General features: G+C 36.2%; 1 protein-coding gene, 1 long non-coding RNA gene and 1 pseudogene across 8 annotated transcripts; 2 read left to right on the top strand and 1 right to left on the bottom strand.

Annotated features, from left to right (window-relative positions):
• Positions 1-51,917: 51,917 nt before the first annotated feature.
• On the bottom strand, positions 51,918-274,710 carry LOC110261728 (uncharacterized). Of its 7 annotated transcripts, XR_014811492.1 has the most exons (8): positions 274,620-274,710; positions 246,755-246,862; positions 146,664-146,721; positions 145,278-145,371; positions 104,200-104,265; positions 101,952-102,010; positions 91,791-91,863; positions 67,690-69,647 (listed from the first exon to the last, which is right to left on the bottom strand). It is a non-coding gene; the product is annotated as an uncharacterized LOC110261728 (long non-coding RNA). The 7 variants fall into 7 exon arrangements; XR_014811495.1 differs by lacking the exons at positions 101,952-102,010; positions 104,200-104,265 and adding an exon at positions 144,889-144,994 and having other exon boundaries at positions 274,620-274,689; XR_014811494.1 differs by lacking the exons at positions 67,690-69,647; positions 101,952-102,010; positions 104,200-104,265 and adding an exon at positions 51,918-57,105 and having other exon boundaries at positions 274,620-274,679.
• LOC100524506 (protein MAK16 homolog pseudogene) lies at positions 74,757-75,648 on the top strand (annotated as a pseudogene).
• LOC100152218 (60S ribosomal protein L23a-like) lies at positions 137,979-138,453 on the top strand. The gene is given in 3 exon segments (XM_003356767.4): positions 137,979-138,003; positions 138,006-138,086; positions 138,089-138,453. Coding segments are annotated over 3 exon segments (462 nt in total). The 5' UTR covers positions 137,979-137,987.
• Positions 274,711-288,358: the final 13,648 nt, after the last annotated feature.

The raw sequence follows: 288,358 nt of genomic DNA, 5'->3' as shown, positions 1-288,358 counted from the left end.
TTTTTTTGAAATTCTTAAGGACTTGTCTAGTAGGCAAGTTCTAAATAAAAGACATTCTTCCAGATGCTCTGGTATTTTAGGTTAATTGATGCTTTCATGGAGAAATTCAAGTTGTTTAAAAGGTATTAAAGGCAGTACTGTATTAGACTGGCATAACTTCAATATTGAGGGTGTCTCTCTTAGCCATCTAGTTTCTTTTTCTTTTCTAGGGCTGCACCCACAGCATTTGGAGGTTCCCAGGCTAGGGGTCTAATCAGAGCTGTAGCTGCTAGCCTATACCACAGCCACGGCAATGTAGGATCCTTAACCTACTGAGCAAGGACAGGGATCGAATCCACAATCTCATGGTTCCTAGTCGGATTCGTTAACCACTGAGCCACGATGGGGAACTCCTGCCATCTAGTTTCTAATACCTTTGTGTCAGACAGGAACACAATGAATCTTATCCCAGTTCATGAGGAATACAGAGAGATTATGTGAATATGAAGGAGGAGAAAGAACATCCTGCCTTTGTATGCCTATCTTTTTTACTACTAAATATCAAACTATACACAATGTATTATTTCACGCCTGAATTTTAGAATTCCCAAATTAATAAAACTTAAATAGTTTAAAATGATTATAACCTCAAAGTCATTTAGGTTTGCCTACCCTGCCTTGGTAGGTGCTACAGAGGATCAATCAACTAATACACATAGTACAGGAGAGCACAGAGTACTGAATGATCCCAGCAAACTGATTTTCAACTGGTGCTGATCAACTGAAATGAATGCAGGTTTTAGTTTGGAATAGTTTATTTCTTGCATATTAAGACCATTAATTTGATTCAATTATTAGTTTTCCTGTCCTGTGACTGCTACCCAGTATAAATGTACTTATCACTTCTATTTGTTAGTGAACAAACAGCCTTGGGCTGTGCATGTAACCTACATATTACAAATTATATCTTCTGGGCTATCATATGTACAGAAGCAGGGAATTTTATCTAAAAAAGTCCCCCAAGTAAATGTATAATATAAATCACGTGTTCTTATTTTTAGAAGTGAATGTTTCTTTTAAAAACGTAACCACTTTGGTTTCCCTAATTCTCACAACAGTTCCAGAAATATAATCCTTTCTATTTAGCTACACTGGCTCCAGAACTTTGTTTTTACATAACTCAGTTAAGATGTATTTTCCTTTATTTTTTCAACTTTTATATCCATCTCAGTCTTTCCATAATTACAGGGAGAAATAAACTTTCTACCCTTAACTACTAAATTAATTGGATATCTTTCCATAAGACTAATGACATTTCAATACTGTGGCTTTATTTTTTTTAGCAAAAACAACAATAATTTCTGTTATAATACAAAGTATTTCCTTAAAAAAATGAAGCTCCAAAGAAAATATTAAATGCTGCAATACTCTCCCATTCTCCCTTCCATTGCCCAAATCAGTCTTTTGGCTTCAAATCTGTTATGCACAGCATGATATCTGCTAAAAATGAGTTCAACCCAGCATCTTGTCAGATGTAGTCCATGTTTTGTGTTCTCTTATCTTCTAAAAAGAACAAATAAACCCAGAGCATAGGGAGGTACTTAGTTTCTAGGGAAGCTGTCTTTTCCACTGTAGCTTTGTTCTTTACTGCAGAGAGAGGCTGATACTAAAAGCTGCTGGAAGAAGAGAGAAAAATAAAATAACATCACTAGCATTGCTGATGATCTCAAGTAGAGGAAGATACTGGACCACAAAGCAAACATGACTATGGGTGCAGATACATAATGGGAATAGAATATTTGAATATTTTAATGAATATTCAGATCTAAGAGGATAGGAATAACTTACAGAAAAAATTCATGAGTGAGAATTTTACTTGATACTTAGCTCTCTGGTTATGACATTTCCAAATATTTGCCTAAAATATCCTCTTTGGTTTATAGAGATCGCATACACATACACTTACACAATATATGAGTAATGTAATGTGTATGTATGCATAAATTATTATCATTCATTATATGAAGGGGAAAAAATGTTTAAAGTGTTGAATAATATAGAGGAATCTTTTCTACAAAATACTTGCACACATATACACAAATATATGTATAAGTTAGCTCAGCAACATTGCTAGTGTTAGGAAAAAGAAAAGTAACTGAGAGAAAGAGAAGAATTATACAATATCTATAAATGGAAAATTTGTGCAGCCATTAAAACAATTGAATTAGATTCTGACTCAGAAAAATATCCGCTGCATATTGCTAAATTACATAACAACAATCTGATCCCAATTTGTGTAAAAGATCAACACAAAATTGTAGTTGAATCTATAAGACACATTTCTATGCACAGAAAAATTCTTAGAGAATAATAAACATAGAATAATTAAGGGCAAAGAAGGCAGAGAGGGGCTTACACTTGTTACTATATACACTTATATATTGTTTTAATTTGCCAAAGTAAGCATGTCTTTCTTGTTTAACTAAAATAAAAAGAATAAAAGAAAAGTGTACACTGTTTTCAGAATAAATGCATTTTTGCATAGTTCAGAGGGGGAGGAAAAGTGTCAGACTTTGAAATAGTCCCTTCCATTTAAATTTCCGTACATCCAGCCATTTTTAAAAGGTAATAAATATATGTAGTTGATGGCTACAAAATAACTTATTTATCCTTTTCCCTTTGCTTTGAAGTGAAGAAATATTTGTGTTCCCTTCTCCACATGCCTCCTTTCTGCACCCCCTGGTTTCCACATGGTCTCTTATTACAACATCTTGGAACGGGCATAATAAAACCCCAACTGTTGTCTCTTCACTTTCAACTCCATGATTAAAAGAGGAATAAAATTATAGTAGGGAGTTGCGGGGGCAAGGTATGTGTGTGTGGAGTCAGTTCAGAGAATTTTAGCAAAGCATGGCTCTGAATTGGACTGAAGAAGCAAATGTTAAGTGGATTCGTTGAATAGAAGGAGATAAAGGAATAACAATTATTCATTTAATCCCTGTTGGAGAAACAGAAACATGTTAGATGTCTTTGTGTATAACTGTAGAAAATTAGTTTCTGGACATCTTCAGAAACTCATAAATATCTGATCCCTTCTTTTCCCTCCAAATCACCTAAATCATGAATAGTGTTGCCATCATCAGTGCATAGGAAGCAGGACACTGACGGATGCTAGTTATGTAGATAAACAGAAAAGGGATGCTTAGGCACAGTTTGTTCTTCACCAAAAAAAGCGTGTTATGTGGAAGGGAATCCGTGGTAGGATGATCCAACTTTTAAACCCACATTGGCCTGACTTATGTGTCATAGCAGCTATTGCCTTTGTAATACATGTACATGGAGTTCCAAAAGCATTTGCAAGGCACTTTCACATGTGTTCTGTAACTTTTTCAAAGTGCTTGGCAGGTTCTGGCAAAGGATAACTTAACTACCCATGTGTCTGGCATACCTTTACGTATTGCAGTTATGTGATTACAGGAAACAAATGAGTACTTCCCTCACTATTTTCAGAATGATTGCATTCAGCCATTGGATATAGAATATTCAATCGCACACAGTGATAGCACAGATTTATCTACACTGTGGTTCAAATTATGTGTCAGGTGTACCAATACCTATTATGGCAAATATTTGTTCACTTCCTTCTATCTTCACTGCCAGTACTTCAATTTGGGAATTATTATTGTTACTACCACTTAAAACACTGAAATAACCATCTGTTTCACTTCCCCAGGTCCAGTTCCTTCTTGATTCAATACATCTCATGTCTACCACGGCCAGGTTAATCTTCCTTATGCCTAATTTTGATAGAGTTCTAAAGTCTTCCATGCCTTGCTTGTGCCTGATGAATTAAGGATAAACCCCAGAGCCTACCACTGGAAGCTTTCATCACAAGGGTTCAACTTACCCTTCCTGTCTTTGTTGTTTCTCATCATACTTCCCACTTGAAATCCAGACAGACTTTCCCCATCACTTCCTTTTGAAGTTCAACCAATTCCTAAATTGTGTTCAACTGGCAAAACACCCAATTTTTCACAGTGGAGTCAAAGACTGAATTGAGTTTAAAGTTTCCATTTTCATATTTCTGAAGTGGGCATCTACATCACAGAACAGTTAGAGAAGAGCAGTAGGAACATAATAGTTTATAAATAATTATTAACTGTCTAGTTTTCCCACCAATGACCATTAGATGACAAATTATACCCTTATATTTTAATTTTTCATTTTCTTACTATTATGTTCTTTCCAGGTTTCCCACTTGTTCCCTGACATAGTAAATGCTTTTACAGATAAGAAAAAGAAGCAGCTTCCATTTGTTTAGTGTGTCTGCTTTAGTTAAACATTGACACAGCCTAGATTTGAAAACAGATCATCCAGATTTCAACCTCATCTCCTCTCAGATACTTATGAATCCTACTTGAAATCTCTGCCTTCAATTTTCTCAACATTAAATATAGAGTATCAGACTTCACTTGCAGGGCTCTTAGATAACTCAATGGAGGTAATGTACGTAAAATGTGTGCCCAGGACAATGTAGGTTGTTGATGGATATTTGTTGAAAATAATGACTTGGCAGGCAAAGATGACAGCTGTGTTACTCATTGTATCATCACTCCGGATTTGTGTGATTTGTAATCAGTGCTGATTGTAGACAAAATGAGTAGGAGACAAAATCAGTCCAAACTAATAGAAAAATAACTAAACTTGAACTTGAAGTGCCCTCACTATTAGAGACTCTTCTGACATTGCTGCCAGTGTTTCTCCTGGCAAAACCCTGAACTCCTATTCTCTTAATTTCCTCATCTATTAATCAAGGGGGTTATATTAAGCTGTCTCTAAGATCTTATAAAATGTCAATATTCTACAGTTATGTTTTTAAAAAATGTGTACCCCTTCTAACTCCAGAAAGAAGAAGGACCCATTCCAAGCTCCTTGGTCACTCATATCTGTATCAGTCAAAATATACCAAGTTACGCTATGGAAATAAACAACCCAAAATTATAGTGGTCTGTAACAACATTTACTTCCCTCACAAACCTGCCCAATTAGCATCTGCAGCAGCAGTCACTGTGGTCACTGGGGGGATTTAAGTGGGAAAAGTGGTGGGGAGCTCTCTTCAATGTAACTATACATACTCTAGGAGTGAGAGAGTTAATTGCTAACTGATGTGAAGGATAAGAGATTGTTCCTCCCTCTCACATTTCATTGGTAAAGTAAGTTTTACAGGCAAGGTTGTTTTCCATGAGGGTCCACCTTGGTAATTATGTAATACAGTTAGCTGCATATTTTGATGGCTCTCAGTCTTCTATTTCTATTTTCAATCTTCTTTTTCAGCTCTACTGTGGCTTTTCCCATTGGCAACTAAATATTTACATTTCAATATTGTATTTGTACCTCAACTATTCATTATGTCAGAACCAGCTTGTTTCCAACTTCTGTATATTCAATAATTTCAGAATGATTTTAAACTTCATCATTGCCCATGTAATCACTCTATTGATTATGTAAGCTCTATTGATTATGCTATTGAAATTTTTTCATACTTGCACCCTTATTTTTATTTTTCCCCTTTTCTTTAGTACATGCCTCCTATCTAGTCTGCTATAATACAGTATGTAAATATAATACAATAGCTACACTTCTGTATTGATAGTATATAACACAGTCAGTTGGAGTAAGTTTTGACTGTGCCCTTCCTTTGCTCAGAGGCATTTAGTGACTCCTTATTACTTTAAAAAACTTGTGCTCCAAACTCCTTAATGTGCCAGTTAACACTTTTCATAGGATACTAGCCCCAACCTATGTTCTCTTGTTTCCATATGTTTTTACTCTGTACTATCCCAATTAAAGAATTCTTCATCCTCTGCTCTAAACACCACAATTTGTGCTTCTCATATTCTTGTCTTTCACTCTTTAGTTCATGAGTAGTTTATATAACTATATATTTCAGAGAGAGTTCTGTACATAGTAGGTTCCGTAACATATGTTTAAGAAGGAGAAGGAAAGGGATAGTCTTTTTTTTATGTGAGTATTGCCAATTGTCTAGTATTTTGCAAAATACTTTCAAATCATTACCTCATTTATTATTTACTTCAATTTTATGGGATGACTACAATTATCCTTATTTTATGCATGAAGAAAAATGTGGCTCAGAAAGATTAAGAGGAAGGACCAAAATTCGAACATATGTCTGTTGATTCAAAGCCAGCCAATACCTTTCTCTCTTAAAACTTGGAACTTTTTTTTTTTTTTTTTTTTTTTTTTTTTGGCTACATCTATGGTATATGGAAGTTCCCAGGGCAGGGATCTAATCCAAGCTGCAGCTATGATCTATGCTACAACGCAGCAATGTCAGATCCTTAATCCACTGCACACAGCGGGAATTCCTAATATTTGGAATTGTTCTAGATGCACTTTAGTTTGGTGTGTCTTTAACTTTTGGGGCCCAGGACTCTTTCTTGGATTTGGAAATTCTCTATTTAGAGCATACTGATTCTATCAAGTTAGGCTGATTGCCCTTAAAAAAAATTAATTTTAGAAACAAATACATTATTGGCTCTCAAGCTCCCTGCTTATCCAGGGTCTAGGTGAGCTGGCAAATATAGTGTTTCCTGAGTTCCCTTGTGGCACAGTGGGTTAAGAATCCTGTGTTGTCACTGCAGCAGTTCAGGTCACCACTGTGGCATGGGTTCAATACCTGGCCCAGGAACTTATGCATGTGACAGAGTGCCAGCCAAAAAGAAAATATATATATAGTGTTTCCCAAATACAATGACAATTTCTCAAAATGGTGGCATTTTGATATCTCCTTCTACTATTCTACATTTGTAACAATCCCGAGGAACTAAGGAGTATTCAAACTAAATGACATGTGTAAAAATAATCAAGTCAAAATTCCTCATATTGTTTAGTAATGGAAACAATATATAGAAATAGATTATTCTGAGATACCTTGCTATATATCAATTATAAAACAAAAGGCCTAAGGGGTCCTTTCTCTCTTTCTTTCCTTAAACAATTCATTATATTTATTCATTGCATTTCAAAATACTCAAATAATTAAAATTTTAACAGATTTTTCCTTTCCCGTCTGCATATCTAGTTCATACTATCATTATCGGCTCCCTTCCTGGGACAAGTTTTCTATGTAAGTTCTTTAGGTAATTACGGGGAAGGTCAAAGATTCTTCCTGAGGTTTTTTTTTTTTTTTTTTTTTTTTTTTTTTTTAGCTTTTCAGAGCTGCACCTGAGGCATATGGAAGTTCCCAGGCTAGGGGTCAAGACAGAGCTGTAGCTGCTGGCCTACGCCACAGCCACAGCAACGCTGGATCTGAGCCATGTCTGTGACTTACATCACAGCTCATGGCATGGTGGGATCCTTAACCCACTGCTTTGAGGCCAGGGATCAAACCCACATCTTCAGATTTGTTAAGGTGAGGCACAATGGGAACTCCTCTTCCTGAATCTTTTGGGCTTTGTTTTCAGGTCAAAATAATCCTCCTGCTCAAGAGACATTTTGGGGTGGCAAATTTTGCTCCCTTACAATTGTGGTGACTAAGCTTTAGAATCTCCTCTTAGTGTAAGCCAAGAAAATAAACTTATGAGCTTATAGAGACAGATGAATGCTTGATACATACCTGAAATTCACAAAGGGTCGATCTTCATTAATGTAATTTTCAATAATAGTTAAACAAAATAAAAGACACATGTTTTAATTAGGATTCTCTATTAATAAAATAGCCTATGCACTGCAGTCCCTAATTGGGACTGAATTCTTTATGTGTTTAATATATAAAAGGCCTATAGCAGAAAGAATAGGTGGTAACAAGAGTTATTTTAATAGCAGTAGAAAGAAACTAAGGAAAAATCAGACCCACCTAAAGAGTGAACTATTAGTATAAAATTAGGCCTTCCTTAATTTTATGACTGTAATATCTCTTCTTAAAGTTTCCCTACCCCTCAGGAATAATTAGAGCACTTCTAACTTTTAAAAGCTCCACGTACTATGGCACCACATATTTTCTTAACGCTCTATCTCTACTGCATCAGCTAATAAGCACTCCAGGAAAAGGATACTTTCATTGGTCTCAGATTTGAAGGAAATGTCTTGGTAAAGGAACAATGGGAGCTATTCTTTCTTGCATTTTGATTACTCGAAGTTTTATTTTCTAAGTTAACAAAAAATAGAGATAAAAGTTCCTTAGATTGTCTACAACAAAACAATCTGTGACACAGTTTCCTAGAGTGAATTCAAAGTATATGTAAACAGTTAATATTTCACTTATTGAGCAGTTCACTAAGTATCCTAGAGCTATTTTCTTAAGTACGTAATGAGTATAATGCTTATTACTGGAAATCAGAGACAGGAGGAAAAAAAAAAAAAGGGAATCCCACAACGCAGTGAATTGTGATTTAGATATCAAAATTCATGTGGCTCTGTTCAAGAATCAAAATTGAGTTGTAAAGATGATACTGAAAGATATCACTTTTACCTTCCTTTCATTAGCTACCTGAGAGACATTCTAGAGAAGTCAGAAGAAGTCTTGATGGGTCAACCTGTCAGTCAACATAGTAAAGCCATTTTGATGTCAGTTACCTTGGCAGGAACAATCTAGAATTGGAAAATTTACTAAAGATTGTACTTGGGAAGTAGTCTCCAGTGTGGGCTTCCTAGAACTGTCACCAACGTTAAAATAACTTACTTTCTTAATAAAGAGAGAGCTAGAAGAGAAGAAAACAGACAGAGACAAAATACAAGAGAGGAGAAACAAAAAGAAACCACAGAGAAGCAAAGAAATATGTGTAAAATATATGTGAGTGCCGCACCTGTGTAAATACGTGAGGGTTCTATGAAGTCAAAATTCTCTTCAGTCTTGACCCAAAGCAAAAAAAAAAAAAAAATTACTTTAGCAACTATCACCCAAGTGCCCTAGGAATCTTCTTATAAATAGATCCTTTGTGAATTGTATTAACCACCATGTATGAAACCTTTCAGTCTGAAAGGTAAATTTCAAGGTGTTGAAGCAAACTTCAGTATAAAGGGTGTTGCTTTTGGAGGAAGGCTGTCAGTTGTTTCATGGGTGCTGTCCAGTACAAGTTGTCAATATGAATAATAAGAGACTATAGGGACACTTATAAGGGGGAGTGTGAGGGTAAATGTTTGAAGAGGGAACTTGGAGTTAAATTGCTGGTAGCCCTTTCTATTCTTTTAATTAGAAATTCCATCTAGCAGTTTCTAGCCCACAGGGATTCTGAGGCCAAACCTAGAGAATGTGTTTACAGAGCAACTGAAATCTGTAGGGTCAGAACCACAGCAATATCAATAATTAAAAACCAGTTTGACTTAAAATTAGTGTCATTAATCGTGTTTTAGAAGTTAACATCTTCTGAAATCTCACCCTCAAAGTTTTCTTCTATTTTGCTAGTTAAAGCGTGGTTAATGCGTAACTGAAAAAGCCGTGTTTGAAACACGAATGGCTGTACTTGTTAATGCGGAATGGGGTGTTTGGCCTGGGGTGTGGAATGTGCCAGTCAGACCAGCTCATGCTACCCAGATGAAGCCAGTGGAGCCATCTCAGTTCATAACTTTCACACCGCTCTGTGTTTTTCTTTGGGTTCCCTTAATTCAAGGCCTGTGATCCTTGGAAATGGTTTTGTTTTCCCTTGGTCTTAGCTGGGCTTCCTAGAGAGCAGTGCTTGGCACCAGCCCTCTTTCCCAGCCTCACTTGAACTCTTAACAACAAACCTCTTGTAATGACTCCAGCTCAGGGGTAGGATTAGGATATTCATCCAAGAGACCTGGCCTTTCTCAGCCTCACACCCTCTGAATTTGAAAAGCGGCAAATTTGTCAGGATTTTGGAGAAGATAAGACCTTTTTATTCTCCTATTGACCCTTAGACTCAGACCGTGGAGACAGCAAAGGGACTTTTTAATATATTCATATTTTCATGGTAGTGCATGAAGATTCCAGCACAGAGAGCTAGTTTCATTTTTCAACTCGCATCAATTCAAATTGGTCAAGATAACAACTGTCTGTGAACGTTCAAGCTGCTATAACAAAATACCACAGATGGAGTAGCTTATAAACAACTGAAATTTATTTCTTACAGTTCTGGAGGGTGGACATCCAAGATCAAGGCGACAGCATGGGTGGGCATAGGCCCACATCTAGGTCATAGATGGCTAGTCCTACCTGCACTGGTAGAAGAGGAAGGGAGTTCTCTGAGGTCTCTTTTATAAAGGCACTAATCCATTCAGGAAGGTTCTATCCTCATGACTTAAGCACTTCCCAAGGTCCCCACCTCCTAATAACATCACCTTTTAGGGTTAGGATTCAACATATGAATTTTACAGGGACATATTCAGACCATGACAGCAATATTTCAAATTCAAAGCTGTGTCTCTCATATGGGAACCCCAAAAGTAATGAATCACCAACCAAACGGACAACCTGAAAACTGTAAAGCAAACTTTATATCAAACAATATTTTCTTTTCTTTTCTTTTTTTTTTTTTTTTTGTCCTTTGTCTTTTTAGGGCCATATCCATGGCATATGGAGGTTCCCAGGCTAGGGGTCCAATTGGAGCTATAGCTGCTGGCCTACACCACAGCCACAGCAACATAGGATCTGAGCCGCATCTGCAACCTACACCACAGCTCACGGCAACGCCGGATCCTTAACCCACTGAGCGAGGCCAGGGATCGAACCTGCAATCTCATGGTTCCTGGTCAGATTCGTTTCTGCTGTGCCATGATGGGAACTCCCAAACAATATTTTCTAAACAAGGTATATGTGAGGGAATAAATTATTAGCTTCTACAGTGCTAACAGATATTCCTGAGCAGATAAGGAACATACTATGGCAAGCCAAACAGAGGAGATCAAATATATAATCTATAATCTCTCCAGAGAAGTTCACAAGCATCCTGACTACCTACATGCAGGGTATACTGCCACGACTTGATGGTACTGGTCACCTCAAGAAAACCCATGGGCTTGACCTGAAGAACACTTAAATGATGGTTAATGTCAACATACAGCTTCTATGAGAGTGTAGGTAAAAACTGATTTGTTTGGCCCTTTCCCATTGGCAAAACTCTATTTTTCCTCACTTTGGTTCTCATCAGTGAAATAACAACTGTTAATGATAATGCTATGGCTCATAATTGCAATTCTGTAGTACCAGTAAGATACTAAATCCCGCTCAGAGCAACTTTAGAGAAAAATATAAGTGTTCCATTTATTCTTAAAATGTTTCCTTTAAAATATGAAAAACAATGTTTGAAATTTTAACTAGTCCCATGAGTGTGATATGAAGATATTTAAATATCTAAACAAGACACATACTAGAATTAGTTCACTCTACCCTACCTGATAGTAAACACAAACCAGCTAATGGTATACATAAATATTCTGTTTCAGTCAAAATATCTACTCTATGAATTTACTAATTATGTACAAATGAATATGTACTGGTTAATTTTTTGGGAAAATGACCCATAACATCAATTAAACTTGAAATAATATGCACATGTGTTTTATATGTATACACATATATACACATGTATATATGATATATTTATGTTAATTTTCTGCTCAGGAAATTATTTTGTATCACAATACTTGATTTTTATACCTTTATTCCCAAACTTTATCAAATAGGGAAGAATTCCATGTATTTCTCTGACAAGTTCACTCAGAAACTAATGTCACTAAATCACAGTATGACCATACCTAGCAGCTTTTTTCTTTTCTTTTTACATTTCATGAGACTTTATTTATGTGTTTCTTATATAATACACATAGGTTAAGTAATTGAAATAGTACATAAAATGAAATATGTGTGTATCCAAATTTAAAAGTATGTGTTCCACTTTCAAAGATTCACTGGTTAAATTGTTTGTACATATGGGAATGTTGTGTGTGTGTGGACAAATACATTTTTTTGGTATACAACATCAGAATAGCCTCTCAATGTATACCGTTATGACTAATAGCCATTAAAATTTATAATAGGCCTTATGAAGAGCAGTTGCTAGAGTTGCCTGATTTGGGATATTGACCTAAAAAAATGAATGTTGATTTTTTTAAGAACAAAACTTAATAATTAAAAACACACAAGCCTTTTTTTGCACACTTTTTAAACTTTATCTTTACTATCTACTGTTTATAGTTTACCTGCCTCAAATGTATTGCATTGGCATAACATATTAAACCACATAAAGACAAATATTAAATGTCTACTAATTAGGTAGTTTGGAAGTATTGCATGCCATTAAATTAGGGCTAAAGAATTATTAAAACTGAATGTTGGTATTTGTTTTAAACTTCCTGTCAGCCAAGTTCAAAATAGAAAACACATGGGGTAAAATGACAACAATAGCGTTTAAAATACATTAAAGACATATATCTATATACATGCTTTTAAAATGGCAATATCTTCGCCATAAACATTATTTGCTTCCTAGATTAAAATTAAACACACATTTTTTTGATCATCAGTCTAGTTCTGCACTAAATTCAAGAAGGAAATTGCTTTGTCTCACTTTATGTAAGTATTATTGAATAAACTGCATTAAAAACCACAAAATTGTGCAGAAGATATGGAAACCACTTTTCATCAGATTATCTTTATTACGGAATAATCTCAGGTATAAACCTTTCACGGCTAAACTTCTATGAAATATTTGTGCTTATGTAGATGTCTAGCATTCAAGTCTAACAGATACACTTCCAACACAAGAGGTACAATGACTAAGTAGAAAGAATTTTAGCTTCACAATGAAAAGATTTATGTTTCAATTCTAGTTCTGCAGTTTTCTGCCCATTTTACTTTTTTGTGTCATTTACACTCTGTAAATCTATTTGTTAGAAATAGTATAATAAGTGGACATTTTAAGAAAATATAAGAATGTATGTGAATTACATGACACTGGATGCATTCAATTTATATGAATGATACATTCTTCCTAATTAAGGGATCAATATTTTGGTAAGTAATAATAGCGCCATGAACTTGTAATTTATAATTTAAACACTTTTATGTGTATTGTTTAATTTGTAAATTTTAGAAGTATCTATAAGATATGGTTATTTCTATTTTTATCCATTATTGAGATGTAATTATATACAAGGTTTATTCATTTTAAGTGTAAAACTGAATAAAACTGTTAATTTTATGCAGTTGAATAATACTACCATTATCAAAATATAGACCAATTACATCACCCTAAAAACTACCCTCGAGTTTCTGTAGTCAATCTTCTCCCAAGACTCCTAGTCCCAGGCAACTATTGATACACGTTATCAAGTGTACTTTTGCAATTTCTAATTGTGTGTGGTGTTAGGTAAAAGCAGAGAGCTTCTTTTATTCTTTTTCTTTTTATTCTTATCGAATTTCATTTTTTCTAGCATTATTTATTGACAAGACCATGTCTTCTTATTGAATTACTTAGGCATTTAATTGAAAATCAATTGCCTTTATATGAGTAGGTCTACTCTCTATTCTGCTCCAATGAGCTATATATCTATCTGTATGCTAACACCACACTATCTTAATTACTATGGTTTCATAGCAACCTTGAGAATCAGGTAGTGAGTTTTTTCTTTTTTTTAAATCATTTTGGTTTTTCAGACCTATGTCATTAGTTATTTTAGAATCACGTTTCTTGCAAATAAAATTCTCTTATGATATTGATTCAGCTTACATCAATCTATAGATCAATTTGAAGAAAACTATGATATTAATAATACAGGCTGATTCATAAACATTGTACAGCTAATTATTCTGGTCTTCAACTTTCCTTTGTAATAGAGTAAGTTTTCAGTATCTTGTAGATTATTCATTAAAATGTTTCATATAAGGTACTTTAAACAGAGCTGTCATTTAACTTAATATTTTCATACCTTGCACTCGTGTCTTAAATTCATTCATAGTATTTTTAAATTCATGTATTAATTCTGGTAGGATTTTTTTTTAAGTTCTTTGGGATCTTATATAAACAAAATGTATTAATCATGTCTTTTAGTTTCTGAATTTGATGCTTTAATTATGAGAACCTTACTGACCTTGGAGGGACTGTCTCTGCCAATGTTAGCATATTCTAGAGATAGAGAATAACTTGCCTCCTAGAAGCATACCTTTCATATGCAAAATAACCAATCCTGAAGATATTACCTAACAGCCTCCTTTATTAGACTCTTAGAATCCATGCCACTAGCCTCTGCCCTTATCACCCCAGGGCCTGACATCAAACAAGGAAATGCCAAAACTTCTCTGAGACCTCTGAAATTATTCAAACCAGCCAATTCTAAATCTGCTTAGTTGACTTAGCCTATTGCTTCTCAGAAAAACACAATGAAGGCTTAACATTCAGTTCCCCTCTCTTTTTGCCTGTAACCAACCTGCGTTCTTTGGTAGAACCTGTGTCTCAAGGCATGCATCCATCTTCTTGATAACTGTGAATAATAATTTTTTTTTAATGGCAACTGTCTCATTTGTTGGACTCACCGTACCTGATTAAAAATAAAATCTAGGAGTTCCCATTGTGGTTCAGTGGTTAACAAACCTGACTACTACCCATAAGGATGCAAGTTCAATCCCTGGCCTCACTCAGTGGATTAAGGATCTGTCATTGCCTTGAGCTGTGGTGTAGGCTGGGAGATGTAGTTCCTAGCTGTAGCCTGGGAACAAACCTCCACATGCTGCGGGTGCAGTCCTAAAACACAAAATAAAGTAAAATAAAACAAAATCTACATTTTAAAACATATGATCATATTGTCTGCAAATATGTTGCAGCAGTACTTCACCTTTTCAATATTATTCCCTGCCTTAATTCAACATAATGTTCAATATAAATGATTACAATATATACTCGTGCTTTTTTCTTAATATAAAGTTGAAAACATTAAGTTGGATGCTAGTTGCAGTGTTTTTGGCTTTCTGCTTATTTGTGTGTATATATATATATATTTATCAAATTTATGAAGCTTCTTTTATTTATAGTTTGCTGAGCATTCTTATCATGAGTCAGTGTTGAATTTTGTTAAGTTCTTCTTCTGTATTTATTAGAAGTCTTGTTTGATTTTTTAGATGTTAAACCAAACTTGAATTCTCTGGATAAAATTCACTTTGTCAGTATGATATATTTATGATAAATAATGCTGCAAAAAGGGGGTGCATATATCTTTTTGAATTAGTGCTTTTGTTTTCTTCAGGAAATATCCAGAAGTAGAATTACTGGTACCATAGACTCTGTGGTCTGAGGGATCCCAGGGCTGATGTCAGACTACTGTTGTGGGGGGGTGGGTAAGACCCCGGTGCTAATAAGCTAGAGAGAGAACTCTAAAAGGTACTTGTAGGAACCAGTGTCCTTGTGATAAAACATAGTTGCCAATGTCTATGTCTGTAGGGACATGCAAGTTGCCTTCTGCCTTCCTGAGAGGCTCTCTGAGATCAGCAAGAGAGTCTGAGCCAGGGTCCTTTCAAATTACTGCCTCTGTGATGGGACCTGGAGTGTGTGAGATTTTTATGTGCACCCTTTAGTAGCAGTCTCTGTTTCCTACAGCCTTCTAACTCTGCCATATGCAAACCCCACTAGGCTTTAAAGCCAAATATTTCCAGCACTTTTCTTCCTGGTGCAGGTCTCCCAGGCTGGGGAGCCTTAATTTGGAGTTGGACTCTTTGTTCCTTGAGGAAAACCTCAGCAATTATCCTTTCATTTTATGGGCCACCTGCCTGGAGGTGTGGGTCTTGATGTGCCACATCTACACTCCTCCAACCCATCTCTTTGTGATTCTCCTTTATAACTTTAGTTGTGGGAGATTGTGAGCACAGGATCTTCCTACTCTGCCATTCAGGTCCACTGGTAAAACAGTTTTCTTATAAAAAGTAAAATTTCAGGTCTGGTTTTTATTTTCTACTCCATTATGACAATCTTTATATTTTAGTTGCAGTTTTTGCTCACAAACATTTAATGTAAGTATTTGGGATTAGCTCTACTCTTTCATTATCTGCTTTCTACCTCCCTCATTTTCCTTCCTCTGTTATTCTTTTTCTGACTTTTAAAAATTATTTAACTTTTTTTAGAATAACATTTTAATTTTCCTGTTAACATTTTAACTCTGCTTCTTTTAGGTTTTATTGTTTGCACTAGAGATTAAAATACATATTTTACCATTTCATGTAAACTATGCAAAATTGCAACCATATAAGTTCATAGCCTTCACTATTTATGCTGAAGTGGTGTTGCATATTTCTTATAGGGAGGAAGCTTTCAGTAATTTTACTGTCATGTGATGGGGCACAACTTTTTGTTTTTTCTGCTTTTTAGAAACATTATATGTTGAATTTCTTTCTTTAATCAAGTTTAAGAAATCCTTAACTGGTATTTCTTCATTTTTCTTTTGGTACATTCTATCTCTCTTTTCTTTCTAGGACTTTAATGACATGCACATTTGATTATTTGCTATTACCTAAAAGGTCCCTGAAGATCTGTTATTTTTTTACAATCTTTATTTTTCTTCACATTAGATACATTCTTTCATCTTCAAGTTCATTAAAATTTTTCATCTATCATTTCCATTCAGTTGTTAAATCCATTCAGTAAAATTTTAATTTAATGTGTCTTTAATCATTTTAGAATCTCCATTGATTTCTTTTAGATTGCCAATATTACTCTGCTGAGAATTCTGATATTTTCATTTCTGTGAGTACACCTGCTTTACTTCTTTGAGGACAACTATGATAACTATTTTAAAACTCTTATTTGCTATTTCCAACATCTAGGCTATTTCAGAGTCAGTTTTCTTTTCTATTGAAAAGTGTTTTATTTTCCTGACTCCTCTTATATATTGAGTGATTTTTAATTATACTCTGTGCAGAATCTGTTATTTTTTTCTGATTAGTATTGCTTCCCTTGCTTTAATAGGCCATTATCCTAGACTTGAAATGTGAACTTTGTTTCTTGGGTAGAATGTCATTTCGCACTCAGCCTTTTGTCTTTAGTTCAGCTGCTTTGCGTCTATATATATAAGTATATGTAGTTCAGGGGTCTATGACAGACTTTGTGATTGCCTTCTAGGAAAACCTGGTTCTCTTCAGTAGCCATAGCTTCCCTGGCTTCATTTATTAGACCATCTAGGTCAAAATACCACAGTTAGTATACCACCAGCAGCACACACTCTGCTTGTACCATGCTAATTACTCCTGGCTCCAAGCTAAAATCATAGGACTGGGAATTCTGTGTATACAACTCCCTTTATCCCAGTGCCAGTACTTCCCAGCAGGGTCTGCCTGAAGCTGATCAGTGTCCAGTGTACTGTGTTTAGTATTATGCCCAGATTTTCTAGTTGTTTTCTTTAGGGAGGAGGGTATATTTGCATAACAAACAACTAATTATGTAACTATCAAAACATTATTCCCATTTTGTATGTGAAGACACTGGTGCTAGGTCAATTAAGTAAACTTGGATAGTTAACAAGAAACAGCAATGCAGTGGACTATGTTCTTTATATCATGGTAATATATTCTCACATCACTGTTTGTTTTCAGAGAATATGCTTTTAAAATTAAATGTATATTTATCAATATCCTGAAAATGAGCAGTTACATGAAGAGCCTGTAATAAATTCTATAGCTACTAATTATAACATCAAACTACTTAGTTTAGAAACACAAGTGTTAGCACAGTAAGAACTTAACATTTCCAAAGCATCAATATGTTTACTGCAACAAACATATAAATATCAAGAGAAAATAGAATCCATCAGTTGTACTAAGCAACAATTATTACATACAGGGAGTTCCTGTTGTTGCTCAGCGGGTTAAGAATTTGACTAGTATCCATGAGGATGCAGGTTCAATCCCTGGCCTCGTTCAGTGGGTTAAGGATCCGGTGTTGGCTTGAGCTGTGGTGTAGATTGCAGATGCAGCTCAGATCCCATGTTCCTATGGCTGTGGTGTAGAGCAGTTACAGCTCCGATTGGACCCCTAGCCTGGGAACTTCCATATGCTTCAGGGGCTGCCCTTAAAAGCAAAAAAAATTAAATAATAAATAAAGGCAACCCCCCCATTATTACATACATATAGTAGTTATCGTAATAACAGTGAGTCATATGAATATTTGCTAATTAATAAAAATTAATTTTAAAAAATCTTTGAGATATATATATATATTAATATATATATTAATAATAGAAAATATTAATATATATAATGTGTACCTTGTAATTACCAGCCCTGACGTATATTTCTAGAAATAGTTGAATCCCCACAACACACTAATCTTTTGTTCAAAAATTTAGTTGATATAAGTATGGCCTAAATATCCAGAAATTTCCATTTAAAGATTAATCTCTAGCCTCATGGTGAGATATTCTCTTAGGACCAGTGCTAACCTATTAAATTACTGCCTATCCTAACCTATCAGTCACTTCTTTATGTAGTAATGGTGATGATAATGATGACCTTGGTTTTGGAACAATGATACTTGGCCCTATAAGGGAGAATTTATTGAAGCACCAAATATTATGACTTTATATCCAGGAACAAGAAGTGTTTAACAGGATGAGGATAGCATTCCTTTTACTTCTTCATTGTTTTTCTAGAAGAATTCAAAGCTGCTCGGTACTGTAACTTTAACTAGAGTCACTGACTGTGATGGAAAGTAATTTGAATGAGATGCATATTCAAAACTATTTATTTAACCCAGAAGGTAGCAGACAGGGTATTTAAAATAAAGCTTCTGGCATAACATGTGATAACTTTAATGATCATTGTGCTGGAAAACAGGTGCCATCCTGCTTTCCTTCCATTTCTTTCCACCCCTCCTTCTCCCTCTCCATCTGTTTTCCCTTTTCACCAGCTTCTTGTGTGTTTCTGTCTGTGAAAAGCAATTTGCTATCTTCAGTTTTGGGGAGGGAATGCCCCCAAACACTGGGAACTAAGGATGAAGAAACACCTCCTGTTCCCACTGCCACTTTTTTCTATCCTATGTGATAAGATGCTCTGCTCTTTCACAGACAGATGAAATTGATAGATGTGATTTTATAATGAATGTTAAGGTGGTATTCGCTACAGGAATTCCTCAAAGGTTAAATTTTTGGTAACAACTGTGTATTTAATTATTAAAGTTTTCCTTTTTGAAAGAGAATCCTGAAGGTATGTCATCCCACTAATGCCAGATTTGAATTCTCTGGGTTTCATTGGATACTTTTTGGTTATTCAATATTAGCTTTAGGGTTGGCCTACACATGGTCAAATATTTGGGTTAAAAACAGTAAATATTAAAAAAAAAAAAACAGAAAAGTCATTCATGAAATTTTCAGGGTCAAAGTGCCAAGCATTATAGCATCTATTTCTGTTAACTTAGTCCAGAGCATTACTGTATTATGCCTAAATAATTGGTCTGCTTGCCTCTAGCCTGACTCTAAACATACCATCTTCAGTGTTTCCATAACCATCATCCATAAACAAAAATATCATGAGGTTACTCACCCAATCACAAATCTTTGACTTTCTACTACATTTAGGACCAAAGCAATTAATTGAAGAGATATTTCTGTCTCTAAACTCTGGTCTGCAAGAATGTAAGAAACATAAATTATTCACCCAATCATTTATTCATTCATGAATGCATAAAACATTTATTGAGGGCCAACTATGTGCCAGGCATTGTTTAGATATTAGAAGAGAGGATAGTATTAAGCATACTAGATAAAAATCCTTGCCTTTATGGAGCAATGAGGGGAGAAAGTCAATGAAGAAATAAACTGGTTTTAGAGTGTCTTAGAAGATGATAATGTCATGCAGTAAAAAACCAGGCTGATAAGATGTCCCTGTGTGGAGTGAAGAATCACTTCTAAGTAGGATGATCAGAGAATTCTCACTGAGACATTGGATTTATAGGCAACCTAAAGAGGCCAGGGAAGAGGCTGTATAGATATCTTACGGAGATTCTTCCAGGAAGAGGGATCCTTGTAAGAGTATCTCAAGACAAGAAAGTGTCACATTCAAAGAGCAGTAAAGAGACCAGCCTTACTGAAGCGGGGTGAGTAAGAGGAGCGAGAGGGTAGATAAGGACAGGGAGTTAAATGGGACACAGGCTAGGCCAGTGGAAGGGCTTTGGCCTTGACACTGAGTGAAACAGGGAGTGACTGGCAGGTTTCAAGTAGAAGAGGGGTGTGGCCCGGATTAGAGTTTATTTTATTTTTTTGTCTTTTGTCTTTTCAGGGCTGCACCTGTGGCATATGGAGGTTCCCAGGATAGGGGTCTAATGAGAGCTACAGCTGCTGGCCTACGCCATTGCCACAGCAATGCCAGATCCAAGCTGTGTCTGCGACCCACACCACCATTCATGGCAGCACGGGATCCTTAACTTGATGCTGGAGGCCAGGAATCAAACCCGCAACCTCATGGTTCCTAGTCGGATTCGTTTCTGCTGTGCCATGATGGGAACTCTGGATTACAGTTTAAAATGAGAACGCTGACTTCTCTTTTGTAAATTAACCAAAGAGGGGCCCAGGGCAAATCAGGGGGCCTCTGTGGCTTCTAGGTTAATTCAGATTAGAGATGAATGGACATCTAGAACAAGGTGATAGCAATCCACACAAGTAGATATGAGTATTGCAGGGCCCTCTCAAAAAATAAGACATTACAAATGTTAAAAGCTGACAAATAACACAGGCATCATTAAAATCTTAGCATTTATAAATTATTGTTGTTGTTATTATTATTAGCTGCTTGATATACTTCTACACTGCTTTTTCCCTACATGTCGAAAAGCATTTTCCTTGATCACTTCTTCATGTAACAATTTTATGGTAGAGCGAGTAGGAAGATAATTCTCTCACTGAAAAAATCAAAACTTGTTCTTTTGCGTAAGCTTGCTTGAACAAAAGTTGTCTTTTATTTTTGACAGTGTAGAAAACAACTTTTCAATTTCACAATTTCCTCTGTAGCTCTTACCGATGGATGCAAGCCCTCTGAATCTCCAGCCCTTTAATCTCCCTTCCCTGACCCTTGGAGAATTTCACTGTCCCCAACACTGGTTTGCCTTGGCTTAATCTTTATCTCCTGTGGTTTATTAGTTCCACCTACCATGGCTACCACAGGGCCAGTCCTAGGGGCTGGATAAGCCTGGGTCATAGTGGTCATCCAGTGGATAGAAAAGCCCTGATGCTGTCAGATCCTTCCCCGTGGTGAGTGACAGAGTGCAGATACCGGTAAGGTCAATCAGGAGCAAGTGTTGCTCTGGACTTGGTGGTTACAGAGGTAGTGCTGCCAGCATACTGCCCCCTATTCCCAGCCTCAGGTCCACCTCTGGAATGAGTTCCAGTGCAGGCTGCACTCTATACCTCTAGCACATGGCTAGGCTATCTTCTCCCAAACCCCCACAGGGATAGAAAGGGCCTGTACAAAGGAGGGTACATGAAGCTTAAGTTTCATTACTTTTAAGTGACGTCTACTTTTGGAAGTGGAGATGGGAAAAGTAGTCTAATCCTTTATAAATGTTGATGATAAAATCAAGAAGACTTGATGATTGATTGAGATGTGAATGTAGAAGAAGGAAAGAAGGCAGGGAAAGCAACCTGGTAGTGATCTTTGCAGATGAAAAAGACAAAAGCGGATACTTGTGAATGAGAATAGAAATTCAGTTTTGAACATATAAAATTTCCATTGGTCACTGATGTACAAACAGAAAGGACAAGAAAGGCAGCTGGATGTACGAGTCTAGAGATCAGGGAAAATAAAAACATAATTTTACAATGTGTATAGGTGTAAAATTGTCATGTTATATACTTCAAATATACAATATTAATTAATCCATTCATATATAATAGGTATTTGTAAATTGTACCTCAACAAAGCTAGAGGAACAAAAAGAGGGGTGGGGAAGGGGAAGGAAGATGTAAATTTGGGAGTCTTTAGCATATGGATAGGATTTATTTTTTTTTATTTTATTTTTTTTTTTGTCTTTTTGTCTTTTTGTTGTTGTTGTTGTTGCTATTTCTTGGGCCGCTCCCACGGCATATGGAGGTTCCCAGGCTAGGGGTCCAATCGGAGCTGCAGCCACCGGCCTACGCCAGAGCCCCAGCAACGCGGGATTCGAGCCGCGTCTGCAACCTACACCACAGCTCACGGCAACGCCGGATCGTTAACCCACTGAGCAAGGGCAGGGACCGAACCCGCAACCTCATGGTTCCTAGTCGGATTCGTTAACCACTGCGCCACGCCGGGAACTCCCTGGATAGGATTTAAAGTCTTGAGACTGTGTGAGATTAAAAGGGAACAGGAGAGATTTCCAAGTGCCCTACAGTGCACTCCCACTTTAAAGTATCTGAAAGATAAGAAAGAGTCCTGAAGAAGGAAAAAAAAAAAGTAGTGGCCAAGTGAGGTAGGCAAAAGAAGACAGAGACTGAGAAAGATAAATGCTGCCCTTGAACCCAAAGGAGGAAAGTACAAGAGGTGATCAGCTTTGTCAACTGCTGTTGACAGATCAACTAGAAGAACTGAGAACTGATGACTGAACTTTAACAAATACATAGATTTCACTCACAGCCTTGAAAACTAGATGTGGATAAATACTCCCTTGCAGCAAGGCAAGTGAGGGATTAAGCAGCTGGTTTATGGTCTGTTTGTCTACTTTTACTTGGTTAATGTTTCTAGGAAAGAATGAACTCAGGTAATTCCATAGTTTTCTACCCTTGCAACATATTAATAAGAACCTTGTAGAAAATAAACCTATGGTACTGGAGGAGAGTCTTTATCCATCAAATTATTTCAGTAGAGTATCATTGATTTACAGGTTTATGAGGCTTGGGTTCCTGAAAAATGTTGCATAAACTATGTAATTATATGAGTATAGAAGGGAAATGTCCCACTGCCTAAATCTCTCCTGTCATGTAAGATAATGGTCTATTTCTAATGGTCTGTATCTTACATGTAAATAAGTCTCTATTTCAATTAGAGACTACTTCTACTGACCTGGGCCAGAGAGACCATCTAATGTTGCATCAAAGAACACAGGGAGACCCTCTGCTTCACTGATGCTACCAGATTGCTTATATTCTTGAAATTATTAGTGATGCTTGATGTAGTAAGAGATCTCTGTAAGTCCAGACAATCTGATCCTTAGTTTTAGCTAGGACCTCTCCTAGCTAAAAGAAAAAAAAAAAAAAAAATCGAGAAAAAAGTAAGGGTATGAACACTCTCTCTAGGATACTTTTTACCAAAAATAGTAGAGGAATGAGCCATAGCTATAGGGGAGATATGCAGTCAAGATATATTTTATCTCTATTTTTCATTCCATGTTTAGAAATTCCTCTGAATTATCTAAAAGCATTAAAGTCAGGGGAAATCCAACCTGCCTTCAGAAATGCTTACATAAGTTTTCCCAAATAATGGACTAGAATGTTTAGAGCAGCATTATTATTTTTAATAATTCTGAGCTGGAAACTACCCAAATATCCATCAACAGAGGAATGGATCTATCAATTATGATATACATATGCAGGGGGAATACCATACAGCAATGGGAATGAACAATCTACAAACACATGCGATGGTATGAATGGGGCTTACAAGCTTAATGTTTGAGCAAAAGAACTAAGGAAGTAAAGATGTGCAAAGTTTTAATGTAAAGTACAATAAATTTATATAGTGTACTGTATTTATAATGCATATCTATCTCCAAAGAGGGTCCTCATCAGAGGTACTGAGCATTAGCACTTCAACACAGGAATGGCTAGGGGCACACAATTCCACCCACACTAGTAAGTCTCTCAAAAGGAATGCACACACAGTTCACCATAAATAAGCAGCCAGTATTTTCATCCTAAGCTATCTTAACACCTATAATTTAAAAGATATGCTTATTTGTTATGTGTGTCCATGCGACGGGTATTTTTAGACATTTTATTTGAGGTACAGTAGTTGACCCTTGAACAATGTGAGGGTTTGGTGTGCTAACCTGTGTCAAAGTCGAAAAATCCGAATATATAGTCAGCCCTTGGTAAGCATGGTTTCTCTGTATCCCACAGTTCCTCATTCATAGATTCAACCAACCATGGGTCATGTAGTAATGTTGTATTTACTACTAAAAAATATCCACTCTTAAGTGTACCTCTGTGTAGCTCAAACCTATGTTGTTCAAGGTCCAAATATATGTATACATACATATATACATATTTAAATACAAAAGTCTTTATGGATCATAGTTGTTATACTTTTACAAATGAGAGAGATTAAGTTACTTTCAAAGATCACAGGATGGGAGTTCTACTGTGATCCAATGGTTAAGGATAGGACTGCAGTGGCTTGGGTTGCTATGGAGGCTAGTGTTTGCTCCCTCCACCCAGCATAGTGGGTTATAAGGATCTGGTGTTACTGCAGCTGTGGTTCAAATGCAATCCCTGGCCCAGAAACTTCCATACACTTTGGGTGTGGTTAAAAAAAAAGAAAAAAGAAAAATTACAGGAGAAAGAGGTAAGAGTCAATGTTTAAATTGAGGTCTTTCTGACACCAAACCTGGGACTCTTTCTCCCCAAAAGGCTACTTTATCCACTTTCAACTTATTTTGTCATGTCTTCTGTGATTCAGATGCTATGCCATAAAGGGCATCATCCAGAAATTTGGAAGTAGATATTAGTTTCTCTAGAATGCGATGCCTCACTTGCTTCTACTTAGCATTAGCATACTCAAGTCCCTTGAGGTATTCCTCAGCTTTCCCTAAATTTAATCCCCCCTCATAGTGACAGTTAAATGATTTAACACAATAAAGTGCTGTGTTTAGAGCAGACCAACTACTCTTACAAATCACCCGGACATCTCATTGGCATACCATAGGACAGGTTTATATCTCATTCATATTACAGTCCAACATAGGCAGAGGAATGGTGCGAATCAGCTCTACGGAGTCATTTGGGGACCCAGGTACCTTCCATCTAGTAGACCAGCCATTACTTAGGTCTTAGGGTCCATGCTCTACTCTTTGAATATACTGACAAAAAAGAAGAGAAAGAGGCCATGGAGAATTGCACTGGAGGCTTTTAAGGGCAGGATTTGGAAATGTGGATGTCATTTTCAGCAACATTCTAATTGCTACAATTTAGTCACATGGCAAGGTCAGGTGAGAAATGTAGACGTAAAAAGGAACAGGAAAATGTAAACTGCTAATCCTTTTTCTACAAGTGCTCAAAAAAACTCTTGGCATAAGTAAGAGCTCAATAATGGAATCGATTAGGTAGGAGCCATTATTCATCAAGACATAAATTTATAACATCATCATGACCCAACTAAGCAAAGAAGATGGATTCAATTATCCAAGATATGTTAAAGAGAGAGTGTACCAATTGTCTGCTAATCCAATTAATTTACATTATTGAGGCTATAAAGAAAATATGGGCCCTTACTCTTAAGAAATTTTATGTACTTTTAAAATACCAATATCAACAGTAAAAATAAGTATCCAATTTATATTCATTAAAATAGCTTTATAAAAATACTATCCATGATTAGCTGTGTGTTACCTTAGAAAGAAAGAAATGGAATTAGTTTCATTTTACTAATTCACACATTAGGCAGTTCCTTTTCTTTTCTTTTTTTTCTTTTTTTTTTTTTTATGGCGGCAACTGTAGCATATGGAAGTACCTGGACCAGGCATGGAATTGGAACTGCAGCTGTAGCCCACACTGCAGCCACAGCAACATGACACTATGTTGGGTTCTTAACCACCAGAGCCACAATGAGACACTATGTTGGGTTTTTAACCCTCTGAGCCACAATGAGAACTCCCCTTTTCTTTATAATACAATGTTATAAACAATGTCGAAAACTTCATCAACAAGAATATACGCAAGAGTAAAATCAAATCAGACAGAAGTGAATTAACTCAGGCTGGACTCAGGCAAGAAATAGGTGGGAATCTGCAACACAGATCAGTAGAAAGGGCCAAGAAATTAGGCTAAAATGTGATTGAGGCAAAGTGGGCATAATACAGTGAATTAAAAAGAGAGCAGGATAGAGATGAAATGCAGTTTCAATAAGAAATGTCAACTAAGTGTGATGTGATTGAGACTGGAGAAGGAAAAGGAAGCTAGCCTAAGAGAAGGGTATGTCCATTAGAAAATAAAGACTAGGAATATTCTAAAGACCTCATCAAACGTAGACAGAAGGAATGATACCGGCAGAAGGTACTTAGCAGGGTAATGCGTTCAGAAAACAAGGACAAGGCTAGTTCCAAGGATGTTGATGCACCATGCCAAGGAGTTCCCAGATAAACTAAATTCTACTGGCTGTGACATTTAGTGTTTACTTCTGGCTGAGGGGCTGAATATTGTTTCTAGAGAAGAGAAAGCTCTGAGGCTAAAATAAAGTGGGAAAGTACAGTGTAAATAATGATGAACCACCCAGGACCAGGGCTTCAAAGCCATGATATCTGCAGCAATAGAATTAAAGTATATACCAAAAACAAACAAATAAAAAAACAGAAGAAAAACATTGAAATGTCCTTATTAAGCAGAATCTCCTCCTGACTCTTTCTTGATTTGCCCTGACATTTAATTTGCATGATCAAATTTTAAGGGTTTCTTTACCTAGATTTTTTCTTTTTTTTAATTCAGGAAGGGCTTTTTAGAATATATACTGTCAGGAAGAGGTGACTAAAAGGAGAGAGATGTTTGGCAGGTTGTGGTTCTCACCAAATGGGGTGACAGAGGAAGATCCCGGCTCTAAACAGCAGCCACTACACAGCCTTGTTCCCCACATCTTCTTTGGCAAAACAGTGGGTATAGAATTAGATGCTTTCTTAAATCAGGTAGAATTGTTTTTCAAACAAGATCATTGACATCTTAACTCTGGATAATTTAGAAAATTTCTCACATATCTTACAGCTCTTTAAAGCCTAAAATTTCTTTGCATTGCAAAATGGCTATGGACAGTAGAGAGTAAATATATATTGCGTCTTTATTTCTGACAAAAAAAAAAAGACCCAGAGAAATGAAATTACTGTCTCTAAGTCACAGATCTTCTAATTGGTGATTCTGAATATGAACACTGATTTATAACCCAAAGCTCATTTCATAGTCATATTGCTGACATTAAAAGCCAAATTAATCTCCTGATTACAGTGCAGGTAGGATTGCCAGGCAGGATAAATGAGGTTTGCCAAGTCAAAAGATGTCCAGTCAGGAAAACCATGAATCCATGTGAGTGCGCACACACACACACACACACACACACACACACTTACATGTGTACACACACATACCACGTTTAGTTATAACTTAAAACAAAAGGGATCATTGCAGTCACAAGGTAGGCAGATGACTGACTTTAAAATATTTAAGACGCAGATATGACCAAAGAAGATTTTAAATCTTTATTTTAATCTCTCCAAGCCCAATAACTCACTGACCTATCTAGTTTAAAGAAAAATAATAATGTGGGTGGCACTAGTTGGTGCCAATATTGCTTAGGCATTTATTTTGAGTCTGGAATGAGAAATAGAATCAATAGACTTTAATAACTTATTTTATTCTTTTATTTAGTCATTGATTCTACAGATATTAACTGAGTCCTTCCAAATTTTCAAACATTTTACTATGTGTCAGGTCACAGTGAAAATGTAAATTCAAAAAATAAAAAAGTACTTATTTTCATTAAAAGTATAAATATTATCACAGGTCCACCTCTGATTAATAAGCATTATCACTTCTTCTGACCTAACTTTGCTTACTTTTACACTATCCTCTGCCAGATTTAATTAACAACATCTATGTATTATCAAAACAACTGAATAATATAGAGAAAAAGGTGGCATATATCACGAATCTAGCATTTTCTTTGCCTCAATTTATTTCTTCATTTTTTTTCCTATTATAAATCCTCGGGCTTTTTAATCTTCTCATCTGTCAAGTTTGACTTTATTACAAGGCATAGGCTTATAACAATGAGTGCGGTGAATCTGTGTTTGCCCCGAAAAAGGGGTTCAATCAAAGAAGGTCATTTTATTCTGATTTGAGAAAATTTAATTATCTGCTGTCTTGATAATTTGCATATTTTACCCAGAATGCACTGTAACACATTTTCCTTTAAAATTATCATGACCTATAGATGTGTCATTTTTATCCTTGTGGCTACTGTTGAGTAAAGTGATGGACAGATTGCAAAAGTTCTGCAATTACTGCTTCAGTCATATCTAACTGAATACATGTTAGGGGAGAATGGCGGGCAGATTCCAACTGTCCTATCTGATTCTTTTTTTTCTTTCTCCAAATCTGTCAGCGACTGTAATAGCATTGATACAATCTCTGAGCTGCTTGTCTACCATGACTTATACATTTTAAATTTAAACTAACTTCCCTTTTTGTACGTATCTCATATTTCCTAAAGCAGTGGACTAGTAAACAGAAAGGTATACACCATGAAATGGGCAGGTAATACTTTCCTTATAAACATCTTGAGAGAACAAAGAGATAAACAAAACCAAAACCAACCACATAAAGAGAAACAAAGACTGAAACAAACAAAAATCTGCTATAACATTGTTATAGCAAACAGTGGGAATTTATAACCATACTGTATTGCACATCACATTGTGCTGAGATTAAGAATATCACTTTAAGCAGCCTTTGATTAATGAGACCCTCAATAGGTTAATTGCACTAAATTTTGACCTGGATTTTCTTCTAAAGACTAATTATAAAGTTTAAAAACTCAATCTATAGCCTTAGAAAACATCATTTTCAGAACCCTTATTCTTTCTTTCATCCTGTTTTCTATTTTCATCCTTTATCATTGTGTTCTTGTTTTGTTTGGGTTTACTGTTTTAGGACAGGGCATTTAGCTCAGGGTCAATAGGCCAGTCTTGAGTTATGATGAGAAGAAAAAAAAATGCCCCATCGTTATATGCAGATCTCTAAGGGCACTACATTTTATTATTAGTAACTAACTACGCAATTTATTAGCATATTTGACACTTTCACAAATGAAATGGGTCTTTTTTTTTTTAGGGCCGCACCTGTGGCATATGGAAGTTCTCAGGCTAGGGGTCAAATCAGAGCTGTAGTGGCTGGCCTACGCCACAGCCTCAGCAATGTCAAATCCGAGCCATGTTTGCAACCTACACCACAGCTCATGGCAATGCAGGATCCTTAACCCACTGAGCAAGACCAGGGATGGAAACCTGCATCCTCAGAGTACTAGTCAGGTTCATTACCACTGAGCTACAATAGGACTCCTGATCTTTTTTAAAAAAAGTGTAGTCATTTTTTTTTTTTAAAGCTCACATTACTTGTTTATTTATTTATGGTCTACCTGCTCTACTAGATGGTGAATTCATGAGCACAGGTCCATATCTGTTCAGGTTAAGACTGTATATATATATATATATATTTTTTTTTTTTTTTACAAGACGCCATCAAACTTCTGGAAGAGAACATAGGCAAAACATTCTCTGACATCAACCTTAACAAATGTTTTCTCAGGTCAATCTCCCAAAGCAACAGAAATAAGAGCAAAAATAAACAAATGGGACCTAATCAAACTGATGAGCTTTTGCACAGCAAAGGAAACCAAAAAGAAAACAAAAAGACAACTTATAGAATGGGAGAAAACAGTTTCAAATGATGCAACTGACAAGGGCTTAATCTCTAAAATATACAAACAACTCATACAAGTCAACAGCAAAAGAAATAACCACCCAATTGAAAAATGGGCAAAAAGACCTGAAAAGACATTTCTGCAAGGAAGATACACAGATGGCCAACAAGCACATGAAAAAATGAACAACATCACTGATTATCAGAGAAATGCAAATCAAAACTACCATGAGATACCACTTCACACCAGTCAGAAATAATAAGTAATAATAAATGATAATAAGAAGAATAAATAATAATAACAATAACAGCCATCATTAATAAGTCCACAAATCACAAATGCTGGATGGGGTGTGGAGAAAAGGGAACCCTCCTGTACTGGGTTGGTGGGAATGTAAGCTGGTATAACCACTATGGAGAACAGTATGAGGTACCTTAGAAAATTATACATGGGGGGGAGGGAGTGGGAGGGATCGGGAGCTTGGGCTTATCAGACACAACTTAGAATAGATTTACAAGGAGATCCTGCTGAATAGCATTGAGAACTATGTCTAGATACTCATGTTGCAACAGAACAAAGGATGGGGGAAAAAATGTAATAGGAATGTATACATGTAAGGATAACCTGACCCCCTTGCTGTACAGTGGGAAAATAAAATAAAAAAAAAAAAAAAAGAAAATTATACATAGAACTACCACATGACCCAGCAATCCCACTCCTGGGCATATATCCAGACAAAACTTTCCTTAAAAAAGACACATGCACCCACATGTTCACTACAGCTCTATTCACAATAGCCAAGACATGGAAACATCCCAAATGTCCATTGACAGAAGATTGGATTAGGAAGATGTGGTCTATATACACAATGGAATACTATTCAGCCATAAAAAAGAACAAAATAATGCCATTTACAGCAACATGGATGGAACTAGAGACTCACAGTGAGTGAGATAAATCAGAAAGAGAAAGATAAATACCATATGCTATCACTTATATCTGGAATCTAATATATGGCACAAATGAACCTTTCCACAGAAAAGGAAATCATGGACTTGGAGAAAAAAATGTACTCATGGATGCCACCTAACTCTCACATTCCCCACACAAACCTATTTCAGATACAGAAAGTAGAGGGACCCTTTCATATTTTCAATTTTATTAATTTTACTTGTGTTTTTTTTTTCCTCCCTGAGAATAAGAATCCTTGTTTCAGAGACTATGGCTCTCTTAAATAATCCCGAGGAGCTTTTTGTTTTGGTTTGTTATTTTCTCCCTTTGAAGCACATTCTCATTTTCTTCTTCTGATAGGAAAGCTTCAGATGTTACTGGTGCAAAATGAGCATTCAAATAGTTTTAAATCTCTGAGAATGTCTTTATTCTGTAATATACAAGACTTCCATGAAGGCAAGTGCTATACTTCCTTTGTTTTCCTGCCTCAGTCCTTAGCGCTCTAGTGGATTGTCATAAATATTTGTCAAATGAGTTTTTCATTACATAATATTATTGAGCTTCTGTGCTAAACACCCTCTGTGCATTATTTCAATATAGTTCACAAAAACCCTATGGGGTATATACAACAATTACTTTCATTTTTAGATGGAGACATCGGGTTTATGAAATTTACCCAGATAAGCAAACAGAGCTCTGATAGCAATCTAACTAAATGTTTCAGGCTGCAAAGCCCGATCTTTGGGCATTTCTCAGTCACCAATGGAAATGATTCTGCTGTCTGCTAAACAAGTCATGTGTTTCCCTCTAACCTTCAGTCTTTCTTGTAGTTAGCTTGAGACCCTGTCTCTCTAGCTAATGGGCTGTGATTAAAAATATTGTATGTTACTTTCAGTCTGAGATAATTTACAATGGGTGTGTATTTTCCTCATCTTCTCTTCTCCTGCTGTAGCAACTCCAGACGCCAAATGTTGGTAATATCCTAAGATGGTAAACCCTCCATCAGCTCAAGTTCCTGAGTGTCTGTGTGGAACAGAGTCACCCTCTACTCCCAAAATATGCTTTAGACTTGTAAGAATATAATGAGATTTGGGGGTTAATTTGTTACTTCAGCAAAATCCAACCTTTTCTGACTAATAGAGTTTCTTGTGAGAAAGAATATGATCAATTATTAAGTTACTAAATTAGTAACTGATTGATTTCATTGGTTCTGAATAAGAATATATTATGCTAAGAAGAACACACAATTTTCATGATTATCAGTAGATGACATTATATTTCACACTGAAAACTTATTTGAAAGTCATGAGATTTCTTAGTAGAGGAACAAAATAAAGGAACAAAAAATAAGGATACAGTAAAATACTATCCATATTAAATTTTTGAGAATATTTGCTCAAGCATTTTTTTCTTCCTTTTAATCTAAGAGGACACAAGCTATTGAATTTTAATATTCTGGACCTTTTTATTCTTCAGTTAATAATATCTACTTTATTCTATCTGATTATAAGCCACTTTTAAGTCAGGCCTGTCTGAGACTTACAGAAATGTGGGAGAAAAAGGTTCAAACGCCTGCTGGAGATGTTATGGTGGAGGGGGGAGAAGAACCAGGCTAATAGATAGCTGCCGTAGAAGGCCTTAATTCTTTTGTATAAAGATTTCAAGACACATAGGAGTCAGACTTTCAGTGTTAGTCTTTGCAAACTATGACTCATTCATGTAATGAGGTTCATTTGTTCAAATTGGAAAAAAGATGGTTAGTCATTGAATTGTCTTTTTTACCATAAGAAACTTTACTGTGGGAGCAGAGAGAGCGTATTGTCTCAACAAGGCAGAATGCAAACTATGCATTATGGCAACAATGACCCATGTGGGTAAGTTATTAGTGAAGTTAGGTTGCTTAAGGTCATGCTTTGAGCTGGGGTCCAGGAGACAGAGTCTTTTATGTGATCTCAGCCAAGTCACTAACCTGTGAGGCTGTTTTGTGTAATTTGTAGAAGTTTAAGTGATATGGGGAAATAATGTCTAGGCCTGCTATTCTACAAATCTCTACAATAAATCTATAAAATAATAAAAATAATGCCTAGGATTGGTATTCTAAACATCTCTAAATCTTATAGCACAGTGGTCAAAACATATGCTCTTTAACAGTTTTGTAACCCAGCACACATTACCTAACCTTTTCGTGATTAGGTTTCTTGATGTGTAAACTGGGAAAAATAATAGATATCTCATAAGGTTATTATGTAAATAAAATTAGGATAAATAAACATAAATAATTAGAATTCTGACATGCAATAACCACTTAATAGGTGAGTAATGTTGTAAAGAATACATATTTTCCAAATCTTTTGTTCATGATTTATCAGACAATTCAGCTAAGTCCTCTCTTAAGAATGATCTAATTTGAGGTTGGCTAGGATTGTGCTTACTTAATGCAGTCATAAACTGTATAATCAATCAGTCAAGTTCTTATACATTAATTCTTAATGTCTTTCTTCATGTTTTCTCCCTACAGAGTCTGATCTCATGTTCTCTTCAGAGTGATTTGGAATTGACTGAATGTTAGCATGCATGATATTATTTTAGCACATTTGCATAATTCCTTTAAGCTTATTTTATGATTGAAGTAGTGCTCTAGTGAAAAATTTCTTTAATAAAGTTACTTTTTTTTTTTAGGGGTGCCATTACAGCTTAAGAGATTTATTTGTTTTCTCTATTCCCAGTACAAAATCAATAAGATGTCTTCCTCAGCTGGAAACTGATCTAGAATTGGAGGTAACATACCTGCACTAAAACTCAATGAGTTTCCTTGCACTATTTGTGGCTGGGACTAGAATAATCAGTGGTCTATTCCCAGGAAGCCAGAACTATGATAAATAAAAACCTTGAAGGATGGGAAAGCACATTAAGTGACAGTAAGATGAGGCTTTTGCCAAAATTGTGGCTTTCTCTGATGATTTAAAAAGAACTCAGTAAGAACAACTGGATCGGTGTTTAAACAGAAGTAAGAAGAGGCAAGCACGGTGGTAAGGATAGAAATTAACCTTAGTGGATGCTTATGGAAAGGTAAATGTCCTAGAGACTCAGTCTTCTCATTCTCTTATCAGATAAAACCTTATCCAACTCTGCATTTTACTTTAATACAAATGATTTTTCTCTTATGAAACCAGAGGAAACACACACACATACATATATTTTAACGTCAAAAACTTTTCTTTTACGTGTTCAGGTGTACCATATATTTTTGGCCCCTAAATTACAGATTAAGTTAGAGAGATATACTTAAGTTCTACTATTATTCTTCATTCCTTTAATACCAAGGCAAAAAACATTGCAGCCGAAGACTCAGAAAGATGTGTACTGGCAAATTAACATAACAAATGCACATATTTTGAATGTACAGATGCTCCAAGGCTTATAAGTTCTACATAATTCCAAGCCAATCTAATTTCCAGGTGCTCAACTCAACAGAATCTCAACCAACAACCTTGGGATCTTCTACGTTATCTTCCAACAAGGATTAATTAGTACCTGGAAAAGCCTTGCTGGGGTGTCAGAAATTGCTAAACCACTCACTGAGAATATAGTCAATTTAAGACAGAAACAGGGTGCTCTGCTGACAGTATAAATAGGTGAGCTTTGTTTATACTGTAACTCCAACATTAACTGAAAGACAAAGGAGAAATAACTTTGTAAGGAATTTTAGAATTAAAAGAGTCAACTTACAATGTGGCTTCTTTCCTAGAACTCTGCCATCGCCAAACATAGGTTATTCAAGCTGAGGCCTGCCTGTCTCTTTCACAGTCACACTAGCATCTGACACATTCAGGGGAAAGGAAACTATAATCTGAGCCAAGATACTAATTATAAAGAACATGAAAGGATGCTAAATTTGGGTTCAGAACAAAAGCAAAGAACTGTTCTTTTTAAAATCAATTTTAACATTTGATCTTCTTAATCATTCATGGTGGTTTAATAACATTGGAAAATAACTTTGCATGAAAGATTAGTAAACACTGCTAAGAAAGAACTGGCCCAGAGATAAAACTACATTTGGTTAAGAAACCTGGCTTCCTATCAGTGTCTCCCTCTTCACATAGCCAATCTTTGTGTGCTTTTTCCAATAGAAGACATCTCTGGTGTGTCAAATTGTCACTTGATTTAATTATTCATAACAATTGTTTTACAATTTTTGTGCTTGACGTGAGGGGGAGGTTCTTTTGAGTGAAATCTTCATGATAAAGTGCAATGTACAGAAGATTGTCACCTGCGAGGGATGGGAGCCTGTTCTTATTCATGTTTTCTCATTCTCTCCAGCTCTTTGCTTCTTAACTATGTTTTAATGGCACCTTGCATTCTGCTCCCCTCTTCCCTTCATCCCTTCCAGCTTCACAAACCCAATTTCTTTTGAGCTGATTGCGCACCCTCTTCCCAGAGGAGGACAAATTGGTTTAGCTTCAGCACACCACCTCTGTATATCGAGATCCTTACCAACTACAACTCACATTCAAGCCTGGGAAAGATTCCTCAGTAGTAGAAGAGAATCGTGTACTGGTTCTGTCAGTTATCAAAGAGAGCCCAAATACTGTCAAATTGTCTCAGTGCCTATAGAATTTATAGTATAGCTACAGGAATTAGTATCAAAAGCACTTTGAGTATATTTTTTTTCCCTAAAAGCTTAGGTAAAGTTTAACTCTTAGAACTAACATGAAACCCAGATCCTCCAGGGTATAGAGGTAAAGTTGTTGCAAAGAAAATACTTGCCCAGGGAGAGACAATCGATTTTGAACCTTGCCAGATGAATCTAAACCATAACATGCTCTAAAATGCTCCAGGGGAAAAGAGTCCTCTTTGTTTCCATTCTCTGAACTTTCTTCCTGGATAAATTCAGGCAGTTTTCCAATTCATGAATATTTCCCTCCAGCAAGGTCTGATCATTGTAAATGCATTGCTGGGATGGCAGATTCCCTTCTTTGGCAGAAACCCAAGAGTAAACAGTTATGTGCCCAGGAAACCAAGCTCCCGGTCCCGGGAAGGTCAAACTGAGATGAACTGCAAGGAAGTCACTTTTCAATCATACTTATTTCTTCTAAATTAAGCAGGGCTGGAAAGCAGAGACACCAGAAACACTGCTATGAAGATAAGTTTGACTCATTTCACAGCAGTAGTAAACCCGGGAAGCTGACTCAAATGAGCAAATGCCAGTAACACAGGTAAACAAGTGTTCATACCTGTTAACAGCTGTGTGGGTTTGCTGTGCCAGGTGTGCTCTATAAACTCAGCTCAAAGCTACATGTATCATTTATTAAGAGTTATCAAAATGCATCGTGCAGACTATCCCTCTGGCAATTGTCACAAATAAAGCTGGGTGTCATTTGTCAAGAGCCTCAATTAAGAGGATTCACAAGTACAATGTAAATCAGAGATCATATCAGAAAGGCTCCAATAAAAATTCTGTACTATTACTAATAGTTAAGGATAGCTCTTCCAAAGCCATAGTCCTAGAAGATTTCCACAAACCACGCAATTCGCATGTTCTTAACAATGAAAAACTTTTTTTTTTTTTTGCTAATTTTTTTTTCTTTTTTGGCAACTACAGAGAGGGAGGCATTTACAATCATGTTTAAAAATTGCAAACTACTGATTAAACTGCTGCAAAGCCCATTAAAAACCAGACTTTCCAATGTGTAGATTATATTATATATTCTGTTGTAATAATAGGAGAGAGACTGAACTGCAGTGTTTCTAGGTGTTAAGCGATTAATTCGATTGTAAATTTCTCCCACGGCTATATGGCATACTTAATAAACTAAATATTCCTAACATGAATCTGAGCCCCTTGAAGACTGAATCACAGAATTTATGAGCTGGAAATTACCTCAGGAGTTATCAAATATACCCTCCCTCTGATATGTTAAGCTTTTCGAGAGAATCCTTTCAAAGGTGCTGAACTTCTGCTCAAATATTTCTAATGATAAAGAACTCAGTACTTCACAAGAAATATTTCTGAAGGTCACATTCCCCAATTAAGCTAAATTATCTTCACCATAATTTTATACACTAGTCCTAATTTGATCCATTTGTTCCTTCTGCTTCTCATGGGAGTGCAGGTTTCATAGAGGCAGAGGCTGTGTTTGTCATGTGCATTTTTACCTATATCATTCAGTATATGTCCTGGCAGTGGACAAAAATACTTATGCTTTTTCGATGAGTGAAGCAACAGAACTAAGCCTTCTTATCATATCTAGCTAATCATGAAGTGGAAGGTCCCAGGCTAAGGGTCGAATCAGAGCTACAGCTGCTGCCCTGTGCCACAGAAACACAGGATCTGAGCAGCGTCTGCAACCTACAGCACAGCTCACAGCAATGCCAGATCCCTGACCCACTGACCGAGGCCAGGGATCAAACCTGCATCCTTATGGATACTAGTGTGATTCGTTTCCACTGCACCACAATGGGAAGTCCTCATGAAATTTTTAAGAACCATTAAAAATTCTTTAATTCACATCTCATCTTTCAATTTTTACTCATATATTTTTACTATTCTGATGTATGTGTGAGTGTGTGTGTATTTTGAGAAAGAAAGAGAAAATGTGCCTTATCATATTAACACTAGTATTCCTTAGCCATTAACAACTTTAAGATAGTGAAATCACTTTTATTTGGTCAGAAGTGCTTTGTCCTTGTGTATCAAAATCATGATCTACAGATATAACTCACAAAGAGAACACCATCCATGCTGTTAATTTCCAAATTTCCTATTTCTATCAAAGTAATAGATTCAGTATTATAAAGAACAAGCATTTCTTCATTTCTATCAGTTTCTTGAAATTTATCTAAAAATAGTTATTAAAACAAAGATAATTGTAATTGATGCTATAGAATTCTCTAGGGTCCTACTAAATTTAAATCATAGTGAATTTTACATTTTGTCTTTTTTTTTTCTTTCTTTAAAATTGGAGACTTCAGAAAATTAGAAAATTCAACATTTTATCACTCCCTTCTGACTTTATGTTGTATAATTAATTCCCAGATTCATTAGCAGCTAGAGTTGACATTTTTGGGCCAATCATTAACAAAGATTATGAAAAGTTCCAGGGGTCAATTCTTCCTAAGAATAACAGTTCACGTAATAAGACATTTATTTAATACCTACTATGTTCCAGAAACAATTCTAAGTACCATTCCTTGTAAAGATTGTTTATTTGGAGTGGGAGGAATCAAAGAATAAATACTTAATTATGAGTGAAGAAATATGTATTAGATGATGATTGTGGAAAAATAAGGCAGGTCACATGTTCTGGCCAGTGGGTGGGAGTGACAATTCACTGGTCAACTTGCAAAAGTGACATTTGAGTAAAGAAGTAAAGGAGAAAGGGCTTGGTGCTAAGTGGGTAATTTAGGAAAGCAGACAAAACAGGCTATTTCAATGCTATTCAAACCTTACTGTGCATATAAACAAAGACTAGTATAAAGAGAGTCTTACAGATAAAGCCTGCTGGGCAATATAATTTGTTGGTACAGTCTGATGAAAAACAGATATAAAGAGGAGAGGAAAAGAGAATGATTTTAGTTATAAAAATCAGTCTTTCTTATAAAGTAGACAAGCACGTCCCCCAACCCTTAATCTCAGCATGATACTCAGCTTTTGCAATTTTCATTTGCGGCCATTATCTGAACCTGTTTTACCATACTTTTTCATTTTCATGTGCCACCTCTCTTTTGGATTCCATTAGGTGTTAAATGCATAAGTGCAAAGAATATCACTTGGGAGCTTGATTCACATGAGAATTCTAGAGCCAATTTTGCATTCAGAAAGGATGGGAAAGGTTTCAGGAAAGCTATTGAATTTTCATACAGGCACTCAAATGAAACCGTGAAACCATCTGAATTTATTCATTGCTACACACATATCAAATAAATTTGCATTACTATTTACTGATTTTTCTTGGCTCTATGCTAAACCAGGAGTGCAACTAGACTTTACAGAAATTCTAATTATCCAAAAATTTTTTAAAATATTAAATTATTTTAGGGTATGTTATGCATGCAGTATATGTGTGTGAGCTTCCTCTCTCTCTCATAGACACTCCTCTAACAGATTTCTGGAAAACAGTTAAACCAACTGTGTCGGAAAGAAAAAAACCTATTAGAGATAGCGTAAATCTTCAACACATTATCTTTTCTTTTCCTTCTCTTGCCTAGGTAACATAATTCAATTCTGCCTTGGCCACTCACCTTTGACAGAAAACTTTAAGGTGATGATTCTGTGGAGGAATTAACTTTGATAAAATAATCCTATCCTTTGGATATCTAGCTTCATGTATTTGTCATCATTTAGAAAAGTGGTTGAAATGTTACCTTCAGGATGGAGACTTAAAGAGACTGAATAAATGCTGAATGTCTTTAGCCGGCTTTGCCCATGGCTTGAGTATAAAATGGATCGCAGGAAATATATTTTTTTCCTTCTGCAGAGAGCAATTCAACGTTTATCCATTATCATAGAAACAATTCAATTAGCGGCTCTTTGGGACTAGAATATAGCCCTACTATCTACACTTTAATAGCATCTATATATCATTGCAATCTAATTTCCAGGTTGAACTGAATGGAAATGGCAGTTGCTCATAGGTTTTTTTTTTTAAAAAGTTTAAAATCATACTATTTTGGTTTCATATCCATAAAGCTCTCCTGGTATACATATTAAATGTTTTCCTCTAATTCACACTCTGAGTTCTGTAAATTAATATTGCTATTTTGATTTTAGTTAGACTTTTTAATTTTCAGATAAATCATTTGGATGAAAGGGAATTGTTTGCCAGTTGGAGCCTGTCTGCATTATCAGTGAATTATTCAGCAGCATTCTCCCCCATGGTGCACAGAATATCAGGCCCGCTTTTCCCCTTCACCCCCTGGCGGTTTTCTCCTTCTTAGTACTGCATTTGAGTAGAGCAGAGAAAGCAGAGGCCATGCAGAAGAAGGATTCCATTTTACTGGGGTAGAACAGTCATGAAACAAGGGCCTGTGTTTAATGCCTCTGGTAGAAAAACAAAGGCGTTGCAGTTACATTCATCTGCTCTCTCCTGACTTGATGCTCCAAGCATGGAGCAGATGAAAGGGAGGAAGAGTTCCCACTGCCAAAGTTAATGAACATGAAAATGTTTACCATCTCCTTCATAAGTACTGTAGCTTGAGCAAGCTGTTCCTCCTGGTCTCTTCTGTTTCATTCTCCAAGAATAGAAGATCTGGTAGAAATCTGTGCTGTAAAAGTAACTGCAAATAGGGTGGTGCTCCTCTGTAGAATAACTGCAGGCCCTGTCTGCAGTCCATCTTGGCCTAGCTCTCCTAGATCCAGAGGGGACAATGTGGTTTAGTGGAAGAGCTGGAAGATAAGTTACGCTGTATATATAAGGGCATTCCTGATGGTCACTGTGTGATCTCATTTTTCCTGACACCATCCTCATTGCAGCCTTTGCCACTTTAGCTTTGAAGTAATAACTTGTTCCCAGCCACTGGCGTCCTGCTTATCCCTCCAAGCCATTACACTCTGCCAGAATCTTCCTACCAGTGGGCTTTGCATATGTCCTTCCTCTGCTTTAATGCCTACAATTGACCCCTCATGCTCCCTGCCAGATAGAGCTGATAACCCCTTAATCAGAGCTTTTCATATACTCTGTTCTTCTTTTTCTCTGCTGTTTTAATTAAGGCCTCTGTTCAAATCTAGTTTTCTGGGTCTTTTTTTCTGAATAGACAGAAATATCTTTTCCTTATACAGTGTGGAAAGCCTTCTTGCCCTTTCTTTGTGTTCTGCTTTTATTAGGAATCAGCTTATGCCCTACCTGGCCTTTACAACATGCCCCCTTGGAAAAGCGTCTCTTTAAATCTTATTTCCCAACACTTTTCCTTCCAAATCTTGGCATGTTGAACACAGCCTGCTTTGCATGTATGCTCTGCTTGCCTGTGCCTTAGAGAACAATCTCCCTTTCCCATTATCACCATCACCTCCCTTTCCTCTTTGTCTCCTGTGGGTCTAGGGTATTCCTACATACACTCCAAGGCCCAACTCATTTATTTACTTATTTTGCCCCAGAGTTTTCTCAACATAGCCCTAAAAAGAATTAGATTCCCTCTCATCTGCATTGCCATTAATCTTTATCTTTTTACACTTTTTTGCATGCATATCTTTTTCTTTTTATGGCTGTACCTGCAGTATATCAAAGTTCTTGGGCTAAGGGTCCAGTTGGAGCTGCAGGTGCCAGCCTATGCCACAGCCATGGCAACAATGGATCCAAGCTGCCCCTGTGAGCCATGCCACAGCTTGTGGCAATGCAGACCCTTAACCCACTGAGAGATGCCAGGGATTGAACCTGCCTCCTCATGGACACTATATGGGTTTCTTAACCCGCTGAGCCATAATGGAAACATGCATGCACATTTTTCTGAGAGTCAGTGTTTATTTATTTATTTTTTTTTTCTTTTTGTCTCTTTAGGGCCGCACCTGTGGCATATGGAGGTTCCCAGGCTAAGCGTCAAATTGGAGCTGTAGCCGCCAGCCTATGCCAGAGCCAAAGCCGAGTCTGTGACCTACACCACAGCTCACAGTAACGCTGGATCCTTAACCCACTGAGCGAGGCCAGGGATCGAACCTGCGTCCTCATGGATACTAGTCGGGTTCGATAACCCGACATGAGGCATGACAGGACCTCCAAGAGTCAGTGTTTAAATGTTTGTTTCTTCTACTTTTAACTTCTCTCTCTCTCTCTTTTTTTTTTTTTTTTTTTTGTCTCTTTGTCTTTTTAGGGCCACACCTGCGGCATATGGAGGTTCCCAGGCCAGAGGTCCAATCAGAGCTGAAGCCGCCGGCCTATGCCACAGCCACAGCAATGCAGGATCTGATCAAAGTCTGAGAGCTACATCACAGCTCACGGCAATGCCAGATCCTTAAGCCCCTCAGCAAGGCCAAGGATCAAGCCTGAGTCCTCATGGATGCTAGTCGGGTTCACTAACCACTGAGCCATGACAGGAACTCCTACTTTTAACTTCTTAAGGATAGAGAAGATGAGATGTATTTGTTTACAAATCCTCCAACCTTAGCATAGTAATGGACACACATTTGGTGCTGGGTAAGGATTTATTATTAATAACTATTTGCCTTGGTTTTCTTTTTCATAAATTTGAAGTAAATTTTTCTGTTTACATAATCATGATCTTTTTATCTATCTCATTAAAAGTAATCATCTTTATAAGTGCTGCCCTTAAACTGGTGAGTATCTTTTTTTCTAGGCTGTCCAAGCATGGCGAAGCTGGAGGGTAAGAAGTTATCCAACCAGAAAGAGCTGGAAAAAAGTGCAGTATTTTCTTAAAGCAATTCAACAGGCAGGAGAGAAAAATCTCTTTCTGATTTTTAATAGAAACCAGGCTTAGGTTACTGCACAGTGACAGACTGTGATAGTGACCTTTCAACTATCATCCCAAGAAATAAACACTTTACCATATAAAGCCTAGCATTAAGAGAAAAAAATAGATAACAATAGCTGTAACTATGGGAACTCACTTCTCCAGTTTTGAGTTTAAAAAGAAATAATAAAATCTCAGAGGGATTTGTTCTATCATCCCTAACAAAAGGCTCTTCTCAGAAAAAAGAAATGACAGCTTGTAAGTTATGAGACATACACATCTGATGCAGGCCTATCAGTCAACCAGCCCCTCCATAGGAAGAAAGATGAGTGATGAAATTCTGGGATCAGCAGGCAAACTCAAGAAATGGAAATTCAGACAGCTATCCCCGGGCCCCTACTATTTTGTACTGGTTCTCTTAAAATCCACTTCATCCCAAACATTAGAAAAAGTTAGCAAACATTAGTGATATGGATTCCTATTCTCAGCAGTTCAATAGGCAGAAATGAAAGAGTTATAATACTGTGTACGATGTTGCTCTGAAATAATTTGCATTCCAAATGGGAGCAGAAAGTTATAGGGAAAAATTACATCCCTCTCGGCATGTTTTCAAGCTAAATTTGGGAAACCAGAAAAATCTGAATAAATTATAAAGCCTACACCAAACACCTTAGAAAGTGATTTAAATTAAATCTAAGTCTTTAGTGTTCCCAAATGACTATTTGACACCTTGACTTTTATGTGTTAACAACATTCAAAACTGTTCTTTTTCATTACTAGATCTGTCTACTTAAAATTAGATCATAAATACTTTTAAAAAAAAAAAGTACAACAAAAGATTGTGCCTACATAGGAAATCTCAAAATGGATAATTTACACATAGGAATTATAATCTTTTGAACTATTTTGACTCTAGGATCTCTCTCTTTCAATCTTTCTCTTCTTCTCTCTTCCTCTCTCTCTCCCCCTCTCTCCCTCCCTCCCTCTCTCTCTCTCTCTCACACACACACACAATTTACATACATATAAAGATAAAGCTTGTTGCTGAAAATAAGAACTTGAAAGGATTTACATTCTTATATATATATATATATATATATATATTTTGTCTTTTTAGGGCTGCACCCACGGCCTATGGGGGTTCCCAGGGTAGGGGTCCAATCAGAGCTGTAGCCACCTGCCTATGCCAGAGCCACAGCAACTTGGGATCTGAACCGAGTCTGGGAGGTCCAGCTCATGGCAACACCTGATCCTTAACACACTGAGTCCAGCTCATGGCAACACCTGATCCTTAACACACTGAGTGAGGTCAGGGTTCGAAACCATACCCTCATGGATAATACTCTGGTTCTTTAACTGCTGAGCCACGAGAACTCCCAGGATTTATATTCTTAATAGTGCAGAAATACAGACTGAAATCTTATTCTCAGTTTCTTGAAAGATTTTTATACAAACTAAGAGTCAAAAAAAGAAAAAGAAGAAACAGATGAAGAAGAATGAGGAGGCAGAGGAACAGGAAGCGAAGAGAAGCAGGGGAAGAAGAAGGTGAAATAGTAGGAGTCTGACATCATGGTAAACTCTATAGTAATGACAGTGAGCAAGGGAGATGAACCCTGGGCTGGCAGCGGGGCATAGGACTAGGCAGTATTTAAAATGTGTTCAAAATGATTCACTTGGAGTTCCCGTCATGGCTCAGTGGTTAATGAATCCGACTAGGAACCATGAGGTTGCAGGTTCGATCCCTGGCCTTGCTCAGTGGGTTAAGGATCTGGCATTGCCGTGAGCTGTGGTGTAGGTTTCAGACTTGGCTTCAATCCTGTGTTGCTGTGGCTCTGGCGTAGGCCGGCGGCTACAGCTCTGATTCGACCCCTAGCCTGGGAACCTCCGTATGTCATGGATGCAGCCCTAGAGCAGACCAAAAAGAAAAAAAAAAAAAATTTACTTGTGCAATTAAATTATTATTCAAGGGCAAAGGGTCTTGTTTACCCTGTGGTCTCAGGCACCTCCTGGCAACTTCCTTCTCCCTTCAGTGGATATGGGCACTCAGTTTGAAGAGCAATTTCATAAAGGTTTGCAGTTTGGCCCATAGATCCTTGCCACTCCTTCTCTACTTCCCTGCTCCTCTCCTTGCCTCCATGTTGCTCAACTGCTTAGTGCTTTAATTTTAAAGCAAAAGTGGTCAGTGTGAAATGTGAACAGCCATGTGGCAAAAAAGACTTGCCAGATGTATGTATCAGTCAGGGTTTTTCCAAAGAAACAAAACCATAGATCTACAGAAGAGATTTATTCTAGGAATTGGCTCTTGTAGTTATGGAGGCCAAGAAGTCCCAACGTCAGCCATCTGCAAGCTGGAAAGCCAGGAAGCCAGTTTCAGCCCAAGCTGAAAGGTGGGAGAAGCAGGGGCATAATGGTGTAAATCTTTGATGTAAGTTGGAAAGCCTGAGAACCGAGTGCCAACGTCTGAAGGCAGGAGAAAAAGAATATCTCAGTTCAAGCAGAGAGAGAGTGAATTGGCCCTTTCTCTGCCTTTTTGTTATATTTGGGTCCTCAACAGATTGAATGATATCCACCCACATTATGGACGGCCATTTGCTTTCCTCGGTTCACCCATTCAATCACTAATCTCTTCTCAAAATACCCTTACAGGCATACCCAGAAACAATGTTTTCCCAGCTAGGTGGGCATCCTTTAGAGTGGTCAAGTTGACATGTAAAATTAACATACGCACACACACACCATGTTTCCTCACTTATTCTGGCACGTGGTGAATGAGAATATGTGTATGTATATTTCAAAGTCCTCCTGGATTATAAACATCAAGAATAAGGAAAGTATTTTTCTGCTATTTAATATAAAACACTAAGCTCACTGTTGCATCGACTTCTTAAGACAATATTGTAGTCAGAACAATACATATGAGATATCTTTTCTGTAAACTAATGGAGGGATTCTATCTCTGGGGCTGTCAATTACCTTTCAGTGATGCTAAATTCATTTGAAAAACAATCTGTTTCTGAAGCATGGATTATTTATCGGAATAAACCAAAACGTTATGCTCAACAGTTAATTGTGGATACTGCCTCAGTTACAGTGTTGCTCTAATATTTTGTAGTTACAGATTTCTACTTTGGTTACCTTTGACAAAAACTTGAATGCTCTGCTTCTTTTGTGTTAAATAATTTACACTATATTTCATCACCAAATAGAGGCTAAAATCACACTAAGGTATCTAAATAAATCTATAACCAAATCAAGATTTGTCTTGACTATTTTTACATCTTCTATTGAGGCTTCCTTCTCCTTACCTGTTACCTCTCTTCTAAAAAGCTAAGTACTCCTCATTCCTAGTTTCATTCTCACTTGTTTTCTCTTTTATGTCTTTGTTTATCAAGTTTACAAGTAATTATTAACATAGTAATGTTCATAAAACTGGTCTTTCCCACTTTCTCTCCATCATGTTGTCATTATACATATGGCTCCCAGGGGCAATTTTTAAATGAAGCATAGAACATTTGGGGAACAAACCATATTCAGTACTGGACACTGTGGTTGCCTGCAACATATTACCCCACATGCCACCACTGAGTTGTCTGGATGAACAACTCCATCTCTAGTTTGATAATTAAGTCTTGACTTTATCCTTGAGTTAGAATATTGGTTCTCAAGTATTTGAATCAGAAGGAAGAAATTTAGTGGAGTAGTAAAAAGGAAAATATCTGTAAACAAGAAAGAGTTAAAGTTAGGGATATGATAGTGCCCATCTTTTAACCATAAGAAAAGCCACCTAGGGATACAGGAGACATAGAATAGGACAAAGATAAAGGAGTTGGAGAGAAATATATTTGTAGTAGTCCTAAAGACATCATAAACCTCAGGAATAAACCCTTATCTGGAGCTTGCTCATACTTTGTAATTACATGGAACAATAAATGGCTTTAATTATTTAAGCCAGTTGGAGTTGAGTTTGCTATCATTTGCACACCAAACATTTGATTGATATGCTCTCAATGTAAAATCATTTAAAATTTCTAAAATGCCTCCTATAAAGCTTGACTATGGCTTGACTGAATATATCGACTCTAGCATTACTAGCCAAGTAGCTTCAAGTATAGTCTCATCAGCTGAAGTTTTTTCTTCTGTAAAATGGGTATTATAACTCTTTTATAAGAGTAGTTGGGATTATTTGATAAAATATGTAAGTGATTAGAAATCAAATAAAATAGTTGGTAAATGATAGCAGCAATTAAAAAAAAAAAAAAAAAGGACTTCAGGCTTGGTTGTCCATGAATGTAAACAAATGGCAGACACTGATAGTGTTCCTTCAAGTACTAGTTAACAGAGAGAAGCCTTTGACAACTGACTACCAGCAATATTATCCCCTTAGGAGGGGCATCTAGAAGTTATTCATTCAAAGAATACTTACAATGGATTTACTGTTTGTCACCAACCATTCAAGATATTAGAGATACAATGGTAAACAAAACAAACAGCATTTTCTGATTTAATGAAGTTTTCCTTCTAATGATGGTAGTCAAATAATAAAATGCATATAAAATACATATAATATGCTATATGGTGATGAGTTATCTCCATGATTGATGGAGGAAAAATACAGCAGGAAAAAGGAGTGGGTAGTTTGGGGAAATAATCTATTTTAACCTCACTAGGGAAGTGCTCATGGAGAATGGGTGAGTTGTACAAGGTCTGAAGAAGATGAGAGTGAGCCTTGCAAACATGTGGGTGAAGGTACAATGTGTGGAAAGTGCCTGGGGAAGAGCAGCCTCAGTGAGCTCAAGGCATCATTTCACTCTAAAGTGTCCAGATTGAAACAATAAATTCTGTGGTCATTCCACTTGTAGGTGAATTCATTGACCTTTATATTAGAGCAGAGGTCAGCAGACTAAGGCCAACTTCTTTTTTTTTTTTTTTTTTTCCTTTGGTACAGTCCATGAGCTAAGAATCATTTTTACTTTTTAAAATGGTTATTAAACTAAAACAAAAGAATTATATTCTGTAACATGTTAAAATTATACAAAATTTAAATTTCAATATTTGTGAGTACATTTTATAGGAACACAGCCTTGTTCATTGATTTGTATTTTGCTTATGGCTATTTTCCTACTACAGGGTTGTAGGATCCCTACTGCAGTTAGGATTGGGGCTGCAAAGCCTAAAACATTTACTGACTACCTAAGCCTTTACAGAAAAATTTGTTGACTCCTGCATTAGAGTATAAAGCTTCCTATAAAAATTATCTTTCACTATACATTATTAAATCACCATATTATCCATGTGATATTGATTCATTTAATTATCCCTTGTAACATAAACTTCAGTGCTAAAATATAAAATTACTGAGATTGCAGATATGAGGGCCAGAACCTGATTCCTGGTAGATGTATCAACTTAATGAGTTCCATCCAGTTAAGCTTCTTGGAATATTGTGTGATAGACTTATTCTGCATCATCCAATGATGGTTTTTATGGTATCTTTTTTTTTAATTTGCCAATTTCCAATGACACTATTTGTAAAAATATTCCAAGGCTCATTAGCTATTTGAAAACTCACAGCTCTGAAATTACTTCAAATGATAAGTGTGTTCTAGTACCAAGCTTGTGAACAGGTGTTACATATACTGCTGCAAGCTTGCATAAGTACTACTATTCATGCATTATTTAAAATAAGAGTAGATCAATGAGGCCTGCTAAACATTTCATAAAGAAATATTTTTATTTCCAAGAGTCGGGGGCGGGAGGAGGAATAATTTTCTCTATGTGAGAGTATCAAACATTTGGGTCAGTGTGGTATCAATTTTCCATCTGTTTGATTACTGTCTCAGCTACTTTATGCTTAGCTAATTAAAATTAAGTGCAAAGTTGTGCTATTACTGTGAAGCTATGGCACCATTCACACAATTGATTTAGATAGGGAAAGCAAATTTAGTTTGGGAACCAATGCCCAGGCCCAGTGCTTAGAGAAAGACTGGGACAAGACTCACTTTAATTATCTACTCTAACACAGGTTTAGCTGTCAGTTTATCTCTATGGTTTAAATAGAGTTGCAGCAATGGAGAACCCAGGCTAGAATTTTCTAGTATATCTGCAAGTAATATGGAAGAAAAAAGAGATGGATGAGTTAGCTGCAAAATTTCAGGCTTTTCGTTACACTGAATTATCTTCCTACTTTAATTTTAAACACGATTCAAATATATATATATATATATATATATATGCATTTTATATATATATATGCATTTTATATATATATATGCATTTTATATATATATATGCATTATATATATATATGCATTTTATATATATATATGCATTTTATATATATATATATATATATATATATATCATGCTTTTGCTCAACAATTGCAGATGCTATTTATTTAGTGTCTGTTATACATTAGTTTTTGTAAACATGAGCTCTGACCCATAGCGCTTGTATTTACTCCTAATCCTACCTCTTAATGGCTGTGCAGACTAGAGGAAAATTACTTAATCCTTCTGTAATTTCATCTCTTGTACACATTAACAGGGTTTGAGAATAAAATGAGATAGTACAGAAAACAAGTTCAGAAAAATTGTGGCATCATCATTATTACTTTACTTTTCATCTACACACCAACACTTCAAGGTAAGAATATCATCTTTCTTGCAAGGAAGGAACCTCATGATTAAGCAGGCAAGGGGTAATACAGCTTATAAGAGACATATTTAAGAGTTCCCTTTGTGGCTCAGTGGTTAACTAACCCAACTAGGATTCATGAGGATGCAGATTCAATCCCTGTCCTCTCTCAGTGGGTTGGAGATCTGCTGTTGCCGTGAGCTGTAGTGTAGGTTGAAGATGCAGCTTGGATTCTGCATTGCTGTGGCTCTGGTGTAGGCCAGCGGCTACAGCTCCAATTTGACCCCTAGCCTGGGACCTTCCATATGCCGCAGTGTGGCCCCAAAAAGCAAAAAAAAAAAAAAAAGGAAAGAAAAATAAAAGACACATTGAAGACTGAAAGACAAGACCGACTGATAATAAACTTTCTTCCTATTTGGTCCCATTGACTTTTTTATGGATCCCTCTATTTACCCATGCAGCGATTCTGTCTTTAACAGTTTTGAAGTTTAAATCCTTTTTTTTTTTTTTTTTTTTTTTTTAATTTGCAAAGGAACAAGGTATGGAATTATACACAGAGGGAGTTCTTTTCGGTGAGGGTAGTTTCTTTGAACTCTTCAAATTACACACACAGCAAGCCAGATACAACAACAACAACAAAAAATCATCCACACATCTCTCCATGAAAGTGACAAGAACATTAGAATAAGTTCTTAGTAATAATCTCTACTGCAGGCTTACTTGGAATTCAAGAAGCAAGTGAAAAACATTTGGATGCATTTTAAGAGATAATTGCTACCAAATAATTTATGGGTACAAAGCAATACTGAAGAAGAAAATACCACTAGTTATAACCTAGTAAATTAAAACCAAACAGTCTACATGCCTGGTATCGTGTTTAAGATTAATTGGATCATAGCAGAAAGTGCACATTATGAAGATCAAATACTAGGAGAAAAGTCATAAAGTTTGAAAACATATCAGTGTGTCCTCATCCCTGTGGATGCCTTTTATTTATTGTCAATGTAAACAGATGTTAATGACATTCTTAAGAGCTAGAGAGAGAGAGAGAGAAAGAGGGAGGGAGAGAGAGAGGATGAGAATTTCCCTGAAGATAAAGGAGAAATATGAATCATAGAAAAGTCTATAACTTAGATTTACAAAAAGCTTATCTTCCAACCTGAAACCAAAATGTGTTTATTTTCTCTGCATTAAAACTAAAAACTCATTTCAAACTTTGAGGACAAAGGCAAGGAGGCATGGTAAAAGGGGAGAAGAGGGATAAATAGGTGGGGAGGTGGTTTGGGTTATTCCACTTATTTATTAGCTAACAATGTTACATTTAGTTGGCTAAGGAGTACAATTTTTCTTTGAATCATACTATTTCAAATAAAACAACATTGGCTTAATGAGGTTATGCTGTAAAATAATGATTCTATTTGATTCTTCCTTAGAACTTGTTTAGGAATATTTCCTCTTTTATTTTTCCAGTGAATACTGAATCCTACTGCACCATAGCTCCCATTATTTCAAAATACACTGAGTGATTTAGGGGTCTGTTTTATTCCAGACAATAAGCTCTGTCAGTAGGAACCATGCACGGATTTTAATATGTCATTAATGTTCAATATACACTTCAGGATTACAAAACGCTACAGATGTGTGAGAATGTCTGCAATTCATTTAGAGTAAGGTTATTCAACCTTGGTGCTATTGGCATTTTGGGTTGGACAATTCTTTGAGCTAGGAGGCTATACTCTGTTTCACAGTATGTTCAACAGTGTCCATTACCTCTACCTACTAGGTGCCACTATCTACTAGATGCCTCTGCATACTGATGTATCACTCTCTTCCAGCCACAGATTTTTAAATGCCTCCAGATAATTGCTAAATGTTCCCTGGGGAGGGGAAGGACAGGTAAAATCATACCCAGTAGAGAACTTATCACTTAAAGAATTAACACACACACACACACACACCCCTCACTGAAATACATTCTAGCTGAGTAGAATATGAATTCACATATGCCTGGCAAGTTAACTTAGATAACTCACTTCTTTTTCCTCATCCAGGAAGCATTTACTGATATAAAAAAAATCATAGAGACAAGCAAACCCCCTTGAAAAGAACTTATAGTTTACACGCACTTGCTATTATTATAAATCTGCCTGATAAACCTACATGGGTGAAGCTGGGTAACAGAAGCAAATCACAAATAGGCAGGGTAGAAGGAGCAATTCATAAATAAGACTAAACAATAGCACCTGACATTTTGAGGAAAATATTGAACCCACGCACGGCCTAGAGACCCTGGAGAGTTTTACATATCCTAAAGAGGAATGTGTATAAGCAGTAAAAGACCTTTAATTCTTGGAAATCCAAGATACTGCTTGGGTAGAATTCTATCCAAAGACCAAAACACAGCAGAAAATAGCCAAGACCTTGTTTGAGAGGACCTGGAAGCATCCTTTGGTGGCTGTGGGCATTGTGACTGGCCATAAGGAGCAGCAAGGAAGGAAAAGCCCCTGATGGTGCAGTTAAATGACATCAATGTAATGTTGCACAAGGTTATCAGGAGTCTGGGCCCAAGGAATAGAAGGAGAGGAAGCCATGAGTGTGCAGGCAGCAGAGCGAGTAGAAAGCCAATGTAGTCCTGACAATCCACAGGGGCTGAAATGGCCCTGAAATCTCACTAAAAATTTACATGGTCGGATCTGCATCCTGAAGGAGACTGGTGATGCCAGTGATGGTAAGGCTCCAAGTGTTGGTAAGCACATCTTCCATACCCCTTGAAGTTTTTCTAAGGGGACTGGAGGGGGAAAGAAAATTTGAAAGGGGTGATGAGTGTAGGTTGATTCTCTGCAATTACTTAGCTGAGTTTGCCAACTCAAGAGCAGAATTTCCTCCCATTCCCCTTAGAAGCTATACCTATGATGCAAAGTTTGTTAGAGGTTAGGTAGTACATCAATGGACTCAATGGTATTAACACATTAAAAGAGAAAATAAATAGTTACAGAGTCATTTCAATAGCTACCAAAAGGTGTTTTACAATTTAACACTGACTTATGACTGAAACAAACAAACTCTGATGAAACATTTATTAAAGGTAATTGCCTTGTACAAATAAAAGATAGCCAGCAAATACATATGGCAAACACACTAATTAGAGATGGAAAATTAGAAGCATTGCCTTAAGAGCAATCCACAAAACAAAAATTCATACTTTATACTTCAGGATTAATCAAAATTTTACAAATGTTCAAATATGTGATAAAGAAAGATAGAACAATAAGAACAATAAACCTAAGAACTGGAAAGAAATAAGTCCATTTAATTTTCATTTCCTCTTCTTTCTCTTATTTATTTATTTATTTATTTATTTATTTATTTATTTATTTATTATTGTGTTGATTGGATTGGTGCTGAAAGCTTTCATAGGTATGAAGAGTTTAGGTTCTTTTAATGTGGCTTATCTCAGAAAGAGTTTAGTGGACTTTTCTCTACATAAGTATGCCAAACTCTAAACTAGAGGCTGAGTGTATAAAGTAAAAAATTCCAGAGCTCTTTGGTGGTACAGCACGTTAGGGATCCAACACTGTCACTGCTATGGCTTGGGTCACAACTGCAGCACAGGTTCCGTCCCTGGCCCAGGAACCTCTGCATGCCACAGGCTCAGCCAAAAAAAAAAAAAAAGCAAACAACCACTTTTCTCAAAAAATCCATATGCTACAGAGGTTAAAGGTTTCAATAATTGAGATCTACAGTCAGAAAGATTCTCAGTTTTATCATCTTAATAACTGTGATCATGGGTCAAGTTAAATAATTTCTTCAAGTGTCAGATTCCTCAGGTTAAAGAGAGGATGAAGGTGATTCATAAATGTATGTATTGTCAACCTGATCATTTAAGCTGACAAACATTAATTCAAATTTCTACCTTTTACTGTATTTATATATTTATATAATTTTCTTTTGCAATTATTTCTATTACACATTTCAGAGTCAGACAATAATATTATTTTCATCATAAATTTTAGAGCCACTGTACAATTTTGTTTTTACTTTATTAGGGAAATTTGAATTAAAATGGTGACGAAATATCACTACATACCTATAAAAATGGCCAAGATCTAGAACAGTGACAATACCAAATCATGGTAAAGATACAAAGCAATAAGAACTTTAATTCACTGCTGGGGAGAATGCAACATTGTATAGCCAACTTAGAGGATCTAGCAATGATGCTCTTTGACATCAAAGGAGCTAAAAACTTATGTCCACACAAAAACCTTCAAATGGACATGTATAGCAAGTTTACTCCACATTCCCTAAATCTGGAAGCAAACAATATGTTCTTCAGTAGGTGAATGGATAAATAAACTATGTTACACCTAATGAAATATTATTCAGTGCTAAAAATAAATGAAATTTTAAGCTATAAAAGGACATGGATGAACTTTAAATGCATACTAAATCCATGTGTAAAAGAAGCCAATCTGAAAAGGCTACATAGTCTATGTATGATTCCAACTATATGACATTCTTGAAAAAGTGAAATTATGGAGATGGTAAAAAGATCAGTGGTACCATGGGTTGTAGTGGAGGGATGAACAGGTGGAGGGCAAGGAATTTTTAAGGCACTGAAATTATTCTGTATAATATCATAATAGTGGATGTACATAATTATACTTTTGTGCAAACCCATCGAATGTACAAGACCAAGAGTGAAAGCTAATGTAAACCATGGGCTTTGGATGATAAGGATATGTCAAAGTAGGCTCATCAATTGTAAAAAAATGTACACTCTGTTGGGGAATGTTGCTAACAGGGGAGGCTGTGGATGTGCTGGGGCAGGAAGTATATGGGAAATTCTATACCAGCTTATAAATTCTGCTATGAACCTAAAACTGCTCTGAAGGAGTAAAGTCTTGAAAAAAAATCCCCCTGGAAAAGAGCAAATCACAACCAACCGTGAGTACCTTGAAATGGACATGTCAACAGGCAGTGCGATGTCCAGGACCCAAACACAGGCCATTTTCACTAAAATACTAATTGTAATAGAATGCTCAGTGTGAATCTAGTTGCTTATTATTCTGTGGCACTAATAAATCAAATTATTCAATGACAGCTGTGAAAAATTGTATTTTTCTTTTGTAAAAAAATTCACAGAAAAATGTGAACAGTTGGAAAATTAAAAAAAAAATAGCTGCAAATCAAATTGTAGCAGATTTTGTGATTTTGACCTTTCCTTCCCCACTCCCCTGCCACCTTAAACTGGTAAAACATGGGTAACACTTACAGAAAATTCTGACAAGACCACATTAAGGAAAAGTGATTTCCCTTCCCTCCTAGTCCCCTCAAAAAAGCCACTTATTTTGATAGCACAATCAATGAAATACCACTTTTTCCAGCTAGTCAATTTCCCTTATACATGTTTCATTCCAAAACCAAATGTTTGACATTATTTTGCTTTAGAAGGTTACTTTCACCATCTTTCATTTTCTAAGCACTGTTGCTAGGAAAAGAAAACAGATTATAAATTACTGCCTCTGAGTATATGAGTTAATATAGTTCTGTGTTATAAAGGGTGTCGTCAAGTGTTTCTTTTATAATTGTTCCACTCTATAGGGAACTTGAGTAAGTGAATCATTTATGAGAAAGACAAACTCAATTTGCTCTTCAGCATTAAATTTAATTTTGGAGAATTAAGCATTTATTCATTTAAAAAACTTTTAATGAAACTTGCTGTGTTCCAGAGACAGTACCGAGAACACAGAGAAGTTAAAACAAAGATCCTAGCCTTCAGGAACACACAACAGAATAATGGGGAGAGAAATGTAACTCATCCTAGAACAGGTGGTAATATAATATGTGATGTGCTTTAATGTGATGTGTGCAAGGTCTAGTAGAAGACATCTGAATTTAAGTGAAAAAATTTAGGTGAAAAAATCCAAGGGGTAGACATTGGTTAGAATAAAATAGAGACAGGGTGAATTATAAGAAGAGTGAGCCATGAGGTAACTCAGGGGCTTAAGGTGGCTCAATCCTGCAAGCTCTTTGGCCTTGCTGGAGAGCGATTTATAAGATGATTATGCTATGGTCTGAATGCTTGTGTCCTCCAAAATTCATGCGTTGGAATCCTAACCCTGAAAGGTGATGACATTAGCAGGTGGGGTGTTTGGGAGATGCTTAAGTCATGAGGGTGGAGGACTCATGAATGGAATCAGTGCTGTATAAAACAGAGAGAGAGAGACCTCCGGAGAGACCAGAAGCCCCTTCTAGCATGTGAGAACACAGTGAGCAGGTGCAGGCTATGGACCAGGAATAGGGTGCTCACCCAACCATGCTGACACATTGATCTTGGACTTCCAGCTTCCAGAATTGTGAGAAATAACTTCCTGATTTTGCAAGTCATCCTATCGCGGCACTTTGTTACAGTAGCTTGAATGGATTTAGACAGGATAGTATCAGGAGATGATGACATCCATAAGGACTATAATTGTGTAAGCCAATTCCTGTAATAGTTCTCTTAAAAATCTCTCTATCCCATTGTTTCTGTTTCTGTGGGGAACTCTACTAATATAGCAGGTAATGTATAAGTCTCCCCAGGCCTAGGTAATGATGAGGTTTAAATAAAGATAGGAAAACTAATGGGCGACTGTACTTGAATCAGCAGGATAGAGCTGAAGTTTGGGAATTTGGCATCTGTAGTTTTAAATCCTAGCACCTTTCTTACCTTCCTGGGTAAGCACATTTAGAAAATGAAATACCTTTAGAAAATGAAATATGCTTTATATTTATGGAAAAGAGTAATTCTCTATAAGCATCAATAATATCAATAACTTATATTTATTAATCACTTACTCAGTGCTAGTACTCACTTAAGCCTCATTCCAAAGCCGTGGGAATAGACAGAGTTATTATCTCCATTTTAGAGCTTCAGGATTGGAGGCACAGAGATGTGTAGTAATTTGCCCAGTGTTACACCGCTAGTCAGTGATGCACCGGGTGGCCAAGTCCAGGCAATTCACTTCCATTTAAAAATATCACACTTCACTGACTTTCTAAGTGGAGTCAAAGAAAAAATAGACTTCTCTTACTTTATAGGCTATTTTGACAACTTGATCGTCTTCCTTCACTTACACATTTTTGCCATTCCCATGTTCTAGATCTTCATGAGCTGGTTTGATTATACTGCCAATACACCCATTTAAAATATCTACAAAGAGATACCTCATGATACAACCACATTTCATGTATTTTGGTAGAGTTTACCATTCCTTAAGAAGCATGAACAGCAGACACATTTGCAGGTCATCAGTATCCAAAGTAAGACAAAAACTTAAAAGTGTAAGTTGTGGAATACATTTGAAATGTTTTCCCCCCAAAAAAAATTATTTTCTCATAACTGATTTTTAAACTCAATTCTTCATAACTTAACCACCACCTGTATGAAAATAATAGTGTATACTAAAGAAACATTCAGAGGATATTTGAATGAGATGAAGTTATATCCTATTCTTAATTTAAGTGACCTTGGAATCACTTCTTGAAATAACTGCTCATGAAATCTACAAGTAGTCAAGTTTTCTGAATTAATATTGGGTTGCCTCAAATACAAACACTTGAAAAAAATAGCTCTAAGGGATTATCCTTTATCAAAGGACCACTACGATTTCAGAGATGTCATTAAGACTATTAAAATCTGGATAGGTTTAACATCATTACAAAATAATGTTAACTTCCTAGTTTTTTCATCATCATTATTATTATCATCAATATCACTTAATGACTGGTCTTTTGCAACTGACACTTGCATAAAATAAAGAGGAATTTCTGTTAGAAAATTTAGAAGTCTAGTATTATTAGAAAATAGATACGGTTATCTTTCAAATTCTGTAAAGATTCATGATATTTATGTATATACTTTTGAAAATTTACTCTTGTGTACATGGGCTAATAAGAAACTAAACTTTTGTTATATTATTAATACACTGATTGTTTTATTTGTGATTTATGATACATCCAATGTGAAGAATTTATAGTCTGTGATTTGGTACTTTAATACTGATCTAAGATATATTCTATTTCAGTTTGACACAAATTGTTATGTTAAATGGGTTAACATTGCTTAACATATGTTGGTTGTATTTCAAAATGATTTGGCCCCCCTTTAAAATGTCAAATTGTAGAGTCATTTTTAGAAGATTCCAGTAATTTACTCAGACAACCTGGGTTGTAGGTAAGATGGATAATAAGAAACAGCTGGATCAGCTATTCTGCCATCAAGAGATATTATCATAAAAGAGAGAGGTTTATAGATACAAGTTCAAAAAATTTTAAAATGACAAAGTATCACAAAGACTATATAACCAAACTGATACAAGGAAAATGAGGTCAAGAAGTGACTTACCCAAAGACACATGGCTAGTTAGTATAGAATCAGCCTAGAATCCAAGTCTCTGTTTACCCACCCAATCCGAATGAAATATGTCCTGCCATTTGAGTGAAATATGTTGTGGTACAAGCCAAAAAGCATGATTCTTCTAGTATTGCTTTACTTGCTCTGAGGAAAAACAACAAAATACACCATTTCTAGGAAACAGTAAGTCTCTGGGGAAAAAATATAAAAAGAATCTGACAAAGTTAAGTCCAAAACTGTAGTTAGCTCTGGTGACAAACAGTAGTCTGTAGCTTAAACCTTGCCTTTAAACTTTTTTACAGAATAGGCTGTGGATACTTAAATGTTGCAGTACATTGAATAGTAGTCATCCAAAGATATCAAGCCCTAATCCCATGAATTTGTAAATATTGACTTATTTAGAACAAAGGTTTTTGCAGGTATAATTAATTTAAGACTATTGAGATGAAAGATTACCCCAGAATATCTGGGTGGACCCTAAAGGCCATCAGGAATATCTTTATAAGAGAGAGGCAGAGGGAGACTAGACCCAGAGGAGAAAGTATTATGAAGATGGAGCCAGGGATGTAGGGGTGAAGCCACAAGCCAGTGTATTGGAGTTCTCTGGAGAAGCAGAACCAATAGGGTGTGTGTGTGTGTGTGTGTGTGTGTGTGTGTACAGGGAAATTTATTGGAGGGAATTGGCTCTTGTGATTGTGGAATTTTGGCACATCCAAAACCTTATGGGGAAGCTGGCAGACTGGAGAACCAGGAAGAACCTATATCATTAAGTCCTTAGGAAGAATTTCCTCTCACTCAAGGGAGGTTCTATTAAAGCCTTCAACTTGACTGGATGAGGCCCTTTCACCTTATGGAGAGCAAGATTGCTTTACTCAAAGTCTATTGATTTAAGTGTAAATCTCGTCCAAAAAACACACTCACTGAAACATCCAGAATAATGTTTAACCACATCTGAGCATCATAGCCCAGATAAGGTGACATAAAATTAACCATCACACTGAAGGTTGTTGGTGGCAACCAGAAGCTAAGAGAAGCAAGGGACAGATTCTCTCCTAGAGGCCCTGCTAGGAGCATGGGCCAGCTGGATATTGGATTTCTGGCCTCTGGCACTGTGAAAGAATAAATTTCCTTGGTTTTAAAACATGAAATTTTGGTTTTTTTGGCTACACTTGTGGCATACAGAAGTACCTGGGTCAGGGATTGAACCCATACCACAGGAGTGACCCAAGCCACAACAGTGACAACATTGGACCCCTAACCTGCTAAGCCACCAGGGAACTCCAGAACCACTAAATTTTTGACAATTTGTTATGATAGCCTCAAAAAATAAATGCAGACATGTTTTCTATTTTCTATTGGCTTGTTTTTTTTCTTTCTTCTACCTTTTGTAATTTTTTTCCCTAAACCAAGTATACTTAAAAAATCAAAATCCACCATTTAAGTCTCTAAGTCTGTGATCTACAGAAAGCTTTTAGCTGTGTGTCTTAAAGTTGTGACTGTCTTAATTCATAAATTTCTATAGAAGACATTTATATTATCAACATAAATATTTTAATAAAAAAAACCAGAAAAAAGTGACTCTTACATAAATTAACTCAAGTCCATCTCTTTAATAGTCACTCTTTATAATTCTCAATGGAATGTTTCCTTAAAATCAGCTTTGCTAGAGGCGTGATAAGAAAGTAAATTTTAGTTTTGACTGCTTCAGGATATGGAGGCAGTGAAACATTTTGTTCATGAATTTTAATTACACCATTTGTAAGTAGTTTATGGTGGAATGGCCCAGAGCCAGCTCCTGTGCCCTGACAATGCACTTAGGTGACAGTGAGGTTCTCCCCTCCATATGGCACATCAAGGAAAGGAGGCTACTCTATACTCATTTGATTTATTTTGCTAGAATAACCTCAAATTTATTATTAGGCTTTACCTCTTCTTCATTACCTATTCTACTGAGTGTCAAGTTAAAATCTCGGTGTGGAGTCCATTCTTATAGCAGTAACAATGAGGATCGAAAAGTGTGGCTTGGACAGTCAACAACAAATTTGTATAAAAGGACCAAATCAGAGGGGAGCTGTAAAAAATATGAGAGGAGAACATAAGCACGAGAAAAAGAGAGACACTTATTTTTGCTCTCTCATGGAAAGATTTTTCTTTTCCATTATTTCCTAAAACTGAACTCACATCCATTCATTCATTCACTGAGTCAAAAACTGTTTTGAAAACTACTCTGTCTGAGAACTGTGCTAGGTACTACTGTAAAATTCCAAAAGGGTTTCCCAAGAAGTTTCTCTGTGATGTTACCTGACACAAGAGGTTTAGAGGCTATATAATCTTAACAAAGACACTGAAGTCGACTTAAAAAGTTTGCTTACTACCAAACTTGGCACAAGAGGTTGGAAGACCATATAACCACAACAAAGGGATTGAAGAATGTGAAACTTATTTGCTTACTGAAAAAGTTCTCATGACCATTAATATATAAATATTCATTATAAATCTTCAAAAGAAGTATTTTTATTCAGGTTTTTCTAAGTTTATTTGCCTGAATAATCATTTTTGTGTCTTTTTTGTTTTCATTACAGATAGTAATTTGGAAAAAAAGTTTTAAGGAAATATAACTTGGAATTATTGATATAACATAAGGTTCCAATGGAAGATTCAGTTTACCCTCAATTTTTTGTTAGTAGAGACAAGACTTGGATAGATTTGAATAGACCTAGGATGAAATTTGGGCAGTACTTACATAAACAAGTCATTTTTAAAATACTTATGTATATTATTTGTATATGTAAGTGCAGTATTTGGATAATATTATACTGTAGAGAGTTATTTTGAAGATGGGATATAAGAATATATTAAATTAATCAAGTACAGTGCCCATCCTATAGAAGTTTAATAAATTATAGCTCCTAGGACAATGATAATGATAATTATGATAAATAAATAAAAGAAGAAAATTTCTGACAACAAAACATAGTAGCCCATATGATAGAAATAAATCCCGGGCCCTATCTGGCCTTTGTGGGGAAGCATTTTTAGCACCGGAAACATTGTTCTCTTGTTTTCCTGGTTATATTGTATATTTTTCACTTCCTTTAACTGATAACAAACTTGAGTCATGGCCAATCCCATAGAATCCTCTTTTCCTGTTTACCTCCTTTCAACCACTTCTGTGAGTAGAACTTTTTTTTTTCTTTTTCTTTTTTTTTCCTGTTATCTCCGTCTCCTATGCTGAGAAACATTTTACTAAGGAACAGATGTCCTGAAGGAATGAGAGAGAGGCTCTATCTGCTACATGTTGTGAGAAACCACTCACTGGTCTACTCTTCCCCAGGTGTGAAGCTCCTCTATATCCCTACTCCATCAAGTATTTTAAGGAAAACAAAGCTACGAATTTGATGGAGTGAAGGTGACTATCACAGAAGACTCTATTTTCCATATGGCAGAACAAGTAATGGTAGTAATCTCTCTTGAAAACCTTGTCCTCTTCCTCTTTGCAGACATGGAGAGAAATGATCTAATGGGTACAGGTTCTTTTTAAGCAGAAAAGTGGGGGTATGCAGGCAAAAGGAGAGAAGGTGCTTTCACATTCTCAATGTGAGTGGTAGTTAATACCAACATCTTTAGTTTTTGTATTCAATGGTTCTCTCATTCATTCTCCTTTCATAAAGCAATTGTTGATCAGATACTATTATATAGCAGGCCCCCAAAATAGAGAATACATTTTTGAATTAATTTTGGATACTTTACACTTACATTGTATTTTTAATCTACAGCGTTTTATGATTTCTTTAGGAGTTTAAAAGACTTTCATAATGTTGGTTGGTGAACTGAATATTTCTGTAACATTCAGGTATCATCACAATTCAAGTGAAAGCTGGGGGTAATTGAAAATTTTCACTTCATGGAGTTCCCGTCGTAGCTCAGTAGTTAACAAATCCGACTAGGAACCATGATGTTGCGGGTTCAATCCCTGGCCTCGCTCAGTGGGTTAAGGATCCAGCGTTGCCATGAGCTGTGGTGTAGGTTGCAGACCCGGCTCAGATCCCGCGTTGCTGTGGTTCTGGCATAGGCCAGCGGCTATGGCTCCGATTCGACCCCTGGTCTGGGAACCTCCATAAGCCACGGGAGCAGCTCAAGAAATGGCAAAGAGACAAAAAATAAATAAATTAATTAAAAAATAAATAAATTTAAAAAAAAGAAAATTTTCACTTCAAGAAATACATGTTTTCAATATTCTTTCATAAGAAACTGTTTTAAAGGCAATTGGTTAAAACTCTGTAGCTGTCTCAAAATCTGTAAAATAACTCTTATCTAAAATACTATGTTTCTGATAGAGATAGAAAGAGAGGGGGGAAGAGAGAGAGAGATAAAGAGAGAAAGAGGCAAAACAAATAACATGAAAAATCAAGTTGAATTTAAGGTAAGAGACTGTGATGAAGGGAGAAATGTTCTTATAATTTGGGAAGGAACTACTGAAGTCATATATGATTCCATGAATCACCTTCTGCCAAAATCTCAACAAAATCTTAAGCCATTTCCAAAAGAGTCTCTTTATGTCTCAGACATGAAAATGACTGTACTGGTCAACTCCTAACTTTCTGCTAAATCCCCTAGAAGTAGTCAAGAACCCAGAAGTTAAAAGGCTGTACATGTAAACCTATTAAAATATTAAACTGGGATCTATTTCATTACCTGATGTGTTAGTAACTGCCATTGGAAAACAAACTCCAGGAGGATAATATCTGAATAAGTGTTAGATTAAGAAAGGGGAGCTATACTAATGAAAAATTAGCTCATTAGCAATGAGTAATAACATAATTTGAAAACATTTATACAAGACCCAAGAAAAACAAATGTGGAAGCCTGGCTTTTCAAACTGGTAAGAGTCTGGCAAAACTTTATTTGGACTGGACCAAAATTTGGTTACTTTCCAGGCTTTGAAGCTGAATCAACTCAGACAGAATGAAACATCAGATTTTTTTTTGGACAATTATCTGTAATTCAATTATTACATATCCTTTTCCAAAGTCCACTGTATAATTTGGGCTTAATTTTTTTTTTTATTATTCCCTCTATTTGATTAGAATCTGGAACTAGGAAAGGTGTTAATGACACTAGAGGGACCATGGGAGTATTCAAAAGTCAGTCACATTGGTTTGAAGAAAAAAAAAAACAAATTTATGTTGGGGAATGAAGAAAAAACACTACGTGCACTGATTATATCTCCCAAAAAGTAAGTACTCATTTTAAGGGTAGTATAGTAAAGTTATTTTTTTTTTAACAAAAATTGGGGCATATGGTTGTTTGAACAAAATTTATTCTATGTGAAATATTTATAAGAGGTTTGCAATTTTAAAAAATTAAACCATTGCTAATTACACAATTAGCAAATCAATATTTTAAAAAATATTTACTGCGGAGATCCCTAGTGGCTCAGTGGGTTAAAGATCCAGTGTTGTCACTGCTGTTGTTCGGACCTTAATGTGGTGCAGGTCAGATCCCCGTTGGCCCAGGAACTCGCGCATGCTGCTAACACAGCCAAAAAAAAAAAAATTATTTTTCCCCTCCCCCCAAAATTTATTCTGCCAACAAGAATACAGGCTTACCATGTAAGGAAAATGGTGTATTCAACTTGGTAGAGCCTAGCATGTAAATTCAGGCCATTAATCTTGTGAATTGTTGAATAAAATCTTGCAGGAAATTATAAATTTCCTGGAAGACCCAAATTGTTTAATCAGCTTACATGTAGGCAGTCAACTCAAGCATAAAAAAAACCTTTGTTGGGAAAGGGTTTCTTAAGAGGAGCTTTCCTTATGAGTTGTGTTAGAATTGCAGTAGTTACCCATTTCAAGTAGCTCATGTCTCAATGTAGCAAGATAATGGACTAAAGCATGGCTAGATTGGATAATACACACATCATATTGTGTTGTTTGTTACAGATTGACATATGGTATTGCTTAGCTTACATAGTGATGGCAATACATATTACTTTAAAACAGAAGATGGAAGTGATGGAATTTAGTTCTCCCAGTCAATTGGGATTACAGGACTTCCCATCATCCCTACCTCTTTCTGCTCTTCTTCCTGTATAGATTCCTGACTCTTAAACTTGAGAATTGTGTGAACTTCTTTAATAGGAAAAACTATCCCCAATACAGTATCAGTGATGACTTTATCTGAATTTTGATATTCCTTTCTTTGACTTAAAACTATGACTCATTTTTTTGATAAAACATGGTTTACCACTCTGCATTTATTCCTCCTTTGGCTTTTAGTGCATTGAAAATAATTCACACTGAATGATAACTTTTTAGGCAAAGGATAGCCAACCATCAAATAGTGCTTGTTGGATGAGGTTTAAGGACTCTTTTTGACTTTCCTGCTATTCAACAATGGTGTCCCCAGGGGAGGAGCAATCTCTATTGTTAATATGTGCTTAGAGGTGAGCTCTAAAAGTTTTAATGTTATTGCAATGATCTACTTCAGAACAGAGTCATCCAATCCCAATTTTGCTCCATCCTCTTATCTCCTCCCCCCCATTTCTTATTCTTTCACTCTTGATTCATGATCTTGTCTAAGTACCTTGAGGCACTTAGTTTTAGGGGTGTATGTGACAAGCTTCCACTTATTTTTGAAGACTCTCTTCTCCCAATGTCTTCTGTACAGCCTTATGCATACAGGCAGTCTGTAACAACTTCCCTCAGAATGTACTCAGATATATATTATTTCATATTGTTTCAAGAAAGCATAGCTCTACAAGTAATCAACAAATGTTTCCTGTGTTAAAATATGTTTTAAACAACCAATACACAAAAAAGAGTATAAACATCCATACTTCTCATAGACTATATATATATATATATATATATATTCATATATATATGAATACGGTAAATGAAAAGCATAGAAAACAGTGAAAAACAAATGGCACTGATGCCTCTTTAGAAATAAAATCAGTACATGACATATGCATGCAAAAATATTTGGTTACAGAATTCAATGTCTGTCCTTAGGTTTTTAATTAAGGTTAATTCTCACTTTTATCTGCTTATTTGCTACCTGGTTTAGTTAGCATACATGTTTGTATGAATTTGGAAAATGTAGAGGAGTTAGCAAGCTACAGAAACAATCAACTTCTAATGAGAGAATGCATGCAGGCCTATGTCTTATTTTATGGGCATATTTTGATTGTTAAAAAAGAACTGAGATAACACATTGGTTTATAGAATTAGTGTTGACCTTTTACCAAAGGATTCTTGTCACAACAATTCCTCTCACTCATTCACAGCAGTGTTGTATCTGGAGGTCCAAAGGGGACTACAGTAGGAAAATGAACAAACTTTAAACATCAATATTTGTGAAATCCATGAAGCATAGCTAGAATAAGATTGAGCATCAAGTTCACAGAAGATTAGGATAGGCTGAATAATGCTCACCTCCCCATCCCACTGCAAGATGAACACATCCTAATCCCCAGAACCTGTGAATATGTTATTGCAAAGAAACTTTACAGAAACTAATTTATGGATCTTGAGATGAGAGATTATCTTATGGTAGATTCAAAGTAATTGTGAGGTCTCTTAAAAGAGGCAGGGGGATAAGAGTAGTAGTAGAAGATGTGACAAAAGGAAGGGAAGCAAGAGGTTGGAGTGACGTAGGGGAAAGACACAAGCTAAGAGCTGTAGGCAGCTAGAAAGGGCAAGGGATGTATTTTCTCCTAGAGGCTCCAAGGGGAACTAGAACTGCCAATGCCCTTGAAGTTGATGAACTTCTGCAAGCCAGAACTATGGGAGGATAAATGCATAATTGTTTAGTGTCACTTTATTGGCAGTAAGTTATTACAGCAGCAACGGTTAATAGTAAACTAATATGGAAATGTAAATCTTTAGGTAAGGGTAGGAAAGAGAACCCCAAAGAACCTCAGATGAATTTAATGATGTTCTCATTCTCTTTTTGAGAGAAAACTTGGGAAAAAATAGGACTATATATATATGGTAGGCTTATCTTCCTGTTTAGTTACTTTCTTTTTAGGCTGACGTTCTAAGATTTCCTTCTCTAGATAGAGAAAATTTTTCAGCTATCTTGTTCTTCCTTGTAGCTACCTTGTAGTAAATTTTTCAAATCTTCGAATATTTCTGGTATGTTTTTTAAAAGTAAAAAAAGAACAAACAAATTGAAATTGTAAAAATGTAAGACACTTTTATCCAAAATGTCAAAATAAAAAATAGTGAATTTGAAACCCACGAATTATCTCTTTTTTCCTTGAGACAATGGGAATATTTTAGCTATACTTTAGACTTTCTTAACGAGTACGTAGGACAAGACAGCTTGGCAATCAAACGATCTTCCCTCTCTCTGCAGGGAAAATTTGACGTTTGCAATCATAATGAAATGGAAGGCAGTGAGGAACTTTACATTGGTAGGGTGTGTATTTACATTTTATAATATTGCAAGCAGTTAAGAATGACCCTTTTGTGTTAGAAAGCCTCAGTCTGCACCTCAGTATGCTTTCTTCTTACTTATAACCAAAGACAACAAGTTAACTGAATCTCTCTAGGGACTAAGAAAGCCAACTATCCAGATAGGTGGTTGTGGGACTAAAGGAGGGTAATTCATACGAGGTACTTTTCATCACACTTAGTCTCATCAAATCCTCAAACGACAGCTATTGTCACTTTATTAACATTCACATATCAGCTTTTACTAATTCCCATTAATTATGTAATCAAGGGAATATAGTAGGCAAAGACAAAACAGAAACAGACATTATGGTTTAAAATCAAAGACAAAAACCTGACAATAAAGGATATGTGATAGAAATAATCATTTTATTTTAGATTTTACATGTGAGATTTACAAATAGGTTTTTAAATTCAGATATCTAAACATTTACCACTTAGGAATAAAAATTGTAAACAATGTTCATAAATTTCAGATATATTATTGACAAAGAGCTTGCATCTGCAGATTATTGAATGCCAAAACAAGAAATTGAGTTCATTTATCATACGAAGTTTAATGGCATAACTGCCTTGCTCTGATGCCTGTAACACTAAAGCTAAATCACTTGGTTCCCTTCTAGTCTCCAGCTGTGGATGAAGAGCTTCCCCTTGTCAATTCTATAAAAGTCAGCCAGAGGCAGCAGATGGACAGCTGGGATCAAGTCAATTTTTCTGACTCTATACTCTAAATCTAGAAACTGACCTCTTCAATTATTCCTTACTGAACTCTTCACATAATTTCTTCTCATAAGAAATTTCCTCTGTGGACCAAAGCTTTAATAATAAAGCACTCTTTGACTTAGTCTCCTCCTCTGATCTGTCTCGCCTTGCTAGTGCTTTTAGGTGCTGAGATAATGCTCTGGAATTCTAGCACAGATCCCGGTCAGAAACGCAGTGCATCCCCATGAACATCCTTAATGATTTCCTTTGACAAATTTTAAAAATGTGCAGACAATCCCCCCTCATGAAATTCATTTTACCTTCCAATCTGAATTCTTTCCTCTTGCCTACTGAAAATCACATTCCTGATAATATGTCCTTCTCTCAAGACCTTTCTCATTCTGAAGCCCCCTGCTCTCTGAGGTCTGTTCATTCTAAACACTAGCAAGAAGCAACTGAAACAAACACTCCACTCAATCCCAGCCTTGCAACACTTTCTGGCTGAGCGAACAGTATGTTGCTAGAGAAGAAGGAATCCCAACATATCTGAATGACCAATAGCCATGCTGGGCCCATCAGGGACGCTGCAGGTGAGATTACCTTCTTGTGTATTCCAGTGGGTGCACTAGGGGAAGACATTCAAGACCTGATACTGAAAAGGATTCAGGTTGTCTCAAAGGGCATGGCACAGATGCAGACAGCGAGAGGGTGGTATGTCTGTGTGCTGTCTTTAGTATAGGACTATCCTGGGTTTACGTAAAGCCACTGGTATTCAATTGCTATGTAATTGTAGTCAGTCAGTGATCTCACAGTGTGAGATCAAACTCCTCATCCATAAACAGGAGGATGAGGAGTGACAAACTCCTCATCCATAAACAGGAGGGTAGAAATCTACCTCACTAGAAGTGATGTTTAAAAATGAAATAATTTATTCTAAGGACCTGCCACAATCTAAGTACACACAAAAAAAATCAGTGACAATAATAATAATAACTATTACTGGTATAATCCTTGTATTGTTATCAGTCTCACCCAGTCTTTTAGCTTCCACATATCTCCCTCAGAGCATAGACTGTCAATATATGAATTTTTAATTTTGAAGGCTACCTTTTTTTTTTTTTTTGGCCACATCTGTGGCATGTGGAAGTTCCTGGGCTAGGGTTCAAACCCACACCACATCAGCAATTGAGCTGCTACAGTGACAATGCCAGATACTTAATCCACTGAGACACAAGGGAACTCCATCAAAGGAGCTGCCTTTGAGATTCACTTCAACAAAATTCCTTCTACACACAATTTTTAAGGGGAGCTATTTTCCCAAGACCCTTATCCTCTAATACAGTCTTCCCCATTCCTCAACTTCTTTTAGCAACCTCCGCACAGGGAAGGTGACCAATTTTTACAAGCTTCAAGCTTCAAATTGTTCCCTGGAGAAATGAAGGTTAGCCCTTGAAACAAAATCAGGCCATATGTGTTAAGTGCCAAAATTGAATATATGCTGGATATAAAAATTTTAAAGCAAACAGTGTTGCCAGAGTTGTAATAATGGTCCATAGAAGAAATATGTATAAACATGCATTATTTATTTGACATTTAGTCCTTTGCAAAGTGATTCGATGTTTCAGAGCCTAAAAATATTGTGTAATTTATTTAATATTTATACAGCAATTTACATTTGTTAAAATCTTCTGGGACATTTATTACCTTTTGATTCATACTTACCCAGTGTACAACCTCCTTCTTACATATTAACAGAGAACTTAAAAATTGATCACTTTTTCAGCCTCAGTATGTTATCATGTGATAAATTACCATCAGATTACATACTCAATAGTTTTGTAACTTGCTAAACTCCAACAGAAGCTAGATGCAGCCTGTAGGAAACAGGCCAGCATTCATGGTAACGGCATCCATCTTTGTGCTTTATCTGGTCAATGCCCCTTCTAGGAATAGCATTTAATTCTACAACTGACACTTCCAATCTGGATGCATAAGAGTTTAAGAAAATTTAGTAGCTTAAATATTCAATAAATTCAACTTTTTTTTCCATAAACCTACAGTGTTCAAAGCAGAATTAATATTTTTTAAATTATCAAGCATCCATCTAAGCTTTTAGAATATGTCTTGATTTGAATAGCTTCATTTAAGGCAATTCAACTATAATATTCAACACCTGATCTAGAGCAGTATACAATGAACAAATGTAGGAATCTATATATAAAGGTGACCTTTCCTATATCCCCTTTTCTATCTATAGCATAATCAAGATGGTTCATGAGCCTGGATTTTGAAGAAAGAAGGAATACCTAAACTATCCAAGAGCACCACTGATCTGACATTTGCTTGGGAGTGTCACTAGAATTAAGCCATAAATCAGTACTCTCAATACTATCTCAGCCACTGATAAGAAATTACAGAGCAAGGTGATACTGTGGGTCAGAAAATAGTCTATTTGATTGCTTACCCTAACTCAGTTTTAAGTTAAAGAACAACTTTGGAAATTGCTGATATTTAAAATTCTGTTGATTAATATAAGCATATAATTAGTTTTTCAATAGGAATTACTTGAATTTATGAGACTGTTTTTTGTATGGATGCTAACTTTATTAAAAATAAAATACTAAACACTTTCATACCTCCAACATCATTGACTAATTTATACATTTTTTTCTCTCTTCCCCAGAAGATACAGAAGAGAGCAAAGCAGTGTGGGCATCAATCAACAAAACTGGCGTCATAATATTGACTCTGCCACTTTCTAGCTGCAATACTGCTGAGCTTCAATATTGTCTTCTATAAAATGGGGCTAATAATACACACCTCACAGAGTTATTGTGAGAATTCATTTAAGTAAATGAAGCAACTGACATGCAAAGTGATTATGTAACTTGCCTAAGGTCTCCCAACTATGAAAAAGACTGCATATATTTAAATTTCTGCCTTTGACACTAAGTTAAGTGCCTTTTGAACTACATATCATTGGTGTTGGAAATAGTACACAATAAACTATAATGTGCTTGACTATTTCTGTATAGAATCTTGTGCACTGATTCTATTAAATTCAAATATTTATAAACCTCATGCATTTAAATTTTCTGTCATGATGTGTAAACATTCCACTTTGAATACTTAGAGAGAGAAGGAGCTCCTCTAGGTTGCAAGCATATTACACAGCCAGTTCTGAAGGAGAGCTAGTTCTTCCTATCATGTAGAGCTTTTGAAATAGGTCCACACATTATTTAACACACCTCTCTTCTAAAGGTGCAGCTTGATGCCCTTTACCTTGATGACTTGTTTCTAATGACGAGAGAACATGGCAGAGGTGACTGTGTGTAAGACTTCTGATATGAGATCATGAAGACATTGCCTTTTCCTGTTCTCTTTCTTAGATCACTTGCTCTGGATGATCTGGTCATGAGGACCCTCCAGCAGCCTTAAGGAGAGATCCATATGATAAAGAACTGAGCCTTCTTGCCAACAGCCAGCAAGGAACTGAGGCTTCTTGCCAACCACTGGACCATTCTGAAATCAAATCATGAAGTCTCAGTCAAGTCTTCAGACGACAGCAGCCTAGCCCAAGAAGTTTTCTGCAACATTATGAGAGAACCTGAGCCAAAATCATCCAACAAATCAACCGTGGAATTTCGGATGCATAGAAAATGTGACACAATAAGTATTTATTATTTTAAGCAACTGAGTGCTGCAGTCATTTGTTTTGTAGCAATAGTTAACTAATATACTGCCACTCTAAAATATGATCACAGAAATTTCACCTAAGTCCTCTTCCTCTTTTTAAAGTATGAAGGAATCAAACTAAAATCCTTTTGAGATCTATGTCACACAACAAATAAGTCTTCATGAATCCAGAAGACATTTTCACGTAGCATTAAAGGGTGTGATAGATCCAAGAAAGGAACTAGGGGTGTGTGCCATGTGACAATTATTTGGGTAGTGGTGGTCTGGGTGGGGGGGTAAGCAGTGTAGCACCTTTTAAAGACAACATGGGAGAACATGGGCCATAGTAAGTATTAGACATTCTTGTATCCCAAAGGGATGACGTTCCCCAGTGGACAGTAGAACTGAGGTTAAGACTCAGATCATGACTTGAACAACAAGGCAGATCATAAATCCACGAGAAGGAAATTTCCATCAGAACTCAGTCAAAGATAGTGGGAGGCTTCAGCTGACTCCAAGTGTCTGGGGAGGGAAACTCAGCTTTGTGGATTGTGCATACAGTTCCTGCAAGCAAACACAGCCAGAATCTTCCTACTTAGGAAATGTTGCTGAAGCACTTCAGAGCATCCTGCTGACATTCTTTCTAGACAAATTCAAGTCATGAATAGCAGCTGTGCTCCTTTTCCAAGCTGGAATCTAATCTTTTAGACTTAGATTTCCAGTTCCAGTTATGGAAGAAACAGAAGAGCTCCCTCTATAATTTGCTTAACCATTTTAACATCTTAACTTGGTCTATATTTTCAAGATGAAGAAACTATGGAATAAAACAGCTGTTTAATAATAGCTACTAGTATTATTTATGATACAAAGCATTTTTATTATAATGATAAAATTTTAGCACTTTTGTTCTCAGCACGTTTTACCTTTCTCAGGTCTATTCACCTGTCACGAGAAACATGCCTACTTAGCCCTTCACATATTCTGGGTATATCATAGGCACCAACAGACTTACTGAAGGAAAAAAATATATATATTTAATTCTCATAGATGAAATGCTAATTGGTGCATTGTACTTCTTTGGTGAAAGGCATCGTCCTCTTTGATCTACAGAATGATGAGCTTTATTTGGAACATCAAAGCATTCCATAAAAACTGAATAAGTAATTTGAACAGTAACATAAGCATCAAATTATTGTTCCTTCCAGGGGAAGGGTGGGCAGATAAAACAGCATCACATTTTTTTGACAAAGGAGATGATCTTTATAAATAAAAGGCCTGTATTTTAGGTATAACATATTTGGAAATGAGTAGTTTCAATTATTGATTTATGATGTTATAAAGATTTGGATTCTCCTCTTGATAATAAAGAAAGTTTGCTTTTTTTTTTTTTTTTTGCCATTAGCCTGCTCATTGCTCTAACACTGATGTTAATGAAGTAAGATAACTGCAGTGGTTTCTACTATTTGTTTTCTTCTGAAAGAGAAAAAAAGACACCTGAATGTCTCTGATAGCTCATGCTTTAATAATGTTATCAGGAGAAGTATGAGTAATTTCTTCAGTGTAGATAGGCAAACTAGAGGCAAAGGTCCAAGATTAGAGTACAGGCTTTAGAGAAAAATACTAAGACTGCTTTTCACATAGTATATAGACATATCCATAATGAAAGAAGAAGATCCTTTATATTATCAAATAACCTGGTTTAAACGAAATACCAGCATTTTTAGCAACATAGATGGACCTAGAAATTACCATGCTAAGTGAAGTCAGCCATACAATGAGACACCAACATCAAATGCTTTCACTGACATGTGGAATCTGAAAAAAAGACAGACTGAACTTTGCAGAACAGATGCTGACTCACAGACATTGAAAAACTTATGGTCTCCAGAGGAGACAGTTTGTGGGGTGGGGGGATGTGCTTGAGTTGTGGGATGGAAATCCTGTGAAATCAGATTGTTATGATCATTATACAACCACAGATGTGATAAATTCATTTGAGTAATAAAAAATTAAAAAAATAAATAAATTTTAAAAAATAACCTAGTTTAGTTCAATAAAAGATGAAGCTGCACTTTTTAGACAAAATCCACTAAGCTAATAAAGAATATCTGTATTTCCATGACCTCATCTCTTGCATTTCTTCTTTGGAACCTAGTTTGGCTTGATGGACAATAGCTATTGGGCACTAAAACTCCTAGATAATAAACTCAATGTAATTAAACAACCCATTTTAATGAATTTCCTCTGGAAATGTTTGACAATAAATTCTCATTTCTTACAGTCATAGCTCCATTCTCCGTAATACTTAATCTCCAAGTGATGGAGTGAACTTTAAATAGCAATTACAGTTGAAAAGGTTCACGTTATGTATATACATATACCTATGCATATGTTTATGCAAACACATGTGTACATGTGCTTGTACACAGACACACAGTGTTAAGTATATCTTTTCCTGAGGGAGCCTAATAAAAGTTCTAAACTCTTACCTTTCTAACTGGCTGACAACATTTCAAATTGTTGACAGAGGGTAGAAGAGGTATTGAGAGGCATTGCTCTATCACCTTGGGTAAGTCTGAATCACAATCAATAAGTCTTTAATGGATACTAAAGAGGATTTAGTCAGGTTTCAATGTCCCTTTATATCGTACCGCAGAATAAAGTTGTTCTTTACTGCTGCTTCAAGGCAGTAGATGATTTTGAAAAATACATGTTTTGCTTCTTTCTTTAACTTTTAAAATAAGTACAGAATATGGATAATCTTTGCTTTGGAGTTTTGGGCTTTTTCTTTCTTTCTCTTTTAATTAATATAATTTCTTACTGATTGGTGAAATACCTTTGAGTTCTTGAGAGTGACCAAGTGGATTCCTAATTACTTTAGCATTTTCTCTTTCATACATCAACTCTAGTTTATCACTGGGCCCAGTCGACTTTATCTGCAAGTGTAACCCCACTCCACTCACTTCTCTCTCTCTCTGCTCTCCATGTCCCAGTTCAAGTCACCCTTCTCTCTCACATGAATACTTTGATGACTCTGATCTGGGCTCCCTGGTTGTTTTTGTTTGTTTGTTTTATTTGTTTGTTTTTCATATCTGCAAATACCTATTGCCCAGACAATAGCCAGAATGAACTTTATAGAATATAAATTATGGTCATGTCACTTCCCTATTAAATCCTCTAATGACAACTACATGACTAGCAATGCCTTCCATGTTCTGGCCCTTTATGATATCTCTAATCTCTTACCTGATTTCACCACCCCTGGTCTTTCTATTCCTCAAATGAGAGAGATCTGTCTCTGGGGTGTCTTTGTTCTCACTCTTCTCTCTCCTTGGAATGTTCTTCCTGGGACCTGCTGTCTCCTCCCCGTTATCCACATCTCACTCAGAAAGTCCCTCCATAGTTTTCTCCAACTAAATTTGCTGTTCTTACCCCCTTTCAAACATACTTTGTTTCATTAGTTTATTTAATTGCCTTCATAGGTCTTTTGCTTATCTGGAAAAACTTATAGTTTATGGTCTGTCTCCAACACTGGAATGTAAACAACATAAGAGCAAGAACCTCATCTGAATTGGTGAATGTTGACCCTTGCACAGTGGTGGGTACATTATTATGTGCTCAATTAATGACAGATGTTGTTTTATTTTTCCAGAAGTTTATAATTTTGGCGTATTTCTTTGGGGAAAAAAATATACGAAGTACCCCAAAAGTGATATTTACACTAAAAATCCCAAGGGAAAAATGTGATAGAAGAAAATATTTCTTCAAAAAATATATTTACTATGCCAGAACCTAAACTAGAAAAACAAATAATTACATGTTAAATATCTAAAAATGAGGGAATATTTTTCTTTTATAATTATTTTTTCATTGTTATACATTATTGTATCTTATGTATACATACCAAAATATGTCATAATACAATAACATGTGAAAAAATAAGATGTGGCAACAAACATTACTAGGAATTATGTGAAAGTTATAGCATTATAATTTTTAGCACATAAAATCATATTTTCAGTAATATTGACTAAAGTATATTTTTCCACTGATATAAGAAAAACTATAAATAAAAATAATCTTATTGAATAATAATATTATAGATTATTTTATTTTTTATTTATAAAGTCATTTTTAATGTAGTTGGTATACTGTTTTTCAAAAAAGGTATCTGATATATAAGGAAATAACGGAAAGAGGGGTAAGTGTGATGAGCTGGTTACATTTAGAAGATCAACTTATAACAAGCCAATTTCCATACAAAATGTTCCCAGGCCCTTGCTTCCATAGTTTAAATCTTTGCCACATTAAGACTCTACAGAAATTATCAGTTTTGAAACTGGCAAATTTCTTGGTTTCCCCGTAACCTTCTCTACTAAAGAAGGAATCACATCCTATAAAGGAATATATATTTTGTAAATTCCTCATTTACAGAACTTGTTGGTCAATCTGCACTAGCAACTTCAGAGTTTGGTTTCCAAGTACTTAATTTTGTTTAGAGAATTTTAATATGTTCCTATAAGTTATCCCAGTTTGATATCAGAGTTTCTATACTTTGTGAATTTTGGAAGAATGGACAGAATTCAAATTCAATCTGTAGAGTTAACAAATTCACTCACTCTGTGTGTTCTGGAACTTTGGGTTTTTTTCTAGGTATTTGTTACTTTCAGACAAAGTTCAATATAATTACAGCATTCAAAGGTAGTTCAAAAGGGTTTAGTCCATTGCTCAGATCTCAGGGGATCTTTGAAGAAGTAAATTAGTTCCAGCTGAGTATTCATTCAGAAACATTGCTCTTATACATGTACTCAGATTTATAATTGAATACTTAAAAAATAATGTTTTATTAACCCAATACATTTTATATTTTTAATTGCTTATGTAAAGGAGAGAACATTCAGGTTTCCTAAGAGCTTCAGATGAATCTAATGAGGAAATATAACACTCTGAGAAATAATGTCTGTAAGTACTAATGTCTTCAAGTACTAGACATAATAAAGCCTTACTATATTCATAATACAAGCATATTTTTAGTATGAATGCCCCATGACATTTTATACTATATTTTACATTGTTTTCCTACCAAGGTGCTTCAATGTTCTTCTTAATGTCTGTGCTCGATTTACTTTTCAAAAAATGCAATATAAGTGATTCTCCAGAGGAAGTATGGGTGCTCCCCTGACCTAGCCAGGCTCTGTCCCCTGAACCGCTGACACCATACAGTCAGATGATGTTATCTGGAATACACTAGGAAACAACCAAGTTTGTTCCTTCAAAATAAGAACCAAGATTCAGAGTATTTGCAGAAATAAATATAGCCTGACTGGGCTATGTAATTGGTCATCCTATCCTCTGGCAAATAGTCAATATACCACTATCAAAAAAGAGAAAGGGCAGTGCTACTTGTATATAAAAGTTATAGAAGGAGCAGCTTTCCCTAGGCACTTTTGAGAGCAGGTTTGGCTTCATAAAAATTATGAAAAAGCACTGGAGCAAACAGATAAAAACCTAACTTACTGGCCCCATTTCACTCAACACAAATGTAAGCAGAGATTCACCAAGGTCACCCAATATCTAACTCGAATTCGAAAACTTACACTAAAGTGACAGAGGAAACTTGTTCCTTTGAGTAAGAAGGTGGAGTGGGAAGGGGAAAAAAAGCAGAGAGGAAAAGGCATTAAGAGCTGCTCAGCTGGACAATGTCATGGACAAGAAATGGCTGGAGAGACTGAAACAAGATCAGTATGGCGACATCTACAGCTTTCACATCCATGTCTTGGACAAGCCGCTGGAAGAGCAGGAGGCAGAGAGTGACTCTTCGGATGCTGAGGAAAAAGATGATGAATAAAATGTGGGAAGAAGAGAGCTGTGTAAGATGATGATGTGGATGAGAGGGACAAAAGTGAATGGCTGCCTATTTGCAGTGTTCTCATATGGTATTTTCTCTGTGTACATGCATCTCTGTTGTCTCTTTGTGTCCAAATTTCCTCTCCTTACAAGGACACATCCCCACTGGATCAGGACCCAATCTATTGGCCACATTTTAACTTAATTACCTCTTTCAAGGCCCTTTTCCAAATAGAGTCACATTCGGAGGTACTGAGGCTAGGGCATCAGGTATGAATTTTAAAGTGTCATAATTTAGCTCATAGCAACAGTGTATTCACTACACATGTAAGATGATTTTTATTTTATTTTATTTTGTTTATTTTTATTTTTGGCCTCACTTGTAGCATATGGAAATTCCCAGGCCAGGGATTGAAGCTGAGCCACAGCTGTTACCTTCGGCCACAGCTACAGCAATGCCAGATTCATAATTCACTGTGCCAGGCAGAGGACTGAACCTATACCTCAGCAATGATCCAAGCTTTTGCAGAAACAATGTTGGGTCCTTAACCCACTGTGTCACAGCAGTAACTCCAATATGATTTTTAAATTTTTCTTTAAGCCTATTAAACAAAATCATTTAATATTGTTTTTGGTCATTCAAATATCTGTATGCAGGTCCGATCCTGTTGCTTGTTTCTGCTTACTCTGGCTCCCTATGGCTTGTTACTTTGTATGTTTTCTGATTTCTCTTTGTGAGCTCATATTTTTCAGAACTTTATGCATATAGGCTTTTCAATATCTGTGTCTAAACCATGGCCCACAAAGTGTATATTCTGCTAAGTATCCCTTGGCATTAACATACAGGAGCACCTTCAATAAGACATTTTGCTTAGATGTCCTTGAGCCCTAAAAGTAATATGAATAAAGGTTCCAAAGTTCCATCATTATAAGTCTGTGATAGTAATTCTCAGTTGACATAATTCTCAAAGGCATTTTTTCCTAGAGTATCTACTGTAGTAAGAGGTTTTTAGAGTTTCCAGCTTTATGAAAAAAAACAAAAAAGGTTACAATCTTGAATTTCATCTTGCTCAGATCCAAGCCTTCTTCTCTCATTCCATGGTTAACTCATTAAAAACAAGATCTATTCTATCAGAGATTGGAAGATAATCTTGGACAGCCTCATCTGTGTCCTGTGCTTTGTTTCTTACAACCTTATGGGCTTTATTCCTCTTGCCTCCTCAGTAGATCAAAATGTGCATGGGAAGAGTTGTTTTGTTTTTCTTTTTAATGTCATCTATGTCTTAGGCTGTCTATATCTGTCTATATAGATAGAATAGCTATTGTATTACCAGGAAGAGAAATCAACATTTATTTATTTATTTATTTTTTTTTTTTTGTCTTTGTGTCTTTTCTAGGGCTGCACCCACAGCGTATAGAGATTCCCAGGTAGGGGTCTAAGCGGAGCTGTAGAGCAACATGGGATCAGAGCTGTGTCTGCAACCTATACCACAGCTCACAGCAACGCCGGGTCCTTAACCCACTGAGCGAGGCCAGGGATCAAACTGTAACCTCATGGTTCCTAGTCAGATTCGTTAACCACTGCGCCATGACGGGAACTCCAACACTTAATTTTTAATGTTTCTTTTTTTTCCTAATTATTCATAAACAGTTATATATGCACTATAGTTATACCTCTTGTCGTTGGCTTCCTATTGCTTCAATCCTGATGTATAATGAAATATTCAAGCTTTAAAAATGAAAACATTAAGGAATTATGAAATCATGGACTACCTGGCATATCTATCATTGTCTAATATAGTCATTCTTCATATAAGCAATTTTTTCATGTGATTTTGAACCATTAATACCTATTTATTGAACACTCATTGAAGGTGACGCATCTTACATACTGTCATTTGTATATTGTTTCACTTAATCCTTAAGGAAACTGCAGGGACCATTTTACTATCCCGATCTACAGACATGAACTTGAGGCTTATTGTGATTTAGTAACTTGCCAGAGTTCACAGAAAGTAGACATCTCACACCCTCTTCTAAAATCTATTATCCTAAAAAAATTGCCTAAATAATAATGGACACAAAATTGTGTGTTTATTTATACAATTCTGCCGAATTTGGTTCTCTACAATTTAAGGAGTAGTAGTGATGGTGACGTATGCTTAAAATTATATAAATAATAATACAACGCTCATGCTTATGAGGCATTATTTCTTGTAAAGTCTCATACTGTATTCAAGTTTATGAGTCCAATTTATTGGTAACACAATAATTATAAGTGAAAGATAATTTAAACATATTTCAATTCAGCTGGTTAAAGTCATTTACATATGAAATTCACTTGTGTCTTACCTCTACCCTTTTTATTATTAAATGAAGCAGTTCTCATTTTAATAAAACTCATTTTCATAAATCAGTTGAGCTACTACAATTATTGTTCTAGTTCAAGGCTTAAAAGCATGAAACAAAAAAAGGATGGCAAGTTATTCTTTATCTACTGTAGCCCCAGCAAGTTTGAATGAAGAATATTTAGCAAAAGAAAGCATTACAACCCACAACGACTGAAACTAGGTATCTACCATGTATATACATAATAGCACAGCAAGTTGGGAAACAGGGGGGTTACCTGGTATCTACTGGTTTCACTCTACTTACTCATTTGTGTGGCAAAATTGGCACATTTTAACTTCTTAAAGAAAAATTTTGTTAAAAAGATTTATTTTAAGTTGTGTTTATACAGGTTCAAATTGAATAAGGATTTTTTAAATGGCATATGTCATGTAAAGAGACTATTTTTCTTTTTACATTTTACAGTTTGTTTTCTGTCAAAGCAACTAGGTATATCTTTTAGTTTCAAGGACTAAATATTCTGTTATTAAAGATTAATACAACTTCTTCATTGATTGAACTTTTTGATAGTAGCAGAGAATGTGGCTTTTTCAGATGTCATTTACAGTAAAGAATAAATTAGAGGAGCATCCAGTATTCATATGAATGCTGACAGATGTTACTGTCACATTGGAGAAAATAAAAACATCCAAAATGATGAAAAGTAAACAAACAAAAACTGACAAAGTGAAATTAGTTTAATGTGAACTAAAGTTGAAGCAACTTTCATCTAAAGCCAGTAGCCAATAATTTTAGAATCTATGTTAACTATTTTGATGTGGTTTCATTCTTCAGCAGCTAAGCATTACAATTTATTGTTACCTTTAATTGATCCACAAAGTGAAAAATCACTGCACAAAATCTCCATTTCTTATTTAGCATAGTATAGATATTATTGTTATTTGCCTGAGGCCAGCTCACATACTTTAAGCAAAACTCTATCCTAAAATGACCATTTTTTAAGGAGAGCAGTAATATTTACTCTATTCTGCTCAGTGAGGTACAGTAGTCTTCTTCAACCATGACAGGCAACACATGCCATTATTTGCAAAAGAACTTATCAAATGGAATTACCCATTTATCATTTTATAATAGTTGTGTCTACATAATCAATTAAATTTGCTTTTTTTGTGTTTAGTCTCATCTATAGAAGAGTCGTATGTACTTTATCCATTATTAGGTGCCCAACAACAAATATGGTATGGTTTGCATAACAGCTTACAACGCATAATTGTTAAAAAAAGTACACCAGGGCAAGAATTTAAGTGAATCAGTACAAATGAATATAAGACACTAACAAATTAACCAGTAAAAAGCAGACCCTAACAATCAGGAAAGTGTGTTAATTTATGAAGGTACAGGTATTAAAAATAACTCATAAAACCTTTATTGAAATATATCACATAAAAGACTCACAGACAAAATGGTGAATGTAGAGTTAACAGCCAGCAAAATATGTGCAAAAGGGATTTAAAATCCACTTCTGGGGAATTCTTTTCATTCAAAGCAGAACATTTTATATCAGAAATTCACAAAAGTTTCCCTCATGGCACCAGTCAGTGTGGTTCTACAATATCAAAGATTTCCAAGGCTAGCTAGGAAAAAGAAATTAGTGTAATCAGCCGGTGAAAGCTGTCTGGTTGTGCAAAGTAAACTGCATTATACAAGGAAAGGAACAGTCCCTTGATGAGCTTCCACAAATGAAAGGCACATCAGCTCACTGAGAAATGAATTCTTCATTAAATGAAAGTGAAAATGTCTTATATCTGAATACATTTATAATTGCATACTACATTTAGAATATTTTATTTTTAAAAACTTGGAAACATCTAAAATTAAATATAAGCATATAGTTTATCAGCCACTACCAATAAAAGGCAGATATACAAGAGGCATATACTTCTGCATAGAACTCCATGGTTTCAGCCCAGAGTATCCCTAAGGTCCTCTCTAACATGTAGACACTAGGATTTCCATATTTTATATCACTTAGCAGAAGGTGGTCAGAGGATTCCATTGTCAGTCCTATGCAAAATCAGTATTTCTCTAAGACAGTTGTATATTTTAGAAATGGAATTTCTTTCTTAATTGAGCATCCAAGAATTAGGCCTAGTTTACTCCACACTACATTCATTTAGATTAAATAAAGAACAGACTATTTAGTCTTGAGTCATCTAGGAAAGATGACACATATGTGAAAGAAAGAGGAAAGTTTTTTCAGAAGATTTATTCAGTTAACTTGCTGTGGCCATAATACAGAATTTCAAAACCACCTTGATGGGCTAGTTTACTCGAAGCCTTTGTCTTTGTGAATATAATAAGCTTTTGTTATTAGACAGAAGAAAAGATGAATGGTGATAAAGAAGGCTTCAGATGCACATATAAATTTTGAAATATGTTAGTCTTCTTGCATTTTAATATATGAAGTCAAGGGATCAAAATGCATAATAACTTTTTCAAGGACTTTTCATGATAAGAGCTGTGACCCTACGACTAGAGGTGAATAAAAGAAATTTAAAGTCCAGAGTTTAACAGTACCATTTATAAAGAATCAACAGTGCTAACTTTTGCAGAATGGATGAAAGTTGCAGATAATCTTAGAAAATTACAGTAAAAGAAATCTGATGATCATTGTACATTTAAGTAAGATTGTACAAGAAATCTTTGTGTTTGTTTCTGCTTCCTGGAACTTTAAAACAGAAGGGATTTCATTTAATTTGTCTAATTCCTCATTCTTATTGATAATGATGTCTAGAAAGTATCTTGTTAATCTCTCTAATGTTAATTTCACAGACAGTGCTAACCAGATATTATCATATTTCTCCAGGTAAATTCTATTTACATGAGATTTAATATCCATTAGATATTTAATTTTGAGTAATTTTTCCAAGGTAATATTGAAGATTCCTATATTAGTAACATGATAAACATACTCTACGGCAGTGCATTTAGGACACAATAGTACTTGTAAGCTACCCAAATGTGGAAACTGTTTTCTTCAGATTCTGCACAAAAGCTAACATATAAAACACTTCTCAGTGTTTTGGAAAAATAGTAACTCCTTTTTTTTTTTTTTTTTTTTTTTAAAGGCCCATGGCATATAGAAGTTCCCAGGCGAGGAGTCAAATTGGAGCTGTAGCTGCCAGCCTACACCACAGCCACAGCAACGTGGAATGTGATCCACATCTGTGAACTATGCTGCAGCTTGTGTTAAGGTCAGATTCTTAACCTACTGAGCAAGGCCAGGGATCAAACCCACATCTTCATGGATACTAGATGGGTTCTTAACCCACTGAGCCACAACAGGAACTCTGACTCAATTCTTTTTGAATCTTAAAAATCTCAAAGCTTCTATTCGTATACCTTGTTAAATTAAGTTTTTCTTTACAAGTGATATCTTATCCTGAGGCAATACATTTTCAAGTAATCTCTCTTGTTAAAATGGACAATAAATAGTCATTCGAAAAACATGTTATCTAGATTGTTTATATAGCATCAGCAGTACTATTTATGATAAGTCACTCAAAAGCTAAAGGTAACATAAATGGTTGTCCCCATCTTTCTTTTAAGTTACCTGACTCTCAGGGTATAAGATTAGACTCATTAGGACAATGCTTCAAAAGATGCAGTTACATAAAGGAAACTAGTAAAATGAAGAAAGAACTCAAGAGAGACAAATATTGGAGTTCCTGTTGTGGTGCAGTGGTTAACGAATCTGACTAGAAACCATGAGGTTGAGGGTTTGTTCCTTGGCCTTGCTCGGTGGGTTAAGGATCTGGCGTTGCCATGAGCTGTGGTGTGGGTTGCAGACGCAGCTTGGATCCCACATTGCTGTGGCTCTGGCATAGGCCGGTGGCTACAGCTCCAATTCGACCCCTAGCCTGGGAACCTCCATATGCCGCAGGGAGTGGCTCAAGAAAAAGAAAAAGACAAAAAAGAGAGAGAGAGATACAAATATTATACATTCGTTTATTCACGTATTCTGTCACTCAGTCATTATTTTTCTAAGAGTATGTAGTTTTTTGAGGGTTTTTTTTTCGTCTTCTTGGGCCTTATATTTTAGCAAGAAGATAAAAAACAAGTACATAAATAAGGTAATGTAAGTATTGATAGATAAGTAGTATGCTTATGTGAATGGAGACTAGGAGTATTTCAGATCACGTGGATAAGGGAAGAAGTTATTTCAGCAAAGGCATGCAAGATGGAAGAGGGTGAGGCCCATTTTTTCTAGGGAAAGAGATTTGCAAGAAGAGTGGGAAACATGCTTAGCATGTTTGAGAAACAGGAAAAAAACAAACAAACAAAAAGGCCGAGTGGTTTAACTATAATAAGCAAAGTTTAAGAAAAAAAAAAAAAGAGATGATATTTGATATTTGAGTGGAGCAGGAACCAGATAAAATAGGGGAGAGTAGTTCACTGAAAGGAACCGAAGTAATTTAAGAGATTTAGAAACAGGATTTTTACTTTAAAATAGTGACACTGACTACCGCATGAAAGAATATACTATGGATAGGTACAAAAATGATAGAAGTGAGACAAACTAGGAAACTTGCATAATTAAGGCAAGAGATGGTGGTTTGATTGGGGTAGTAGTAGTGAAAGTGATAAAAATAGATTTGGGATACATTTTAATGCACTGTCATTTTCTAAAATTGAAAATACTTAGGAATATCAGGTACGAGTGCAAATATCGAATGTTAGGCTAAATCCATATTAAGATTAAGATGCCTGCTAAATTTAAGTAGTTGTGTCAAGTAGGTGAATGTGGAATATGTAAGTCCAAGGAGGAGATTAAAATATAGAAGTTTTTGATGTTTTTAAAGCTACACATCCCAGGGAAACTGAAAATAAAGGTACAAAAAATGTTCAAGGGAGTTCCCGTCGTGGTGCAGCGGAAAGGAATCCGACTAGGAACCATGAGGTTTGCAGGTTCAATCCCTGGCCTCCCTCAGTGGGTTAAGGATCCGGCGTTGCCATGAGCTGTGGTATAGGTTGCAGACGCAGCTCGGATCTGGCATTGCTGTGGCTGTGGCATATGCCAGCAGCTGTAGCTCCGATTAGACCCCTAGGCTGGGAACTTCCATGTGCCTTGGGTGCATCCCTAAAAAGGACAAAAAGACAAAAAAAAAAAAAAAAAATGTTCAAGTTCTAAGCTCTGATGTACTACAACATTTAAAGATTGTGAAAAGAAGGAGGATTCCTGCAAAGACTTATCCAGAGTGGTCAGTGAGATAGGAAGAGAGTAAAGAGTGTAGTAACCTAAAAATCAAATTAAAAAAAAAAAAAGTATTTAAAGAAAGATGGAATGATCAACTGCCAGAAAAATCTCAAATAATCATGACTGAGATTTGGTCACTGAGTCACTGAACTTGGAACATGGAGACATCACAAATATTAATAAAGGTGACTTTTGGAGTTCTCGTCATGGCTTTGTGGTTAACGAACCAGACTGGCATCTATGAGGATGTGGGTTCAATCTCTGACCTTGCTCAGTGGGTTAAGGGTTCAGCATTGCCATGAGCTATGGTGTAGGTTGCAGATGTGACTCGGATCCCGTGTTGCTGTGGCTCTGGTGTAGGCTGGCAGCTACAGCTCTGATTCAACCCCTAGACTGGGAACCTCCATATGCCATGGGTGCAGCCCTAAAAATACCAAAAAAAAAGGTGACTTTAGGGAGTTTGGTGGGAAGAAAATCTGACTATAGCAGATATCAAAAAAACTAAAGGATGAAACATTAGTAGACTATCCAAAATATAACTGAAAAACCATGGTAAATAGCATAATCTCACTGAAAATATAGGCCTTTACTACTGAAAAAAAAAAGTTTGTATTTTTTAAGTTTTCATCAAACAGAAAATTGATCATAATACTAAATAGCTTATAATGTCATTTGACCAAGAAAAGTAACCCTACAAAATTGTAATTGATTTGAGAAATGCCAAATTCAATTTATCAGTCATGAAAAGAGAAAACACAAAGCTGAAAGTATAATTTAAGAATGCTCTGGAAAACAATTATACCTTATGAATAACTGGATCATTTAGAAGATGAGCTGTAAGAACAGTAACTTTCAGTCTCAATAGCATCTTTGCTGTCTTCAAAAGTGCAGTTTAGAAGGGTCCTACAGGATGTTTCTTATGGTTAGAATAGAAAGATAACTTTTTCATTTAAAATTACTTAGAATTGTAAGTGATTTCTTTCATGGCCAAGTCCAACAGAAATTTTAAAATATTCTTAAAATTTATCTACCTCTTTTTTTAAACTAGACCTTCTTCCTGGGCTTTTCTACCATATATATATATTTTTTTTTTTTTTTGGTCCCTTTTTGTCTTTTTAGGGCCGCACTCATGGCATATGTAGGTTCCCAAGCTAGGGGTTAAATTGGAGCTGTAGCTGCAGGCCTACACCACAGCCACAAGACACGGGACCCAAGCGGCGTCTGAGACCTATAGTACAGATCATGGCAACACTGTAATTTTCACAAGTAACTTTTTTCAGTTTTATTGAGGTACAATTGACAAAATTGTAATCCATTTAACGTACACAACATGATGATTAGATATACCTACATATTGTGAAAGGATTGCCACAACTGAGTTAACAATTCACCACTTCACATTTCATTTGTTTTGCATATGTGAGAGAATACAAGTCCTACTTTCATAGCAAATTTCAATTCTACAATACAGTGCTATCAACTATAGTTACCATGTTACAAATTAGATCATCAAACCTTATTCACCATCATGTAATTCAAACTTTGTTGTCTTCAACCAGCCTCTCCTCCTATACTCTAAACCCCAGGTCCTAGCAACCACCCTTCTACTCTCAGTTTCTATGAGTTTTGCTTTTTTATATAAGTAATATCATGCTGTAATTCTAGAAATGTCTTTTTCTGCCTGGCTTATTTCACACAGCAGAATGCCCAGCAGACTTTCACTGCGGTGAAAATGCCAGATCCTTAACCTTCTTGCTATGCCACAAGAGAACTCCAACAACCCTTCAAAGGTAAGGTTGAATTTGGTCTGCTAATATTTTGTTGAGGATTTCTGCATCAATATTCTTCAGGGATACTGGCCTGTAATTTTCTTTTCTTGTAGTGTCTTTGTCTGGTTCTGGTATCAGGTAATGCTCACTGCAAAATGAGTTTAAAAGTATTGTCCCTTCTTTTAATTTTTAGAATGATTTAAGAAGTATAGGTATTAATTCTTCATTAAATGTTTGCTAGAATTTACCTGTGAAGCCATTAAGTCCTGGGCTTTTGTTTTTTGGGAGGTTTTTCATTAGTGATTCAAATTCCTCATTATCACTTAGTCTGTTCAGATTTTCTATTTCTTCATGATTTATGAAAATTTTTTAAATTATCCATGTCACCTTGATTATCTAATTTGCTTGCATATAATTGTTCCCAATAGCTCTATGATTCTGATACTCTGTTATCAGCTGTAATGTCTCCTCTTTTATTTCTAATTTTATTTACTTATCTCTTTTATTTCAGTCTAGCTAAAAGATTGTGAATATTGTTTACTTTTTCAAAAGGCTAACTCTTGGTTTCATTGATATTTTCTACTGTCTTTCTTCTATTTCATTTATTTCTTCTTTGATCTTTGATATTTCTTTCTTTCAATTAACTTTGGGCTGAGCGTGTCCTTCTCTTCCTGGTTACTTTAGGTGTAATGCTGTTAATTATCTGAGCTCTTTGTTTTTTCTTTCTGTAGGTCTTTACTGTTATACTTCCCTAGTATAGCTACTTTCACTGCATCCCATAACCTTGTTATGTTGTGTTTCCACTTTAATTTGTCTCAAGGTATTTTCGATTTCTCTTCTGAAGTCTTCCTTGACCCATCAGTTGTTAAGGAGCATATTGTTTAACCTGCACATTATTTGTAAATCTGTCAGTTTTCCTCTTGTAATTGATTACTAGTTCCCAATCACTGTGTCAGAAAAGCTTGATATGACTTCAATCTTCTTAAATTTACTTTATTTATTTATTTATTTTTTAATTTTTGTCTTTTTCTAGGGCCACACCCATGGCATATGGCGGTTCCCAGGCTAGGGGTTGAATCGGAGCTGTAGCTGCCGACCTATGCCAGAGCCACAGCAATGTGGGATCTGAGCCGCGTCTGCAACCTACACCACAGCTCACAGCAACGCCAGATCCTTAACCCACTGAGCGAGGCCAGGGATCGAACCCACAACTCCATGGTTCCCAGTTGAATTCATTAACCACTGAGCCATGACAGGAACTCCAATCTTCTTAAATGTATTAAGAATTGTTTTTTGACCTAATATGTTCTTTATTCTGAAGAATATTCCATGTGTATGAGAAAAGAGTTTGTATTATGCTGCTGTTGGATGGAAAATTTTGTATACGTCTGTTAGGTCCATCAGTTACAAATAACAAGTTTAAGTCTAATGTTTCCCTATTGATTTTCTGTCTGGATGATCTACTAATTGTTAAAAATAAGGTACTAAAGTCCCCTACTATTATTGTATCGCTGTCTCTCTCTTCAGATATGTTAATATGTGCTTTGTATATTTAGATGCTCTGATGTTGGGGCATGAGGGATTTGATTTGCCTTTGAAATTCAAACTCATATTTCTCCTTTCTAAAATTTTCCCCAACATTGCTAGTCAAAAGCTTTTTGGCTTGTCTGTTCTATTGAGTTTCTCTGTATGGGTCTTTGTATTATCTTACTATATTGCTTTAATAATTTGCTAACATGGCCTTTTACCCCTTCAGAGTGCCAATTCTTCATATTATAGATTTGAATTCTGCTCAACCTTGTTATTTGGTATTACTGATTCACCCAATAACCTTCTTGGGTCACAGTATATACCCAAAACTATTAGATAATGTAATGAATTAATTGTTCTGTGAACTCCTCAAAGCGCAGAAAAAAAGAAAAAAGTAAATGTGTCTATTTTTATTTTCTCAACGTTGATAACTCAAGTAATCTATTTTCAAAACAATAATATAAGATTATCTTTAAAGAAATTTTCAGAATGTTTTTATTAAGTGAAAAAATTGTGGAGTCCGTATTTTCTGCTCTTGCTGATTTTATCCAGTTTTTCCTTGTTGTTGTTTTTTACTTTATTTACTTTATTTATATTTTCATATGTACTTTCTTATTTTCTGTTAAACATTAAAATGCTTTAGGCATTTGCACAGTCAATAGGTATCTTAATTAAAAAATATTATTTTCAATTCAATATTTATTGGATAAATAAAGAAACATATAGGGAAATGGCCAAAATACTACTGTGGTACAGGTCTGTATAAATGCAATTCAAAAAGACGTATTGTCTGTCCTCACAAATCCTACATTTAAATTGGAAAATAAACATTTAAAATGTAACAGAATAGCAAATTTATTCACAAAACTCAGATGAGTAAAACATGGAATCTTTATCTCCAGTAATTTAATCTTCCGACTTGTGGGAGGGGATAGGAGGGAATGTTGTTTAAAATGGTCAATTAACAGTATCAGTCTTTTCTAATTTGCACAGTATCATTTGAATAAATATTTAATCACTTCGAACACAAGATCCCTAGTGGGGCTGTTTCCGTCTTTACATTTTCTTTCCCAAGACGAATTTTTACTACAAAAGAAAGCATGTGGTTGTCAAGGCTTTGGAGAGCAGAGTGCAAAGGATGGAGGTGGTGTCTGGATGTGCTATTGGTCCATCAGTGAACCAGGCAACTCTTCAGCGGGACTCTTGATGATTATGATCCTCATGTGTACTGTCGAGGGTCTCTCTCGGGTTCTTTGATGGAATCTACATATTAGCTCCTGGTAGGATTCAACTCATGGTCTGTGTTCTCTCTCAGCATAGCAAATGACCTAGGAAGCTGACCATCTCCTCTGGTTGACTGATTTACCTCAGCTGTCTTTGACACTGTACTACCCCAAGGTCTGACTGTGATTCTTGTTAAGCTTCATGACTTGATGGCTCATTCTATGGCTCAAGGGCAAATACTCACTTGGTATATACGTGAACACTCCTTCTGGCAACCCCCTCGATTGAATCAGTTATTTTATACTTTCCCGGCAGGAAATGTGGTTCCTTTGATCTCCTTTCATGCCACATGGGAATCAAGACTGCACAAGAAGAGCTATTTCAGGCTATCTTTTTTCTCAACCATGCCCTGCACTTTCAGTGCCCCCACATTGCTACAGAGTCTTCTGTAAAGCAGAATTCTATTCAGAGTTAGAAGTCAGATCAAACTCTCCCATGATTTGTGCCTGACGTATCTAATCCATACACTCCTCTTTTTTTCTAATGAGGTATAATTAACAGATAATATGATAGTCATATATTAGAGCCACAACACAATATTTTAATATTTGCATATACTGCGAAATGATCACCACAGTAAGTTCAATTAACATCCATCACCATACATAGTTACGAAATCTTTTTTTCTCCTGTGATGAGGACTTTAAAGATTACTCTCCTAGCAATTTTCAAATACACAATAAAGTTACAATATAGTCACCAGGCTGAACATTTCATTCCCATGAATTATTTATTTTATAACTGGATAGTTGTACCTTTTGATTCCTTTCACCCAGTCTTCCCACACCCAGCCCCCTACCTCTGGCAACCACCAATCAGTTCTTTGTTTCTAGGGGCTTGTTTTTTTTAAGATTCCACATGTAAGTGAGACCATCTGATATTTGTCTTTATCTGTCTGACTGATTCGCCTCAGAATAATACCATCAAGATCCATTCATGTTGTTGCAAATGACAAGATTTCCTTCTTTTTTTTAGTTGAATAATGTTCTATTGTACATGTATACACACACACACGCACATATATATATACAGATATGTATCACATTTTCTTTATCGATATAGCCACAGGTTGACACTTAGGTTGTTTTCACATTTTGGCTACTGTAAATAATGCTGCAAGAAGCGTGAAGTACATCTATCTTTTCAAGTTAGTGTTCATACTGTTTTCCACAGTGGCTGCACCAATTTACACTCCCACCAACGGTGTATAACAGTTTCCTTTTATCCGCATTTTTACCAACACATTATTTTTTGTCTTTTTGAAAACAGCCATTCTAACAGGGGTAGGATAATATCTCATTATGATTTAGATTTTCATTTTCCTGATGAATAATGTATCTGCACATACACGCTTAAGTTTGAGCCCAAAGTGAAAACTAAACAAATGCATTCATGTTGCTTCCTTAACCTGTATCACTTTTCCTTCCCATAGTCCACGGGGACTAAAGGCCAAGCTTTACATAATATCTTCGAACTGGAAAAAAAATTTCCATACATTGTAGTTATTCACCTCTTCTAGTAAGCTTTCATCCTGCTTTCCTCCCTGCAGAATTAACATTGGTAATGTTGCCAGGAGAAACACAAGCTCATCAATAAAATAAAACACACGCACAAAAAAATAGTTTTCCTATAACAAGACTATGATTAGAGAATGAAGTATATGACTATCTTCTATCTTGAGTATAGAGTTTTAAATTGAATTTCTTTATAATCCTTTACTTTTTAATTATTATTTTATCTCATTTATTTACATCTGCTACTTCTGGTGTTAGGACCCAGTTTTATATTTTATTTATTTATGTATGTATTTGTTTTGCTTTTTACATACCCATGGCATATGGAATTTCCCAAGGTAGGGGTCGAATTGGAGCTTCAGCTGCAGGCCTACACCACAGTCACAGCAACACAGGATCCGAGCCATGTCTGTACCCACACCACAGCTCATGGCAATGCTGGATCCTTAACCCATTGAGCAAAGCCAGGGGTTGAAACCCGCATCCTCATGGATACTAGTCGGGTTCATTACCACTGAGCCACAACAGGAACTCCTGGACCCAGTTTTTTAAGTCATCAATGGCTGGGATACATTTTGGAAAAAAAAAAAAATAGAATCAAACTATAAGATTTCTAAGAATTTTTTTACCTATAATGTGAATAATTTGAAGGCCTTTAGATTATTCTCATCTTCTTCCAAGGTGTTGTTCTATGGCCTTGTCCATTATGAAGTACTTAATTTGATATAAATTACAGCCATCTGTGATGACGTTATGGGTTTAAGTTTTACACTAGTACCTGATCAAGAGAATTATTGAATTTGATATACATAAGGTAAAAAAATTGGCATTTTTGCCTGTTTCATAAATTAGTCTATACAGAGAGTAGAGCAAGAAGAATTTAATATAGAATAGTGACAAATTAATTTTATATTTTGTTACTAAATACCTACTTTCTATATGATTTAAAAGTTCTGAATAGAACTGCTGAACTATGCATCATCTAGAAAAGGGAAATCTGTTTTTTTCCTCTAAATTCAACATAATTACATTCTTACTTATCATTCAGCTAAAAGGCTAAATGTCAACTTTCTCAAAGTGAAAAATAGCTAATTCATTCTGCACTTAAAATTTTGAATTACTCTGAGGTATGGGAAGAAAAGCCTTTTAATTATTAGAATTACTACTAATGGTGAGACATTTGGATCCTCCCCGGTTTTATGAGAACATAAAATCATGTGATCGATTGTGGTTTCATTAAAAATTCAAAATACCCAAAATAGTCCACATTCAAGAAGTATCTTCTGATTAGGGAGGGGGTTATTTTTCATTTCATTATTACTATCCATAATAATAAACTACCATTTTTATTACTATAATAGGTAATGTATTAAGTTTTTCATATTGAGTCCTAACAACCAACCTACGATTGTTTTATCTTATCCAAATTTTATAGGTGAAAAAGTTAGATCTCAGAGAAATTAATTAGCTCATATTAGATTCTCCAGTCACTAAATAACAATTCACAGTACATATCTGACTCTCAAGCTCATGTTCTCCTGGCTACACATTGCCACATCAATAGAATAATCCATGAGAACATTTTTCAAAAAGATATGATAATATTTCAGATTTTGTATATTGGACAGGCTAAGAAGCCCTGTAAAACTTTCTCTTAAGGATGAACTTCTCTGTTGAAAAGTTTGGGGCAAGGATATATGAGGCAGGGACATCAAACCAAGAGGAATAAAGCCAGATAAGAAGTCACGGAATACGTAGACGTAAGTGGACATTTATTTGTGCCTCTAGGAAGACTTCTCTGAGAACTGCTTTCCTCCTCTGACCCCATGAATGCTGATATTCTTTGTGTGTGCCACTCTGTGCTGACTGTTTCGGTTTTTAGCTATGACCTCACTCAACTGCAACTTGAATTGGGGAAATATGTTTCAAATAATTAGCGATTGCTACTTACTTCACCTGTTACTTTCTTTATCTCCTGTCCCTTCCCAATTTATCCCCAATTAACAGCAGGTCTCTTTCTGGTTTTTGAGTATCATCAACTGAACTCTGAACAAACCCAGCAAGCAGAGAAAGCTTCTTTGTTAAGTGAGCCCTGGAGAACAGCAGAAAGGGATAATTTAATAAAACCTACGTGGAAAAATTCTCATACTAGAAGGAATATATGTTTTCTTAACTACATTTTGGGTTGGATGAAATGTAGGGTAACTGCTGGACCTGCACTCTCCTCAATATTGCAGCAGAATAAGAGTTACCAAAGCAAGACAGAAGCCCGGGTAAAGCTGCCATTGGTGGAGTGGGACAAATAAGCACTACAATGATACCGCTTCCGCAGGGGAGCAAGGATCTGAAATAAAATTTAAATCAAATTTGACTTAAAATCAAAAAGACTGCATCATGACTACATGATTGGCCAGAGAATGTCACAGCTGCATTTACTTACATTTACATCTCTCTCCACGGCCTGAGATCCACTAGAAACCAGATACGGAGCCAATCCTGGCATAGTATGGGACCTGGAACAGAGTTACAGTCCATTAACTATTTCAGAATTAATGAATAAATATTGTTTTATTTCTGAATCGACTATAGAATCATAGTTTCAACCCTGCTTTTAGATAAGAAACTATGTGTTCAAACCAAGTCTCACTCAGAATGATAAAAGGTAGAGTAGGCTAATTATCTTGGAAATAATTAAGAACAAATTTATTTTAAATCTCATTTTATCTATAAATGTCAACTTAACTTATCCCTTCTTTTCTCCAAGGTCACACTCATCTTTCTTTTAATAGAATAGTCTTAAAACTTATTTAGCAGATAACTTTTTTTTATAATGAAATCTTAAAAGTAACTCTCAACATGGAAAAGTGACAAAAGTATTTCAGAAACCCCTTAGGGAATCTGATTCTTTGATAGAAAATACTTCATTATCTGCAGAAGGTTTGGAACAAAGTTTCAAGAGTGCAAGGGTCCAGGGAGCACAGTCTGAAAACTGCTATTTTCATATAAGAAGTTATAATGGTTATTGACAGAAAATTGATGCTTCAGGAAATTACCATTTTTCTGTTATGGCTTCAGTTCTTTCTTTAGGCCACTTTTCCAAAGGGAGGAAAGAGGAAAAGGATATTTTACCAATATCTTGGTTCAAAGAGAAGGAAAAGGTTTTGATCTGTTTAGTCTAAAACATCAATACCAAAGGTGAATCATAGTTCTATGTGCTTGCTTTTCCATAACTATATTTTCCAAGGATATTAATAAACCAGTTATTTAGTAATAATAAACATATTCATAATTTTTTAGTATAAATACTATCACATTTTCCAAAAGTGAGTAGCCCAGGATATTAATGAATATATAAATGAGCTATTGCCCATTTTTTCATCGGGGGGAGAAAATAATACGGCACCTCTAGAAATGAAATCCAATAAGAGAAAGTGCTTGCTTTCTGCAACTATTGTATAACTCTGTCTAAATTAAACACTCAACCTTCTCCCATTCAATCTCTTCAAAGCTACTTGCTATCCTGTTTCCTCAGGTTAAGTGTGATGAGAAACAGATCCAGGGGTTGTGAACTTTTCTGGGATGAAAGATGTCATGTGACTAAAATATTCGGTGATTAATGTACATTCATTTTGCTTTTGATAGCATTCGATGTTGATTCAAGTTTCTGAGGTAATTAAAACCCTGACTCGGCGAGTTACTGCTATGTGTAGTTTGAACTGCTGTGATCTTTGGAATATTTTGTGCCCACATGATTTAAGGAGCTGGCTTGAAGTAGATGACTTCAGCTCTTTTGCTGTCTCTTATTCCAAAGTCCAGCTAATAACACCCAGTTTTAACTTAAGCATTAGCCTTTTCTACTCAGCAACTCTGTAGAAGTGCCCAAGGAAGAACAAATAGAGATGAGTTCCCTTTGTGGCTCAGTGGTTAATGAACCAACTAATATCCATGAGAATGCAGGTTTAATCCCCGGCCTCGCTCAGTGGGTTAAGGATCCAGTATTGCCGTGAGCCGTGGTGTAGGTCACAGATGCGGTTCAGATCCCGTGTTGCCATGGTTGTGGCATAGGCCGGCTGCTATAGCTCCAATTCGACCCCTTGCCTGGGAACTTCCATATGCTGCAGGTGTGGCCCTAAAAAGCAAAAGAGATTGATAGCTGCCTAGGAGAGGAGGCAGCTCCAAGAGTATCACAAGGGGGCAAGAATCTACTTGAGTCCTTTCTGTGTAAATACATCAGAGCCCATCACTGTTTGTAACTAAGATCCCTCACATCTTGTCTCTAAAACCTCCCTGCCCCCATTCCCTGCTTCATTTCAGAATTCATGGGTCTTGTATCTGTACTGCCTTAGCACATTTTAAAAATCAAAAGGTACATCTATTAGTAAGTATTTCATTCTGCATTATGGTATGATCAGTTTATGCCTTTTTTTTTTTTTTTTTTTTGCCACTACTAAGTCAGTCCTACAGAGAGGTTAGGAACTATCACTTATCATTTGGTCTATCATTTCTTATATGCCTATATGACAGCCTCTATCCTATAAGACAAAGGACAGTACCTGTTTGGCCCACATTGAAAGTCATTAAATTAATCCTGAATAAACTCTGATCATAAGGAGTTCAAAAACATTGAAAGAAGATAAGGTAATGCATTTTGTTTCCCCCCATGCATTATTTATTAAGTATAAAAGGACACAGGGCAGTTATACCATTTATTCTAAAAACAGCAGTTTTTAAAAAGTATTAATACCAGAAGCATCAGTTCTGTCTGTATTCCTCTTTATTAGTTATCTTATAATTTCTTAATTAAAAAAACGTGTAGTACTCCAATGTATGTCTAGAATTATAAACCTTTGGAATTTCCTCATTCATAAATGTAGGTTAACAGAACTGTATTTTTTTACAGCTTTATTGATATATTATTGGAATACAATGAAGTGTACATATTTATAAAACAGAATTTGATAAGTTTTGACATATGCATGTGTCCTGGAAACCAACCCCCAAAATCATCAAAAGTCACCCCATATTTTTCAATACCACCTTCTCACACTCATTACACTGCCAAAACGTAGGCAATGACCTACTTTTTAACCTCTCTAAATAAATTTATATTTTGAAGAAATGTTGTTTCTAAGACCATTGTTTCATAATTTTGTCTTTTTTCTTTTGCATTAGGCAGGGAAGCAAATCTATGCCCTGTTATTCCATCTCATTTGGATGTGTAAGTATAATTTAGATTTTAAGATCAGAACTGTATTTTTGAGGAATACTTCAACAAAAAATACATATCAAAGTTTTGTTCTTTATCAATATTTTGTAATACTCGATATTCATGCTAATAAAAATACAATATAAATTTTGTAAATTCTTGCTTTTCAACTGGCACTATGTAGTGTGTCATAGAAACAATGAACAATTGTAAAATGTGATTACTACTCCCAAGCAGCTTGCAGTATCAGCATAGATATAGAAGTTATTAATTACTTATTACATAGTCTTCACAGTGGGTCATTAGTTTGCAAATCCTTATTTATGTATACTCAATAGTACAACTTTATATTATTTTCTGCTTCCAAAACTACGTATCTATGAAAAGGTTAATGATGAAATTACAGGAATAATAAATATTAAATGCCACAATGATATAATTATAAGGTCTATTACTGACTTTCAAATGGAGACTAATAGCTTATGATAAGAACAATCTGTCAAACAAATAAATAGTTTTTATAAAACTGAAGTCTGGATCTTAATTAACACTTAGTCCTTTTTTTTTTTTTTCTGAAATTAGGTATAATTATTCTAGTATCCAACAGTGGATATATGAGTTACACAGTACTCCCCTCTTTGCCTTGTAAACTTCAAGTAACTGCTCACTTATGAAACTTAAAATTCTTCGGAGTTTTTAATATCAGAAACTTGTGAAAAAATAATAAAAACCATGAATATAATTTGCTTTCCATGCCATAGACTTTAGAGTTTGTCTCCCCTCTGAGGTTCCAGATGTCTTAAGGGTCAATCTTTCCTGAACCTCTCATCTTCCTCCTTTGACCTGAACTGCCTTCTCAACCCCTCCCTTTCTCATCATGAGCAGGGAAGGGTCAGCCTTCTAAAATCATTAGTTCTCTTTCATAAGATATCAAAATACAGTAATATCAGTAAAGTCTCAGTGTTAAGGATAACAGTGATTTTTTAACAAGAGTTAAATTTTTTGTTTGCTTTTACTGAATTCAAGTCTTTCATTGCATGTTAAAGTTCAGAGTCAAAGCTTGCCAGTTAAATTTTATTCTCTATATTCTATCTATCTATCTGTCTATCTATCTATCTATCATCTATCTCTCATTACCATATTTCTTAATTTAAGCTAACACACAAAATGAGTTCTTTCCTTAAACTATTGTCTATATCATGCATCTAACACAAGTATGTTACACTCTATTTACACTACCAAAGAGGTCCTTTGCAAAGGAACTAACTGAAGCCCTAGTCTTTTTGTTTGCTTGTTTGTTTTTTTAATTTACAGACAGTGTTAAGTCTGAGTTAGAGTTTACCAGCAGAAATAAATAATTAAGATGCTGGATTGCTGAATGCCATGTGGAGAAGAATGAGCTTCACTGGCTGGAGGAAGACTCCCTAGAACATATGCCTGGTGTGAACCAGTATTATTTACAAGTGCAGAAAATCTGAAAGTACCATTATGGAAGGAATGTACACCATGGTTGCTATAAGGAAAGTAGAGCCTTGGTTTTCCTCTTCGCCTTGAAGTCAATCGGTTCTGCTATTCCCCAACTACAGAAAGGCATTACAAATGTGATTAAAAAATGATTTTGTTGGATGTGTGACAGAACAGTTCCTACTGAGAAAGCAGTCACAGTAAAAGAAAAGTTTAAGACATATATTAATGAAAAATAAATTTCTAAAGAAGACTCAAATTATTTTCAGAATCTGGACAAACTTGAAACCTGAGTTACTGTGAACTGAGAATACTCTGGAAAACTCTGTGGTGATGACAATTTAGGCTAACAGCAAAGAAGGTCACATGGCAATCATAGTCTCAAGATTTTTCTCACCATTACTCAGTTGGTAAATGCTAGTAATCTCCAAAAAGAGACTGTTCTTGGGAAATTTCCAAAAAAAATAAGTTAGAATAAGTATCAAAGATCATGTATGCTTATTTACACTAAGCTTTGGAACCCTTTGTGGTTCATCCCTTCTAAGTTATTTATTACTGAATTTTTCTCATGCTGAGAAGTGCCCTAGCACTAAGAATTTCACACTTTATTTTGAACCCCAAAGCTTTACATCAATCATTGCTGTATTTCAGATCCCTCAAGAACAGAAGCTCTGCTACCCAAACCCCAGCTAACTCCTGGGAAAGGTACAAGTTAAAAAAATGCCAGAATTTCTGTTCATACCAATCAATAACTTTCCATTTATTATTTCGTGTTCTTTTTTCCTGTATTTTTTGGATTTTATTGTGTCTTCACTATATTTTCCTCATTTGTTATGAGGGATTTAATTAGAAACTGTCTTGTGGTTTTTTTGTTTGTTTGTTCGTTTTGGTTTGTTTGTCTACTTGGCTTCTTAGATTTGTCTGTTTATTATTTTCATCAAAGTTCAGAAAACACTGTCTTATTTTTATATACATATTTTTCCTAACTCTTCACCTTTTGTGACTCCAATTACAGGTATGTTGAAATGTTTTACATTGGCTCACAAGTACCTTTCATTTTTTTTTAAAGTTTTCTTCTCTTTGTCTAATTAATATTGCTATGTCCAATCCCATCCAGTTAATTTTTAAATAATATTTCATTCATTTTTAATCTATTTTTAATCTTTTATTTCATTATTTATTCATCTTTTCCTTTAAATATGTGAACATGGTAGCAACAGCTGTTTCAAGAGCCTGTCTATTCTATCAAACAATCATTTTTGGAACTGGTTTTACTAGATGTTGGACACTGCGAATTTTGTTATTAGGTGCTGTATTTCTTTGAAGAAGATTGAGCTCTTTTTTTGGTAATAAGTTAAATTACTTTTTGTCTTAATAAGTTCAGGCTGCTAAAACAAAATACTATAAACCAGGTGGCTTATCAAGAGAAGACATTCATTTCTCATAATTCTGAAAGCTAGGAAGACCACAACCAAGGTGCTAGTTGATTTGGTGATGTGGAGATCTCTCTTCCTGGTTGCAGATGGCTATTTTCTTGCTGTGTATTCACTTGGTGGAAAGAAAGCCAGCTAACTCTCTCATCTTTTCTCTAATAAGGGCACCAGTATAAGGTGCCCTTATTCATAAGGGTTTCATTAATAAGGGTTTCATGCTCATGATCTAAGTACCTCCAAAAGGCTCTACATCCACATGCCATCACACTGGGGATTAGATTTCAACATATGAATTTTGAGGAAATACAGATATTCAGTCCATAACACTTGCAGTTCAATTTATCCTTTAGAGGTTATTTTTAAGTTTTGCTAGTCAGATCTAGTTTTCCTTATAAAGTATCTAGCATAGCATAGTTGAGCCCTGCTACTAAGGAGCAGCCCTTCTTGGACCTCTGCTAGGATGCTCTGAGTGATCAATGGACTGGTTAGAATTTAATGCCTCATTATCCTGTGTGAATGGGGGGGGGAATCATTCGACTTCCATGTCTCTGGTTTTTCTTGCTCAGTATCAAATCTATTCCTATTATTCCTTTACGGTTGGAAGAGGAAATTCCTTCAATTTGTAAAAAATAATTTGGGCTATTTCTGAGCCATATTTTCTTTAACCTTTACATTATTATTTTTTTTTAATTTACCAATGTAATCTTAATTCCCCAAAAAGTACTTTTACTTTTTTCCTCTTTCATAGCAGAGCACTACTGATTTAGTAGATACAGCATCACCTTGAAGGAATTACTATACTTGAAATTTATGACATCAAGTAAATTGCCTTAATTAAGAAATGACACACTTGTTGTGTGAGTTACATAAAATATACTTGGACTAGACCTTAACTTTAATCCCCATAGAGGCCATCAGGAACTAACCAAGTAGACTGCAAGAGAGCTCTCCTTGAGAGTTCAAAATGGCACTTGGGCTGCCTCACCTTGTTCCCTGGCTTTGGGGATGATGCCCAGAGGGTCTCCATTTACCTTAGGAAAGGAATGGGTAGGAGGAAGGGTGCACCCCTCTAGTGGCTTTCTAAGAGATCCAGCATGCTAGGAGGATGGGATAGGTCCCTCACCTGTCCCTAGCCCTCCTTGTGGGATTAGAAACTTGTGTGGGAGACAGAACCAGCCTCAGGAATGGGCTGCTCTCAGCCTCACCCCCAGAAGCCTTGGGGCTGGCAGACACTCTTGGTTTCTTCAATAGGACAGTTTTATCATGTTTCTTTTGTTTGATTGTTCAGAGACATTCCTAGATGCAGCTGGGTCAGACACAATTATAACTGACTCTTTTTCAGTTTGAGAAAAAAAAAAAAAAAATCCCAAAACAACCAAGTTTAAGGAAACATACTAAAATCAACCTAACAGGTTTCTTTCCTCTGTAGCCTTTGTATTACTGAGTCTAGTATGCAGATGTTTGTAAAACCATAACTATAAGAATTGATCACTCTCTTGATGAATATTCATGCAGCTAGTAACAATTATTATCCATTTATACTCATCATGCATAGATCACCTACTTCTAGGGGAAATCACAAGGAACTGGCTGTCATACTGCACTGCTAAAACACTGGTCTATTCTTTTGATATTCTGTCCACTTTCACTGTATAATCACCATAATAACTCCAAATATACATCATACTCTTCTTGGCCTTTATAAGATTTCATAAAAAAGTAAACATATCCTATTGAAACCATTCATCAATTTTAATGTCACCTTTATTTGTAAAGAAGCAGTCTAAAGTTAATTTGAGTGTTTAATGTTTTATAAATAAGCAATAAATGATTATTAAATGATTCATTCATTTGTTAATACTATTATTTCAAAAAGCGATTCAGCTCCCCATAATGTCATAAGAAATTGATTCTATTTAAATAAAAACTCCATAGGAAACACCTTCTTCTATTCTTTATAAGATGAAATTTAGTAAAAATAAAATAATTTAACATCTAAAAATTACTATTTATAATACCACTGATAACACTATTGGTTTAATATATTTTATTAAAATTATTGCTTTGTGACAGGATCCAAGTGTTACTTTTCAACATGTTCTATTACTGTTCACAATTTCAACATTATTGACTATACCTTAGATCAACTTGTCTTTGTTTAAACAAAATTATTTTGTCTACTCTCTGACCATTGATTAGGGTAGAGTGAAATTAATGTTTCAAATCAATTTGGTTCCAGTAAGTGTACTATTCGACCTTCTCATTATCATAAACATGTTTTTCAATACCCATTAACATTCTAACATTAAGTTGTTCTGTAGGTCTTGATAGAAACGAGTTTATATTTGCTAGCACATAATTACTTTTTGATACTTTACTTTGAGTCCAACCCAAATACATTATTATTTTAATCCAAATGTCTACAAATTCCACTATCAGGAAGTGACTGAGGCTCAGGCAAGGTACCTCAGTATGACTGCTCCTCGAAATGTTCTTAGTAAGGATACATTTACATCAGACACGCATTCAGAAACAGTTCTTCTTTCTTAATGTGTTAAAGGCAACCATTCCTAATTTTCATCCTTATTCCTATAGATTTTTCTACCCACATTGTGCTACTTAAATGGCCATCATTTTAACTTTCGCAATAGGATCTTATATTTTTCTTCTTAAAGACACACTATTGGATTCATCCAGTAGCTAAGATTTCTTCTTCATCTGTACTATGATGTTATCCTTTATTTCACTGAAGAGTGCTTTTCAGAATCCATTAGCAGAGGCTCAGAGATGTATTTCAAAGTACTCGGCATACATTTAGAGTTCAGATTTTCAGGGTGAGTATTCAACACTCAGATATATTCTATAATTACTAGGCATGGCAGATAGTTTTATGGTGGCTACAATGAGAATAGTTCCTCTGATTGCATAACTGTTTAATATTGAATCTAAGAAAGCACATTTTAAGTACCTAAATATGAAGATTATTTAAATTTATGAGTGTAGTATATGCTTAAATCTCTGAGACCTGAAACAAAGCTTTTCAGAAACCAGACACTTCAGTCATGGAACGGGGAAATGGTCAGGGTAAGGGGAGGATAAAGGTTTGGAAGCTACAGGTAACTCTGAGGATCTACCAGCAGGTAAACTCAATTGAGATGATCTGCTGGCTACATATTCAAATATACAATTTATTAGTTAACTATTTTTAAGACCACCTGGCTTAAAAAACAGAAACTTAGTTTTTCATAATTCTGGAGGCTGTAATTCTGTGACCAGTGTGCCAGCGTGGTTGGCTTCTCTTTAGAGATTTCTTCCTGACTTACAGACGGCAGGGATATACAATAGAAGGGCCCTAATCCTATCCTGAGAGCTCCATCCTCATGACCTCATGTAATTATATTATCTCTCACAGGCTCCATCTTCAAATCCCATCATTTTGAGAGTTAGGACTTCAACATATGGATTTTAGGGGAGACACAAACATTGTCCTTAACAGAACATTCATGCACTGGGGGAAATAAATCATCAGGAAAAAACTGTACAACTGCTCATCAATTTTAAAGTTTATGCTAAAACATTACTTTTATTTAGGCAAGGTTTTGGTCATAGTTTTGTCATTTCATTCCTCTCCCTTTATTGTTATCTCATTGAGCCAATTTATGGACCCAGATATTAGTTCAAGATCAGAATAGAATCTCAGAATACATTTTAGAAGAAGGTTATCTCACTATACAGACATCTCTAACCAAAAAGCATGTCCTCATTGTAGCAGCCCATAAAATAGATATATCAAACCCCAAACTGAATCATTCTCCCAACTAAGCAGTAAAAATTAATGCTTACAAATCATAAGAAGAGCAATGGTTTCCATTTTTCCCAAATCAAATAAAGTACTCTGTTCACAACTTTTACAACACTTGGGGGCCTAAAGTGTTAGGCACAGATAGAATACTCCAAAGAAAACAGGCCACAGAAGATTAAAAAGCATAATCAATAGTAAATCCCTAGGTTGTAGAGTCATGCATTCTTGAGTATTCCTGTCAAATCCCAGAAGATTACAGTTATTAAAGATAATATTTTTGGACCTGACACTTTCACTTTCCACTTAAAAGCATCTTGGGTGAATGTCATTATTACTACTAATGCTATGACCACTCTAACTGCTACTGCTGTTATAAAGGATATATCATGTGTCTGTTTTCAGGTATCAGGAACTGTTCGCTACTCACTCTTTTTAAGAGATTAATTGCCTTCAGCCATGACTGAATTACAGTGACTGACATCTGGAATCTACTTAAGAGAGGTTTGTTATCAGTAGCTCAGCTCTTGATCTTATTTTGCAGGCACTGTTACTTTGAACAAAATTGTCTTTCTCCAGGTTCTCATAAGTGAAATATCTGGGTGTAGTTATAATGTTCTTTCATTGCTAAGTGAGTGTTTTGTTTGAGTATTCTGGGGAGTTTCAGTCTGAGATATGAATCTGAATTTAGCTACTCACACCTTCTGTCTTGCTTTTAACTCTTCTGCCTTCTCAACACAGACTCTACTGGCCAGGACCTAAATAAAGAGTGTACATCACATGTTAAACAGTTTTATGTAAAAACTAAGCCCAAGAAAGCCCTGCAGTAGTTCTGTAGGGGAGCTAAGTATGTGTGCCATCAGATTTCTTTTAGTGATACCATGATTATGCCTGCATTATCAAATTACAGAAATTAGAACAAAATAATCATTTGCTCAACTTCTAATTCATATTCAGAGACACTGAGAAAATTCATTGTTTTAAAATTTTGCTTACTGTTTTTAATTATCCGAGAGAACTGGCCCTGAACTATGTACAGTGGGAGATAGCCAGGTGGTATACCTGGAAAAAGTTCCCTTAAGAGTGGGAATATTATCATTTTCTTATCAGAGGTCCAATCAGAATTGTATTACTTTGGGCCAATGATTGCTGCAGTACTTACAGAACAAGGGATTCTTATAAAACAATGTCAAAATCAATTGTAAAGAAGAAAGTAGAGCCAGGGATAGTGCTTCCATTTAAGATTATGTATTCTCAGAGTTCCTGTTGTGGCACAGTGGTAACAAACTCGACTAGTATCCATGAGGATGTGGGTTCAATCCCTGGTCTTGCTCAGTGAGTTAAGGATCTGGCGTTGCTGTGAGCTGTGGTGTAGGTTGCAGACTTGGCTTGGATCCCATGTTTCTGTGGCTGTGGCGTAGGCTGGCAGCTATAGCTCCGATGGAACCCTTAGCCTGGGAACCTCCATATGCTGTGGGTGCAGCACTAAAAGGCAAAAAAAAAAAATTTTAAAAAAAGATTATATATTCTCATTTTCCTTACAGAGCTATCGTATAATTTCATCAACATACCTAACAGCATCTATAACTTTACCTCTGATTGTTGCAATGGTCAGTGGAAACAGTTCCCAGTAAGTACCTAATTATCTATATAGAAAGTTAAATAGTGTTCCTTTACTCAGAGACTTCAGAGACTAAAAAGGGAGTATAGAATAGCATCAGGTTTGTTTTTAGCATTAGAAAGACAGGGATTTAATTCCCAATGTGGAGTCTTACTAGCTGTGCCATCTTTGCAATGTGCTCATACCTATTTTTTGCCTCCTTTGTGAATTGGAAAAATTGTATGTAACAGGTAAATTTATAAGAATTCAATAAAGGAATGTGGGCAATACGTTTAGTACAGGATTCAATATATTATACTAGTAATATGTTACCATTATTTTCACTTAATTCATGGAGTAATTATAATAATTTCAGTTATGAGTACCTTGGAAGATCTTTGAGGCCAGGGGTTCTCCAGAACAAATAGATTTCCATTATTATCTGCTTATGAATATATCGAGAGTAACTTCCTAAAGACTCAGTTGAAAGTATTGTGATCAAATAGCTTGATCAAAAGGCTACCAAAATATAAAATCCTATGAAAATACTTCAATCAAACAGACTACTTTTAATGGCATAATACCCACAGACTATCAGCCATATTATTTATTTTACATTCAAAGTTTAGTCACGGAAAAGTGTTCCATATTTGACATTCATGTAGGTTGTTCCAGCTTTTACTTATATTGAACTTTACCTGGTGTGTGTAACTTATTGAATAGGGGAAAGGAGGGCAAAGATAGTGAGGATCACACCGAATGGTCTTTTAAAAGTGACCAGAAATGTGCTAAAGATAGCTGATCCTGCTGTCTACTGACCATTTCTACGAATTTTCTAAGAACATTCCCTATCCTTTATTTTATTTTATTTTATTTTATCATTATTATTATTTTGTCTTTTTTGCTATTTCTTGGGCTGCTCCTGCGGCATATGGAGGTTCCCAGGCCAGGGGTCTAATCGGAGCTGCAGCTGCCAGCCTACGCCAGAGCCACAGCAATGCCAGATCCGAGCCGCATATGCAACCTATACCACAGCTCACCGGCAACACCGGATCATTAACCCAATGAGCAAGGGCAGGGACTGAACCCACAACCTCATGCTTCCTAGTCGGATTCGTTAACCACTGCACCATGACGGGAACTCCCCTATCCTTTATTTTAACTCTAAGATTCAAAATTATTGTTCAAAATAACTGTCCCAATTGTGTGTGTATTTTGCATGCTGATTTGCATCACTTTACCTTTCATCCATCTTCTCAGGCAGTTTTTCCTGCCAAATGTTGTATTTTGTGAAAATTTGTCTTGAGTGATGACAATGGCTAAATTTTCAGAAAGTATTTTAATCACCTGCATGTTACTTATCCCGTATCTTTAGTATCTTCTGTAAGTGCATGCTCTACATCTTTGCTTCACCTGAAAAACAGTCAGCCCCTTAAAATGACACTTGCTCATGGAGCAGACCACATTTTATTCTTACAGTCTACATACCTCATTGATAGGGACTAAGTAGGCACAGGAAGGTGTAGAAGTCCTAATAAGGGACCATAGATAAAGAAGGAAACTTAGGGGATTTGGAGAGATCACTGAAAGTTAATAATTGCTCAAGAAAGCCATCAGAACAAGGCAGGCTTGCTTGACTAGCTTGACTAGCGGAGGTGCAAGAATTGCCTCAGGTCGTTGGGTGTGGGATGCAGTTGAGGACAGCCTTTGGCTGATTTGAATACACACTTTACCATACACCAAGAAGGAGCTACTACTCCCAGAAAGGGGCGGTATTTTCGGACCCCCACTCCCCTTGGATGATAAAACTGTAGCCCACCTAATCCTCAAGGCAGAGCCTCCTTCCCTGCCTGCTTGCATCTGTCACCAGTGTCCTATCTTAATAAATCTGTTTCTTGCCTATCACTTTGTCTCTTTCGGAGTTCCTTCTGCGCAGAGGCATGAAGAACCTGAACCTCAGTGAGTCCAGACACCAGATGAGTGATTCTAATTTAAAACCATGGGTTTAAGTCCCAGTCTGTGTTTAGACTGGGTTCGAGTGCCTACACGCAGGTTCAAGTCCGAGTCTGTGTTCTGGCTAGGTTCAGGCTGTTAGTGTGTCAGTTTCGTCATGACCAGAGGGGTAGATATTTTCCCAGAAACTGATTATCTACAGAGCATGAATCCCCTCCTTTTTGACACATTCGTCTTGCTCCTTTAATGCTGTGTCTCCCTTATCATCTCTGGTCTCCCTTATCATCTCTGGTCACGCTGGGTCCCAGGTGTGAGATACTGTCTACACATGTTGTCTCTGGTTTTTCATCTCCATTGTTTTTTTGCAATAAAGTATTTCACATATATAGTAAAGTTATAAAATAAGAGAATGGCATACATGTGTATAAGATAATATACATATATATTTGACATTTGTCTGAATACATACATATAATAGGACAATGTACGAGTGTGTGCGTGCAAGCGTGTATTGTGAACTAAAGTTTGGCACTTGCCATCAGCCTCTACATGGAGTAGAACATGAGCCATTGCAACTGCCAACCTTCAGCACCCCGAATGGAGCTCAGGGTGGAGACCAGGAGTGACATACTCTGCTCTGGGAAAACCGGAAGAACGCGCCTTCAGATAGTTGGATATTTTCAGGAGAAGATTTTATAAGCCCAATTCTTGCATCTTCTCATATTTAGAAAAACACTAAAATCCATCAGTGATGACATGTTTGTGACTAGTAGTAACCTTCATGAGACCAGGAGAAAACTTCTGTAAAATGTGTGCATGGCTGCATGTACCTCCCCCTTCTCCTTTATGACTTAGATCTTGATAGTACCCCTTTCCTCTTTGAGGCAGTATTTTAGAGCTACCCAATAGCTCTGAAATAATGCCTCCTGGGCTGTAGTTAGTGGGCAAAACAAAAGACATTATGGTCACCTGTGAGAACAGCCACTCCCGGGGTGGGCCAATGAGCCCTGAGGGAACTCAGGGAAGCATATCAAAGGAGTGATTCCAGTAAGCCCAAATCCTCCCATAGAAATGGTTTTCTGTAAACCTGGCTATCTGTAAATCTTTTGTTTCCTACTAACTCCCCATTGTAGAAAAAACTCATACATCCTAGCTTCCCCCCTCACCTCCTCAGGTCTCCCAGGCTTAAATTCTAATTTCATCTCAAATAAAACTTAACTCTCAACTTTCTAGTTTTAACAGATCTTAACATTTTTATCACAATTTCTTTTTTAATTCTTTCTTTTCTTTCTCTTTCCCTTTCTCCTCTTTCCTTCAATCTTTCTTTCCTTTTTTCAAAATACTTCACACACAGTAAAATCTCTTGTTCTCCTATATTCCTCTCTCATTCTTTCCTCCTGTAGGACTATTCCTAAGATTGATATTAGTGCATTTATACCTGTTTGCACCCTGTTACTATGTACGCATCTATTTTGTAGGTTTTTTTTTTTTTTTTTTTTTTTTTTTTTTTTAATTTTATTTTCCCACTGTACAGCAAGGGGGTCAGGTTATCCTTACATGTATACATTACAATTACAGTTTTTCCCCCACCATTTCTTCTGTTGCAACATGAGTATCTAGACATAGTTCTCAATGCTATTCAGCGGGATCTCCTTGTAAATCTATTCTACATTGTGACTGATAAGCCCAAGCTCCCGATCCCTCCCACTCCCTCCCCCTCCCATCAGGCAACCACAAGTCTCTTCTCCAAGTCCATGATTGATTTTCTTTTCTGAGGAGATGTTCATTTGTGCTGGATATTAGATTCCAGTTATAAGTGATGTCATATGGTATTTGTCTTTGTCTTTCTGGCTCATTTCACTCAGTATGAGATTCTCTAGTTCCATCCATGTTGCTGCAAATGGCATGATGTCATCCTTTTTTATGGCTGAGTAGTATTCCATCGTGTATATATACCACCTCTTCCGAATCCAATCATCTGTCAATGGACATTTGGATTGTTTCCATGTCCTGGCTATTGTGAATAGTGCTGCAATGAACATGCGGGTGCATGTGTCTCTTTTAAGTAGAGCTTTGTCCGGATAGATGCCCAAGAGTGGGATTGCAGGGTCATATGGAAGTTCTATGTATAGATTTCTGAGGTATCTCCAAACTGTTCTCCATAGTGGCTGTACCAGTTGACATTCCCACCAACAGTGCAGGAGGGTTCCCTTTTCTCCACACCCCCTCCAGCACTTGTTATTTGTGGATTTATTAATGATGGCCATTCTGACTGGTGTGAGGTGGTATCTCATGGTAGTTTTGATTTGCATTTCTCTTATAATCAGCGATGTTGAGCATTTTTTCATGTGTTTGTTGGCCATCTGTATATCTTCCTTGGAGAAATGTCTATTCAGGTCTTTTGCCCATTTTTCCATTGATTGATTGGTTTTTTTGCTGTTGAGTTGTATAAGTTGCTTGTATATTCTAGAGATTAAGCCCTTGTCAGTTGCATCATTTGAAACTATTTTCTCCCATTCTGTAAGTTGTCTTTTTGTTTTCTTTTGGGTTTCCTTTGCTGTGCAAAAGCTTTTCAGTTTGATGAGGTCCCATGGGTTTATTTTTGCTCTAATTTCTATTGCTTTGGGAGACTGACCTGAGAAAATATTCATGATGTTGATGTCAGAGAGTGTTTTGCCTATGTTTTCTTCTAGGAGTTTGATGGTGTCCTGTCGTATATTTAAGTCTTTCAGCCATTTGGAGTTTATTTTTGTGCATGGTGTGAGGGTGTGTTCTAGTTTCATTGCTTTGCATGCTGCTGTCCAGGTTTCCCAGCAATGCTTGCTGAATAGACTTTCCTTTTCCCATTTGATGTTCTTGCCTCCCTTGTCAAAGATTAATTGACCATAGGTGTCAGGGTTAATTTCCAGATTCTCTATTCTGTTCCATTGGTCTGTCTGTCTGTTTTGATACCAGTACCACACTGTTTTGATGACTGTGGCTTTGTAGTATTTCTTGAAGTCTGGGAGAGTGATGCCTCCTGCTTGGTTTTTGTTTCTCGGGATTGCTTTGGCGATTCTCGGTCTTTTGTGGTTCCATATAAATGTTTGGATTGTTTGTTCTAGTTCTGTGAAAAATGTCATGGGTAATTTGATAGGGATTGCATTGAATCTGTAGATTGCTTTGGGTAGGATGGCCATTTTCACAATATTGATTTTTCCAATCCAGGAACATGGAATATCTTTCCATTTTTTTACATCTTCTTTGATTTCTTTGATTAAGGTTTTATAGTTCTCGGCATATAGGTCCTTTACCTCTTTGGTTAGGTGTATTCCGAGGTATTTGATTTTGTGAGGTACAATTTTAAAAGGTATCGTATTTTTGTATTCCTTTTCTAATGCTTCATTGCTGGTATACAGAAATGCAACTGACTTCTGAATGTTAATCTTATATCCTGCCACTTTGCTGAATTTATTAATCAGTTCAAGGAGTTTTGGGGTTGAGTCCTTAGGGTTTTCTAGGTATAGAATCATGTCATCTGCATACAGTGACAGTTTGATCTCTTCTCTTCCTATATGGATGCCTTTGATTTCTTTTGTTTGTCTAATTGCTGTGGCTAAGACTTCCAAAACGATGTTGAAGAGCAGTGGTGAGAGTGGGCATCCCTGTCTTGTTCCAGATTTGAGTGAGAAGGCTTTCAGTTTTTCCCCATTGAGGATTATATTTGCTGTGGGTTTATCATAAATGGCTTTGATTATATTCAGGAATGTTCCCTCTATACCCACTTTGGCGAGGGTCTTGATCATGAATGGATGTTGAACTTTGTCAAATGCTTTTTCTGCATCTATTGAGATGATCATATGATTTTTGACTTTTTTTTTGTTAATGTGGTGTATGAGGTTGATTGATTTGCGTATGTTGAACCATCCTTGTGAACCTGGGATGAACCCAACCTGGTCATGGTGTATAATTTTTTTGATATGTTGTTGGATTCGGTTGGCTAAGATTTTGTTGAGAATTTTTGCATCTATATTCATCAATGATATTGGGCGATAGTTTTCTTTTTTGGTGGTATCTCTGCCTGGTTTTGGAATGAGGGTGATGGTGGCCTCATAGAATGTCTTTGGGAGTATTCCTTCTTCTTCAACCTTTTGAAAGAGTTTAAGGAGGATGGGCACCAATTCCTCTTTATATGTTTGATAGAATTCACCTGTGAAGCCATCTGGTCCTGGGCTTTTATTTGTAGGGAGTGATTTTATGACCTCTTCAATTTCATTTCTAGTGATTGGTCTGTTCAGTTGGTCTGTTTCTGCTTGATTCAGTTTTGGCAGGCTGTAAGATTCTAGAAAATTGTCCATTTCTTCCAGATTGTCAAACTTATTGCCATATAGTTGTTCATAGTATTCTCTTATGGTTTTTTGTATTTCTGCTGTATCTGTTGTGATTTCTCCTTTTTCATTTATAATTTTGGTGATTTGGGTTCTTTCTCTCCTCTTTTTAGTGAGTCTGGCCAGGGGTTTATCAATTTTGTTCACCTTTTCAAAGAACCAGCTCTTGGTTTTATTAATTTTCTCTACTGTTTTTTGAGTCTCTATTTTATTGATTTCTTCTTTGATCTTTACAATTTCCTTCCTTCTGCTGACTTTAGGACTTCTTTGTTCTTCTTTTTCTAATTCATTTAGGTGGAGGGTTAAGTTGTCAATTTGGGATCTTTCTTCTTTTTTGAGAAAGGCCTGGATTGCTATAAATTTCCCTCTGAGCACTGCTTTCGCAGCATCCCATAGATTTTGAGAGGTTGTGTCTTCATTATCATTTGTTTCAAGATAGTTTTTAATTTCCTTCTTGATTTCCTCATTGACCCATTGGTTTTTTAGTAGCATGTTGTTTAGTCTCCATGGAGTAGGTTTTTTCTCTTTCCTTTTCCCATGGTTGATTTCTAATTTCATGGCATTGTGGTCAGAGAAGATACTTGAGATAATTTCTATGCTCCTAAATTTATTGAGATTCGCTTTATGTCCCAATATGTGGTCGATTCTTGAGAATGTTCCATGAGCATTTGAGAAGAATGTGTATTTTGATTTTTTTGGATGTAGTGTCCTGAAGATATCAATTAAGTCTAACTTTTCTATTGTTTCCTTTAGGATCTCTGTTGCTTTATTGGTTTTCTGTCTAGAGGATCTGTCCATTGATGTGAGGGGGGTATTTAGGTCTCCTACTATGATTGTATTCTCATCAATATCTCCCTTTATGTCTGTTAATATTTGTTGTATGTATCTGGGTGCTCCTATGTTTGGGGCATATATGTTGATGATAGTAACATCCTCTCCTTGGATGGATCCCTTAATCATTAAATAGTGTCCTTCTTTGTCTTTCTTTATGTCTTTTGTTTTAAAGTCTATTTTGTCTGATATGAGCGTTGCAACTCCTGCTTTTCTGTCATGTCTATTGGCATGAAATACTTTTCCCCAGCCTTTCACTTTCAATCTATATGTATCCTTTGTCCTAAGGTGAGTTTCTTGTAGGCAGCATATTGAAGGTTTTTGCCGTTTTATCCACTCAGCCATTCTGTGTCTTTTGATTGGGGCATTCAGTCCATTGACATTTAAGGTGATAATTGATAGATGATTATTTATTGCCATTTGAACCTCGTGTTCCAGTTGATTCTATGGTTCTCCATTCTTCCTTTCTTTTTTTTTTTTTTTTTTTTTTTTTTGGTTGGATGGTCTCCTGTTATTATCTGCTTGAGTGTATTTTTTTTTTTCATTTTTTGCAAATGCAATATTTGGTTTTGGCTTGTGGTTGCCCTGTTTTTTAAGTATGCTAACCCCTTCCCATAATTGTGTGTTTTAGCCTGATGGTCCTGTAAGTTCAAACACTTCATTATTATATTAAAATTAAGAAGAGAGACATACATACAAACAAAAAGGATTATTTACCTCCTAACATCCCTTGCCCACATTTTATGGTTTTGATGACTCTTTTATTTTTTTCTTTTTAATTTTATTTTGTTTGAAGCATGTTCATGATTAAATCTGTATGCTGGCTTATTTGAGTGACTACTCTCTGATTGTATCTTCCTCAGTCCTAGTTCTTCCTCTTCTTCTTCTTCTTTTTTTTTTTTTTTTTTTCTTTTCTTTTTTCTTCCCTTTCCTTCCTTTCTTTTTGGTTTAGAGAAGCCCTTTCAATATTTCCTTTAACCTGGGTTTTGTGTTGCTGTATTCTTTAAGTTTTTGTTTGTTGGGAAAAATTTTTATTTCCCCTTCTATTTTAAATGATATTCTTGCTGGATAAAGTATTCTAGGTTGCATATTTTTTCCTTTGAGCACTTTAAATATCTCTTGCCATTCCCTCCTGGCCTGTAGTGTTTCTGTAGAGAAATCAGCTGATATTCTTATGGGGGTTCCCTTGTAGGTAACATTCTGTTTTTCTCTTGCTGCCTTTAGGATCCTCTCTTTATCACTAACTTTTGCCATTTTTATTATGATGTGTCTTGGTGTGGGTCTGTTTGGGTTCAGTTTGTTTGGGGCCCTCTGTGCTTCTTGTATCTTGAATCCAGTATCCTTTAGATTTGGGAAGTTTCCAGCGATAATTTCTTCAAATATATTTTCCATTCCCTTATCTTTTTCTACTCCTTCTGGAATTCCTATTATGCGTAGATTGGCCCGTTTTATATTATCCCATAGGTCTCTTATATTGCTTTCCAGTTTTTTGATTCGGTTTTCTGTCTGTTGACCAGATTGAGTGATTTCCATTATTCTATCTTCCATATCACTGATTCGTTCTTCTGCATTATTCATTCTGGTTTTTACTGCCCCTAGTTCAGTTTGCATCTCTGCAAATGAATGTTCTAGTTTTTCTTGGCTCCTCCTTATATTTTCTAGCTCCTTTCTGAGGGTATCTGCATTGCTGTTCATATCTTCTCTTAATTCCTTCAGTATTTTCACTATTTCTCTTTTGAACTCCAGGTCTGTCAGACTGCAGAGATCAGTTTCATTGTTGACTGTTTTAGGTGAGTTCTCCTGTTGGTTTGACTGGGGGTGGTTTCTCAGCTTCTTCATCTTGCTTGTTGTCTTCTTTCTCCTGAGGGAGTTGTACTCTCCGTTATCGGGTAGTGTTTGCCTTGTCACTGCCCTGGAATATTTCCTGAGGGCTGTCGTTGTTGGTCAATCTTTTTTTGAGGCAGTGTGGCTTTTCTGGAGTGTTGATGGGACTAACAGTGTTTCTTTGAAGCAAAGGAGGACTTCCTGAGGGCAGACAGGACTGGGAGGTCCACCCCACGATGGTAGCAGATTTCACTTGGTTCTCAGCACCCCCTGGGGTCTTGGGCGGGTAGCAGGGCCCTTGGAGACTCAAGAGGCTCCTCCCCAGGGCAGCCCGATTCAGAAAGACCGTCTGAGATCTTTTCCCGATTCGGCCAGGCTTGTTGCAGCTTTTCTGGGCTGCAGGGGGTCCTGCCTGGAGCTGGCAGTCCTATGCAGCTGGTCCACTAGGTCTCAGCACCCCTTGGGGTCTTGGGCGGGTAGCAGGGCCTTTGGAGACTCAAGAGGCTCCTCCCCAGAACAGCCCGACTCAGAAAGACCGTCTGAGATCTTTTCCCAAGTCGGCCAGGCTTGTTGCAGCTTTTCTGGGCTGCAGGGGGTCCTGCCTGGAGCTGGCAGTCCTATGCAGCTGGTCCACTAGGTCTCAGCACCCCTTGGGGTCTTGGGCGGGTAGCAGGGCCCTTGGAGACTCAAGAGGCTCCTCCCCAGGGCAGCCCGATTCAGAAAGACCGTTTGAGATCTTTTCCCGATTCGGCCAGGCTTGTTGCAGCTTTTCTGGGCTGCAGGGGGTCCTGCCTGGAGCTGGCAGTCCTATGCAGCTGGTCCACTAGGTCTCAGCACCCCCTGGGGTCTTGGGCGGGTAGCAGGGCCCTTGGAGGCTCAAGAGGCTCCTCCCCAGGACAGCCCGACTCCGAAAGACCGTCTGAGATCTTTTCCCAAGTCGGCCAGGCTTGTTGCAGCTTTTCTGGGCTGCAGGGGGTCCTGCCTGGAGCTGGCAGTCCTATGCAGCTGGTCCACTAGGTCTCAGCACCCCCTGGGGTCTTGGGCGGGTAGCAGGGCCCTTGGAGGCTCAAGAGGCTCCTCCCCAGAACAGCCCGACTCAGAAAGACCGTCTGAGATCTTTTCCCGATTCGGTCAGGCTTGTTGCAGCTTTTCTGGGCTGCAGGGGGTCCTGCCTGGAGCTGGCAGTCCTATGCAGCTGGTCCACTAGGTCTCAGCACCCCTTGGGGTCTTGGGCGGGTAGCAGGGCCCTTGGAGACTCAAGAGGCTCCTCCCCAGGACAGCCCGACTCAGAAAGACCGTCTGAGATCTTTTCCCAATTCGGCCAGGCTTGTTGCAGCTTTTCTGGGCTGCAGGGGGTCCTGCCTGGAGCTGGCAGTCCTATGCAGCTGGTCCACTAGGTCTTAGCACCCCCTGGGGTCTTGGGCATGTAGCAAGGCCCTTGGAGACTCAAGAGGCTCCTCCCCGGGGGAGCCCGTCTCAGAAAAACCGTCGGAGAATTAGGTCGATCTATTCACGGCCTGGCTAGGCTTGTTCTAGCTTTTCTGGGCTGCAGGCCTTTTCTAGGGGGCTGGTGGTGTTTGGTGCTGCTCTGTGGAAGTGTAGCCCCTCCAAAGGGCAAGCAGGCCTGTGCAGGGAGAGCCCCTGCGGTGGTAGGCTTCAGGCAATTGTTGAGGCCAGCCCTCCTGGATGGCAGGCAGCCCCAGGTTCGGCGAGAGCGTAGGGGGTGGCGGGGGTGGGGGGAGGGAATGCACTGGGAAGCACAGCTTTCTGCTAGCTAGCGGGCCTGTAAGCTTGCTGTGGCGTGGGGGGTATTCTATGGGGACCCACCCCTTCTTCTCTCCCCTCCCCAGCACGGGCGCAGACCAGGCTCTTCTCCCAGGTTCCCTCTGAGGCGGCTTTCCACTTCCCCGCCCCTAGAGTATTGCTCCCTTCCTCTGCGACAGCTTTGTTTTCTAGTCTCCCAGGCAGTCTCTGCCCCGTCAAATGGTTTAGAGACCTCCCAAGCAGTTTCCGCTCTTCCCCGCCCCCCTAGCCCGGGGACTAATCTCTGGAGCCGAGGTCTCGGTGCCCAGCCCCCCCCCCCCAGGCGTCCCCCGGCCCTTTCTTGGGGACTAACCTTCGGAGGCGAGGTCTCAGTGCCCAGCCCCAACCCAGGCGTCCCCCGGCCCCCTCTCGGGGACCAACCTTCAGAGCTGAGGTCTCGGTGCCCAGCCCCCACCCAGGCGTCCCCCGGCCCTTTCCCGGGGACTAACCTCTGGAGCCGAGGATTCGGTGCCCAGCCCCCACCCAGGCGTCTCAATTTTTGGTGACTGTGCCCGTAGTTCAGATGGTCCGTTGGGTTCTTGATCGTTTTTCCGTACTCCGACTTACTGCTACACTCTTCTCTGCATCTGGAGATTCCTCCGGTTCGTTTGATCTTTCCCCCGGTAGGAGACTTTCCAGGGTGCGGGATCCCTTTCTCCTCCGCAGTTCCCTTTGGGGAGCGCCCATCCCGCTCGGATTCACCTTCTCTCACTCTCCTCTTTTCTCCCGTTCTGCCCAATAATGTCACGAACTTCTTGCCGTTATTGGAGTTTAGGTTCCTCTGCCAGCGATTGGTTGTTGTTCTGTGCGAGTCATTTCTTCTGTAGATGTGCTTTTTTTGTTGTGTTTGTGGGAGAGGGCGAGCGTGTCCCCCTACTCCTCCGCCATCTTGTCCTCCTCTATTTTGTATGTTTTTAAAGCTCAATATAAATAATTCTGAAACTTACCTCTTTAGCTAAATGGCATATTTTGAGAGGTATTTTTGTTAACATTTTATAAAAATGATTTTTCAATAAATATTGATATACATTTTCCCTAGGAATATGTTTGAAAGATTTCTAGGGTTTATATTCTGAAATGGAACATTTGGATTTGATATGTGTGCATAGATAGACTGAAATTGTTGTGCCAATTTATACTCCTAATATCAATGTAGGGAAATTCTAATGTCTCTATATCCTCATCAATATTTGGTTTTGTCTCACTTTCTGTACTTTCATCAAGCTAATGAATGTGCAATTACTACTGTTACCAAAAACGTTTCATTCCAACATGATTCCTACCTTCACAACACCACTGAATTTGTTCTTGTGAAGATCACAAGTCCCTAAACTATCTTATCTAACGGATACTTTTCAATCTTCATCTTTCTCAGCAGTATTTGAAATAGTTAGCCACTTCTTATTTCCTAAATATGGAGTCATTGATTTTTTTAAACGAATGACTTAATAAATTAATACAAAGTTCTCAATATTTGACAAAAGAAGCAATTCCTCAACCCACAAAGCAATAACATTCTTCCTTTCTTGTGAACTCATGAAAAGATTAATTTCATTAGATAGTAATTGGATGTCTATAAGTTCTAGTACACATGCTAGACATAAAAGATTTAAAGAGGCTATTCTTCGTCATTCAGTATGGAACAGAGCCTAAAGTAATGTACCCTTAGTAGATATGTACCTAATAAATAAAATAATAAACTTGATTTTTTTGTCTTGTACCTATTATATTACAAAAGTAAAATATGTCTAACTATATTATGATTGTCTGACTCCTCTTGTAAAAAAATTATAGCAAAGGGGATGGCTTTTTCTTCTTTATATCCTGAGGTCATAGAGGAGTGCCTGACCAGGACACATACTACAAAGTTAACAAATATTGGTTGAACATATGAATGAATCAAAACGTAAGGTACCCAAAAGAAAACAAAAAGACAACTTACAGAATGGGAAAAAACAGTTTCAAATGATGCAACTGACAAGGGCTTAATCTCTAGAATATATAAACAACTTATACAACTCAACAGCAAAAAAACCAATCAATCAATGGAAAAATGGGCAAAAGACCTGAATAGACATTTCTCCAAAGAAGATATACAGATGGCCAACAAACACATGAAAAAATGCTCAACATCGCTGGTTATAAGAGAAATGCAAATCAAAACTACCATGAGATAGTATGGCCATCTCACACCAGTCAGAATGGCCATCATTCATAAATCCACAAATAACAAGTGCTGGAGGGGCTGTCGAGAAAAGGGAACCCTCCTGCACTGTTGGTGGGAATGTAAACTGGTACAGCTACTATGGAGATACCTTAGAAATCTATACATAGAACTTCCATATGACCCTGCAATCCCACTCTTGGGCATCTATCCGGACAAAACTCTACTGAAAAGAGACACATGCACCCACATGTTCATTGCAGCACTATTCACAATAGCCAGGACATGGAAACAACCCAAATGTCCATCGACAGATGATTGGATTCGGAAGATGTGGTATATATATATATATATATATATATATATATATATATACAATGGAATACTACTCAGCCATAAAAAAGAATGACATAATGCCATTTGCAGCAACATGGATGGAACTAGAGAATCTCATCCTGAGTGAAATGAGCCAGAAAGACAAAGACAAATACCATATGATATCACTTATAACTGGAATCTAATATCCAGCACAAATGAACATCTCCTCAGAAAAGAAAATCAGGGACTTGGAGAAGAGACTTGTGGCTGCCTGATGGGAGGGGGAGGGAGTGGGAGGGATCGGGAGCTTGGGCTTATCAGACACAACTTAGAATAGATTTACAAGGAGATCCAGCTGAATAGCATTGAGAACTTTGTCTAGATACTCATGTTGCAACAGAAGAAAGGGTGGGGTAAAAAAATGTAATTGTAATGTATACATGTAAGGATAACCTGACCCCCTTGCTGTACAGTGGGAAAATTAAAAAAATTATAAAAAATTAAAAAATTAAAAAAAAAAACAAAACAAAACATAAGGTAACAATTTCTATAAAATTTCTGTTCTAATGAGAGCTCAAATAAAATTTTTAAATTTTTATTCCACTTCTTGTATTGATAGCTAGAGATACTAATGGTTTAATGTGAGAAAAAGCATATATACGTATGACTGGGTCACTATGCTATACAGCAGAAATTGCCACAAAGCAGTAAATATTGAGTCATCCATACTTTAACAAAAAATGATAAAGAAAACAATAAACTGGTAAACTATTTGATCATAAAAAAAAATCATGTGGAGGAGTGCCCTTCGTCGCTCAGCAGTTAAGGAACCTAACATCCGTGAGGATTCAGGTTCACTCCTACCCTTGCTCATTGGGTTAAGGATCCAGCATTGCTACAGCTCCAATTCAATCTCTACCCTGAGAACCTCCATAAGCCTCAGTTGTAGCCCTAAAAAGACAAAAAGGAAAAAAGAAAAAAAAAAAAATCATGTGAAGAGAAGGGGTAGTGATTAGTATTGTAAAAATACAGGCATTTTTCTGAGAATGGGTGGGCAAAAAATGAATGTGGGAAAACCATTTACCTCTTCATTTGAGTTGAGACTAGTACGGAGATATGGGTACAAGTGTTGAGTTTCCCTGGACTGACCTCAGATGAGTGGATCCCAGTGCTGTCTTAGTACATTTATAGCCTGGTTTCTGATCTCTTATGCTCCCATTTTGGCATGATTTCTGAGTCATCTGCATAAAGACTCCTATAAAACATTCTTCTATAGGGCATGTCAATGTCAAATGCAGCAATTTGAACAATGTTGCTTTGGTGTAAACCAAATTAGTTCTTTGAACCTATTTAAGTGCATGTTGCTCTTACAGAAAATATAACTTTTTAAGTCCTACCCTTTCAAATACAAGACATATTTTCCCTTACAACTCTCATATAGTAGGCATTCAATAAATGTCTATGGCATTAATTAAGTAAAATTTCCTAAGATGCTGTTCAAAGAGGAATTTTTGGTAAAAGGGAGAGGATAAAATCTTCAGACTACTAAAATCGTCACAGAAGTGTGAACTGGTTTGGTGGGGAAAAAAGAAGGTTCTATATGCCAGATTCTTTGATAATCAGACTTGCTTACTTTGGAAGGATACAGAGTGCTTTTACGAAAGTAACATATCAATTTCCTAGGTGTAAAAATGCTTTACGAGAAACAACAGTAAAACTGGAAGCCATGTCGAAAATAGATGTTATTTATCTATTTATTTTATTTATTGTTAAGGTCACGAAAATACTGCCAATCAAAGCTACTTCCTGGAATCAGGGCTTTAGTCACCTTGACACCACAAACTACTCTTTGCATTCACAGATCTCGAAGACACCCAATTTTGAGCTCTCAGAATATTCAAAAGGAATCCAGATAATCTGCTCCTAAGCAAAAATGGACTACCCAAAGTCCACAGACACAACATTTGCACATCCAACTGCCTTTGTTCCTGACATGGAGAACCATCCTCCACAGGGTCTCCAGGACAGGATTAACCTGTGCCATTTATTACTGCAGAGTGCATGCCCACGGATGAATTATTGTTACGCTGCCAAGTCTACTTCCAGTCCAGTCTCAAGTCACTGGAAAGAACAAAATGCAAAAGCCTTAAAACAAACAACACAACAGATTGAGATTTAAGGAGAAAAAAATGTTTAAATAAAAGTTTACGGGGAAAGCGTCCATAGGAAACTCGTTAGCTAAGCCTCTGAAATTGTCACACATTCTCCACACACATTTATTCGCCTCGAAATGTATAATGTAAAGCCTTACTGGGTAAGTGTCTCCCTTGAAAATGTGAAAGTCTTTCTTTAAGACAGGTATTGATCTGTAGTACCTGTATCCTGCCTGCCTCCTAGGGATATTTAGCTCTTAAGAAAGAAACCTGTAAATCGCTCTAAACACATCAAAGGGAAGGCGTTAGACAAGTGTGAGGCACGAAAACCACTCTCTTTAAATGAAATGCTGTCCCCTGAATTGCACAGTGTGAAAGACTGCAAACATCATTTTCTGAGAACTTTCATTAATATCTCACAGAGCACTCCTCAGTATACATGTAGAATGTGCCAGATTTAACTCTCGGCTAAAAACTTAACATGAAGACAGTCACAGAATAAGAAACAAAACCAAAAAAAAAAAAGAAAAAAGAAAAAATTTTGAAATACCTGAGAAATGATGGATCAGAAAGTTTCTGTGTGTTTGTTTTTGATCAAGTATTTGTCTGTTTTTTCAGCTGGCTGCAGAGGATTAGATTTACGAGAGAACATGAAAGGTGCACAGGTATGTACATTTTTTAGGTGTGAGATTGCAGAAAGAGGATGCCAGTGAATTCCACCTCCAGAAAAGGCAAAGGTGATCAAAACTGTTGATTACTCTACTATCAATCCAAACTAGCCTAAAGAAAATGTTCAGGCGTTCCCATCATGGCTCAGCGGAAACAAATCTGACTAGTATCCATGAGGACACAGGTTCAATCCCTGGCCTTGCTCAGTGGGTTAAGGATCCGAAACCACCGTGAGCTATGGTGTAGGTTGCAGACAGGGCTCAGATCTGACGTTGCTGTGGCTGTAGTTTAGGCCAGTGGCTACAGCTCCAAATTCGACACCTAGCCTGGGAAACTCCATATGCTGTGGGTGCAGCCGTAAAAAGACAAACTAACAAACAACAAAAAAGAAAATGCTCAGACTTCTGGACCAATTAAAAATAGCAGGTGCAATCCTCAGGTTTGAGGAAAAGGCACTAATTTTATAAAATAAATATCTTTTTGGAGAAATTTTAGGCATAAGAATGGAAATGATAGGATTCCATTTTGATTGATTTTGATTGAAGAGAGTTACAAAACATCTTGTCTCTGATAACAGCTTTTTTTTAAATATATAATCATTTTTATTTTTTCCATTATAGCCGGTTTACAGTGTTCTTTCAATTTTCTACTGTACAGCTTTTGACACAGCCAAAGAGAGAAGCTGGAAAAACAATGGACACAGCAGCTGAATGGAGAGCTTATGTGTATGTCGTATACTGGGGGGAGGTAACTTGGGAACGCAGGGGAGTACAGAAGGGGGTAAGGCATCCCAGTGAGGAGGAAAAATGAAAAAAGAGAAATTAGATGTAGACTTCACCTGCTTCCCCACTTTACAAGAAGTTTTTTCTACGGTGAAAACAAAAGGAAATATGAAATTAATTTAAAATGTATATGTTGACTGAAAAAAAAAAAAAGCATAACATGTGAGTGGTGAATTTAGTTTTATTTGGGGTAAAATGAGGACTATAGCCCAGGAGACAGCATTTCAGACAGTTCTGAGAAACCGCTCTGAAATGATAGAAGGGAAAGTCAGTATTATATGTATATGATTTTACTGAAAGGGGTATGTGAGGTCAAGCACACATTTTGGCAGAGGCTTGCTGCTAGTCACGAAGAGAGGTATCACCATGAAGGATTTTAGCGCTTTTCTAGATAATGAGGAAATATAAGAATTGGGCTCATAAAATCTTCTTCTGAAAATATCTAACTATCTGAAGACCTGTTCTGCAAGTCTTCCCCAGAATAGAGTGCCTCATTCCTGATCTCCACCCTGAACTCCTTTCAGATTTTAAAATTTATTTTAATCTATAAAATAGGAAAACAACAATTTAGAAAAATACTTTGAAAAGGGAGGTCCTTAGAGGAAGGGCTAGATGGAAACAACAAATGGAACTAGAATTAGAGTTGCTCTATTATGGAAATAAAGACTTTTAAAAAAACTGAATTTCAAACAAATAAATATTATTAACATAATTATGTCCTATGCAATAACTCTGACACACTTTAACAAAAAACTATTTTTTTTTTTTAAATTCAAATTTGACTTGGCAACCTATATTTATCTGGCAACCCTGCCTAGATTAAAATTTGAGTAGGAAAAAGCAAAGATGAATGTTGGTGAAGAAGAGGAAAGAGAAGACATGTGACATTATAATAGGCCATACTGACCCCAGGAAATTTTTTTTTAAAAGTGAAGTCTGCACAGTTTTAAACTAAATGCCATATGGTGCCATGATATACTCCTTCTCAATTAGTTCCCCATACCCCATTGAACATCCACTACAGAAAGCTTATGCGAGTGGTTTCACGGGGTGAAGGGTTAATATAAAGGAAATTATAGGAGAAAAAATGAAAAGCTAGTCTGGATTACAATGATTAAAAAATCATGTGCGATCCTGATCTCAGCACGGCTAAAATCAGGGTGCAAACAGTGACACCAGCACCCCATTTCCCTTTCCATTTCTTCACAACACGCTCCATTCTCTAGGTGACAAACGGCTGAGGAATCTCCTTTGTTCCATTTCTCATGTTTATTTGTCTTTTTAATTTACTTTTATTGGAGTATAATTGATTTACAATGCTGTATTAGTTTCAAGTGTACAGCAAAATGAATTAGTCATACATATAAATATATATTCATTCTTTTTTCCCATAGGTTATTACAAACTATTGAGTAGATTTCCCATGCTATACAGCAGGTTCCCATAGCAGGTCCTATTTATACAAAACAGACAATTAATGAGAACCTACTGTATAGGTAGGTTCAGTAGTATGGATGCATTAGTCCCACCCTCTCAATTCTTCCCTTCCCCCCAGTGGTTTCATCTATGGTAAATGTAAAATTGGTTTTGAAATCTGTGTTTGTTTCTATTTTTTTAAATAAGTTTTTTTTTGGTATCACTTTAATTAGATTCCACACATAAGTGATATCTTATGACATTTGTCTTTGTCTGACTTGCTTTATTCAGTATGAAAATCCCTAGGTCCATCCATGTTGCTGCAAATGCCATTATTTCAATCTTTTTATGACTGAATGATATTCCATTGTGTATATGTACCACATCTTTTTTTTTTATCCATTCCTCTGTTGATGGACATTTAAGTTGCTTCCAGTCATGGCTGTTGTAAATAGTGCCCTAATGAAAATAGGGGCACATGTATCTTTTCAAATTATGGTTTTCCAAGAGCATGGTATATCTTTCCATCTGTTTATGTCACCTTTGATTTCTTTCACAAGTGTCTTAGAGTTTTCAGAGTACAGGTCTTTTGTCTCCATTGGTAGGTTTTTTTTCCTAGTAGTTTTGTAGTGTATCCTTTTTGATATGATGATACATAGAATTATTTCCCTAATTTCTCTTTCTGATCTTTCATTGTTAGTATATAGAAATGCAATAGATTTCAGTGAATTAATTTTGTATCCTGCAAATTTACCAAATTCATTGATGAGCTCTAACAGTTTTCTGGTAGTATCTTCAGGATTTTCTATGTATGGAATCATGACATCTGTAAACAGTGGTAGTTTTACTTCTCCTCCAATTTAATTGCTTTTACTTCTCTTTCTTTTCTGATTCCATCAGTAAATCTTATCCATTCTCTCACAATAGCTGTAGAGAAGTTCCACTGAATTACCTAGGTTATAGTTGAATTACATTTTTTATTATACCTGAGCTAGACAATATATTCAGAAATAAAACATTCTGATTGGCCAGATCTGCGCTGTATACTCATAGTTGGAACCAGAGATTGAGTTATCTCACACTGAAACAACAGACAAAAGATGAAGTCTTAGATGAAAATGAGATTATTTGCTTAAGAAAATAAAGTTATCTACACTTCATGGCCAAAAAAACAAATAAAATAAAATATAGCAAGTTTCCATTATAAGCTTTAAATAGAGATAAATCTATCTTAATTCAGATTTTAAGGGTAGGTGGCAGTGACTGACAACTGTGTTATGAATATTTTATTTACTTCTCCACTTTATTTATGGTAAACATCTGAAACTTAGGAACTTATAATTCCTTTTATTCTCTATAAAATCTGTCCCTGGTAAGTGTTTAATAAAAATAGAATAAATTAGTAAACGAACAAATGAATGAAAAAAGCAAATGCCATGTTTTGATAAATAGATCCAAATACTTTCTATATAAAGTGCTAAAAATTGAACCAGCAGAACAACCTTTATGTTTTAAAAAATGACTTTCTCTTTAATTATATATGTGAGATGGTAAATAAATCAAAAGAGAAAAATGTGGACTTCAGAACTTGTTATATCTGTAGAAATATTTGAGTTGGGAGACCACAGTCACTTAATTGTTGAAATGATGTTGAACTAGTTACTCATCCATGGCATAGGAAGAAAACCTACCTTAGAGGACTGCTATGAAGAGTAAATAAGACTACATATATGCAAATGCTGAGCACAAGTTTATAAACTTTATGTACATTGGGATCAATCACCAAGGCATATCTAGGAACTAGCCCAATACTTCACACATTGGAAACACTTGAAAAATGTTTTCCTAATAGAAAACTGAGTAAGGACATTATTGAAAATTATCCTGTAGTGTATATGTGTGTGTGTGTATGAGAGAGAGAGAGAAAGAGAGAGATAGTTGGGGAGGGAGGGTTGGGGAGAATGGGTTATATAAGGGCATGAGATAAAGTAGTACAAATGCATTGTCCTTTAGCATTCAAATATTTTTCAAGCTTCATTCTGATTCTATAAATAAGCATATGTCAAATATGTCAGGAATACATCAAATTTCACTGTGTATTTAAGATTTCTACTTTTTTCACCATTAGCTCTTATTAGATCCAGCAACTGAAATATATTTTGCTGGTGCTGCAGTTTTCTATTATGGATATGTAATAAGACTGACAAAGAAATGAGAAACTAAAATTACAGCTTTCTCCTTTACCCTCATTCCTCTCTGTTACCCGTTAAGGAAGATCCATAAGAACTTTTTGTCTATTACACAATTCAACAAAAAAAAGTTATCTATCTTTATTATATTTGGTAATATAGAGGGACTTTTTTTAATGGCCAGAAAACTTTGTTAAATCTAATGTGATATGATTGTATCTCCACATGTTTTAATTAACTTTTCAAACTTTCTATGTTAACTAATACTTATATTATCTATAATAAGCCCCACATGGTTACATAAAACCATAGCATAATGCCCACTGAAATTCCAAGTACATAAAAATGATCTAAGATACAATGAATTGAGCTTATTGATGGTCACCATGTATGTTAATAAAAAACAAAAACATAAGTTTAAAACCAAAGGGAAGTTCTCACAGTTAAGATTGTAGGACAGGAGTTCCCACCGTGGCGCAGTGGTTAATGAATCCGACTAGGAACCATGAGGTTGTGGGTTCGATCCCTGGCCTTGCTCAGTGGGTTAAGGATCCAGCGTTGCCCTGAGCTGTGCTGTAGGTCGCAGACGCGGCTGGGATCCCGCGTTGCTGTGGCCCTGGTGTAGGCCAGTGGCTGCAGTTCCAATTCGACCCCTAGCCTGGGAACCTCCACATGCTGTGGAAGCAACCCTAGAAAAGGCAAAAAGACAAAAAAAAAAAAGATTGTAGGACAAAAAAAAAAAAAAAAAAAACCTCTAACATTAGGATGACTGGCATTGCAATGGTTTATCACATTAACCTATTAATTTTTATTACATGCATAGCACTGAACTTGCTGGTAGCTACCTACATAAAATAAATAATATTAAAGTCATATCATGTATCTAATTATTGTTGATTCACAAATGTTAACAGTATCTTTGAGATATTTGGTATATGCTGAGACTTTGTTAAGTACTTTAAAATAAAATGAGCATTTCATTGATTATAAAAGTAATTTAGGCTTACAAAACAGACATATAGAAACCATGTACCAACAACTGAAAATTTTCAACAAATCCGTGATGGACAAAATCTCTGATATTTTAGAATATATTCTTCTAAATCATTTTCTGTCTTCAAATATAAATATTCATCCTAAAGCCTGACTGTGTATTGTGTAGGGGGATGGGTAGTTGTTGGCTGATGGATTTAAAAACAAGGAGTTGTTAGAAAAGGCTTTCCTATTGATATTTGGGAGCCTAAGGTCCAGTGGAGACCCTGAGAGAGCTGACATGTGTGGCCAACACACACGGAAAATATAGAATATGATGTAAAGTGAGGTGGGAGAATTTGAGAAACTGAATTCTGCCAATAATAGGAATGACCTTGAAAGTGAATTGTTTCTCAGCATCTCCAGATAAGATGTCACCTTGACTCTGGTATTGAGAGACACTAGACAAAGAAGCCAGTTGAGTCTATTCAAACCATAGAACTGTGAGATAGTAAATGGGTGTTCTGTCACTACATTTCTGGTAATTACTTACGCAGAAATAGAAAACTAAAACAAATGGGAAGTTATCAGTCAAAGAAGTGTCAGAATTTGATTCACATTTTAAAAGTTTCCCTCTGAGGAAGAGAAGAGGAGAACAGAAGGAAGAGAGCAAAGGAGGAAGGAATAAATCCTGAGTATACACAGAAAAAAGAAGAAAGATCAACTGAGGAAGTTTTGCAGTAATCTAGGATCAAGGAGAAAGCAGATTAAAGGAAGAGTAAAGGATGAAAGGATGTAGCAGAGGAGATTTTAACCTGTCCCCATGAGGAATGTGCTACTTTGTTTACTCATTTAAAGAGGATATTTCAGGAAGGGATATAAAGGATAGAGCTAAAGTCTTCCATTCTTCTTCCAGATCTAACGTCACCCTTTCTCCCCTGGCCGTGTGCTCCTAGAGGTTGATCTGTATAGATTAAGAGAAGGGATTTTCCTGGCCTCTGGTCTTGACTTGGTTAAACCAAAGGAGCATGCCAGTAACAGATGGGAGGGAGGGAGGAAAGTGAAGTCAAAGTATTCATTTTCTGTTTCCTGCCTATGGATTACTGCAAACTTAACTAAAATTGACAGCTGCTACTAGGCTGCCCACTTCCTTTGCCTCCTTCTGGCTCTGGTACATGCTCCTTCCTATTTTCCCCTTCAGACCTAGAAATGAGATACTAAGTCTAGGGAGCTGCACTATCACAGCCTATGACCTCTTCATTTTAAATAGTTCCATTACAAAAACTGTACCCATGGACATTACAGAATTTTACATGAAGTAAAGAGAACAAAGATTAAAAAAAAGGACCTAATCTTAGAAAATTTCAATAATTTTGACATTAAAAATAATATGTAGCTTATATTTATTGAGACAGACACTGTATACATTTTAGCTATTAAAAAAAACTGAAGCTATAGAGGGGCAAGAGTTGTTTTGTTTGTTGTTTTTTTTCCCCCAAGGCCATGTATCTAGAGAGTAGAAGAGAAGATAATCTTACTCCAGCATCTCTTAAATGGATAAAGATAATCCTGAGATGGAGACAAATGCATTAGACAAAGGGGAAGTAGAATAGCACAGGGTTATTTTAAGACTTTCATGGATGTGAGTGACAATAGTGCCAGCCTTCTAAGCATTTTACCAGCACATGATGACATTCTTTGGATTCAGTAACATGGAATTTTGGTTTCCTCTTTTTTGCAATTATAAACAATTGTGCAAAAATAAAAAATAAAAAAATAAACAATTGTGCAGTAAATGTCTTACATATATACATCATATGCTTGTCTTTATCTAGAAGTGAAATAGCTGTATCAGCAAGTATACCCATTTTTAAATTAATAAAAATTTCCACATTGCTCTCCATAAAAAGAGTAGGAAGTAGACTTTTATACCCCTACCTATAGCATAGAAGAGTATACGTTCCATCAAACCTTTGCAACATTGCTATCAGTTTGTTTGCTGTTTGTCAGACTAAAAAAATATTATTTTAATGTTCTTTATATGCAGTTGATTATTAGAAAGGGAGAAACTCTATGCATATAACTTTTGGAAAATCATTACCTTTATGAGTATGAATCTGATAAAAGAACATTGATGAGAAACTCCGATAAGTGATACCTTCTTAATTCCTGTTGAAGTCTAAGCCCATGATGTCCATTGTCTTATTATCTCTGACTAAAATTATTCATGAAAAAAATGCTGCTACACTCCATTTATCTTGCAGTATCTTACTGCCATACAGCAACTTTGGAGCATCAGATATTTGTCATGTGTCATTGAGAAAGATGACTGCTGATAATTGATGATGACAGTGATGACAGTGAAGACAATGACAATGGCACTCATTCTTGATGACCTCTATGGTTAGGTGCTTTTCTCTCATTACTTTTCAAGAAAATTTTACTTCTTGTATATAATTACAGGGAGGAACTGAATTATCATCTATATTTCAGTTCATTTTTTCTGATGAGTGCAAAAATGAGCAGGAAAAAAGATGGAGTTGAAAAGACAAAGAGACCAAAATAAATAAATAAATAAATATAAAATAAGAAACAAAATGAAATGCGAATTTTGCTCACTTCTGATGTGTATATTTGAGTGGATATTTCTTTGCTTTTTTTTTTTTTTTTTTTTGTCTTTTTAGGACTGCATATGGAAGTTCCAAGGCTGGAGGTCAAATCAGAGCTGTAGCTGCTGGCCTACATCACAGTGCAAGGCAATGCCAGATCCTTAACCCACTGAGCAAAGCCAGCGTATGGAACCCACATCCTCATGGATACTAGTTGGGTTCTTTACTGCTGAGCCATGATGGGAACGCTTTCTTGGCTATCTTTTTGTAGTCAGGCTCATTTTCTAGAGTCCCATCTATGATATATTTTTATTTGTACTCTTAACTTCTTAGTATAGTTAAAGTAATACATCTCCTATTTAATAATCTCCCACTGTTATGCACTGCTTCCTTTCTCTCACTAAAGCATTTCTCTAGCATTTTATGGCTTACTCTAAGTAGGTCTTCTATTTGAGCCACATATTCTTTATAAAGAGAAATTCTGAAGAAGAAAAAACTTAAAATATATTTTTGGTATTGGTGGCCCATGTGTATAGGATTGGAGAGCTTGGTTCTAAAACAATGAGGCAGATAGTATTGCACATGTGCGTGAAATAGGTATTTTCCTTCAGAAGAGAGAAATGTAAAATTCAGTAAATTAACTTTTTCAGGAACAGAATTTATTTAATGGCTATGGAGTCACATGGTTGGAAGCAAGAGGAGTTTTATAAAAAGACTGACAATAATTGTTTTATTAGAAAAATGTAATAACGGGAGTTTCCGTAATGGCTCAGTGGTTAATGAACCCAACTAGAATCCATGAGGATGTGGGTTTGATCCCTGGCCTTGCTCAGTGGTTTAAGGACCCGGCGTTACTGTGAGCTGTGGTGTGGGTCTCAGGCACAGCTCAGAACTGGCATTGCTGTGGCTGTGGTATAGACTGGCAGCTACAGCTCTGATTTGATCCCTAGGCTGGAAAACTCCATATGCCATGGGTGCAGCCCTAAAAAAAAAAAGACAAAAAAAGAAAGAAAAATGCAATAATGACTTAACAAAATATGTTGGTGATGGCAAAATAGTGCAAAGAAAAACAAATAGAAAGTAAATATATCAACCTAAATTTGAACAAAATGCTCAGAAATATCCAATTTTAATGCTTTTATTTTGGAAAACAACTGTCCATTATATGAGTCTTTCTTCTCTAAAACTCATTTAAAATAATTTTAACTGAAAACTCCCATCATTCAATCATTATTCACTGAATAAAGTTCATTTTCCTCCTACAGTGCCAAATAAGCCACAACAATTTTCATGCTAAGAATGAGGCTCAAAGATACCTAAGAACCTTTGCATATCAAAGCTTAAATATCATTTAATGACATGTATATAATGATGGATGATACAGGCCAAGATGTAAGTGACCAAAAAAAAAGAACTTTCAGATGGTGCTTTTACATGTAAATGTTTCTAGGTTTATTCTTCTAAGTTTTGTCTCATTGTTCTGTTGCTTTGCATTTTAAGAGGTGGCTTTATCATAAATTGTATACATCCAAACTTATGTAGCTAGGGACTTTCATTTACAAGTGACAAAAAAAAAAAGTGGCTTAAACAAGACGAAGCCAAATGGAAACTTACTGCATCAGTCCTGGCAACAGTTCTTGTGAGGCAGGGCTTCATACAGAGGTTCTTTAAGCCCACTCTCTATATATTTTAGCTATGCTTTCCATCCAAGGTTGGCTTCACATTGATGCAAACTCTCCCAAGAAATGGATTTGAGTTGTAAACCTGTACTTCTATCTACCAATTGAATAATTCTAAGAAAACAGACTGTTTATTTTGAAACCGTTCCCAGCAAAACCCCAGAGTTGGCTTTCATTGGTTTGGTTTCATCATATCTGACATCTCAAAACACCCTGCCTGGTGTGATTGGGAGGGTCTGGTGCTCTAATTTGGCAGTTCAGGTTATATATCCAAATGGCTGACACCATCCAAATCAAATGAACTTAGGCTAGAAAAAAGCTACTAAAAAACTAGCATCCAGAAATATCTCCAGAATGAGTACATTTGAGCTATTTCTATCTGATCCATAAATAAGTATCAAATGCTGAAAGAGCTGAACATCCTTTCACAAAACCGGCAGTATTTTTTTTCTCTTGAGATACAAGTGGCTCATTAGCTTTAGAAAAGCACATTAGTATTTAGTTGTAATTTAATATGAACCTTTCCTGGTCAACTGTTATTAAGGCCAAAGTGATTAAATCATGAAGCACTAATTGTCTCCAAATGGCCTCTGTCTCAGGAGTAGATACAAGTGAGAGAGAGAGCTTCACATAATTAGCATAAGAAAGATAGTGTGTGTGTGGCAGGTAAGGTGGCACCTGCTTTGAGTTAGGATGCTTATCTGGAAAAGCAGTGAATAAGACTGAACATTATTTTAATATACAGAGCCAATGAAGACAATTTAATGAATGTGAGGTGAGGTAAAACCATAATAAGCACGGCTTGGCAAAAAGCTAATAAAAGAGTTAACCCAGAGATTCACAAAAATGACCAGAGAGCAGAGAATGTATAAATCAATGTGAATGGGTACATTTAGAATTGCATGTCCCCAACTATATTCCATAGAACTACAATTCCACAAGGTGCTGATAGTCCCTCAATGAAAAATGCAAAAAGAAAAAAAAAAAGTTTCACCAAGGAACTCATTGATGAAATAAGGTTTGAAAAATCTGAGTGGAATAAAGTTCAAAAGGATTCTTTATTCCAAAGTATCTCTAACCAGGTCTTAAGCATTTACTGTCCAAAACTTCTTGGCTGCCAGCCTAAAGGCTCAAGGAACAGATGGTGTTGACATTTGGTTGGGCTGAAGTCAGGAAGAAATAGGTATTAGGATTATCTGAGGTCAGCCCATACTAAAGGCAAGCTAGATGTTGCATATTAGGTGCACTTTACTTCAGGCCATGGACAGTCAGAACAGTGGGTTAGACACAGATATAACCCAGGCTCCAAACAAAGGAGCCAGGGAGATGTTTGGAGAGAGGCATGGAGAGATTCCAAGTAATTGAGGACATTCTTCCATGTCACTCTAGACGATCTTTCCTGGACTGCTTTTTTTCTAGATCTTGCTGATGGCCTGATTCTTTTTAATGCAGCATAGTTCTTTTTACCAAGGAAATAATACAGTTAATAACTTATATTTGAGGAGTACTTACTACAGATCAGGAGCCCTTCTATACTTTCCTCAGGGTAACTTACTCAATTGCCAAACTGCTTTAGAAAGGGGTTAGTTTTATTAGACTAAACAGAGGAAACTGAGTCACAGAGAAATTAATGAAGCTGCGTGGGAGGCAGAACTGGACATTGAAACCTGGCGGGCTAGCTCCAAAGCCCACATCCAACCATGTTCCTTTCTTGTCTCATTAACATCAAAAATTTCAATATCTGTTTCACGGTAAAATAAAACAAAACAAAAACTTCTGACTAGACTGAGGAATCCACTATCTTCACATTGCTTCATGAGCTGGTATAAGAAGCTTGTCTTTCTTAAAACCCACTAGCTGGACAGAGAGAAGAGGCTCATGTACAAGGATAGAAATCAAGACACTATTCCAGTATATGAAACTCAGTTTCCTGGGGATCACATACAACCTCTTGAGCCAGAGATTTCTATTCCTGCTCCAAACTTCACAAGTTACATATACTTTGCTCTCTGTATTTTTCCCTCCTTCCCATTCTAAAGCATTGAGAATACCTCTTTATAATCTTTCGCTTTTGGAACTTTAGCACTTTGCAAGAGGAAAATGCTTACTTTCAACTGCCCCTACCCCTCATTTCTAAATGTATGACTAGTGTCAATATTAGGTATGCAAACTGTTCAGAAAGAGGAAAGAGAGAAGGAAGGTCAGATCTGGAAGAGCTAGAAGAAGGAAAAGAGACAGATTTTCACAGATGAGGGGGTTGGCAGTCTCCTTAACTAAAAGACCCCTCTATTGTTTTGTGACAGAGACCTAGGAGGGCATAGGACTCAGAGGGCAACACCTGTGGAGCAAGACTAAAGGGAATACTCAGGGCTGCTTTGTCCCCAGCATGGTCCAAAAGTAGAGTCACTGAATTTTAAGGGGGTCATGCAAATATCTGAATGATAGCCACCCAAGACTATGGGTATCTTTCCAAATGATTTAATCTCATTAGTTTTTTAAACCTTTCTATAATTCTATAGGAAATAGAAGGGAAATCAAACAGTGATAGAGAATTGATATTTCCACCATTCTAGCACAGCAGTTCTCAACTGAAAGTGATTTTGCTCCCCCAGGGTGCATTTGGCATTGTCTGGAGACTTTTTTTTTTTTTTAATTGTGGCAACCAGGGATGAGGTGTAGCTATTAGCATCTAATGGGTAGAGACTAACAACGGTGTGAAATATCCTATAATGCAGAGGGCAGCCACCATAATAAAAGAAAATTACTGGCCCAACATTTCAATAGTGTTGAGCTTGAGAAATCCTGGTGCCCAGCAGCAAAGGGTTCTTTGGACTTAATGTCAAAAGGGTGCAGGGATCGGGGGCGGGGGGAGGGGGCGATTAAAAAAAAAAAAATCTCTTTTTCCACACTCAAGATTATGGATGTAAAAAGATATTTTTAGAGCAGCTTACAAACACTCTCAGTAGATTGTTATACATTTAATCTAAGACATATGCATTAAAGTCAATCATTTTTCTCAAATGCATATAATTGTGGTAACAGATCTCTTTATTTGTTCACATGAAACAAAAGTGTTAGGAGCAACGAAGAAAAGTATATGTTCAATTAAACATTCAACTTTATATACTTCATATGAAAGAAGCATGCCAGCCTTAACCTGGCCATCTGGCCTGTCAGCAGTGCATAACGGACTGGACATCATAATCTCAATTTAGGCAGCTGGATTCATATCCATGTATGCAGCATATACCCATCATATATGCAGCAGACCATCTCCAGACAGCTGAGTGCTTACTCATGGTCAAGCCCAGATAATGTCAGCCAACCAGTAATAATCGGAGACTTTGCTTTCCTCATATGGAACAGGGACAGTCCAAAGTCTTTCTTTCTCGCAACCTCATTCTCCACAGCCTTACCTCTTTTCCACTGAGCATGCTGCACGGCAGTAAAATTTTCCGTTCATCATTCAGTGGTGAGTCTCATTTTATTATATGACAAAAGCAAGTGCATCAGTAATTTCTGTAAATCCAAAAATGGGTGATGGAATTAACAGAGGTATCGAGGAGAGAAACTGCTGGCCAAAAAGATTTTAAGATAAAATACTGAATCAGTATTGAAGGACATTTGTGTTCTATCCTTTATTCTGTTATAAAGGTAGAACAAGAGAATTTATGAAACAGAACTAAATGAAGCAATAGGAATATGAGATAGCATATGAGCTAAAAAATTAGACTGACAGGATAATTATATGAATAAATATAAAAATGTGATATATTGCTCAGTAGAGACCCTTGGGTGAGATATTAAATAAGACGTGATAACAACGCTTAAAATTAACATCCTGAGATGATTTTTGAGGGTTTGATATTATCACTTTTTAGAATACTAAATCTATGGATATTTACACTGTTAAAATACATCTTAAAAATAGTGCTTCATATTTGACATATAAACAGAGGCACTGTACATAAGGGCTGATATTGTGGATTTTCAGAGCCAAAATTCATTTTTCTGATATGAACTTATGTCCAAAATACATAAGATCCAGGGAAAATTTAAGCTCTATCTACAACAAATGGCCACAAGGCAAGGGGAAGTGTAATTTCTGCAATTTCAAATATGCAGAGATATTTTGATACATTCAGATGAAATAAATTCACTGCATATTGAGATATTTTCAATCAACTGCTGTGCTTTTCATAACTGTAAAACATTAATTATATATTAACAACTCAGTTTGGAAATTCTGGCCCTAAGTCTTAAAAATAAAAAGATAATTCAACATTGAGCTAGAGGGGCAAGTGTCTGGGCAATTATTAATCAGTCAATTGTTCCCTGCCATCTATGAAAATGATTTAAGCCCCAAGAAATTAGGTGTGACTCCCTAGACTGTGTCATGGTGAAGCATGGCCCCTCACTTCAAAACATAAAATCAGAGGCATGTTGAGCATCCTTATCTCTCCAGGACAGTGACTGGCTATGTTTTTCTGATTTGGGCTTTCAAACTCCCTGGACAGTGTAAACTCTAACCATTTCTTGCCATTTATTTGTATAAAAACAAAAACAGACATAATGAAGCCAAACAAACATACCAAACTCTGGGTCTTCCTGTGGATGGTCACTCAGAATTCGGCACCAGAAGAAAGAAATTCTCCTTTTACATTACATTTTTGGGGGCTCCTTTCTTTCTCTCTTTCTCTCTCTCTTTCTCTCTCTCTCTGTTCCTTCCTTCTTTCCTTTTTCAATGTCACTCTTCTCTCTGGAACTTGTAATCTTTACTAGGGTATAGCTGCTGCCTTACTCAGTCCTACTGCCCTTTAGCCAATACTGTCCTCCAACAGTGTTGGCTAAATGAAAGAATGACATTTCTTATTTTTATGTAGTTTCAACCTATATGCAAAAGCCTTTTCTCAGTCCATCTAGGCAGCCACAATAATGAAAAAATGATGAAGCAGTTTGCCTCATCTCCTGCCCTTGGAAATTTCCCTGACAAAATCACCATTTCTGGGAGAAATAATACAATGATGATAGAAGAGAAGCAGGTAACCTGAACTGTACACCAAAGGGAAGGGCAAGGTCTTTAATAAATTACCTCTCATGTGAAAGATGGTTAGAGGTAGAACTGTGTTTCCTACAGCCTGGCAGCGGATGTTTAAGCCAACATAAGTTATATATTTTATATACTGAAAGGCAGGTTTGGCCCCTGGGAACCATCAACTACTGAATTAAATTTAATCACCTATGTTCATTTATTATGGATCCCCAAAAGGCTTTTCTCCATGGTTCTGGGCAGCTGTGTTGGTTTCCCTTCAAATTTTTCCTAACTTTTTAACCTTGTGGCTATTTTTCTTCTCTTCAATTTTATTCATTTCTACTTAAATGTACCATTTTTTTTTCCCTGAGAAAAAAACTCATTCTGAAAACTTAAAATATCAGTTCTGGGGAGATAGATATTCTAATTCAATGCCTTACTTTTTAAACTTAAAGTGAATACTTATTTTAAAAAAAACACCTGGAATTACCATAAAGTCTCTGGGCTCTAACGAACATCATTTGTTCATAAAAATTCAACTTGCTAAAAACTTCTTAGCAAAGCCTGCAGAATTGGGGGTGTTTAGATACAGTCTGACAGTAGCTGCACTATGGCCACTTAACTGTAGGTCATGATTTTTCATTAACCTCTTAATAACCAGCCCATTCAGCATTGCCCTGATCCTTCTCCTTACACAAGAAAGTCACTGTTTATTGCTCTCTTACAGATTTCAATGAATAAGCTAATGTGTTTCCAAATTATTCAATTAATGATCCTTCATTTTCTTTCAGTTTAGTCTAGTTCGATATTTCTCATAATTTTATCCATCCAAAACAATTCTCCTGCCTTTTGTTCTGTGTCTTAAATATGAACATTGATCATAATATTTTACACATTCATTCAACAAAAGCACTAAGTTCTATTGCAATTCCCGATACATAGTAAGTAAGGCACAGTTCTTGCCCTTCAAAAGCCTATAAACTAGGAGTGGCTAAACCTGTGGTGACTGATGTCATATAATACCACATGCCCAAAAATGAAAGCTACTGTTCTTGCTTGGGCATCTGGACAAGACAGCCATCTCTGATAAAGGTAGAGCTGGGTTCTGATGAATGGTTGAGTCCATTCCACTAAATGGGAAAACAAGTTTATGTCAATGTGTATTCTTCCTGTATGTGGGAAGGGGGTAGAAAACTAGGGGAAAGCACTGGATCAGGGTTTTTCTGTGATGAAATAGTTTGAATTTGAGGAAAATATGGTGATGTGAAAATACCTGGCATGCTTAGAAATCTTGAGAAGTCTCATAGACTGAAAGCTAAAGGTCATTTTCCTTTTTCTTTAAGAAGTATCCAAGAGGCAAGAAAGAGCCATCAGAGAAAAGTTGTGAAAACCACCCTTTTTGACAATACAATATATGTATGCTCTAATGTGAAAAGACCTTGAGGCATCTAGAGAAGGGTTATATCAGATCTGTGTTTCAGAAAACAGATCTCTTTACCATATAAAAGACGGAGAGAGAAAGCATTTAGAAACTTGGCTCGGTTAATATAGTAGCAGTGGGAGAAATATTTATTCTACCTGAATCACTGTAAAATTTATTTTTAATTTAGTTAGTAGTTCGAGGTTTTCGATATTACAGGTGAGTTAAGTCAACAGTTATGCAACAACATGCAACATTAATGTATGTATTTATGTGAGTAACATGTGTTTCCAACCTTGCTTTAGATTCAAAACAAGGCAAAGTAATTGACAAACCACTTGTAACACCAGTAAGTCAATATTCCAGTTTTTGGAACTGACAAAGTAATTTAACTTCTAAAAATTATTTATAAACTTAAAATTCAAAACCACATTTACTAAAAGAAAATAAATCATCACATTTGTATATATTATGATCTTATCTATTACATGTCTTTATATTTCAATACTCAATAAGAATGTAAAATATACAGAAAATTTGGGAAGTATCAAAATATAACCTGGTATTGTCTCTAGCAGGTAAGGTTAGGTCACTCGTTCAATTCCCGCTTTTCAATAGTCAGGCAACTATGAAATTCATAGAAGTAAAGGAAGGGAGGAAGATGGGAGGAAGGCAGGCAGAGAGAAAAGGAGGGAGGAAGAATGGAGGGAAGGAAATAGCCACCGAGCTTGTGAATTAGAAAATAAAAACCTTTTAAATGCGTATATATTCCGTAGCTTCTCTTCTATAATATTTGTATCTATTGAAATACACTGAACTGAAACAAAAAGAGCAGAAGGGAATTAAAAGACTTAATTATTTCATGATTTGTCAAGTAAAAAAGATTTGGGAAAGAAAATAAACTAAAAGGAGTTCACTGGCTTGTTGACTTGTAGAAACATACTTTTGTGAATATTTTGACCACTTTAGAAGACCTTGAACTGTTAGTATGAATTATTGGTCTGTTATTATTGTTTATATTTTTGTTACTCCTGCCAATAAACTGCTTCCATTTCTATGAAAAGGATATTTAGTGATTAAGATCCAGACCCTTGCATGTATGTAGATCACACACACTGCACTAGATAGTCTATTACTGTGATCTGCCATTTCTGACCTTTCCTGTTTGTGTCTCTATGAAATATAAAGGTCCCAGTGTATGCAAACTGCAAATATAAATGTTTATCCCAGGTAAGATATAATTCCATTTAATAGTTATGCTCCCTAATTATCAATGTTATATCCTAGTAGAAAGAACAGGGGTTCACATGATACTGCTAAATTCAATAAAGAGAAGAGAGGGTCTATTCATCCAGCCAGTCCAACTAATTTTTCCAATGTATTTTTTATTGTTTGCTATCCCCCAAGGAATGAAATTCAATATGTAAAATATATGTTTTTTTAAGAGATGAATCAGCTTCTAATGCCAAATTCAATAAAGTCAGCTGATGAATTCATATCCCATCATTATAAGAGGGGAAAAATAAATGATGCCCCAAATTTCAACTTTTTTTTTTTTCCTCAGAAGCTTCAAGCTGAAAATTAAGGGTAAGTTATTGGAGTGCTTAGAAACCAAATTGATATTTGGAAAATAGAACTCACATAATGATTTTTCCATCTAGTTTATTTATTCTGAATCCAATAGCCATTAATACACTTTAAACTCCAGGGAACTAAAGGAACCAACGTGGAGTTACTTTATTATCTCATTTATAGGGACTATATGACTTTAGAACGAACTGTGATTACAGAAAATGTGGCTTTACCCCTTCATTGCCTACTGCATAATGTATTTATTTTGAAAATCCTTTATACCTCCTCTAGCATAGAAATAGCACAGCGTTCAGGAAATTATATGAAATATTCCTTTTCAATGCCTTTGAAAGAAAGTCATTATCCAAATTGTCACTCGTAAAACCTTTGGATAAATGAGAAGCCCTCATAAGAGGAGATGAGGGAACCATATATGTGATTAACACTAATATTTATGTTGCTGTAGGCTAATTCATGATCTAAAGCAAGAGTAGGATACAATAATTTTAGCCTGAAAATTCATTATGATCATGATTTGCTAAAAACAGAACTCTGTTAGTCTACTTCAAAGAAAGCAGGCTATTGATGGATCCCTTCCATTTTACTGTTTGAACATTTGTCTTGTTATTGCCATCTCAGGGAGGTTATACAAGGGCAGCATGAAGCAAAGAAAAGAGCAAGGAATCAAAAGTCAGGAGACCTGTGTTTCAGTTGCCTCTGTCCTATACTGAGTGACCCAAAGCAAGTTCTTAGCATCTTTGGACCTCAAGTTTTCTCCTCTGTGACATGAGGAATAACCATTATGTTATAATCTTTACTGTCGTTGCAATCCCAAAAATTTATTTTCTAAGAGCAAAGGATGCAAATTTAAAGTCCAAAGACCATACAATTTGACAAAACATAAATGATTCTCAAAACGTCCAGGTGCTTGAGATGAATTATTTTACTACACTGAGTTTTTGTTTCACTTTGCTCTTAAATGTGGGCACTAATATAATCAAAAACATTAACCAAAACAGGTCCCTAGAGTGTACATTTGAATTGATTTTCATGACATAAAAAAGTGCTCCAAATAGGTAATAAGACTATACTTGCTGGATTATTTCAAACAACAGGTTGCCAAAGATGCTTACATTTTTTAGAGGAACTAATAAAAAATATACAGCTGTTTTGCTTATAAGAAATAAGTACATATGTGTTTTACAAAAAGGTTTATGTTTTAATTAAATTATATTTTACAGAACACAAAATAACTTTCTAATTGTTTCTCCCAATACATTTAAATGGAAATTTTATAATAAATATGGGAAAGTTAAGAAAATAGTATGTTTTTTTAAATTAAAAATAGACCTTTAAAATTCATATTGGGCCTTTTCACGAAGATGGCACCAAAGATGAAGAAGAAGCCCCTACCCCTCCCAAAGCTGAAACCAAAGCAAGGGCTTTGAAGGCCAACAAAGCAGTGTTGAAAGGTTTCCACAGCCGCAAAAAAAAAAGATCTGGACGTCACCCACCATCCAAAGGCCCAAACACTAAGGGCTCAGGAGGCAGTCCAAATATCCTTGAAAGAGCACCCTTAGGAGAAACAAGCTTGACCACTATGCCATCATCAATTCCCCTCACCACTGAGTCACCCATGAACTAGAAAGAAGACAACACACACTTGTGTTCACTGTGAATGTCAAGGTCAATAAGCACCAGATTCAACAGGCTGTGAAGAAACTCTATGACATGGACATGGCTAAGGTCAACATTCTGATCAGGCCTGATGGAGAGAAGAAAGCATACTTTTGACTGACTCCAGACTATGATGCTTTGGGTGTTGCTAACAAAATTAGGATCATCTAAACTGGGTCCAGCTGGCTAATTCTAAATATAAAAGTCTTTACTAAATGCAAAAATAAATAAATAAATAAATAAATAAATAAAGTTCATATTGGGCAAAATTAGCAGAGTACCTATAATAATAAGTAAAAATAATGATAATCATAATAACAAGAATATCTATCATATTGCCATGTGACAAAAATTTCTATTGCATTATTTTATTAAATCTCCCAAATAATCCTATAAAAGATATCAGACAACTTTACTTATTGGGAAACTTGGTAATAATCAATAAGTATACATCAGAATAAACCATGATGAATATATTTGTTTTTCTCAAAATGGTAACTACGAGCTGTAAACAGAAGAGTTTCTTTGGTCATATTAATCTAGCTCTGTCTATAAAGCAATTAAACACTTTCCTCTCTCTTGGGTAATTTCTTATCCTCCTTGTTACATACAATATCTATATGTGTCAACTTTTGGGTACTTTTTACTCTATTTTATTTACTTGTAAAGTATACAAATAGCTTTTGTACAGCTTGACTAATTTTTACAAAATGTACACATGCAGATAAACTCAGATAACTTCCACCTAGATTAAGGTGTAGAACATTACCAGAAACCTATCTTATGTCCCCTCAATGGTCATTACCCACCCAAAGGAAAGTAACTACTATTGGGACTTTCACCATTGTACATTAATTTTCCTGTTTTATAGCAATACATATTGGCATTATCCATATACACTCTTTTGTAAGTGGTTTTTTTTTTTTTTTTGTCTTTTTAGGCCTACATCCATGGCATATGGAATTCCAAGGCTAGGGTTCAAACCGGAGCTGTACCTGCCAGCCTACACCACAGTCAGAGCAATAATGGACCAAGCCTAGCCTGCAACCTACACTGCCGCTCACGGCAACACTGGATCCTTAATCCACAGAGCGAGGCCAGGGACGAGCCCACGTCCTCATGGATACTAGTCAGTTCATTACCGCTGAGCCACGACACGAACTCCCTGTGACTTCTTTCACTCAGAATCATATTTGTGTGATGTGCATCTCTGTTTTTGCAAGTAACAGTAGTTTGTAATTTTCATTAATGTACAGTATCCCATTGTGTGACCATGGTTTATTTATCCAATGTAGTAGTGATGAACACCAGAAGCTTTTAACCCAATTCAGGCTCTATTGTGAACAATGTATTCCTGTCCATTTCTTTTGCTGCATAGACATGTACGTCTCTTCTGAGTCACACATACACATAAGCACACACTGTAATCTAGCATCTCTATATGTACGTGTATCGACAGAATGTGAGGGTACACGTGTTATAGCAGGAACGGCAAACAAATTTTGTGAGATGTTCCTAACAATTAATATTCCTGGTAGCAGTATAATTAGCATTTGTTCAACATGCTAATCAGCACTTGGCATTGTCAGATTTTTTAATTTTTTATTTCAGCCATTATGATGAGTCTAAATGGCATATCATTGAGTTCACTGAATTATCACATTATTTCACATTATCTTTCACTGAAAGATGTATTCTTTTGCAAACTGACTATTTTGCTGTTGTTTTGGTATTTTTTTCCCCTCTAAGGTGTTTGTCCTTTTGTTGTTACTTTGCTGAGATTCTTTATGCATTTTAAATACAAATCATTTGACATATATATGGCAAACATCTTTTTCTGCTTCGCATTTTCTTTATCTTGACAGTGTCTTTTGATTAAATGGAATTCTGAATTGTAATGACATCGAATTCAACAGACATTTTTTCAATAGTGATCTGTTCAAGAAATATCTGACCATGCCATGGCATGAAGATATTCTCCAATGCTCTCTCCTGAGAGATTATTTTCACTATTAAATGTTAAGTGACTATTTGTTTATAACACACCTAAATATCTGCATAAAATACCATTTTGGATTATTTTGGTTCAGAACTCTCCTTAAGACCCTGATGAAAACCATAAAACTCCTCCCTAATCCATAGGAAAAGCAGGCTAGGATATTTTACCAGTCACTGGTAACAAATTTATTTCCTGAACTTAATCACCTGACTCTATGCTGTATGTCTACAAATGTAGGAAGACTACAATCCAGGAATGTGTCATAATAGCAAACTAAGAAGGACAGGAGTGACTGAATCACTCAATGGGGACAGGAAATAACTTTTAGAGAAGAAAAGTGGCAGCCTTAGACTAAATAAAGTAAGTTCCTTTAAGCCATCCCATAAGATCAGCAACGGTTTCTTGCAGCAGATAAAAGTTTTGAAAGAAGAGAAATAATAATCTGTTTATGACTTTGGCAAGATACTCAGGTATCTTATTAGGTTACTGTAGTACATGAAACCCTAAATACTATTCTCTATTAATATAGACACAGCATTGTCTATGGAACATAGAAATCTGGAACATGCCACTAAATAGTATCTAATGAAAACTTTTAAAAAATATTTAAGGGGTTTACAAGTTGAAATACTATACAAAAATTGCAAAAATAATAATAAATAAGAGAGAGACAATGGTGAAAATTTAAATGGCTCCTGAATCATAAATTGAGCAAGTTCTGGAGACTCCAAGGGAACATCATTAATTAAAAAAAAAAAATAATAAGAGAGAGATTTACAATGTTTCCAGGAATATTTGAATGAAATAAAATAGATACAAATTGAATACTTACCTAAATTAAAACTTTTTGCTGGCACAGTGACCATTGCTATAATTATTTCTCAATGTATCAAGAGTTTAGAAGACAAATTACTCATTTATGTCTGTGCTTTCCATGGGGGGGAAATGCAAAAGAAAATGTGTAAAAAAGTGTGTAGAATGCATGGGAGTTTAAACGCATGAAACATTTTAAATCACAGGAATAGAGAAACAAAGTGTTTGAGACACTGAATGTTTACTTCACCACTCCATATCATGCATGTACTGTCAGACAGAGAGGATTTAGGTTAAATCACCACAGCATTTCATATTAATTCTAGCAGAATTAAGTTACCAGCCATAATCCTTCAAAACCATATAATTAGGGGACTCAAAATCTGTAAAAACAACAACAAAATACTCCTGACAACCAGGAGGAAATACTTTTGACTAACTAAACCTATACAGACTCCTCCAGAAGAGGGTATTATTGTAATTATGCAAGAAAAAAAAAATGTAGGGATTTGGGGATATATGTTAGTAAGAATGAGATCTGTGATGATGTGGAAAAGATGAACTCATAATTTACTCAATTAACTCATGGGCAGAATGGTGTAGCTCAAGGATTATGAGTCCAAGGGATAAATCAGGCTGTTTGGATAATAGCTTACTCGGTGATTAGCCTCTCAGGGATAGTTTTCTCACATGTAAAAATCACTGTAAAAACGCCTACATTGTAGGGCTGTTTTGTGAACTATGAATATGTAAAATGCCTCAAGAGTAGTCAATGGATGAAAGCTATCATTAAGTCTTCTCTTTTCATAGATGTCTTTTCCAGTTATGAAATGGGGAGCCTTGAAATTCCAATCTAAATTAAGAGCTCTGGGGAGAAATATTGGCAGTAGGCTATCAAATCCTAGAAAAGAAAATTTAGCATCTTTCAGCACAAGCTTGTGCCTGCTACCTACCTGCCAATGTGGGCTAGTGCTATACAACAACCTTTTCCTCCAAATGCTGGTTTTCTGACAAGTGGCAGCAGCTTTATTTTCATTGCTTGGTTGACTAAAGGATCACCATCTGCACAAATTGCAATTTTGACATTCCAGAGCCACACTGGAATTGTTCAACTAATTTCCATAAATTTCCTTTAGTGGTCACAATTGTTCATCCTCTGGGCCAGTAAGACCTAGATCTCAATGGAACTATTGTAAAGCTACAGGTGAAGTCCTTTCTCAGCCTTCTACACCAATTCCCAGTGATCCTCAATCTCAAACTACCATATAGAATGTCCCTGTTTGAGGTACTTATAGGCACATGGGCCTCATGAATAATCACCAACAAAGAAAGACATTTATTTCAGTGTGAATTCCATCATTAACAGAGCTATAAATAATGGCAAGCAAGGGGAAACACTTCTAATTGGAAGCACATGGACAAGAATTTTAGGTTTCCTTTCCTTTCATTAGGGTGATTTTGTTTCTACAGACTTTTATTATTGTACCTGACACCTGATGGCTTTATAGGTGATTTTATTGGAGGTTTTATAGAAGACTTAAACAGGCACAGATTAACAAAGAAACAAGTGACAATGTCAAGCAGAGAAGTGATCCTCACTGCTGAGGTAAGAAAAGGAGAAGAAATGGAGGAAGTCAGGCTTCCACATAAAAGTCTTTCCACACAGAAGAAACGTGAGAGCTTAGAGGACAAGAGGAGTGCTGGGTGAAGTTCATGGGTATAGTCCATAGAAAAAGTTATTTATTTCCTCTTGAAACTTACATCTGAATAACATCATGATGCAGTGATGAACATGAGAGCACTGAGCTGTGTAAAACTAAAGGAGAAAAGCAAAAGGTACCACAGCCAAACTATTTTCATGCCTGCACTGAATGGTCACCTGTCAGCATGGAATCAGGATTGATTTTCTGGCATCCCTAATTTCAACAATTCATATTTAAATCCATCAATGCACTGACTCTTGTACCATAAGTAAAAATATGTGAAAAAGGTCCTCTCGGTATAGAGTTAACCATTAAAATTTCAAATTTTATTTTATTGAGGTAAATGAAACAAGGCAATAATCCTGTGTTTACCCAGATTAGAATAACCAAATTGTCTTTCATATGAGTGCATTCTTTTATACTTCTCTCTTTCAAGACAAATAGATTCCCTGAGATCCATCCCATTCACAAACCATATATAAAATTACTTGGCTATAGGTTATGTCCAAATCAATGAAGTTGTTTCAAAAATCAAAAATATAGAAATAATAGGAATAAAAGTTAGTTTTTACTGAGTCTAAACTTCCATGCATGTCATTCATAATATTATGTTTCATGTACACATGCATTTAGTTAGATTTAACATTCACACAAATATGCAGGAGTTGTTACTATCCACATTTTACTAAGGAGCAAATAGGCTAGATGCCATAAAAGTCAGTTACTATGACCAAAGAAATAGAAACTGGGAGAGATACTGAACCCCAAAATATCGGACTACAAACCCATGATCTTTTTAACTACTCACTTGGTAAGTGACTGTAACTGTGCTAGATACTCAGGGGATTGTTGAAGCAAAATAAAACATGTCTCACAAAAAGGATCTAAAATATTTGTGTTCCAACAGGCTACTTTATAGTCTATTCTATTAAAAAACCTCTCATTTGTCATTTGTCAGAATATCTTTCTACAATCAGGAAGACATTAACCAAAATCATAACAAAAAAGAAAACAATTTGAAAGACCTAATGATGTGTTGGAGACCACTGAGCTGCTGAACTCTGCAGAAAGCAAACTTGGTGTGTGGTGAAGCCAGAACATGTATGCCAATGCAGAGTTCTCAAGTACAGGGTCTCCTTCAAAGACAAGATAAAGGACTTATGCATTAACCTTGCTGTTCTACAAACAGCTGCACTATGTCCTAAGGGTATGCACCAGTAACTTCCTTGCTAGTAGTTCCCTTTGGTATCACTAAGAGATAGCTTTGTTTTGCCCACTAATCTCATCACCTTCCTTAATGAAAGTCATGTGGGCTAAAGCCTAGTGCCTTTGTTCTGCGGAACAGAGTGCCTCCTGGTCTCCCCACTTTCTAAATGTATGAGTGTATAAGAGTGTGTTTTGTTTTACTGTGCTGTCTCTCTTTCAGGATCTCCCCCGTTGCCCTGATGCACTGGATGTGGCAATAATGTCTTTCAGGAACATTATGTAGTTGCTTCATATTCTATTTTAAATAAAGAATTCAAATCACTATTCAGCTACTACAAGCCATGTGAAATCTTCATTTTGCTTTACAACAAAAATTTGTAAAATGCCAAGAAATTAGTGATGTTTTGGGGACTTATCTTTAGAATTTATAAAGCTATCGATTTTATTTTTTTGAAAAACAGAGGGTATGGCTTAGTAATTACACAAAAGATAAATTGTCTAGCTATGTAATTAACTTAACATTACAACGGCAATAAAGGTACAGTTAAATTCATATTGACATACGAAATTGTAGAGAATGTTAATACACTTAATTGGCACTTAATAAGATAGCTGCAGCAAGTTAATTGGGTATCAATTTACATAGTTCATGAATGACATTTCTTTTAATAATTAAGCCTGTATCCTCAAGATAATGATCATATAGTTTATTATGAATTAATAACATATATACACTTCTATGTGTAAAGGTGTTTGAATCTTCCATGTTGTTCATCAAAACTTTCTTTCTTACTCATCATAAAGTCAAAATATATAAAAAGCCATAATTTCATAGGTAGAAATATAATCCATCACCATTCATCACAGCAACTGAAATCCACTTACCCTCTTACTATTGTTTTTTCAACTCTGCAGAATACATCCAAACAAACTGCATAAATTCTTCATACTAAGTTGTTTTTGTTTGTTCGTTTGTCTTTTAGGGCTGCACCTGTGGCATATGGAAATTCCCAAACTAGGGTTTGAATCAGAGCTGTAGATGCCAGCCTACAGCACAGCCACAGCACTGCCAGATCTGAACTGCATCTGCAACCTATACCACAGCTAACAGCAATGCCAAATTTTCAGCCCGCTGAGCGAGGCCATGGATCGAACCTGCGTCCTTATGGATACTAGCCAAGTTCTTTACCTCTGAGCCACAATGGGAACTCCCATGATAAATTCTTTAAAAAGACCTTGGATTTATTTATTTTCCTTAAGCTTAGTTAACTTACCTTCACATATAAGATACATATTCTTGTTCTTTTTTCCCTTGGGGGCTTATCTCAGAATATGATAACTTCCTTTAATTCTATGATTTTGTAGATGCTGGGTAAAGATGAAAAACAAAATAGCTGAGTCACAAATAGTACCTTCTTCAATCAATAATAAAGCAGAGAAAAATTCAAAATATTTAAAAAGCCATACTTTCAGCAGCAACAATCTAATAAAAAAAGAAGAATGATATTATCTCACAACTTTGGAAAAGCTGGGACCATATCTTATAGTTCCAACCAGATTAGCTAGATGAGGAGTCATAAACGATTGCCCAACTATTTCAGAACATATAGTCAGTCTGAATTCAGTAGCCCATATAAGAAGAAGAAGAAAAATAAAAAAGCTGGCAGCTATTCAAACTTTGTCTGACACAGACATAATATCCAAGGGAGTAGTAGAAATGAACTAATTCTGCAAAGGAGTGTCCAAGATAATAGAATTTTATTAGAATTTGGTGATAATTTGAATTCAACAAAATATGTGTAAAAAAGTTATTTATGAAAAAGCACAGGGATTTAAAAAGTCAGATTAAATAAATGTATTGAGTATATAATAAGCTAATAAATACACTGAAAAAAAACAAGAAAATAGACATATTGAAAAACCAAATTAATGGCATAGAAGAGAAGCTTGAAACAACCTCTGTGAAGGGAGAGAGAACAAGAGTAAAGTAATTAGGGAAAAGATGATACATATAAAGACCATACAAGAACATCTAACCATGTAGTTTATTTGAATCCCTGAAACTGAGACCTTAATATATTCGTTACGGACTGAATGTTTGTGTCCCCTCAAAATTCCTATGTTCAAGTCCTAACCCCCAAGGTGATGGTATTTGGAATGGAGTCTTTGGGAAGTAATTAAGTTTAGATAAAGTCAGGAGAAGGGGGCATCCAGGATGATGCTGTCTCTCTATCATGTGAGACATGGTGAGAAGACAAGACATCTGTCTGCAAGCCAGGAAGATAACCCTTAGCAGAAGTGGAACTCTGTGGACCTTGATTCTGAACCTGCGAGAAAATAGACTTCTACTGTTTAAGTCTGTGATATTTTATTATGACAGACGTAACAGACTGATGCACTATTTAACATGTAAGTTATTCAGAAATAAAAGGCAAAAATTATTACAAAATCAGTAATTGCATCTATATCGTGAAAATACATGTTGTGTATATAACAAAAAACAAGTTGAACATCCTGCAGCTTTTGAATCTCACAAAAAAAAAAAATTAGAAAAGCAGTATTTAGGAATCAAGGAAGAAAAAACAGATAATGTATTTTAAAAGGAGCATGATATGCTTAGGACACTACTTCAGCATTGAGGTAAACCCTGGTCAACTTACTGAAATTCACAAAGGATGAATGTATTTTTGAGGCCTCCAGGTAGGAAAAGCAAGTCACCTGCAAGGGGAAAAAAAAAAAAAAAACTTCAGACTTCTCTTCTGTAACATCTGGGAGAACACAGTGGGTCAATGTCTATAAAGACTGGTGAGGGAAAATGAGTTACCTACAAATACACTCAGCCAACCATCCCTCATAAAAGTAAAACGATACCCAGCCATTTCAGGTCATAAAAATAAAAATGAGGATTTACACCATTTGTGTCATATGATCTTTAAATCCTGATACCTACCAGATCTTGGGCATTTAGTTTATGTGTGTGTATCATTATTTGTGTTTACTTCCCATTTCATCTGTTAACTCTGTTAAATATGTTACTTCCCACATCTCCATCTATTTTTACTGATACTCAAGTGCTAATTCTTCCTAAGAAAGCCTCCTCTCCTCTCTCTTTGGAATTTGTCCTTCCACCTCTGGCGTCCCCAAAGTATGTTTCTTTCCCAACTAACATACCTGACTCTTCTGTAAAACATAAGGCCTTTGAGGAAAGGTACCAAAGTTTATTGTCACATTATCTAAAACTCTCACCCAGTTATTTTTCACAGTAAATGTTCAGTAAACCTTTTTAAGGTATCAAATTATAAACATTTTAAAGATTGCTATTAAAGAGTTTTTTAACTTAGAATTACTCCTATTTACATAAGTACATATTTAAGGTGCAAGCAAGTACCCTATAGTTTCAAAGTTTTAAGAATCATCTATTGTAATTACACAAATTTTAGTGCATGACTTTCTATAATTCATGCTTATAGGTCAACCAGAGCTAATGAGCTAAGAATCTCAATCGAGCACTGCTTTGCTTTATTGCTTGCAACTCCTTTATACGCTCGGAAGTAAACTTTCACTTATTTAAAAATAATCTGCAATTTGGATTTTTCATTAATTCAGATTGGACTTCTCTTTTACTAGTTCTGTAACGAAAAAAATACAGTGGTAGCATCGATCATGCTATAGCACTACTGTTTAACCAATGTGAAAATGGACAGTAAGGGACTTAAAGGCCACCATTCATATTGGAAATGTCTCCTTAGTCTGTTCTCTACCTACCATGTGGCTAACACAGCTACAACCTTTTTAACTGTATAACTTGTAACTTGTGTGAAAGAGAAGAGCACATCTTGTGTGTAGGGAAAAGGCCCGTTACCACTACATCGGATTTGTTTTAAACAACTCCCCCCACCCCCCGCAAAGAAAAATACAAAGAAAGCATTCTTGGATCACTGTTTCAGAGATAATCAACTTATAGAGAATTGCTTGTGTAAGACAGGGACACTGACACATGACAAACTGATTTTAGTACTGGATTTTCACAAAATGAAATCTGCCACAATCATTTGTTAATTCCTTACCATTTACCAATAATCAAAGATAGAAGTTATTCAGTTTGGATTTAAATCTAGCTCCAAAATAATATTTTTAAACTTTTAATTGAATTTATTTCCAACACATTTATTTTCAAACAACTGTCCTTTATCTTTTCCCCAAGGAAGATCTGTTTCTCTCAGGACCCCATATTGTGATGTTTTGCACTTTCTGAGCCCTCCACCTGCTTCTCTTACTGAGAAGTTTGGAGGGGAGGGCATAAGTATAAAGTCAGCCTGTTTAATCAGCCAAGAAAGGTCTGCTATCCCCAAAGCATCTCTGACTTGTGGTTGGCTGGGAGGTAAGGTGAACTCATTCATTAGGGAAACTACCTCATGACTTCCTGTTGTTTATAATCAACTTGTTTAAGAGTAACATTTTTAGTGATTTGCAATGATTACAAATTTTGAAGTGATTACCAATCCCCAGAGAAAAACTAACTGTAATGAAGTTTTGATTTTCATTTTACTTTTTTTTTCTTCAGCATCTCTGCTATCCTAATATTTCATACCAAAATGAAATCTAAGAGGAGAATCCATTCATGCACGGCCTGTGACATTTAGGATTTGGAATACTGTAGGCAAATGACCAAACCAGCAAGAAGGTTAGAAAAGAGGTGGGAGTTAAAGGTGAAAGCCAATACTGATTAGATTCAGACAATTACTAAAATGTTCCTGAAAGAGTAAATGAAAAGAAAAAAAAAAAAAAAAAAAAGTCCAAGTAATGACAAAGAAAGGAATGCTCAAACAGAAACAACAAATGGGGCACACATTAAAAGGGAGACACATCCAATCTTTTAAAATTATATTTTAAATATACTAGTCAGATTCTTAACCTGCTGAGCCACAATGGGAACTCCTTAATGACTTACTTTTTTTTTTTTTTTTTTTTGTCTTTTTGCGTTTTGAGCCACTCCTAGGGCCTATGGAGGTTCCCAGGCTAGGGATCCAATCGGAGCTGCAGGCACTGGCCTACGCCAGAGCAACAGCAACGCGGGATCTGAGCCGCGTCTGCGACCCACACCAAAGCTCAGGGCAACGCCAGATCCTTAACCCACTGGGCAAGGCCAGGGATCGAACCCGCAACCTCATGGTTCCTAGTCGGATTGTTAAGCACTGCGCCATGATGGGAACTCCCTTAATGACTTATTCTTAATGAGTAGATTAATTTTTTTGTTCACAAAAATACTTTTTGACTTGGCTTATTTAATATCCCTTCCAGAATTTCTAAGTCTAATCACCTTCCTCATGCCTATTTTGAAAAACGGAACTCTTCAGCATTTGGTGTACATTCAATCTTTTCAAAGAATGCTTATTTATAAAACAATGGGTTAATTATTTGGGAACTAAAAAAGTAAGTATGATATAATAACTGAGTAAAATGCATTCTCAAACTTAGATCACAACTAAACAAATGTTAAGTAACACAAACTTAAAAGTAAATGAAAAGATCATTTATTGATAATTTTTTTCTCATAACACTAAAATATTCACTTATTAAGAATATGGCACAAGAGAGAAAATTTTCACACGAGTATGATTATCAACTCATGAATTTTAAATGTGACCACTTTAGACATTTTGTATAAAACCACTAAAGATGTTCTTTAGCTCTTGTTACTCAAAGTCTGGTTCTTAAACCTACAGCATTTGTATTACCTAAAAGCTTGCTAGAAATGTTCAAGCTCAGACTTGACCCCAGATCTGAAAATTAGAATTGCATTTTAATAAATTCTCAGATAATTAATATACACATTAAAGTCAATGGATAGGAAACAAAGTAAACAAGTCTAACTTGATTTTAACTAAACAATAAATAGTTTAAATCTTATATTATTTACTTATCAATGGTATGTAGAAACTTGCCCAATAGTAAATACGTGTTAGTTTGGAACCCAAATGATAGTTGGTGCTTACTGAAAATGCTTGCCAGGATGATCTATTTGCTTTATCCATTGACTTGTATTGATCCTTTGTGTATTTCATGTTTAGGTTACATCTTTACTTAGTAAAATTATTCCTCTTTATTGTGGGAAGTAATGCTTAGAGAATTAATGCAGAATATAAATGTATGTAAGTATTATTTATTTCTCATTATAACCACTTTTGGAGTCTGATTTAGGAAACTTTGACTTATTTCCAGTTTGGGGCATCTAAACAAAAATTATGTTAATGCATCACACTGTGTCATAATCCAGAGACCAATGCTAGGGCAAATTCTGTATCAAATGCCAGTAGTTAAGTGTCTACAACAAATAAATCTATCTATGAAACAAAAACAGTCCTATGGACAAGGAGAACAGACATGTGGTTGCCAAGGGGAAGTGGAGGGAGAGGAAAGAACCGGGAGGTGGGGATCGCAGATAAAAACTATTACATTTAGAATGGATCTACAATGAGGTCTCACTGTATAGCACAGGGAACTACGTCCAATCGCCTGGGATAAACCATAATGGAACAGAATGGTTTTGTTTGTTTTGTCTTTTTTTGCCTTTTCTAGGGCCGCTCCCGCAGCATATGGAGGTTCCCAGGCTTGGGGTCTAATTGGAGCTGTAGCTGCCGGTCTACACCACAGCCACAGCAACGCTGGATCCTTTAACCCACTGAGCAAGGCCAGGGATCGAGCCCGCAACCTCATGGTTCCTAGTCGGATTCGTTAACCACTGTGCCACGAAGGGAACTCCAGAATGGTTTTTAAAAGAAATGTATATATGCGTGTATGTGTGTGTATATATATATTTACACATATACTGAAAGGATGAAAATGCAACCTAACCCTCCCAGAACCCAGGAAGTTAACAAAAAGCTCTAAATGCCCCCGAATTCCAGACCCTGCTCGCTGCCAGTAAATAGGTAGAAGGTCACACTTCCTATTGTTCGAGGGCCTGCTATCCTGGCCTAAGTAAGATAACAGGGAATGAGTTGACTAATCGCTTATCTGGATTCTGTAAAACTGACTAGCACCATAGAAGAATTGATTACACATGGAAAGCCCTAGTGACCTATCTCAAATCTGTCACTCTGCCCAGGAGCCTACGCAGATGCGGACCTCCGGAGCTATTTTAAAATGATTGGTCCACGGAGCGCGGGCTTTCGATATTTTAAAATGATTGGTCCACGGAGCACGGGCTTTCGATATTTTAAAATGATTGGTCCACGGATCTCAATATTTTAAAATGACTGGTTTGCAACGCACAGGCTTTGTTGTAAACCCCATAAAAGCTGTCCCGATTCCGCACTCGGGGCCGCAGTCCTCTACCCCTGCGTGGTGTACAACTGTGGGCCCCAGCGCGCTTGGAATAAAAATCCTTTTGCTGTTTGCATCAAGACCGCTTCTCGTGAGTGATTTGGGGTGTCACCTCTTCCGAGCCCGGACGAGGGGGATTGTTCATTTACTGGCCTTTCAATACATATACATACAATGTATATATAAGTCACTTTGCTGTACAACAGGAATTAGCACATTGTAAATCAACTACACTTTAATAAAAAAAGTGTTTACAAATAACAAAGATAGTCTTTTGCAGTTTCTTCAAATGAATAATCAAATTTTTAATTTCCTTTATAATACATCATTCAATTTGCCTAGCTTTACATTTCTTAAAATGGAGCAAGCATTTGACATTTTAGCCATCATATGATTTTATATTTAGTCACGTTAAAAAAAATTAAATTCATTTTAAGTAGAATTTTAAGGGAAAATCATTCAGCTTAATGATGTTTGAGCCTCACTTTATCCAGCCTGGGGAGCACTGAATTTTGACATCCAAAAGATACATGAGCCTATCTCCTGCCAGTCCAATGTCATTACGTCTAACATATAATCCCAGTGCATTTCCACAGAGCCTCCACCTCTTTTAAAACATCCTGAATAAAAAGATTTCAGGCAAGTACAACCTTTTTCATGATTGACATCTAAAGCTAGTTATATATAATAACATACACCTCAAATTAAACATTGATTACAATATTAATATTCACACACAGCAACAGGCATTCAAGTGTATTTTCTGCCTTCCATGCTTATTTATAGCACAGCAAACTTTAATTTGTCTTAAAAGTATTATAATTTTGACGTATGGTCTTCTTTCCTAGAATTATAATACATACTGAGGCTTTTCACATTCTGTTTCTCGTATTAGTGTATTTATTTAAAACATTTCATGATTTTTCCTTCTATGTTTAGAAACTGAAAATTTTTAATTTTTCTTATGCTTTAAGTTAAATAATCCATTCTAGTTTTAATAGCTTTTTTCATAGTATAACCTTTAAAAATGCTTCAGATTTTTTTTTTGGGTGGGGGGCTACCTTACGCCCATGGCATACAGAAGTTCAAAGATCAAACCCACACCACAGTAATGACAATGCTGGCCCCTTAACTCTCTGTGCCACCAGAAAAGTCCTAAAACTCCTTTAAGATTAGACATTATTTAGAAAATAGCACATGTCAGAGTTCTCATTGTGATGCAGTGGAAACAAATACAACTAGTGTCCATGAGGATGTGGGTTCAGTCCCTGGCCTTGCTCAGTGGGTCAGGGATCTTGCATTGCCATGAGCTGTGGTGTAGGTCACAGACTTGGCTTCCATCCTGTGTTGCTGTGGCTGTGCTGTAGGCTGGCAGCTATAGCTCCGATTCGATTCCTAGCCTGGGAACTTTCATATGCTGTGAGTACAGCCTTAAAAGCAAAAAAAAAAAGAAAAAGAAAATAGCACATGTCATATCATTCACATAGAATCCTAAGAAATAATTAATAAAGGAGAATCCATCATTCAGTACAATAAAACATCTAACTTTTGAAGGCATTGTGGTTACTCACCTTGGATGTAAGATGATTAAATCTTTTCCTACCTTCAAAGGTAAAGTAATCATGTAAATACTATTCTTGGTCAATAATACAGAAAAAAAAATCACATGCTCAATGAAGAGATATAAAAATATCTGAGGAAGCCCAAACATCTAATTTTAACTAGGTAGATATCTTCCAGCTTTCAGTGGTGGATGACCTTGAACATAAGAGGTAGTAGCAGACTAGAGACTAGAGCAAATGCCAGGCTAAAGGAACAACAGGAGCAAAGCACAAGGACATACAAGAAATATATTAATTTATATGAAGAAAGTAGTGCTGAATGATTTTAATATCGGGTAGTTATTGCCCAACTGTGGAGAACACTGAAGGTCATGGAGGGAAATTTAAATTTTACTTTTTTGTCAGTGGATGATTTAATAATAGGTTGAAGATTATTCTTAGATTTTACGAAAATCAGTTTGTCACCAGTGTACAGAGAAATTCAGAACTAGAGAGAAGGAAATTAGTTGAGGTATCAAATACACAGGGGAAAAAAAAATGAGCATTGTCTTATGAGTACAGGTTACACTGGTGCTCCAAAAATGGATTATGTTGCTCTTACTAAACATTTTATGTAAGCTGAAAGATAAATTACAATTCAAACATTTAAAAAATATCATAAAATATTCAGAGATGCAGTTCTGTATATTAAACGATGATCATACTGTGTACATATTTTCACACTTAGAAATATTAAATATAAGCCACCCTCTCAAACCTTAACATAACTGTACTTTTCATCTTCTTAATTTGCCATGTCTAGTAATACAAACATAAAGACAATTAAAATCATAACATTAGGGACAGTGACCTTGGAAATGAAGACAGGGTGACAAAAATAATTTTGCTATATTTATTTTAATAATTTAATTAGATTATCTATGTTTTTAAAAATAACTAAGCATTTTATAGTCATCATTATAAGCAAGAGTCTTAAACTATGTTACATATTATTTTATCTTAAACCACTCAAATTTGCTGTGGAAACAGAAAAACAAAATGTTAAATGGTGTTAATATATGGAGATATTCAGGATTTCTAAACAAAAGATGCTCATGCATTTTACATAAAATTATTATACAATTAATTAACATGCACAATTGATAACAGAGCTATATGTTTAAATTCATATCTAAGAAGACTAAATCACCCATCACTCATCTGGTAAATGTTTCAAATACAGTCACAGTCAATGTGCCCATATGCCAGTTTAAGACAAACTGGAATTTCATATATTTCAAGAAGGCAGTACACCATAGAGGCATAAAGTCTCAGTTCTGCTGTGATACCATGTGACTTTCATTTCAGTATATGCCAATTACTAACATAGTCCCTAAAGAAAAGTTACCCCATCTTTCTGTACTTAGTTTTCTTACTCATATGGGAAAATCTTTTTTTAAAAAAACAAAAATTTGTTGTAAAGATGAAATATGTAAGATCCTTAGATTCATGCCTGGTATGTAGTTTAGTGATTTTTTTTTTTTTCCTTTTTATGGCTGCACCTGCAGTATATGGAAGCTTGCTCTGTTCTCATTGGAAGAACTTCATATAAATTAACCTCAGTGTAGTGGCTGTGGTGTAGGCCTCAAATGCAGCTCCAATTTGACCCCTAGCCTAGGAGCTTCCATATGTTGCAGGTATCTCAATGCAGTGAGAAAGCTACAACATAAGAAATTGATCAACCTCACTGTGAATCAGAATTATTGTACCTGAACAAGAATAAGTATTGTTTGATGCAAGTATTTTTGATTTTCAGAAGTTTCAGTAATATAGTTTCATGTTAATTATTAGGAAAATGATAAATTTTAAATGGGGGGAGACATTTTACAAACAAGTCTTTCATTAGAAAGTCTTAGAATAATCTTTATAATTTATTGGGGTTAGTTTTCAATTAGTTAAATTTGCATTGTTGCCTCAGTCATGTAGGTAGTCTAGAATACTGAAGATTGAAAGATACACTGAATGTATGTCACAACCGAATTAATGCAGCGAAATGTAGACTATGCTATACTTTCGTTATTTATTCAGAAGCTATAATAATGTACCTGTTGGTTCTGTCCTAGGTGAAAAGGCAATGTAAATATTTTATGACACATTCCCTTTCTTTAGGGAAATCAGTGAAGTATCTGCAGGAGAAAATAAAATATGTAGAAAACTCCAGAGAACAATACTATTGTTTTAAATACTTTGTAATAATGTTTGACGAGAAAGCAATTAAGTCTTAAAATGAGAGTTTCAAGACAGACTAGTAGCAAAGTCATAGGGAAAAGAAAAGAAACGGTAGTACTAAAATTTGAAGCTCAGAAAGGTATGGGTTCAATTCAAGGATCTACCTCCACTCTGGGTAAATTTGGGCAAACTATGTAAGTTCTCCAGGTCTCAAAGTTCCTTATTTTCAAAAGAAGACTAATTTTTTTTCTACCAAGTCAAAGATGAAATAGCTAAATGACATAAGTCATATATTATGCTAGATATGGTACCTAGTACATAGAAATGAAACAGTAACAGCTATTTAATTACTTAATGAGCTCATACTGTATTACTGGAACAAAAACACTTTATATGTTTTAGTTATTTTATTTTAATTACATGAAAGTGTTTTGCTATGAGACAGGCATCTTCAATTTACAGATAAGAAAACTGAAACAAATAAAGGAACAGTCGTGTTCACCTAATGTCACACAGCCAGAAGTGGAACAAACACCTTTAAACACACCTTTATTCTCCCTTATTCAAGAGCTTATGTTCTTAGATTGCAGAATGTTGCCTTCAGGATGGACTAGCAATGGGATCCTGCTGTGTAGCACTGGGAATTCTAGTGTCTAGTCACTTACGATGGAACACATAATGTGAGAAAAAAGAACGTACACATGTAAGTGTAACTAGGTCACCATGCTGTACAATAGAAATATACATATATATAATAAATGATAAAAAAATTTTAAAAAAAGAGCTTACATCCTTAACTACTAGTCAGCAGCAACTTATTATCATTACTAAAGGGATGGCTGAGTCAACTTAATAGATGAATATCTACTTACTGCATCCTAATACATAACCAAAAAGACGGTAGCTTTCCCCATCCAATCTTCAAAGCAAAAATAGGCAACTATAAAATGTATCACATTTTTCATCTTTCATTTTGATGGAACTCATTTCTCAGATCCTGTCTTGCCACATGCCAGCTATCACATGTTCATCCTACTCTTCCTGTTATCTGTCCATTACATATTTGTGACTTATCTTTGTAATTTCTTTAGAGCCTAAGGTCTCATTTTCACTCTGTCTGGCTCTCTAGGTTATAACAATTGTAAAGTTCTGAGGATATCTGTGGTGTTGAATAATTCAAATCATTATATTTTCTAAACCCAACTTCAGCAGAAAAGTAAAATGGAAGTTTTGCAGACTCATTTCTAATTTACAACCAAATTATGAATTATTTGCTCAGAAAAAGTTGTATCTGACTGGTCAACAAAATATATAAGAAATTCTTTTTAAAGAAGATTTACAATGGAGTTCCCATTGTGGCTCAGTGGTTAACAAAACCAACTAGGAACCATGAGGTTGTGGGTTTGACCCCTGCTTGCTCAGTGGGTTGAGGATCTGGCCTTTCCGTGAGCTGTGGTGTAGGTCTCAGACTCGGCTCGGATCCCACATTGCTGTGTCTCTGGCGTAGGCCAGCGGCTACAGCTCTGATTAGACCCCTAGCCTGGGAACCTCCATATGCTGTGGAGCCCTAAAAGGACAAAAGACAAAAAATAAAATAAAGTAAAATAAAATAAAATAAAAAAGATTTACAAGTTAAGTGTGTATTTGTCAGTTTCCATTAACATTCTCCTATGCTGGATATTAATTTATCCGTATATATTCAGAGGATAAATTGTATCTTAATTGTGTAAGCAGCTAGGATTGGGAGTCTTAAAATTTTCTATTTCCTTTTTTTTTTTTTTTAATAAATTGTGAGACAATGTGGGAAAAATATCTACAAGCACTTCTAAGGGCCAGATACAATTTTAGGTGCTTTATGAATATGTTACTTAATCTTCAAAAATGTCCTCCAAAATAGAAGGAAAAATGAAAGCTCATAGGAATTAAATAACAATTACTAATTTGTAGAGCTATGACTGACTTGGCTTCTACGAGGCTTAGTGCCTGGGTTTTTATTTTACGCCCCCCCTCTAGTTATTATTATGAGAGTACTAAATTGTTGTTCTCTCTGCTAACAGGTAGTTCTTCCATCAGAGCTAGGCAGAGAATTCACCTAGAAAGTTTTCAAAAGTGAACAAGGCAGGTTCTAAGCCCTAGTGTCAAACAGAAATAGTATTTTTCTGTTTCAAATTACACCTGGCCCCTGATGATTCTGATCTTTACTGTGAACATCATCTACCACAGCCCCACGTGGCGCTTCAGGAAAAGTACTGACTTCAAGAACAGCCCACTTAGAATCTGCAAATGTGTATGTAACAGAAGTAAAAATTAAATCATTTCTATAGGTCGATGACGTTGGCCTTCGGTTCATTCTGTTATCTTTTTAACTGTCTCACATCACCAGTTAACATACCTGACAGCAATTAAATGTGAGGAGGCTGAGAAAAAGGCACCTTCGGGAGAAGTCAACAGGACCATAATTATCTAGATAATTTGTCTGACTACCCACATGAGAAATCGCCAATGTTTGGGGGGGGGGGATGGTTACCCAGATATTTCCTCTTAATTTTATTTAGCAGGCTTTCCAAAATATTTACATAATTGAATTGTATTACAGAATCAAAACTCAATTACCCAAGGTGGTGCTTGGAAACACAGAGTGGGGGACCCACTGGTAACTGCTCCTTAAACAGGGAGTACTGGGTCTCTTCTTCACCTGTACCAGGAGGGGGGTTCTACCTGGAGGGAAGCATACAGTCACATCTTTTGAGGATAAGGATCATTTGGCCTCAAGCCAGACTAGTAATTTAAAACCAGGTATTATTAAACCAATTATATTTTTAATTGATTTTTTTTTTTTTTTTCAATTTCTGCAGCAGAGAAAATTCATCAGGGCTCATTTTGACAATGAGGTAACTGCCTTCTGAAGCATCACCAGCTTGCAGGAAATAAAGTCAATATCCGTTCACGAGCAAATTAATGTGACTGACTTCATTGTAAATAGAGCGCTTATAATTGGGTATACTGAGTGATCATGTTAAAAATGGCAGGTGAAGATATGGGGGAAAAAAAAGTTAAATCCCCTGACAAATACCAACTCCAGTCAAATATCTAAGATTTTACCAGACTCCAACAGCAGAAATAGATGAAATTTGTTTGGAAATAGTGTAGTATTCCTAAGCAATTAGTTGTCTTGACAATAAATACACATATATTTCTTAACAACAATAATTATGGTGATATACTTCAAGAGTATTCAATAAAAAAGAATTGAAGCCAGGCCTGTAGCAGAACTAGACCTTGAGTTCAGATCTAAAAAGGCGATTTATTTACAAATTATTCCTTTTAAACACCAACTTAGGTTCTGTTGTTTAATAATATGCATAGAACACTTCTTAGCTGTGTGAATTTGGAATATTATTTAATCTCTGCATAGTAAAGAAACCAATTCTGGCTAAATTAATCTAAAAAGGATTTTATTTGAAGGATACAGGAAATTCACAGAATAAAAAGGTAGGAAGAGGGAGTTCCCGTTGTAGCACAGGGGAAACAAATCCGACTAGTAACCATGAGGATGAGGGTTCGAGTCCTGGTCCTGATCAGTGGGTTAGGAAATCTGAGAGATGCTACTCAAATCCTGAATTGCTGTGGCTGTGGTGCAGACAGCTCCAATTCAACCCCTGGCCTGGGAACTTCTATATGCTGCGGGTGCGGCCCCAAAAAGCAAATAGGAAAAGAAAAAAAAAAAAGTAGGAAGAAAAATGGGTTTGGAAGAGGTAGGAAAGAGGAAGTTATATGTTCTGTAGAAAATATGTACATTTTCTACAAAAAGTAGAAATGATTCTACTGTCCAGAAGCCAAAACTAAAAATGATTATTCCAACCAACCCTTCCCTCTGGCTCACGCCACCTGCTCCTTAGCTCTATTTGGCAGCTTTGGTAAAAACTGTTTATGGGCATGCCTCATTCTTGGTGTGCCAGTCAGAATAAAATCTGTAAAGTACCCAGAGACCCCTCAGATTTTTGGTGGTAAAGTTACTACCGAAAGGATCCCCCGCAAAGTAAACCGGATTCTGTAAAAACAGGGAAGAGTGTGGGCGCCACCTTTGCTAAACCCTAGATCCTCTAATATCTAGTGTTCATTAGAAGATCTAATATATATTTCAGCCACTCTGCTAAGTCTCATTTACTTTTTCTAACACCTCTGAAAAAAGGGAAAACTACTTAAGAGGAAATAGAAACTCTGGAAGATTAAGTTGTTTCTTCCTAGTCACAGCGGTAGAAAATAGCAACGCTAGAATTGAACTCATTTAAGCTAAGTCCTGATCCTATGATTCTAAATGCTGGGGACAACTGCCTATTTCCACATCTGTAAGACTAATAAAATGCCTACCATACAGAGCACTCTGGAAATGTATGTTTATTAAACGGTACATTAACGTATATTTATTAAAAGGGCATTAATGCCCCCCAAACTTAAGAAAATCTGTGGTTCCTAAGAAGCTCATAAGCAAAGGAGTTTATAGAAAAATTCTGTTCATATTGATGAATTTTGTACATGCCTATGTCATTACACAAATGTAGACACACTAAATAAAAACAATAGTATAAAAATCAATAACAAATTAAACAATTTTGTTTAGATGTAAATTAATAAGCAAAATAGAGCATGAAAGCTAAAAAAGAATAAAATAAAATAATACAGGAGTACCAGCACTATCAGATATTTAAATATACCATAAACCTCAAACATAAGAAAAGGTAGTACTGGCCCATGAGAGAAACAAATGCTTCGCAAAAATTTTTAAAAGTATAAAAATATCTAAAGTAGACCCAAATACATATGGAAACTCACTTCATGATAAATGTTGTACATTAAACCAGCTGAAAGGAAAAACTCTTTTGCTGAATGATGTTGCAAAATTAAGTTGACATCCGGAAAAAAAAGCTAAAGCTAAGACTGTATATCAAGATGAACTCCATAATACTTCAAAAATCATAGAAATTTTAAAATGTACACATTAAAAATTAAAATATAATATTAATAAGCAATAAACACCATAGTAATATCCTTTATATGTTTTATATAAGAACACTTGTGTTATTACACCTCATTATTGAGTAAACTAAAGAAAATGCTGATACATGTAATTATGGTCAATTATACATGCTAGGAAGAACCAGCATGCTATATATTTCAGAAGGTAGTTTAAATCCGTGCAACATCTATAGAGGGCAACTTAGCAAGCTATCACCTCTGCCTGTTTACCCTTACAAATATTTCTTCACATTCAAGAAATTACCCATAAACAAAACTATACATTATTTTATATTTAGCAAATATGCATTAGTTTATAATAGAAAAGTTGAAAAATGACCAGCATGCTCACCAACAGGAGTTATTTGAATGCTTTATGTCACATATACATACTTCACATATATTCACACAACTGAATAACATTCTGATCAAAAAGTGAATGAGGAATTCCTCTACGCAGTAGTATAAATAAAGGTATATTATCAGGTGAAAACAAGATAGAAAAAGTTCACTATTTCTTCGATATAAAATAAGTACATGTGTGCTATTTGCATGTATTGTCACAAAGACTCTTTGAATCAGTACACAAAACTAATGAATGGTAACATGGGCAGAGGGAGGGTGAAAGAGAAGATGTGGGTGTGCGTGTGTGGTGTGTGTGAGTGTTGGATTGGGAGAGGCACATGGAGGATGGTTGTAGACCTATCATTTCTGTGCCTTTCTCTCATTTCTACTTTTGAACCAGGCATTTACCTGATCAATTATTTTAAAAGGTTAGAAAAATCTATTAGCATATCCAATAATTGTATTTTTGTCACTCTTCTGTTCTACCATGCCAATGAAATTAAATATGGATTTCACCTTTAATAGGAGTCTTATAACATTAAAGTCTGCTGCGCTCACAATTGTAAGTAAATACTAAAGGTCATGAATTTTATCCTAAGAAGCCAGGAAATTCAAATGATGTTCCACTAAGTGTACTTCATAATAAAGACAAACATCCGTAGTTACATACAAATTTACCTTTCATGATAGAAAGATAATTTAAATTGCACTAAATTATTATATTCTCTTGAATATTAGCAATACCAATGCTCAATCAGGAGATCAAGGCATAAAGCTCATACTACTCAATTTTGTATTCCCAGGGCCTAACATTGTGTATGGAGTAATTAAACATTTAAAACAAAATAAAACTATCATTAATTCCTCATTTGAAACTTACTACATGATTTGACTTGTGGAGGTGGTTTTCATTAGCCGCTTTCACTCTTAGAGGTTCTAAAAATATGGAAAATTGTGCATTTTTTTCATTCTTCAGTTTATTTAATAAAGTCTTAAATATTTTTGATATACCAAGACTGTCTCATTGTAGCTTCATCAGTTAACTCGATAAACCCAACATTAGGTTAGAAACCTTATGGTAGCTTAGACCCAGGTAATTGTTATTGTTTACGGGTGGATTCCCATTTTCAATCTAAACTTATTTCCCCTGCTTCCACAGTAGTCTAAAATCAAATATGAGTGGTTTTTACATTACTCTGTTAGGGATTATCTGCCCATGAACTACTATAATAACAATAATGAATAATAAGATAAAGATGAATTATAAACTATCATGTTGAAACAGAGCAGGGAATAACAAGTACAACTTCATATACAAGATAATGTTTACACCTTTATTAAAAGTACTGTTATTTTTTAAGATGTATGTATTAAAGCATTAGCATCATAATGTTATGAATTTCTAACAATTCAGAGCATGGAGAAGAATTAATATTTAGGGCCATTTCAGTGTACTTCATATCCTTTAGCATAACTTTATATAAAATGAAATTGAGGCCTGTTGGGTAAGATATTTTGCCATTAAATAGCAAGCATTGCCATTTGTTCATTGACACTGTAGAAAAAGTCCCTGGGTTAGAATCACTGTTATGGGGGTGTATGTTATTTATCCACTGGATTTCAAATCCCAGTCTGGTAGAACAGTTTGATTGGTAAATGAGAGAAATATAAAATAAGAAACATTTGGTGATAATTTTCTAAAGCAAATTTAATTAATTCATTCTATCTTTTGTTCTACACTACTCTCTACCCTTATTTTTAGCAACTTCATTGAGGAATAATTGGCATACAATAAACGACACCTATTTTAAGTGTACGATTGAATCAGTTATGATATATCTACACTCATGATCATTGTCACCAAAGGAAAGATGGTTAACATTCCGACAACCACCCCCCCAAGTTTCCTTGTGCCTTTTCATAATCATTTATTACCCATGTTTATGAACAACACTGCTATTTTACAGTGATGGATTACACAGTTTAAGACTTTTTTTTTGATCACTTGGCAAACCAGAAAGTACAGTACTTTGCTTAATAAATATTTATCTAAATCTTACTATGAAAGCACTATTCCAGACTCAAGGAACAGAGCAGGAAGAAAAACGAATACAACAGCTTCCCTCGTTTAGCTTATATTTTTATATGAGAAGAGACAACCATTAAACGGGAGTGTAACAAAAGAAAATAAAGCAAATAAAGGTATATAAACAACTACAGAAGGGAGGGCTTATTTACATATTACATAGGTGGAAGATCTTTTGTCAGAGTGACATTGAATAATGCCATGAAGGCAATTTGACACCCACTTTTCTATTGCCTTCCCCAGTTTTTTCTTTTTGTTAACTTTTTATCCCAAAAAAATGAATGACAATTTCTCTAGGTTTTGTTTCTAATCTTTAAAGTGGGCCTAGTAGTACTAACTACTCCATAAGATTGTAAGGAGTCTTAAGATAATTAGTGATTAGATTAGCGTCTTTTGTGGTGAAGATTCAGTATAAAATCTGGCTTTGTAATCATCACCCAAAATCCGAGAGTAATCAGAGATGAGATTCCAAGAAAGCTCTCACTTTCTTCTTGCTGCCTCCAAGTATTAAAACTATTAACCAAAATTAAATATTTCAGTTGAGCCAAGAGACGAATCAACAAAAATTAATTGACTTGTACATGCTTAAGCATTGAAATTGCCAGATGATGTCGTAACATGTTATGTTTTCCTATTTTTTATTGTATTAAGTTTACTCTTGATAGTTTAACTTGCTATTAACATTGTTATTATTTGCTCACTGTGAGATGATAGAGATTTAAAGATCATCAAGGAATAGCAATGATATTCACTTTCTAAAACTGCTGGCATATTACATGCCTTTTTCTACAATTAATTTTTCTATTTTACAAAGCCCAACTCCATTTATAAAGTCAGAGCAATTTACAGAAAGTCTTCTCAAATAGATGTCCTTTTTCACACCTCCCAAAGTTAATGGCTAAAAACTTCATTGGAGAAATGACTGCTAATAGAATGTTACAACATCATTTTGATCAACCACATAAGGGAAGTAAATGCAGCATTTTTAATAGTTGAAAGAAAATACTCAACCACTTCATACTGTTTCATGCTTCTCCTTTCTATTTACTCTCTCACCTTACTCTGAGTTTTCACGGAGAGACTGTTGGCTGAAACTACTTTGTGCGATTTCTTGATGTTTCAACCATGGTTTACCTTGGGTGGCTACTTCACTTCAATTTCAGCTGAGTTATCCATTAGATACAATGCTTAATTGCACTTGTCTCAGTAGTTCAAAGTTTTTTATTCTTAGAAAACAATTGTACACTCATTGCTATCATCTAAGTACTATGCATTTTGTTTTCTCAAGAACTCAATGGTAGAATTTCATTGGCGTGAGCCACTTATATACAATGCAACATGTTTCTGGAGAGACATATGTAAACAGGTCCAAGTACTACAAACTGAAAACCAATTACAAAATTTTTAAAAAGCATTCTGTTGCTTGAGGAGCAAGGTGTTCTTGTTTAATTTTCTGGGTGAGGTTTAACATAATTTAGTCATTTTTGACAGAGACAGTTGAATGACTTTATTTAGTCCTTCTTAAAACTTTTACTCTAAGGCAGAAGAGAAAAAGCACCTAATCTCAATGAATATGTGGGGGAGGGAGGCGTATAAGCATGTGAGTAGGCTTACAACATTGTTCGTAACCTTGATCAACACTTTACCTTGTCAGAAATGCATATGTGAAGGCTGTGAAAGTATAACAATTGCCTCTAATTAAGGTTGGAATACAATGAAAGAAAAAAGGAATAGGAAATAAGAACTACTCAATTATCCAAGAATACTTAGAGCAAAAAGTATCCCTACTAAAGAGCTAGATGACATTTAGCTACATGACACAAATGGAAAGATTATTGATATTTTATAAATTTGCTATACACAGACACATTAAAAAAGTCTCTACTGCTTATAGCTGGAAGACAATTTAGAGGTAGCTGGATCAAATTTTTTTATTTTACAGATGAGGACAAAAACCTGAGAATTTCAGTAACATGTCCATAAAGTCACAGCTAGAGAATGAGAGAGTCAGAAGAATATCTGAAATTGTCAAATGAAAGAAAAAAAAGACCATACTTGTGGAAGTCAGAAAACTTAGGGCTGCTTTCATAAGGTCTGCAGGAAAATAGAGGTGAATATGAAGAAATGGGGTGTCCTCTATTCTGTGTGATGTGACCCTTAGCAATGGGTCACAATGGGTTTGAAATTGTGAACAGACTTGCAACGATTGGCTTAAAGGGTGACTTATGAATGTAAAAATATGTGACTTCTAATTTGGCTTCTCAGAATCCATTTTTGGTTTTATCCAGGTTCTTGGTTCTTTTGTATATGGAGAATATCTGTCTTCTATATAAGTAAAGAGTACCAGAAAACTGTAAGACCCTTAAAACACTTACTCTTTCCTAACATAAATTTAGTATATAAATTTATATCTACAACCTGTTTATATTTTCTCACCACATTGGTTTCTTAGTAGTAAGGCCCAAATAAAGATCAAACTAGCTCATATACAATTATCTTAAAGGTCTGAGTATGTGAAATCACAGCTAATGATATTTACTATAATTAGGGAAGCAAATTAGAAGAATATTAAAGCCTTCACATTTCAGTATTCATAGACAAACTTCTAGGTAAATTACAAAATAAAATTGCTACTAATAATATTTTTCATAAAAATTAAGACAATTAGCACTATTTTTGCCATATGAAATAATTTTGAAAATTTTAGTTAAAAAAAGCTTTTATTTATGATTATTTTATCTCAGTGAAGTAAATGGAGATTTTTAGAAATTAAGAAAAATGTTTGTAACCAAAGCCACTTTCCCTTTAACAAAAATAATATTCTGAGTTATCCTAAAGTAAGATAATTTAGATCGTATTTTATATTTACTACAGAAAATAAATGATATTCATTACATCTTGTCAAACAATACATTACCAAGTGAAAATTTTGCTATGGATTTAATGTGATGCTACTCAAGTAGAGGAAGAAAAAGAGTATAAATTCCTGACCCTGCCATAAGAAAGTTTACAGTTTAATTTGAATATAAAGTACACTAAGAAAACAACAGTTTATAGTTAAGAGTTCAGTGATAGAGCTGAGAACACAAGGACAGAATAGCAAGACAGTGTTTTAAAAGGAAGCAACTGATGTTCAGAAAGTTTGGCTGGAGAATACACCACATGGTATCATATTTTAAATATTTAGAGCTCTTGAATACTACTCAGTAAGCATCATCTGTAGAATTCACAGAACCTATACAGGGAATACAGAAGGAACTACAAATGGGACTCCCATAGAATCTCTCTCAAAAGAGTGGTGCTTACTCTCAGGTGTGATATAGGGGTCTAGAAATTGATGTGGCAGAGATATCATAGTCAAGCAGAGGACAAATTGTAAAACAGATGTTAACAACACATTCACACCAAGGTTTTGGGGTATATGATACATTGGAAGTATAGGAAAAGGGCATCAAACCTGTCAGATAGAGCTGAGTTGTGGAGGATGTTCCAAACAGAGGGAACAGCATATGAAAAGTCACAGAGAAAAAACGGATTGTTGCAAATAGTACCTTTTCCCAGAACAGTGTATGGATGGGTGGGTGGGTATGATGATATATATGTTAAAGACAATATTAAAATTCCCCATCATTGCTATGACATCCAAAATTTCTCTGTTCTCTTCTTTTTCGCTATTTTTTCTCATGATATCAACTGGGAAAAACATTTGTGCAGTGAATATTGAATCTGTGTAGTAAATAAATTCTATGATTCTTAGGCTTTGAACCCAAATCCCAGTATAAGCCCCTTCTCACATACATTGACCAATTTAGAGAAGTTTTTTTTTTTTTTTTTTTTTTTTTTGACTACCTGAGAAATAGTTTGTTCTACAGAACCAGAGACAATCTATTGTCATCTTTTTCTGCCTTTTGGTGCATAGTGCTGGATCTGGGATAGCATTGAAAAGTTGCCTGAATTGGTATGGGGATGCTAGGCCTTCACTGCCATATCAATCAGTCATTGGATGAGGCCTGACTTCAGGAGGGGGATGTGACCTTGGGCAAAGTGGCTCTCTCAAACTCAGGTAATCTCCAGAAGGGGACCCTCTGCATCCAAATGCAAGCTTGCAGTCACCATCCCTCTCAGCAGCTGTGGAAATGAGTGTTTCCATCCCAAAATGAGATTCTGAACACTGCAACACAATGTTTTACACAATTCTGAAACCATAAACAAAATGGTTCCTAACTTTCCAATACGATGCAAATCAGCTCTAGATTTAGCTGGTCTGTGAGAAGAGATAAACACAATTGCCAGGAACAGTAGTCTTACCTCGTTGCTTAGAGGGCTGGTCGGAGTCATCCACCTGAAGCCTTCCCCTGAGGGGAGATGGAAGCAGTCTCCCAAATTGCCCGTCCATTTACAAAGTAACAAAGCCCTCCAGAGAGGAATACTTCAGTCCCAGAACTGCCTTTATCAGGCCTTTGTAGACTAGCAGACATATTAAAGTCAAACCAGAAGTATCTAGGAACTGAGAGTGAACTGTATTGCGTTCACTCCACTGGCTTTGAAGTAATATGTGGATACCAATCACAGGCAACTTGTCCAAGTAACTTACTTTTTTAGGACTCTTCAACATAAGCTTTATTCAGTATAGTATTATTTAATAGATCTTGATTAAGCCTTCTAAAAATACCCCCATATACACATTATTTGGGGATAAAGTAAGAAGAAAAGGCCGCAGAATTTTAATCCCAAGATATGAGCTTTGGATGGTCCATCAGTTGCCTTGGCTAGGTCCACTGCTTGCTTTGCATTTATGGGTGATTTTTCTTTACCAAGAAAATTCCTAGGCCAATACTGTTGAATGGATCTTCTTGCCAAAGGCTTTTGTCAGAGAAAAATCCAGAGGATCTATTAGAGTAAATCTTGAAATACTAAAAGAGTGCAGAGGCAACCTAAAGCTCTGCAGTGTGGGCAGTAACACAAGACATTGAAAGCTCATGGTTCTCATGCTGCACAGTAGGAAGTTCCTATTTGTGACTATTTTTCTAGAGAACTGATGTCCACCTTTTATGTGCAAATAATAAACAAATATGTTGAGCTTATATGATTCATGCACTTGCTGTTTCTGCTAAGCCCACCCATTTGGCTTTAGATTTTATGGTTATATAAATTTGACAACCCTAATATGTTAACACTAAATGCAAAAATGTAGAGATTCTCAGTGGGATTGTAGGTAGACCTCACCGATGGTCAGAACTGGAGTTAGTCTTAAATTATATACCCTTATGCTCTCATGAAAGAGGTTTTAAGAAGATTACATAGGTAGAGTGAAAAAAAAATTACAACACGGATAACACTTCTTTTCTGTTAAATCTCCTGCACTGCAGTAATAAGAACACATCTTCCAAAGAAAGTAGATTCAGTAATATATGTAAGGGTATCATTATGGAACATCTTGAAAAGGAGGGAGCTGGGGGGGTCAAGAAGGTAGGTGATGAAAGAAGAAGAAAAATGGTTTAGTATGCACAGTAGTGTAGCTTTCAGTGCTCCCCAAGAGAAAAATTTGTCAAACTTCATTTAATTAGTTGTTTATAAAAATTATTTGCATATACAAACATTAAGAGAGCAGTATCAATTTAGATCTTTTGAGGCACTTAGATTCAGTTTGGGAATAGGTATGCCAATATAATTAAAAACCATTAGCACCATGAACTTTAAAATAGGTAACTGTATGCTGCATCATGACTCTTCCATTTACTGTCTCTGTAAACTTAAGTTACTTAACTTGATTATAGTTCTTTTCTTCTTTTCTTTTCTATTTTTATGCTTTTTAGGGCCACACCTGTGGCATATGAAAGTTACCAGGCTAGGGGTTAAAATCAGAGCTGCAGCAGCCAGCTTATGCTACAGCCACAGCAACGTGGGATCTGAGCCACGTCTGCAACCTTTGCTGCAACTCACAGCAATGCTGGATCCTTAACCCACTGAGCAAGGCCAGGGATGAAACCTGCGTCCTTGTGGATACTAGGTCGGGTTCTTAACATGACAGAAATGCCAATATTTCCTAATCTATAAAATGAACTTTAATATATCATTGACTTATGTTAAATACAATATGTATTTAAAACACTGTAGTGCCTGAAAAATAGGTCTCAATATGTGATTTTACCACTGAAACATTCTTATTGCCATATTTCTTACTGTGTCAGAAAATTTAGTCTATGTTCTTCTCACTTTCTCAGTAGTAAGTATTAAGCCCTTGCAATGTGCCATATACTGTAAGGGATGCTTATGATACGATGATGAGTTCAAAAAAAACATAGTCCCTACCATCTAAGAGCTTTCAGCCTAGTAAAGGAGATAAGCAAATAATCAATGAATTCCTGTATACTAACAGAAGAAGCAAATCAATAGCGAAAATATTCTTGGGGCATTCCTATTGGAATTCAACATCACTGATCTCTGCTTGACTTTATAAGATTTAAATTTAATATTTATAAAAAGATTTCCTGATCAGAGAAAGGAAGGACGCCTAATACAGTTTACCTTATTACGGAGAACTATGGAAATGTCTATGAGTACAACAATGTAAGACTGTTTGAATGTGTGTGTGTGTTAAGCATCCATTAAAAATTACGTAGTGGAGTTCCCGTTGTGGCGCAGTGGTTAACGAATCCGACTAAGAACCATGAGGTTGCGGGTTCGGTCCCTGCCCTTGCTCAGTGGGTTAAAGGATCTGGCGTTGCTGTGAGCTGTGGTGTAGGTTGCAGACTCGGCTCGGATCCCACGTTGCTGTGGCTCTGGCGCAGGCTGGTGGCTACAGCTCCTATTGGACCCCTAGCCTGGGAACCTCCATATGCTGCAGGAGCGGCCCAAGAAATGGCAAAAAGAAAAAAAAAAAAAAAATTATGTAGTCAACTGATATTCATTAACTTGAGCATTCTCATGTAAATAAAAAAAAATAAAATACAAAACAACATGCACAATATATATCAGTTTAGTTTTTGGTTTTCTTTTAGGCTGTATCCGCAGCATGCAAAATTTCCCAGGCCAGGAATCTAACCCACGCCACAACTGTAACAGCTGTAACCAGAGCCACAGCAATGACAATGCCAGATCCTTAACTCACTGAGCCACCAGAGAACTCCAAGTTTAGTTTTTTTTTTTACATATACGCCATCACACATTGCAGCTCATTCACATGGAGGTACAACAGCAAAAAAGGCTGAGAACAAACCAGAAAATATTATAAACATTTCTCTCTAGGTGATGAGACTATGAACTTTTTTTCCCACTGGATCTTTTCACTGTTTCCGAAGATCATTTATTGTTTTAGAAATTAAGAAAGTGCACATAAGAAATAATTCATTTTGATAATAATGGCAAAAATATATTTCAAGTCATAAGCATTGCTCTCATTTCCAAGGGCATAAATTTATCTTGGATCTGTGAACACTTTAGCAATTACATTTGAAGGCTTTTAAAGGGTTTTCCCACATGCCCTTAAATTCGGAAAATTTTTATCATACAGCTAACATGGTGACAGAGCTTCAACATCTCAGGCAGATCACAGCACACTGTTGCCTTATCCTAAAGAAATAGGTGATGTACAGCCTTCCCTGTGGTTCTTATACTTTGTATTAAGAAGAGCTCTGGGAATGACTGAAACTGCTAAAGTATCTAATTTTTAACCCGAGTCACAAAAAAGGGAAAGGAATTCAAGAAGAAACCCTACCAATGGGTGACCTGAAAGGGTAGCCCTGAGGCAATGCCAACGTGTCCAGCCACTAGTGTTTTCCAAGGGGCAAGTAGAGATTTTTTTCTTTTCTTTTTTAGGAGAATTACATTAAGATTCCCATTTCTTTTAGATCTATACTGATTATCCATGGGTATGTTGCACTTGAAGGGTGTTTGTGTTGTACAGAACTTGTTTCTCCCTTAAAATCCCATTATATTCCAACTTCAAGCAGAGAAGAAACAAGCAAGTTAATTTTAATTTTACTTTTGTGAAGACTGTCGAGCGCTAAGTATGCTGAGGTTACTAGGATTGAAGCTGGCAGTAAGTGCAATATTCAATTCGTTTCCACCCAGGCACAAATTACACAATTACCACTTACAGAAAATAACCAGAATTATGCCAAATTCCCTTGCGTTCCTTCATATTCAATTCCCAAACTCCAGTAGTGATTTTTCACTAAGAATCTATAGTCTCTAAACCAATACAGTCCATAGATTTGTAAATAGAAACATATACTACATATCTAACTCAAAAGACTAAAATTGTCTGTTTATTATTGTTTTATTCATTGAATGCGGAGAAATGTTTTATCATAAGAGTTCCTTATAAATATTTGGCAACTCTAAGTTACTGTTACTCTATTGATTTGAATTAATAAAAATTTTCTTTAAATGTTCTGAGAATTGCTGCTGATACCTTTAATAAATTGGTCCAGTGTTAATAAAACTGAAAAATAAAATCTTTAAAAAATTATAATTTATCTATTCCAAACCATACAACTTGAAATGGAAGGACAAGATGAGATTATCTCAGAATGACAATCACTTATCCAAAATATTCAACAATTAGAATTTTTTTTCAGAAGAGGAAGAACCATTAGGTGTGATGAAATTTGCCTTGATGGATAAACACATATTTATCCAACCTGTAAATACCTTTAGTTTCCTTATTTTATGCGTCAAGATTACTTATTTCTAACTAGTGTACACACACACACACTAGACACTCCTAACGATTTAAGAAAAAAAGTCCTAATTCAAATAAGTGAAAATTGAAGGGTCTTTGTCCAGGGCTGAAACAAAGCCATTAGGACTTAGGTTCTCCCTTGAGTCTGTCTTCTCTATTTTGGCTTCATTCTCAGACTTCCTTTGGTGGTTCCCCAGTGCCACAGACTATCGTTTCCTGGTAACAACAGGTCTGTTAGCCCACAAAATTCCTAATCATTCTGATAGAATTGGGATATGTTGCTACCATGCCTGAGCCAATCACTCTGGCCAGGAAAATGCAATGCACTTCCTGACTTGACCTAGGCCATGTTAGGATGAAGATCCAATTAGACAGTACGGGTTAAGAGCTGAAGGTGGTAGGATTTTCAAGTGAAAACTGAGATTCTTGCTACAAGAAGGGGCAATGAATGTTGGGAATGCTAACCACAAACATTTACTATACTTCTCTAATAGCTCTTCTCCCTATACATGGATGCATATGTAAAACAAAAAGAGTATAGATTACCTTGAACCTTCATTTTACCCATCAAAGACTCTTATTCACCCTATCAAGCCACTAGGAGATTATTACAGATAACTCATTTCTCAACTAAATGACCCTCACTACTTTCTCTATGAAAATACCAACCTTGCCCTTATGACTTTATAAGCACAAAAAAAAGTGAACAAGCAATGTATGAATGAGATGCTAACTTTTTACCAATGAGATACTAACTTTTCTGAGTACAGAAAGAATCAAAAGACTACATTGTAATTCTTTGGGAGTTCCCATCATGGCTCAGAGGAAACAAATCTGACTAGCATTCATGAGGAGGCAGGATCAATCTCTGACCTTGCTTAGTGGGTTAAGGATTCAGCGTTGCCATGAGCTATGGTATAGGTTGCAGAAGCGGTTCAGATCTGGCTGCTGTGGCGTAGGCCAGCGGCTACTGATTCAACCCCTAGCCTGGGAACCTTAATATGCAGTGGGTGCAATCCTAAAAAAGCAAAGTAGTAATAATAATAATAATAATAATAATAATAATTCTTGGACTTTGAATTTTAGAGAAAGAGGGGTTCTCTAGATCAGGAAGTTCTTAGGGGTTTGAGTTTGATGGTTCTCTAGAGATTCAGTCTGAGAATTTAGCAGTAAAACAGGTCCTGAAAATCAGAGGTGCCAAGATGAACCAGAGAGGAGTCCTATCACATGGCTCATGAGTGTGGTAGAAAACAGGAGTAGCTGTCAGGAATCTTATGTTTGAGCTAAACTGCATGTGTAATTCCTCCCCTCCTTCCATTTAAACTGGTTGCTTGTTTTGATCTTGAAAATGTATAGACGTCTTACTTACCTGCATTATAATCACCATTGCTATTCCTTTCAAAAAAAATGAAGGGCTTGCTTATTCATGCAAAAAAAAGGAGGGGGGGCAGACCTGAATTAATCCTAGAGATAATATTAGAGTACAAAGACATAGCATCTTTGTATTTCTGTCGGGGAAAAAAAAAAAACCACCTTTAATTAAAGATCTAGTACATGCAGTAAAAACATTTGGGATATGCAACTAAAGTGCTAGATTCCAAACCCAGCCCTACCACGGACTGGCCGGATGAGAATGGGCAATTTATTGGTCACTCTGAGATATAATTCATTTGTATTAACATGGAATGGTATTAGATTCATTATAGGACTATGAAGACTGAAAAAAATCAGGTTTTTAACAGATATTTATGGAAAATTAATTTCCCTCAGCTTCAGGAGTCTGTGAATAGGAATGAAGTTTTTATGTAAGATACCACACACTTTCAAATATCCATGGAGATAAAGCCTCACCAGGTATTTCTGAGAAGATTAGGCTTATTTCACATGTGCTTATGGCCCACTGCACTGGCCCATGTCCTTTCTCTTGCTGGCACAGTACATCAATGCTGTTGCTCTCCGAGGGAATGCTATTTGTCTTCCTATCTAGAAAACAGATTTCCAGGGCCTCCAAAGCTGCAAATACCATGGCTCTTAAGTGCTTCAGGGTTATTTTCCATTTTCATTGTGATGCTGAATCTCATGCATAAGTGAGCAGATTCACTCTCTCCAAAAACAGTATGTTGTGTCATTGATGTCTGTCCCAAAGTAATATTGCTTTTTTCTCTAGTCTTAAATGGATTCTAGAGAATGAAGACCCCTTACATTTATTCCATGAGGAATCAGTTCTGTTTCTTATACTTGAGCTAGAGAACAATATCCATATTGTATTCCACTTCAGTGTGTCTGTGTGTCTCTTCTGCCTTTTCTCCTCAGGCAACCACATAAAATTTCTACTCCCAGACCAAAAGTAAATCCCTCATGTCGATAAGTACTTTGAGTTTCAAAACCCCAGCAAAATCCACTTAAGCTCTTTCTACATTCCTTCCTCTACTAATAACCTGTATGTTTTCATTTGATTGAGACAGCATATTATTTAGACCCAGCTGACCCTGGGTTAACTTTTTTTTATCACTCTTAAAAAAATGATAATTCTTGGTTATGGAACATTATTTACAAATTGATATCATTTGCAACTTTATTTAGCGAATGTGTTTCAATATTTTGAACACTGATAAAAAAAAGTCTATTATTATTAACCAAAAGCCATTATTATGGAGTATGATTTTCTTAGAAAGAAATTAGTTTGTTTCGGGAGTTCCCGTCATGGCACAGTGGAAGTGAATATAACTAGGAACCACGAGGTTGCGGGTTCAATCCCTAGCCTCGCTCACTGCTCACTGGGTTAAGGATCCGGCATTGCTGTGAGCTGTGGTGTAGGTCACAAACACGGGTTGGATCTGGCTTTCTGTGGCTGTGGTATAGGTTGGCAGTTGTAGCTCCGATTAGATCCCTAGCCTGGGAACCTCCATATGCCTCGAGTGTGGACCTATAAAGCAAAAAAAAAAAAAAAAAAGAAAAGAAAAGAAATTAGTTTGTTTCTAACTCTCAGGCACTGAGAGCTCAGAGATAAATTCCTAATGATTTAAGAACTATTATAAATAGGTGGCTATCTAAAAGAAAGGATAAAAGAGAAAGAGGTAGAAAATTGCCTGCATACACTTGAGAAGCAAGCATGGGCTTAGTGAACCACGTAGCTTGTCATGAGTCTCTGACTGTATCTCAGCAGGCAGGTTTGCATTGATCATATTTGGCAGCCAAGTTTAATTTTACTATTTGACCAAGATAGGTGAAATATGTATCTCTCCAACTATAGTTGTCAGTTACTTCCTGAGGAAGAGACAGAAAATTATTAGATTTGGGAGCTGGATTTCAAAATGAGAAGACTCCTTCCACAACAGGGTGTAATTAGTGAGTAGTTCAAATGTCCTTGAATTAGAATTATTGTAATAAAAAAAAGTTAAATTAAGCAAGCCCTGATTGTAAAATACTGTGTACCTCAGTGAAGGTGATTTGTTTAGACATAATAATGAGATACCAAGGAATCAAAATAAGACTTCTAATCATGAAAAAAGAAATAGAAAGTCCCACAGAAAAACAGCTTATTAGCTGAGGCAAGATTTTGAGGAGCCTGAAAAGAAGCTCCTTCATCTCCCAAATTAGGCATGGGCTAAAGGAATGAGGATTTTTAAAATAATATATCCACTATGTTTGTCCTAAAGATAGCTGAGGAGCTAGCAGAAAGATTTCCTAAGAATTTATCATCAGGAAAATTCCTCTTTCTGGAAAACACCCACAAATAGGCTACTTATAGGAGGTCTATTTAATCAAATTATTCATTTTCCAATATGAATATAATACAAGTTCCTCATGACATTTTTGGAAGATATATTCTCAAGCACTACAAAGAAGGTAACAGTAGCCTTGCAAAACTCACGACCCAGTGAAACTTTATGATTAACTGAAACATGTTTCCATCTAGGTTTTTCTTTATACATGTACTTGATATCAATGTATTTGTAATTCAATATTCTGCTTTATTACTCACAAGTATAACTGATGTATTTTCATATCATTAAAAATGTGAGTGCACATCATTTTAAAGGATAAAATTATGTCATGTTTTACCAACATTAGCCATTCAGATGTGGCTGAACATTTACTGTGTGTTTGGCATTTGCTGCTAGAAATAATGCTGATATATGCATGCTTCATCTTGAAAGTTTTTTTTTCTAAAATATTTTTAAAATGCTCAGTAGAAAAGTAAAGTGGTGAAGAAAAGCAACCCAATCTTGTTGAGCCTGTAATATACGCCAACAACTGTTTTAGTTCTTTATGTATGTCATGGGGTTCACAATTTACACTCAATTTGTATCCATCATTGAGATTCAGAAATATGTGCCTAACAGTCTTGCAGCAGCCAAGACTCACCTGTTAGCCAATTTGTAAGAAGGACTAAGGAAATCACAAGAGGAGAACTCTTTCTTAGGGAATAATGGGGAACAGGAATGATTCTGAATATAACTTAACATTTATTGCTCAAATGTGTATTCTGGCCCACCTCCACAACCTACTGAATAGGGAAGAGAATAAATAAAGGCAAAGTACTATATCTCAGATTCCCATCGTAGCTCAGCAATTAGAGAGCCTGACTAGCATCCATGAGGATGAGGGTTCAATCCCTGGCTTCACTCAGTGGGTTAAGGATCCGGTGTTGCCACGAGCTGTCGTGTAGGTCGCAGATGCAGCTTGGATCCCACATTGCTGTGGCTCTGGTGTAGGCCAGCGGCTTCAGCTCCAATTGGACCCCTAGCCTGGGAACCTCCATATGCTGCAGGTGCAGCCCTAAAAAGACAAAAAGACAAAAAAAAAAAAAAAAAAAAAAAAAAAAAGTACTATTTCTCTAAAATCATGCAAATATCTGAAAACAGTTTTAATAGTATTAACATAATGAGTAGAAAGTAAGTTACCCCAGCTTCTGAGGAAAAAGTCCCAGCACTGGCACTTAAGAGCTTCTGTGCAAAACTGACAAGCAAGAGGTAGCAAACTCCATCAGGAGTAAAATACCCAATGGAAGCCAAAAATGTTGCCTGCTTGAATGGGGCAACACTGCCGCCCAACAGTCTGCCTTAATTTCTACCCAAAACCTATTTTATTTTATTTATTTATTTATTTATTCATTCGTCTTTTAACCTTTTCTAGGGCCACTCTCGTGGTATATGGAGGTTCCCAGGCTAGGGGTCCAATTGGAGCTGAAGCTGCTGGCCTACACCAGAGCCACAGCAAAGCGGGATCCGAGCCACATCTGCGACCTACACCACAGCTCATGGCAATGCCGGATCCTTAACCCAGTGAGCAAGGCCAGAGATCGAACCCACAACCTCATGGTTCCTAGTAGGATTTGTTAACCACTGTGCCACAACGGCCTATTTTAAAGGCATTAAATGAATTCTGAGGGTTCCTCTCTTTACGGATGCAATTAACCAGAACAGATAGGCGATGCTGATTAATAAGCGTCATTAAATTGCACTGCTCAATCCATATAGGTCGACAACACCCTGGACATTCGTTAGCCAGATCAAAGCTCAGAAAAACAAAAAACAAAAAACTTCTTATTTTTAACAAAAGCCCATATCATTTGGATTTATTTTTACATTTTATCAACTCTCCCCAAATTCTATCTCAATCAGTCCCCCAAGGTAGCATAAGCTGGACCAGTTAGTCTTCAGACACTTTTTGTAAAACTATGGATACCTTAGTACATCTTCAGGCTGGCATTTTAACAATTTTCATAAGATTAATATTAATAATACATGTATTTTTCCATTAATTGTTTGTATATATGTTAAATATATCTTCATCAAAATTTGAAGGTGTTGATTTAGTTAATTCAGTTTATGGAGAATGCTGCCACATAATTCCAATATTAAGTTAGACGTCATTGTTAAGCCATTAGAACAGACTTTTGTGGGAAATACCTCTATGAGTTTTTATTTTTTCAATTCAAATAAATTCTATAGGACAGTTATCTCACTTCTAAATTATGAATTTAGGAATTCCCATTGTGGCTCAGCAGGTTAAAGGCTGGACATAGCGTCCGTGATGATGCAGGTTTGATCCCTGGCCTTGCTCAGCGGGTTAAGGATCTGGCAATGCCAAGGCTGTGGTGTAGGCCAGCAGCTGCAGCTCTGATTCTACCCAGGCCCAGGAACTTCCATATGCCACAGGTGTGGCTGTAAAAAGGAAAAAAATAAAGAGTAACTACAGCTTGGTTTGAAGTTTGTCCAGTTTCTATCATTAATAAAGTTATGCCTTCTTTAAAAAATAAAATATGAATTTAATGAAAAGATAGATATTTAGAAAAAAAAATTAAAAGAATTAGTTATAATCTCACTATGAGTGTTTCTTGTATAAAGCCAGTTACTATTTTTTCAGAATCTTTCCTTGCTTTGCTTTACTTCCAGAAACTCTCACTCAGGAGTTCTGCGTTCTTCAATAGCACTTTTGTTTGTTTTACTGACACTTGGTATTTTACACACCAGGTCAATGAACTGTGAAAGCAAGATTCAGAATGTGTGGGAGGTTGACTGTCTTTACTACAAGAGGTGTGAAAAATGAAGCAGCAGAGTGCCAATGCCATGAGCTGAAAGATACATTTCAGGGAAAGGTATATGTGGGAGCTGAAATTCTTCAAAATTATATTCCAAAAACTATCTGCCTAGAAAGTCTTCCTGTACTTTCAAAAGCATATACATCCAACTTGGAAGACCATCATGATAGACACACTAAAATGTACTTAGAATTTGTGGATCCCTATAGTTTTATTTATAATAGATCATTGCATTTGGATAATACTCAAAAAAGATTCTCATAACCCATGCATCTGAGCCCCAAACTCCATTATTGACATGCCTTACCCTTACAGCTGCATAAAAATCTACTTGTTTTCCTGGTTTAACTGAGTTAATTTATTTTATAAAATGTTACAGATATCTTTGATAAAAAGCACTACCCAAAATGGGACAAAGAGATTATAAGGTAACTTTCGATTTTATGTGCACTCATGTCAAAATCACTCTTTTTTTTGCAAAAATTATACACCCTGTCTTCATATAAGAATCTTCTGGGAAACATTTAAAAAATACTTATAGCTGGCTTCAAAATTTATTTCATCAGTGTAGTATAAAGACTAGGCATAGGCATTTTTAAAAATATAATAATAATAATAAAGTGATTTGATGTACACCTAGTGTTTAGAAGTATTGCATTAGGGAGGGATTAAGATGGCGGAATAGAAGGACGGGAGCTCAACTTCTCCCCAAAATACAATAAAATTCACAACTAAAGGCTGAGCAATCTCCAGCCAAATGGACCGGAAACCTTAAAAAAGATATCCTACTCCAGAAGAAAAAGAGGAGGACACATCAAAAGGTAGGAGGGGCGATTTTGTGATATAAACAATCCCATAACTCCCGGGTGGGAAGCCCCACAGATTAGAAACTAACTACTTCACAGACACTCACCTACAGGAGTGAGAGTTCTAAGCTCCATGTCAAACTCTCACGTGTGGGGATCTGGCACTGAGAGAAAGAGCCCCCAGAGCATCTGGCATTGAAGGCCAGTGGGACTTGAGCACAGGAGCTCCATGGGACTAGGGGAAACAGAGACCCCATTCTTAAAAGGCGCACATGGACTTTCACGTGCACTGGGTCCCAAGGCAAAGCAAAGTCGCCACAGGAATCTAGGTAAAACCTGACTGTAGTTCTTGGAGGACATCCTGGGAAAACAGGGGTGAATGTGGCTTGTCATGGGGGAAGGACATTGAAGGCAAAGCTCTCGGGAATATTCAGCAGTTGCCTTTCTCTGGAGGTAGCCATTATGGGAAAATCTGGCCCCACCCGTCAGTCAGTGCTGAGAAGCCCCAGGGCAAACAACAATCCAGGTGGGATCACAGCCTCACCCCTCAGTAAACAGGCTGCCTAAAGACCCCTCAGGCACACAGCTGCCTCAAATCCCATTCAGACACCAAGCCCCACCCACCAGAGGGATTAGAATCACCTCCACCTACCAGTGGGCAGGCATCAGTCCCTCCCATCAGGAAGCCTACAGCAAGCCCCCCATACCGACTTCAGCCACAAGGGGGGCAGACATCAGAAGTAAGAGAGGCTATAATTCTATTACCTGTAAGAAGGTCACCACACCAAAAACCTATAAAAATGAAAAGACAGAGAACTATAACTCAGATGAGGGAGAAAGGAAAAACCCCAGAAAATCAGCTAAGTGATGAGGAGATTCTCAGCCTCCAGGAAAAAGACTTAGACTGTCGATGCTGAAGATGATGCAAGACATTGGAAATAAACTGTCGGCAAAGATGGATAACTTACAGGAAACACTGAGCAAAGAGATACAAGATATAAAACTTAAACAAGAAGAGATGCAAAATACAATAACTGAAATAAAAAATTCACTAGAAGCAGCTAACAGCAGAATACAAGAGGCAGAAGAACGAACAAGAGAGGTGGAGGACAGATTAGAAGAAATTACAAATGCAGAACAGAAAAGAGAAAAAAGATTGAAAAAGAAATGAAGGGAGTCTCAGAGAACTCTGGGACAACGTTAAACGCACCAACATCCATAGTATAGGGGTGCCAGAAGTAGAAGAGAGAAGGAGACAGAAAAAATATTCCAAGAGATAATAGCTGAAAACTTACCTAACATGGGAAAGGAACCACTCACTCAAATCCAGGAAGTACAATGAGTACCATATAAAATAAACTCAAGGAGGAACACCCCAAGACACATATTAATCAAACTGACCAAAATTAAAAACAAAGAGAAAATCTTGAAAGCAGCTAGGGAAAAGAAACAAATAACATACAAGGGAACCCCAATAAGGTTAATGGCAGATTTTTCAGCAGAAACTCTGCAGTCCAGAAGGGAGTGGCATGAAATACTTAACGTGATGAAAGGAAAAAACCTCCAACCAAGATTTCCTTACCCATCAAGGCTCTCACTGAGTTTTGAAGGAGAAATCAAAACCTTCACAAATAAGCAAAAGCTGAGAGAATTCAGCAACATTAAACCAGGCATACAACAAATACTAAAGGAACTTCTCTAGGCAGAATAGAAAAGACAGCAACAGGAAACAAAAATTCTGCAAATGACAAGGCTCACCAGCAAAGGTATATGTACAGTAAAGATATGAAATCACCCATGCACAATTATACCAACAAAATCAGAAATCATGAGAAGAGGTTCGTACAAATGCAGGACACTGGAGATGAACTTGCAATTAAGAGAACAACAACTTAAAACAATCTCATACACATATAGACTCTTATATCAAAACTTCAGAATAACTGCAAACCAAAACTCTACAATTGATACACAAACAAAGAAAAATCAACTCAAATACAACACTAAAGATCAAACCAGAAGAGGAGAGAACAAGAGAAGAAGGAAAGAACAAAGAGCAATAAAAACAAATCCAAAGCAATTAATAAAATGGCAATAAGAACATACATATCAATAATTGCCTTAAATGTTAATGGACTAAACGCCCCAACCATGAGACACAGACTGGCTGAATGGATACAAAAACAAGACCCATATATATGCTGTCTTCAAGAGACCCACTTCACTTCTAGGGACACATACAAATTGAAAGTAAGAGGATGGAAGAAAATATTTCATGCAAACAGGAATCAAAAGTAAGCTGGAGTAGCAATACTCATAACAGACAAAATACACTTTAAAATGAAGAATATTTTAGGGGACAAAGAAGGTCATTACATAATGATCAAAGGATCAATCCAAATAAAAGATAAAACAATTTTAAATATCTATGCATCCAACATAGGTTCACCACAATATATAAGGCAACTGCTAACAACCTTAAAAGGACAAATCGACAGTAACACAATAATAGTGGGGGACTTTAACACCTCTTACAGCAATGGGCAGATCAACCAGACAAAAAATTAATAAGGAAACACAGGCCCTGAACGATGCATTAAACCAAACAGACTTAATATGTATTTATAGGACATTCCATCCAAAAGCAACAGAATACACATTCTTCTCAAGTGCACATGGAACATTCTCTAAGATTGATCACATCCTAGGCTATAAATTCAACCTTGGTAACTTTAAGAAAATTGAAATCATATCAAGCATCTTTTTCGACCACAATGCTATATGACTTGAAATCAACAACAAGAAAAAATCTGCAAAAAACACAAACAAGTGGAGACTAAACAACATGCTACTAAACAACCAATGAATCACTGAAGAAAGCAAAGAGGAAATTAAAAAAATACCTAGAAGCAAATGACAACAAAGATATGACACTCCAAAACCTATGGCATGCAGCAAAAGCCGTCCTAAGAGAAAAGTTTATAGCAATACAAGCCCACCTCAGGAAACAAGAAAAACCTCAAATAAACAAGCTAACTTTACATCTAAAGCAGCTTGAGAGAGAAGAACAGACAAGACCCAGAGTTGGTAGAAGGACAGAAATCATAAAGATCAGAGCAGAAATCAATGAAATAGAAATGAAGAAAACCTTAGAAAAGATCAATGAAACAAAAAGCAGGTTCTTTCAAAAGATCAACAAAATTGATAAACCCTTAGCCAAACTTATCAACAAAAAAAGAGAGAAGACTCAAATTAATAAAATTAGAAATGAAAAAGGAGAAGTAACAACGGACATCACAGAAATAATACGCCAATAAAACGGAAAACCTAGAAGAAATGGACAAATTTTTAGAAAAGTATAATCTTCTGAGACTAAACCAAGATGAAACAGAAAAGACCAATCACAAGAACTGAAATTGAAACTGTGATTAGAAAACTTCCAACAAACAAAAGTCCAGGACCAGATGGCTTCACAGGAGAATTCTATCAAATATTTAGAGAAGAGCTAACACCTCTCCTTCTGAAATTATTTCAAAAAACTTCAGAGGAAGGGATATTCCCAAACTCATACTATGAGGCCACCATCACCCTGATACCAAAACCAGACAAAGATACCACAAAAAAAGAAAACTACAGGCCAATTTCACTGATGAACATCAATGCACAAATCCTCAACAAAATACTAGCAAACCACATCCAACAATACATTAAAAGGACTGTACATCACGATCAAGTGGGATTTATCCCAGGGATGCAAGCGTTCTTCAGTATCTGCAAATCCATCAGTATGATACACCACATGAACAAACTGAAGAATAAAAACCATATGATCCTCTCAATAGACACGGAAAAAGCCTTTGACAAAATCCAACACTCATTTCTGATAAAAACCCTTCAGAAAGTGGGCATAACGGGAACCTACCTCAACATAATAAAGGCCAAAATGACAAAGCCACAGTGAACATCATTCTCAATGGTGAAAAGCTGAAAGAATTCCTGCTGAGATCAGGATCAAGACAAGGATGTCCACTCTCGCCACTACTCTTCAATATAGTTCTGGAAGTCTTAGCCGCAGCAATCAGAGAAGTAAAAGAAATAAAAGGAATCCAATTGGAAAGGAAGAAGTAAAACTATCACTATTTGTAGACGACATGATACTATACCTAGAGAATCCTAAAGACTCTACCAGAAAACTGTTAGAGCTCATCCACGAATTTGGCAAAGTCGCAGGATACAAAATCAATACACAGAAATCAACGGCATTTCTATACACTAACAATGAAAGAGCAGAAAAGGAAGTTAGGGAAGCAATCCCATTTACCACTGCATCCAAAAGAATAAAATACCTAGGAGTAAACCTACCTAAAGAGACAAAAGACCTGTACTCTGAAAACTATAAGACACTGATGAAAGAATTCAAAGATGACACAAATAGATGGAAAGATATACCATGCTCATGGATTGGAAGAGTTAATATTGTCAAAATGACTATACTACCTAAGGCAATCTACAGATTCAATGCAATCCCTATCAAATTACCAAGGACATTTTTCAAAGAACTTGAACAAATTGTTTTAAAGTTTGTTTGGAAGCAGACAAAAGACCCAGAATAGCCAAAGATATCCTGAAAAAGAAAAATGGAGCTGGAGGAATCACGCTCCTGGACTTCAGACTATACTACAAAGCTACAATCATCAAAACCGCATGATACTGGCACAAAGACAGGAATATAGATCAGTGGAACAGGATAGAAAGCCCAGAATTCAACCCACGCACCTACAGCCAACTAATCTATGACAAAGGAGGCAAGAATATACAATGGAGAAAGGACAGCCCCTTCAATAAGTGGTGCTGGGAAAACTGGACAGCCACATGTAAAAGAATGAAATTAGAACACTCCCTAACACCATACACAAAAATAAACTCCAAATGGATTAAAGACCTAGATATAAGACCAGATACTATAAAACTCCTAGAGGAAAACATAGGCCAAACACTCGCTGACATAAACGACAGCAACATCTTCTCAGATCCACCTCTTAGAATACTGACAATAAAAACAAAAATAAACAAATGGGATCTAATCAAACTGAAAAGTTTCTGCACAGCAAAGGAAACCCTAAACAAAATGAAAAGACAGCCCACAGAATGGGAGAAAGTCTTTGCAAGTGAATCAATTGACAAGGGATTCATCTCCAAAATTTATAAACACCTTCTGCAGCTCAATACCAAAAAAACAAATAACCCCATCCAAAAATGGGCAGAAGATCTAAACAGACAGTTCTCCAAAGAAGACATACAGGTGGCCAAAAAACACATGAAAAGATGTTCAACATCACTCATTATTAGAGAGGTGCAAATCAAAACCACTATGAGGTACCACTTTACACCAGCCAGAATGGCCATCATCAAAAAGTCTACAAACAATAAGTGCTAGAGAGGGTGTGGAGAAAAAGGAACCCTAGTACACTGTTGGTGGCATTGTAAATTGGCACAACCACTGTGGAAAACAGTATGGAGATTTCTCAGAAAACTAGAAATAGAACTACCATTTGATCCAGCAATCCCACTCCTGGGCATCTATCCAGAGAAAACCACAACTTGCAAAGACACATATACTCCAATGTTCATTGCAGCACTATAATGCAACAGCCAAGACATGGAAACAACCTAAATGTCCATTGACAGAGGAGTGGATCAAGAAGATATGGTACATATACACAATGGAATATTACTCAGCCATTAAAAGGAATGAAATACCAGCATTTTTAGCAAGATGGATGGACTTAGAAATTATCATGCTAAGTGAAATCAGGCATACAATGAGATACCAACATCAAATGCATTCACTGACATGTGGACTCTGAAAAAAGGACAGACTGAACTTCTTTGCAGAACAGATGCGGACTCACAGACATTGAAAAATTTGTGGTCTCCTGAGGAGATAGTTTGGGGGTGGGGGGATGTGCTTGGGTTATGGGATGGAAATCCTGTGAAATTGGATTGTTATGATCATTATACAACTACAAATGTGATAAATTCATTTGAGTAATTAAAAAAAAAAGAAGTATTGCTTTAGTGATAAGAAATCCCAGAAAAGATTTTTTTTTAAAAAAAAAAAGCCCTAACAAGCTGTATTGTTAATAAGAGGTTTCTGAGTTACCACATGCTTCAAACATGTATTTTTGTTTGCCAAAGCAGTTCAAAAATACAGATTAACTAATCATTTCAAGAAACACTTGGAAATGGAATTAGCTCTATATATGCATTATTGAGATAACTAAAGATTACTACTTCAAGCTTCCAAGCTTATTTAAAAATCTATTCTAAACCAGATTTACTAAGGTTCCAAGGGAAGACCTAAGAAATAAAGTAATTTTACAGAATTTTCAAGAAACTCTGATGTACTTACTTGTCATCTAGTGTTGAGTTTACTGGAAGCAAAATTTTCAAATAAGTAAAAGTGGATAAGAAAATGCAGAGTCTACATCTAAGTACCCACATTTCTTATAAGTATTGCTGGCAACCTCATAGCTGTCCCTTTTTAAAAATCTTGCCAATAAAGATCTTAAAGCAAAAGTCATGGTGCAGCCTACACTTTCTAGTAAATTTATTTTTCCCCAAGTGGCTTCTTCTACATGCAAATTAGTATGAATGAACTCCTAGTGTATATTCTTCAGTGGAAACACTAATTATTATCACTGGGCTTAGTTTAAAAAGGCCAAAATGGAGGCACTTCAAAAAAATCAATGTGCATCCCCCCCCCCCATTCAGGAAGGAAATCAATTTGAACGTAAAGGACTTAAGGGATAACAAAGGTTAATTGCCAATTACGCAGAAAAATTATGCAAAAGCAGGAATAAAAGACACTTTAATGTACTATGGCCCTTTCTTTTATTTGTGTTATAGTGCTATTGTTTTGTTTTGTTTTTGTTTTTGTTTTTAACATTGCTCCAAATTAGTTTGGTCCATGTCACTGATATTTAGATTCAGAATGTCCCTCAAAATTTAAAACAATAATAGTGACCCTGACCTGAGAATCAGATCAAAAGAAATGTCTTGAGGAGAAGAGAAACAAACTGAAAAGGGAGTTACCATTTTCCTGAACTCTCCTAAAGCTGATCAGAACAACTGGGAAGTTAACATGTACCATTCTCCTTATGCCATTCTCACTACTTTGAAATAAAAAATTTAAAGCAGCTCTTTTGAATTTAGGAAAGATTAAAATTTATAGGTTTGATTACAGCCACATGCCCTATACACCTGGTAAAAGACATAGTAGAAGTTCATATCATATATATGGTCCAACTAGTCCTTCCCTACTTTGAATTATCAATAAAGTTACATTCAATTATGTTCCATTTAAATGTTTCTTAGGAAAAGTTTAAATAAATAATAATTATGCATTTATTTCTGCAAGCCCATCTATCAAAATCTATAGATGTCCATGTAGTTTTCATACTATAATGAGAAACCAGTTAGACACCAGCCACCTTTTAGAGCATTCTGTAACTCTACTTTCAGTCAAAGGAGTTGTGAGTCCAGACTGCTATGGGTTTTCACACAATGATAATAGTTTGAGGATGTGTTTGGAAAAAAAATCAAAAAACCGGATTCTAGAATATTTATATGTAAAGAAGCACTAAAAATTCTGACTAGTTTTGATTTATGGGGAAAAGTAGGACCATTAACAAGCTGCTTAAAATTATCAAAAAGCCAGGACTATATTCAAAATGACCACTTTTACCAGTACTTCAAAGTCCAAAATTTCAGCAAAATTGGTGGTTTCAATGTATGTTGGCAACACATCACTTATCTTTAGCAGAGGCAAACTACCATAAGAATAATATTCACTCATTCATTTATTAAATTGTTCTTTGTTGTTGTTCAACAAATATTCAGTGTATACTGTGCCAGATTTTGGAAATACAGAGAAAAATGGCATGTGACTTCCCACTTCATTACTTGACAGGGTATTGATTGTGATAAGTAGTATTTTAAGACCACCAACATTATATACACACTGTATAATCCTCTCTCTTTGAATGCAGATTGGATCATTTTAATATAATGGAATATCACTCCTATGATTATATTATGTTAACTGGCAAAAATCTGCAGATGTAATTAAGGCCCTTAATCAGTTGCCTTCGGGTTAATAAAAAAGGAGATACTGCTGGGTGGGCCTGATCTAATTAGTTAAAGGAGACAAGCAGCAGCAGCAGTAGACACTATTCTACTGGCCTTAAAGCAGTAAGATGCTCTCTACTCTGTTCCATTCATCCATGTTTCTGTTTTTATGCTAATACTATAATGTTTTAATTACTATAGCTTTGTAATATAGATTGAAATCAGGGAGGTGATGTCTCTTTATTCATGTGTTCAGTTTTGCTCATTAATGTGTTTTAACTTTTTATATATAGGTCTTTCACCTCCTTGGTTAAATTTATTCTTAAGCATTTTATTCTTTTTGATGCAATTATAAATTATATCATTTTCTTAATTTCTCTTTATGATAATCATTAGTATATGGGAAATGAAAGATTTTGGGGTATTGCTTGTGTATCCTATGGCACTACTAAATTTGTTTACTATTTCCAGGATTTTTTTGATCAAGTCTTTAGGGTTATCTGTAAGAATGATATGCTTACTTCTTCCTCTCCAATTTGGATGTCTTATTTCTTTTTCTTGCCTAACTGCTCTGGCTAGGACTTCTAATACTATGTTGAATAAAAGCAGTTAGAATGGGCATCCTTGTCCTCTTCCTCTCTCTTAGAGAAAAAACTTTCAGCTTTTCACCATTGAGCTTGATGTTAGCTATAGTCTCTTCAAACATGGTTTTTATTATGTTGAGGTACAATCCTTCTATATCTTCTTTGAAGAGAATTTTTTGATAAATGTATATTAAATTTTGTCAACAGCTTTTATGGAATGACCATATGATCTGTATCCTTTCCTTTTGTGAATGTAATATATGTATATCATACTAACTTATTTACAAAAGTTGAACCATCCTTGCATCCAGTAATAAATCTCACTTGATCATGGTGTATGATCCTTTTAATGCATTGCTGAATTTGGTTTGCTAATATTGTCATGAGGATTTCTGTATCTACGTCCACCAGGGATGATGGACTGTAATTTTCATTTTTGGGGTATCTTTGTCTGATTTTTCTGTCAGGGTAATGCTGGTCTTCGAAATAAATTTGGAAGAGTTCCTTCTTCTGTTTTATGGAATAATCTGAGAAGAACTGGTATTAATTCTTCTTGGAATGTTTGGTGGGATAGTGAACCTGTCTGGTCCTGCACTTCTGTTGTTGGGAGATTTCTGATTACTGATTCAATCCCCTTACTAGTAATCAGTATGTGCAAATTTTCTGTTTTGTCATTATTCAGTCTTTGTAGACTGTATGTTTCCAGGAATTTATTTTTTCTAGGTTCTCCAATTTGTTAGTATAGCAGATTGCTTTGTGACCTAATATATATCTTGGAAAATGTTCCATGTGCATTTAATAAAAATGTATATTCTGTTTTATTTAAATAAAATGTTCTGTAAATATCTCTTCTTAAATCCATCTGGAGTAATGAGTTATTTAAGGACAAAGTTCCCTTATTGATTTCTCTCTGGAGGATCTATCCATTGATGTAAACTGGGGTATTAAAGTCTCCTACTATTATGGCATTGCTGTTTACTTCTTCCTTTAAATCTGTTAATATTTTCTTTATATATTTAGGTGCTCCTAGGTGCATGTGTAAATATTTTAAGATGTTATATTTTGTTGGATTGACTTCTTTATCATTATGTAACACCTTTTTCATCATCTCTTATGACAATCTCTGTATTAAAGTCCCTCTTGTCTACATATAGCTACTCCAGCTTTCTCTTGTTTTCCATTTGAAGGAAATATCTTTTTTCCAGCCCTTCACTCTGAGCTTTTGTGTCCTTACCTCTGAAGTGAATCACTCATAGTCAAAATATAGATGGGTCTTTTTTTCTAATTCATTTAGCTACCTATGTCTTTTCATTGCAACATTTAGTCCATTTTTATTTAAGGCAAGTACTGATAGGTATGTGTTTATTGCCATTTTGTTCATTGTCTTATGCCTGTTTTTGCAGTTCATCTCAGTTTCTTCTCTTATTCTCTTGCCTTGTGGTTTAATGACTTTCTTTAGTGCTGTATTTATATTCCTTTCTCTTCATCTTTTGTGTATTTGTTAAGGTCATTGCTTTATGCTTACTAAGAGGCTTACATATAACAATTTATATCCATAGCATTTATTACAAGTTGACAAGAACTTAAGTTTAATTCCACTATAAAGTTCAAAATTATTACTCTCCCTTGTGATGTTTTATGTTTTTTGATGTCTCATTTTACATCTTTTTATCCAGTGTATCCCTTGACTAATTATTGTAGTCAAAGTTATTTTTACTACTTTTGTCTGTTAACCCACATACTAGCTTTATAAAAGTTATCAATCCACTACTTTTATTATATATTTACCAGTCCAGTGAGATTTATTCCTTCATATGTGTTCTTGTTACTAATTAGTGCCCTGTCTTTTCAGCTTAAAGCAGTCCCTTTAACATCTCTTGTTAAGGCCAATTTAATAATCATGAAGTCTAACTTTTGCTTGTCTGGAAAACCTTTTTAAAAATTTTCCTTCACTTCTAAATTACAATATTGCTTTGAAAGGTTTTTCTTCCAGTATTGAACCCTTTTAAACAGATTTTTTATTAAAAATATAACTTTAAAAAATTATATATATATATATGATGTCATTTCATTCATTTCAGTGTTGTTGCCTTATAGACATAGAATATTTTTATCTATTTTTTTCCTTCTTTCTTTTTCTTCATCTCTGTCAATACCTCTTCTGATAGACACTCTTTGCCTATTAAAATATCACAAAAACTTTTCAACGTCCAGTGGCTTTAACAAAGTCAAAATTAAGAAATGTCACTTGAGTTTAGTTAATGCACGATATATAGGTGTTTTAAAAGAAAATACAGTCACGTTGCTAATCATAAAAAATAAATTAATCTAAAAAACAGAACATTTTCAGGTTTTGGTCAAGATGGAGTAACAGGGAATATACTTACCCTCTCATCTAAAGCATTCTTCTCCCACAAAAAAAAAAAAAAAAAAAAAAAAAAAAAAAAGGAAAAAACATTCAAGACACTAGAAATCAGGCAATAAAGAACTGTGGTCACCAAGAAATAGGAAATAAATAGCATAAACTCAAACATTGTTCTAGTTTACAGTCCTGAGAGAGATTCCAGGCTGAGGAATATAGTGTGACAGCCTGTGCAAAGACATGAGGTACCCATGAGTTTAGGAGTCAGAGTTAAGGATCCAGGGAGATTACAGTGGGTTGAGTATTGTCACCCCACAATTTATGTCTACCCAAAACTTCTGAATGTGACCTTATTTGAAGATATGGTCTTTGCACAGAAAAGTAAGGCAAGGATTGAGATGAGATATTAAGTGGTCTCAAAAGAGGCAGAAAGGACAAACAAAGACATGGGGGAGAGGATAATACATAGAATAAACTGTATCCAGACACACACAGGGCAAGGTGCATGCTCCACCAGCCAGAAGGGAAAATCTCATGAATGACACAGCCTTGGGTAGAGTACTTAGAAGAGTGTTGCCTAGCAGTAGAAAATAATTGATTCTAGGTTAAGCACAGCTCTGGTCCCATTTGTTAATGTAAAATTGAAAGGATCAAACTGTTTATAAATAATTTAACTATGACTCAGAAAAAAACATCGTAGCAATGATAAAATACCCAGCACCCGACAAGGTAAGTTTGCAAGGTCTGGTATCTAACTGAAGATCACAAGGAATTAAAAGAAGGAAAACTTGATCCCTAATGAAAAAAAATAAATCAGCTGAAACCCAGAACTGAGAGATATGTTAGAATTAACAGATAAGGAATTTATATAATTGTTTTGATACAGTTATCATAGCATGTAAGATGTCACAACTAAACAAAAAAAATTATAGAGATGAAAACTACAATGTCTAATATAAAATACAATAGGTGGCATTAATGAACAGTTAGGTATTGCAAAAGTGAATATTAGTGAGCATGAAGATATAATAGAAAGTACAAAATAAAAATTCAATAACATTAAAAGAGCATCAGTGAGGGACAGAACTTAAATTGCCTAATATATATGTGATTTCAGTCACTAAATTAGGGGAGATGAAAGAGGATGACATGGGAAAATTTTTTTAAATAATCAAAAATTGGCAAGGCAGGGAAAGAGAAAAAATAAATATGCAAGGGGATTCTACAAAGAAGGAAAGCAAATGCTAGCCAACTGCAATTTATGGACTTTAATTAGATCCTGACGCAATAAAAATTTTGATTATTTGCTTATATTAAGACATTTTTGTCAAAATGATTTTGTATTTTTGTTTAAAAAAATCTTTAAATGTAGAGTTAAAAATACACGAAGAAATATTTTCAGATGAAATTAAAAGATGTCTAGTATTTGCTACAAAATTGACCAGAGAGAAATGGTCAGTCTTAGATTAAATCAGATTGTTCATAAACTGATAATATTTGAAGTTGGTGATGGGTATATGGGAGTTTGTCATATCATTATTTTCAAGAAGGTAGTGGAGGGAGATCCTGTCATGGCACAGCAGAAACAAATCCGACTAGGAACCATGAGGCTGCAGGTTTGATCCCTGGCCTTGTTTGGTGGGTTAAGGATCCAGTGTTGCCATGAGCTGTGGTGCAGTTTGCAGGTGCAGCTTGGATCTGCTGTTGCTGTGACTGTGGCGTAGGCTGGCGGCTACAGCTCTGATTAGACCCCTAGCCTGGGAACCTCCATATGCCGCGGGAGCGGCCCAAGAAATAGCAACAACAACAACAACAACAACAAAAAAATAAATAAATAAATAAATAAATAAATTCACTAAAGTTAATTGGGATGGACATTAAGATATTATAAACCTAAATTAATAAAACACTGTAAATCATCCTTCAATAAATATTTTTAAAATATGAAATTATATTTTATACATTTTCTTGATATTTTCAATCAATAACCGGTTGGATTATCTATTAATGATACTTTTTCATTCTATTACTTTCATTGTTTTTTGTTTTGTTTTGTCTTTTCTAGAGCCGCACCCACAGCATATGGGAAGTTCCCAGGCTAGGGGTCTAATAGAAGCTGTAGCCGCCAGCCTACACCACAGCCACAGCAACGAGGGATCCAAGCCACGTCTGCAACCTAACACCACAGCTAACAGCAACACCGGATCATTAACCCAATGAGCAAGGCCAGAAATCAAACCTGCAAACTGCTGGTTCCTAGACGGATTTGTTAACCACTGAGCCACGATGGGAACTCCCTATTATTTTCATTGTTATTTTGATACTTTTAAAAATATATTATTTCCTTAACATTAAGGAAATAATAACATTAAGCTAAACTCTAAACTTTCATTCTTTCCTTATGGGATATATAAAACATGCTTTTTTTTAACTATCACTGATTTTGGTTTGATGTAATTATGTATGGATTTGCTTTGTTTGCATTTATGGTCATGAGAAAAGCTTGCCAATGTTTTTATTTCTTTATCTTTTTCTTTTGGCTTCACCTGTGCATGTGGAAATTCCCAGGCCAGGGACTGAACCTAAGCCACATCAGTGACCCGAGCCACTACAGTGACAATACTGGATCCTTAAACTGCTGTGCCATAAGAGAATTCCTTCTTTTTTTTTTTTAATTTTTTGTAATACTATTTTCATTTTGTTATCAAGGTCAGGCAGCCAACATAAAAGGTTGAATATTATTCTCTTTCAGCCCTTGAAATTTTTGTAATGAATATCCTTATTTCTTCCTTAAATGACTGACAGCCAAAATAATCTTGAGAACAAAGAAAAGAAATGGAGGAACAATGCTCCCTGATTTCAGACCATACTATAAAGCTACAGTAATGAGAAAACTATGACACTGGCACAAAAACAGATACATAGATGAATGGAACAGAATAGAGAGCCCAGAAATTGACCACATTTACAGTCCACAAAGCTATGACAAAGGAGCCAAGCATATAAAATGGAGAAGGACAGAGTCTTTCAATAACTGGTGCTGGAAAACTGGACAGCTACATATAAAAGAATGAAATTACAATATTTTCTAACACCATATACAAAAATAAACTCGAAATGGTTTAAAGACCTATATGTAAGATCGGATACTATAAAACTCCCAGAAGAAAACACAGGTAGAACATTCTTTGACATAAACCTCAGCAATATTTTTTGGATCTGTCTCCTAAAGCAAACAGAAACAAAAATAAACAAATGGGCCATAATTAAGCTTAAAAGCTTTTGCACAACAAAAGAAACATCAACAAAACAAAAATACAATCTACTAAATGGGAGAAGATATTTGCAAATGATATGACTAGTAAGGGATTACTATCCAACAGCTCATGGAAACATTAAAAAACAAACAACCCAATTGAAAAAATGAGAAGAACTGAGTATACATTTTTCCAAAGAGGACAGAGGGCCAACAGATACATGAAAAGATGCTCAATATCACTAACCACTAGCAAAATGAAAATCAAAACCACAATGAAGGAGTTCCCATTGTGACTCAGCAGAAGTGAATCTGACTAGTATCCATGAGGATGCAGGGTTGATCACCGGCCTCGCTCAGTGGGTTAAGGATCTGGCATTGCCTTGAGCTGTGATGTAGGGCTCAGATCTGGCATTGTTGTGGCTGTGGTGTAGGCCGGTGGCTACAACTCTAATTCAGCCCCTAGCCTGGAAACTTTCATAGGCTGTGAGAGCAGCCCTAAAAAGCAAAAAAAGAAAAAGAAAAAAATATATATATCCACAATGAGGTATATTCTCACACCAGTCAGAATAAATATCACAAAGGATGCAAATAATAAATGTTAGCAAGGATGTAAAGAAAAAGAAGCCCTCCTACACTGTTGGTGAGAATGTAAATCACCACAACCACTGTGTAAAAACAATATGGAGATTTCTCAAAAAACTAAAAATAGAACTACCACATGACCCAGCAATTCCATCCAGTGTATATATTTGGAAAAAAAACAAAAACACTAAATTAAAAAGATATATGCACCCAACATTCATAGCAACATTATTTACAGTTGCCAAGACATGGAAGCAACCTAAGTGCCCATCAACACATGAATGGATAAAGAAGCTACGGTGTATATGTGTGTATATATATACATGCATGCACAATGGAAAACTGCTCAGTCATAAAAATGAATGAAACTTTATTTAGCAATATAGTTGGACTTGGAGGGTATTATGCTAAAATGATATGTCAGAGAAAGACAAATAAGATTCACTTGTATGTGGAATCTAAAAAACATAACAAACTAGTGAATAAAACAAAAAAGAAGCAGACTCATAGAAAACAAACTAGTGGTTACCAGTGGGGAGAGGGAAGGCGGGGTTACAAAGGAGTATGGGGAAAAAGGGTTATTATGGGATTATATGAAGTGATATGAGTGAAACATTTGAAAATTGTAAAACACTACAGAATCTAAATAATATTTCATTCAATTAAAAAATTCAAAAAAATTTTTCCATGAAAAAAAAAGTTGATTGAATTCACTGGCAAAATCATCCAGCTGGATGTTGGACTTTTACATGGGCAAAGGATTTTTATTTCAGACACATTTTTTTTATATTATACATATTCAGAATTTCTATTTATTTTTATTTTTGTATTTATAAGTTGAAATTTTATTTCATTTAAAAGTTCAAGCTTAAAAATGTTATAAAATATGCTTTTGGTTAGTGCTTTATAAATTATGATTAAATATAACATACTTGTAGAAAATCATGCACAAAAAAATGCACAGCTTTACACTCACCTCAATTTTACTTTGTATTAATTATTTACTCTTATTTTTCTAGGTTAGTTTTCTAAGATTCACTAATGGAAGACTCCATTAAGAAACAAGGCCATAATATAGTTACTCTCTAATTTCTAGTCTGAAACCACATAGAAAACCTAACACAGTGTCTCTTTGACTTAATTCCAAAGTCCTGGAAAACTGACATGACTAGCCCTGCCTGAGTCAGCTGTTCACACCTCAGGACAACAAGGCAAGGGTCAATGTCACACAGAGAAAACACAGTTGCCAGTGGTATATCTTTATGGTTCTCAGAAGGAGACAAAGGAAAAGATCCAAGAAAAGGTGGGATATTAAGTTCTGAGCAGAGCCCAAGAAGCATCTACTTCATGTTACTAGGATTATATACTTAGATTGTAAGTAGCAATCTTTTATCTTCTGGTATATTATGAATTATTTTTTTTTTTGTAAAATCTTCTAACTTCTTTGCCTAGTAAGTAACAATGAATTTATACTTGGTTTATTAAACCTACTTAAGAAAAAATAATAAAATAAATTCATTTTTCTTAGTGTTATTTGAAGGAGAATAAAAAGAAATGGATAACAGGTTTACCAAACTACTTTTCATCACTTCAAAATCTTCAGAATACTTCAATATTATAACATTCCCCCACAACTTTGTTGCACAAGCTATTTTAAATCATTGAAGAAATTAAAAGGAATTTTTATGAACCATAAATAAAATGTTCAGGTGGTTGAGAAAAAGATTAGGGCACATCTTCAAGGCAAAGATGATTATCATGGTTTCCCTAGTGAAAACTCTTGAAAGCTAAATTTCAGGAAAAAGCCTATAAAATGTTTTAATGATAGAAAAGTGTGCAGAAGTGTTCCAAGTCCTACAGATATTCTATCAGGTAAGTAAGATGAATAGGAGAAAAGCAAGAAAGCCCTTTAAAACTCTGCTTTGATCAGAAATTGGGCCTCCACCATCCTTACTATCTCCAAAGTAAAAGAATTTTTTTTTTTTTAATCTTTTTAGGGCCTTATCCATGGCATATGGAGGTTCCCAGGCTAGGGGTCCAATTGGAGCTGTAGCCACTGGCCTATGCCAGAGCCACAGAAATGCAGGATCCGAGCCATGTCTGCAACCTACACCACAGCTCATAGCAATGTATGATCCTCAACCCACTGAGTAAGGCCAGGGATCAAAACCACATCCTCATGGATGCTGGTCAGGTTAGTTAACCCCAAGCCACAATGGGAACTCCGAAAAAGAACATTCTATTATATGGTTCTAGATATATGTGTGTTGAATTTTTGATAGTCCTACAGAATGAAAATGGGTATCACTTTGTTGTTTTAATTCACACTGCTCTGAGTATTACTAATACTGAAATGTGCCTATGTGTTTGTTCCCCATTTGAATTTCTTTTCATATATAATACCTGTTTTGTTACAGTGTATTTTGTAGTTGTTTCCCTTTTCTGATTGATTAGTAGGAGTCATTAACATATTGTAAAGATAATGCATTTTTGTATATACAAGTTGACAATTTCTTTCAAGTTGACAATTTCTTTCTCAGTCAATAACATCTTCCTTCCCTTTTTTATATTAACATTTTTAATACTGATGTTTTAAATGCTGATATAATATTTATTAACTTGCATTCATTTTTTTCTTTGTTCTCCTTATGTAAGAATCCCATATCTACCAAGGCCATGACGATAATTTCTTGTTTTCCATTAAAAGCATAAAATTTGCATTTCAAATTTATGTCTTCTATTCATCTGGAAATGATTTTTATTTATGATAACACAAGAATCCTTTTTGGCTGTTCCTCAGGTTATTGTCATGTGGATAAACAGTTGTCTAGTCACTATGTTGAATAGATTTTTCTTTCCCTACTAATTTAAAATATCCTATCTGTCATATTTCAAGTTTTCACATATGCATGGTCTGTTCCTGGGCTTTCTTTTCTATTTCCTTTGTTTTATTGTCTAACTTAATACCAAATCAATACACTAAATAACAGAATTTTAAAATATATCTTATCTGAAAAGTAGGATGATTTTAAAATAGCTATATAAATGGGGTTTTACTTGTTCATTTTTATATTACACTTATTGATTTCATTTTGAATTGAATTGGGTACAGAGGATATACAATATCAGTTCTTTGACAGTTCTTGGGAATTCCTGTTATATATTTGGTTAATTTTTGAAAAGTTTCCAAAATGTAGTTTAGTAAAATATATATTCTATAACTGCTTGGCGTCTCCACAGACTTAAGGTTAGTATTCTTAAATTATTTGAACAATTATCTTGTTCAAATATTCAATACCTTTGCTAAATTTTTTTCCTATTTTTTCTTTTGATCACTAAGAGATGAAGAAAGTATCCAGTACACCCGATAATGTGTCAGTTTTTCTTGATAATTCTGAAAAAAAAGGATTGGCTTTTTTTGAGATTATTTAAATATGTTATACAAGTTTAGAATTCTATATCTGTCGAACACATTGAGATTTTCACCATAATATAAAAATTATCTTTTGGCAAATAAAAATTTTTAATTAAACAATTTATTTGTGAGATCACTATAACTTGTTCAGCTTTCTCTTGTTTACTATGTACATAGTCTATCTCTTTAATCATTTTCCTTCTTTATTAGAAGTATAGTTGAGCTACAATATTATGTTAGTATCAAGTGTACAAAAAAATGATTCAATATTTTATAGCTCTTACTCCCTTTAAAATTACTATTATAAAACAATGGCTATATTTTCCTGTGCTGTACAATATTTCCCTGTTGCTTATTTATTTTGCACATAACAGTTTGCATTTCTTAATCCTCTGTCCCTTTATTGCCCCTCCTGCTTCTCTCTCCCCACTAGCAACCACTAGTTTGTTCCTATATCCCTGAGTCTGTTTCTGTTAGTTACATTCATTACTTTTATTTATTAGATTCTATGCCCTCATTTTCAGTCTGTGTATGTCTTTAGCTCTTAAGAGACACTCTTTTAAGTAGCATGTGGAGGAGTCTTTTTTTTATCCAATCTGCCACCCTATGTTTTCTGATTGGAGAATTTAGTCCCTTCATATTAAAAATGTTTACTGATAGGTATGTACATATTGCCATTTTGTTACTTGTTTTCTGATTGTTTCTGAAGTTCTCTGCTTTTTTTTCTTCATTTAATTTCTTCCCTTGTGGTTTGATGATTTTTTTAGTGGTATGCTTTTGTTCCTTTCTCTTTAGTTTGTGAATTTATTGTAGATTTTTGATTTGTAAATACCATGGGGTTCATATATGTTGATGTATAATTATATCTACCTGTTTTTAAACCAGCAGTCATTTAAGTTCAAACACATTCCAATCTACATACCCATCCAATATTTTGTGTTTTTGATGTCATCCTGTACATCTTTATGTTTATCCCTGCATTGTTTATTGTAGTTATTGTTGACTTTACAATTTTTTGTCTTTTATCCTTTAATCTCCACACTAGCTTATTTAAGTGGTTGATCCTCAGCTTTTATTACATTTTTGCCTTTACTAGTGGGATTTTTTTTGCTTTCCTATAGATGCTTACTTCTCGTTGTAGCCTTTTATTTTTTTCCCCACTTACTTAGGACCCTTTAATATTTTTCTTAAGGTAGTTCAGTGTTGATGAACTCTTAGTTTTTGCTTGTCAGGGAAATTCTTTTTCTCCTTCAATTCGAAATGACAATTTTGTTAGGTAGAAAATCCTAGGTTGCATTTTTTTTTTCCCCTTTCATCTCTTTAAATATAGCCTGGCACTCCCTTCTGGCCTGCAAAGTTTCTGTAGAAAAATCAGCTGATGGCTTTAAGGAGGTTTTCTTGCAAATGACTCTTTACTTTTTTCTCTTGCTGCCCTTAAGAATTATCTCTTTAACTTTTGTGATTGTAATCGTAATATATCTTGGTATGGGTCTGTTTCAATTTATCTTGTTTGGTAACTCTGTGCTTCCTATACCTGGGTATCTGTTTCCTACTTACTATATGGGAAGTTTTCAGCCATAATTTCATTAACTACCCCGTCCTCTCTCTTTTCTTCTTATATTTCATGGGACCCACACAATATGAATGTCTGTACACCTGATATTGTTGCAAATGTCCCTTAAACTATTCTCATTTTTAAATCTGTTTTTCTCTTTGCTGTTCTGATTGGCTGATTTCCATTAGTCTATCTTTCAGATTACTTATGGGTTCTTCTATGTCAACCTAGTATGTCAATTTCTTCCAGTGTGTGTGTTGGTTTAATTTAATTTTTTATATTCTTTTGTTCTGATTCTGACTATTTCTTTTTTATATTTTCTAGTTCTTGGTTAAAGTTTTTACTATGTTCATCTATTCTTTCCCTTAATTCAGTTGGCATTTTTATTACTAATGCTTTGATCTCTTTATCTGGTAAAATATTTATGTTTCGTTAGTTGATTTTTCATGGGTTTTTGCTTATTCTTTCAATTGAAACAAAATAACTTTCTTATGATTTTATTTTCTTTTTTTTTTTTTTGTCTTTTTGTCTTTTTTTTGTTGTTGTTGTTGTTGTTGCTATCTCTTGGGCCGCTTCTGCGGCATATGGAGGTTCCCAGGCTAGGGGTCGAATCAGAGCTGTAGCCACCGGCCTACGCCAGAGCCACAGCAACGCGGGATCCGAGCCGCGTCTGCAACCTACACCACAGCTCACGGCAACGCCGGATCGTTAACCCACTAAGCAAGGGCAGGGACGGAACCCGCGACCTCATGGTTCCTAGTCGGATTCGTTAACCACTGCGCCACGACGGGAACTCCTGATTTTATTTTCTTTCTGTATTTATTAAATTAGGTGACTCAGTTACTTATTCTAGTCTTGAAGGGGTGGCATTGTGTGGAAGTGTCCCTATACAATCCTCATGTGCACAGTGGCTTTGGTGGGGAAGCTGGATCTTACATAAGCATGAATCATGTCTTTCCTCACAATGTCAGGGCAGCTATCAGTTTGGTAGGAGGTGGGGCTGTTGATGCAGGGGCTATAGCCAGAGAAAGTTGTGAGCTGGTGCTTTTCCTCTGCTCAGTAGCCAACATCACTCAATTGGGAGAAGTGACAGATCCCAAGTTGCTGGAGCAGAAGCCTTGAGGATCAGATCCAAGGTTCATTCCCTCTCAGTGTGTGCTTTCCCCCTCCCAGCATGGCATCCTTGCCCCCAAGGGGTGCCATGCTAGGGCAGAAGGGCTTGATCAAACACTCAATTGGGGTTTGAGCATGGGTTGTGGTGGTCCCAGCCCCAATCTGTCTTGGCCACTTCTGATGTGCTTCTCTTATACACACCACTAATGACTGCCCCCACACATTCAGAGGCCATTCTGGAGACAGATGATAAGCTATGTCCCTCACAAGTGAGCATTCACCTTGCCACGGTGGTGCTCATCCTAGTGTGGAACTGTGTCATGAAGCAAGTGGGGACTTGGTGTGCAGCTCAGGCTGGGGCATGCACCAGAGCAGCTGTGGGAAACCAGCTAGAGTCCCATGAAGTTTCAATCTGCTTCTACTGCCTTGTTTTGTGAGTAAACAATATGTGTATGCTCTTTAGGAGCGGGGTCAAGGTTTCTTACAGCCCTCCTGTTATTCCCATTGATTTTCAAGTCAGCAAAGAGGGCTCATCTTCCTGATGTCAGACCAGAGGGCTGGAGAGGCCAATGTGTGGCTTGAACCCTTCACTCCCCAGGGAGTATCTTTGCTCTTCTCCTTTGTCCCCTCCCAGGTACAGAGGTCTCAACCTGGTTGCTTCTCTTCCCTTCCTACCCTATTCCATATGGATCTCCCTTACAGCCAACTTATCTTGGTATTTGGTTCTTTGGTCTGCTTTGGTGATTTGAAATATTATTTCAATACATTTATATGTGGCAGTTTTAAAATATAGCTGCAATTTTTGACACTTCTCTGAACATAGAACAGGCTTTTTGTCTGCATTCTACCAGACTGTGATAGAACTGATGCTAGGTGATTTGTGAAGTTATGTGGTAAAAAGTGTACAGCTCTCACTCTACCTTTTTCTCTCTGTTGGATTACTCATTCTGGTGTACATCAGTCCTCATGTTATGAGAATTCACAAGAATTTCAAGAGTCTTGTGGAGTAGAAATTTCCAGCCATGTGAACAAGTTATCTCTGAAATGGATCTTGCCCCACATAAGCCTTCAGATGTCTACTGCACTGACTGACATAATGGTTTCAACCCTTTTAAAGATCTTAACCCAGAACTAGCCCATGAATTAAGGGCCCACACAGACTGTATGAAAATAAGCGCTATTATTTCAAGCCACTGAGTTTTGGAATAATCTGAGGTAATTTATTACACAGCAATAAATAACCAATATAAAAAAGTATGCATTAGGCATGTATTTACCTTCCTGGAAATTCACTATAGTCTTGGAAACTAAGAATTACCTTCATTATATCTAGAAATTTCTCATAAATTACTGCATTTTTACCTCTCTAGCATTCTTTTTGATCTTTCCTTTTGTAACTCATAATAAACTCAATAAATGATCTCTGAATCATCAAGAGACTGGATCATCCAAGTATCTTAATCTTTTTTTATACTTTTCATCTCTTTATCTCCTATGTTTAATTTCATAGAATTTCTTCAGTATGCTGTTCCAGGACAGTAATATCTTCTTCAATTTAACTTTTTTAAAAACATTTAAAATAACTTAATTATTTTAAACATTAGAAAATATTAATGTTTTTGTTTATAGGAATTCTATTTTATTCTTTAAAAATTCCACTGTTTTTGATAATGTTCTTTGCTCAAGTTTTAATTATATGCTTTTATAACTTTGATCACTGTACATGTTTATTTTATAGTCACCCTGTTACGGTTCTATCATTTGGGGCTTTTCCAGTGGTTTACTGTAACTCTTGAATCCCACTCATGTTTCATCACTCCCTTATTTGTCAAGTTAATTTACACTTAGCTTATCTTCAGCAGGGCTTTGTGTGTATGTCAATAACTGAGAATATAAACCTTCACAGTAATTTTATTTCTGTTTCTGACAAGTACCCCAAGTTTATCCTTGGCCAGGGACCATTTAAATTTATTATAATATGTAAGGATTTTGGTTTGGATTTGAAGTTCACACTTCAATATCAGGAGAAGTGTAATTATAAATTCTCAGGTAAGTTTCATTTCTACTCAGACAACAACCTGAGTAAGATAAACGTTCTGTAATAGAAGGCATTTTAACTATACTGTCTTGATACATGCTCAGTTTTAGTTATTTTATTTATTTATTTATTTATTTTGCTTTTTATGGCCGCACCCGCAGCAAATGGAGGTTCCCAGGCTAGAGGTCCAATTGGAGCAGATCTACACCACAGCCACAGCAATGCAGGATCCGAGCGGCATCTGTGACCTACACCATAGCTCATGGCAACGCCGGATCCTTAGCCCACTTATGTTCAGTTTCAGCTCAGTTAGATGGTATGCTCTTTGTTGTTCTCACTGTGAAGGTATTAAAACCCAAGTCCTTAGTTAGACCTTATCTATCCTCTACTTTCCCCCAAATCTCAAGATAATACAGGAATCCTTAAAATTAAGTGCTTACTTTATTGTTTTTATGGGAGATTCCTTCCTACCAGCTCAGAAGAAGAAAGATAGGAACATAGTGAGGGTAAGTTGAAGTGATCATGGTGAAAGAGACAAGGATATGGAGTTGGAGTTATTTAACCTGGAGGATAGAACCAGAGAATCTGAGAAATGCAAACATTTCCTCAAATATAGATAGTTTTTAAAAGAATCCTGCTTACCAATGGAGAAGTTAAATTTGGATAGAATTCATTTAATAAACATGAACATTTTCTAACAGTCATTGGTCTCCTAAAATGAAATCGAATACCTTAGCAGGTACTTTTCTGTGAGTTACAGTGTTACAGAGTTATGAATAGAATATTTCCAGGAATGGGAGGTGAGGTTAGTAAATGACTTCTAATTCTGTACTATGCCCCACTTTTCATATCTCCTCATCTTTCCTGCTAAGATATGCCCTGAAGTTCTCAATTTAATTTGAATTAGTAAAGGTTACCACAAAGAGAAATCTAAAAAAGCTCACTGAGGAGATCCCACTGTGGCACAGTGGGTTAATGATCCAGCTTGTCTCTGTAGAGGTGCCGGTTCAATCCCTGGCCTGGAGCAGTGGGTTAAGGATCCAGCATTGCTGCAGCTGTGGCACAGGTCATAGCTCTGGTTCAGATTCAGTCCCTGGCCTGGGGACTTCCATATGCTGTAAGAACAGCTGAAAAAGGAAAAAATAAATAAATTAAAAATAGATCATTGATCAGGCAATAATGTCTACACAGTTATCTACAGGAAAAGTGAATCATCAGTACTTTTATACTATATACTATTTCTGGGTATAAGAGTAGAATGATTGTTTATTAATTTTATGAATTATTTATTTAGATATTTACATAACAAATATTTATAGCTCTAGATCCTCTCTATACACTGAATTGACAGACTAGCACTCTGTTTCAGAGATTTTATGGTCAAGCTAAACTTTAAAGAACAATTTTATGCAATTTCTAATACAAAAAAGAGACTGTAGGGATGTTCACTGCAAAATGCAAACATAATATGATTACTCTTAACATAATTTTTTTAAGTAACTAAAGATATAGTATATGTCCAATTTATCCCTTAAATTCTATGTCTTTTATAAAATACAATTTATGAGCATTAATGAATTCAGTGGTATAAAATACGCATTTAAAATAATATCAAGTGACACTTTATTGATAGGATTTTTAATTAAGGCAACCTCTTTGGAGGATGTTTTGCCAATGACTTTTAAAATGTAAGATGGGAGTTCCCATCGTGGCCCAGTGGTTAACGAATCCGACTAGGAACCATGAGGTCGCGGGTTCGGTCCCTGCCCTTGTTCAGTGGGTTAAGGATCCGGCGTTGCCGTGAGCTGTGGTGTAGGTTGCAGACGCGGCTCGGATCCCGAGTTGCTGTGGCTCTGGCATAGGCCGGTGGCTACAGCTCTGATTTGACCCCTAGCCTGGGAACCTCCATATGCCACGGGAGTGGCCCAAGAAATAGCAAAAAAAAAAAAAAAACGAAAAATAAAATGTAAGATGCATTTATCTAGCAACCCAGGAATTCCATTTTAGGATTTAGTTAGGGATTTAACTAGAATGATATATATGTGAGAAAAGATGAATGCATAAATGTGGCTTTTATTATAGTGTTATTAATATCAAGAAAAATAAATGTCTTCAAATAGAAAAAATATTAAATACATAAAATAGTGTATACACAGTTATTACTATGCTATCAACTACTTTTAAAATAATACATCTGTGATAAGGTCTCGAACTTAAAGCTGTGGACATGCATTCTTGTTATATTTACCCATGCAGCATCCCCTTCCCCACCCCAAATTTCCTATTTCCCCTAACTTCTCAAAATTTAGATTATAAATCCCTTCATGGCTCCAGGGAAGGGAGAACACAAGCAACTAAGAAGGCGATTAAAATGTGAAGACCTATGACCTCCTTGCCTAGATCAATAAGAATAATAAGACATGCAAATTATTCTGAGTTAGAAAGACTCTCACTCCTCTACTCTAATACACTACCCATCAGTTATGGACCAACACAATCCCAAGATAACTAGGGTTAGTCAAAAAGACACAAGGGCTTAGTTTCAGTTCCTAGGTGAAGCTGGAAAAACTTTGAAATTCTGATAAGTTTCAGCCTCTCATCCCACTGTCACATATGCTCATCTGGAGTAACCAAGGAGTGGTAGCAAGAATGAATGCATGATACACCTGGGCAGATTTTGCAGACATAAACCTCTGCAAGCCTCAGCATAGTCCAGGGATCAATGGAGTAACTTCTGGTGAATGCAATGGTAATAGAGAAGAGCAAATCATACCACCTCACACCAGTCAGAATGGCCATTAATAAGTCCACAAATAACAACTGCTGGAGGGGTTGTGGAGAAAAGGAAACCCTCCTGCACTGCTGGTGGGAATGTAAACTGGTACAGCCACTATGGAGAACAGTTTGGAGATACCTTAGAAATCTATACATAGAACTTCCATATGACCCCACAATCCCACTCTTGGGCATCTATCCGGACAAAGCTCTACTTAAAAGAGACACATGCACCCGCATGTTCATTGTAGCCCTATTCACAATAGCCAGGACATGGAAACAACGCAAATGTCCATCAACAGATGATTGGATTCGGAAGAAGTGGTATATATACACAATGGAATACTACTCAGCCATAAAAAAGAATGACATCATGCCATTTGCAGCAACATGGATGGAACTAGAGAATCTCATACTGAGTGAAATGAGCCAGAAAGACAAAGACAAATACCAGATGATATCACTTATAACTGGAATCTAATATCCAGCACAAATGAACATCTCCATAGAAAGGAAAATCATGGACTTGGAGAATAGACTTGTGGCTGCTCAACGGGAGAGGGAGGGAGTGAGAGGGATCGGGAGCTTGGGGTTATCAGATACAACTTAGAATAGATTTACAAGAAGACTCTGCTGAGTAGCATTGAGAACTATGTCTAGATACTCATACTGCAACAGAACAAAGGGTGGGGAAAAAATGTATACATGTATAACTTGATCCCCATGCTGTACAGTGGGAAAAAATAAAATAAAATTAAATAAATAAATAATAATAATAAAAAAGAAGAGCAAATCACCTTAGCATCAGTTATCACTGGCCACTCTAAAGTAACCTAGTATATCAGAAAAATGTTTCCTGTGCTCTTGGAAGATACACAGAAACTGACTCAAGGGGGGCTGGTAAACAGCAATGAGATAAGTTAGTAGTGATCTGTGGAGATGATATGTCTTAGAGGGTAGGTAGCATCACAGTGCACACAGAATAAAGAAAGTCCAGTGCCTACTTCATTCCCATCTCCCAGCTGAATACCTCCTACATCCCTGAGGTGCCATTTCAGGGGAGTCAATGAAGAGTCCCTAAGTTTATCAAAATTTTGTTTTTGCAACCAAGCAGAATGGATGTTTTAAGTAAGACATGAGTGGACACATTAAATGAATCTGCACTCCATGAAAATCTGAATTTGTGGAATGAGATTTAGAGGGACTGTATTTTGATAAGGGTAAAAGAAAAGTGAAAATGAGCAGGTACTATCTGTTCCCATGGATCTATGTCTGCATATTTAGAGAACATGTCCAGAAAGAAACATAAGAAAATGTTAACAGTGGTTGACACGTTATTTAAAAATATGAAAATTTTAAAAACAGTGGCTAGGCATTTAAAGCATTCAGAAAAGTGATTACTGGCAAACAGTATTAGATATATATTCAACAGTAAGTTTGTCTTCCAGCAAGCCACAGCCAAAGTTCTAGCAATCAACTGACTGGAAAAAGACAACTCATTCTCTCCTTTGAAATGTGACATTTCTCTGGATTTCTTCTCTGCAGGGTAGCTGTTATTGTTTCTATCTTCAGAGAATAGCCTGAATTTAGGTCAACAGATCCTGACCTGCCAAAGCTCTGTTCAAACAGCTCCATAAATGAGAAATGGAGTGCTTTTTGAATTTTTTTTCCTAAGAGCATTCCCTGTAATTGGCAATTAACCTTAGAAAGTTCTCTAGTACTTAACTTTCCTTCCAAACACTCTGCCTTTTAAAAAGTTTGGGGTTAATTATAATGGAAGGGCTATACTGAACACTTAAAATGTTGCTAGGGTGAATAATTAAGAAATGCTAGTTGAAAATAATAAGACAAATACGTCAAAGAGACATCCCCAGGATTTCGATGATTCTTTTTTTTATATACTGGTCCTTTCTTGACTAAAGGGTTAATATAAAGTTACAAATACTTAGAGAAGAGAAATCAAGGTTCCTGATGTGGTTATCTGTGCATTTCTATTCCACCCACTTCTCCACCACACATACCCACCACCACCCTAGTCCTGCCAAGCTTCTGATTTTCTCTCTTTCCTTTCAGTTGTGCACATTTGTTAGGTGCTTAGATCTATTTGTTGCAATCATGGACAATTACTAAAAAAAAAAAAAAAATTAAAATGCTTTACCTTTGTTTCATGTAGACCTACATCACGGGAAACACTTCAAAGAGTTACCGTGGTTTCCTCTACTCACAGAACTACATGTTGGGTCTGTAGGAAAGAACTACAAGACAGAGCTGCTAAACAAACTATGCAAAATCTAACAGTCAAACTTTATCTTAGATATGGGCATATTCTAATGATCTGTACTGTTCTGAGGTATGACAGCTTAGGAGTGAATATGATTTGAACTTAATGCATATTTAGAGGGTGTCTAAAATTCAGAACCAGACAGACCATCTCCTCTGACCCTAAACATGTTCGTATAGTAAACGGCTAGAGGAAACTGGATCCCAAAGGTTACAGGTGGGGAATTTTTGAAGCGTGTCCATATCCCACTGGAGATCAAAAAAACCCAACTAAAAGAATTGTGGACTGAGTGACATGACAACTGTGGATTGAGCAAAAATTCTTTTGGAAAAGGCTATCTTGAAGATTAATCACTCAAACAATGGAGGAACTAAGGTGACCGGCAGTGGAAGGAATCAGAACATGTCAAATTCCTTAAAAAATTATTGACATATAATTCTGTCTAGGTTACACATAATAAAAAAATCCTTTACATGTTTTGCATAAGGTAAAAAAAAAAAATTGCCTTACATTTGGATAATGCCTGATAGTGTATAAAAGGCTTAAACTCTCTTTTGATTCTCCTCACAAAGTCCAAGACAGTGAGAGCAAGACTTTTCCTATTTATAGATGAGGACATGCGTACCCTTTTCCAAGATTAAATATGCTCTCAGCACCAGGCTAATTCAGAAACCCAGGTTCTAATTTAGCTTTATATCCTTTGATAGCACTAAATCACCTAACTGTTGGTAGCTGAAGTTAAATAACCTAGTGGGCCCCACTTCTGAATCACAGGAACCAACATGAGCACAGTGAAAATGAGGCATGGTAGGTACCATTAATTGGTCTTGGGGTCAGTATGTCCTAAAAATCAACATTGCTTGAGTCTCACTCTGGAAGCATTCCAATCCTGTGTACATTTAAGAAAGGTGGCAAGAGTTGCTGTAACCAAGGTGAAGTTTTGTTCTCTGCAGGCTTTCTGACTATCCAGCTCTCCTCAAGAAAGCATGATGCATATTTATTTTAGGGATCAATGTAAAATCGCATAGGTCTTATAGATCACTAAATATTTTTCACAGATTTAATGCCAGAAACAGAGTATATGAAATATAATGGGAACAAAATCATGCTGAAAACCATCAAGAGTTATAAACATAAGCTGTTAGCTCCTTTTTTTTTTTTAGGGCCTCACTTGCAGCATATGGAAGTTCCCAAGTTAGGGGTCTAATCGGAGCTAGAGCTGCCAGCTTACACCACAGCCATAGCAACACAGGATCTGAGACCTACACCACGGCATACAGCAACCAGACCCTTAACCCACTGAGCGAGGCCATGGATCAAACCTGCACCTCATGGTTACTAGTCAGATTTGTTTCTGCTGTGCCACAACGGGAACTCCTGTTAGCTCCTTTAATTAAATAATTTTTTCAAGTCAATAAATGGTAGTCTTTCACCATAAAAAATTACGTAGATTCCAAAATCACCAACCTTTTTGTTCAAGGTTTTGGGAAAAGGTGATTATATGTTAAACAGTAATATTAAACCATCGACTCCAGTGAATTCGTAACTAAAACTGTTAACAAAAATTATGAAATAATTTATAAAACATGTATTTAACATATATCTGTGGCTCTGTAATATGTTCCAGAAATATAATAATTAATAAAAATGAATATGGCACCTGCTGTCATGGTACTTATATCACAGTGAAAGGGAGAAAATTAATCAGATGATATGTGAATGATTAAAAAGGAAAGGAGTAATTTAAAGCTCCAATTTTCTCATCTCTACTACAAAGATAATAATTTTACCTAACTCATGGGTTATCATAAGATTGAATGAGTTAATGTACGTAAAGTGTTAATGCCAGTGTCTGGCACATAGTATACACACACAAATGCACGTCAGTTTTGCCATTACATCAGTCCAATCCTGTCTACACACAATAACTAATGAGTATACAGGAGTTCCCGTCGTGGCGCAGTGGTTAACGAATCCGACTAGGAACCATGAGGTTGCGGGTTCGGTCCCTGCCCTTGCTCAGTGGGTTAATGATCCGGCATTGCCGTGAGCTGTGGTGTAGGTTGCAGACGCGGCTCGGATCCCGCGTTGCTGTGGCTCTGCTACAGCTCCGATTCAACCCCTAGCCTGGGAACCTCCATATGCCGCAGGAGCGGCCCAAGAAATAGCAACAACAACAACAAAAGACAAAAAAAAATAAATAAATAACTAATGAGTATACAAATTCAATAAATGAAAAAAAATTACTTATTTTAAGCATTTACTTAGATGTAGCATCTCTTTGAACAAATATATATTTTAACTCTATGTTTACTTTTCTACAAAATCATTCATTCTGCCATTGTGGTAATATTGCTTGAGTTAACTTGGGAAATAATAATTCACAATTTAGCTCAAAAAAACTCATGGCTGGTTTGTGCAACACACAAAATCTGGCGTAGCATATCAAAAATATGTGTGCCTTGCCTTAGCACCTGTCACATAAGTTAAATGTCATTACTTACATACCTCATTTTATTGCACTTCACTTTACTGTGCTCCACAGATACTGCATTTTTTGTTGTTGTTGTTTTGGCCTTTTTGTCTTTCCTAAGGCTGCTCCTGCAGCATATAGAGGTTCCCAGGCTAGGGGTATAATTGGAGCTGTACCCCCCGGCCTATGCCAGAGCCACAGCAACACAGGATCCGAGCCGTGTCTGTGACCTACACCATAGCTCACGGCAATGCCAGATCCTCAACCCACTGAGCAAGGCCAGGGGTCGAACGCACAACCTCATGGTTCCTAGTTGGATTCGTTAACGACGGGAACTCCAGATATTGCATTTTTTACAAATTAAAGGTTTGTGGTAACCCTCCATTGAACAAGTTTACCAGTGCCCTTTTTCCAACAGCATATGATCACTTTATGACTGTGTCACATTTAGGTACTTCTCACAATATTTCAAACTTTTTCATTATTATTATATTTGCTCTGGTGATCTATGATTAGTGATCTTTGATGTTACTATTGTAATATATATATATTTTTTAATTTACATACTGGCATAATACTTTTGCAGACTTGGTAGACTATAGTATAGTGTAAATATAACTTGAACATGCCTTGAGAAACAAAAAAATTCATGTGGCTCACTCTATTACCATATTTGCTTCATTTTGGTTGTCTGAAACCAAGCCTGTAAGATCTCCAAGGTATGCCTATAATAGAATTATACAGTGTCTATCCTCTTCAGATTGGCTTCTTTCATTTAGTAATACGTATTTAAGTCCCCCCCTCATGTTTTTCTCATGATTTAATAGCTCGTTTATTTTTAGCACTGAATAATATTCCATTGTCTGGATATATCACAATTATTTATCCATTCACCTACTGTAGAACAGACATCTTGGTGTTTCTGAGTTATGCAAGCTATGAATAGAGCTGCTATAAACATCTCTGTGAAGGTTTTTGTATGGATGCAAGTTTTCAGCACATTTGCCAAGGAATGCAAATGCTGGATCTTATGGTAAGAAACTGCCAAACTGTCTTCTGATTTGATATATCATTTGGCATTCTTACCAGCAATGAATCCAGATTTTGGCCATACTAACAAGTGTGTAGCGGTATTTCGCTGCTGTTTTAATTTTCATTTCCCTAATGACATATGATGTGGAGAATCTTTTCATGTTTATTTGCCATCTACATATCTTTTTTCATGAGGTTAAGTCTTTGACCCATTTTTTTTAATTGGGTTAGTTTCTTTTTTTTTCTTTTTCCTTTTTATGGCTATACCTGTGGCATATGGAAGTTCCTGAGCCAGGGGTCAAATCAGAGCTGCATCTGTGGCCTACACAACAACCATGGAAATACCAGATAGAAACCACATCTGCAACTTACTGCACTGCTTGGGGCAATGGTGGATCTTTAACCAATTGAGTGAGGCCAGGGATAGAACCCACATCCTCATGGAGACAATGCTGGGTCCTTAACCTCTGAGCCATGATGGGAATTCCTGGACTGCTTTCTAATTGTTGGCTTTTAAGAGTTCTCTATATTTTGTATAACAATATTTTAATTTAATTTTATTTTTGCTACTGTTAATTTACATTGTTCTGTCGATATGATTCTTTATCAGGAATGTATTTTGCAAATATATTCTCCCAATGCATGGCCTATCTTCTCATTTCCTTGACTTGTCCTTCACAGAGCAAAATTTTTTAATTTTAAAAAAGTCTATTTTATAAATTATTTCTCTTTTGGGTCATGCCTTTGGTGTTGTATCTAAAAAGTTATTGCCATACTCAAGGCCACCTATCAAGTTTTTTCTCCTTTGTTATCTTCTAGGAATTTTGTAGTTTATACTCTACATTTAGGTATATGATCCATTTTAGGATGATTTTTGTGAAGGGTGGAAAGTCTGTGTTTGGATTTTTTTTTTTTTTTTTTTTTTTGCATGCATTCATTTGTTGAAGAGGCTATCTTTGCTCCATTGTATTGCCTTTGACTTCTCTGTCAAATATCACCTATGTTTGGATGGATCTATTTCTGGGCTATTTTTTTTCCACTGATCTATTTATTCTTTTACCAAAACCACACTGGCTTAATCATTGCAGCTTTATAGTAAGTTTTAAAGTCAGATGGTGCTGGTCTTCTGACTTTGTTCTTTTCCTTAAGTACTGTATTGGCTGTTCTAGGTCTTTTGCTTATCCATATAAACTTCGGAATCAGTCTACCAATATCCACAAAATTACTTGCTGGGATTTTGATTGGGACTGCTGAATCTATATCAATGTCTTTTAAATAGATAATTACCAAATACCAACAAGTACCATTAGCTGTTTCCATCTCTGTGAAAGTTTACACAAGATTAATCCCAAATTTAGAGCAGCAAGCTTCTGTGGGTCATAGTGAAATTCTGTATTGTTTTCTTATACATAGTAATACATAGTTTCTAAATTCTTTAACTGTTGGAGAGTCCTATTACTGTTAAGTGACAGATAAATAAGCCAAAACTTTAATAAAGTTCTCCTTTTCTTCAAACCTCTGTTTTCTAACAGCAAGCTTCCAATAATAAACTGTCAGTTGTTGATTATGCAGTAGTGTCATTGAACTTTATTCCCACTTATCTTCAACTCCAATAGAGGCTCTGCAAGGTGAACACTATTACTTTTACATTGTGTACCTGCAGCTGATTTGCCCAGTAGTTAATATTAATTTGTCCAGTGGTTACATGCCCAACTATCAAAGGCATGATGCCCATATGTCTTTTTCTACTTCCTTGCCTATAACTTTATAACACATTGTATACCTGCCAGATAAAGCATCAAAAGTGAAGAGTTTATTTTGATAGAGAGAAATTAAACTATGCCAAACAACTCAGACATACTTGTAAAATCCATCCTTGGGATAAACTGAGAAGGATACCTTTTACAGGACTGCTATTTTTGAGGTACAAATTTTCACACATCAATAGAAGAGAAAAAATAGATTTGATAACCTTCATTGTTGTTTTCTTCATTTAGTAAATTATTGTCTATTAAGATATTTGTAAATGCTTTTGTTTAAGTTTTATCCCTGTTGTTTCCATCTTCCTCGAATTAAAGATGTCTTTCTAAGAATTCCACCAACTAATCTCTGCAAATATTTACCAAGTTAGGTCAGTGCTCCTCAATAAGCACTGGCCTCATCTATGTTCAGAGGTATAAGGATAATATAACATCATGTTTATACCTTCCATAGACACACATGATTTATAACTATGACTAATTATAATTATAGTAAATCACTGCAAATTTGAAAACTCATAGAGTGCGGCTCTGAGGTTTACTTGGGAAGCACCCCCTGCACTACTGCTGTTGGCTAATTGGGCTTGTAGAAAGTTCACAGTAATAACTAGGCATGCCAGGATTCATCTGCCAAGTAACAATTATGAATATCAGCAGGGAGGAGAAGGGCATGTATTGCCCAAAATAGCAAATATACCCTAAGATTGGAGAGAATTACTTATGAGGAGTTAGAAAAAGAAACTAATTTCAATAAGAAAATAATAGAACACAAATTATGTTAAGGATGAAATAATGAGTTAAAGAAAATCTCGGAGTTCCCGTCGTGGCGCAGTGGTTAACGAATCCGACTAGGAACCATGAGGTTGCGGGTTCGGTCCCTGTCCTTGCTCAGTGGGTTAATGATCCGGCGTTGCCGTGAGCTGTGGTGTGGGTTGCAGACGTGGCTCGGATCCCGCGTTGCTGTGGCTCTGGCATAGGCCGGTGGCTACAGCTCCGATTCGACCCCTAGCCTGGGAACCTCCATATGCCGCGGGAGCGGCCCAAAGAAATAGCAAAAAGACAAAAAAAAAAAAAAAAAGAAAATCTCACAGTCACAATAACAAAATTAAAGTCAGGGTGAGACTTGGTAACACAAAAGAGTTTATTTACAAAGTCAGTTGTTACCCTAGGACTTGTTCACAGAGAATAGCAACAAAGAATCCAGAAGAGCTGTTTAATGGTATAGAAATGAGAGACTAATTAAAAAAAAAAACTTTATAGTACCTTAACTATCACAGATTAAGAGAAACTGAACATGAAAAGGAAGCAAAGGAGAAAATGAGAGAAAAAGGGAGAGAGCAAAATGAGAGACACACAAATCACCTCCGAGTACCCTATAAACGTGTCGGAGAAGTTGTGACTTATCTGATGTTATAAATGCAACCATGATGTTAGGAACAACCATGATTTGAGGCAAAGCCTTTGGTATTGATATTTTTATCAATAGAGGACTTGAGGTATTGTTTTCTCTTTTATCCATGACCATTTCCCATTGACTTTTTTTATCAGACTCCTACCTCTCAAATGTAGAATGCATTTACGTGGGACCTTGCCTGCTTTATTCACTAAGTTATCTTCAGTGCCTACAAGAATCCCTGGCACACGGCTCAAACTCAAAATACATTTATTAATATCAAATATGTATTTACTTATATATGTATTTATTATTTGTATATTAATAAATATATATATTATTTATATATTAATAAATATACATATTTATTAAGCTCAAACTCAAAATATATTTATTAAATCTAAGATTATGTCTTTGCAAATGTCTGTAAGTATCTGCCTTGTCATCACCCTTGATTGCTTTTCCAGCTTGGTATAGAATCTGGATTCAAAATTACATGTCCTCAGAGCTTTGAGGGCATTTCCTTATCATTTTCCCCCAGCATCCACTCTTGCTCATAAAAACAAACAAGCAAACACTAAAAACCAAAAAGCCTGTGAAGTTGCTGACTTTTATTCATTTATATAAAATTATGTTTCTCTCTGGAAACTTTTAGAATCTTTCCTTCATTCTCTCCTCCTATTCAGAAATTTCCTGAATTATTTACCCATTCACCTGGCTTGGCAGTTAACGGCACTTTCAATATATAATCTATGTGCTCATTATCTCTGGTAAGTATTCCATAATCATCATTTTTGTTATTGCCTCAGCTCCATTTCTTTGTTCTCTCTTTGTAAAACTTGTATAGTCAGTTATCCTTGGTTAATCACCTACTCATATTTTCTCTCATTTTCTTTAACCTCTCTTTACCTTTTCTAAATCTGTTTAGACTAGAGACCCCAGAATTTTACTCTGAAACACCAATTCACATCCTTATTTAGACTTCTCCAAAAAGTTTGACCGATTTCTTGAAATTAACATCTAATCAATTGGTTCTGAATTTCATTTCTTATTGAAGTGATGTAAAAATAGTTTCTGATTTAATACTGAATTTAATAAAATCTTATGACCAACAGTGTCAAGAGACAATGTAGTACAAGATACGTTTTGTAGTAAAAAAAAAAAAAAAAAAATTTTTTTAAAAAGCTTGAGTTGGATATCTTGTTCTGCCAACTATTAGGTAAAAGAGATTGAGTACTTGGGAATAGCATTTAGTTTTGGGAATTCAATTTCCCTATGTGAAAAAATTTAGATCAGATTTACACATGATACAGAAATGTGATTACATTTAATGATGATGCATGTAAATCATACTAAGTACCTAGTATAGTATATTCTCAATAACTATAGTAGGTATAAATAGGTATAGATAATCTAAGAAGAGGTGGCAATTTAAATAACTGTGGAAGATAATTTTACTAAACTACAGTCAAAGCCATTACCCTAATCTTGATCTCACTACCATGATCAATGAGCTAATATTTAGATTAAATGGTTTATAAAGGTACTAGGACTATGTGAAAGAAAAAAACTGTTACATGTGTACACACCTGTGGTGTGAGAGAGAGAGAGAAAATCAGGTCCTCCATGATCTTCTTAAAGTTAAATCATTGCTTCAAAAGCTATTGATTGGCTTAAAGAACTGGTGCTAATGTTACCTCACAAGTACAGAAAAATGAAAGTGTAATAAAATACTAAAGCTTTTTTAAAAATTTTTATTAGATTTCTTCTCAGAATTTATAAATAAACCAAGGAGGTGAATGCCTCCTCCTCATTAAAATAGATTCTCTGGGCAGGGAAGAATTTGTAGTGATATATGAGGCACTCAGAGGGAATACGTTACCATTAGTTTTTCATAGATATTTTATTGTATATATCTATTTGAGTCAAGTTCCATCTTATTTATTTTGAAATGCTGTCCTCAATTCTGTCAAGATTTTTCAAATTTTGAGAGTAAAACATTCAGAGTAATGCACTATGCTTTGCATGTGCATTGTAAACTGACAATCTTTAATCATGTTTTGAAATACGTATTTGTCAAGGCTGCATTTTATTTGAGCTATCACCTTAATATGCAAATACACATGGTTTAATTACCCTACTGAGAAGAGTTGGAAAATACCTAGCTGCAGCTGACTTATAGCAAGTCTTTCCACAATTCCACAAATCTCATTCTTAGAATTTTTTTTTCTCATGGAGATTTGGGTAACTCATCTCAAATTTCTCATCTTGGCAATCAAGACATCTAATACACAAGCTTGTTTAATCTTCTTCTACCCTCTAAACTGCCGTGGCAATGAGAATGTTGCTCCTTCTATTTAGGAAAGATGACATTTAGCAGTATTTGCTATATTACTTCATAAATACATGCCCTACAGTCACTTGAACTGTTGGTCATAGATTTGAGAATTCACCAATATATGGATTCCACCATCTGTTTATTACTTCTTTAATCAAAATGTCTAATCGGAATCTTTTTGGATGAAGGGCATGTTTGTATTTGTTCTCTGTCTCTGTCTTGTCTGTTTCCTTTTTTTTTTTCCTCTTTCTAAACATCTGCAGAAAAATGAGTAACATGAAACAGTCTCAATTTAGATAATTAAAACAATATATCCATGGATATTATCATAGGTCTCTTGCCTACGGTTAAGACAAGTCCCATGGTAAAGATGACCTCTGTCCTCTGCTCATCTTTATGTAGAGACCTATGTATATGTCATATTGAAGTGCTATAATGCTACTGGCTCCAGTGAGGCAACTCCAAGGCGTTCTGATCTTCTGCCCCCCAAAAAAGAATGTCAACAGTGACACACATCTGCATTTGTAACCCCCTTCCACTGTTATTGTTTTAACAAATCAACTAAATGGCCTATGGCTTCTGAGAATAATAGTTTTCCCTAATGTCTGTGGTTACGTCTAAAACTGGCCTATGAGTCTGTTTTAATTAATGTGATACAAAGGATTTCAAAAAAAGAAGTTAGTTTATTTTTCTTATTATGTCTCACTAGATCTTTCTTCTGAACCATTTGGGCCCAAGAAGACATAAGAAATCAAAATAAATTGTTTCTCCAGAGATATCTGAAAATTAGTCACTGGAATTACTCCTTTGGGGGAGAAGAAAAAATGCTGTCTTATCAATGCTATTCACTTTTCTCTCCAATTAAGGAGAAAATTCAAATCAGTCTTGAGAATATGAAAATAATAGAAGACGGGGAAAGGAGAGGTAGAGGAAGGAATCAAGATGTATTAATTAAAAATATTATCAGAGCTCCCTGGTGGCCGAGGACTTGGTGTTGTCACTGCAAATGGCTGAGGTACAATCCCTGGCCTGGGAACTTCCATGTGCCATGGGCTCGGCCAAACAAAACAAAACAAAACAAAACATGCAAAAAATGTTAAAAACTGTCACAATTCCATAAATCACTGTCAATATTTGTCTTCGTATCTGTCTTTAACCATGATCGTTGCCATCACTCCCAACCCTACATACATGTGCACTCATAAACACAAACTCACACTCTGACAAACAAGCACACAGAACTGGACCGGAACAAAGGAAGATGGAGGAAAACAGTATGAAAGCAGAGCTGGGAGATATGAATAATAAAGAAAAGCTGTCAGACCTGCTGGTTCCATATTCCATCAGTGATTCCCGCATCTCTGCCTTCTAGAGTCAATGTCCTCAAGCCTCTATCTTGCTCTTTCTACCCTGGCTTGTATAGTGTCTCACTATTTGCTTCTTCTGACATTTTCAACCTAGAATCCTTATGTAAGAGCTTCATGGCTAAAAGGGAATCTCCTAATTTTCTCTACCAGAGCCACTTATTTTACATTATTTTTCACTGTAAGCACCTCAGGGTAGATTCAATATCCAGATATGGCCAAAGTTGCATGTATTTCAAGTCTTTCAATGCTTAACAAACAATCAGCATTAATACAAATTATAAAAGCCTGATTTTTAATTGTATTTTAATTGTATTTTTTAATTGTTAAAAACTGTGATTCAGCGGACTACTTTCCTATTGAGAATTCAGTGTTTGCTTCCTTTTAAAAAATATTCAATATATTTCTGTCAGTAGAATTGATAACTTAGCATCCTTAATGCAAACTAGCTTACAATTTTGGGGACTATTCTCGAGGGATATATAACTATTTGGCATATGGCTTTTACCTTTATGTGGGAAGCAAGCATTAGCTTCTAATATATAAGAAAATTAAGTGCACTCAGCCATGGAGCAATGCATTTTTTATCAGAACTCTGAAAAGTCAGCTCCATGTTTCTATTTCTCTCAAGAGATGCCAATGAAATTGTGGACAACAGTTCCAATTACGACAGGGAGGGGCTGTTTCTGTAAGGCCCCAAAATTAATGTAGTAAATATAAGTGATAATGGTCTGATCATGGCTCCATGTGTGCATAATGCTGTGCTAGGCACTGAGTCCTTTGACAATAATGTGCAAATTGAATTTCTTTTTTTAAAAAATGGTACCTCTGTCTCTATCAATTCAATTCAACAAATATTTATTGATGTCTAGTTCTAGAGGCTGGGAATTCATCAGCGAACAAAAATTAAATCTCTAATAGAACTCATACTCCCGTGAAATGAGAGAGACAATAAAACATTTCAAATAAATAATTTTATAATTGGTAGGTAAGATAGATGAAAATGTGGAGCAAAATTAAGTGTATTAAGAGTAAAAGGGGATATAATTTTAAATAGTGTGGTCAAGATGGTCTTAATTGAAGTAGTGAGTGACATTTCAGTAAAGACTTGAAGGAGGTAAGGAGCTTAATCATGCTACTACCTGAGGGAAGAGAGTCCCAGGTAATGGGAGGAGCCGGAGTCTAGCTGGACACAACCAAAGAATATCAATGAGGCAGATATAAGTAAAATGGAATGAGTGCAAGGGGGAGAATCGTGGTTAAAGAGACCAGGAAGTTAACGAAATAATTGATCATTGGGAGACAGAGTGCTTAAAGCTCTGCATTGTAAGTCTCTTTCTTTCCCTGAGTTTAAAGCGGAATCTTTCAAGGGTTTGAACAGAGGGATGAGAAGACATGCACAAATATATAAGACTCACCCCAACTACAGAGATGAGAAGAGCCTGTGGGAGGCACTGATGGAAGCAGTCACCCAGGTGAAAGATGGCAGAGATTTGTACAATGTGGGAGCAATAGGGAAAGTAAAAAGTGGCTAAATTCTTAGCATATTTTGACAAAATCAATATTTCCTAAAAAGTATACTGATAGATAAGTAAAAAACTGATCAAAGATTTATTAAAACATAATATAAACTAAGCACTTTAAAATTTTATTAAAGGATGTTATCTAATTTGACCTCAAAAATTAATCCATGAGACTGACAGGCAAGGTATTATTGATCTCTATTTCACAGATGAAAAATAAAAGGGGAATTATTAAAAGATTAAGAAAACTATTATTTACTGAATGAATCCTGCAAGCACAGCTTCCTACCAGACAACAGACTTCCAAGATTAGGACACTGTTTAAGCTTCATACAAGCCATGACATCAAGGACCAGCCCCAATTTTCTTTTTCTTTTTTCTTTCTTTTTTTTTTTTTGTCCTTTTTGCCTTTCCTAGGGCCACACCCATGGCATATGCAGATTCCCAGGCTAGGGGTCTAATCGGAGCTGTAGCTGCTGGCCTACACCACAACCACAGCAATGCCAGATCCTTAACCCACTGAGCGAGGCCAGGGATCCAACCCGCAACCTCATGGTTTCTAGTCGGATTCGTTAACCACTGAGCCATGACAGGAACTCCAGCCCTAATTTTACAAATCATAAAAATGCAGCTCAGAACGGTCTGCGATACATCCAAGTGTACACAATTAGAGTCATGATTTAACACACCTCTCACCCCCAAATTCTGTTCTTTCATAATCCCAACTTCCTTTACTATCTGGAAGTATCCAAGTGAACCTTATGAAATATCTTTAGTCATTTAATCCTCAAGACACCCTTATGGACAATTCATGCTGTTAGTGTCCATTTTCTAGAGAATGAGACTGACAGAAAGACACTGAGGATGTTATATGACAGGGTTCTTCAGAAAAACCAGATTAACAGACTAAAAAGGAAATGTATCATGAGGAAATGTCTCATATAATTGTGGAGGCTGAGAAGTCCCATGATCTCCTGTTCTGAAAGTTGGAGACCCAAGAAAGCCAGTGGCATTAATTCAATGGCATCCTAATGCCTGAGAACCAAGAGGGGCAATGTAAATCCCAGTCCAAGGGCAGGAAAAGATAAGAGGAGATGTCCCAGCTCAAGCAATAAAGCAGAAAAAGACAAGAATGCCTCCTTCCTCCGCTCTTTGGATGGGCTGATAGCCTCCCACATTGGGCAGGGCCACCTATTTGACTGAGTCTGATGATTCAAGTGCTAATCTCATCTGGAATCACTGTCAGAGAGAATGAATGTTTAACAAGTCATCTAGGCATCTCCTGATCCAGTCAAACTGACACAGAAAACTAACTATCACAAATGTATAATAACATGTCCAAAGGTACATGCTAGTAACTGGCAAAGACAAAACTTTAAATCTGTGTTCATTTGACCCTAAAACCAAAAATCTTCACAACTAAGCAGCACATTATAAAAATATAAAACTCTATGCCCCCTCGACTCCACAAGGGAGTTGTGAAAGTTAAATGAAACTATGTACATGAAAGTGGTTTGCTAACTACAAGTATGATTTTTTTTTTTTGTTACTATCTGTTGGTTACCTAATTTAAATTTCAAAATCCAAAAATCAAGTCCATGCAAGGCAGTCTCCAAGGGTTGGGGCGTTCATTATTTTGGATGCTGCCAATTGCGCTTATCCTTTTTTTTTTTTTTTTTTTTTTTTTGTCTTTTGTCCTTTTAGGGCTTCTCCACAGCATACGGAGATTCCCAGGCTAGGGGCTGAATCAGAGCTGTTGCCTGCTGGCCTACACCAGAGCCACAGCAACTCAGGATCCAAGCCACGTCTGCAAACTACACCATAGCCCACGGCAAAGCCAGATCCTTAACCCACTGAGCGAGGCCAGGGTTCGAACCCACAACCTTATGGTTCCTAGTCGGATTTGTTTCCGCTGTGCCACAACGAGAACTCCTGCACTTATCCTTTTTGAGTACCTCTTTCAATGAGCCTAAAGTGAGTGGAAGGAAAAAAAAAAAAATCATCAGAGCAGCCAGGGTCCCAAGCAGGTTGCAGCCCAGCATGCTCAAATACTCAAGTGCAATAATTCTACACCTGCCACCCCTCTCAGGCACTGGAGGAGCAGCTCAGGGCAGTGAGCACACCCAGAGGACACATGTTTGCCCTCTGCCTGCTGCTCCTGCCATTTAGGAAAGCCCTTTGTTTTGTTTCATCTACTTCCCTTTGGGCTGCTATCAGCCAGGTGTGACCCAGAAAATGTGCTTCAAGGCCTGGCTGCTGACAGGAAGAGGTCCACTGTGTCATCATCGGTGTCCTATAGAGTGTTTACTGATTAAACTTGCAGGGGAATTCAATTAAATGTAACATGTATTTATGGTGTGCCTGTGATGTGCCTGACATTCTTTGAGGTGCTAGGGAGGGGGAGGGAAGCTAATATGAATCAGCTCCAAGCTTTTGGTTCTCACAATCTGGTAAGAAAGATAGGCAAGAAAATGCATACATTTAAAGAAATGAATGGAACAGATATTCCCAAAGGGACAAAAATACACTGAATTTGGACTCTAGCCAAAAGGAGAGATTAACTGTTACTATGGGTGTCTAAGAAGTATTTTTATGTAGAAACGGGCTTCTTATATTGATTTAGAAATATGAGTTTACTACTTGGAACAATGGAAGGAAATGTGTATTTCAGATGGCATCACCCAAATTTATAAGGGTAAGTATGGCAAATGTTGGGAGAAAGGTAAATAATCTGCTGCTATTGAAGAATAGGATACAAGTGAGAGAACATATATAGGAAAGATTTTAAGAAGAAAAGAATGGCCAGAAAGTTCAGTCCTTAATGTAAGAAGGCATTAAATTACAGCCAGAAGATATGAAATGTTGCTTTGCATTCATATAAAGCTTTAGAAAACTGAGCCTGGTAATTCCATGATCAGAGGTGAGCTTTGAGAGAAAGGCTATTACAGCATTGTGTAGGAAGGGATGAGTGAAAGCCAGAAAACTATTAAAGACCAAAGGTAATGAGTAAATGAACTAGACAGTATTAGCAGGTATCAGTGATGGTGTGGAATTCAGAAAGGGAGTGAGGCCTAACTTAGAATAGATTTACAAGGAGATCCTGCTGAGCAGCATTGAGAACTATGTCTAGATGCTCATATTGCAACAGAACAAAGGGTGAGGAAAAAAATGTAATTGTAATGTATACATGTAAGGATAACTTGATCCCCTTGCTGTACAGTGGGAAAATAAAAAAAAAAATTTTTGATTCCTTTTTGAGAAGTGATGCAATAGGACTGCGTAAAATGAATAAACGAATGCCCATGTGTTAAGAACAAAAAGGTCGAGATTATTATAGGAAGTGCTCCCACTTCACGAGTATGTGAGAAAGGAAGAGTCAGTGAGAAAGAATAACCAGAAGACCAGGAAGAAGAATAAAAAGTACTGTGGCAAGGCTCAGAAATCAAGAGAAGAAAGTTTTGAAAGGAAGAGAAAAGGAACATTTTCCTATAATTTCAGAGAATTCTAAAAATATGGTGAGTGTATCTATTAGTCACCACAAAATAAGCTGCATGAATTATCTCATGTAGTAAAGAGTTTAGATAATGGGAGATTTTGGCAGTCCTTGGAAGGCTGAGTAAAATCTGGGTAATTTTCAAGAGGATGGCCAGAGCTCTTAAAGCACTGGTAAGTATTTCAGCTGCCTGCACCATGGATGTGGGTGATTCTCAAAAGACTACTCACCCAGAAACAGGGAAAGAATTCTGGTCTCAACTTTCACATTGCCTCAGGAAAGTCAGGGCCTTTCCTTATCTTAGTCCTCCAAAGCTCACAGTATTGTCTCTATGGCAGAACTGAACAAGAATCAAGGAGATCTGGAGTATTTATAGCTCACAGACATTGAACCCTTGGGTTTCAGGGGTTGGTTAGAAGGGTGACTATGGAACTTTGTATTGACCCATAAACAGTATAAGTTCTTAGAAGAAGCCAGTGGATTTGGTAACTATAAGTAACTGGTAATTCATAGAAGCAGATTTCTGAGAAAGTAAAGGCAATATAGAAGACCCAAACTGCAAGGCAAAGAAGAATGGATGAGAAAAGAGAAAGTGAATATAGACTGAGAAAATTATTCATTTAAGAAAGTTTTTGCCAAATAGAAGCAAAGATAACTCTATTTTTGAGGAGGAAACAGTTAGAGTAGGTTTTGTTGTTTTGTTTTGTTTGGGACATAGCCAATTTAGCACACTTGCTGCAGGGGAAGGAAACAGTACAAAGAAACTGAAGAATAGACAGATGGAGAGACTTATGATATTATGCAGAAGATGTAAGAATTAACCTTAAGCAAGGTGAAAAAAATACTTGTCCTCTCAAGAAATTCAGGAAAATGGAGTGTACAAAGACCGAAACAAAGAAAATCCATGTAAGAGAAGAGAATAAAACAGTAAATGCCCTAATGTTTACAGTCCAGTAGGCACCCCACTGATTTTCTGAAAATAAGAAAAGCAAACCTTTGAAATAGCAGCATTAGCGAATTAGATAAAAATCAGAAAAAATATTGTGCCTTGCTCAGTGGCATGGAAAGCATATAGCTCATTCATTCATTCAATTAATAATATTAACTGAATATCAATTACATGCCAGACACTTTTTCAATCTTTTGCCTATGGTTACAATTTTTTTTTTCTTTTCCATGGAGCTTACATTCTAGTAAGAACATAAGAAATTGCCAAGAGTAAAGTAAAAATTTGAAGATAATGAAGAAGACCAGGAGAATAAGGATGGGATGGAGACAACTTAAGATACAGTGATAAGGAAAGGATTACTGAATCAAAGAATTTACACATATTCCTATTTTGAGCTATTGCCAAAGAAACCTATCCAAGGTAGTTCTTCCCTTTACCGTCTTGTACTTTTACTTTTCCAGCTGTGCCTGAGAATTTACATTGCTCCACATCTATGTCAACTCTTGCCATTTTTAGCCCTCTAAAATATTTGCTAAACTGACGGGTTAAATGTGATGTTCGTAGTTCTGAAGTCAGTCAAACAGATCATACACTTTTATATTCCCCACAAAATCCATCTGCATTACAGCAGAAAAGCAGTCAAAAAATCAAGTTAGGTCTTCTAATCAGATTTATAACCATATTTGTTGTTTATTCTTAATAATATCCCAGCTCTTTCTTGGTACTTACTAAGGTAGAAACTTTGATTTACGTGTATTTGTTTTGTGCATATATGGGTGTTTGTGTGCTTATATCCCATGTATACATATATTCTGTGTCCTTTCGTATGTGTATCTACACAATCAAATGTGTGTATACATACATAAATATATGTGTGTGTGTATTCCTTATTGGATTCTCCTGAGATTCAATGCGATATAATCAATTTATGACATTATCTACTCATCCTGAACTACTTTTAGTGAAATTACTTAGCAAAGTAACACAAAACAAGGAAAGCGTATATAATTGTTGGAAATTTTGCTAAGTATCTGATGCAGCTGGAAGAACAAACTAGTAAAAATCATTAGGAAAGCAATTTGGCTCAATGCATGAAAACCCTGAAAATTTTATAAGTATTGATTCAGTATGTCCACTTTTTAAAATTGGCCCTAAAATCATCAGACATGTCCACATAGATTCCAACCCACCTCTAATATTCATCACAGTATTGCTTCTAAAGAATATTTAAAAGCACAATTTTTTAAAATAGGGGCATTATTTACTAAATTGTGGTATGACAATAAAATGGCACATGTGATAACAAAATAGTCTTTAAATAGTCTTAATGTTAGAAAATACATGTGACATAGTATAATGTGAAATAGTATTTTATTCTACTAAAACGTGTACCTTCTCTATGTGTGAGAGAAGGCGTGCCAGGAAAAGAACTAAATCTAGCAGGTCAGGTATTTGTAATGAGGAAGTTTCATTTTCTCCTCATATTTTTATACTTTACAGATCATCTTTAATGAAAATATGTTATTTCAAAAATTAAACAGGTGATATGTTTCTTGTAAAAAATGAAATAAAGAGAATTCCCTAGTGGCACAACAGGTTAAGGACCTGGCTTTATCATTGCTGTGGCTCTGGTCACAGCCATGATGCAGATTCAATCCCTGGCCCAGGAACTTTCAGATGCCATGAGTATGGCCCAAAGTATGAAATACAAAATAGTATCATATTAAAAAGTAACTAAGTGAATAGTCAAGGACTTTTTTGGACTTTAATTTTTTTTTTATCGTATGGAAATTTAAAGACGTTCATAAAAGTAGAGAGAACAATATAACATACCCTCATGAACCTCTCACTCTGACTTAACCATTATCAACGTTTTTGTCAATCTTGTTTTATCTAGTCCCCCTTTTTTTTTGCTGTATTATTTTATAGCAAGTCCTAGATATATTGTTTCATCTGTAAGTCTTTATTATGCTTCTCTAATTGGTAAGAACCTTTTAAAAAACATAACCACAATGCCATTGTGACACCCAACAAGATTAAGAGTAATTTCTTAATATATATTGAAATTTTTAAGAAGCAAACTTTGAGTAAGAGTGGATGAGATCCCCTAAAGTGGTAGGTCAATGTGAAAAGAGAAAAGCGTTCAGGACTGACCCCCATAGAATACCAGCACTTACAATGAGCTTACCAAAGAGACCAAGAAAGAAGAGTCTTAGAGGTGATAGAAATACCACAGAAACTGGGGTAGAAGAGTTTCAGGAAGAAAGAAATGATCGTTATTGTTAAATGCAGCAGAGATAGTCTGTAAATATAGTCAAAGATTTTTAAAGATTTTGACTATTCCTCATCAATACCAATTATTCAGTTTTATAAAATATCCTTTGATTTTTACTAGAATATATCCAAAGAACATGACTGGTAATAAAACACAGATAAATCATCTCTGCATAAATAAAATGAGGCATAAATTGGCGAAACAAAAGAAAACCCAGAGAGAGCAGATTTCTAAAAGAAAGAGACTGATGAATGAATTGAGACTACTACAGAGCTAGAAAAACCACGTCACTAACAGTGCCTCCAAGATGGTGTACTGAGTCCAGTCTCTAGTGGTGTAAAAGTCTGAATCTTTTCCTGTCTTCAAATGAAACATGTTCATCAGATACGGGGGACTGGTTTTTAAGTTTTTATGAACATATGTAATATCCAGGTAAACAAAGAGCCCCAATTACTTGCTTTGTGAATGTTTTCACTGAAGACATCCAGAGTTACTCCAATTTTTAACTTACTCATTTCTCATGAATATAATTCATCCCCTTACTTTAACAAAGCACACATACTAAAACTGTATCTGTGTTGATAAAAGGAAGATACAGTATTTAGAAACATCAATGATTACAGGTCTCTCACCTTATTTTTTCAGTAGCAGCCCTCATCCACCAAAATCAAAATTGTTCTCTTTGTGTTTCCTTTGCTGGGTACTGAAGATTAATGTGGCATGTATTTTATTTTATACATATGAGTAACTCAAGTAAATCAAAATTTTATAAAGTACTTTAATAAGGTAGTTTTTTAAAGCTGTTAACCAAATAAAGCAAACAGCAAGATATCTTCTCCAAAACTATGATCAACTCTGCCTTATCTTTATTTTAATTATTATTGTTGTTATTGCCACTATCATTGCTTTTAAGACCTCTTGTGGCCTCTGAGTTGATTTATCCCAGGATACAGTTATTAATTTACATGGAGAAAATTCTGGGAAGTTCTATTTTAAATATATCTGAACACCATGTTTGGTGGTGCCAGCCAAGGAAGATCACAGGAATGTCATGTCTTAGAGATAAGACTGGCAGAACTGAAGCAGGAATTTCCCTCGCTATATATGTCTTATTTGATCACCTATTTCTTTCTTCACCTTCAGTTTCCTGGTATATTTCACTTTTGTTACTGGCATTTGCACAGCCAATAACTGCCTTGGAAGATGGCCTTGGTATTGTCATAAGGATAATATATTTTCACAAGGATGAGTTCTACTTGGAACAATTTATCCAGTGGATTAGACTCTCCTGCATCAGTGCTCAGCAGGTCTTCCTGCTGCAACTATCTGCTAGTCTAAGATTTATTAGGTTCTACTCAAGGCACTTTTCACCAGGTATATTTTATTTTGCAGGCTTCCTGATGTTCTGCAGGGAGAGTATAGTGATTTGTAAATGTTATGTCATATTTGCTGATACCTTTTAAGTGTGCATGTTTTTATAAGAAATTAAATGAATTTCTAGTGTTGCTTCATTAACTTTCCTCAAAATTTTACAACGTACATATTAGAACAAAAACAAAAGGAAAAAAAAAAAAAGATAATACAAAAAAATCTACACCAAGAAAACACGCAACTGAAGAAGTACTATGGTCATTCCCTGGATCCTTTCTGACTCAGTGTTGAACTGACATAAGTGGCTCTATCTTTCAGGATGTATCTTCTAAAACCAGCCATCTCGGTACCTCAATTTAGCCAAGGAGGCATAACTGCTTTCTGCTACTGCTAGTCTCTAAGAGCCTTCTTCATCCTTTCCTGTTGGGTCCCTCAGAAAAAGTCTTTTGCAGCACCTGAGTTTGAATCTTTTTCCTCAGGGGACTTTGACTGAGGCACATGATGCAGGTCTAAGGGTCTTGAGTGACTGGAAGGTTATCAGTAATCAGTATCTCAGGATGAGCCATTAGCCAAAACAAAAAACAAAAACAAAAACAACAACAGCAAAATAGAATTCCCCTGTGGCTCTGTGGGTTAAGGAGCTGACATTGTCACTGCAGTGGCTTGGGTCCCTGCTGTGGCTGGGGTTCCTGCTGTGGCTCGGGTTCAATCCCTGGCCTGGGAAATTCCACATGTCATGAGCGTGGCCCCTCCATTCCCCTTCCCCCAAAAAGATGAGCTGTTAGCTTGTAATTTTTTTTTTTTTTACATTCTTTAAATAAAAGAATGTAAAATCCATTCATCCAAAGTGTAGAGTGATATGAGAATTGTGCATTTTAGGTGTGTATGCCTAAGCAGTAGGAGAGTAAATAAACTCTTAAGAGCCTGTGCTAAGGAAAAAAATATATATATTTTCCTTTGTATTTACTGGTTTCATGAAATGAATAAGGTTTTAGAGTTTGACATATTATTCATTTACATAGCTCACAGTATAAAGTAGTCTTTGGTACGTACAACTCCCATTCTCAAGTTACTTCTTTACAACTAAACTTACTCCCCCAGCATAGACACTGACTAGCTAACAACAGAATATGAATTGTTTGGACTTAAAATTTTTCTTTTATTTACAAACATAAACATAATCTTGAGAGAGACTCAGATCATTCATTAGACTTTTATGATTTGTTTTTGCAATTTTCTTCTATAGGACAAAAATGCTTTGGTCAACCACTACACAAAACTTAGGGATATGAATTCTATCATAATCTACTATATAAACAGCACAACAGAGTTGCTTAGTGTTCAACGTAAATGGTCATACATCTATGAAGGTCCTGATGGCAATCATGCTGTCCCTGACATTAGACCAACTAACACCGAAGAAGCAACGATCAATGTCCATTTACTGAATTGCAAAATTCAGCTTCAGATTTTCATCTCTAGTTCTGATTTATTCAATTTAATCCATTAAATCATTTTCTTTACCATGTAAATGCACTAGTTCTTTTATGGAAATCATTTTCCAGGGCAGAGGTCAGCCAGTGTTTTTTTCAAAGGACCAGATAAATATCTTAGGCATGTAAGCCATATGGTTTTTGTCTCAGCTACTTAAAACTGCTGTTGTAGCATGAAAGCAGCCATAGACAACACACAGAAAAGTAAAGATGTGTTCCTCCAAAACCTCTATTTTTACAACTAGGCAGTTGGCCTGTAGCCTGTAAACAATAGTTTGCCCTTCACTGATGTAGTGAAAAACTCTGTATTTGGGCATGTAAAATAAAGCATCATTAATACCATTTTTTCTCTTGTCAACCTGGTTGTGTTTGTTTACATATATATATATATCTCGGTGAGGCTTCTCTGGACAACTTACATGGAAGTTGACCTCCCTTCAGCTTTTTTGTGTTATTATATTCTTTTCACAATATGTATCCCTATATACCATATATTATTTCCTTCTTGTGTTTTTATTTGTATAATGACTCTCTCTCCTACTACAATATAACCTCCAAGAGGGCAGGCATTTTGTGCACTGAAAGAATGAAGTGACTAAATGTGACTCTAAGTTTAATTCTGTGGCTGGAACACTGTGGTGAGATGTTTTGTTTTAATAGTATGCTCCCATGTAAAAGTTTATTCCTCCTAAGCCATTATTCTGCAAGGCTATCTTGCTTATTTTCCCACTACAGTTTTTACATTTAAAACTAAATCTGAGAGCAGAAGTAAATTATAAAATCATCTCTCCAGAATAGGAAAGTGATTTTTTTAGTAAGATCACTTTGAATTCCAATAAATTTCAAATTTTGGTTGAATGTATAAATAAAATGCTGAAGTGCTATGGTCTTAAGCAGAATTTTAAGTTATTTTTTCAGTCTTTGTTATTCCAGTTTTTCCACTGAATTTAGTGTCTGGTACTATAATAAAAATGAGAGTTAAAATTAAGTAGTAACTAGTTTGTAAATCGCCACAGTCTTTCTTCCATTGACATATTTACTTTTGCTTTCAACTCTCTTAATATTAGCACTAGAAACTACAGGAAAAAAAAAAGAAAACATATAACTAAAATAATATTGAAACCAAACAATACACATTCTCTCAGTAGAGAATTTAACTGACTAATTCCTGAGCAGGAGACCTTGGAATTCTGTTGCTCATCCGCTGTCACCTGTTATATGAAGACTGGAAAGCTATAAGTCTATCTATTGATGTACTAATGTTATTTTAATTTCTTTCAGGAAGTTAATTAACATTCTTGTAATAGTACAATGACTCTTCATGTAAAAAAAACAGGGCAGAGAAAATGTATTAGCGTTTTTTAAATTCTTTTTCATTTAGGGTGAAAATAAAGAGATGTTTGGAGTAACATAAAAGTAGAGGGAAAAATTAATTACCAAAAGGCAATTAATACAGTAGAAATATATAAAAATTCTGAACTTAAATGTACCTTACTACATGGTAAAAATTATACGGAGGAGAAATAAACACATAAAATAATTATATCAGAAGATTATTATACTCCTCAATTTGAAACTGATGGAATAAACAACCCAAATCTTTGCAGGTTAAATTATTTCAATAGTAATGTATATAATTTATATATATATATAGAGAGAGAGAGAGAGAGAGAGAAAGAGAGAGAGAGAGCCTTTTAAACATCGTTAAGTAAAACATTATCTCACCCATATTTTGGAGACTATCTCAAAAGAACTAAAAACAAATACCAATAAGAAAGAAATACACCTACTATGTAAGAACAAAGATAACCTTTCAAAAACTAAAAATTGGAAACTAAAAATTCTACTTCTAAATGATTACATATTTTTTAAGCATACTGAAAATTACATGACATTAACGATTAAACCACAAAAAATGCACAAGACATCAAAACTAGCAGGATGTAGGACTACTATCCATCATGAAGGGAACTTTCCTTACCTTTACACACAACCAAAAAGTGGTCAAATTACAAGAAACAACTGTTTTCAAATAGTGGGACAATGGGGAGAACAGGCCTATGATCCTCAAGAGAACAGAAACCAAGTGAGCTTTACATTTGCTCTGGCATTTTGCCTGGAAGGAACTTCTGGACCAAGACTTAGAAGTGAAGAAGGCCAAGAAATAGCAACAATAACAACAACAACAACAACAAAAAAGACAAAAGACAAAAAAAAAAAAAAAAAGGAGTTCCCGTCGTGGCGCAGTGGTTAACGAATCCGACTAGGAGCCATGAGGTTGCGGGTTCGATCCCTGCCCTTGCTCAGTGGGTTAACGATCCGGCGTTGCCGTGAGCAGTGGTGTAGGTTGCAGACGCGGCTCGGATCCCGCGTTGCTGTGGCTCTGGCGTAGGCCGGTGGCTACAGCTCCAATTCAACCCCTAGCCTGGGAACCTCCATATGCCGTGGGAGCGGCCCAAGAAATAGCAACAATAACAACAACAACAACAACAAAAAAGACAAAAGACAAAAAAAAAAAAAAAAAAAAAAAAAAGAAGTGAAGAAGGCAAGCAGAGAATGATGGGATTACTGATTTGAAGAGGCATATTTATCAGGATTTAAGGAGGCTGAGGCACAGGGAGTCTGCAAGGCAAAGACTTAACTCCTGAAATCTTTATTGGATCCCCTTGAATTTTTTTACTTCATACTAATCTGTTCATGGAAAGGTGAAACTCTAGGCAAATTAACAAATGCAGGCTGCTGTGAGTGAACGATTCTCAGAACTAACAAAAGGTTGAGATATCCAAAGTCCAAGTAGCCAGACTATAGAAGTCCCATTCAACATTCAGGGCAATGAGTAGGAACTGCATAAGGGTCAAAACTAGACTACCCCTAGCACTTCAATCTTGCCCTAAAAGAAGCTTAAAACCAAGTTTTGAAAGGATCAATCCTGCCAAAATAAACTTCACTTTTTAAAGGAGGATAATAAATCTCATATACTTAAGCATGAATCAATCCTTATGTCAGAAAGCCACTAAAAAATTACTCAGCAGGAGTTCCCATCGTAGCTTAGTGGAAACAAATCTGACCAGCATTCATGAGGACACCGGTTTGATCCCTGGCCTCGCTCAGTGCGTTGAGGATCCGGAGTTGCAGTGAGCTGTGGTATAGGCCAGTGGCTAGAGTTCCAATTTGACCCCTATCCTGAGAACCTCCATATGCCATGGGTGTGGCCCTAAAAAAAAAAAAAAAAAATTACTAGGCATTATGAAGCAGCACCAAATACAACCCAAATGAAGCAGAGAAAATTGACCAATAGAAATACCCCCAGAAACAGCAAAGGTGATTAGATTGAGCAGAAAAGAATTTTAAAACAATTATAAATACATTTAAGATTTAAAGAAATCAGGAGTTCCCGTTCATATAAATTTAAGAAAACTCACTAGAAACTGAAAAGCCGTACCTTAAACAATTTCAGAATATACCAAAGAAAGCTTCTTAATTCATTATGTAACTGAGCAGGGCCTTGTGGGTCTCCTGGGCACAAAAGCCTGTCTGTGTCCCCCATTTCTTGTTCTTAGGAACTGGGCCTCATTCTGCCACCACAGCCTTCCCTGAGTTCTAACAGGCAGCTTCAGACGGTTGTTGGTCAGGGAAGGAAGGGGATGCAAAGGCAAGGGAGGAATGGTCAAGAAACAAGTACAGCCTTGGGCAGGAGCCTGGTTCCCTCTCAAAGGATACACATAATGACACAGGCATCTTATACACCTAAGATAAGTTATATTCCTTATGTCCCTTTCAGAACGAATGCTTTAAAACCGAACAGCTTAGAGTCCATCCTTAGCCTTCTCCCTGGCTTAAATTAACTGCACCCTAAATACAATCACCCTTAAGCTAAAAATTAGGACCCTGAGCCCAGCTGCTTGTGGGTTAAACACATGATGATGTTCGGGAACTTTCCTAGTTTAATTTCTGATCAATATGCCCTTGTCACAAGTACTGTTATTCTAGGCAGTAACCCAGAAGACCACCACCAGGAGAATGAGGAGAACTGCTGAGTTGGGCTTTGTTGACTAAAATTTCCCCAAGAAAGAAGAATGCATGTTTGTCCCAATCCTTATTTCTATCTGAAATCCTGTTTTTCTCCTTTTTACTATAAAACACCCTGCCATTCTTCCCAATGGAGGGTTCGGTCTTTAGGGCATTAGCCTGTTGTACCCTCCTTTTCTTGGCAAAGCAATAAAAGCTACCTTTTTCTCCTTCACCCAGAACTCTGTCTCTGTGTTTCTATTCGGCACTGGTGAACAGAGGCTGAGTTTCGGCAACAATTATATGAAAGGATGAATAAAATACAATTATCGGTCTACTTCTATAAACACTTCAGCTCCATCATTAAATACCTATAGTATCTTGGGTAAGTTACTTAACCTCTGAGTGTCTATTTTACCATCTATAAAAGTGCTTATAAAACCTACTGAGGATAGACAAATCACAGTCTGAAGGCTCATCTCCCCACTGAATCAGCAGAAATGATGAAGTCCAAGTTAGTTCAATGGAAAAACCAGACCCAACCTAAATCTCCCTTCCTAACAAGGCCACATCCTCCACAGCCTTGATTAGGGAACTTTCACTATTTCAGATGCACACCCAAGTTCCTTGGTGGCATCATTAAAAATACAGACCAGACATAGTTTCTACTGGAATCTTGACCATGGTACATGCAGCCTGGCTTTGTCAAGAGTACACATATCTCTCCATGGTATACTGTAAGCAGGGATTCCATGTGTATTCTGCTGATTCTCTGCTTATTAGTTTGTTTGTTCCCCCAAGAAATACTTTTTTCAATTGAAGTGTTTGATGAGAGTGTGGTGTGAGCCTATTGCCCATTGTGAGCTAATTGCCAATATGCTAACTGTAAACCATAAAGAAAATATTAATTGTATTATTAAATTTTATTAGCTATTATTAGTTATATCTTACTGTGACAGACCCCATTCTATTTTGCCACACCAAAAGAATGACCTCAGATTCCTTTTTAAAAGAGTAATTCTTCTCGTCTTTTATATCTTTCCATTTACCTTTTCTTTCTATTCACTTTTTCATGTTATATAAAATTATTTTAATTCTGGGTTCAAAATTTCAGAATCCTATACACTGATATGTAACTTAAAACAGAAATGGACACACAGGGCTGAATATTACCCAACTTAAGCAAGAACAAATTTCCCTACGTTATTACTTTGTCCTTCTCTGACAGTGCAAGCCCTGAGATATATGTTTGCACTATGTTTTCTGTCTGCCTTGGATTGTTATAATGAGTTGAGCTGTCAGTGGTGAGTATGTACCAAAAGGACTATGAATATGTAGAACGCAGCAAGATAAGATGAACCTGAGTATATAATGTTGACTCCAAGGACACTGTATTCCTGACTTACACTATATTACTAGTATTATGAAGCAATATTCATTTTTCAAAGGTTTCTTCATTGATTTTCATGAACCCTTCCTAGTGCAAGTATATAAAAGATGTTGATCTTGCTTGTTGCTGACTTCAATCATAATTATAAAGTAGGGCAAAGGGGAAAAGACATGTATGGAGCACTATTAGTTACTTTCCACATGTTTTTCCATTGTCCTAGTTTTTCTTTTAGAGCTTTGTCCTTCACAACCTTATACTAACCAAGTTTTTAGCTGATGCTCCATTCAGCATCCAGAGAAGCAGCTGATGTTAATGAAATCATTTTGCTACATCGAAATTTATTTGTCCCTCATTCTCTCTGAAGTTTAAATGGTAAAGAACTACTAATAAACATTTTTTTTAGAGCTCAACAATTTATAAAGAATTGTCACATAGTATTTTAATTGATCTACTGTATGACTCTGATAAACTCCTAAGAAGACATTAAGGTTGACTATGAGAGCAACAATTTACACTTTTAACTGGAGCTTTTTGAAAAATCAAAGTGGCTATATATTAAAGGGAACATTTGGGGGAAGGGTTATGCATGCATTGGCAAGGCATTTTTATTAGGGCTAGCTCAATCTGAATTACATTTTGTCAGGACAATGGAGAAGGACAGGATTCCCCACTACTCTGCATTTCTTTGCTATGAAAGGGAAGAGGTAAACTTTTCTGAGAACCAATAACTCTTAGATCTTCAGAGTTATTCTTTTCAAGTTTTATTTAACAACTTTATGGAATTGATGAGCTTTAAAAGTATACAAAGAATACATAGCAATACTGATTTCACTAAATGCTCTGTAGTTTTAATGCTTCTGATTTCCTGCCTATAAACACTCAGAGAATCCCTCATGGGAACTGGAAAGATGGAACCACAAAGATTTTACTCCTTTTCAATGTCAAATGAAAATGAGAAATCTGAAAAATCCATGTACCTGACAACATTTCTTACTGCCCAACAAATCATTGCTTCTTGACTTACAATTCTGAGAGACGTTAAGCCTTTGCCATTTTTGTCTTTCTAATTTAAACAATTCAAGTCTGAACCTCAAGAAGGAGTTATTAAACCAGGTCCCTCTATATAGATATCCTTTGCAGGCTTTACTGACCTTCATAGAATATTTTGCAGTTTGACTTTAGCCAAATAACAATTCTATCCTGCTTCCAAAGGGCTGATAAGCACTTAATATTTGGAAAAACAAGATAAAAAAGAAGACTTTGCTCCTACTAGCTACCTTTTCCTACCATCCAAACCTGTTTCTACCTGCACAAATACAAGTAAAAAGGATTATTAATCATATATTAGCAAACTATTAGTAACACTAGGCCGTCTTTCTATTGGTTAACATAGTTGTTTGTCCAAGTGCTACTCGGAATAGTCTATGAGAACAAATATCAACTCATTACAATATTTGTGTTCTTGTCTCTGTTCCACCCCATCCACCTTGTGTAGACTGTAAGAAACTCACAGTTCCAGATTGTTTTAGTTGCATCTGTTTCCCAAAAAATTAGCATAAGAATAAAATCCATTAAATGAATAAATAGATGGTTGAATATGACCTTTCTAGAGTCAGATTTTTAAAAGTATCTAAATTGTTTGGCACTTCCCCTGTGGCTCACATCATGACTACTCAGCATTGCCTCTGCAGTGACTTTGGTTCAATCCCTGGCCCAGGAATTTCCATATGTGGCAGGTGCATCCACATGTTAAGAAAAAAAAAATTAAAAAATAAATTACTTGCTGAAAATGAAATTAATGTGCATATTTCATTACCTGGATAGACTCTGAAAATCAAACTAGAATATATTTTCTTTTTTTATATTCTTTTTTTTAGTTTTATTTTTCAGCCACACCCAGAGCAAATGGAAGTTCGTAGACCAGGGATCAAATTTGAGCCAGACCTGTCACCTAGGACAGTTGTAGCAAGGCCAGATCCTGAACTCACTGCACTGGGCTGGGGATAAAACAGGTGCCTGCAGAGAGACAAGCCAGATCATTAACCTACTGTACCATAGCAGGAACTCCTAGAATATATATTCTTAAGGGAAGATGTATGTGTCTGTTTTGTTTGGGGGTTTATTTCACACAATTAGAACAGGGTGTAGTAAGCACATAGTAAGACTCAAAAATACAAATGATAAATAAATTTATCTACATTAAAAGAGATGGTCAGTTAGATTTCTTCACATTATGAATACATAATGATACATATGCATAAATGGATGTGTGTGCATAAATTCATGATGTGCCCATGAATCCGTCATGTAAGATGCCAGTGCATTGGAAAATGGAGCTATTTCTTTTTGAAAAACAGGTAGCTATGACCACACATGAAAAATTCATTAGACCATTCATTATCCAGTTGAAATTACTACAAATATTGAAAAGGGTGGTAACAGAAATATATTTTAAGTCTGACTTAACGATAACATTAAAAGTTAGCAATATGGAATTCCAACTATGGCTCAGTGGTGAAGAAACCAACTAGTACCTATGAGGACATGGGTTTGATCCCTGGCCTCACTCAGTGGGTTAAGGATCCATCTGGCATTATCATGAGCTGCAGTGTAGGTGGCAAATGTGGCTCAGATCCCGTGTTGCTGTGGCTATAGCATAGGCTAGCAGCTACAGCTCCAATTCGACCCCTAGACTGGGAACTGCCATATGCCATGGGTGCAGCTCTAAAAAGACAAAAAAAAAAAAAGTTGTTAGTAATATTTTATTTTACTATTCTATAATACTTTTAACTTTTCAAAGTACCTGTATAAACTCTTTTGGTAGATATTCAGAACAATACTTGGGGCAACAAAGCCAGATATAACTTTATATAGTGTAATGATGAAAATACTAAAATGCTAAAATGAAAATACTTCTGCCACTTGGTTTGACCATTGACCCAGGTTATGTCAGAAACCTCAAACCAGGACCCAGATTCCATGTTTCTTTAGACTTTTTTTCTATCAAATAATTAAACTATTTGAAAAATACTACAGAAAAGAATATTTTGAAGATACAAATTTAATTAATAAGCAGAGCATGGGGACAAAGCATTAAATTACTGTAAGGGAGTTTTGTATTTGTTTTGTTTTTTTTTTCCTGCTTGTAATACAGAAGCCCAACCATAAAGCACTTCTTAATGTATTACCATTCATTAATACATTAACAAGTATTTTTGAGAGTCTACACTGTCCCAGCAGCATTCAAGTGTTAGGAAATATAGTGGGATATTTATCTTGGGGATAACAAGAGAGTTCAAACCCCTCTTCTCATGGATTACATTCCAAAGTGTTAGGAACAATAAGCTAAGAAATAAGTAATTCTAGAAAATGATAAGTGCTGTGAATGACATAATACAGAACAGAAACTGTAAATGGTGTAGTGTGTGTGGGGTGTGTGTGTGTGTGTGTGTATGGGTACGTGTGTGCACATGTGCCCATACGTGCAAACTGCAAATAGTATCATCATAAGGGGAGTGAAGAGCTAACATCAGAGCTGTAGTGAGGATGTGTACTTAGGCAGATCATTTAAATAACATTTAACTACACTTCTGCAAATAAATTTAGGGAGAAAGCTCAAATATGTTAAAGACACACAAATGCATAATTTGATATGTTATGGTTAATGGTCAATTTAAATTGGTTTTACTGACTTTAGTACAATTTTAACATTGATACATACAGATATATTTAGTTTATTCAATACACTATGGATTTTGCTCTCAAAATTTATTTATTAATTCCTTGTACCTGCTTCGCCATTATTAGAGATCTGTTGATTTTAATTGTCTTGTCAGCAAAAGAGCTGGCAAAAAGAACTGAAACAATTTTCTGCATTAGCTGAATAACTATTTTGAGCAAAATAATTGACTTTCAATGTTAGTAGCTAGATGTATGTATTTCAGCTTGTTAGCTTTGTTGATTAATTTAAATAATCTAAATATTTTTCCTTACATGATGTTCTCTCGGTTGGTAGCAAACCACCTTGATATTTTGATATGAGCCTTTGACTGCGCTCAGCAGGGCAGTTTTCATGTGGGATTTCTTACATGATTAAAGTCAGATGCTTGGCTGAGCTGGATATCCAAGATGGTTCAGTCACATGGCTAGTGGAAGACAATGACTGTTACCTGGGTGTTCATGTAGGAATACTGACCAGAGCACCTGTACATGGCCTCTCCATGTGACCTTGGCTGCTCATAGTAGAGAGACGGGTTTTTCAAGAGAGATGACCCCAAAAACAATGCCAAGCGATCCAGTTAGAAACCTCAAGACTTTGGATTTGGCCTTGGAAATCCTCAAATATCACCACAATCTATTTTTTGTTTCTGAATTCAAGGGGCAACCCTGAGTCAAGAAGAATAAAGCACAGGAGAGCAGAAATACTGAGAAGAATGATTGACCAGATGGTTGTTCTTGGAAACCAGATACCATAAATGGTCTTCTACCCATACATTAAAAATTCTAAGAGTTCCTGTGGCGCAGTGGAAACGAGTCTGACTAGGAACCATGTATGGTATACAATGGTTGTGCAATCTTATTTTTAATTTTCCCAATGCTATGGTTGACTATCAGATTAACACGTAATCTGGAGTTCCCATGGTGGCTCAGCAGAAACAAACTTGATTAGTATCCATGAAGGCGTGGGTTCAGTACCTGGTCTTGCTCAGTGGGTTAAAGATCCAGCATTGCCATGAGTTGTGGTGCAGGTCACAGATGTGGCTCGGGTCCCATATTGCTGTGGCTGTGGTATAGGCCAACAGCTACAGCTCTGATTTGACCCCTAGCCTGAAAATTTCCATTTGCCATAGGTGTGCTCCCCCCAAAAAAAGACAAAAAAACCCCCAAAACATGTAATCTAATTTATCTGTGTGTGTGTGTGTGTGTGTGTGTGTGTCTTTTTGCCTTTTCTAGGGCCACACCGGTGGCATATGGAGGTTCCCAGGCTAGGGGTCCAAATCAGAGCTGTAGCCACCGGCCTATGCCAGAGCCACAGCAATGAGGGATCAGAGCCACGTCTGCAACCTATACCATAACTCACGGCAATGCCAGACCCTCAACCCACTGAGCAAGGCCAGGGATTGAATCCGCAACCTCATGGTTCCTAGTTGGATTCGCTAACCACTGTGCCACAATGGGAACTCCCTCTAATTTATCTTAAAGAGAGGCTATACTCTATATTACAATCTAAGATACAGAGACTCACATTACATTTGTGAGTGGATGAAAGTATACACATACTTAACATACATATAATCTTAAGATACATATAATCATCAGAGTGTATATTTCATGTAAATGATATTTTCCTTCTTAATCATTAGCAAATAAATCTTACCTTAATTATTACACTTAAATATTTTCAAGTCTAGAATTTCTCAATGATACTACTTAAAAATTGCTGTTTAAACCATAGAAAGTTGTAAAAAGGAAGCAAAGAACCTCTTCAGAAGATACATATTAAGTAATATTTATAAATAAGTCAGTGATTTTTGACTTTCTTTATTACACATTGGATTTCTGGCTTTAGTCTTGTCCACTAATATATTTGTTTTATTTCATCCAACAGCAAATTTATCAAATATTGCTCTCATCCAAAATAAATGTCCTTGAATTACGGTACCTACGAAATTTTCAGTAATGCCTTTCTTTCCTTTTGCTTTCCTAACAAAGTCACTTCTGTCATGGAAAATTATGCTGATTATCTTCCATTGTACCTGTGTTGATGTGTTTCTGAAAGATGATTTACCAAGATTGTGTGACAGTTCAGGGAATAATTTCTGGGTGGGATTTCTGTTTAAATGTTACAGACCCCATCTGGAAATTCAGGTAGCTCATAACACATATGAAATTGAATCTGTTAATTTAAATTAACTTAAGAGAAAATGTTCTCCAAACATGTAGGCTCCAATTTTCCCAGAATTGTCTGTGAACCAAGAAGATGGCAATTTGGGTTACTCTGTATCCTTAACCACTAAAATTGAATCTGAATTAACTTGCAGATAACAGCTCACCATTGCTCAACTGATGATTTCAAAGTTGAACATGAGCCTTACAGTAGAGAGTTATTGCTTAAATTGTCCTAAAATAAACCAGACAGCAGGAACACATTTGGGCCAAATTTACTCTCATTACCTTAAAAGAAGAAAGAAAAACTGAAGCTCATTTTACATACTGTTATCGACTTTTCTAAGCTAATGTTTTCTTTTAAATCTCATCAATAAGACTTGCTGAAAGGATTTGTTGTGTGCTTCAGTAGGGGAATGCAAACTGCTCTGTTTATCTGTCTCCTATGCCTGAGAAGGAGAAGGAAGGTAGAGGAAATTTTCAGATGGAAGTGTACTTATCCAAAAACTCACAGAAAAAAAGCAATAAGAATATTCTTCCTTCCTCCTTCCCATCAGTAAATATTGATTGATGAGACAGTAAATCAAGCATTATGTTAAGACCAAGTAAGGAGATGGTACCAGTAACATGGAGAATACATATCAGTCAGCATAGTAGGACAAGAGATCTGAGTCTCTATGAACAAAAAAAGAATCAAAAGAACCACATACCAGTGGTCAGAAATCTGAGTGACTAAAGAAGATGCAGATAATTAATATTCTTAAGATAAGAATCAGAAAGTCAGAAAGACCAAATAAACTAGAAAAGGCCTCGTGAGCTGAGAGTGAAATATGGAGAACAAATGCATCGTGATGGCAAAGAGAAAATCACCTCTATATTCCTTATATTCCAGAGATCCAATTACTTTGCTGGCACATAAACTAGGTATCTGATAAATATGTATTATCTTGGATTACCACACAGAAATCTCTCACATTTCTTTCCATACACTAACAATGAAAGATTAGAAAGATAAATTAAGGAAACAATCCCATTTACCATCACAACAAAAAGAATATCTAGGAAAAAACTTACCTAAGGAGGCAAAAGACCTAGACTCTGAAAACTATAAGATGCTGATGAAAGAAATAGAAGACAACACAAATATATAGAAAAATACACCATGCTCTTGGATTACAGGAATCAATATTGTCAAAATGACTACACTCCTCAAGGCAATCTATAGGTTCAATGTAATCCCTATCAATGCCCTATGGCATTTTTCACAGAACTAGAACAAAAAAATTTCAAATGTGTATGGAAACACAAAAAAACCCAGATAGCCAAAACAATGTTGAAAAAGAAAAATGGAGCTAGAAGAATCAGGCTCCCTAGCTTCCAACTATACTACAAAGCCAAGCTACAGTCATAAAAAAGCATCGTTTGGCATAAAAACAGTGAGATAGATCAGTCAAACAGGATAGAAAGCCCAGAAATAAACATACACACCTACAGTCAACTAATCTATGACAAACAAGGCAAGAATAAAAAACGGAGAAAAGACAATCTTTTCAATAAGTGATTCTGGGAAAACTTTACAGCTACATAAAAAGAATGAACATACTTTAACACCATACTCAAAAATGAGCTCAGGAGTTCCCATCGTGGCTCAGTGGTTAACGAATCCAACTAGGAACCATGAGGTTGTGGGTTTGATCCCTGGCCTTGCTCAGTGGGTTAAGGATCCGTCATTGCTGTGAGCTGCGATGAAGGTCACAGATGCAGTTTGGGTCCCACGTTGCTGAGGTTGTGGTGTAGGGCGGCGGCTACAGCTCCAATTTGACCCCTAGCCTGGGAACCTCCATATGCCATGGGTGTGGCCCTAGAAAAGGCAAAAAGACCAAAAAAAAAAGCTCAAAATGGATTAATGGCCTAAATATTAGACCTGTGTATTTTTATGCTAGGTTTGATGAAGGGAAAACAGCTGGGGAGGAATATGACAGGTTAAGGAATATGGCAGCAAACTGGGACAAACTTAGCAAGGCCTGTTTGTTAGGATTGTTGGTACCCTTTTGTTTTTGGAAGGAAGAATGAGAGGGCCTCTCTCTCAGGAGGATTTTAAGACCTGTTCAAAGAAGGATGAGGGGAATAGAAGGGCAGAGTGATTATCCTTCTCCTGCCATTTTCTCAAACTCCTTCATCTTAAAATATTCAGTATGCCAAGATGCCATGTCTGGGGGTGGAATGTCCTGAATCCCATTAAGTTCAATCTCTCCTCCCTACTTCAGCAGTCTCAAATAAAATCTCCCTTATATATTTAACTTGTTCAATACAATACTTATTTAACAAGATGAATTATCTCAGCCTTTCTAACAAGGAAAAACAGAAAATTGCATTATTGGCAATAGTTTATATTTGAGGGAACACAAGACTGGATCAAAGGCTCTGCTTCTCAAATTGTTCATTTATAAGGTGGAGTAGCTGCAAGGGTTAGAATTAGGAATATTCATTAATATTTATGGAATGATTATTGTGTATCATGCTTTTTTTTTAAGTGGTTTACATACATTAACTTATTTCATGTCCCAATAAGCCATGAGTAGCTAAATTATCACTCCCATTTTAAAAATGAAGAAATTAAAAGCAGAGAGAGGTTAAGTCATTTGCATATCCCAAGACTACTAGAAAGTGGTAGAGCCAGGATGAGAAAGCAGTGATTCTAACACAGAAACCAATGTCTTTATCAAGCTGGGCAGCATCTCTATAGGTGAGGAGTATCCAGACCCAGCAAACAGGATGTAGCATATAAGGCACAATCAAAAAGTTTATCATTGCTATCATCATTTACTATTTCACTAATACGCAGATAACATGTCGTTCTTATATAAATATTTCAATAAAATATAAGAATAGATTATTTGAGGTGGTATTTATAAGATAGGAAGCTATCTGTTTTATATATATATAATATTATTCCAAATATCATTTACTTATCATATTGGCCTGGTAAATATCATCTGACTAGGCAAGAAGCTCAGATTTAGAACAAGTGGGTATAGGAATGGCAGTGTTCCAAAGTCATAGGAAGCTAGAATATCCCATCTTACACAGGATATCTGACAGAATTATCAAAATATAGCACCCATTCCTAAAAGGAAGAGTAACAAGGTATGAGCCAAGAGAATGTGAAGGAAGAGGTTAGGCTGGAGATGGGAATGGAAAACAGAATCAACACCTACATCAAGTAGAGGCTACTTTTCCCCCTTTTTCACTGTATCATTACACTAATCTGTGACATTAGAAATAAATGGAATTCCCCCCTACATGCCTCCGTGCAATAAAAATAAGATATATCAGGATTAGGAAATCTTTGGATATAAAACTGACGATCAAAATCTCACAAGGAAGCCACAGGATTTTTGTGGATGCCTTCCTGCAATAAAGGGGTATGATATTCTTCAGTCATGAAAAATGGAGACCTTTCTTCATGCAAATATCATACTCTCATTTCATATACATTCAAGTGCATGAAAATAAAGGTTATTTTAAATCTATTAGAAAAAGAATTTTAAAAGGTAGCAGAATTTCAATAGCGCCTAAAACAGATAGGCTGTTTTACAGGGCTACTTGAATGTTTCACAGCCAAAAAAAGCTGCTGTTTATATTCCTATTTTACTCTTTGTGAAGACCTCATATTGACAAACAAATAAGACCATGACAAATCTATTCTTATAGCAACATGCTTAACTCTTTGTCAGACTTCTTGTTGGAAAATCCCTTTTATCATTTAAGGACTAACATTGACACTTTCTGAAATCAGCTTATTGTTTTAATCTGCTACAAATAAAGTCCAATATTGTTTTTCTGATGAGGGGACTGTGTTGGCTTGTTAATCAGACAATTGCTATTTCCCATTTTTACATATGCATAGAAGCTTTGCCGGCTTGACCTATTAAAACTGAGAACCAGAGAAAAGGAAATATACTCTGGTATGCAAATATTTCAAATGTTTTTTAAATTACCTACTGCATTCTTCAGCTAAAGGTGAATGGAATCTGGTAATTATTTTTATGGATATGTATGTTTGCTTAGCAAGTGTTATTTCCAAAGGTTAATTATTTACATAACTTCCCTGAGTTATGTCTCCTGCTGACTTGGGATATATCTAAGTACAACTTAAACTCAAAAAAAATCTAAATCTGCCTTTCTGTAGTATCCAAGAGTTATGTGGTTAATTAAAAAGGAACCAACTAGAATTTATTCAAATTTTTCATGAATATCTGATGAACTATCTCCAGATATTTGGAGAATCAGCTCTTACTTAAAATGTTGACTCTATCCTGCAGATAAGATTTTAGACAATCTTGGAAAGTAAAGACTCTACTTTTCCAAAGCATATAACACATTTAATTTGGATTACTATATATAAGATTATTATATAGAAGAAAATCTAGATATAGCTTAAGTTTTTTGTTCATTTAGTTATGACTTGTCTTAGAGTAGCTATTATATCAGCCATTCATTATACTTCCTTCCATTAAATATTACATATTCTCTTCATGTGGTAGATCAACCCTAGGCCCCTCTTAACCCCAACACCTCCTGGTATTAGTTGTGGTATTATTCTCCTCCCACTGAACATGGGTGAGACCAGTAACTTGGTTCTAATCAGTGAAATACAGCAAAGATGATTAGATGTCATCCCTGTGATTACATCACATAAAATGGCATCTTGCTAGCAATCCCTACCTAAAGACTCAAACTCAATCTAGGAATTCTTCTTTACGGCTTGATGAAGTAAGTAAACATGTGGAAGAAACCCAAGTGCCAATGAAATGTGAGCAGCCTCTAGGAGATGGAGGTGGCTGACCTTCAGCCAATGGCCAGCAAGAAGTTGGGGTCTTCAATCCTATCACTTCAAGGAAATTAACTGTGCCAAAAATCTGAGTAAGCTTGGAAGTAGATTTTTCTCTAATTGAGCTTCCCTATAAAAACTCAGGCCAATCACCACCTTGATTATATCCTTGTCAGAATGAAAGCAGAGGATCCAGTTAAACTTTATCTGGACTCCTTATTTACAAAAGTTTTTTTATATAATAATTGCATTGTTTCATATCACTACATTGTAAAAATTTGTTACGTACCAATATTAACCTAACACATTTCATTTTTTGCTATTAAATGAACATTCAAACATCAAAGTACCAAATTCAAAAATTTATACTTGGGAGTTCCCATCATGGCTCAGTGGTAATGAACCAGACTAGCATCCTTGAGGATGCAGGTTCAATCCCTGGCCACACTCAGTGGGTTAGGGATCTGGAGATGCCATGAGCTGTAGTGCAGGTCACAGACGTGGGCTCAGATCCCATGTTGCTGTGTCTGTGTTGTAGGCCAGCAGCTATAGCTCCAATTCAACCCGTAGCCTGCAAACTTCCATATGCCATGGGCACAGCCCTAAAAAAGACAAAAACAAAAACAAATTTAAAAAAAAGTATACTGCATATAATAAAAATGATATAAAGAATAAAGAGCATTATGATGAAAACTGTCTTTCTCATAAGCAATTCATGCATTCATGAAGATTCCATTTCCTCATAATTTTTGCTGAACATATGTACTTTAAAGATTGAGTTAAGAAATATAGTGTAGGAGTTCCCGTGGTGGCGCAGTGGTTAACGAATCCGACTAGGAACCATGAGGTTGCGGGTTCGGTCCCTGCCCTTGCTCAGTGGGTTAACGATCCGGCGTTGCCGTGAGCTGTGGTGTAGGTTGCAGACGCAGCTCGGATCCCGCGTTGCTGTGGTTCTGGCGTAGGCCGGTGGCTACAGCTCCGATTCAACCCCTAGCCTGGGAACCTCCATATGCCGCGGGAGCGGCCCAAGAAATAGCAACAACAACAACAAAAGACAAAAAAAAAAAAAAAAAAAAAAAAAAAAAGAAATATAGTGTAAATGCTTAATTTTTCATTGTTTTAAATCCATCAGTGAGACTAGGATTTTATTTGTTCAACTGAAATTTGACTATCCTTTCTTCGGTTAATGATCTTTTTATATTATTTGCCCAGTGTTACTTAGTAACTTATCATTTTCTTATCAATTTACAGAAATTATTAACATACCACTAGCAATATATTGTTTCCCACAAATGTTTAACTTTTTTTCTGATTTTCTGATTTTTTTTTTGACTAAGTTTTAGATATCTGTTCCTCTGGAAAAATGTTTAAACGTAATACAATAAAATTTGTAAAGCTTTCTCTTTAGGTAATTCTGAAGTAAATTTTTTATAAAATAGTATTTACCAAGTATGTGTGTCACATATACTGATTTTTTTTCCTTCTTATTTACTTCTTTGATAATGCTGAGGATGACCCACTAAATTGATTTTTTCATAGTTTTGAAGGTAAAAATAAATTCTTATTCTTTCAATGAATACCATATATATTTAGCATAAATCCACTACACAGACAAATCTTTACGTTAACTATTTTTCCTCTTGAAATATTAAAAAAACACACACAATTTCAGAGTATTAGAAATACAAGAGAGCTCTACTGACTTCTGGTTGATTGACATAACGGTTCTATGTTGTGTTCTGTATTTATATAAATTACATACTATCATTATTTTATATAGTAAATAACATATCCATATGCATATTATTAGCTCTGTTCATTATTCAATGTATAGTCACTGACTTATCATCTTGGATCATTTTCTTTTTTTTAGGTAAACATTTTTATTTCCTTATTACCTTCAAGAATTGATGAGAATATCAGATGATGTGCAAAGATAAATGACTGATGGAATGATAACTTATTAATCAATGTTTCTTCTCTATCCCACTTCAAAATTAATGAAGCATTAGTGATAATAAGATATAAAATTTAAGATCTACACCTCAAGAGAGAGGTATAGATCTTAAACTTAGGCTTTTTCAGAGTCCAAACATTCCTAAAATGTTAAAAACAGCCAGTAGGATTTATGATATCAAAGCAATATGATGATCAATTTGACAAAATCTAGTAAATTTGAAGATGTAGTAGAATTTAGCTTCAACCTACATTCCTACACACATACGTATGTATATATACCCAGCCTTCTAAAAAGCTTGTACTTGTGTCCAAGGAGATGTACATGACATTATTTATTGCAGCACTGACCACAAGAATGAAAAATTAAGGAAAAAAAACAAAATACGTATTAACAGAGGAATAAATAAATAATTTAAGCATATTTATATGGGAAATACAGCAATAAAATGAATGAGCTACAAGTATTGTGTTAGTCTGAGTAACACTACATGCTATATACAATAGCTCAAATACTCTATAGATTTCTTTACTCACATGTATTTCTCATCAGCTGTCAGTTTTACTTCAAATGGCATTTTAGAGAGTAGGCTTTTTCCATTTTGTGGTTCCATTATCCTCTAGGGTTTTGTCATCATTTTCATCCTGCAAGAAGAAGTGGAAAGATGTCAGGAAGTACACTTGTTATTTAAAATTAACTGACCAGAAATATACCATCATTTCCATTCAAATTTCATTACACAGGACTCAATCATATGGCCACACCTATAATTTAAGAAAGCTGTAAAATGGAGTCTATGTGACCTCTCCCCATCAAAATGGATTTTTTTAAAAAATTCATAACTAGATAGTTTTTGTCACTTGTACTGAAATGTATTAGTCATATAAACATAATACTGAGTGAAAAAAGAGCAAGTTTAAAAAGGATATGACTGTTATAAAAAACTTACATAAAATTCAAATGCATACAGTGCAAACCATACAATGTTGAGGAAGCATGCTGATGTAATAAAAATATAAAGAAAGACATAGAAATGGTAAATCTCAAATTCAGGAGAGTAGTTATTTTGTGAGTAAGTAAAGGGAATATGTTTGGCGTACATAAGGGACACCAACTTTACTTATAATTTTCTAGTTCTTAAAAAATGTATATGAATGTTTACATACTATATTTAAAACTGTATGTTTAAAAGAAATCTGAAAAACCATGATTCCTTATGAGAGAAGATGTAAGACATATAAGGCAACCAGCTATCTATATTATCCTACTCAGCAGGTTGAATGGATGGGTGAAAAGTTGAAACTGAGACTGTACAATGCTAACATACCTCAGAGCACTACTTAGTATTTGTATTTAGATGATAAAAAATAATAAATATATTTGAGTGATAATAAATACCTATAGAACTGGGAATAAAATGAAAAACATGAAGCCTTTTTAAAATCTAGTTGCACACCTCTAAGAAATGCTTCCTTCCTCTTTAAGCTCAAGTTTCATAAGCCTTATGACCTCTACTCTAAGACATGCTAAAATATGCCTATCGGCTCTGATCAATTAAAAAAAAAAAAAAAAAAAAAAAAAAAACAGTTAGAAAAACAAGCAGGATTGATTATCTTGAATTCCACTAAGGAGAGTTAGGAATTTTACCACCTTAGTGAAAATTTATTCTGTTGACTTTGTAGGGGATCAAAAAAGCCTCCTTAAAATATGTCACTTTTGCATGAGGATTATTTTGAGCCAAAGGCAACCGGCCCTCCCTTGACAACCTAGAATAACTTGAATTGGGGATTTTTCCCAGAAAAGTTATTACTGGAGATGATTTAAGTTGCCCCATCTATATGGCAGGCCAAACATATACTTAGTGAACATGTGCTCTTCTGAACATCCTGCAAATGACCCTCCTATACTGAGAAGCCCCAGGGCCCTAACCCACTCCTTAGCTCAGGATGGCAAGTATATTTCATTTTACCTTCTTGTCTCTGAACAGTTCATTTATGTAGAATTCTAAAATGTACAAAATTATATTTTATGATAATCTGTCTTATTTCAATTTAATTCTGAGACCAGTCAGAAGAACATAAAGGGTAGGAGAAAGTTTTCTTCCTTCCTGACAACTTCTTCGGCTTTTCTCTGCTTGATAATTAAGTTTCCATGGTAAGAATGACTTAAAGTCTCTCCTAGTATACTATACTCTCTTATTGTACTTTCTTCTGAAGTATTGATAACTTTATATCAGTATTCCTAAAGTATGTCTTAGCAAGATATCTAATTACCTTTAAAATTCTTTAAGTAACCAATTAATCTTTATTTTGTGCATTATAATATTATGGAGATATTAAGCACTTACCAGCACTCAATTATTGCCAAATACTTAGGTTTAAAAATCTGCTTCTTGGACAAAAATTTAGCAACATCAGAAGCTCCACAACTGTTTGTCATAATTGGAAGTGAAAACAAGTACTAATGGCTAATCAGAGAGAGCCATTTATAATACTCATCATAAAAATTCAAAGGAAAGAAGTCATTAAGGAAAACTTCCCAGAGGAGAAGAGAATTTGTGTTGGAATTTATAGTCTACATTGGATTTCAATACCAAGGCAAGACAAAAGAATGACTGTGCAAGTCATTTCAAAATAATATTTACTTAGAATGTATGTCCTTGATAAAAACCACAAACATCTATGTTACATGTGAAGATGGGCAAGTACTGAGAATTATCCTATTTCTTCTTTATCTATTGAATAATTATACAGATATATTATCTATTGAATAATTATACAGATATATTTCCTTCTACATATATTTTATATTTATTTAATTTTTATTAAGTTACAGTTGGTTTACAATGTTGCGACATTTCTGCTGATAGCAAAGTGACCCAGGCATTACATATATATTCTTTTTCTCATATTATCTCATATTATCTTCCATCATGAGGTTGGATATACTTCCCTTTGCTATACAGTTAAACCTCACTGCTTATCCATCCTAAATTTGATAGTTTTCATCTACTAAAACCAAACTCCTAGTCCACCCCACTCCCTCCACCCTCCCCCTTGGCAACCACAAGTCTGTTCTCTATGTCTACAGCTCTATTTCTGTTTTATAGATAGGTTCATTTGTGCCATATTTTAGATACCACATATAAGTGATATATGATACTTGTCTTTCTCTTTCTGACTTACTTCACTTAGTATGAGAATCTCTAGTTGCATCTATGTTGCTGCAAATGGCATTATTTCATTCTTTTTTATGGTTGAGTAGTATTTCATTGTATATATATGTGTGTGTGTGTGTATATATATATATATACACACAAATTATTAAATTGTTAAACTGTGAATGTTGTTCTTAAGGCTAGCGATGTATCATGCATTATTAAAGAATATTTCTTTTAGGTCACCCAAATTTATATCAAGTATGATAAATGAAATCTAAGAATGGAACAACATAAAGATATTAAAACAAGTAATTATATGAGTAGTTAATAGTAATAGTAAATATTGATTTGACATATTGAAATAATTTTATTTTTCCACCTCTGGTACATAAGGCCCACAAAGGCATAACTTTCATTAAGTGGTGTCTGGTCATATTTCCAGGACCTTGGATAGTTCCTGACGTACAGTTCAATGTAGTTAAAAGAATACATTTGTCACTTACATACATTTTCACTTTTGTAATTATAACATAATATATACTTATTTATATAAGAATATATATTGAAAAAAATTTCTCAAGTTAAAAATATTAAATGTACTACTTAGCTCCATTCAAATTTTATATTTATATACCTCAATAATAAGCCAGAATAAGAAGCAATATAAATCAAGACTAATTATTTATTCTTATGTACATCTGATTAATTTAGCAATTAGTGTTTACCAGTTAATATCTCCTTTAACTGACATTAAAGGAAAACAAATCTTAATTTGGCAATATCTGTCTTAAGACACTGAATAAATTAAAGCAATGCTTATTTTAATCTCCAAATAACACAACACCATATTTAACACATAAAAGTTTATTCCTCACTCATTTTAAATCCATTCATAAGTGTGGTAATCTCCTGTTCCATGTAGTTGCCAGCATTCAGCATACCAAGCTGCCAGCAGTTCTGCCATCTTCATCATGTACCTCCCTAGTTTCCCAGATGTTGCCAGCTAGCCACCAGAAGACAGAAGAGATTTAACATGGAGTTGTTTATCAGCCAAACCTGAAACCGGCATATACCCCTTCTACTTACTCTGCATTAACTGGAACTCTGCACATGGCCACACTTACTCATAAGGATTCTGGGAAATGTTACCTATTTGTCCATAAGAGCAAATCACTTTGGTGCCCACTTAGCAGCCTCTCCCATAGACTCAATCATATGATCTCATCACTCCACGTGAAGATAGGGATTTAATTTAGAGGGAAGTAAGCAAAGGACTGAGGTAAAGGATTATGTATTTTGACAAAGGAACATGTTGAAATTGGCTGAAAAGTGCAGAGCTAGATGTAGCCTTGGGCTTTAGGAAGGAGTTCTCAAAACAGTCATAAAATCTGCATCCATCAATGTCTTTTAAATCAAGGATTCTTTCTGAATGTGGGGTGAGAAACTATAAGGATAAAGACAACTCCTTGGGTCTGGACCAGGAATTGTCAGACTTTATTCCAATTAATACAGTGACAGTATTCAGCCTTTTCATAATGTGTGATTCAATATATGAAAGGAAAAGTTATGACAAAGAGGTGTGATAAACATTAAACTGGCACAGAAAAAATGTCCAGAAATACAGGGAACTGACAGTCACCTCAGGTATAAATTCTCACCCAATTTAATGAGTATCAAGGAATGAGACATTTGAACTACGATCCTTATATGATGTTGTAAAATAAGTTTAATCATTTAATAGCTTAATGTTTTTCAAAGGACACTGTGAAATATCTGGGAGGCAAAAAATATATATACATATACACATTTTCAAAATATGCCTTATAAGGGGTAAAAAAAGTTTCCCTTCTCTTCTAGATTCTTTGGTTGGTCTAACAATTAAATTGACCTAAGACAGATTAACAGGAGAAAACAAGAGAAATCAAAAGGCAGGAGCTTATACAACATCCAGAGCTGAGAAAAGGAGGGAATTTGGGGGATACGAAGGAGAGGAAAGCCATTAACAGTAAGGCAGAGGTATTTAGAAAACAAATGTTCCTCTTGTGCAAATGTGTTTCTTGGGTTAAAAGGTATCTCTGGTAATAGCTCTCTTCCTGGTACAGGGCCCCTTCCCAATGTAACTTTTGCTAGTTAAGGTGGTGGATAAAGAGCTTTTCCTGAATCAGTTGGGTTTTGATTGTCTTTAGCTCAAAATAATCCTTATGTCATAAGTGGCACATTTGGGGGTGACAAATTTTACTCCCCTTGAGCCTCGCTGTTTATGTGAATTCTTGAAAGGTTGTAGAGTAATACAATTTTTAAAAAATAAAACCAAAGGTAATAGGGATGGAGTAGACACAGGTATTTTTAGAAGTCCCAATAAAGGACCACAACTTACGGGTTATTGGGAGATCACTGAAAGTAAATAAATTGCTCAAAAAAGCCAACAGAACAAGGCAGGTTTGCTTCATTAGTGGAGCCTTGAAAACTGCCTCAGGTCGTTGGTGGGGGATGGATGAGGCCTGCACTCCTATTCAGACCAAGGGCAAGAGTTTGAGGACCACCCTTCTGCTGATTTGAATATACACCTACACACCTTACGGATACTGAGAAGCTACTACTCCCAGAAAGGAGAGGTGGGCTTTTCCAACCCCCACTCCCCTTAGATGATAAAATTGTAGCCCACCGGATCCTGGGGGCAGAGCTTCCGTGCCTGCCTGCTTGCATCTCTCACAAGTATCCTATCTTAATAAATATATTTCTCGCCCATCACTTTGTCTCTTGCTGAATTCCTTCTGCGTGGAGACATGAAGAACCTGAACTTCAGTGAGTCCAAACACAAGGTGACTGATTCTAATTTAAAACCATGGGTTGAAGTCCCAGCACATGGGTTTAAGTCCCAATCTGGGTTTAGGTCAGGTTCAAGTCCTGGCATGTGGGTTCAAATCCCAATCTGTGTTCCGGCTAGGTTCAGGCCTTTAATACTGTCAGTTTCAAAGGGACTCCCCCAATTCTGCAAACACTTAACTATCGTATTTGTAGAAGGTATAATAAAACAAGCTATGGGAAAGTAAAAATAAACACACTGAGGTTTTTTTCTCTCTTGGAATCTACATTCCAAAATAAGTGCTCTAAATTCCTCGTAATATAGATACACTTTTGTAGCAACATATCTTCATCCCTTTCTTCACACAATCCCAAAGAGCGTAAAACTAAGAGTTAAGTGCACTGACACTGAATTCAGATCTAGCAGTAATTCTCTGAATTCTGTCTAATTTCTTATGATCCATAAATCTCACCTGTAAAGTGGAGTAGTAAAATATATCCTTCATGGGCAGTGCTTAGCACACTGCAACTTCTCATAAAGCATTGCCATTACTATAGATCTTTTCTTAAAATCAGGTTTTTTCAAAATAAATGATACTCATTTTGGCTGATGTAGGTCTATTTTCCCACTGTTGAATAATGGTTATTCATTTATGAAATTTTGCCTGTACTAATAATTCTGCTCAAAAGGTAATGACTTAATTGTCAGCTGTTATTTTTATTACTGGGGATGTTGGAAACATTAGTATGTGACTGAGCAGGATGGACCCTTCCCCACACCATCTGCTTTAGCTCCTTCCTGAAGTACCAAGGTAACAGTATCTGATGCGCATTTCCTTTTTTGTTTTACAGATGCTAAAACCACCAGTGAATGGGAATTAATTACCTGATGACCATGGGTACGTAGCCCCCAGACTTACAGGAGCCTAAGGATTGATAATGTTTTAACCTCTGCGACACCACTTTGTTATCTTACCATCAACCAATCAGAGAGTTATGCAGGAGCTGATCACATACTCTGGGATTCTCCTCCCTCTCTTTGCCTTTCCTGCAACCTAGGTTTGGGTGTTTTGAGTACTAGCTGTCCTGGACTCCTTGCCTGGCACCCTACTCTCTCCTTCACCACAATCAGGTGTCAGTAGATTGGTTTTACTGCATGCAGGCAAGTGGACTGAAGTTTGGTTCTAGAACAAGTTTGTATTTTTTAATATGGCAAGATGATAAAATTATTTGTGTACTTCTTAGGTCCATGATATTTGCATATGTGCTTTGGGTGCTTCAATTGTTAATGACTAGAAGTGAGTTATCAGTTTAAAGGTGGAAAGTTAAGAACAAATTAGGCCTTCAGGTTTTTAATAAACTCTATTAACTGGTCAATGGAGTGGAGTATTAGCTACTTTAAGACCATGTCCCTAAAATATACTCTTCTTTCAAGATTTTTATTAATCAAGAACTGGGGCATTCTATCACCCAGAGTAATTTATGAAAGTATTTTTCTATTTGTTTTAAATTTCCAAATACCAACCAATGAAGCACACTTTCCTGAATCAGTTTGTCATTTACTTTCTATTTGGATAACAAGACCATATAAAAGTAGAGCTGTGTTTTGGTCATCTGAGCTGTATGAAGATGGTTCAGTAAGTGAGGTTTTCATAGGTGACCTCTTTCTATATCAGGATTTTGCCTAGATTAGGGGTCAACAAAATTTTTCTGTAAAAGGCCAAATAGTAAATATTTTCACTTTGTGAGACACATAGTTGTGTTGCACATATTAAACTCTGCCACTACAGCATGAAAGCAACCATAGGAAACACAAAAATAAATGAATGTGGCTTTATTCCAAGAAAATTTTATTTACAACAGTGTACAGGTCAGTTCATTTGGGAAAAGAAATAGCTGATATTTTCAAATTGTTTCTATTTTTCCATCTGCCTAAGAAACAGGAGGGATGGGGGCAGGGCACAATCTTTAAAAGAATGACATAACCCTTGAGGATATGACAAAAACTGGTTAGAATCAACTAGGTCCAAGATGGTGGATGACCTGCTTTCAGTGGACCTTGAGCTTCATTATATGCTCACTGTAACACATTAGCTGAATGACATGCCCATAGTCACCAGGACAGTTCTGAGGTCTACCATAAAAGGCCAAAAAGTAGGCGGTGGCCCAATTCCTGGAAACCCCCATACCTTCCTGGAAATAGCTGGAAAAATCTTCCCACTCATCAGCCTAGGAAATTGGCCAACCCATAAAAACTCACCACCCCATATTTTGGGGCCCACTCACCTCTTCCCAGAGATGCCCCACACTCTGTGGAGTGTGTTTCTCCCAGGGCTGCTTCTCTTCTCTATTGAGATGGCCCACACATTGACTATCTCTCAATCAATCTACTTCTTACTATCACTTTGCCTCTCACTGAATGCCTTCTACGCTAAGACAAAAAGAACCTGAACTTTAATAAGTCTTGGCACCAGATGTGTGATTTTAATCAAAAAAAAAAAAAAAAAAAAAAAAAAACAGTGGGTTCAAGGCCCAATCTGGCTTTTGACCAGGTCTGATTTCCAGCACATGAGTTCCAGTCTCAATCTGAGGTGTACAGTTTCACCATCACTCTTAAAATAGAGTTTTTTTGACTCAGGGTTTCTTGGACCTCTCTTTTTTCTCTCTCCATTTCTGCTCTGCTCCTCCACCCTCTAATCAGTATTAACTATCCCCACTCCCTAGGACTAGTTTTAAGCATGACACATAGTAGAAGTGATGTGCCAGTTTCAGGACTAAGCTGTAAGAATGCCTGTGTTCTCAGGTGGCTGTAGGGTGAGAAGACTGAACCCTAACCACTTAAAGTAGGTCCCAAGTACTTGTCCCTTTGGAGAAAGAATTCTGCGAAGAGACTGAGAGTAGTGAGACAAATAAGTGCTTATTAAGAGAGAAGAGAGGGAGGACAGGTGTGGAGAGACCACAGGTAGGCTCTGGTAGGGATAAGGGGAGAGTTATCTGTCCACAGGGAACAGGTTACAGTGCTTAGCCTGGGACTCTGCTTCACCCGGGGAACAGAATATGCCACCCCAAAATATGCCTCTTTGGCATAAGCATTATTTTGAGATGATTGCTTTTTAAAAAGAAATTATCCATTTGTGGGTGTGAAATAAAATTCCTATTCTATGGCAAGACAAGAAAAATTTTAAACATAAAAAGTTTTTCTCCATCCTTTGGCTTCCTCTTGCCCCTCTACTGTGCATTGTGTATACACATTACGCATCAACCAAACATCACCGTGACCCAGTACCTGCCAGATTGTGTAACCTGTCAATAATATCTCACTTAATATACAGCCCTCTGTCTCAAAAACTTATATAACTTCTTCCACCTCTAACTGATGGAACAGTTCTCAGAGCCTTCTAAGAGGCTACTCCCAGATTATAATCCTCAATTTAGCACAAATAAATTTTTCTATTTCTTTCTTAAATCTACTGATTACATTTTTTTTCATCAACAGTAAGAGACATTTACGTTTATAAGGGAAATCTCCATTCCTAAGGGTGTCTCCCTCCCTGTGCCAGGAAGAAAAGTAAGACACTAAGCCTCTAAGAGAAGCTTATTAATGGAGAAGGAAATGACCTAAATCTGCATAATAACCTTACTCTTGTTTACTTGTTTATCTTTTATTTCCCAAAGATAGCTTCCTATAACTGGTGCCTCTACTCCCAAAACATTCCATCTTTACCCGAAGATGTTATTTAAGGTGATGGTTTGGGCTATTTCCTGGATTTACTCAGTTTTCCTGGTATCTCCCATGTAAACAGGAAGTATATATGCTATTAAACTTGTGTTTATAGTTCTCCTATAATTTTGTCATTTATTATAGGGTGGGAATGAGGGCATGGGGGGGTAGTCTCAGCCAAGGACCTAGAAGAGTGGAGAAAAAGTTATTTTTTCCTCCCAACACTTTCATTTTGGTGTTCTAAGGTCCTGAATCATTGAGTCTCCAAGTATGAAATACGGCTACTCTGCCAGAGACCAGAGAGGTCACATGGAGAGAGAGTTTTTGAATCTATGTACAGGGAGAATGGGAGAGGAGTGGTGAAAACGAAGAACAGGGGAGAGAGAGAGGGAGAGAAAGACAGAGACCTAGCTATCCTAGCCCTCTAGGCAAGCCCAGACCCCAAGGAACCCTACAACTGAATGAAGCTATACAAAGCCCACTGTCAAGAACACTGAAATGCCTAACTGGCTGGAGCCCTGATTGATGACTTGTGAGGAAACGGAATGATATTATTTTAAACCACTGATTTGGGGGTGGTTAGATAATGTACAATACATAATTGAAGTGAAATTTGGTACCAGGCAACAGGCACTGACAAAATAAAACCTAAAACTTGTAGCACTTGACTTTGGGAGCAGCCAAGGAGCATACCAAAGGTGCTGGGGAGGAAGAAATTTTCCTCTACCCTTCTAAATCCCACTTGCTGGTCTAAAAATTAAATTGACATGAGACAGATTAACAGGAGAAAACCAAACAAAGGTTTAATAACACATATGCATGAAAAGACCCAGGAAAACTTAGTCAATTTCCAAAATGGCTGAAGTCATCACCATAAAATACCATCTTCAGCTAAGACAAAAGATAGTGGTGGGGGTGAGGAGTCAGTTAAGGGCAGTAAACAAAGATAAGTTTGTTATGCAGATTTATGCATATTTAAGTCCTAGCCTTCTCCGTGGATAAGGTTCTAGACACAAGGTCATTCTCCCTGAAGGCCTGGTACAAGCACACCTATTTACTGTGTCTGCTTTTAGAGTGCTTCACAGATACTGTGCTTTTTACAAATTGAAGTTTTGGGGCAACCCTGCTCGACTAAGTCTGTCAGAGCCATTTTCCAACAGCATTTGCTCCCCTCTTTTCTCCATGTCACACTTTGAAATTATTGTAGTATTTCAAGCTTTTTCACTATCATCATTTTTGTTACAGTGGTCCATGATCAGTGATCTTTTATGTTACTATTGTGATTGCTTTTGGTCATCAGGAACTGCATCCAAGTAAGACAGCAAAGTTAACAAATGCTACTTGTGCTCTGACTGCTCCACCAACTAGATGTTCCCTCATCTCTCTCCCTCTATCCAGGTCCCTCTATTCTCTGAGACAAAACAACACTGAAATTCAGCCCACAAGCATTCAAATGAAAGTAAGAGTTACATGTCTCTCACTTTATATCAAAAGCTAGAAATGATTAAGCTAAGGGAGGAAGGAAGGCATGTTAAAAGCCAAGAAAGGCTGAAGGCTTGATCTCTTGCACCAAACAGTAGTCCAGTTGTAAATGCAAAGGAAAAAGTTCTTGAAGGAAATCGAAAGTGCTGCTCCAGTGAACATATATATCTATGATAAGAAAGCAAAACAGCCTTATTGTTGAAAGGGAGAAAATTTTAGCAGTCTAGACAGATCAAAGCAGCCACACAGTCCCTTAAGCCAAAACATTATTCTCCAATTCTATGAAAGCTAAGAGAGGTGAAGAAGCTACAGAAGTTCCAAGCTAGCAGAGGTTTATTTGTGAGATTTAAGGAGAGAAGCCATCTCTATAACATAAAGTAAGTGCTGTTGGAGAAGTTGTAACAAGTTATCCAGAAGATCTAGATAAAATAACTAATGAATGATTACACTAAACCACAAATTTGCAGTATATATGAAACTGCCTTCTAGTGGAAGAAGATGCCATTCAGGACTTTCATATCTGGTGAGAAGTCAATGACTGGTTTCAAAGTTTCAAAGGACTAGTTGATTGTCTTGGTTGGGGGCTAAAGCAGCTGGTGACTTTAAGTTGAAGTAGATGCTCATTTACCATTCCAAAAATCCTAGAGCCTTAATAATTACATTCAGTCTACTCTGCCTATGCTCTATAAATGGGACAAAAAAGCCTGAATGATGGCACATCTGATGACAACATTATTGAATATTCTAAGCCTACTGTTGAGACCTACCACTCAGAAAAATATTTTTTTCAAAACTTTACTGCTCAGTGACAATGTCCCTGGTCATCCAAGAGCTCTAATGGAGATATATGAGATTAATTCCATTTTCGTGCCTGCTAACACAACATCCTTTTAGCCTCATATACATCAAGGAGTAATTTCTACTTTCAAGTCTAATTATTTAAGAAATATATTCCACGTATTATTTAAGAAATACATTTCATAGCTGTCACAGGAAGGGGATCATCTGACGGATCTGGGCAAAGTAAGTTGAAAACCTTCAGGAAAAGATTCATCATTCTAAATGCCATTAAGAATATTTCTGGAGTTCCCGTCGTGGCGCAGTGGTTAACGAATCTGAATAGGAACCATGAGGTTGCGGGTTCGGTCCCTGCCCTTGCTCAGTGGGTTAACGATCTGGCATTGCTGTGAACTGTGGTGTAGGTTGCAGGCATGGCTTGGATCCAGCGTTGCTGTGGCTCTGGCGTAGGCTGGTGGCTACAGCTCCGATTAGATCCCCAGCCTGGGAACCTCCATGTGCCACGGGAGCAGCCCAAGAAATAGCTAAAAAGACAAAAAAAAAAAAAGAATATTTCTGATTCATGAGTAGGTCAAAATATCAATATTAATATGAGTTTGCAAGAAGTTGATTCCAACTCTCATGGATAACTCTGAAGGTATCAAGACTACAAGGTAACTGCATATATAACAGAAATAGCAAGACAACTAGAATTAGAACTGGAGCCTGAAGATGTGACCGACTTGTTTCAATTTCATGATAAAAACTTTAATAGATGAGGATTTGCTTCTTATGGATGAGCAAAAAAAGTGGTTTCTTGAGATGGAATATTTTTTTGATGAAGAGGCTGAGAAGACTAGAAATAAAACAAAAGATTTAGAATATTATATAAACTTAGTTGTTTACACTGCAGCAGGGTTTGAGAGGACTGACTTCAGTTTTGAAACAAGTTCTACCATGGACAAAATGCTATCAAACAGTATCGCAGGCTGCAGAGATATCACTCAGGAAAGGAAGGGTCAATCAATGCCGCAAATTTCATTGTCTTATTTCAAGAAACTGCCACAGCCACTACAACCATCAGCAACCACCATTCTGATCAGTCAGCACCCATTCACATCAAGGCAAGACCCTCGTCAGCAAAACAATTCTAATTCACAGAAGTTTGAGGTAACAGTTTAGCATTTTTTAGCAATCAAATATTTTTAAATTAAGGTATGTATGTTTTTTAGACATAATAGCATTGTATACTTAAAAGATTATAACATGGCATGAACATAACTTTTATACGCACTGAAAAACCAAAAAGTTCATGCGAGTTGCTTTTCTATTGTGACATTCGCTCTACTGTGGTGGTCTGGAACCAAAGTAGTAATATCTCCAAGGTATGCCTATACAGCAAGAAGACACCCCTACCAATGAAATTTTCCCTCAGACATGTAAATTTCTCTTAAAAAAGAGCAATTTCTACCTGGGCTTTCAGAGCTCTTCCCATGTTTGTTGTTTCTTAAAAAAAAAATAACCAGCCTAAAATAATCCTTATCCCAAAGACATCTTTTGGGGTGGCAAATTCTGCACCCCCACAAAGGATTCCAAAGAGGGTATTATTGGAGGCTAGAAAACAATAAAGAAACCTCATTTGAGGTTGATAAAAGGAGATTTCAATTATTTACTGACAGGATAATTAGAGAAACTGTCACCTAAGGTAATTAGAAAATGTTCTAATAAGCTTAAGAATTTTGCTAAGAGAATTTCCAGGGAGAATTCTCCAAGTGTTTATTGGCTTCTTTGGCTTTTTTATGAGAAATTACAGTTAGAAATAAACTGAAGAAGGAACCATTTCCTTTTCCATCCGAACTTACAGGAAACTTCCAATCTGGACTTGCTGGGTTGGAAAATAAAAATTTTTAATTCATAGCAACTGCATCTAGCAAAAGGTTCTCAAAATAGAAAGGGCCCCAGGGCAAATCAAGTCCAAGACAAAAAACAAATGCAGATTTTGGAGTAAAATCAAGTCAAAAATATGACTATAAGACTTTTGTAAAGACCACAGCAGAGCTTCTCAGACCCATTCAGGTGGAAAAAGGGACTGCTAATGGTCTTAAAAGCATGCCTTATAGAGAGAAATGCTCACCTAGGAAAACAGAGCTTCTGGAAATGCTAAGTATACTGTTACATGGCCTCCTCACTCTAGGTTCAAGTGGAGTTGGGCCTATCTTAGATTTGTGGGCATTGCTTTTGCCTAATGAAGTGAATTGGAATGTAAATCTTAAAAGGTCCTCAAAGTGTTTAAAGGAATTATAATCATTTGGACAGTACAAACTTCAAATGAATTTCTGGATTCCAAAACTTTTAATGTGTGGAAGCAGACTTGAGAAAATTACCCAGATGCAAACAATAACTGTTTCTTATGGAAAATTAATCATTAAAAGTTCAGATTCCAGGGAGTTCCCGTTGTGGCGCAGTGGTTAACGAATCCGACTAGGAACCATGAGGTTGCGGGTTCGGTCCCTGCCCTTGCGGGTTCGGTCCCCGCCCTTGGGTTAACGATCCGGCGTTGCCGTGAGCTGTGGTGTAGGCTGCAGACGCGGCTCAGATCCCGCGTTGCTGTGGCTCTGGCGTAGGCCGGTGGCTACAGCTCCGATTCGACCCCTAGCCTGGGAACCTCCATATGCCATGGGAGCGGCCCAAAGAAATAGCAAAAAAAAAAAAAAAAAAAAGTTCAGATTCCAAATCTAACAAAGAAGAGAACCACTCCTAGGTGAAATGGAACAGAAATGGGTCCCAACCAAATGACACTCCAGAATGGAAGAAGGGGGATGGTGCTATATGCTTGGCTGTCAATTACTGAGTGCTGTATCTCCAGTCTCCCCAACCCCCCTGTCTTACCATCAAATGTATGCAATAGAAAGCAGAAGCCTCACTCAGCTTGAACTGTCATGAACAAATAAAATGGTTGCTGCTTAAACCAGTAAGTTTTGGAGTGTGTTGTTACACGCCTTACTAGTAATAATAACTAGTTGTAAGTCTGTCAATTGATTCAAGTCCACTTCATCAATAACAATGATGTGGTATGCTAATTACCATATCTCATCACTCTTTTAAAATAATGGTGGGATTATTTTTACTTTTAGTTTGAGAAACTGCAGAGAGCAAAACTCAAAAACACTGACACAACCATGACATCTTCTCCCTCTTGACACACTATATAGCATTTTCCCACTCTGCAAAACAGGATAATTAACTTATTTTAAGGAACACTGATACAGACTCTACAGCAGCCAATTTTCACATGTAAAGCACTAGAGACTGATCATGTGTGTGTGTGTGTGTGTATGCACATTTAATGGCATTTAATATATTCACATGGATTTTATGTGAACCTCCTTTAAGTACCCTGTACTTTAAAGAAAGTTACTTCTTTTGATTCCATATAATCAATTACGAGACAAATTCTGTGATTTCTAATAATATTCAAGAAACTTAGGGGATAAAAATATTATATTGTAGCATAAGGAATGAGTATAAATGAATCTCAATTCAACCATAAATACTCCCAGCCGAAGTATGACAGTAAATCTTGAGATGAAGTGAAAAATTAATTTGTGGAGATGGCAGTTTAGCAGACACATATTACTGCCATAGTATCAGTCTTGCAGCAGAGTAGGTTGTATTTTTCTTTGTGCCACATATATGTTTTGGTTTCCACAATAGGAAAAAAAAATCTTTTTTTAAACTGCCTGATATTAGGTGGTACCATGTCATAATAGATGTGGTTATGAATCAATTAGTAAACACTTCTCTTGATTGGGAGTAGATTATTCACTGAGGAGCATGAACAGCACTGCTAGTGCAGCGGGCATCCAGGCTGAGCCTGGTGTGTACCTAACGAAGTAGTGCATAGAGTGGCCATCAGGTGTCAATTTGCATGACCTGATCTACAGAAGGGAGGAAAGCTGCTAGATTCAGCAGTGGTTGTGATTTTGAGTCACAAGCAAGAAGTAGACAAAGAAAGTGTGGTTTTATGATTTTGAGGAACAAGCAGGGAGATGGGATAAGAAAATATGGCACAAGTCTCCAGGTCCTGACTCAAGAACTAAACACCTGAAAATAGTGGATGCAAAGATGGAAAGCTGTTTCATTTGAGATGCAGAGACACAAGGACATAATGGAATTGTCATCATTGCTGAAAGGGCACAGGGAAACCTGGGAGCAGGATCCCTGTGGTGTGGGCAATGTTAAGAGACAACAACCTGGTGCTGGTGTATCACTGGCAGGTGGGTACCAGCAGCAGTGGAAGGACACTGCAGAGCTAGTGCAGCAGGAGGCAGAGTGCTGACAGACGGTGGGAACATATGGGACTCATGAGAAGTGTACATGAGCTTTTATCAAAACATCTCCAGAAACATTTAGAAATCACCACTAAGGAATTTTAGTTATGTACCAAATTCTCTGCTACTACACAGGTAGGACACTGCGAAATTTGCTAGCATGACTCCATTTGTCCTCACAGCTGGTGAGGCCTGGGAAGCAGGTCTCTGCCTTCAAAGGACTCCTCATGTAACAAGGATGAGAGAATAATACACAAGAAAAGATAACATAATGCAAATGCTCCATGAAAGCTACAGACAACAACTGCTCTGGGATCAGTGAAGAGAGATAATTATGAACAAAGCTTTGAAGATGGGCTAGATTTCATATGCACATGATGAACATCAGAATATCAGAGCCTTGGGAAGGCCCTGCGTTCCCTTTCTTTCCCTCTGGGGTTCAGTAACCTGCCTGTGTGCCCTCAGGGCATCCTGTACTATGATTTTTACTGAACTCTGCATGTTACCTTGCCTATCGAAACCCAGATGGCAAAATGGCATATAAAGAATTATTTATTTTCAGTAACTGATCTTCTGCATTACATAGCCAGTATGTGAATTATCATTAACTTAATGAATAAAAATGATAAATGTATCTTCACGAAAGCAATGTACAGACATTAATTTTGACAAGCACACATCTAAAAGCTATCACAGCCATGGCTGACTAGCCAAATATGAATGTCAGTAACTAACCATTAGATTTCAGGTAATATTCAACAAGACTTTGCATTTCACAACTGAATTCTACAGCCTGAAATACAAGACTTCTTGATCTCAGCAATTCACTCCCTTATACCTACAGTCCGATAAAACTAGAAGGATAAATTTCAGCGAGAGCAAGTGTGAGGAGTATGGGGTGACAGAAATCTCTGCAGCCTCCTAAGTTCCCACAAAGGACAGACACCCAGTTGGGTAACAGTGCTCTGTAGATTTCCTTTCACTGTTAAGATGCTCAGTTGTTCTATTTCAGTGTCTTTAATGTTACATGGATATTTTCATACAACCTTATCAGAATGTATGACTTAGGGGGAACTCCCACTGTGGCTCAGCGGTAACGAACGTGACTAGTATCTATGAGGATGTCGGTTCAATCCCTGGCCTCACTCAGTGGGTTAAGGATACAGCATTGCCATGAGCTGTGGTGTAGGCCACAGATTTGGCTCAGATCCAGCATTGCTGTAGCTGCAGTGTAGACCGGCAGCTACAGATCTGATTCCACCCCTCACCTAGGAACTTCCATAGGCTGCAGGTATAGCCCCAAAAAAGCAAAAAAAGAAAGTATTATTTAGGGCAAAAGGAAAAAAAAAAAAAAGTCTCTCTACAAAGCTATTCATTCTTTTGTTACTTGGAAGCTCCTTCCAGCGTGTGCTCTTAAAACAACTTATGTGTCCCATGCTCGTAGGTCTAACTTTGTGGGTTTACTGTCCTCATGTTGTCCGCCCCCAGGAGCCATTACCGACTCAGACTTGGCAGACCCCAACCACATTTACCTTCGTTTATATCAGAAAGAATGCAATGAAAACAGATGCTGTCACCTAGTCTGGTCTGACTTGAGAACTTAGAGAAAGTAGGGTTGAGAAAATAGAGTGACTTATTATAATCTTTTTTTATTTTCCTCAGTTAGTTGGGCACAGAAGCAGTAATTAAAGAATTATATGTCTTCCAAAAAAGGTGCTTTAGTGTTCCAGTAGTTTAAAAAGCATTTGGTATTCATCACATGGACTTCCTAGTTTTGTCTAAGTCACTCAGCTTATGGCTTTTAAAAATGACCCTGCTTTCAGGGTTTTTCACTGAAGAATTTTAGAAATGGCCATAAGATATTCACCTTTCGTTTAATAAACTGTCAATCTAGCTCACATAGTTTTAATTAACCAGATAAATTTTGCCTCCATTTATGCCAATGGTGATGATTTTCTCACCTATCCACTGATCTTTGTGTGGCCCATTATCCCTTTATGTAAACCTTTTTTAATCCTTCTGATGATCTATACTAAGTTGCAATGATGCTGAATAATTCAACCACAAGAATATGTATGATATATTTAATGGTCACAAATGGCCATGCTCTCTCTTTCTCTATTTTAAAAATATGACACACAAAATATATCATCCTCAAATATGCTAAAGTACTGCCTTGGTGCCCACTTAGCAGTAGGAGAGTCTTCTTTAGTCTGACTTTGCTACTCTAAACAATGGTACTCATTGTTCTGCAGCAAGTTGAACCCAGGTGTTCATCAGGTAGAAATAAACAAATGTCCTCTATCTTTGACAAGCTTAGATTTACAAATTGTGTCCACTTCTTTAATTTGTCAGTATTAATGTCAGAAAGCATCTGTAGAATTTATAGAAATGATTCCCTTGAGTTTATCAAAGATAAAACACTCAAAAATGTCAAATCATGTTTTAAGCAGCTGCTATCTGAATATGGTCTTTGGAGGGAGATCTGAAGAGGGAAGGGGATAGGAATGATTAAGTAAGCTAAAGACAGGAACCTTCGGAAGTAAGTGAAAACAGATGTGACTTATGGTTTAGCACTGCTCATTTAAGTGTCACTGCTGGTCAATGATTTGTTTCTGTATCACATAATATTCATTATTGATAACCAGTTAGAGATTTAGGTAACTCAAAGATTCCAAGAAAGGGGAGAAAACGGGTGCACAGAAAAGCTAGTGAAATCTGAATATGGTCTCTATCTGAGTTACTATAACGGTACCAATGTCAATTTCCTGGTTTTGACAATGTATGTTTATGTAAGATGTTATCATTGTGGAAAGTCGAGTGAAGAGTACATGGGAATTCTCCATACTAGTTGTGCAACTTCTTGTGAGTCCTAACCTATTTGAAAATAAAAAGTATTAAAAAAATAAAGAAAGAAAGAACACAGACTATCAATAAAAAAAAATTCTCAGAGGAAGGTTGAATGACCAGCTATTTAATCTTTGAAAACAATGAGTAACAGAAGTCAGTGAAGAAAAGCAGAAGTGGCATCTTTCTTTCACTTTTTTTTTCAATCTTTCGAATGTTTTATATTCCACAAAATACCATTTGCCTTTCATTAGCTATTGCCAACCCAGTAAGTGGTACCAGATTTGATAACACTACTAATAAGGAGTTGATGTTCTTAATCTAAAACATATTTTCATGTTTCTGATCTTTGCATCATTTTTTATTGACTAAGGGAATGATTTGACAGGCCATTCAGAATTCAACATTTTTATCTAGTGGCAGCAGAACAGGGCTTCATATTTACCTTTCTTGAGAAAAGTCTTTCTTGAGAAAGACTTGCTTTGCATTTCTAAAGGATCTGACAAGGGTGGCAGGCCTGAGGATTAAAAACTTTTGATTCAAGTTTGACAAGTGCCAATCTTCATAACAATAAAATATTGTTATAAGGTGGGTAGCTTAGTGTGTGTGTCAGAAAGTTGGAATCTTCCTTACATGTGAAATCACTAAAATTTGATACAGCCCAGCACTTTTCTCACACTTACTCCCCTCCAACTCTCATTCTTCCCACCTCAAACAACACACCACAATCCCACACAGGAGACACACAGTCACACACACACATCATTTTAAGTTTCCTTTAAAGTTGAAAGAATGTATAACCAAAAAGAACAACTGTCTGTTCCTTTACACTTGGAATGTTGGAAATAATGTATTGAGATTTTTCCTAGATCCTTTTCTCATAAACTATAATACAATGTTTGGATTCTCAAAGGGAAAGCTTTCCTCTCCCATGCACCTCTTATAGGTATTTTATAGTTTTCTTAGAGTACAGATTTTTAGTTATCTTTTTTTTTGTTTGTTTGTGTTTCTTTTTGCTATGAAATCTTCTATTTGCATTCACAAATACTTCTTAAGCACACAACATTCATTCTCTACAGCTTTTTAGATGAGACTGCAAGCCTACAAGAAATTTAGGGTTTCTATTGTATTACTAAGGAATTAATAGCTGAAATTATAAAATATATTTTGCTTATCTGAGAATTACAATACTTTGCTCAAATTATAATCTTTACTAAGATATCAACATTATCTTACATTTGTTTATCTGATGCCTTTTTTGGGAGGAGTTATTTCCTTGATTAATTTTTTTTTTTTTTTTGGTCTTTTCTAGGGCCACACCTGCGGCATATGGACGTTCCCAGGCTAGGGGTCCAATTGGAGCTGTAGTCGCCAGCCTACACCAGAGCCACAGCAAAGCAGGGTCTGAACCATGTCTGCAACCTACACCACAGCTCACAGCAATGCCAGATCCTTAACCCACCGAGCAAGGCCAGGGATTGAATCTGCAACCTCATGGTTCCTATTTGGATTCATTAACCACTGAGCCATGACAGGAACTCTGATTAAATTTTTTAATTTTCACAATTCTACCAGGAACTGGGATAGCCACTTGAAAGATGATATGATATGGCTTAGCTCCAGAGAGAGTATGATTTGCCTTTTTAAAAATATAACTAGACAGTGCTGGAATCCAAAGAATGATTCAGATGTCTTCCAGCCCAGTGCTTCTACCACTATGCTCTGGACACTGGGAGCAGGCTGATGATGGATGTTTGTGCATTAGAACAATGGGACCGCTTTTTGGCAACTCATGCCATAGACCAAACACTCCTAATTAAGATGTTGTCATTTTACCTAGGGGAAAATCTTTGGCCAGATTCCAGCATGCCCATAAATAAGAAAGACTACTAGAAATATGAGAAAGAATAGTTTCAAGCAAAAGTATCCTTCCATGATTAAGAACATAATTCAGCCGACTACCTAAACTGATTTATGAGCCCATGTACCAGGCCAGTTTGTAATTCGGTCCTTTGGGCAACGTACCTTCTGCTGGCCAAATATGAAACTACATTTTTTAAACTGGAAACTAAGCTCATTAATCGAAAGAATATCTCATTTTTTTCCTCCAAAATTTATCACATTTACCAATGAAGAAGATTCACTGAAATTTTACTCATACATATACCCTTTTATTTCTCAACATCAGCCTCTAACACACAAGTATATGCACAGTCCCATTCAACACATGCCATTTTTTGGTGGAAAACAGGCTCTATTACACTTCCTTAGGAAAAAGATACAAAAATATTTTCAATGTGAAATCCAAATTAACTCCCTTTGGTTTCATCACAGAAACAATATTTCACATTTTCCCTCTTCGAACATATTTCCTTTCTTACCTTCTTTCAACTGTCTACTTTTCCTTTTTATTCCTATTGGGCCATAGGAGTAAAAAGGACAGCAACACACATGAATTTATTTCACTATTTAAACAGAGAATTCTCCCATGAAAATCATTAATATAAAATATTCAGTGAACCACTATGGAGTTTTTTTCCTAAAAAATAATGTACATCATGTTTTTAAATATCCAGAATATGATAAGCTGACACATCGACTCTGTATTCAGGACATTAAGTGAAACATTTTGCATCTTTTTTTTTTTATGAGCACAATGCCTAAGCTGCCCTAATGTTAAAGAAGCTGAGGGAAAATGTGTAGCTAAAGAAAACAAAGTGCTGAATTACCTCAAACTAGAAGTCTTGACCCTGTTCTTTTGAAATCTCCATAGGAGTCTCAGTTCTCAGTCTTAAATCAGAGTCTGACTATCTTTACTTCATTCCATATGGAAGACAGGATATCTCTTGTGTGTCATAATGGTAGGGCAACTGGAATTTCCCTCCAGAAGGAAGCCAGCACCTTCTCTGCAGGCACTGTCAGTTAACTATGCATGCCTAATTACTCCTTCACTGATCAGCAGCTAGTAGAGTATTCCTTGTCAGAACCTTGGAAGTGTTTCTGATGGCAACAGTCACAGACAGTGGCTGCATTGGTGAAGTGAGCTGGGAGGTTACCAGGCTGAGGTTGGGGACAGGCTCTGCCAATGAAAGCAACAGACCTTTGGTGATAGAGATACTTGGTCCCAAGCACCTTTTCTACTCATTCTCTCACAGGTTGACATAATCCTCCAGACCCCCTGGGAAGGTCTCAGCTGTTTTTATAGGCATGTTTCCCTCTTGACCTTAAAAGGGAAAGATGAAAAGCAGTACCTAGACAACTGTGCAGGATCCCTGGCTCAGAGTACCAAGTCCCTCAGCTTCTAATGTGTCCTTTTTATTTCTCTACAGGGGACCGAGTGAAATAGGAAAGCTTGTATTTTTATTAGAACCTCTCTATTTGGCTTTTAAAAAATACAGCCCTTTTTATGATGCATGGTACTTATTCACTTTGGTTTGCCTCCTATCAAATGACAAAATACATTAAGTTGTTCTATTCCCTTTGTTGTTTGAGCAATAACATTCCTTAGATTTCATGTGACAGTTTCTAGGCATTTATGATAGAGAAGAAAAATATTGCGATAATGAATAAAGGTATAAATCATGGTGGCTACAGCATTCTGGCATTTGTTTTCCTTAAGCTTAAATCCACAAGTTCTCTGGAATCTGAAAGCCTGCAACTCTAGAGCCAGAAGAGAACTTTGCTCCCACTGAGTTGTACGAAGTAAGCATTAAAGATGTTAAGTGAGAGTCTCGAGTTGATTTCAGAGTTTGTCTCTGTGGAAGGACTGAAATTTATTTACACCTGTTTCAAAACTTTCAGGCTACCACTGTTTTTTCCCTAAGATAATCTGCCCAAAGGCTTTTAGGGTTTCTATAGTAATGCAGAAAGAACTATCCTACTCTATCTTCCAAGATTTGAGGGCCGAAACATTGTGGAACTACAATCTGGATTAGAGAATGAGGAACAAGATTTGGCTTTAGCCTAAGAATCCACAGAGCTAACATCCTTCTATTTTCTTTTGGTTTCCTAGTGAAATGACATATAGAAGCAAAACAAGAACTGTGCACTTATTGGAGGATGGTTAAATGAACAGAGGGTTAAAATGGGAAATGCCCTTTCAGAGCAAGTGGAGAAGAGATGTGAGGATGTTATTTCAGTTTTTAAAGGGAATTCAGTCCTACTATATAATAGTTCTCCTTAGAAAGATGTTCTTTAGTTCATGTATTTGAATATCATTATCCCAGTATTGTTGGGTTCATGAGAGAGGGTATTTCACTGGAAAAATTTTTAAAAGAGTTGTGAGAAAAGTAGCTATTCAAAAAGCTTAGATGAGCACAAATCAATCCCAGAAGAACACTTTAAAAAAAGGGAGGTAAAGTAATCTCCCAGGTGGCATTTTCTGAGTTTTCATAGCTCAGAAATTCCTATAGGAGTTGAAGGGATCTTTGTTTTATTGCAGACAGATGGACGAAGAATGGCCAACAAAATCCATTAAGATCCATAGTTAGCAGAGGCTGAGATGCCTTCGGCAGTGTACTTTGCCAACAAAGAAAGCTAGAATAAGCCTTGCTCACCAAACCTTTACTCTAAACTAACTTGCTAGCTAAGCTCTAAGGGAGAGTGAGGAGAAAGTCAGCTAAGAACATTTTAATGGAAAAAGAAAAAAAGTACAAAGTTCTACTCCTAACACACAGACTAAATGTATCTTAAAGTATAGATTAAAAATAGCTGTTTCCACTCTGGTTGTGGATGTTGATTATGGGGGAAGCTATGTATGTGTAGGGGCAGGGAATATATAAAAAAAATCTCCATACCTTCTGTGCAATTTTGCTGTGAAGCTAAAACTACTCTAAAAAATAAAGACTACTTTTAAAAAAAAGACAGAAAGTGGCTATTTCTAACTGGCACATGAAGAGGTAAATGGGTTTATGATAAAGACAGGAATCTGTTTGCCTTGTTTTGTCTTTACTGAATTCGTACTTCAACATTTCCAATGGGCAAATTCAGGGTCCATCTGCTTTGTTTTAAAGGTATCGAAAATAAAATCTAGAATTGGGAATGATTCATATATTTAAGAGTTAGAAATACAGTTCATACTTAAGAAATTCCTGCAGCAGTTCCTATTGTGGCTTAGCAGGTTGAGGACCCAATTTAGTGTTGGTGAGGATGCTGGTTCAATCCCTGGCCTCACTTAGTGGGTTAAGGATCCAGTGTTGCCACAAGCTATGGTGTAGGTCGCAGATGCTGCTTGGATCTGGTGTCGCTGTGGCTGTGGCATAGGCCGGCAGCAGCTGCAGCTCCAATTCAACCCTAGCCTGGGAACGTCCATATGCCCCAGGTGTGGATCTAAAAAAAGAAGGGAGGAAGGGAAGAAAAGAGAGAGAGGGAGGGGGAGAGAGAGAGAGAGAGAGGAAGGAAGGAAAGAAGGAAGGAAGAAATGCCTGCATGTTATTTCTATATGTATGTTCAATAAATGATAATGGAATATACTGTCTGAGTATATCTTTGGCAGAACACTGACCCATCAAACTGGTCCCCAAGACTGAGCTACATACAGGCAACCCAGAGCATTTGGAGGAAGGATCATACTAAGCCCTTCAGGGATGTACCCATTAAATATCTATATTTATTTTTTTATTTTATTTTTTTTTTTGCCATTTCTTAGGCCGCTCCCGCAGCATATGGAGGTTCCCAGCCTAGGGGTTGAATCGGAGCTGTAGCCACCGGCCTACGCCAGAGCCACAGCAACACAGGATCCGAGCCGTGCCTGCAACCTACATCACAGCTCACAGCAACGCCAGATCCTTAACCCACTGAGCAAGGCCAGGGATTGAACCCGCAACCTCATGGTTCCTAGTCGGATATGTCAACCACTGAGCCACGAAGGGAACTCCCAAATAAATAGTTATAATAAAGATCCAACTAACAAAAAAATAATTCAAGTGATGGAAGAAATTAGGCTTACTTTTATCCTTGAAAGGGCTGTTTATTTGGTTATTATTCCTGATTGTTATTAGTACATACTTTATATGTAGAGAGATCTATAAATCATAATCTAAAGTTTTAAAAAAAAAACCTCAGTGAAAAAAGGATACTAAAAAGATAATAATTTGGGTCTTATTATATTTATTATTTAACTTGTAATTTTGTATTCTATTTATTACCTGTCAATTACATTACATTTATAATCCTATTCAAATGTATTTTCAAGAACAAAATTATTTCTGAAAATAAAAACAAGTATTTCTGAGTACATGAGAGCAAAGTTTAACATCTTTACCTTGATTTCTAAACACTAAAAATAAAACCAAGCAGAATATTTATTTTATTATTATATATAAAATCATTTTCTTAGCTCTCTCTGTATTGTTATGAAAAAATTAATATAATATGATATCTTATGGACAATAAAACTGTAACTTTAAAACATTTGATTATTTTCTATAGTTCAAAATATTTAATATTTTTGAATTGAGAAAATGATCTTTCAAGTTCCAAGGTAACTAGCAAGCTCAGATAAAATTCTTATAATTGGAGAAAATTCTAAATTTCACCATTGTTTATACTGACATATGTGACTATTTCAGCCAAAATATTTTTACAGCCACTGCCTCTTTGCATCTATTCATATTAATGTATGTAAATAGTTAATTAAAATATATATATAGGTATTGGTCCATTTCTGGAATTTCTTTGTATCAGTGTTTATAACTTTTAAAAATATGTCATCAAATTTAGAAGTTTCAAAGTTATATAGGCTATTTCAATGAAATATAAATTTATCCGATTAATGAAAGGAGCTCAAACTAAGAGTTTTCTCTCTAGGTTGAAATAGTCTAAAGAATCCTTATAGAACTTCAATATCAAATCCTGTATACCATAAGTTCTCTTAATTTAATTTATTAGCTATCCACTTGCTTTGTAGGGACACTTGTCAATGACTCCCCATTTGTATGATTTTTTTCAGTAACTGCAATTTACTAAAACCCTGAAAATCTGAAGATTTTACACTCAGATGATTATTTTAACTAAATATTCCACTTACCTTAAATACTATAACAGAGAAAATTCATTTCAAAATATATACATTACCTTTAAGGACACAATGGTTGAGTTTTATTTTTTGTTGTTGTTGTTGTTTTATGTTTTTTTTTGTTTGTTTGTTTTTGTCTTTTTGCCATTTCTTGGGCTGCTCCCGTGGCATATGGAGGTTCCCAGGCTAGGGGTCTAATTGGAGCTGTAGCCACCGGCCTACGCCAGAGCCACAGCAACGCGGGATCCAAGCCGCGACTGCGACCTACACCACAGCTCACGGCAACACTGGATCGGCAACCCACTAAGCAAGGGCAGGGACCGAACCCACAATCTCATGGTTCCTAGTCGGATTCGTTAACCACTGCACCACAACGGGAACTCCAACGGTTGACTTTTAAATGTAGTTTTGCAAAACCTCAGATATTTCTAAACTCTGATTGATGATGGACAGCAATAAAAGTGTGGACTGTCATGCTTAAGTAAAATTTGTATTCAGTGCTACCTTCATCACAAAGAAAAGTCATTTATTTACCATCTATTGTCCATCTATCTATCAATCACCTATTTATCTAAATAAACTTTGACAATTACATCTCCCTTGGATTGTACAGTGCTGGTGCCTGTTTGGACCCAATTGCAAAGCATTTTGTACCACAATCAAGTCCAAGTTTATATTTCTCATATCAGTTTATCAATTTAGTATAAATAGTATTTTTACCAATGTGCACTCTACCAAATTTATATTTGTACTATTAATAGAAAAGCAAATAAATATGCCTTCAGTGTTAAATTCTTTAACAGAGTTTACATAGAACTAATACTCATGTCAGATATTTTACCTTCAGCAATAGGACCATTCAAAAATTGTACTTTGTTTTTTGAATTAAAAAAAAAAAAAAATCTACCCATTCCTGGCATTAGTATCACTGATTTTCTCTGTGATGATTCTTATACTAATGATATCAAATTGGCATAATTTACTATTTTATAATTATTTTATTAGTGGACAATGCTTAAACAGCTAAAATTGCACAAGAAAATTGAAGTTAAAAACAAGAAATTGAGAACAAGCATTTGATTAGATGAAATACCATGCTTAGAATAATTTTTAAATGTAGCTCCCATAACAACACAAGTTAAATATGACCACTTCTTTAATGCAGCTGCCCTTGTCAGTTTTTATGCAGAGATTCCACTACATCCCCCATAGAGGATGTTAAATGTCAACAAATATTTTGTGCAATTTACAAAACTTTCTTGAGAAATGAAATACAATACATATATTTTTATTAAATGTATATTTCAAAAGGTCACTTCTATTGAAAGGATTATGGAAAAATCAAGTAAGTTACTGAGCAAAAATACAAATATTTATAGATTTATAGCTTAAAACAAATGGCAAAACCAGTTAGCAAGTACATTCACCCAGTCTCTATACAGGCTATGGCAGAACTGCTCAACCTCTATGTCCAAAACATATTAGCTATCCTCTCATTTCCAGATTCCCATTAAAACTGCTAATTTGGAGTTCCCGTCGTGGCGCAGTGGTTAACGAATCCGACTAGGAACCATGAGGTTGCGGGTTCGGTCCCTGCCCTTGCTCAGTGGGTTAACGATCCAGCGTTGCCGTGAGCTGTGGCGTAGGTTGCAGACGCGGCTCGGATCCCGCGTTGCTGTGGCTCTGGTGTAGGCCGGGGGCTGCAGCTCCAATTCGACCCCTAGCCTGGGAACCTCTATATGCCGCAGGAGCGGCCCAAAGAAATAGCAAAAAAGACAAAAAAAAAAAAAAAAAAAAACTGCTAATTTGGAGACCAATGTCCTGCTTGCAGCTCAAGGTTACAGTGCACAGTTTTAGGCGATGCTGGTAGCTAAACCAAGCGTGTGGCGACTACGACAGAGCAGCACTTACATCATGGGTCCCTTGTCTCAGGGGTACTTGGTTTAATTAACAAATGAACTATATTCGGTCCCTGAAGGGGACGTGGAGGATATATTTATGTGTGCACACATATATGACTGGAAAGGGTCGGGAGAAAGAGTTATGAGTCATCTCTGTTCATCTTTCATATGTTACTATATTTTCAAGTTTCCTGTGCATGCATTTCACACAGTACTAGATGAAAAATGGGAACAAGAGGTCGACCAAACTCGTTTCGGCTTATCGAGGTGCAACTATTAATGAGAGCAACTACTAATGATAATAGAATTCTGCTCACCGACTAGGATCCTGACACCGGCTCCAATAAATGTTTCTTGCTCACCTCATACTTAGGTCCGCTCCCACGGGGCCCTCTACTCCGCCAGCCCCTAAAGAGGAAACCAGCGGCCGGGGGGGCAGAAAAAGCCTTCAGCGCTGGGGGCGACTACGTGACGCGTGACGTCACATGGGCGCGACGCGGGGCTTTTCCGCCGCTTGGGCCCTACTGTAGTACCTTGGAGAGTTCGCCAGATGGAAATTCAGAAACAGGATCGATGAGCAACCCATGGGGAACAAAGGCAACGTCAAGAAGGGAAAGGGAGCATATTGGAGACCTCCTTGGCCTAGTTCTCAGTAGCCTTCCTGAAGAAAGAGATTTGAATAGCAATTTAAAATGAAAAGGGGGAAATGCTAAATTGGACTGGAAACGGGACAACGGACAAAAAGAGGGTCTGACGAAGGGAAACTGGGAAGTAGCTTTGGTTTATTTATAATCCTGAAGGCATAGGGTATGGCAATCTGAGGTTCACTCTTAGAAAGGACGTTCTAGATTTATTTTATTTATTTATTTTTTTATTTTTTTATTTTTTTTTTTTTGGTCTTTTTTGCATTTTCTAGGGCCGCTCCTGTGGCATACGGAGGTTCCCAGGCTAGGGGTCTAATCAGAGCTGCAGCCGCTGGCCTACGCCACGGCCACGGCAATGTGGGATCCTTAACCCACGTCTGAGACCTATACCACAGCTCAGAGCAACTCGGGATCCTTAACCCACTGAGCAAGGCCAAGGATCGAACCCGCAACCTTATGGCTCCTAGTCAGGTTCGTTAACCACTGAGCCACGATGGGAACTCAGAACGAAATAGCAGCATCTTTTGCAACATGGATGGACCTAGAAACTATCTAGGTCAGCCATACAATGAGACACCAACATCCAATGCTTCCACTGACATGTGGAATCTGAAAAAAGGACAGACTGAACTTCTTTGCAGAACAGATGCAGACTCACAGACACTGAAAAACTTATGGTCTCTGGAGGAGACAGTTTGGGGTGTGGGAGGATGTGCCTGGGCTGTGGGATGGAAATCCTGTGAAATCAGATTGTTATGATCATTATACAACTACAGTGTAATATATATTTACAGTGTATTTTAAGAAAAAGTGAAGCTGGGAAAAGCATTAATAGGTAAAGAAAACAGCCAAGAAGGGAGAGGATGCACTTTATTAACAGTAGTTTTCAATTCCAAACTATATCTGTGCCTCTTGAATATTTTTGAACTACCCATAGTTATGGATTTACTTAATACATGTATTTAGGTTAATATGAATCCATCTTAAATTTTACCTATTTCTTGAATAGATAAGTTATCAGCCATCAATGTGAATGTAAATTAGCTTAATCTGATTGTGTTGCCCAAAACCAACCTTATATCACCTCCTGGATGAAGACCTGAAATAAGTTGTTTGAATTAGGTAGGAGGGAATGAAACAGTATTAAAAATTTGAGTTTGTGCTTACATACTCTGAATCCTTTGTACTATACTAGAACAACATGTATTTTGAATAATCAACTAATTATTTAATAGCTATGTTAAACTTTGCTTCTGACTAGCAGTTAAGTTATAATTTATATATCTATTGAAAAATTTAGAATTCAACAATCTAATTAATCCAGTTGGTGGCCTGAATCTTTCAAAAGACCTGCTTGGTGAATAATGCAAATCATTACATTCAAGTATTTTTGTTACTCTAGTAAAAATTATGTTTTCTTATCCAGTAAATTAACACTAGTCTTTCCCACTTGCTTATTTATTTATTTGACAATTATATTACACACACACACACACACACACTCAACATATACACACAATGCACATAAAATAAAACAGTGTTGCATAATATATTCCAAAGACATTGTCCAGTAGTTCTGCTTTAGGAGGTAACTTTTAAGATTTTAATTCCTTGACTTGACTGGGCAAATATCTAACTGGGGTAATGTAGAAAAGGTTTAAATGACACCTCATGACACAAGTGGGGATATAATTATAGCTTTTTTGCAGTCTGGAAGAATAAGATTCTATATTTTGATTTGCTAAAAGCAAAAAAAAAATCTTTATTTGGGGAAAAAGTAAGTATCAAATGTGCTTATTTGTGTCTTTCCTCAAAACCTAACTGACAAGAACTGATCTCTCTCAAAGTGAGAATAGCTTCTCTGACCACTCTGCTACCTATTTCCCAGCAGGAATACTTTTCATCCCCGCTCCCCTGCCAGCCAAAATAGCAAAAATTCACACGTGAATATACACAATTAAGTGGACCTCTCCACCCTTAATAAGTTCCTTTCTCTTTAATAGTTTTTGATTATCATGTTCATCCCAGGCACACATACTGATTTTTCCCTAAACAAGAGGGGTTTTCTCTTATGACATCCTCTCCGTGCCCTGCATAAATATTCCTACAAAAAAAGTGACCTGTTAATTATGAGTGATTGCTTTTCCCATCCCAGAGTGTCCAAGGAATAATTTCAACTAAGTATTCATAGTCAGGGATCATCAAGTGATTACTCTCCAGATTAATCTCCCCAGGCCCAACTACGCCTGGTTGTAGCCTGAACATGGCACTGCATTCTATCTGTACTATTCAGTCTGAATAAGGAGACCTTATTTGCTAAAGCCATTTTAATTCTTCTGCACAATTTAATTATGCTTCAGTGCAAAACCACCTGTGACCTTAAGTTTAGTAATGAAATCCACTCCCCAGTCACATCTGCAGAGTAGTCCTTTTGGCGAAAATGGTGGGAAATAAGAATCTTAAATATTGTTCTTAAGTGGAAAAGCATACACTTTTTGAATTGTTCTTTTTCATTTTGCTTGTAGGCATTTGACTGTTTTCTGGAGGAAATTTTGTATAAGTACCTTCACTTGAAAGATTTCAATGAAATTCAAAATGAATCATTGCTATTTCCATGAGAAAACAGAAGGAAATATCCATTATTTCCTTCACTCTATGAACTAGAGGGTATTAAAAAAAATTAAGTTCTTTATTTCTCTCCCTGGGAACTAAGATGAAAGCATTCAATATGTAATTAAGTTCTACTTGTGTATAAATCTGGGTTATTTGATATTCAGTTATTAACTGGAGGTGTTATTTAGTTTATAATGAGACTCTCAGAACTCAGTTTCACATTTGGCAAGTTCTCTGATTAGAAAGGTTCATTAGGAATTTTTAGATTCATACATGTATATCTTTTAACAGTACTTCTTTGGAAGTACTTCTAAGTGTTATATCTTCTTTCACATGACCTGCCCCTAGCTTTTTCAACCCTAGGCCTTGTGACTTTTCCTCCGAGCAATATCCACACTTCCACACAAACCATTTACCATGCTGGTGGCTGAGCATCTCATAGTCTCACCCATAAAATGAATGCTAGTTCATTTTGCTGATGTTTTAGATGCCATATTTACTTTGCCACATTTTCACATCTCTGAAAATTGGATGTCTTTCAATCATAAGATCCTATCAACTCTGTTGGTCAGGTGGAAGTTATGGTGCAATTGTCATTTATTCTGTTTCATTAAATTTGGTCATAGGATTATAGCTGTTCATATGTACTCATATCCAAATGAATACAATGGAGACTTTTTTTTTTTTACATTGAGATATGATGGACATATAACATTATATTAGTTTCAGGCGTACAACATGATTAAATATATATGTACAGCAAAATGGTCAGTACAATAAGAAGTTTTAAGATTTTCTCTTAGCAATTTTTAAATGTATAATACAGTGTTGTTAACTAGTCATTATGCTGGTGCTCTACATATATCCCTAGGACTTATTTGTTTTATAACTGGAAGTTTGTTCCTTTTGACTCTCTTCACCCATTTTTTTCCAATTTATCTTTCTCTGACTTATTTCACTTAGCATAATGCCCTCAAGCTTGATGTTGTGGCAAGTGGCAAATGTTATCTTTTTATGGCTGAAAAAAGTAGTGCATAGGGGTGTGTGTGTGTGTGTGTGTGTATAAAACATATGCATTTATATATATATAAAGAAAAAAGAGTGTTTACACATACTTTTTTCTTTTTCCTTCATTCTTCAATGGACACTTAGGTTGTTTCCATGTCTTGGCTATTGTAAAATAATGCTATAATGAACATGGTACTGAAGATATCTTTTCAAGTTAGTAGAATTGCTGGATAACATGGTAATTCTATTTCTAATTTTTTGAGGAACCTCTATACTGTTTTATATAGTGGCTGTGCCCTTTTCTCCACATACTCACCAACACTTGTTATTTCTTGTCTTTTTGATAATGGACATTCTAACAGTTGTGAAGTGATAGATCATTCTGACTTTGATTTGCATTTACCTGACAATAGTGATGTTGAGTACCTTTTCAGGTGCCTGTTGACAATCAATCTGTCTTCTTTTATGCCCAAATGATTATAAAGGAGTTTTTTAAATAAATGTAAAGTTACAAAAATCAAAGGGATGACAAAGCACACAACTGATACTGTTTTCCCTTTTAGGAATGCATAAGATAATAATATGTCATAATCAGTGACATCGTACATATGATGGAATAGCTAATTCCATTGTTCCCTCTCCGTTAGGCCATCCACCCTGCCAACTTCAAGACTGCTCAGTTTTGCATCCTCTATCAGGACTTCCTAATCATTGCAGTTGCTTATTTCCCCACTTCTTTATCATACATAGAATTGTGTTTCACCCAGAAAGTCTCTGTATTATATTTGATTTGGCACTCTGTGGCCTATGGTCTTATGTAATTCTTATTTCAAGAATTATGGAATATTAAAGAGGAAAGGATGACAGTCAATTTAGTGTAAATGTTTCATTTATGGACAGAAATTGAGACAAATGGAGTTTAAGTGTTAGTGACAGGCCTGAAATTATGTGACCATCTATTAAAAACCAAATGCAATCACCAAATTAGACAAGATTCCTGAACTTATGATAGCTTACAAATCAAGGATCTGATAGCGTGCTCCCATTTTGCTGAAGTGTTCTCTCAAATGTACCAAGACTTCTTCTTCTGTTCCTGAAGGAGGTTTCATGTGCCAGATTTTGTGCCTCTCCCAGTGTCTAGCTATATACTAAATCCATATATACTATATACTATATACTAGTTGAATTAAACTAATAAAGGAAGATAAAATGCTTTAAAATTATAGACATGGGTAAAGTTTGTAATACCTCAAACTCTAAGCAGCCTCATTTCAGTTCTCTCAGTCTTCCAGCCTGTATCCTTTCCCACCCTCACACCCCCAAAAATGAATGACAGAGAACCAAAAAGCATAGCAAATAAGCTACCCTATCCTAGTCTATGTTACAATACCAAGTCTCTCTGTGGATGTTCGCAGACATGAGATTCTCTTAATGAGAAAATTGCAACACTGTAAGCCATTGAAGCATTCCAGTCCAATCAATGCCATTCTTGCTTTGAGAAAAAAAAAAAAAAAGGTGATAAAATTTTTGAAGGATGAAGAGTAGTATCAGAGGGGACTAATTATAATAAGATTTAAAAGGATGGCAAAAAGATGTTATAAAGAAATAAAAACACTAAGAGGAAAAACACTGATAGCCCTTGTGATCTGCACAACTCTATTATACTAAGAAAGAATTTTTGAAGATAAATATGACTTTCAAGCTAAGATACCAAAAGAGACAAAAGAAAGCAAATCCCTCAACTGTGCCCAATCCCAGTCGAAGGTTAACTCTGTTAAGATTTAGGTCATGGTTTGAATTCAACTCATCTATGAGTAGAAGCAACAGCATGATAGTGATACATTTCTAAGGGCACTGCCTGATAAAATTTGGCATCAAAGAAAGATTCTGCAGCATGACTGGTCTTACTCATTGGTGTCCATGGACAGGTATGAGTTTTCTTTTCTTTTATTTCTTTTCTTTTCTTTCCTTTTATTTTCTTTTCTTCGTATTTTTAGGGCTATACCTGTAGCATATGTAAGTTCCCAGGCTAGGGGTCCAACCAGAGCTATAGCTGCCAGCCTTTGCCACAGCCACAGCAACATGGGATCTGAGCCACGTCTGTGACCTCACCACAGCTCACAGCAACACTGGATCCTTAACCCACTAAGTGAGACCAGGTATTGAACCCATGCCCTCATGGATACTAATTGGGTTCGTTAACCACATACAATGGGAACTCTCTGGACAAGTACGATTTTAGAAGAACTCTCCCATCAATCAGGAAAAAAAGATGTGTCCAGTCTTAGGAATTTGCTCAGGTGGAATAAAGAAAATAAAAATACAAATATACTAGGTCATTGTTACATGTTAAGCAACTATCCACTTTTAATTTCTCAGAGTGATTTCATTCATCTTATGTTGTTTGAAGGGAATAGCTAAGTACCCACATCTTTTTCCAGGATACACACAATATATATAACCTCTCAGGAAAGGAATAGCACCAATGGTGGAGAGGGCAAGAGATGTGAATGAGTGAGAGAAGTTTTAAGACATCAGGAGGATCTCAAGCTGGCCCAATAAATAACAAAAGACAGGTAACAAAGAATGTTTTTCATCTACATTTAGTTTTCAAAACATGAAATAAGCAAACGACATAGGGTATGTATAATACTGGCTGGTGGGGCAAGGAGTTGGAAGGAGCTGAAATGAAACAGGGAAAGGAGTCAAGAAAGAGATAGGAGCCAGTGAGCAGGCGAGAATTGATTCTATCTTTATGATTCTTTGAGTCCTGATCTTACCAAGTAGCTTTATTGAATTAATCTGGTTAACTGGAAATCCATTTTATTCCCTCTTGATTAATTCTTTCTAATTGGCAGTTAACTTAAAAAAAAATTCATCTTTAAAAAACTTTGAAGAATTTCTGTAGTTTACCTATTTTAAAGCCATGATCTAAAAAGTAGGATTTTTTGGAGTTCCTGTCATAGCTCAGTGGTTAACAAATCCGACTAGGAACCATGAGGTTGTGGGTTCAATCCCTGGCCTTGCTCAGTGGGTTAAGGATCTGGCGTTGCCGTGAGCTGTGGTGTAGGTTGCAGATGCAGCTCAGATCCCGCGTTGATGTGGCTCTGGTGTAGGCCAGTGGCTACAGCTCTGATTAGACCCCTAGCCTGGGAATCTCCATATGCCATGGGAACAGTCAAAAAGACAAAAAAAAAAAAAAAAAAAGTAGGATTTTTGTCTATAAAATTATATCAGTGTGAAAGAGAATGCATATGTGTACATGTATAACTGAATCACTTTGTTGTACAACAGAAATTATCACAACATTATAAATCAACTATACTTTAACAAAACCTTAAGAATTAAAAAAAATGAACATTAGTATCTTTCCTCTGTCTCTCTTTCTCTGTCTCTCTAGCTCTCCCTTCATCCCTCTACCCACACACACGAAATCTAATACTCCACTTATATAGAAGGCAATGGTTCATACTATTGTGGACCATGCAGAAACACATTTAATGCTCACTTCTTTTTGGGTTACTCTGTACTAGACACATTTCAGTATTCTAAGCACAGTATAATCACTAACTTATGGCTTCCTTGCAATAACCTTATGAGAAAGTTATTTTCATTTTATAGTTGAGGAAAACTGGTGTACAGGGAGGTTAAATTGCTTGCCCAGTGAGGTGCAGTTAATAAATTGTAGAGTCAGGATATGAACTCAAGAAATCAGAGCCACATTCTTAACCCCTGAGGTCTTCTGCCTCATGGATAGCACTTGCCATTCCCTGCCACCCACTTGGAGCATCTCATGACTCTTTACATAGACTAGATCTTTCAGAGTTCAAAGATTTGCAAAGGTCCCTCTGCCTGGAATTTTTTTCCCTCCCTATAATGGTTAATTTTCTGTATCAATGTGACTGCCCTAAGGGATAGCCAGAATAGCAGGAAAAACATTATTTCTGGGTATGTTCCTGGGAGAGATTAGCATTTGATCCATAGCCTGAGTAAAGATATCCACCCTTAGCTATGTGAACAGATTATGGGACTTCTCAGCCTCCATAACTACATGAGCCAATTCTTATACATAGAAGCTCCTACTGGTTCTGTTTCTCTGGAGACTGCTGATGAATACATTCCCCTCTCTGCCTGGCAAACTCTGACCCATCTTCAAGTCATAGCTCAGATAGTACCTGCTTATGTTTCTGTCTTCTGCACTATAGTCCATACTCTTTGGCATTAAAAGTTATCTAACTTAACTTTATATCACCTTAATCTAGCACTCTGCCTCACAGAAAAATGTGGAGAACATTTGCTAGGATTCTATAGTCAGCATATCAAATCAATCACCTCGTTTGATGTCACCCATTTTGCAACACAAAGTCTTATGTTTTCCACCACTAGACTTTGCCTTCACTTTGAAACATGTGACACCCATCACAAAATTTTTGGTAACTTTTAAAGACCATGAAACCTTACAATCTATGGAATATTATGTAGAGGAGATATTTTATTACTTCAAGCTCAAATCAGCAGGCCCTTGCATCTCTCTGTTTGAAGTATTACAGATTATGTACACTAAATTAATTCAGTTCTAATAGTCAGAAATGAGTTTTTATGTTAAACCAGTGGCTAATTCCAAAATTTACAATGTTTTCTTTTGTAATTTTAAGAATTTAAGTCTGAACTTAAAGGAAGAGTTACTGGGCTTCCTTGTCTGTGTTAAATTGTGCAACCCAGTGGGAGTGGGGAGCTATTGGGAAGGTTCTTCATTTCCCATGTAACGATTGTCTCCTATGTGCCTGTAGCTAATTTTTCATGGTACCCAGTACTATGGCTCTCATTGCAACCATCATAGAGCTAGTATTATTGTAAAGAGCTTCAAAATCAGAAGAGAGAAAAAGTACATTTAGTCAAAAATGCTCAGAGAGACTTGTTAGAGGAGTTAATGCTTAGAAAGGCCTTTAATGTTTGTATATAGGAAGAAGAAAAAGCATTCCAGGTAGTGAAAACAATAGCATAAGCACACCTGTGGAGAGGGAAATTTGTGAGAAATATTTGGAAAATATGAATTGTCTATCTGGCTTGAATGTAAAACACAGGTCAAAGGGGTACAAGCTGAAAGGAATGTTGGAATATTATGAAAGGGTTTGTGAGACAGAATGAGAAATTGTATTTGATTCTACAATCCTTAAGGAGTATGATGGCATTTTAGTTTGGGCTGTTGTAATGACATACCATAGGATAGGTAGCTTCAACAACAAAATTTATCTCTCATAGTTAAGGAGGCTGGGAAGTCCAAAATGAAGGTGCCAGCTAATTCTATGATTAGTGAGAGCCTTCTCTGTGGCTTGCAGAGATCTTACTGCCCATGATAGAGAAAGAGATCACCTCTCTGGTATCTCTGCTTCTAATCCCATCATGAGGGCTCTACTCCATGATCTAATAATCTCCCAAAGACTCCACCTCCTAATAGAATAAAGTTGGTAATTTGGCCTTCAACATGAATTTGGGAAGGACACAAACCTTCAGTGCATAGTAAATAATGATTTTACTAAGTCAAGCATTAAAAGAATTAATCCGATGGAAAGAACCAAAATGATCTGAAGAAAGAAAAGACCTTGGTGGTAAGAATATCAGAATATTAGGAGTTCCTGTCATGGCTCAGCCATTAATGAACTTGAATAGTATCCAAAAGGATGTGGGTTCAATCCCTGGCCTTGCTCAGTGGGTTAAGGATCTGGTGTTGCCTTGAGCTGTGGTATAGGTCACAGATGCGGCTCGGATGCCATGTTGCTGTGGCTGTGGCGTAGGCTGGTGGCTTCAGCTCCTATTGGACCCCTAGCCTGAGAAACTCTACATGCCGTGGGTGTGGCCCTAAAAAACCAAACCAAAACAAAAGAGTATCAGAATATTAAGTAGGAAATGAAGATTATGCTCTACTGTAAGTGACCTCAATGAGCATGACAGGAGGGGACTAATGAGAAAATATATCTTAATGTGCTTCCTAAATAATAAAAATTGAAATAATGTGACTATCACATAGCATTTGTTATTTGTCAGACATTATACTAAGTATTTTACATATTTTATCACATTTAAATCTCACACATTACCAGGCAATAACAGTAATTATGACAATGATGGTAACTAAAAATCATATAGTGCCTTATACGTGCCAGACATTATTCTAAGCATTTTATGTAAATCCTGAAAATGGTCAAATGAAGAGGAAATATTAGTTTTCACATTTTATAGTTTAGAAAACTGAGGCATAGGAAAGTTAAATAAGTAGTTTTATCTCTGTTTCACAGATGAACAATCAGGGTTCAAATAGATGAAATGATTCATCTAAGATCAGTCTTTTGGCATGTAATAGTTCAGTCATTTAAATCCCAATTTAATTTCAAAGTCTGCTCTCTTTCTTTCCCATAAATAAAAACAGATATTATAAAAGTTAATCAGATATTCATGATATACATAAAATATATACATATATTATATTTATACATATATAATATATATGTACTACATATAAAATTATACATACTCTCTCTATATATATACATATAAAATATGTTTTATGGCTACCCTTGCAGCATACGGAAGTTCCCTGTCCGAGGATTGAACCCACGCCTCCACAGAGGCCTGAGCCACTGCAGTCTGATTCTTAACCCACAGTGCCACTGCAAGAACGCTAATATATTTTCAATATAATTTCAGATATTATCTCTAATTATGCTACTTAAGATGGAAATTCTGGCTTCAGAACAAAGGCTCAAATACATGTGGTTTTTTTTTTTTTTTTTTTTTTTTTTTTTTTTTGTCTTTTTGCTATTTCTTGGGCCGCTCCCGCGGCATATGGAGGGTCCCAGGCTAGGGGTCCAATCGGAGCTGTAGCCACAGGCCTATGCCAGAGCCACAGCAACGAGGGATCCGAGCCGCGTCTGCAACCTACACCACAGCCCACGGCAACGCAGGATCGTTAACCCACTGAGCAAGGGCAGGGACCGAACCCGCAACCTCATGGTTCCTAGTCGGATTCCTTAACCACTGCACCATGACGGGAACTCCATATGTGGTTTAAACAAGGTAGAAGTTCATTTGTTTTTTTGTGCAACAAGCCTGGTGAAAAAGCACTGATAGCTGAGAGGGAAGTCCTGCACTGTTGGAAACCCCACTGGCTTTAATCTTGTTGCTTTACTAGCCTGAACAGGGACCATCTTTAGGTCCAAGATGGCTACTCTGTTTCCATCCATAACCCTTGCATGTTGACCACTAAGCAAGGGTAAAGATTATCCCTAATTCTTTCTTTAAAAGACATTTTAGAAAATGTACATACACTTCCTTTTTTACCCCACGACCAAAATTTAAGTAACAACCTGACATGTAGTTGCAAGGGAGACTAGGAAATGTCTTTTAAGGGGCTTCTCTTTTCAAGCAAAAGGGAGTAGAGGCATTTAGGGAAAACTGAGAGCTTTTGCTACATTTTCTGTAATTAACTTAATATTTAGCTTATCTATCCTCACTGTTTCTAATTTAAGTATTAATTCTGTAATAATTTTGTTTTTGTCTTTGGTTTGCTTCCTAGCTGTGCGATCTCACTTTTCATCACTGTTTTCATTTCCTAGGTCTGCTGTAAGAAATTACTACAAACTTCGTGGTTTAAAATTACAGAAATATATTCTCTCACAGTTACAGAGGTCTGAAGTCAAGTTGCCTGCAAGGGTGGTTCTTTCTGGAGGCTCTGAGAGAGAATTCATTCCATGCCTCTCTCCTAGCTGCTGCTGGTTACTGGCAATCCTTGGCATCTTTTGGCTTGTAGTTGCAATACCTCCAACCTTCGCCTACATTTTCACATGGCATTCTCTCCTATTTCTCGACATCTACGCTCCTCCTATATTTCTGTGTCTTTTTGCTGTCTTATAAAGACACTCTTCATTTGATTTAGGGTCCACCCTAATCCAGAGAGATAGCGTCTGAGATCGTTATCTTGATTATATCTGCAAAGTCCCGTATTCCAAATAAAGTCACATTCTAAGTTTCTCCATAAACATATCCTTGGGAATCACAGTTTACCCCATCACAATCTCATTTTGCTATTTTATTATCTTTTTTTTTTTTTTCAGGGCCACACCCACAGCATATGAAGTTTCCCAGGCTAGCGGTTGAATCAGCCACAGCAACGTGGGATCCCAGCCACATCTGTGACAGCTCACAGCAACCCAAGATCCCTAATCCACTGAGCGAGGCCAGGGATTGAACCTACATCCTCACAGTTACTGGTTGGATTCATTTCTGCTGCTCCACAACAGGAACTCCTTATTATCTTTTTGAGTTATGTATTTATTGAATTCACATTTTTATTGTTTATCTATAACCTACATCATTCAATATAAATTTTCACCTTAATTCTTGCATTATATTTTACTGAATTTTCTTTTCTATATAAATTATCATGCTATTTTTCTTCCTTTTTTCCTTTTGTTGTCTACGGGAGAATTTTTCTTTCAATTTTTTTGATGATGAAGATGATGATGATGATGACAGGAAGAGGACATATATCCCTTGGTTACCATGATATTCTTTTTCCATCTTACTTCATCTTGCATGTCTTTGTGCAACTTTCTGTTCATTTTGATTTAGTGTGGCTGTTTTATCTTTGTCTCTCTTCCAAAATATCAGAATAGGAACCTATTGTTTCTTCTCTCTGAGTATTTCATATTTTGACATTATTTAAGTAATTTCAGGATGTTGAGAAGGAGAATAGAACAGACAAAGCTGTGTAAGATATTTATTTGTCCTCTTCTCTCCCTTGTGAGGTGTTACAAATATCATGTTCTCATCAATGGAGGGAGGGTGAATTCTGATTGTTCTGTGCTTAAAGCTTTCAGATTCTGGAGTCTTTTCAGATTCTTCTTTTCTTTTCCTTTTTTTTTTTTTTTTTTTTGGTCTTTTTGCCTTTTCTGGGGCCGCTCCTGCGGCATGTGGAGGTTCCCAGGCTAGGGGTCTAATTGGAGCTGTTACCACCAGCCTACACCAGAGCCACAGCAACTCGGGATCTAAGCTGCATCTGCAACCTACACCACAGCTCACGGCCGGATCCTTAATCCACTGAGCAAGGCCAGGGATCGAACCCACAACCTCATGGTTCCTAGTCGGATTCGTTAACCACTGTGCCACACAGGAACTTTTCTTTTCTTTTCTTTTCTTTTCTTTTCTTTTCTTTTCTTTCTTTTTCTTTTCTTTCCTTTTCTTTTCTTTTCTTTTGATTCCCCTTTCAGATTCTGGAGTATTTTCTCCCATCCTGGCATTAGCATCTTTATAGAGTCTCCCACTTCAAAATTAGACTAGAAACTCAAAACATCATTTTTTGCTATGCCCAGAAAGTGCTCACCAGAACTGCCTCATCCACAGGTGCTTTCAGCAGCACATAGCTGAAGAGTTCAATTTGCCCATCTGCTGCCTCCAGGGTGAGCACCTTGTAGGGGGTGGGCGTTACACTGTGGTTCTTGCTGAATATGTGGTAGTTCACATAGGTTTCCATCAGGCTCCATCCTGCAGATACACAGCCTTTCAGGGTTTTTAAGGGGTCTCGTTGAACTCAAGGCTGCTGTCTCCAGGAAGATTTCCCTTACTCGACCTTCAACTTGTGTCAACCTGTGGAATTGCTCCCTCAAGGCTTCTGTGCCCTGCTTGCCCCACCCCACCCTAGGAGGCCACAAAAATTAAAATGTAGACAATAAGTCAATTTGCTTTCTCAGACTGGTGGCATTTGTAAGACTTCTTAGTTGCCATCAAGGCTTGTGGGTCAAGGTAAAATGTCTAAATTCACTGCCAAAGTCCTAAATATG

The sequence above is a fragment of the Sus scrofa genome, chromosome 7, assembly GCF_054392235.1.
Source record: "Sus scrofa isolate SSC_HxYL_T2T_F1_AM1 chromosome 7, Sscrofa_HxYL_maternal_Yorkshire_Landrace_v2.0, whole genome shotgun sequence".
NCBI classification, from domain to species: Eukaryota; Metazoa; Chordata; class Mammalia; order Artiodactyla; family Suidae; genus Sus; species Sus scrofa.
The sequence above is the reverse complement of the archived record's forward strand: the minus strand, read 5'-3'. Positions and strand labels throughout refer to the sequence as shown.